General features: G+C 37.9%; 6 protein-coding genes across 14 annotated transcripts; 2 read left to right on the top strand and 4 right to left on the bottom strand.

Moving 5' to 3' along the window:
- Positions 1 to 2007: 2007 nt before the first annotated feature.
- Positions 2008 to 20612, bottom strand: ptpn5 (protein tyrosine phosphatase non-receptor type 5). Of its 3 annotated transcripts, XM_038305563.1 has the most exons (15): positions 20467 to 20612; positions 20238 to 20345; positions 16703 to 16814; positions 14599 to 14866; positions 12519 to 12641; positions 12328 to 12423; positions 10197 to 10453; positions 9831 to 10023; positions 9316 to 9400; positions 9101 to 9180; positions 8871 to 9008; positions 7331 to 7441; positions 6327 to 6487; positions 5993 to 6106; positions 2008 to 4304 (listed from the first exon to the last, which is right to left on the bottom strand). In XM_038305563.1, exons 4-15 carry the CDS (start codon positions 14857 to 14859, stop codon positions 4211 to 4213), a joined length of 1713 nt encoding a protein of 570 aa, XP_038161491.1. In that variant the 5' UTR covers positions 14860 to 14866; positions 16703 to 16814; positions 20238 to 20345; positions 20467 to 20612; the 3' UTR covers positions 2008 to 4210. The 3 variants fall into 3 exon arrangements, with proteins under 3 accessions (XP_038161491.1, XP_038161490.1, XP_038161492.1); XM_038305562.1 differs by having other exon boundaries at positions 20238 to 20612; XM_038305564.1 differs by having other exon boundaries at positions 16707 to 16814; positions 20238 to 20612.
- A 27742-nt stretch (positions 20613 to 48354) lies between these two features.
- On the top strand, positions 48355 to 107512 carry ptprja (protein tyrosine phosphatase receptor type Ja). The gene is made up of 44 exons (XM_038305592.1): positions 48355 to 48880; positions 75365 to 75383; positions 75613 to 75753; positions 76007 to 76261; positions 76434 to 76682; positions 79269 to 79520; positions 79896 to 80147; positions 80521 to 80772; positions 81144 to 81398; positions 81770 to 82024; positions 82649 to 82903; positions 83309 to 83563; positions 83787 to 84041; positions 84666 to 84920; positions 85326 to 85580; positions 85804 to 86058; positions 86683 to 86937; positions 88983 to 89243; positions 89582 to 89851; positions 90550 to 90819; positions 90913 to 91176; positions 92744 to 92998; positions 93108 to 93362; positions 95429 to 95695; positions 95806 to 96066; positions 96263 to 96523; positions 96610 to 96873; positions 97569 to 97841; positions 98913 to 99176; positions 99364 to 99633; positions 99831 to 99977; positions 100108 to 100306; positions 101532 to 101647; positions 101757 to 101844; positions 101938 to 101982; positions 102069 to 102077; positions 102187 to 102274; positions 103078 to 103168; positions 103352 to 103428; positions 103628 to 103762; positions 105339 to 105455; positions 105621 to 105781; positions 105904 to 106039; positions 106131 to 107512. The coding sequence occupies exons 1-44, from the start codon at positions 48815 to 48817 to the stop codon at positions 106263 to 106265; spliced, it is 8760 nt and encodes a 2919-aa protein (XP_038161520.1). The 5' UTR covers positions 48355 to 48814; the 3' UTR covers positions 106266 to 107512.
- Positions 107513 to 112363: 4851 nt separating this feature from the next.
- On the top strand, positions 112364 to 162600 carry osbpl5 (oxysterol binding protein-like 5). Of its 5 annotated transcripts, XM_038305538.1 has the most exons (23): positions 112366 to 112569; positions 125181 to 125242; positions 140821 to 140974; positions 141244 to 141317; positions 142839 to 142919; positions 143185 to 143286; positions 144022 to 144225; positions 145071 to 145155; positions 145287 to 145449; positions 151729 to 151939; positions 152143 to 152327; positions 152426 to 152507; positions 153445 to 153543; positions 153688 to 153784; positions 153966 to 154064; positions 155501 to 155598; positions 156688 to 156777; positions 157025 to 157161; positions 157471 to 157650; positions 157734 to 157863; positions 159095 to 159209; positions 160178 to 160280; positions 160935 to 162600. In XM_038305538.1, exons 3-23 carry the CDS (start codon positions 140839 to 140841, stop codon positions 161068 to 161070), a joined length of 2607 nt encoding a protein of 868 aa, XP_038161466.1. In that variant the 5' UTR covers positions 112366 to 112569; positions 125181 to 125242; positions 140821 to 140838; the 3' UTR covers positions 161071 to 162600. The 5 variants fall into 5 exon arrangements, with proteins under 5 accessions (XP_038161470.1, XP_038161467.1, XP_038161469.1 ...); XM_038305539.1 differs by lacking the exon at positions 125181 to 125242 and having other exon boundaries at positions 112365 to 112569; positions 160935 to 161070; XM_038305541.1 differs by lacking the exon at positions 141244 to 141317 and having other exon boundaries at positions 112365 to 112569; positions 160935 to 161070.
- A 3480-nt stretch (positions 162601 to 166080) lies between these two features.
- Positions 166081 to 170104, bottom strand: LOC119796796. Its single transcript, XM_038305526.1, is given in 4 exon segments — positions 166081 to 167823; positions 167825 to 168456; positions 168539 to 168721; positions 168766 to 170104. Coding segments are annotated over 4 exon segments (3756 nt in total). The 3' UTR covers positions 166081 to 166221.
- A 22751-nt stretch (positions 170105 to 192855) lies between these two features.
- Positions 192856 to 194276, bottom strand: phlda2 (pleckstrin homology-like domain, family A, member 2). Its single transcript, XM_038305598.1, has 2 exons — positions 193700 to 194276; positions 192856 to 193603 (listed from the first exon to the last, which is right to left on the bottom strand). The coding sequence occupies exon 1, from the start codon at positions 194146 to 194148 to the stop codon at positions 193738 to 193740; it is 411 nt and encodes a 136-aa protein (XP_038161526.1). The 5' UTR covers positions 194149 to 194276; the 3' UTR covers positions 192856 to 193603; positions 193700 to 193737.
- Positions 194277 to 218440: 24164 nt separating this feature from the next.
- On the bottom strand, positions 218441 to 234937 carry nap1l4a (nucleosome assembly protein 1-like 4a). 3 transcript variants are annotated; one of them, XM_038305545.1, is made up of 15 exons: positions 234822 to 234937; positions 233530 to 233570; positions 232916 to 232994; positions 231399 to 231543; positions 230838 to 230924; positions 226425 to 226559; positions 226268 to 226339; positions 226043 to 226182; positions 225685 to 225830; positions 221918 to 221937; positions 221715 to 221831; positions 221556 to 221591; positions 221365 to 221418; positions 220429 to 220463; positions 218441 to 220052 (listed from the first exon to the last, which is right to left on the bottom strand). In XM_038305545.1, exons 2-14 carry the CDS (start codon positions 233543 to 233545, stop codon positions 220458 to 220460), a joined length of 1053 nt encoding a protein of 350 aa, XP_038161473.1. In that variant the 5' UTR covers positions 233546 to 233570; positions 234822 to 234937; the 3' UTR covers positions 218441 to 220052; positions 220429 to 220457. The 3 variants fall into 3 exon arrangements, with proteins under 3 accessions (XP_038161473.1, XP_038161471.1, XP_038161472.1); XM_038305543.1 differs by lacking the exon at positions 220429 to 220463; XM_038305544.1 differs by lacking the exon at positions 220429 to 220463 and having other exon boundaries at positions 234841 to 234860.
- Between the last annotated feature and the right edge of the window lie 7185 nt (positions 234938 to 242122).

The raw sequence follows: 242122 nt of genomic DNA, 5'->3' as shown, positions 1-242122 counted from the left end.
CACCGCATTGAAGCAGTCATTTCTGCAAAAGTATAACTGCACATAATTATTTGAAGGTTGACTTTTTTGTATTAAGAACACTTTTCTTTTATTGCTTGGATGAAATATGCTAATTTTGTGAGACAGAAATTTTGGGTTTTCGTGAGCTGTGTACTAAAATCATCCATATTAAGACAATAAAAGACCTGAAATATTTCATTTAGTGTGCAATGAATCTAAGATATATGAATGTTCAAATTGTATCATTACATTATGGAAAATATTGAACTTTATCACTTTATTTGGAGAAGGACCTGTAAATAGAATAGAGAATCCGGGGCAAGACTCAGAGACCTTTATTCTATATGACTGAGCATAAGCTGCCTGGAATTTCCAAATTCCTTCATGTTCCACGGCCGGTGCAGAATAACAAGCAGGTATTATAGAAAAATGTTATTCTACTAGGAACTTGCTTTGGTAATAAAGGAAACTTCACAAATATATGCATAATTCTCCTTCCTCTTAATATATATGCAACCATTTGAGGTGCATAAACAACAGCTGAAACAAAATATTTTGGTGCAAAAGGTTCAGGATTGTGAAGCTGTTGCAGTGGGGGTTCCTGCATGGCTCCCTAGGTAAGCCCCCCCCCATGCACTGTGCCATGGAGTGGGCACCGTTTTAAAAAGACTCAAAACTGACCCATTTTAACACATCCATAAATTGTGAAAAAGATTTTTGTGCATGTGATAATTTGAATAAAAACCAAAACAAATAAATAAGAAATACATATTTGATTACTTCAAATTCTAAATACTCTGTTAAACATAACGTTTAAAAATAATTGTCATTTTTGAACTAAATTAAAGTCTCAATTACCCATTTTGAAATGTAATTGTTTAACTCTGATAAGCTATTTATATATCCATACTTGTTTGATATGTCATGTGTTTATGAAAATATCCTAAGAATATCAGGCCTTATACCTACTTTGGCCTATCATTCATTTTTTCTGAATATATTTTATTGCAACTTTAGCTCATGATAGTCTACTTATTAAATAAAAAATAAAAACAATAAGAATTTAGAGAGATTAAAAGCTGAAAATGTAAATCCGATAATACTTTATCTAGCTTTATGGCTGCAAAGATAGAATGACTAGTTTTTGAAAAAATTGAAAACTAAGAAAGGTCTTTTTTTACAGTGAAATCATAACAGTTCAGTCCAGTTGTTTTTTAGAAGTATGATACATATTTCGGTTGCAGTCTGATCAGTCTAAATATTTGAGGTTCTAAATAAGAGAGGATTAATTAAGGAAGAAATATAAACCTTTAATTAAGCAGGAAATAAACAGAAATTCCAATATAAAAATCAGTATTATCAGCCATAAGTTATATATTTTCTTACATTGCGTAAACCCTTTCAAGCAGCCTGGATTGAGTATAGTCAATAGAAAACCTTTTTTGAGTTCATCTGTTTTGTTTAAGTGTTGTTGTGGCCTTATATAGTGTGCCACACTGCTTGGAAAACCATTTACTAACATCAAAACCAACACTAAACCCAATCCTTTCTGCCATTTTACCATGAAATAATAATAGTTTGATGAAAAATTAAGTGAGAGTTAATGATTAAAACCATGCATATACAGTCACTGGGGAGTGAAGTTAATTTTCCAACACAAAATGAGAATTCAAAACCATCCAAAAATGATGTGCCTGAATAGGGAGACATAGATTTACTGACAGTAATTAATGAATAGGAATGTCTGACATTTATCTTTTTCCCCTTTAAGAATCATTAAAACCATTAAAAAAAAAAAAAAGAAAAACACTGCAATTAATTACTTTGTTTATCTTAAAGCTTATTCTGCTGCTCCCCCACAAATATGTCAACAACTCAGGGTTTTGAGCCTATGATAGGGTGTAAAAACACTGACATCTAGTGGCCAGGTTGTCAAAACACACGGGGAGTTGCATTAAGGCAAGAAAAAAAAAGCCAAATCACAACATGAATAGACACCAAGACAGATTCATGAAAATCTACTTTTATTTGGATGCAAAAACTCACAACTTAAAGCGTTACTTCAGCAGAGGAGAGGAATACTGATTGCTGGTTGTTTTATGTGTGACTGGCTGTTGATGTCATCTTCGTTTAAAACATCAGAAGAGGACGAGTGAAGCACTGGTAACAAACACTCAAAATAAAAGCTGTTTGATTGAGGAGACTAAACGTTATCAGAGGATTATGTCAATAGAATGTGGCAACCGGGTGTTATTCGATAAGCAATTTTGGCAGTTTAATTCAGCAAGTTTGCGTTGAGTAATTCAGTATATCCTCTGATAATGTTCAAGACCGTAGAAGTTATCAGATTCTTTGTTACATAGAAAACTATCTGCACTGTTTTAGCTGCCTTGCACATAGCATTTATTTCTCAACTGTGTTGTCAACTGAGAGTGGCCTAGAATCACAGATGGAAACAGGACTGTGTAAGAACTCAGTCTGAGGTAAAAATTCTCCAAGAAAAACAATAAAAACAGAAACAGAAAGCAAAGCATACTAAAGCAAAGCCTAGAGGCCTAAAAGTAATAGTAACACTCAAGACTGAACAAAATCTATCTATTTACTTTACTGTAAGGTAACTTAGGTAAGTGTCACATTTTGTTCTCTTACATCTTGCAATATAAACCAATGGTTTTGATCCACAGTATGAGCTACATTCCATTATGTTGTAAACAGAAATATACACAAGGCATCTACTCGAAAGGATTGTATCAAAATGTTCTAAAAATATCTCTGGTTGGTTTCACAAAAGCAAACTGTATCAAAAGCATTGGCTGAGAGCAAGCAATAATAATAATAATAATAATCATAATAATTATAATAGGCTTTCACCTTTCTTTTTTTTTTTACACAACAGAAAGCAGGACAACCAATCACGTCGCTTTGATTGTGGACTTTACGGAGTCCCATACAGCACATGCAATCCATTAAACTCAACACAATCAAAAACACAATACAGGAAAAATAAGCTTTACAGCTGAACATCAGACAACCTTGGTTGGTCTATTGTGCTTCATACAGATTAGGCCTGGCCTGTCTATACAACAATCATGAGCTTTGTTACCTCACAGATGCATTCAAGCTACTGTTGTAAGCAGAGGCATCACAGAGCAGGAGGACGACGACGTTATGAGACGATTTTGACGAGAAGGAAATGAAAAAGGAGCTTAACGTCAGCGCCCCTCAGCTTGTTGCTTTTTCTCCAAGATCTTCTGCTGATATTCTGTTGTTCACATTTTAGGATTCTGCTCCTGGCCTTTGCCCCTTCGGTGTGTCTCTGTGACGCCTCTGATGGAACATCTATGATGTTGTTTGCTGTAAACACCGTGGGCCATGAGGACTATGACACGCAGCATGGATCATAAAAAAAAAAAAACAACAAAACAAAACAAAAAAACTAAAAGAACTGTAATAGTTTAATTCGCACAAAAATCCTAATTAGCCTAACTGTTACATTCCTGTGTTCCATAACATTGCACATGCCTTTAACAAATACTTAGCACCATGCAACCTGAAAATGAGGTGACTCAGGCCTTCTGCATTATTATTTTTTACATTAAAAGAGTCAATGAGAAAAAAGCTAGATGTTGGTTAACATTTTACATCAATATAGGAGTACATATTAGGCTGGCATTTTATTATCTCTGTAGAATTAAATAATACTGGCACTTATTCTGTAAAGGGCCCTTATCTTAATCACTCTTAGAAAGGATTTTTCTCAAAGCAAACTCTAGTGCAGGAGATCTGAGAATGCTTTAGTTCTTCTATAACCTTTTTGATAGCTGTACAATCGTTACATAAGGGAGCTATTTCCGACCAGGACTGAAACAAGGCCTCGGAAACTGAGACCTATGAGCATCAGTGTGATGAAAAGTCTCAGCAGCACGAATGAAACAACACATGGACAAAGGGCTCGAGTTATTACAGGGCTGCTGGCTCTGGACAGATGTTAAAACACTGTTTGATTAGATTTTTTCAGAGCAATACCTCCGTTGATTGTGTGCAGCGACATTAGGGACGGTTCCATATGAACGAGCCTGATTTGGATGAAGAGATCGGGGTTGTTAAAGGGTGAGATATGTGACGATGCTAGGTAAGGTGGTGCATACCACCACAGGTGGTACCGTGTACAGTGGTGTGTCTCGGTCTGGGTGCGGCTGCTGTGCTCACGTTACTCCTCAGCTGTGTGAGACAGCTGCTTCTCATATAGGCTGAGGACATGATGCACAAACTGGTACTGCTCACAGGTCTGGATCATCCCACCTCTGATAAACACACATAAGGACAACAAAAGAGGAAAATGGTGTTTACATGTCAAGCAGCCAAATGTACAAAACATCATGAATGTTGGAGTTTAGAATATATTTGAAATTATTTATGATGTAAAGTCTAACTTATACTGGGTTTGGGTATGCTGCGCCATCTAGAGTATGTTCTAGATGAGCAAAAGCTTGTTTGTGGAGCAGCTTGCATAACAGTATCTACCCTTTGACCATTTCGTGTTTTATGTTTTTGCTATCAAAGGATTTAGGGTTTTGCTTTGGTTTTTCATGACAGAAAAACACAAGGTAGTGTTAAGTACATTTAATGGATACATGGTTTTCACAAATATTCTGGAGTTCTGTATTTATGAAGCCATGTAGGAGATGCAGGGAATTTCTTTAAGCTACAGTGTGTAATTTTCAGCGACATCTAACGGTCAGACTGCAGACCGCAGCAACATGAACATCTCCCCCCCACCGCTTCTCCCCCCCAACAGTACGGCGAGCGTTACGGGACAAAATGTCTTCCACAACGTCCGCATCACCTACCTTCTCAAGTGATGAGGTTTGTTTACATAGATCATTTTAATACTTTCATCTATTGTTCAGTACCGTCTCAGTTCATCTCTCTCAACTTGCCGTAGTTACTTTCGAGCGTAATGGGCGATCTCGCAATGGCTAGTTTGTTGGCTCTGCGCTGCCGTAGCGCAAAGATGTCTGCCTCCATGGCTGCGAGACCCGCTCCTATGTAATTATAAATAATGAATTCTAAGGCAACGCAAATATTAAGGTTAAGAGGCTAAGCTTGTAGATTATGATAAATAACATAGTTATGTATAATATATTACATTTCTGACTGTATATCCCTGTAATTATTACACACTGTAGCTTTAAAGAAGATGCATTAGTCAGATAACCCCCCTTAAAACCTTTTGCTGAAGAAATCAACAAGGCAAGCTTTGTGGTGCACATTGCCCCCATAACGACACACGGTAGTGGCAGCATAAAGCTTGGTTTATGTTTGACGTGCCCACTGTGTCCACGGACAGATCCGTGTGCAAAAACATAAAAACATGGCGAGCAAGCAACAGACATCCCCTGATTTTGACCATAAATATCAACAGACTGTTGTAACAACCCTGAAGAAATTAGTGTTGCTTTTGGACAGCATGAAGTGGCTTTGAAAAAGTTGTTAATGGCTGTGTTTTCTACTTCTTCATGTAGTGTGGTGTTGTCAGCTTGCTGTTAGTGCTGAATACGCCCCCCCCCTTGGAGCCTCCCAGAATGGGAAGAAATCTGCACAGAGTATAAATGCTGCAGACGCTGTGATGGTGGCTCATTTTCCAAGTGGATTGTTCATGCATCAAGCATAACCCAACCTTTATACTGTAGGATTGCTGTTCTCCTGCAGGGAAAAGGAAGCTGTGCAGAGAATGATGGAGCAAAATAGAAGACAATAAAGCCTCTCTGAACAAGCTGAACTATGTGAAAAAAAAAGAAAAGAATAAATGTGCCTACATTTAGACTGATGGGGTTTGTAAGTGAAATATTTCCAGGGTATTGCATAACCCCCCCATGTAATGTTCTCCTGTGTTTGGAAACTAAATTGAGTAAATGATTTTGAGCTTGACCTTGAATGCACAACTATAAACAGACATGAATGCAATAATAGGAGCAGAAGCTTATCCCACCGGTCCAGACGAAGCTGGCAGGTGGTTCTCAGGATATCAACCACACCCTCGGTCCTCAGCTGTTTGCACAGGATGGAGGTGGCAATGAAGCAACCTGTCCGACCAATCCCAGCGCTGTGTTATTAAGATGGAGAAAAAAATTCTAAAATTTAGTTACATACCGAGGGAAATTCCTTCAGTTTAAGTCAAAGCTCAACCTGATGAAAAGCAAAGACTTTGAAGATGACAAAACAGTCTTTTTTCTAATAGGTCTGAAAAATATGATCTTTTAAAATCTTGAAGTTAAACATTAGCGTTAATGTTAATGTGTTAAAAAGCTGTTTAATCCTAATACCTGCAATGGACAATTATTGGCCCACTGGAGGGCAGGGCTTCCTCTCTGGCTCCCTCCACCTGCTGGACCAGCTCCAGCAGTGGCGGAGCCTTGTCTGGGGTCTTCTGGTCGGGCCAGGAGGTGTACCAGTAATGTCGTAGGGTGCGCACCTCTTCTCCACACTAGCACATGCAAACAGAGATTCAGGAAATATGGATATAGTCCTGTTGTGTAAACATGCGTACAGTTTTCAGCTTGTGTGTTTGTTTGAGGGATTGCTTTTTTTTATGTTTGTTGTGCTCCATGTAAATCCAGATTGCTATGATGCCAAGACAACAGGTAATGCAGAGCAGGATGTGCAATAAATAACTCCTCATTTGATAACAGTACTGTGCACGATCACATCAGGTTTCAACGTTTTCCTAACATTACTCTGCCACTGATTAGTAATGGTACCGCTGCACAACTTATTAGCTGGAGAGCCACAGTCAAACAAACAAAACGCTTTTAATTCAAGGCACATTTATGTAATGATCCCACGATGCTTATTAATCAGCTGCAGGCTGCATTAGCGGAATCATGTTTTGTTTGTTAAGCTGCAAGCCCTCCATGACCCCAAATAAAAAAAAGGAAAGAAAAAAAAAGGAAAAATCTCCGGCAATAAAATAAATGCACCAAAAATATATTATATATTATTCACTACCACAATCATCTGCTGTGAGATAAAGGAAACAAATGTTGCGACCCAAACAGTGAATTTCAACACTGCTCAAGACACCAGGAAATGTGAAGGCCTTTAGGTAACCAAAATAGAAATCTCTTTGCAAACTTATCTGATTTTCTTCTTTTTTGCAGTATGGCCTGATATATGATCAAAAATAGTTTCTAAATTAATTTTTAGCTTGTTTTTCACAAGTAGCATCAACAAAAAGCTAATAATGGAACTATAAACCCTAGTTTTAAATTAGGTACTTGTGGCTGTTTTTCTTTAATAAAATGCATGATTTGTTTTTTCTGTGGGTTACCTTTAGAGTAAACACCCTCAGGCTGTAGTCATCTTCTTGAGTTACTGTGACAACGGTGATCTCTATGCCTTCATGTGTCACAGTGTCCTCAGGCCAATACTCTGCACATTTCTACTCCAGAAAACAAGAGAAAAGACACACAACCAACATTTGTAAATGTACGAATAAATTCATGGCGCAAATCCAGTTATCTAGTCATTACAGCAACCTCCAAATTTAAAAGCCTTACACTTAGCTAAATGTATGCATGGAATGCACAAAATATTTTAGAGAATTCTATCTAAATTAAGTTATGGAGGACCACAGAAGATGACCATGGATGAAATTTTGATTTCAGAAGAGGTGGCTCGTCAAATGTTTGCAAAGTGAGCTTCTCAGGAGTGACAGCGGTGACAGCCAATCACACAAGAAAAGATGGTTAGCCAATCAGGAGCTTGTGGGCGGTCTAAACTCAGGAAGGTGGGCCTCATCTTGACCTGCGGTTTTCCGCTTTGTCCTAGTGGTCAACGATTGTATGTGTACTATAGCGTGACATTGTTTTTGGACAGTAAAACATGCAGAGGACCAAAATCGACGTGCAGGGGACATTCTCCCCCCCCCCCCCCCCCCCCCCCCCCCAAAAAATTACGTCCATGCCAATGACAACCCAAGCAATTACTGACACCATGTAATCAAGTAAGGTCCCATGGCCTGTGTTAATCAACAACATCACACATCCATCTTGTATATCAGTGGGTATGGAAGTTTTCTAACCTGCATCTATGTCTGGCTTCACACCACACCCTTATGACATTTGTTGACCAAATAAACAGAAATCTATCTTTATATAATCTGATCAAAGGATATGGTTTGGTTTTTGTTAAGTTTCATCCATATTTAATGGACATGTTTATGCTGGCTGGGTACACATTAAATGTCTTTATTCTGAAAAGCCTTGAAAAATCTGTAGTATTTGATTTTTTACCTCTCATCCATCTTTGTTTTGCCATACGTAGGACTTAGAAATATTGTGTGGCTATGTGTTGGCATATTTAGGCAAGCAGCTTTTCCCTGCGAGAATTTTCTAAGCTATAAAAATCAACACATATGTACTGTATTTGCTTTGCTTGAATGACTTGTTCCATTGTATTTTTTTTCTAATTTTCAAGAGTGGTTGAGAGAAAAGACCCTCTGTGTCCTGTCATTGTCATGACCCAGGGGAACAGGATGAAACAGAGTACTAGCTTTAATTTCCAAGACAAAAATTGGAAGCTAAAATTATAAAAAAATGTTTTAGTTATTTTTTTTAATGACTTTTTGGATATGACAGACTTTCTTAAATTCATTCATTTTGCGTCATTTTGGGAAACAACATCACTTCTGAACCTGGTTTATCTCACCTGAATGAAATAATGTACTTAAAATAAACATTATTTCCTTTGACATTTTTACTGAGTAATAAAAGAAAGCTGATTTTATTATAAGATTTTTCACTCATCATTACTAAGGATCCTGATAAGTGCGGATGACGCTTTATTATCATCATTACTCATGTCTACACCTCGTTCTTCTCCTCCAGATTGGTTATCATCACGATAATTGGGCTTCTCTCCTGCCACACCATCCTCCAGAAGTCTCCCACTGTGTTAACAGTTGGACCCTGTGTGGCAATGTAAGCTTGTTCCTCACCCCCATAACCCTGCACACACATGAAGATGGGACAGTTGTCAGCAAAAAACACAACAGCCGTTTTTGAACAAGGTAGCTGGCTTGTCACGCATTTTCACTTACTTTCAGGTAATTGGCATTAATGTAGGTAGAAAGAAAATCATCTTCATCCTGCGACTTCAAGATGACTCTGCTGTGTGTATCTGTAGGTGGACAGGGTGGCAAAACCCTAAGAGCACTTAAAGGTTTGATGTACTTGGAATGAAAGGAAGATATGTATATATATTCATGTCATATATTTCAATCTGTGATCACTTTCATTTCGCAGCTGTACTTACTGGGTAAAATGGTCTTGTAGCGATTTTTTCTCACAAGCCCAGGGTAATTATACTCCTTGGGGTCCACAAAGTTCATGGGAGTTTCCTGCCAGTAATGAAAGAACAGTTGCTACAAAAATCTATCCCGACATTCCCTTCTGCCAAATGCTGCAAAAGTAATATCCAACATCATGAAGTCATCGGCTGCCCTTTGCAACAATCTCTTGCTGTCTAATTGTACTCAACCTGAGGGGTTTTGTGATACAGAGAGTAAATCATCATGCCTAACAGACTGTAAACCCCTCTGTGGGTTTTGTATATGCAAAAACATTTGTAGCCCTACATGCTTCGCCCACTGACAGGTGCTAGAAAAGCTTACGGGTGTGCGGTGAGCTTGGTTGGGTGTTTGTGCATGTGTGGGTGTGGACATTAGTGCCTGCGTCTATGAATGCGTGTCAGTGTCAGCGGATGTCTTTTCCGGTGAGTCTGTGTTAATCTAAGAGTGTAGGTGGCTGAGCTGCGGTTGTTGCACTCACATAAAACTCCGCCTGCAGGCTCTGGTCATCCATGGCCCTTATGTGCAGCATGGCGGGGGTCAGGACATGCGTTCCCTGTCGAAGATACTCCTGGGCCGACTGGTCTCGTGGAGATAGCTGGGCCCCATAACCATACGGCTCAGTGCAGCCTGGGGTGCACATATCCAACGTCAGGGAAACATTGGAGCCTCTCCTGTGGGATTCAACCAGGGTTAGTTGGCACAGATGAGAGGAATGTGCACTCATTTGCTGCATAAAACTAAACATAAAAATGCTACAGAACAAAAAATAATTTTGCCTCCATTTCAACAACACTTTTCTCATGAAACAAACTTGATACTCTTGTGCAGAACGCCAATCTCTAACCTCTCCTGAAGTCCCACTGGTGTGACAGTGAGGGTGGAGGCATCTCCTTCCATCCTGGTTTCTGTGCCCATGTCAAAGACCGGAGTTTGAGGCACCGGGTCGAGGTCCATCAGATCCTCTTGGGCATCAGTCCACTCTGACAAGGTGAAAGAGGGCTGCCGGCTCACAGACTGCCGACGATCGCTGAAGTCTTTGGAGATTGCTCCTGATGAGCATAAGCCAGTGCCATAACACCATTTGGACACCATGTGGATCACCTGAGATGAACAGAATAATCAGCTTACCTACCCACAGAGCCATAAGGCACAGGAGTAGATAAAATATAGCAGTTTAGCTCATTAATTTCTTGATGCTTTACTTTAAAGTGGACAAACTTTCCTACAATTATTTGAGTGATTCTAATTAATATATACTGAGGGTTTCTGATGCTTCTACACAGTTAGTATACATATAAAGTATGTTAACGACCCAATGAATTTTTTTTATATTATGTCACAATAAAGAGTTTAATACCTGACTGGTATTTCAAGTGATGGGCCAAGACAGGTAGTATAATTTGGAGGTGGAAGGAAAATTATGAATCTACAGTGTGGTCTTCTTGTACCTTAGTTAGTATTTTATTGATGACCTTTCACTTTGAGTACAGGGCCGTGCTGCTACAATTCATTCCAAATAAAGAGTCTACAATCAATCTCTATATTTGTCTTTGCAAAACTGCTTAAGCTGAGCTTTCATGAACAAGCATCTCTGAATCTCACAACAGATTCTTCATTGGATTTGGATCTGGAGTCGGGTTTAGTTCTGGTGTAGGTTTGTTGCTTGCCCTTAAATCTATTTTGCTTTATCTTTCAATCAGGTCCTACCAACCCACATATCCTGCTGAAAAAAGGTATGATGTTGCCATTACCGTTCACTGATGGGATAGTATCTTAAAGAAACTTTGCACAATTAGTTTAGTGTTAAAAACGTAGGCCAAATTTAGTCCTGTTTGACCATACATCTTTTTCCATGTTACATGAATTAAGGCAAACAGTAAATGAGAGACATGGCAGCTGTCAGTAAACAATGTTTGTTATTCCACTATCACATAAGTTTCATGGCTAATAGTTGCCCTATAACAGCAGCCTTCTTTGGCAGGCATGGCTTCAGTCAGTCGTTCCATTGTCCAACCCCCCAAATGTACGTGACGGACGGTTTGTATTGAAACTGAAATCTTGATTACAATGCAAATTGTAATTAACAACAAAGATCGATTGACTGTTTGATTGATTGCAGTTCCTCCAGTGTAAGCATGCTGCACTTGGCTGCTTCTCTGATAAATGGTTGTTTTTCCCTGGTCAGTCAGATTAATCGGACAGTTATCCTTATAGGTGTGAAATCGTGCTATATTATTTTCTAGCTCAGAATATTGTCTTAGAACTTAACCCCACGATGAACCTCCACAATATCACCCCTGAGCTAGAAGATATTATGATGCTGATGGTTTACTAATGTTCAACATCTCTAAGGCCTTTGAATAACAGCTTAAATTGTACTGAAACAACAACAACTATATGCAAATATGCTAGGTGACAAAAAACACAGATGCATGCAGCACGTATAAGAATTGGTTTGAAAAAAAAAAAAAGAACCATCATGTTACAAACTAGCTCGTGTTGGTCTATTAGATAGATTTCTAATAAAATAAACAGGTGGGAAGGAATGTAAGTGTAAAGGCTTTTCCGAGTCAGTTTGAGATCTTAGCACTTGTTCACAGGACATTTGGCATTCAGTGATCAACTACAGACATTTTCAGGTTTGCTCCTTTTCCTTAGTCCTGTTTTTTAGTCTCCAAGGTAGAAAAAAAAAACAAAATCTGTGATCATTAAAGAAAAAGTAAAAAATTAGTAAAAGTCAGTAAAATCTGAACAACCGACAAGTTTCAAAACACTAAAAAAAATTGGAAAGGTAACAAAAATTTATCTCCTTAGACTTTCATTAGAATAACTAATAAAAATTGCTTTTAAATGTATTTGGCAGCCTTTCAAGTCATTTAGTTTTTAGCTTGATCTATTATTTAGTTGTTTTCTCTTACAGTTAGAAATGTTGTTTAATCCAAACTCCACTACATATTTAATTTCCACTATTTTACCATGATGACAAAGATTGCCACTCCAATGCCTGCAGTGCCGCTGACAATCCAGTTGTGCTGTGATGTTTTTTGCACCTCTTTCATCAACACTGTAGACTGACCAATTAAGAGAAATGCATAGAGTTAGTTAGTGACTCACACTTAATATGTTACATCCAAAGTTAACAATGACACCATCAATCGACACTTACGTTCCACCCAAAAATCGCTTGACATGGTAAAAAGAACCCCAAGTAGAAGTCCATGACGTGTAGGGCTTTGTAGAAGGAAGAGAGCGGTCCGTTTCCTTCCAGTACAAAGAACATCCAATACCCCTGTGAGGGAAAAAGTTAGAGTTAAATAGTGTCACTTATTCAATTACTGGTAACAGGCAGCTGCTCTCAGGTGAAAAACAGATGGTGTAGACATGTAGGGATCCTTTTCTAACATTCAATGTGAATGTTGAAGAACCAGCAGGGGTGACAGTGGTGTTGGATGTAGGAGTTTGCCCTACAATCTGAGGGTTGCCGGTTCAAGCCCCTGCTCCGACTTTGAGTGTCGTGTCAAGACACTTCACCTGCATTTCCTACTGCCAGTAAGCTGTGGCTACAATGTAGCTCGCCATCATCAGTGTGTGAGTTGTTACGTGAATGGGTGAATGACTGAATGTAGTGAAAAGCTCTTCGGTTAAGTCCTCTGACTTCAAAAAGTGCTATAGAAGTACAGTCCCTTTACCACTTAGTAGGAGCACCTTCTAATTTCTCTACAGCAACAAATATTAAAAACTAGATAAAACACTTTGACATAATTAGGCGTTTCTCCAGAACAATGATAACATCAAAACTGTTGTTGGCAATGGCGTAACATTATCTTGGTGGGTCCCATATGAAATACAACACCCCCATCCCCTACCCTCCCCCCGTCGTTACCACATTGTACGTAACGGTTATGGTTTTTAATCTACGCTCTGGATTACCCATAATTCTAAGTTGTATTGTAAAAAATAAAATGCCCAAATACATTGTTCTTTTAAGAACTTTATTGCAGTTTGAAACATTATATGAGTGTATTTTTTACCAACCGTCTAATGAACTATACACAGGTATTTACATAGTAATTGATAGTACCACTGTCTGCTTTGCTATTGGTGTCATGATTAAACTGTTAACCATCCTGTTGAAATCTGCCATGTGTTAGGGTAAAATAAATATAAATAAGGTCCGGTCAATGCACTAAGTATCAGGTGGGTTTAAGAGGAATTTTTCACACTATTACATCTGCAAAGAGACGTCATAGTCCACAATTGCGTTGGGGGGCCAACCAGATGTCAGTGACGGGCCCCTAAAAGGTCGGGGGCCTGTAAGCAATTGCAGTCTCTGCTTACCGATAGTTATGCCATTGGTTGTTGGAATTGACAAAGGAGGCTTACACCGGGCCTCTGAAAGGCCCACAACCTAAACTCTAGCCAATATTTATGAACTATGAAGCCAAGTATATCATATTTGATACATAGTTTTATGCATGAGGTATGAGCCAGAGGACAGTTGAGGGTAAGCTAAAACTACCTAATACTAGCTTGCTATAGTGGACATTTACACAATAAGCATAGCGTAAAACAGTTTAACTGTCTAAGATATTAGTAAAACTGATTAAATTGCTTACAGTGTTCTGGCTTTGTGTTTTTATGATTCAGCACAGGTGGAACAATATCAAACCAGTTACCAAAGGAGAATTGATTTGATGCAACTGTTATCACAAGAGTAATAAGTGAATAAAGAGACTAGCTAAAAGGTGATGTGGTATAATTCGCTTAGTCTTTACGTGACTTAAATGTGAGGTCAATAACAAGATATTGAAGGGATAGAAGTAGGGTAGGAATGGACAGTTTTATTGTTATTACACCGTCACAAGTAAAGAGCAATGAAATTAACACTCTGCATGTAACCCATCCCCTTTGCGGCCAATGGGCTGCCATTGTGCGGAGCCTGGGGGGGCAGTGTTGTATAAAGGGTGTTTTTGCTCAGGGACCCAGACTGGCAGTCTGTGGGAGTGAAGCTTGAACTCAGAACCTCAGAATTCCAAGCTCTATGCCCAAACCACTAGGCCACCACTCCCCCTAATACCAGGTAACAATGAGAACTACAATACAAGTCATAAAATAATTCAGTCATTTCAATTGCAAATGCTTTTCCTGATGCAGCCCTTTTGGAGGGTCCTTCATAAAGTATCATCAAAATTAAACAACCTGGATTTGACTTAAATAAAAAAAAGTAATATAGCCAATATACGTACTGTGACTTGGGAGCTGATGAACAGTGCAGCCCAGCACTGAAGTTCCACGACTAACGCATACACCTTGTGAATGAACAGTTCCTCTCCCTCTTGGCTTTGGGGTCCATCTTTACAGTCAGGAACACTGTCCTTTTTAGAGGCTCCATCACCTATCTTATCAACCTTTGTGGGTTCGTCCAACCAGACTGGGTCCTCTTCTGGCCTCAGGAAGATGGAGTCTTCAGTGTGCGAACGAGCGGAGCTGCTCAGCCGGCGGGTCATGATCCCTCTGTTAAATTAGAGTCCTTGATATGATTGCTTTATGAGCAATAAAAGCCACATTGAACCCCTTCCCCTCCACAAAAAAATAGAATCAAATGAGGTTCTAGCATTTCATCTCTAAGGCTGTCCAGAAGAGACCCCAAAACAAATATTTTCTTCAGCTGTCTGAAATTTAGAGTTTTCTTTTCCTTTTCATGTGGCCAAAGAGGTTGAATTATAACTTACCAACACCAATGTTTTCCCTGTAAAAATACACGTTTCCTGTGCTTATCAAGTTGTGCAAATGTGTTTTTCAATGAATGCGTGTATGGTAAAAAAGATTGCACCTTTTCCTTAGAGCTATTCACATGTACAGCTAAGCGACAGAGTGGCTCTCATCTCCGGATCCTCTTGTCTCCTTTAGATGGGACTCCATTGTGTGAAAATGTGTGTATGTGTGCATGCGTATTGTAGAAGGATGAGTCAGGGGTAGCGTGTTTACAGCCCTGTCCGTCGCCTTGGCAACAGAGTGGCACTCATCCCTCTCATCCGACCCGAGCATTATCATCTACTGATGGCGCACATGCAGTCACACACACCTTTATAAGAGTCAGCAGTGTATGCAGAGCCCATCTGTGCCCTCCACTTTTATCCTTCAGCCATTAATGAAGATGTTTTGTACATTTGGTGGATAAGCGCCACGTGATCTGTGTGAATATGAATGTGGAGCCCTTTGAAAGCCGTGATGTGCTGTTTTTTTTTGTGTCTGAATGTGTTGTTAATGGCTAAATTTGTCATGTCTGAGTTTAGACCTCTTTTTTTTTAATCAATGACAAAAAACTGACAATGAACGTTGCACCGCTTTGAAAGCTGAAAACAGCAAGAGAGGTGCCTTACATAGAAAGTAGGATGTCGATGACTCAAGATAGGGTTACAGTATTCAGTAGTAAAGCCTGAGACCTTTACAATTGTCAGCAGAATTATAGTACCTTTCCCCCCCCCCATTCAATAAATGTTATCACTGGATTTAATGCAAAGTTTTTAATTATATAACTCTACAATGCAGTGATTAAAATAATAGAACAGATAAACAGGAGGATCTATGCCTTGAGCTTTTCTGACACCTTCTGCATAACATTTTGTAGTTATCACACTGATTCCTGAGAATCAGTGTGATAACTACAACTGAAAGAAAGTGGTATATATATACCCTATCCATTACATTCCCTTTACTCTTTTTTTCATAACTAATGTAAGGGCAGCGCCTTCAATGGCAGCAAGGCCTTGTACATGCAAAAATACATATATATCCAAATAACCACAATCTCAAGAAAATGTTGCGTTCCATGAGTCTTAGAAATTTCAACTGCAAAGCCCTCAACCATACCCAACTTTCATACAGCTTTTGGCTAGCGGGTTATATTGAATACTACAAAAAGCCTTTTCTCATCTCGTTTGCATCATATTATGTTAATTGACCATACTGGGATGAACCGTTTACATGCATGTTAAGTGCATATAACACTGAGCTTTATCTGAATGGCAGGCATCAGTTCTTTTTTACAAAATGAAACTTGGTCAATTAAACTTCTGAGTAAAAATGTTGAATATATATATTTTTTAAAATGACATAAGAAAACAAATGGAAACGTCTGAACTGTCTAATCTGTTTCAAAGTGTATGTCAGCGTGTCTGTATTTGGAAAACTAATTAGGTCTAGTAGGTCTACCTTTGTCCCACCACAATCTGAGCCTCCCTATTATGAGACAAATATATGGTTCATTGCTGTTGCTTTTGTGAAATTCAAACTATGTCACTATGCTAATACTCCTTCAGCCCCCACAAGGATTGCTACTAAACTTACCTACAAGAAATGGCAGGGAACTGTTGAGGGAGGCAGATGATCACATGATCAGTTTGAATCCTGTATCCTGGGGCAACTGGTTGTTGTCAGCCATTGTAAGGCAGAGTTGGTTCTGAAGGACACAAGACAACAGATGTACTGTATGTTGCATAGCTTGAATTTTCCAGCTGAAGAAAAGGAGGTTAAAAAGAATAAAGCAGTAACAGTCATTGCTTAATTTAAGGCGAAATAGTGAAATCAGCGTGCTTAAATCAACTGGTCACGCTCTCAACCGGTTTCTTTTAGACATGGATCAAGGCAGCAACATTTGCACCTATCAGATGTGCTTTTATGAGTAAAGGATGGTGATGTGAGATGACTGAGAAACTGTCAATACCTCTTTCCTTCTTCGTCTTCGCCCCCCTGCCTTTTCCTTCTCTGACAGGCAGAGGTATGATTCTAGTCAGACTTCGCCGACACCCTCAGAAACACATTCAGATAGCTAGTCACATCAGTATGCATGAAGCAAAGCTTTCCCCTCACTACTCCTGTCTCCTCTTCAGCATCTCCCCTCCCCTCCTCTGTGCCATTGGACCCTGATGTCCGCACAGGGTGAGCTCAGCGGAATATGAGACCACACCAGTGGCTAAAGATGCCTCTATGTGTGTTGGTTTAAGAAAAACAGTGCAGGTGATGAACAGAGGGGAGCTTTTTTGAGTCCTTTTGCTCCTCTCTGTTGCTCGCTGTGAAGGTGGTTTTGAAGTGATGACGCCAGTAAGCACTGCTGGTAGCTATGGCAATGTGCATACAGGCAATGTATATGAAGCATGCTCATAAACGCTCACATAGTCATGCACATGCAGCCGGGGAACGTGTTGGACTAGAGAAAGCTCAGCATACTTCCATTTTTTAAACGAGAAGTGAACAGGTAGATGAGTTGGAATGGAGGAATGAATGGAAGGACTGTAGCATTTTTTTTTTGTATGAAGGTTGTCTCAAGCAATGACGCAGTGAGGTTGGCGTTTTGGTAACTGTGGTAACCAATATTCTGTGTTATGTGCATCGCCACACACACACCTGGGCAGGTAAGCACTGCATTAAAAGAAGCAAAAACACAGATTCTAAGTGGAGGAGCGGTGAGGATATTTCATGTGTATAATTTTTTTTAGGCTCTTTTGCAGCCAAGTGAATTGTTTGGAACATTTATGGTCCCTAAAGGCTTTAGCTAATTCGATTTGTCCCCAGGAAATATTTACCGAACACAAACAAACAATAAAAAAAAAAGATTTTTGTGTACAATATCTAAGATACAACAGATGTATACTAGAATGTTAAACTTATATAAAATATACTTTTCTTTTTCCAAACTTTAAAAATTGCAAAAATGTACTCATTGCATATGGGTTTTTTCTGCTGCATTTAAAGGGGCAAAATATGTGGAACAACATGTGCGGGATAAATAGAAGGAACACTGATAGTATCCTGTAATCATATATCTTGCTGCCTGTGTGGAAATATAAAACACTCAGACAAGTTACTTTTTATTAAAAGTTAAAAAAGAAAGCTTCAGTTTCAACTGATGTGGTTTAATCACAAATAAGTACAAATTAATTGCATTTTAATTTTATATATATTTTTTATATATATTTTTTTATTGGACCCAAATGCTAATACATGCTAAAACCCTTCCCCCAAAACTAAAGTTAGTATGTAGGAGGATAAAAGCACTTCATACTTAGAAAAATCAGTATTGCTATAATTTTTATAATATGGAATTATTACTTTTTTTTCTTTTTAATAAGGTTAAAGCTTGGATAATTATTCTGCATATCAAGCAGTTATTTTCTGTTTTTTATATGCAGTTTGCAGCAAAATATTTTAACCATCAGATAAGTTTATTAAACATTTCTCTCTCATTTCTATTTTCTTCTTTCTCAACTTGCACTTAAATTAGATTTTTGATTATGAAGACTTAAACTGAAAAAATATTTTTTTATCATAATGAAATATAATATAAACATAAGAATAATAATTATAAAAAAAACGTATCTATCACAATGTAAGAAAATGATGGAAACATGCTCGGCGCTGCTCTCAGACCAAATGATATCACAGTGAATAAGTCAAACCTAACAACTGATTTAGCTTCATTTCTGTTTGAAGGTCTCTGTCATTGAGTCCTTACACACATCATTTTCTCAGACTTTAAATAGAGCTACGTATTTTCATTCAGGAACCAAGAGCCCAACAGAGTTATACAACAAACCTGTCCTTCTGGTCCACTGGGTCCAGAAGGGCCGCTGTTCCAGGACTGACCCACAGCTGCCAGTTGTGTAAAAGCTCTTTCGGAAAATCAGGAACAAAGGGAATTAATGTGGTGACAGCTGGCTCGTGCTTTAAGGGATATTTCTGGTTCTTTGGAATTATGTCTAGAGATGAAACCAAATAAGCTGTTCTGCCCTATTTTTTTTGTCTTTTATTTAATTTGTCTTCCATTAATGAAATAACCCCTATGGATGATGGGAGTATTTAGTTTCCAGGTGCTTAAGTGAATAAAGAGGTGAGTATTGACCATGCTGTTGCAGTGCTTATGTAGCGATGAGAGAAGATAGGCGGAAGCTCTTCCAGAAAGTGATGATAGGAGGGTAAACTGAGAAAGAGTCATGAGACCTGCCTCGTCAATTCACACAAACACACACTGATATATTCTTGATAGCAATAGATGGAGGTTGGGGGCGGTCAGGGGGAGGGGGTTGGGTTGATCACAATGACTTTATGAAACAGCCTGTAGACGCACAGCTTTGCTCTGTTTATCGAAAATATCAACAATCAAAACAATCAATTGGGTCTACAATTTTTGGCAGTGATTCCAAAATGCCTTACATTGACAAATCTCATTAATATGCAGATAAACTCCAGACTCATAACAAGCTAAACTGTGTGAATAATTAAAACGTGCTTCACAGTGAAGCAATTTCCCAGGCCCCTGGAGATGAATCTGGATTCCTGTTGACAAAAGGTTGTGTTACATGACTGCGCTGCATCAAAGCTCCAGTGCAGGAATGGCATCCCCTGGCAGTCATTCATGCTAAGACAAAACACCATTCATATCACGTACATGGCTACGGTGAGTTAGAGCGACCACACAGTGCAGGGCTGGATGGATTAGTAATGAATCATCCAGGGAGGTGGACTGTTGCATGTCTCTATTTGGCAACTCCCACATAGTCACATATGAATAATAGAGGAAAATCAACATTTTGGTCACATTTTGGACATAAAATATTTATCCTAAAGCGACGATGAGCAGCCAACCTGTTGGCAAATGATCCACTTCATCAGTGTGGGAATGAACAGAACAGGAACGCTGTCACACATCCCTACCTTTTTCTAGCCAGGAGAATGAAACTGGGGGTGCTTTGTGAGAAATTGGTATTCACCTCATGTCGCACAGAAGGGGGGGGGGAGAAGGGAGAGACAGGGGAAAGAGGAGGGGATGGGGTGGGGGGGGTGGTACAGTCATAGCCTGGAGTCTGATTTGGATGAGTCTTCTTACCTGGCTGAGCCCGTCTTCACATCACCATCTGCTGCTCTGCTCCTTTCCGAGCCAAAGACCAGGAGCCAAACACCAACTACCACGCCAATCCCTTTACTGCTCCTCTGTCTGGGAAAAGAGGGAGCGTGTTCGCATGTGACAAGGAGACAGACCGATAACGAGAGGCAAATAAGGAGAGAGAGAGAGTCAAAGGTTGTGCATGAGGTTTGGAAAGGTAAAAAACACAAACATAGCTGTTTGTCCGGCTGTGAAGATGTGACGGAGGAGCAGAAAGTGTGCTGGGCTCTTTTTGTTTGTATCCTGGAGGAGAGCGAGATCCACAGGCGGCAGCTTCGTCTAGGTATATGCAGCAAGAGGCTGTGTGGTAGCCTTGGCAACAGAGCCAGAATGAGAGTCAGAGAGGGAGCAGGAGAGAGAGAGGGAGAGAGAGAGAGTCTGGATGAAAGCTTGTGTGTATGTTTATTACCAATTCTAAGAGGACTAAAAATGGTTTTACACATGACTACTGCTTGGTTTCCAAAAAGTAAATTACTTGATTTTCACAATAAAACCAATGTTAATAGAGTAATCCCCTAAAATCAACACCACAGCACCTTGTGGGTACCTTCATAATTTAACTCGTGCACAGCATCAAAAAAACAACATAAATGCCAATAAAATGTCATCAAAATTTACCTCTAAACCAACTCTGATCAGACCCCTTATTACAGAGTAGAGCAACATTTGTAGATGCTCAGCCTTTTGACCAATTTTGACCAAGAAAGGTAACCTAATGGGTTTTAGTAGCATTGAGTCAGCACTTAGAGACTAAGATAGTCAATCTTGCAATGCAACTAAAACAGTTGCTTATATTTTGTTTACTAAAACTATAGCGGCATATTGGTTGATGGAGGCTGTAGAGAAACATGTTTGAAACAAATTTAGAGATTTGATTATTTAAAAGGGTAACTTAAAGAAATATATTACTTCTGTTGGTTGATGATTTAATAGCAACCCCGTAATCCCTGTCCTTAAATATAGTGAACTAATTTTCCATGTGTTATACGTTGTGTAGACTCATAAGCAGATTTACTAGCTTCATATTTTTAAGTATCAAACCAGCCATTGACATACATAGAAGAAGTTACCTCTTATGCAAAGGACTAACTGAAGATTCAATGGAACATCTCAATGGAGAGGAAAGAGTGAAGGACTTCAGGTCAGTATTTCAGTGTCTAACATTTTTTTCAAGTGCAACCATCTCTGTAGAGATGGTACAGCAGTAGCTGTGTGGACAAAAATGCCCATCTAGTGTCATTAGAGCAAGGAAGGAATGCAGTAGTGGATCACTTGTTCCAGTGAAAAACGATAAGATAAGATAGACTTTATTGATCTCACAGAGGAGGAATTCACTTGTGACATACATCATACGGTGTCTGAATGCAGAGCAAACCGAGCCTTGAAGCTGATTTCCAACAGTGGAAGGTGTATTTACCTTAAATAGATAGTTAATGTAGAGATGATTGCATCCACTTGCTAATACATCCACTTTTAGTCAGCGATCCATGTCTGCTGCCGTTGACCTAGTCAAAAAAAAAAAAAAAAGGTTTTATTTGCATATATGACAATTTGTGCTGCGATAAACACTAAGGAAGAAAAAAAATCAAAATCGGTATTAAGCACTGATCTGGTTATTACTCCGCTGCTAAACCTCCCATATAAAGACATTTATTCATATAAGGATATGTATGCTTTCCCACACTGTACATCATCAAAGGTTATTATTACCTCAGTCATAAAGCAGAAAAACCCTTCAGTTTATACTTCATAAAAATGTATTCTTATTTTATTAGTAAAAAAGGCTTTCATGAAGTCATTCTCAAACCCTGAATGAGGAAGTCTGAAAATCTGAAAACCAAGCTGCATAAAACAACTGCTAATGCCTCCAAAACTGGATTCTGACTTGAAAAATTTAATAATTCTTGTAAACACCAAAAATGAGATGCAATGTTGGTACCTGGCTCCTAAAAAAGTAAGAGAGAAATATTTGTGATTTGTTTGTGCTAGTAGGATCTAGTCAGCTCACAGGGAAGAGAAAAAATATATCCCCCAAGATACAAAATACAACAGTTTGATTATTTACGATGTCTAAATTGTGAGAAATTGTTAATAATGATATGAATGCGTTCTATTGTTATAATCTTCATTTCTAGATCTAGATTTTTAAATCAAGTGGACCTCATCACTGATCCACAAATCCAGTACATTAGGACAAATGTGTTATTAATTATATTTTTTTTATATTTTTTTCAAAAATGTAACGGATTCAAACCTTTAAAAAAAAAAAAAATAAAAAAAAAAATATATATATATATATATATATATATATATATATATATATATATATATATATATATATGCGCATTGCCTTATTTCTAGTGCATATTGTGCATATGTAATTATCTTATTTAGAGTGAAAATACTCATTCCTTAGGCAATTCATATCATTTACCAACTTAAATTAAAGGCAAATACACTTGATTTTTAGATATTTCTAGATCATTTTTATAGTGCAGCTTTGTAAATAGAAGTGTCTTTTTAAATAAAGTTCCTTTCTGTCTAATAATGAACAGAATAGCAATATCATCGTTGCCAGTTCAGAGAATTAGCATCCTGTTCCGTGACAAAGATGGGAATGTGTGTATAAAGGGGGGGGAAGTCACATCATAACCCATCACTGAACATTGAACACCCCCAACTGTCTCCTCCTCTGGTCCCAAGCTGCATGCTCTGCCATCCAACCCTGTCTCTTATCTCAATCAACCACCCCTCCTCCCCTTCGCCTCTCATCGCTACTCTGCTTTATTCTCACCATCATCTTCATCATTTCCTCATATCTTTTTGTTCTTTTCTCTCTATCTGATGCTCTTTTTCTCCTCTACGACCTCTTGTCATTTCTTGTCTCTCCCACTTTTAGTGAGTCGTGCTCTCTTTCCATTCCCTCCCTCCTGCCTGGCCATATGGTAGCCTTTCCTGTGTCATCTTTCTGAACTCACCCACAGAAAACAGCAACCATAGGATCAAATGTTAGAGTAGGAAATGCAAGCACTGGTCAAGTTTGGGTGATATGATTTCAAAAGATTTAACATTTTTGCGCTAACATGCAAAACCTGCATAAGATTAGACAAAACAAATGGATCCATCTGTGATTCTTTTTTCTATTGATTTCCTAGACAACAATGCTGAGTTCGGCTATCTGTTAGTATTTGTTCATAGCTTGTTCAAAATCTAGAATGCTTAAGCTTGTCAAATATAATCTAGATTAGCAAATACTGCATGGCAACAAAGATCGTTTTAAACAATTTGATAGTGATACATTTTTTTTCTTTTGTGAGCCCAGGAGATTCTTATAGGGAAGCTCTGGAAGGCAAAAAAAAAAAATCTAGATTATTTTTCCTATCCTCAAAGGAATAAGATTTTTTTCTGCCCTGAAAAGCAAATTTTTTTTTATGCCCTTTTCTTTCTGTCACTGTGCCAACACAATGCAAAAAATATAACACAATAAAACAATGACTTGTAATGTGTTGATGGAAAAAAAAAAGATTTTTTTATCCTTGCAAAGTTGAAAAACATGAAAAATATTCTTTGCAGCCCAGGTGTATTTTAATTCATAAAAAAAAAATCATATAGAAAATAGACAAATACAACTGTGTAAAAGCTGTAAAAAGAAATAAAAAAGTAAAAAAAAAAGCAGTGCTGATGTATGTTTTTCCCTCTGCATGGAATAAACTAATCCTGTTACATAAGAAAAGCATCTGTGATCGGGTTTTCACTAAATGTCTGTGAGTGCATTCTTACTACTGTAAATGTAATGATTTATGACTCTTTTAGACCCGTTTTACTGTATACTTTTTGGCCTTGATGCATTTTCTTTTATGGTTTCACGGTTGAATGTTTTTGACTAGCATGTGTGAAACTGGTTTTGTCAAACTGTTGCCCATCTTGCTCAGAACACTTACAAAAGATAAAGAAAGTTCTTAACTGGTTCAAGTAAATTAATCAACAAACACTCCAGTAACTTTTAAAATCATTATTATTATTATTATTTTTAATTGAGATGTGTTTTTTTATATATATAAAAAGGGGAATGATTACCTGCATAGTAATCTTCCTGTCTATATTGTGCAAACACATGCTCCTAATGGACACTGATGGCTTTCCTTTTCTCTTCACTTTCTTTACTTTGCAAGAGCAAAATTGTTTTATTGTTTTATTGTTTTATATGTCATATTCATGCTGATGATGCAGTATTTGTGGCTGCTGGAGCAAATGAGACATAGACCATAATTAAACCAGTAAATATAGTTCCACATCATAAAAACACTCCAGCTCTTGTCAAAGAGACAATGGGGCAGCATTCCTGTGGCAAGAACCAGAGACATCTAGTGGTCTTGCATGCATAGTGCAGGTATTTTCACAAATGAAGGAAGTTTCCACATAGGCCCTATAATAGCATGTCTGTGGAACATTTATCCAAATGATATATTATTTAATAGATTCTAACAAGTTAATAAGGCTTAAAGCCTTCCTGACTGTTACTGAGCTGATGCCAATCTCAGATTTGACTGTGACTCATCCTGTCACATCCAGATGAAGGCAGCCCAGCCGTACTGCACAGTCTAACACAGACAGACATTCTCATCTCGCTGCACATTTGCATCAGAGTTATGACCATTCATGAGATCTGTGGGGTGATGCAGTTTTTTTTTTTTCCTGAATAATAAATGCTGTTACTAATAAGTTTTTCAAAAACACATTTAATATGAATCAGACATGGAAACCAAACAAAGACATGTATTTTGTGGTTATATGATAACACTTTGCAGTAAGTTATATATACCTCTGTATTTGCAAGTTAAAAAGAATAAATGCAAATTCAAGGCTTTCGACGCAGGATGTCATCTGATTTTATTCAGACAGATAACCAGCTAACTCTGCTCTTGCTTAAAACTGCTCTGTGCAGTTTTATTCTGTAATTCGTACTATGGGAATACACAGAGGGAACTCTCTGAAACAGAACGGCCCTACTACTTGTACATTTGTAAAAGGCTGTCTTTGTTATGTTTGACACCAACTATTGGAACTAATTATCCACATGAAAGTCAAGAAGACTCTAACAGCTGCATTTCCTGGAAATTTGCAAAACCAAAACCACATTGAATATTGCTCTCATGCTTTGTGAGGTTTTCTACCTAAGTTTAGTTTTTGCTTAAAGTTCTAGAAAACATCCAAAGATTTTCTTGTTCCTGTGAGTTTTGTTTCCTATTGCATTTGCTTTTGATTTGTAAAAACCTTGTTTGGTTATTATGGTGAGCTCCACACCTCACTGTACAGTCTATATAATTTTTTTTATCCCTTCAGTTCCTGTTCCTCTTGCTCTCTGTATGTTTAGTTCCGCTATTTCAGCAAAGAGCTAGCTTTCCATCTCATACACTACTAAAACCTTCCCCTCTTTAAAGTGTTAAACAACTGAGCTGTTCTTCTTTTCAGTTTGCTACTTAACTGATATTTATATTGAGGAAAATAGTGTTAGAGTCATCATCTGAATAAAAAATAATTGAGAAATCACAATGTATGATTTTTTAACTATTTATTTATATGATACAGCTGCAAATAGTGATTGAACACCTGAGAAAATCAATGTTAATATTTTGGTACAGTAGCCTTTGTCACTGGAAAAACAATCTAAAAATAAGTAAAAATTTCTTAAATTAAGCGTATTTAACCTTAATTTGAGCAGGAAAATTAGATAGTTTGCCAATAGAATGAGTATTTTACTCTTAAAATAAGAAAATTAGATAATATGCACTTGAAATAAGACAATGCATTTGTTTTTTCTTATTTTAAATGTAAATTGTCTCGTTCCATTGGCAAAATGTCACTTTTAACTCCTCAATCCAAGAAGAAACGCACTTATTTTAAGAAAAAAAAGACTTATCTAGATTTAGATTTTTTCCAGTGTATTAGAGAGGTTACATGTGTCCTTTAGTTTTCCCCCAGGTTTGCACACAATGCAGGAGGGATTTTGGCCCACTCCTCCACACAGATCCTCTCTAGATCAGTCAGGTTTCTTGGCTGTTGCAGAGGGTTTAGGTCTGACGACCGGCTAGGCCCTGCCAGAACTTTTATATGCTTTTTACGGAGCCACTCCTTGGTTATCCTGGCTGTGTGCTTCGGAAGGAGAGGTGTAGGTGTCTTTATGCAGCTAACGACCTCAAACATGCATCTAATTTAGGATAATAAATTAATACATAATACATAATAAATATACATTGTGATTTCCATCTCGCAGTGGACATTTACTTACTATGAACATTTCAGACCCTTTGCAACTTGCAAGATAGCAGGGTGTTCAAATAATTATTTTCCTAACTGTAAGGTAAACAGTTTCAAAGCAGAAAAGGTTTAGGATTAGCGTAGTGAACAAGTGCAAACAGGTTTTTTTTGTATCTCCCATCAGCATCAGTATCAGTCAGCATTGGCTGGTAGGATAACACACATCCATCCATCCATCCATCCATCCTCCAACACGCTTATCCCAAGCGGGGTCGCAAGGGGCGTGGGTCCCTAGCTCCAGCTGGAGAAAAAAAGAATCCATGTTATAATTTCATTTTGCAAGTAGAATAATCTGTACATGAGGCATCCTGACAGAGGATGAAAGATGCAGGGCATAATGCAAAATGCACATTTCAAAAAAGACTATAAAGTCAAGCAGACTTTAAAAGGTCACTCCACAATTATTTGCAGCCCTTTTTAAAGAATTATAGAAAACCTTTTAAGAGCATTTGCAGTGGTGTAATCCACCAATGTTTTTTTTTTTTTTATATCAGTGCTCCGAGATACACTAAACAGAGAATTTTTCTAATGTCTATTTTTTTTTTAACTTCCCATCGATCTCATAGAAATCTTTCATTAAAACTCCACTATTTTATTGTTTCCCATTCTTGTTGTACCTTTTCCTGTTTGTTCCTATTAAAATCCAAAATGTATCAAAATTCTCCAGCTTTTGTTTGGGTCTTTCATCCTTGACTCATTACTCATTAACTAGAAACAGTAAATGAGTAATGTTTTCTGGTCAAATGAAGATAAGATGCAGTTTTTGAACAACAACCATTCCAGATATAAATCAAAACAAAGGATGACTATTTAAAAATGTAGCTAATCCACACTGCCTCAAGGAGACTTTAGAATAAAACAGGGTAAAAATGTAGCACTCTCTACCAGAAAACTGAAAACGGGTCATTATTGTGTCTTTTTGTGGCTTTAAAAAATAATAATTACATCATATTAAAATAATTACATTAGGATTTAAATTAAAAGTGTGTTAAAGTGTTTGTAAAGACCTGATTTTTACCTGTGCCCACTACTTACTAGAGTTATTCAACAATTTCTCCTCTTGGCACACTGCTAGCTTTTTTATCTGCTTTGCTCCAATTTTTCTCAGATTTACCAGCAAAAACTCTTTTTGCACGTTTGTCTAAACTGTTATCTTTAACTGTAAAGCCTCCTCCTAGTTCCTTTTTAATGAGCCATGATGCAAAAAGCATTAATTCCTCATCTTTCTGCAAAGTTGTTGCAAATAAATATGGACTACATGTGGTCGTTTTAAGATATATAGGCCTACTGTAAAAATACAATGAACTTGATGAGCCAAGAGATGAAGTCCTTAGGTGGATATAAAAGTTTAGTACATAATGTGATTTAAGTTTAAGGGTGACTTTTTTACTTAAAAATCATTTTTTTCTGACACACTTTATCCCAAGTGGGGTCGCGAGGTGTGCTGGTGCCAATCTCCAGCTGTCTGAATATGAGAAGCAGAGTTCACCCTGGACGGGTTGCCAGTCCATTGCAGGGCAACACAGAGAAAAACAACCATTCACTCACACACTCTCACCTAAGGAGATTTTAGAAAAGCCAGTTAACCTAACAGTCATGTTTGTTGGACTGTGGAAGAAAGCTGGAGTACCCAGGAGAATGCTCAGGGAGAACATGCAAACTCCATGCAGAAAGACCCTGTACCGGCAATTAAACCCGCAACCTTCTTGCTGCAAGGCAGCAGTGCCACTCACTGCCCCACTGAGCATTACTTTACTTAAACAAAATTCACTTATAGCACAAATACTGCAAAAAGAATGTGATTTAAAGAGTATTTAATACATCATATACTAATAAGCAAATAAGCATTTCTCTTTAGTTTATTCTCAAAAAGAAAGTGTGATCTTAAATTAAAGTATCTATTTTTAATATTTTGAAGCATTTTGGGTTTTTCCTTGTCTCTAAGGAAAGGATATGAGTATATCTAACACTAATGAGGTGACAGACAGCCTTAAAAAATAGAACTTCAGTGTATTTACTGGTAAAACTGCTAACATTACATAACATCTCCACCCTTGCTGCAGGGCTCTGACACCAATGATCTCACCACATCATCAAAAACGATGTTTTAACGTTGTAAGCTTTTAAAGTCTAAGATAAGGAGTCCTGTTTACTCCAGCCCTGACAGCAGGGATGTAAACTCTCAGGTTCAAGTCTCAAAAGACCACTTACAAGCGTTTATCCATACTAAACAAACAAACTAGGGCCATGCAGATGGAAAGATGGAGCGGAGTTGCATACTTTAAATAAAACAGACAGCAGTCAAGCAGACGGAGCTTTGATCCCTGACTCTGCATTTCTGTGGAAATACAAATTACAGGAAGTTGTTTGTTGCTTGAAATTGTTGAAACAGAAACTGGGAGGGTTGTAAACCTACAGGCCAGCATTGTTTCTTATGTAATATTAAGGTTGGTGTTTTACTAGCATTTATTCTTATTTAATTTTCGTCTTTAGAAATGCTATTTTTCTAATATAGAAATTACAGACAACATACTATAAAGCAGCCTTAAAATTCAGTATTTCCATTTCACAGATTTAATTCCAGAATTCATGAGTACAGGCCCCCTGTAACATGGTGATATCAGACATAATATAATTCTTATATACTAAGTATTGCAAATTATGGCATTATTTTAAGGCAATTTTTAAGACAGCTTTTTAGTTTTTGCTTGTTATTTTCAGTCGTTCTTCCAGTCAATCCAGTAATTACAATACAGTAACTTAAATGAATATGATAAAGGACAAATGTTTTTAAATGTGTCTAATATACAAATTATCTACCTTGATCTTAAATTAAAATACCTTAGACAATTGACTATTCAGGTTATAACAGCCATTTTGCCATTTGCATCTTTAACATCTTTTTTTTGTTCCACAGGAAGGGTTTAGGATTTATTAATAATTAACTCTATCCCCATTAAGGAAAGCCATACAGGTGATTACAGACTACAACACACCCTCCCCCTTGGTAGATGCAGCAAACACTGACTTCCTAAATGAACTGAACAACTTCTTTGGAAGGCTTGAGGCTTTAAACCGCCTCCAGCAGTGGAAGGAATTCCACACCAGGGGGAGGAGACACTAAACCTGGACGTAGCTTAAGTGAGAAAAACTCTGAGGAGAGTTAACCCAAAAAAGGCTGCCAGCATGCTTTAAGTCTGCCACCATCCTTTCAGTCCCAAAGAAGCCTCAGGTCACCTCAATGACAACCAGCCTGTTGCACTGACTCCAATCATGATGAAGTGCTTTGAAAGGCTGGTTAAAGAACATATTGTCTGCTGCCATCATTTGACCCACTCCAGTTCGCCTACCGAACGGAAGGCTGTTGACCACCTCAGCTGTAGTGGTGGTCAACAGCATCAAATTCCTGTGGGGAACATCACAGACACCCTCACCTGGAATGTAAACACCACCTCACTGGTCAAAAGGGCACAAAAGCACATGTACTTCTTGCAGAGGATGAGGAGAACCCACCTGCCCCCACCCATCCTCACCACGTTCTACAGAAGCACCATAGAGAGCGTTCTGACCAGCTGTCTCACTGTGTGGTGAGGAGGCTGCAGCGCCGCAGACTGGAAGAAGGTGAGGAGAGTAGTGAGAACTGCAGAGAAGATCATCTGGGCTCCTCTTCCCTCCATAAAAGACATTTTATCCCAGCGCTGCGTGTCCCGAGCCCATAATATCATAAAAAAAGACCCCTCACACCCCCACCATGGACTGTTCTCCCTGCTGTCCTCTGGAAAGAGACTTCGAAGCATCCGATGCAGATTCCAGAACAGCTTCTTGGGAACTGTAGATCATATACAAGTCTTACATTTATATTTTATCACTACTGCACTTTAAAAATGGAAATGTCTTGAGAGCTGTACTGAACAAAATTTATTTTTGTATACAGTACACTCTGTCTAAGATAACTCTAAGTTAATAAGAAGTAAAAAATAAAGGTTTTTATGACTTGAATTATTTCTTTAAAATAATAGCTACTAATCTCTTGATCTGATGTCATGCAACTGGTTATTCTAGGTTTAAAGGTCACAGAAGGTCTAACATCCGGTATATTAATGGTTTACTTATCATTTTTAAGGGAGTTTGATTTAGGCTATAACCTAAATGCATTTATTTTGCTCTTGACTGTCTGAATGTTTTTTTTCTCCTTTGCTCAAAGTATTTCAGTCAACATGGCAATAAGTCTTCATCCTAGGTTTTTAAAACCATATGCATTCCTTTCATCTAGTTATGTGTGTGTTCATAACGGCATGAAAAACAATACTGTGGGTACAAACTCCTGTAGCTTCACAAGTGGTACACTGAGCATTTTAAATACATTCTGCACTCTGTGGTTTGAGTCTCCATGGAAGCTCCCCAGAGACTCTCTGTAAAACCTGTAAACTTCACAGTGTAAATCCCATCGTACTGAGAAATGACCTACAAACAGAGGGCAGCTCCTCCCTTATTCTTGGGCTTCTTAAAGGAAGAAAATGTTAACAGATGAGACTATTTCACACAGTGTTTGATAAATAGTGTTCAAGACTAGACTGTTTAATGGGAAAGCATAAAGATGTGTTTAGGAAAAGGTTTTAAAAATCTTAAAAAAGGTAAAAGGCAGAAATGGTCAAAGACATTTAGAGGTATGCAGTTCTGGATTTAAAGGAAACATGTTTGTTCACACAGTGGAAACAGTGGCCTGCATTACATGAGCTGTGGTTTTTGCAGGGTGTATCTCACCACAAAACCACGTGGCTGATAGATGTACCATAGTTAGATGTGGTGAGTCATTGCTACTGGCTTCTCCATTCTCTGTATCATTGACAGTAGGTTAATTAGTGAAATTTTAACAAATTTATTTATTTTTTTTTATTTTTTTTATAAAATGCTATGTTTTAGTAGCCTGGGTGCCAGTCCGAACTTAGTCCCGCCCACAAGGTTTGAGTTCGGGGAAGTTCGGTCTGGCTCTGCTCCATAGTAGCGCGAGTATTAAAGCCCACTGTCAGGCGATCCAATCAAATTGTCAGGGCGGGCTTTATACGATGATGGACAGATGATCAAGAGTAACGTTATCAACCACGTGACCAAAGCGCGCTTGGGTGACAACAATAATGGCTGCCGCTGGAGAGTTTGGGTGAGTAGATATCGACAGCAAATTAATTTTAAAAGAGGAACAGAGAAACGCGATCAAGTCTCATCTTCTTATTCTAGGCGTGAAACTGCAAGCTTTGATTTTTGTGGACAACAACTATGCCTCGCTTAAGATACGTCACGCACTCCGTTGCTCTTATTGGTTGTAGGTCTATCCAATTGAGTGCAGAGGCATTTTTTTTCCTGGTTCGTTCAAAACACGCCCCATAATCACAGCTCTATGGAGCAGTATCAGACTCATATTCTGACTAGAATTGAGTCGGACTATGTCAGGCTAATGTTTTAGCACCCCTTGCTGAAAATTTGAACCGCTGTATAATAAGGGATTAGGTGAGAGCTGTCCCAAAGAGTTTCCTGTAATGTAAAGAAGAAATACTATCTGAGCTGAAAGCAGACAGGGAGTGGCTTCAAACATGGAGTTCTTTTTTTTTCAATCGTGAAAAGACTTACAAAGATGCTGATAATCTACTTCAGAGGAAACGTTTTATCACACAGATGGTTTAGGAAAAGGTGGGGTCTGCCGTCTCTAAACATTATCCCAATTTTTTTTCCCAATCGTGAACAAAACCCTTTTATCTTTACACATCCTCCTAAAAACCAGATACCCAACTATCACTTCTAAATACAGTATTATATGCCTCCTCTTTCATCTCTAAATAACAATTCAGTTTGTGTTTTGTGCCACCCAATTACATGCACCAACAAAGTTGGCTTAAGTAAGAAGTTGTTCTGTTTTCATTAGTAAAACTGGACATTTAAATGCTTCAGTTTGTTTGTTGATAATGGCTTCGGTTAAAAAGATAAAGGAAACATCTTTATAATGGATGGTGGATTTACTAAAGCCAGCTTGTTCTGCCTTTGTTAGTGCTGTTCTCTAAAGTTCTCTTAACCTTTCAACATGGAAACTACTGCATGAAACCATTAGAAGTTTGATTCTTTTATTTCCCTTTTATGCTAATTATCATTTGAACTTGCACAGTGTCCGGAATTCATGACATTAATGAAGATCAGTTTTCGGTGACAAGGATAGTTTGTTCTTTTCCAGTTAGATTTTCAGGCTTAGTAACGGCCAATCAGGGTCTTGCATGCAATGATTGTGCATTCCCGTAGACTGATTTCTTAGCAGAGCTTAAAGTCTGGACATATTTTTATCGACTAAAGTTATCGTTATCTCAAAGCACCATAGAGGCTGACATAAAAATGATTACAAACCACGATGCCTCAATGATGATACTTCAGATGTTTACTTTGATTCAAATTAAGACATAGTGCCTGTTGTTTGCACATCAAAAGCTGATTGAGGGACCAGTTTGCTCAGACTTTTTTTGAGTTTTCTTTTTGAGTTTTCATTGGTTTCATTTCCATTTTGCGTTATTTTTGAGTTGTATCTGATTTCTTATGTGTTTCTTATTCACTCTGTTTCCTCCTTGTGTCAGTCCCCTTCCACTAGCTCCCTTCTAGATTCTACTGTCCACAATTAGTTACTTACCCTAGTCTTGGTTGTTTGGCATATATACTCCTTAGACTAAGACAACTTTTATATAATTTTGTACATTAATAGCTGTTAGAGTGATAATTATAAAATTATTGTGTGGACATATGAAACATTGAAAGAAAGAGGATGCTACATTTCTATGCTGTGCATACCAGAAGGGTCTTAAATTTTTTTGACCTCCAGGCAGAATCACACGGTTGTGTGACTTCCATCCAGCCAGTTGGTCAATTCACACCATCTTGTTACCTGCATCCTCCCAGACAATCATTACTGGGCCTTCTGTTTTAGGCCCGCCTGTTTGATGTTGTAAACTGTTAATAAAAGGCTTGGCCATGAAGGGATCTGTGTGAGAAGGTGCCGGTTTTCCGAGCCGGCATCTTCTCTCCACCCTGCAGACGCTGACGTCACAAAACCCTGTCTCTGTGTTGATCATTTCCTTTTAATCTTTTAAACTCACATTTTTCTGGATTAAAACCCAACAATAGCGTATACAAAACTAAATTTCATTTTGTACAGCTTTCAGACGGTAAATGAACAGCAGCTTAGCAGTGAATTGCGCATTTTCATTTCATTAACTGCAGCAGTGATCAAATGTGGGAGAAAAAAACATGGTGCAAAAAATGCATTGATATGAAAGCTCAAATAATTTCAAGACATATATATATATGGTGCAAATATTCAGTATTTTGGTTTGGTATTATCAGTGTGATGCAGAGTCTGTGACTTGATATAGTTTTTTTTTTTTTTTTTTTTTTACACCTTTTTAGTTACTTTTTGTTGGTTCCTTGTTGTTCCTTGCTTCTCCTGTTTTTTGGTTTTGCTGTATTTTGTATTTTGTTTTTGCACTTTACCTTCTGTTACCTTCTGTTGCCTTTGGTTCTACATCAAATCAGCAGAAACAGAGCGACTTAAGCAAACTGTTAGCTGAACAGTGAACGATGAGAACTAATCAGTTTCTCCAAACTGTGATGAACATCTTAGAAAAAAAATTAAAAGAAAAATCTGAACTTTTTCTCTGGGGTCATCGAGCATCACCACTATGATAAAACAGTCCATGCAAATGTGATAATGTCTGTGCTCCCCCACATTGTGAGCTTTTATAGGTTTGTTTCCGACATCGTAAAGTATTCTAAAGAAGAACAGAAGAAGAACGCAATGATTATGCCTCATTTAACATACTGTCTTAGCAGCTGGTCACAGGGCTGTAAAACAACATTAAAACCAATCCAGTCTGTCTACAAGCAGGCTCTAAAGGTTTTGGACAGGAAACCTTTTCGTTTTCATCATTGCAGTATACTGGACAAACATGTCCTGTTAAACTGGGAAAATTTAGTTACATTTCATGATGCAAATCTGGTCTTTAAAATTTTACATGGCTTTGCTCCACCACCACTTACTGTTTTTTTCACACAAGGTAGCAGACTCACCAGATCTGTCTCTTCAAATAACCTTACAGTCCCCCTGAGAAAAAGCTCATTTGGTCAGTCAGCCTTCTCAGTGCGAGCAGCTCAGTCCTGGAACACCATTCCAACTCATATACGCAATGCAGACACATACAGAACTTTCAAAAACATGTTAAAAGCATGGTTACAGGAGAATCAAACCTGTAATCATAATCAATAACTTCTGTCTGCCTGTCTGATGCACTTTTATCAATGCTTTTTAAATCTTATATTTATAATAACGTCTTTGTTTTTTACAGATCAATGTCCAACTTTTATGTAGATTACTAACTATGTATTTTATTGTTTGCACTAATTTTTAATGTTGTTGTTTTTATTATGTTGGCATTTTTAACCTTGCCCAGGGACTACAGTTGAAAATTAGCTACTTAGCTAACACTGGCTCATTTACAGAAATGTTTATTAATGTGCACTGTCCCTGTTCAAATAAACACAAAAATAAAATAAATAAACAGCAACAACAAGAGCACTGATTTGCATTGTGTTTGCATTATGGCAATATATAACAGCGCTGTTGTGTCAGCGTTTGTGCGTCACAATATGGCCTTGTGACCAAGTGAAACAAAAACTCAACAACTGTCAGATATTTCCATTTATTCAAAGTAGAGATAGGTTGTCTAACTTTATGGTTGGAAAGCCGTTTTGCTCTTTTTGTTCTTGTTAACTTTTTTGAATTTAGTGAATATGAATAATAAAAAAAAAAAAGATATTTTTATTTTTTTTCTGGCTTGCCTAGAAGAGTGGCGCACCACAAAACTGTAACTTTGATTAAGAATGATAATGAACCACATTATTAGCATTGTGGTGAGATATCGACTCCATGGTGAAGCTTCTAACCCAACTGGTTTGACTGAGCTTTAAACCTGGCTGTTAATAAGTACTCAAAGCATACAAACTTACGCTTTAAACAAAGGAATAAAAATAGGATTTCTAATACAATTAGAATATTTGTACCAATGAGGGAATATTAGCTTTATAGCTTAGACCTCCCCCTCCATGCCATTATGATATCATGTCCATAATGGCAAAAAAACTAAACAAAAAAACCCTTAAATATCCACATTATAACTGTGAGGTGGCTAAACTAACCTAATCATATAGAATCAATTGAACTAGTTTATTCTTATCTCAGCAGTTTACCTCAAATTCAATGTCAAAGGATTATATGAGACAAACAGATCTGATATAAAAAGAAATAAAGCAAATTCTATCAAAAAATTTAGACAAATAAAAAAATAATTACATACATTTCATTTAATTTAAATTGCAGTAGGAAAACAGTGCAAGACAGTTTTTTATGCTTATTTGTAAAAAAATATTTTAACAAAAGAAGCCACCTGTGCTAAATGCCATGCAATCAGTTGATTGGCTCCACCTGTTATACTGCTATTTTAACTCATGTGCTGTTTTCTGTTAACCGTGACTTTACCAGTTTTTCTATCAAACCTTTTCAGCTAACAGAGCCACTTCTGCCTGCCTTCTATTCCGAGAGGCATATCCTGGGACATTTTTAGTCTAACTGCTGCAGCCAATTGGCAATTATAGAAAAAAAAAAGAGCAGATATATATATAAACAGAATTCAGACAAGCAGTGTGGTACTGGTTCAGCAGTGCCTAAAAGTAATAATACTACAAGTAGTATGGTGGCAATAGTTCTTCGTGTGGCAGTTTAACGTACAGGTATTGCGTAAGGGATTATTTAATTGACAGCATAAATCAAACTAATTCTACTACTAAATAAAATGCTGAAAATACCTCACTACTCCAAACTGACATTGCTATATCAAATGTCAATAAAACCATTCAGTAGTTAAATATTTCAAAACAGAAGCTATGGGACATCCAAAGTTGTCCATTGTAACTATATTTATTCAGAATGTGATGTTTACGCCCTGGGTTCGCCCATGTTTACACATCCACCCAGATAACATCACATTCTTTCTGCCCCTCAGCATCATCTCTCACATAAAACACTCCACTCCTGACCACCTGACATTGAAAATTTATTGTAGAACAAACATTTTTAGAAATGCATGCCTAAATACTGCATATGTCAACATATGTAAGAGTAGAAGGAGAAACTTGCAGAAGAGGAAAAAAAAAAGACAGACAACAGCTCAAGTATCAACAATCCCTGGAGGGTTATATAACATTTCCTTGGGAATGGTGGGTCACAGCGACCAGTTCATCTTATCTCTGTCTCCATTAGACACCATTGGTAGGCCTCCTTTAACAGCCATTATGAAACTATCTGTCACAAAGCAGTGGCAGCTCAGGCATCCAACAAACTATTTAAAGGTCGGCAAATCACCCACTCAACACCACATTTTCTTTAGCAGCACAAGAATTAAGAGGTGTTAATTCTGCAAAGCAAGCATTAGGAAGATTCAAGGCCAGAAAAGAAGTGTTGCCATTTTTAAGTGATCTCAAGCCTCCCTTTTAGTGTCCAAGTGTTATATGTAAAAAAAAAAATATTCTAAATATATTGCAGTGTTAATTTTGGTCAAGGAAAAATGTATCCATCATGATCTTTAGGACCTTTGTTCTGGTTTGTTTTAGTGTTTTATGGTTTAGTGAATTCTTTTAGTTTGTTCTATTTTGTTATTTCCAAGTTTTTCTATGTTAGTTTATTACATTATTTTTTTTTGTTTTTTGTTTTATTCCTGTTATCTTTAGTTTTAGTCTAGCGTATAGTACCTTTCCATTTGTGTTAGGTTTCTACTTTGTTTCCTCTCAGTACTTTTCAGGTCACCTTTCATACAAATTGAGCAAATTGCTCCTATTCCTTTACCTTTCATGGGGTGAATAGTAAAAGCCTTCTTGTAGTGAGGAAAGGAACTCCTGACTGCTGTACCAAATCTTGTCGACCTTTAGTCTTCCAGGTGCCTTTACACAATAGAAACACATTTGCAATATGCAAGTCACATTGGGATTACAATGTTCCAAAAATAAAAATGAAGCCCTCAGTTATAAAACCTCAAACTTAAGAAGAAATTAACATTAACATGTTACACAGAGTAAGCATGAAGGAAAGGTGTATATAGTTAAACTCATGAGGTAGGCTGTGCTTACACCTCCTGTCACACAAAGTGTGGGAAACCATACAGCACTTTTGCAGTAGATAAGAATGTCTGGTAATCACTTTTCTAGACAGACTATCAATATGATGCATCCTCCTGCCAGCACTATTCAGACAGATCTTTTCATTGCAGTGACTGACAGACTTCTGCTACGGCTTAAGTTTCCTTATCTCTTTGAATTCTTTTTAATGGATCCTCATTCTCCATTCCTCTTCAATTACTGTTTATTTTCCTCTTTATTTGTACTCATCTCTCCCTCTACATGTATCAATCCATCCATCACTCCAATTGTCCATCCATCTGTCCATCCATCCACCATCAATCTATCAATCCATCATCAATGCATCCGTCCATCATTGATCTATCCAACGTTCCATCAGTCCATCCATCCATCCATCGTTCCATAATTCATCCATCCATCATCCATCCATCCATCATTCATCCATCAATCCATCCATCCATCCCTCCATCCAACATTCCATACATCTATCCTTTTATCCATCCATCCATCCATCCTATATCCATCCATCCTTTGTCCATCCATCCACCCATCCATTGATCTTCCACTACACATTGTAACAATAATCTGCAGTTCATCAATCTCAACTCGTTACAAACATACTTTGTTGGTATTAAAACTGAAAGAAAAACTGAGCAAAAGTCTAGTTTCTGCCAATCAAAGCATGTTTTGTGGTTACCTTGGCTAAGAATTTGCACAGGCATATTCAAACAAAAATATTTTGGGGTAGAAAACATCCTGGAAATACTTGTAAAATCAGAAATGTTTCATGCTACTCCAATGTAGAATGGGTTGTGCTACAGTACAGACAAATGTAAATTTCAAAAGAAATGGTGCTGTTGTGTGTGGGTAGACCAGATCAGCCAAGTTTGCATCAACTGCACCATACTGGGCAGAAGGAGCAGCTCTCCTGATCGAGTCATATTTTCATATGATGATAATGATTAGTTATGTACCGAATTAAATGAATATATAGTAATATATTGAATATAATAAAAAATAAGTATAGTAATATAAATATTATAGTAATATAATAAATATAAATACAGCACAGTCGCCTGAGGTCTAGACAACTCATTGGTTCCTGATGGGTGTGACCACAGAAAGGGAATCAGGATTACCTAAGCCTGGCTGCTAGTCTGGTCTGGAGCAGGCTACCTCTACAATAAATCACCATGGTAACTTATGAGTTACTGCTTTTGCAAAACCAAGTAACAGCTTACAGTACCGGTTTAATCTGCCATTTTGTTTTTGTAAAACAGCCCTCTGGTCTTCAAAGAAGATCCAAAGGGACTTTTATCATCAGGAAATAGCTTTGTCTCTATTACAGATTTGCATAGAATTACGTCCATATCCTGCTAATTCTGAAAAGGGAAAGCTTATGACATACTAAGTAAATCATCAGAAATTCCGAAAATTCAGATTATGTTTTCATGTGATAACTGAAAACATGACAGAAGTGGATGTAAACACATGACATAAATCCGTATTTCAGCCACGGCTCTGGTGCTCATCGCCACAAAATAAATGTAGAAAATACTCCTCCTTAATCCGAATATGCCGCAACATCCTCCTCCAGACACTTCTGGTTTTCTTTCTCATCTGTTTTTGAAAGCAGTAAGGTCCACCTACAGATTAGGGTACTTGTGTGTTGCAAAAAAAGTTTTGAAATGTCCATTGTAGTTCTGAGAATTTTTAAATGACCGAAAAACCTCCCCATCAAAGCATACGAAGTTTTTAATTGATAAAGGTGAGTTTTTTTTTAAGAATTGCATTGTTTCCATTTAGCAAATGTATTTTCGTGATAACAAGTTGATGCTTAATGGAAATGCAGCTAATGTATAAAAAGCTGTTTTTGTATGTGTTTACCTTCATCAATATGCAAACCATAGTGACAAAACTAAGCAGGTTTATGGATAGAGGATTTAAAAAATAAAAACTAAAAAAATATTTACCATCTGCAGAGCAAGTTTTTAAGTCTGAAGTCAAACGGGGGGCCTACTTTACAACAGATGAATTCAGAAATGTCAGGATAAAGATAAAAACAGACTAGCATGAGGAGTACATCCTGATTTCATCTGTTCTGAGCCAGACTCTAAAGGTGTGGCTACCTCAAGCCAGCTGTATACAACCAAACTAAATGGAGGTTTGCAGTTTTCCTCAAGAGACCATGAGGTTGATCACAGATTCCTTGGGCCTCATGTAAGAAGCATTTGTACAAACAAGTTAGTTCTTAAATTGTTTGTTCAAGTGTTTCAGGATAAAATGTCGCATTCACCATTTTTATATTATTTAAAATCTTCTCTGAGATACAAACAAATTTGACGAGTGCTCCAGTCTTGACGTAGAAGTTTTGTGCAATCAGTCAGCTGATATACAAACCTAGTTCTTTTTTAACAAAATTACTACATCTATCGTCACTTGGAAGAAGAGATGGCAAAAGTACTCACTTTCCGTACTTGAGTAAAAGTACAGATACCTGTGTTAAAAAAAACTCTGGTAAAAGTGGAATTACTGATTAAACTTATTTACTCAAGTAAAAGTAACAAAGTACAGGCTTGTAAATTTACTTAAAGTATAAAAGTAAAAGTAGAAACCACTTTTTTCATGCCGTTGCCTACATTTTAAATGGATGTCTGCCAATAGGACTAGATCTCCGTTGTGTTCATTTTCAATCATCTCGTCGTCCATACTACTATGCTAACGCCACCGCCACCAAGCTGCAATGATTTGCCGCGAATGAATACCGCCGAATCTGTCGATTCATCTTGTAGTGGTGCGTCAAATGCAACGTAGATTCCCATCCAATTAGATTGAATTTGGTATTGATGACGTGAAAAATAATAACGGTAACTCCATTGAAATGATTCAAAACTAAAGTAACGAGCCAATTTTTTAAAATGTAAGGAGTAGAAAGTACAGATATTTGTGTAAAAATGTAAGGAGTAGAAGTAAAAAGTCGCGATAAAAATAGGTAGTAAAGTAAAGTAAAAATATCAGAAAAATCTACTTGAGTACAGTAACAAAGTATTTGTACTTCGTTACTTCCCATCTCTGCTTGGAAGGAATCCTCCATTTTATTACGCTATGTTATGTATCATGCAGCTGTGCAATTATAAATTACATTTTTTTTTGCTGATGACAGAACTATTGGTCACTACATCTGCGCCTGGCAAGTTGACCATGGTTTAATTTGTTATTTCGTCAAAAGAAAGAACAGTTAGAGATCAAGCTAGACGTGTCCTGCAGATGTACAGTATGGGTGTGCATGTGTGCAGATGTACAGTATGGGTGTGCATGTGTATCAAAAGGAGATTTTATTTCGTGTCGGTTGATTGCGTCAAGCATTTACATCATATGTTGCACCTCTCACCTCCAGCAGTGTTCATAGTGTTAATTTACTGTTTTCAGATTAAACAATTTTTCTTTTTTTTTTTTTCTTTTCTTACTTCTGTGATGGTGCAAGTATGGCATTTACAGGTTCAGTCAACAAAACCTCAATCTCTGAACCAGTAAAGTTTTTTCTCTCCCTTTTCAATATTTTTTATTGTGAATGACTGCCTTCTGACCAACGTACAATTTGTGCAGTGTAGGGCTGGGTACCGAACTTCGGTTCTTTTATGGTACCGACCGAAATGCTTCGGTTCTACAGGGTATCGAAACATGCCTCGTCTTTCGGTACCAAGTTTCGGTGATTGGCTGTAACACTTAACGTGATTGCGTCATCCAGGAAAAATACACAGGTGGTCCCGCCTACAGCCAGGGATCATGTGTATCTGTTGTGAACTGGTTACGAGCGTCGTGGAACCCCTTTAAAATGCCCGCCAGGTCAAAAGTGTGGCTTCACTTTATTAAGACTGAAGCCAATAGTGCGCAATGCAATACATCGTGGACGGAAACAATTTAAGAGCAGAAAGTTGCTCGGTGTTTGACTGCAAGAAGAGCGGACCGCAGCCAGCGCGACCATCCTCCTCTCAGCAGCCCGTGGGCAGAGCAAAGCCAGAGCGGCGTGAATCATGCTGCTTTCAAACTGGACGCAGCAGGAGCAGCAAAATCACGTCTGCTGCTTCATTTTTGCTGCTTGTAACAGCTTCTGACGCGCGGCTGAAGCATCTTTGCTGCTCTGGCTGCGCGGTCGAAAAGTGGCTCTGACGCGCGTTAGGCGGAGCTACTCTATCCTTTATTTGCCTTGCAGCTATATTTGCTGTGATCAGTGGGAATAAAGTAGTTTTATTATGTTTTTAAGTCGGAAAATCCACATAAAAACTTAATCAGTGCAGTCAGTTCATCCATATCAGCCTTCCAATATTATTTCTGTCGGAGCCGCTCAGACTCCCACATACCAGCGGTGCGCTGTCAGTAGGATCCCATTCAACAGGCTTGTTTGTCAGACATGGTAATTTTTCTAAAGGAAAACTGCTAAGTAAAAAGGTCCTCACAATGTAACAGTGAATATTAGACTTTTTTTTTTTATGTAAGAGGAAAAATGTAAATGGAAAAATCAGAGCTTAAAATAAAACTCAAGATTTGTACTTTTTTATGTTGTGTAATTTTCTTTTTCTTCAAATTGATATTATAAAACTGGTATCGAAAAAAGTATCGATCAGGAACCGGTATCAAAGTGAAGGTATCGGTATTGGTACCGGAATCGAAAATTTTTGAACAATACCCAGCCCTAGTGCAGTGATTATGCAGATTTGCATTTCTCTGTAATACCTGCTCTTTAACACACATGTGGACTGCATTACATTTACAAGGATCATTTATGATTCTTTACTAAATTTCTGAATGTTTACCGAATCTGATGTGGCTAAGGTAGAACTCCATGGTAGACGAAAAAATAATAGAAATTTTACAAAGTGTTGTTGCATGGTTCACCAACCAATAGCGGATCGGCTCAATGCTTTTTTGGTTTGCATTTGGCATTGCTCTCAGATAAATGTGCTGCGCTGGTTCCAGTATTTGAGAGGCCACCACCTTTTTTACCACAGTTGTTAAAGCTACAGTGTGTAATTTTCAGCGACATCTAACGTTCAGACTGCAGACTGCAGCAACATGAACGTCTCCCCCCCACCGCTTCTCCCCCCCAACAGTACGGCGAGCATTACGGGACAAAATGTCTTCCACGACTTCCGCATCACCTACCTTCTCAAGTGATGAGGTTTGTTTACATAGATAATTTTACAGATAGTATTTCATTAGTCTGTGTAGGGTATAGATTTCATGTAGACTTAAGATAATAAATATACCCGTTATTTTTTCTACGTCGTGACGTTTTGGTGAGCTGCTTTGCATGGTGATATAAACAGACGAAGTAATTGTAGTCATTAGTTTAACAGCGAGATTGTGTTCGCTGGAAGAATATATATTCCCCGTTTACAGAGTCCAAGTCTTGTTTGTGGCACGGGGGTTACAACGCGAGGAAGAGGGAAAGGAAGAGGGCAGAGAGGCCGGGGTGGGCGTGCAGCTAGGGCCAGGCGAGAGAGGGGAGCCAGCGGGGTGAGAGCAGAGGAGGAAAGGCTTGAAGATCTCCAAAGGAGCCGGAGAGAAGTAACCGAGGTATATATCCAGAAAATCATTTTACAGAAAATTACTGAATCATTACCTGTGAAACGTCAGGGACGTTGCTGAATAAGTATACTGGAGAATAACAGCATCATCACGCAGCACGTTATTGTTTTAGACAGGTCTGAGCATCCTGTACTCCAAAAACTGCAGTGATATTAGACAATTGTGTGTGTAGGATTAATTACCTGTCCAACAGAAAACTGGCAACTTCAGCGTCACTTTGAAAACCTTTTTCCTCCATCAGTGACTTCCATCGTGTAAATGCCGTGCCAATGTTGATCCGTGTTTTTTGTCGTTTCTTGTCACGCTTGCGTTTATTCTCGTCGTGTTTCCGCTTCTTAGATGACGGGGGTTCGGTGTCCGCCGCTTTTCGTTGTGATACAGAGTAGGCATGATCCTCCATTCGTCTGATGTTTGGCCACACAGTGCCAAACAGTTTGCAAAGTCACTCACGCCTGCCGCCTTGTTCACCTTTCTTGTTACTGAGGCGCAGTATACCTGCTTCTTCTTCTTCTTTGGTTTCAGGCAGACTAAACGCTTCTCAGGCATAATACTGCCATCTACTGTTCAGTACCGTCTCAGTTCATCTCTCTCAACTTGCCGTAGTTACTTTCGAGCGTCATGGGAGATCTCGCAATCGCTAGTTTGTTGCCTCTGCGCTGCCGTAGCGCAAAGATGTCTGCCTCCATGGCTGCGAGACCCGCTCCTATGTAATTATAAATAACGAATTCTAAGGCAACGCAAATATTATGGTTAAAAGGCTGAGCTCATAGGTGATGATAAATAACATAGTTATGTATAATATATTAAATTTCTGACTTTATATGCCTGTAATTATTACACACTGTAGCTTTAAACAAAAAACGTTAAACTCAGTTTAACAAATTCAAATTATCCATAGAGCTGCCACAGCCAGCACCGAGTGCAACTCTACCTGCCATCCTTGATGGCATTGTTTAATACGATCAGATACTGAATGTTTTGCCACTCAAAACTGTTGCTTTAAATCGTCATGCCACTCCTGCAGCTACCAAATACATTTTCTCTACTCCCTTACCCTCTGAACAACACATCTACAGTACCATATGTGGTTTCCATTGTTGACCATGAAACAAAGTTGATCACGTGGTTATATACAAAATGAAATTCATGACTTACTTGCATGAACCTGTCATGGTTGAATCTGTGTCTCTAGAGAGAAAACATAGGGTGGCACCTTAAGCACACAAATGCATAGGTGCAGCTGTGATCAATATATAAGGATCATCTCTCGGTCATGCTTATCCCTGCATATACGCCCCAGCTGATCAGGGCTAAACAGACAGTTAAAGAGGTCCGTATGTATATGATGGCACCAAGGAGAAACTCCAAGACTGTTTTGAATGCTCTGACTGGAACATCCTCAAGGCTGCAGCAACCTATGGCAACTTATTAAATATTGATAAGTATGCCATGACTGTGTCAGCCTATATTAACAAATGCATTGAGGACGTCAGCATCAAAAAGAACATCACCACCCGCACCAACCAACGACCGTGCCAGAAGATCCAGGATCTTGTCCACGACACCAGCACTTCAGTTCACCTTTTAACACCTTCATTCCACAGCATCTGATAGGAAAACTGGAACAGCTGGGCTTCAGTATACCCCTCTGGAATTGGCTGCTAGACTTCCTCACCAAAAGACCTCAGTCAGTCCGGGTCGGACAGATAACCTCTGATGTCATCATCCTAAGCACAGGCTCCCCTCAGGGCTGTGTACTGAGCCCCCTGCTGTTCACCCTGATGACACATTGTGAAGTTTGCTGAAGACACCACGGTGGTGGGCCTCATCAGAGACGACAACGACCTGGACTACAGAAAGGAGGTGGAGCAGCTCGTGGGCTGGTGCAGACAACAGTCTGATCCTGAACATGGAGAAGATGAAGGAGATCATCTTGGACTTCAGGAAGAATCAGCCTGACCACGCTCCACTGCTCACCAACAGCTCAGCTGTAGAGGAGGTCAACAGCACCAAATTCCTGGGGGTGCACATCACAGACACCCTCACCTGGACTGTAAACACCACCTCACTGATCAAAAGGGCACACAAGCGCATGTACTTCCTGAGGAGGATAAGGAGAGCCACCTGCCCCCATCCATCCTCACCTCCTACAGAAGCACCATAGAGAGCGTTCTGACCAGCTGTCTCACTGTGTGGTGAGGAGGCTGCAGCATCGCAGACTGGAAGAAGGTGAGAAGAGTGGTGAGAAAAGCAGAGAAGATCACGGGGCTCCTCTTTCCTCCATAAAAGACATTTTATCCCAGCGCTATGTGTCCCCAGCCCATAATATCATAAAAAATGACCCCTCACACCCCCACCATGGACTGTTCTCCTTGCTGTCCTCTGGGAAGAGGCTTCGAAGCAACCGATGTAGGTCCAGCAGAATGCAGAACAGTTTCTTTCCCACTGCCATTAGACTGCTAAATTTTTATGTAAAACGGAAAAAAAAAAAAAAACTGAATGTTGGAACTGTACAGTAAGTATACAGTCAAATGTGTACATCATTTTATTTTTGATCACAATGTTTGTATCACTGCTGCTTACCTTTATCAAGGCTGCACTTTCAAAATAGCATTACTTTTCTTTATGGCCATAATGTAACCGATTAGTTTCATGCCAGTCAGGAACAACTGATGCTTCACTTTTTATCACTCTGCTACAAATATGACTTCTACTAGGGACAATCATAGCTAGCCTAGTAAACTAGCCCCACCCACCAGCGGCCAAAATAATTTTTGCCTGAGAATTTGGTCTAGCCTCCATCAACGCCCTAGGCCCTAGAACTGGCGGGCCAATCACAAAGCAGTGATGTGTTTTGAATTTCTGGATGTAAAGCGGGCGGGGTTTTGAGGGCGTGACGACAAAGCTGCACGACGCTGGAAAAAGCACAACAAGGAAGATGGCAACAGCTATTGAACAGTAGCATGCACTGCAGCAGCAGCTTTCAGTGGAGCGTCACTATATGGTCCATTTACCGATGTAATGCGTAATTTAAATTTTTTTTTTCCGAATTTGAGAGGACCACGGCAACCAGCGGAGCTCCGAGGCCCTCTCTCGGCATAGTTGTGTCTGAAGGACCGCTCGTTCGGATGGTGATTTTTGACTGAGCTTTGGAATCAGTTTTGGAAGGATTAGACTTGGGGTTTTCATTGGAACGTGAGCAGGAAGAGGCTCTATTCATTCCTTTTTAAGAAGGACGTATTCGCCGTTTTATCGACAGGCTGTTTGTTTATACTCCCTAACCAGCTTCCTGTCGCACTTCGTACGTCACAGTCAGTTGCGCTCATTGGTCAGAGCGTTGGCCAATAGGCACAGACATGGTTTGAAAAACAACAGGTTGTTCTAAATTAGACATTTTATCTCACATTTAGTCTGGTTTATCAGGCTAAATCATAGCTGCTTTGAAAAAAAAAAAAAGTTTCCTTCCGATTTGATTTTCTAATAAATTGAAGTCAACTTTTTATACATTTAAAGTATTTAACCCAAACCTGGGACCTTTGGCTTGAATTTAGGAAGTTCCTAATGTGCAAGCATGGGTTCCTATTGGGTACTCTTGAAATACATCACAGTTAGGTTCACTACTGTACATGTTCCCCTGTGATTAACTGGCAACCTCTCCAGAGTGTATCTCTTCTTGCTCATTAACCAATGACAATAGGCACGAGCCTGACTTCAACACATAAAAACAGTTTAAAGTATATGTATCTTTTTCTTCTTGACATTAGTGTGCGATCACTGAATTACTAATGATTATAGTTGTCATTGAAAAACCAGCTGAACAAGTTTGACCACCTGAAATATTGAGTTAACCTTTGTTATACTAAATAGATCATTCTGCAATAAATCATGACTTATTTCTCATGCTAATACTGGAAGCAAATGACTGGAGGTAAGAAGCTTCTCAAATAAAGTCAATATCCAAATACATAAATACAAACATTTTATTTCTGCCCGTTTACAGTTCAATAATCTTGTGCAGGGGGGACAGAGGTATAAGGGGAAAATGAATGTTCACCTGCAGCTTAAAGAGGAGAAGCTGCAGCTCTTCCTGGTTTTTACATCTCTTCCCCATAATTTGCATACCGTCACCAAATAAAACTGGGGAAGGCATGCAATGCATGTAATTTCTTCTTCTAACACCAGAGCTTATTACCTAAATCTCTTTAGGTGTCTTTTTCAAACATATTTCCCTTCATCAAGTATTCATACCTGTTAGACCTTTGCACTGGTTGTCAATTTACAAAACAAAAAACTTCAGTTTGCTTAGTTAGGATTTGATTTTATTGGACCAAAGCACAATATAATAAACCTGCAGTTAGATAATGCACGGTTGATACTCCCTGTGTCCGTTTTTTTAATCTCAGTACAAATACAAGTGTTCCTTTAGGATTTAAACATGAAAAAATAAAGGTCCATCCAGACAAACTGTTTTTCTGTCCAGCAACACACAGATACTTATTGAAAACTAGAGATTCAAACAACTGTAGATTAATCTGACAGAATAGTCTGTTAGGGACTGTGTTGCACACTTTTTAGATAGTTTCGTTAACACTTTGAAAATCAAATGCATAATTTCCTTCAAAGTTAGAAATATGTCATGCCCTACAATATCCACCACACTCAGCAGACACTGTGGTAACTATGCGCAAAGTTTGGAGGATTTTTTTTTTTTTTTTGCAGTAAAATTCTGCAAAGTTTTACTGGCCTAATTTTTATTTTACTAGAAAAATGCATCTTCTGCTTAGAAAAGTAGCTTTTTTCCCCTTAGATAAGACAGATGCTTCACTGGGAACCACATGAGGAGCCCCATGACACGCATTTGTCCCACTGATTCCAGCCTGAGAAACCCACGAATTCTTTCCACGCACTCGTGCGCTCATGTGAACCCGGAGCTCCGCAGCATCACCAGCAGCAGCAGAAACAGCCTGAACCCATCTGCTCTGCAGGCTCAGATGACCCCAGGCTACATTCCTTCACTTTGAGCTATGGCGAGCATGCGGGGGGACTCGTTTTGATGACTTCGATGAAAATGTGAATAAACGGAGAGGCTTTTCCTTGAAGTTTGACAGAACATAACATTCTCCGCTAACGTGGATAAAAAGTGCTGCTGGTTCACAGAAGGAGTGGCAGCTTCATGACGCGTAAAGGCGCCCCTCCCCCTGTCAACCATCGAGGAGGAAAAACTTTCTCTCCTCTCACTTTTAACTTTCCTTATGTTGCCGCTGCCACAGTAAGGGGATCAAAAGAAGCAGAGAAGTCTGGACATGAAAACCTTCAGCGAGTAGAGGAAAAGAAATAATAATAATAAAAAAGACTCCTTAGCTTATTATACGTGATTTATCTCCAGAGCGCGCGGCATCATGAAGCCGCTGCTGCGCTTCAGCTTCTCTCCATGGACTATCTTGGTCTTTTGCGCTCTCCTCCAGGTAGGAAAACTTCAATCTTAACTTTTTTCTCCCTGTAAAACATAAAGCAGTGTGGGTTTAGACCAATGCTGGAAAAAAAAAGAAGCGGTAACAGAGGTAGGGCGTTTCTTTTTTCTCTTTTAATAATGTGATTTCACAGGTGTGCCTGCACCTGTTGCGCAGGTAGCAGCTGACTTATAAAAGCAATTAGTTTCAGCATAATCACTCAGAAAGCAGGCCAGATGTTTTAATAGAAATCCAACAGACACTATATAGAATAAATAGCATGGGTTTAATAATACATTTTGTATGAATACCAGCATATTATGGGGTTAAAGGAAATGAGCAGGTAGATAAGGCAGCAAAAGAAGCTGTTAGAAATTTGGCAGTGGATTTAATTAATCATTTTAGTAAATTGGAAGTTAAAAATGTTAGTTAAGCAGAAAATGAAGGGTAAATGGCAAAAAGAATGGGAGAGAGGAAAAAAGGACTTGGTTTTTATAACATAAAAAAATGAGAAGAACAGGAAGGACAAGAAGAGAAGAAACAATTATTTCTAGATTGAGTTTTGGTCACACTGGATTAAAGAGTGCTCTGTTTATTTTAGGCAAACATAGGGATGGTAAATGTGAATATTGTGGGGTAGATGAAACAGCAATGTTGTACTGTAAAAACTATGAGGAGGAGAGACAGCAATTAATTCAAGATTTAAGTAAAGTAAAAGTTAAATTAGATTTATCTGAATTATTCGGAAGTCATTCAGACAGTAACATTTACAGGAAAATATTTCAATATCTAAAAATAACTCATTTGTATAATGGAATTTAATTCCTGAGAGTCATTCTGGTGAACACTCTGTTCCAGTAGATGGTGGAAATGCATCAACCTGTTGTTTGCCAACCGCCAAAGAAATTTTAAAGAAGAATAAGAAGCCTTATACAAGCCTTTCATAGAAAAAAGCTTTATTCCACTGTCACTGTAAAGGAGGTCAGAAACGTTATGTGCCAATATGTTTACCTGGAGGTAAAAATTTATAAAATACTATTATTTTGGGACAAATGTAGAAGCCTAATTATAGCTGTTGAAATGCTCAAAGCTGTACTATGAATCAATTCATGAATAATATAAAAAGGAGGTGTTGATATACAATTTGTTTTAAGAGCCTGAGAGAAAATATACCAATAACATGTATAAACAGTTAAGGCTGGAAACATTTAAAGTAAAAAAAAAAATATGTTTTTGCTCATAAGGCTGGTTGCAGGTCACTAATAATATGCATTTGGATGACAAAGATTCATAAACTCTCTAAGAATAAGAAGGAAACATGTGGCCACACTTTTGATTTTGTCTTATTTAATTGATTTTATTTATTTTTTGCATTTTTTTACAATAATTAGTTGATATTTTACAACTGAAAATGGTGCAAAAACAAGTTGCCCACTTTAGACTCCATTATAGGCAGTGTAAGGAAGTAGGTGCACTACATAAGTTCCTTTAGCAAGAGAAGCTATGTAACTAAACTTTCATAAAAGTTAGAAAAACTATTATTTTAAGGCCGTAATAAATAAAATCCATGGAAGATTTACAAAAATGTTGTGCCGTCAGAATGTGACAGATTTAAAGTTAAAAAATGCCCAGTAGTTGAGTAAAACGTTTGGTCTATAGGTGACAGATAAATGTAGGTAACCTTATGGTATTATAATTTCAAGAAAAGTCTATTTGCCGTCAGATAAAAAAAAAAAATTTATAGTTTCAACTTGATCTAATTAGGTGCAAACAACTGATTGAAATGAAGAGATGTTGGTAAGTTGATAAGTTATATATCACCAGTTATATATGTGCAGTCACTATGACAGCCTGCGTTGACCTCTAAAATAATAAGATGTATGCAGGTTAGTTATAAACAAAGACAGGAAAAAAATCTTTGTTAGAGGAGTGAAAGAAAACACTTTTTGTGTTTAATTACGCCTTAGACATTTAGCTTTCAGTTATTCTTAAAACTAAATGTCTAAGTTCTGAGTCTGCTTGAGGTTTTAAGAGGTTTTAAAATCATTTGAAATCCACCTTTATACAGTAATATACAGTAATAATTAAAAATAAAAAAAGCTCAAAGAAACTGAAGTCCTATCCAGGTCTGCTCATCCAAGCAAGGTGGCCCTGAGAGCAGGATGTAAGATGCTAAAAGAAGTCTTCAACAAACCTTTTTTTCATGGGACCAACTGTAGCTCTAGCTACTTGATATGAGGATGTCTGTCTTTGCAATCCTAAAAGTGTAGCACAACATAATATTTACCATCTACTCTTTGTTTACTAAACAAACACTCCCCTCTCAGTGATAAAACGTGAACATTTCTCACTTGGAAATTAAATATATAAGTGGAACTTAAGCCTAATTTCTTCTGACCTAACTGTTATATGGCTAGATAAATCCTGCAAATATAGCCAAATGAACAATAATAGATTGCAGGTCATAGGTGGGATTTAATTGTCATGAGATGTTAGAACCTGGAAAAATAAATGTTTAATTGTTGTCACATTTTTGTACAATTCAAGAATTTTAAGTGGAATTGGTTAGTCAGAATGATTATACAGTTTCGTTCATGGGAACTAATTGAGAAAATGTAGTGCTGCATTGTTGATTTGTAATAATAATTAAACCGATGCGTGGTTGTGGGTATAGAAATATGCGAGAAATGCATTAATTCTTCATAGTTTACTTTCCAAATGATTCATACAGTTTGACTAATAACCTCCCTCATATTGGGCTGCAACTAACGATTATTTTGCACATCGATTTATCTGTCGATTATTTTCTCCAATAATAGATTAATGATCAGATAGCCAAAGGTTCCTCATAGGATGTTTTTCTTTTACAGAATTAAACCAGATGAAACTTTTCTACTTGTGGAGTTCTGGAGATGACAAACTTTTTTTCATCTTAAATGCAAAATGTCTATATATTTTTATATTTTGGTATAATTTCTGCTCTAAATGGGTCACTCTGTCAAATAAAGGCATATTTTATAGTCTCTATAGTCCAGTTAACGATTAGCCGATTGCTAAATTGGTTTCAATAATTTAAATAATTAATTTATCACGATTAATCCAATCAATTGTTTCAGCCCTACCCTCATAACACAAAATCTAGTTAACTGACACAGTTAATTCTTGTATAAGTCTCTAATATTAATGAAGGACTGCATATCTGACTAGAGCTGTAAATTTGAATGATTTGAAAAATCCATTCCTCCCAGGCAGGGAACTATCAAAACAAAGAGACTGAGGCATCCTGGCAGCCTCCCTAAGACCCACCTGTCCCCGTCCCACTGGTCTGTCTAGTGAGAGAAGGAGGGAGGGGTTAGAGAGGTTGAGAATGGCATGTGAGGAGATGTGTGACCAACAAAAAGGGGTCAGGAATGGAATGAGGTGCCGCTCAGTCCCCTTTTTAGCCAAATCTGGGCCGGAGCCAGTAGGATCATCAAACCAGTACTCTGTGTTTTTGGCTAAAATAACCGGTATGGAATCTGTTTTTTCAGATGCATTTAGAAGCAGAACTTCAGCATTAATGTGAAAGCTGATAAGGATTGCCTTAGTTTCTGTAGTAGGACAAATTATCCCCTTTTCTTTAAGACATTAAGGTTGAAACATCCCAAAAAACAACTTTGGCTTTTTATTTCTAACTGGTTTATGTGGGACATGACTAGACGTAGATCTGTTTCCTCCAGTTGTATGAAGCATAGAGTTGAGTAGACATGAAAAAGGGCTGCTACGCTCTTAGATCTTGTTCAAATATCATGAAACTACAATTATAAAGCAGGCCCGTCGTGGCCCAGTCAGTTGACCCAATAAACTCAAATCCGTCAACAACAATGTATTAGCTGCTGTTTAAGACAACTTCTCTTTGTAGTAAAAAAAAAAAAAAAAACAGCTCCATTTGGAGCTGCATAGTTAAAGTTCTGTACAAGAGATGGATTTAAAAAGGATGTGACCCTAATCTGATACTCTGTTCTCCTTCCCCCTCATCATTCAACACCTGTGTTCATCAGCATGGAACCTCTCTTAAATGTCAGGAAAGGTGACTTAAACAAATGTGGAACTGACTTGTCTGGGACTCGCTTATCTAGAAACATAAAATGGAACAAATATTTTCATCAACAAAAAGGCAGTGTTTTTCCTCACATCGTTTCATATGAAGTTATGGAAACTGACTAGTTTATCTAATTGGAAATTCAGCCTCTGTGTCACATCAATGCAGGCTTTCGATTTTACAAAACAAACAACTCCACATTCAGTTAATTTTTAATTTATATTTAAGGAATAATGACATCCTTTATTTCCTTGCATTCATAGCAGATACATTTTTTTTTACAGGTTTATCCAGGTAATAGCTGTAAAATGTGTGAAGGACAGCTTCAAAGTTTACAACGTATTGTTTCCTATTAAATTCTTGAAAATCATTGAGCATCGATCTACATGGTCTGTTTATCTAATTGTTAATCTTATAAACTTCCTCATCCCTGAAAATTCCCCAACTGATCCAAAGATGTGCTGTCTTCCTGGACTATGCACCTTTTCACCTTAAAAAAAAACCCAAAGTACTAAATTATTACCCCACTCAGCTCAGAATAGTTCTTATTTTTTAGGTTCACTGGATTCTCTCCCATTATCTGAGCCTATGACACAATACATGTATTTTTTTGGTGGGGAAGTGAAAATGCAGCGTACCATTCATTCAATCAGCTTCTAAGAAGACTGGGCCTGCAGGGATTCGCATGGTCGACTTCTGCATGCAAATATGACAGTGGCAAGAACACAGCTGGTATCAGAGGTGTTAGGAGATGGAAAGACATCCAGATCATCTACTTTGATCTGTAACAGAAATACTCACTTAATTCTCACTTGCTTAACTGATAATCTGAGGATCGGGCTGTATTTGTTAAGCCATATGCAGCAATCAGGATTTTCTTGTTTGAAAAAATAGGTGTTGCATTTTAAACACCTCTGTTCCTTTGATGAAATCGGAGATAAGATTTTGAAGTTTTAGACAGCTGAAGTCAGCTCAGGAATTTTTTGATGAATAAAGGCAAAAAGGTCATGTTCCATTCTTTTCTGGTCACCCAGGTTAGATGTTCTAGCTCCTCTTGAGTTTAATCACATTATCTCTAGCTGACAAAGGGTCCTGCTTGCTTTTCCGTTCCCCTGTTGACTCTCACCTGATTTAAATGCCCGACTGCCAATTTTTACCCTGGTTTATTAACTCTGTGTACCTTTCCAGCCCATGAAGACATCATTGCTCTTCTGAAGACAGCTTCTCTACTATCGCCCTCCTTCCTTCTATGTCTTTTCAAGCTACCTTGGTCAGGGTGTTGCATAGTTACCTATTCTCACAGCTTCCCTCTCAGATGATAAAAATCCTGTATAAGAGCAAACAGTATCATTACATATTTGAACGTCCTTGAAAAACAGGATGGAAAAAAAGTTAATTTAATTTAAAGTGGGAATTGAGTCAGAAGGAGTACAAAGGCTCTTTGCTGTAAAAACAAAGGGAATGACTAGAAAAAGGGAAATATTTTGCTTCCTTGTTTGGAAATGCTTAATCATGTTGACTTTTTCCATTGGTGTCATTCTAACACTTTCTATTTTCTAACAGCCAGAAATAGTTTCCATGAAAGTATTTTATGATTATTTTTATTTATATTATTTATACCTTTCCAGTGGTATTGATTTTATTCAGTTTAATTATGCGTTTTGCTGTGTTAAACATTTGCTGCTGTAGTCTTTTTTTGTGTCCAACATTGTACCAAAAATATTTTCGTCCACATTGTATTTTTAGTTTTTACGGAGCTAGTGGCTCGTTTTTTTTTTCTACAGTAGGCTGACAGGAAAGGAGGTATGAGAGAGAGACGTGTGGGAGAGGACCACAGGCCAGTTTCGAACCCGGGTCGCCTGTGTTGAGGACTAAGGCCTCCGTTCATGGTTCCTGCGCACTAACAACTGCGTCACCTGGACAAATTAAAACACATTAAACTCTTGTATGAAGTCTGCACGTGTTGAATCTAGCCTCTTTTGAGAATTAGTTGGTTATTGACGCAGTGTCGCCACCTTACAGATTTCTTATGGTTTTACTGGTTTGTCACTCGTGCTTTTTCAAGATCATCAAACATGCTTTGAAATAATTTTTGCCTTAAGGAGTTTCTTTTTCTGGAAAGCAAAGATTCATGTTGTGTTTGACTGTCTGTATCATGTTCTTTTTATTGTGTTGGTATTACGCCTTATGCAGTGAGACTGTTGTTGTTTTTTTCAGTCTTAAGCCTTCTCTTACTATTTTGCTGAAGTCCCAAAGCAGTAGTCGACTGTAACTTTAGCAGATTAATAGATCACGCTAAGATTTTTAGATCTTCTAGTTGTTGTTATTTCTTGATGCTACACGTTTACCAGTAAAAAACGGGATGGATATTTATTTTCCATGTTGAAGGCAAACACTGTTGGTTTGGAGACGTTCCCACCCTAAAATAGTTAAATTTTTGTTTTTTCAGACAGCGCTAGATCTTAGCATGTACTCTCAAGGCACTTTAAAGAAAGACATACCCCTCGTGGATGAGCTTGCAGCAATGGTCTTCGCTTGCATTTTGTGGTTGACTCTTCAGCAATCCCTCGAACAGTTTTAAAACAGAATTTGTAGCAGTTATTTCTGACAACCAGAAGAAATCCAAAAAAGGAGCAAAAATCTGTTTCACACCACAGTATAGGTAAAAGTTTTGAAGAAACTGAGCAGAGACAATAAAAGGGTAATAAGAGGAGTGGGAGGTAAACTCTTTTCTTTTTCTCTTCACATCAGTACAGATTTTGGCCCTAAATTGTTCTTCAAATGTCCCTCTAATTCTGAACTTTGTGTTTATTATTTCTCCCCCATAGATATGTTTCCAGCTCATTAACTACTTGCTCTGATGGCACTCAAATGGCATGCTTTTGCAATGCAATATTTGACTATATATGAGCAACAATGTGCGTGCACTGACAGAGCTTACAGCCCAGGCATCAATGAGCAGGAAAAGTACAACACTTTGCATAAGTTTATCATATCATGGAGCTTTTCACTGTTCCCACACATTGTGTCTCTTTCTCTCTCGTTCATTTGCAACTTGTAGATTTTAGAGACTAGTTGAATTTCTTAAAGCATCCTGATGTAAAATAATGGAGGAATTTCTCGTAGAAGAATTGGGACTGTTTGAGGAATTGATTTAATGCAACTGCAAAAATGTGAAAAGACTGGCATCTGGCTCTGTGACGTCTGATCCACTTCACTTTTAAATTCGTTCTTCTAACTATTATTTAAATTGAAACGCTCAATTCTCTTATACTGCTCTGTTGTGCTCAAGTGCATTAGCCAAAAATCAAGCCCCCCTTTGTGAGCCGTCCCGCCCACTCTCTGTCTATCTCTCGTCTTCTTCAAGGCGGCTCAGTTTCAGATTACCATCCCTAAAACATGCTGCTTTTTGACCAGGAATGTAACTAGAAGCTGTACATGTACAGTGCAAGATGAATTACAAAGAGTCACAGTTTTCCAGTTCATGTAAATGAGACCAAGGCTTCTCTGGCAGCCTGAAAGACCTCATTGTCAGGAGATAGTTATCATTTTATATGCGGACTTTGATCAAGTTAATCAGAAAAGGGCTCTATGTGTGATTTAGAAATTATTTTGTTCTCCTTGTTAAAGTTTTACCATAATGTGGTCATACTCTCAAACGAGATTCGATGTTTGTTGTTTTGTAGCTGGAACTTTCTCTCCTGTTCCTTTCAAATGACCCATATATTATTTACACAATGGGAAAATTGTTTTCTTTTAAATCTTTCATGATGTTAATATACATATTGTGCTAGCTGGCATTTCATCCCTACAATGTATTAATCAGCATGATTCAGATGTAAAGGGACTCAAATAGAATTCTTAAGGAGCCAGAAAATGTATTAGTGCATCAACCCATACTCCATATACAATGTGCCTAAATAAAATTCAAAGAGACTTCTATTTCTTAAGAAGCAAAATTTAGTTTTTTTCTGTTTTTTAATGGAGATAACTTTGCCACAAGTCTTGGTGTTTGTGGTATTAATCCTCTGGAATAAAAATGCTATTTGGCATCAAATCTCATAAAGCTAAAAAAAAAAACAAGAAATGGAAAATTTCCTGAAATTCCCAAATCCCTGCCTGTGTCAAATTCCTTAATATGTTAAACAACTTTGATTCACATTTTTATTAAATTGGATCATTTAGGTTTTTATCAATAACTTTGAGATTTTATTCACATAAGACACAGGGGCATAGTAGCTGCTGATCGCCTGTTCACATTCTGCTGTGAGATAACATCCCTACTAACTGATAAAAGTTTTTAAAAGTCTCATGCTGATACATATTATTTTGACATGAATTACACCAATTCAATATTTTCTGTCTGAATTTTGAAGCTGATGTTGCTTCATATTTCTCAATTTGCATGATCAAAATAATATTACATAGGTCTCAAATTAAACAAAAAATATATCTTTATTAACAAATCTAACAAAAAATTTACTATAAATAACAGATGGAGGGCAATGCCTGGCTGCTGAAAACATGAGTGAATGTGCCCATGTATGCACAAATCGGGCTACACCGTTCACAGACAAAAAACGCAAATATTGGTGAAAAATAATGGCTGGTGTAGCACATCTGCTTGGGCTCTATGTATGCCAGTGATGTTACGCTATATAATTGGCTGAACATTGTCACCATGACGTAAAACATTTTGGTCAGTGGACAATGATAACACAATACAGTGTTTGTGTGCAGAGTTGCTGGCATCTGTAATGTTAATGTGTCGAATGATCAATTAAGTTTTACCTAAATACCTCCAAGATCGTGATATAAAGGCAGAGTGCCCTGGCTAGCTGTGCTCAGTAGCTAACAGGCCCTATTAAGCGTATATGTCATGATCGGTTTAACGAATCTGACCCACATGCAGAGGAACCACTCAGAGAGCACGGGAAAAGTTTAACAGGTTTATCGAGGGGGTAAACAGGAGTTGGATCTGGCACTCAGTAAGCTGGTAACCCAGAACTGGAAGTGAGAAGGGAAGTTCAGTGGTCAGTTCAGGTACCGTGGGAATCTTGGAAGCATTTAGATTTGCAAGAACAGGACTCAAGTTAGAGGGGGGGCCTTGTTAGTCCTTGAATCCAGTCTGTTTGGTTAATCCAGAGAAGAGTGCACATGTTGGAGGGTGGACAGGTTGACAAGCGTTGGACCTGGAAGAGTAAAGTAGCGGACTGTCACTCGGATTTCCGATGGGTACTTGAACGGAACATGTGGAGGTTTTGCCTGCTCAGTGTAACTCAGTTTTTCCTTCCAGGGGAGAGAAGGTCCAGGTATCCAGTAACACAGGAAAGCTTCCTGACAGGGAGCAAAGACAAAAAACTTCTTAGACTCAGAGAAACAAAGCTAGGTTAGACTCAGCTAAACTCAGCTTGGCTAGAGTACCCAAAACTGGCAAACACTCTGGCCTCCAGGTAGTGACAGCCCACTGCTAAAATACTCCTCCAGATAATGAGCCAACGTGCCACAGGTGTGCATGAGGGCTAACGAGGACAGGGCACCACCTGGTGGTGGAGGGAGAAAAACACACAAACAACCACAAAAACAGACCACACAAACTGGATTCCTAACAATATATTTTGTAATTTTTATGACTTTGTTTTATAAACGATTGGTTGTTTGGATCAACAGTTTCAGTTGAATATATCATAAAGCAGATTAGCACAGTCATGTTTGAGAAAAGATTTAAAGCTATTGTGGAGGATTTTTGCTATTTTTTTTTAAAAGACCCACCATCTCCACAAAAAATGCACGTGCGAGAGCATGCACGAGCCCATTTCTCCTCGTGCACGGCCTGTTTAAAAGGAGGAACTTATAATCGGCTACCTTAAAAGCCCTTTCTCATGACTGGATTCACCTGTGTGTAGTAAAAGGGCCAATGATCTTACAGACAATATTGTTTTCCAACAACAGGTGCTTAAGGTATCTTAATTAATAAAATGACATAGTAAGCACATTTATGCACATGCCTAATTTTGTTTGAATAATTATAGCATAGTTTCTGTAAATCTTGTAAACTTAATTTCACTTCTCAAACATCACTCGTATTATCTGCTTTATGATACATTTAACTGAAACTGTTAATCCAAACAACCTATAAATTATCAAATAAAGTCATGAAAATTATCAGGGGTGCCAAAACAGCAAAATAAGTTTAATCATTCTGTAAGAGTTCCCCTTATAGACAAGAAGTGATAGTTAGCTGAAGCTGTGAAGGCAGTGAAACAGAGTGTAAGATGCGGTACATCTTCAAAGTCTAATTTAAAACTGAAACTAAGAGTCTTGATACTAACTTTGACTGCTAATTTTTTTTTAAATTCAGAGGGTAGCAGTAACTAGTTACATTTCCTCAGTCACATTCACTTGTGTAACTTTTTGTAAATAATTTGCTTGTAGGAGTAGTTTTGCAGCATTGTACTTTTTACTTTTACTCGAGAAAAAATTTGATAGTAGTATTGAATTTTACTCTTACTTAGGTAAAATGTCTTGATACTCCATCTATTGTGAGTAGATTCATTTAGTGAAAAAACAAGCATCTTTTAAACAAATATGCACAATTTAGTGACACTTGTCTTTTTCTGGTCTATAGCGGATGTTATTTTTCATCCGCTATAACTATTGATTTTCTACGTTTTTTAACCTAACAATTATTAAGCCAGTTGTTATGATGATGGGTAGTCAGTAGATCAGTTACTCAGTTGTGTAACATTCACTTGAGTAGCCTTTTTCACTAACTTTTTTTTTTTTTTTTTTTTTTTAAACAGTGTCCTGTCTGGTGATGGGGCAATAAGAACCAACTTCTTTTTTTGTTCGAGAAATTTCTTTAAAGAATGCTTTTTACTTTTAGTTTAGTAAAAATATAATGAAGTACTGCTACTTTTACTCAAGTAAATTTTTTGGATACTGTACCAACCTCAGTTTAAATGAAGACTTAACAACAGAAAGAGCAAAAGAAAGAACAAACTATTACTAATGGGACAAATTGTTGGTCTGTCCATTTTGTCACTCCTTTTTTCACATCTCTTACCCCAACCATGCTGAAGCATACTTGCCACCTCGGCCTGAACCCATGGGTGTGTGTGCATTCACACACGACTTTTACCAGCATCATGAGGAAGTTCTGATGGCAGCCATAGTGTCTGTGTGATGGGTAACCAAAGCAAGCAGCTCTGCCGTGCAGCGAGTGAGAGAGGCAGTGAATACCAGGTCACTCATTTTCATGGACTCTGATGTGGTGTTTGATAGTAGCGGCAGGGCGGCGGTGTGGGAGGCACATACCTGGAGCCAAACACTCTCATAGCTAAGGCCATCTCGCTCAGGAAACTTTGGTATCAGCTCGTTTTCATGAATCATGTGTCTGTTTGCGTTCCACCAAAGAAACGTCAGATAGCAGCTTCTGTTGAATATAGCTTGCCCTGTTTTTCAATATAGAAGAAAGCTTCTGTTTAAACGCTCTAGAACATTAAGCTGGGAGCAAAGAGGTGTGAAAAAAACAAGTAAGTCCAGGAGAATTAAAAAAGTTAAAACAAACTATTTCTTTAGTTATTATTAAAGCATTTTTGTACATTCTACCTACTTTCTATTCAATGTAAAAACTTCAGTTACACAAAGAAACTAAACGTTTCTCATAACCATTGAGTAGAGTTTCAGATTTTTCTTTAAAACCAAACAGTTATTTTATTGTTATTAAAATTAATTGAGAAATTCTGCCATGAAGATAATTGTTTAAGGCCAGAACCTTCAAAAGTCCTGCTTTTGCACTGGATACTTTCTTTCAAAATATGGTTTTAACTTCAAAATAAAGTAAGCATTAGAACAATTATTTGTCATAGTCCCATCTATAAGAAACAAAGCTTTCAAGCTTATGTCACTTGTCGAATATCTTAAGGAGATGCTTTGGATTTTTTTAAATAGGCTTCAGGGGAGGCCTTATCAGCAGTCAGTATCTTACCTGCAGGCTCCACACAGAGTTATATCAGCTAAGAAGTTTAGCTGCTCCAAGTGGTCATTTAAAGATGCACTAATAAGTTATATGCTTTTAAAAATGTACACAGCAGTAGTTAACTCTGGTTGTAGGCAAAATTTTCCTAAAAGATGAACAGGTCCTGTTCATTTATTATTTATTTCTATGTTTTAAAGCTTGAATCGCTTAATGCAATAAAGCGAACTCCCCAAAAAGGGAAATACTGTTGTGGTTGAAAGTTTATATGTCGTTCCATTAAAAATCAGCTACCAGTAAGATAAATTAAAATTAACAAAAGTAATAATTAATAGAAATGCTAAAAAAATGAAATTATGATATATTAATAGTAATAACTAAAAAATGTCAAGAAGTCTGATGAAGCTCTTGAACTAAAATTGTTTTGAGCAACTTTGAGGCAATCAATGAGATCAGGTGTTTTCTGTAGTGTTCTGGAAATTACTTCTGCACATGTTGATAGGTATGTTGGTTCACTGTTCAAGAGAAAGGTACTTCAATTTGTTTGAAAAAAGATTTTTAAAGATTCTTTTTACAAAAACTCAAAATAATATTGAATATTTTATTTTATTAAATGATAATTGTATGCATTTTTATTTAGTATTACTTTTTTGTATTGTGCTATTTGAATTACTAGTGTGAATTTTTGCACAGCTTTATCTTAAAGGGATCCTTTTGGATTTGTTTTTAGTTTTTCTTAATCAGGGCTCTGTTTGTTTTAATACTCAAGTCAGTATCATACCTGTTAATGCTCACAGCTGATGACCAGAAATTGCTTTTACAATGAGGTCCTAAGTTTTTTCCATCAATGGCTAAATTGGTCTGTAGTTTATACTCCGTCATGGGAGGACCTTACATGGGATGTACCACTGGAACATAATCAAAGTGGCAGATATCAGGAAATCCTACCAATGGCTAGACAAAGCCGGACTGAAGGACAGCACAGAGGCACTCATCATGGCTGCACAGGAGCAGGTCTTGAGCACCAGAGCAATAGAGGCCCAGATCTACTACACCAGATAAGACCCCAGGTGCAGACTGTGCAAAGAGACCCCTGAGACAATCCAACACATAACTGCAGGGTGTAAGACGCTGGCAGGGAAAGATTACATTGAGCTCCATAACCATGTAGCTGGAATAGTATACAGGAACACCTGTGCAGAGTATGGGCTGGAAACTCATCATTCTCTACCTCCAAAGACGGTAGAGAAGGACCAAGCCAAGATCCTGTGGGACTTTCAGATACAGACGGACCGAATGGCAATGGCAAACCAACCAGACATTGAGGTGGTGGACAAAAAGCAGAGGAAAGCCGTTGTGGTTGACATAGCAATACCAAGTGACTGCAACATCAGGAAAAAAGAACATGGAAAAACTAGAGAAATGCCAGGGACTCAGAGAAGAGCTGGAGAAAACCTGGAAGGTCAAGGCATCAGTGGTACCCATGGTCTTTGGGGTGCTCGGGGCAGTGACCCCCAAATTGAAGAGTGGTTACAGCAGATCCCTGGAAATACATCAGACATCTCAGTCCAGAAGAGAGCAGTTCTATGAAAAGCAAAACCAGAAACGCAGAACCCTTTAGCTCCCAGGCCTCTGGTAGAGGACCCGAGGACCGCCCGCGATGGGTGAGGAAGAGTTTTTCTTTTAATATATATATTGAAGCACGAAAAAGTTAACATATTGCTTCTCAATAAAAGAACAAAGATGAGAGTAGCACTAAAGTAAGCTGGGTTACAGTTACCCGAGCTTTGTCGGCCACAATAAACATTCTTAAACAGTAAAAGTGAGTCCTGTGTTGAGTTATAAGCCACTGTTGTGTGGAGCTCATCTTCTGTTGTTTGAGCTTAATTAGGTGGAGGTATGAAGCATGACACATTGCTTAAACAGCCTTAATGCTGTCTGAGTGTTTTATCAAAGGTCTCTGGGTGGGCACAGGAAGTGCAGGAAGTTATTTTAAGACTAAACACAATAAGTAGGTACAGGGTGCTGTGGGAAATGAACTTTACATGGAGAACCAAACTGCCAACTGGTGGAAAAGAGAAGAAAAAATAATGGCGATTTTCACGCTGAAGTGTTTTGCATCTGCATCAGAAGTGCAACTTCCTCATTCTACAGAGGAAAGTTAGACGATAGAATCTAGCTGTAAATTTGAACTTCACATGCAAGCGCGGAAATTCACACAAACAAATGATCTCTAGAGCTGAATGCAGAAATGATCATTTTCTACAGAAAAATATTTGCATGTGTTAAAAAAGCTTGTAACATGTTAGGAGGTGATGCAGAGAAAGGTGAAGTAAGTCTTGTTGCCCAGTCTGGTAGGGGTTATGGTAATAGTGGGGTTATATTGATAGTGACCTGAGGGCACTAGCTGTGTGATTCAATAAATATGATCAATATTTATGTTTCATGTAATGTTCATCCAGTAAACACAATGTTAGAAAGCTGTAAGTCTAGGTATTCTGTTTAAGCCTCAAATTAAATATGGCTGTAAAAGAAAACTGCAAGTATTTAAATTAAAAGTTATAGCTTTCTTTATGAGGATAAAATGTTTGTTTTAATGTACCTTAGGCTGCTTTCCCACTGAAAACCAGGGTTTTTAAAAACCGGTTTGAGCCGCTAACAATCGGCTTCTGGCTCTTTTCCTATTTGAACAAAAGCAGAGTCAACCCCCTGCTGGCAAGCTGCAGGGCCACTGTCCCCCACCACTGTGTGTCTGATGATGTCAAAAATGCGACGGAAATCAGGGAGGTAAATAATGGAGAGAAACATGGATGGGATCCAGAGTGTAATCGGTATTGTTTCGCTCTTTTATCTGTCTGAATCCTTCTCACCAGCGCTGCGCCATGTTTATCAAATATAAAGACTTGTTTTGGCTTGTTAGTTCAGAAGCGACTGCCGCAATGTGTTGACATCCGTACGTTGCATTCAATGGTGTCACGTTATTTAGCAGGTCAACCCAAGTCTGGTGTTCCCACAGCATGCTGATCAGAGCTGAGGCGATTTTAATGCAGTTCAACTGTCAAGTCGTTTGACCCGGGTAGACACACGTCAGACGCATCTGTTCCCACTGCCACTAAAAGCCAATTGTTCCCGTGTTTAAACATATTTTTTCGGCTAGTGTGAAAGGGGTATTATATTTCTTTTTATTTATTATTTTAAAACATTTGTGTTAATATTTTCCAATGGACAAGTGAACTAACAAAGTATTGAACCTAATGAACCTCTTCTGGTCCGGTCCTAGATAGTGTGATCTTTTTATTAGTTAACATAAATAGAAGCAAATGACCCCAAAACACAAACTGTTGCATCAGACTACCGGTACAACCATGCCCAATTTTCAAGATTTTATGTCTTGAACTTGATTGTGTCAGTCTTAGATATATGAAAAAATATTGTAGAAAAAATGTTGCTCCCTAATGATAAACAATAATTAGGTTTCCTATCTCATCTGATTATTGCTTATTTAATGTGTATATTATGCAAACAACCAAATATAGCAGACATCATGTATAGATATACATATGTATTTATTAATCAGACCTCCAAGAAAATCGATCTTTTATTATTTGAATGATTTGGAAAATGCAGAGGCTGTCCTTGTTCAGGTTCCTGTTGGTGTAGTGTTCATTTGTGTGAACATTGAAGTGGCTCCGACCAGAGATGGGAAATGTGGAGTCAACAAGTCATCACCATGTCATGTATTTAATCTACCCAGCCAATTAACCAGGTGAGTCCAATCTGCACGGGTTGATTCACAGTGAAGATTGGACTCACCTTCTTCAGTGGGTGGGTAGAACAAATACATGACATGGAGATGACTTGTTGACTACACATTTCCCATCTCTCTGCTCCGACACACGGAAGATATCTAGTTACTGCAGAGTTCGTACTGGAGCCAAGCAAAGCAAAGACAGATTCATTCTAAATTGGGGGTTAGTGTTTCTAAAGCATAACTTTACAAAGAATTATTCAGTCAAAGTAATTAAAACACATGGAGAAAAAGGACAGTATGATATTCCAACATGTAAAGTTGCTGTTTCCCCTTCGCTTCAAAAAATGTATTTGTTATCCTTCACTTACAGTATTTTTAAAAGCAGTTTGTTTGTTTAAAAAAAGGCCTTCCTTCTACTGATGGTTTGACTCTACCAAATAATGTGCAAAGGACTCCAACATTTACCTTTTATTAAAATCCCCCACAAGCATGAGGGGCAATGGATTTGCTCAGTGGTGGGAAGTTATCAAGTTCTTCTACTTGATTACTGTACTTAAGTCATATTTTGAGTATTTTTACTTTACTTGACTAATTTATTGGGCGGCTACTTATAACTTTCTATTCTAGTACATTTCAAGGAAGCTGCTAGTTCCTTGTTTCTTTTTAAATGCAATTTCAACATGGCAGATAGCAGCCCTTAAGGCTGAAATTGGACACTACTGTTTACAGATTTACATGAAATTCCACAAATGTGAGGAACTCAGGGCAGATATTATTTGTAGTTTATACAAAATTATTAATGCGTTAGTTGTTGCCATGTGGCTAAGTTGTTCAGTAGGATGACATTCAGTTTCTTTGTGGTAATAGATTCAACCATAAACGTCTATCTAAGGGAGTGGTGGCCTAGTGGTTAGGGCATTGGGCTTACAATCTACTGTAGAGCTTCTGAGTATAAGTCTCACTCCAACAGACTTCCACTCTGAGTCCCTGAGCAAGACCCTTAACCCCACACTGTTCCCCAGGCGCCACACAGTGGCAGCCCACTGCTCCCATAGGGGATGGATCAAATGCACAGAGTTCATTTCGTTGCTTTGTACTTGTGACAGTGTAATAAAAATAAAAGAAAAGCTGAAAGCCATCCCATAGTGAAAATGTGAGGCGAATAAAGACAATCCTTTGATTTTAAATAAGAAATAATAATCAAAATAGCTGTCCCTATTTACGGGGGGCATTTTGATGCTTTGAATTTGTAGCAGAGTGGCTCTACACATCAATACATCAGGTAGTTTCTGAAAGTTACAGGGTTCTTTAAAATTACTCTGGAAATTAAACAGAAAATTACACAGAAATGTACTGATATTCGAAAATTCATTTAATATTTTTGAATACCTAAGTATTTTCAAAAGGGAGTGATTCAATACTTTAACTTTTGTAGATGTTTGACTGAGTAACTTTTGATTGTAGTTAAGAGAGGTTTCACTATGAGTCTCAATACTTGTTCTCAACTACTACTTTTGAGAACTTTGTCCTCCACTGGATTTGCCCAGTCTTTTATATGTACATTTTTCTAACAGAAACTATATTTATATCTCTATACATGTCCATATTGTAATAAACAATTTATTCTTCCTGTTTTAAAATAAAAATTATTTGAATAATCTGTCATCTTGGACACAGACACTTCAGAGTTAAAATGGTTTAGTTTCAGGTATAATTATCAGGCATCCAGAACAATCCTTTAGTAAAAAGCATCCAGATTTCTCTCCAAATGAGGAAATCTAGTTGCCTTCTACCTAAGCACTTGGCAAGTTTGGAAACTATACATTTTCTAACCTACTCAGATTTTACATTCAGCTTTTTTGTACAAATAGCCTTGATGAACACAACACTTCCTCTGAGTCACCTTGCTGAGAAAAAAACAAAACAATCACTGTTTCCCCTGCTCCAAAGAAAGATGAATCTAGCTGATTGGAAAAATTTCACACACTGGCGTCCATTATTCATTGTGCCATCCATCACTTTCATTAAGGTAATAGTTGTTTTGAAACTACAGCTGGTAGAATTAGTTTGTCTGTTAGTTTGTCTGAATGCGCTAGTTGATACTCAACTAATGAAACCTGTATGATATTAGCTTGTTAAACCGTAACGTCCTATACCCTACAAAAAAAGAAAATACCCAATAATATTCCATTTTATAAGCTCTTATCAACTATTAACAAATGTGAAAAATTAATGCATTGTAGAATATTCAAGATGTTGTATAATTTAAGCAATTAAAACTGCTATGGTATTTCGTTAAGACAATGAGAACCTCGGTGAATTCATGCCTTCTTGTGAATATATCTTTCTTTTTCGACAATTCTCCTCCAAGTCCTCTGTCCTTGTTTAGTAAGTCCACAGCAACACCAGCAAACCTGTTTTTTTATCACTTGGTTAAATTCAAGGAGAACAAAGTATTGCATTTTTTTCTTTTGTTACTCATTATCAGATTCAGTCCATATTTATGGGCTGAACCTTGAGCAAACAGCCTTAAAGGTGAGTTTTCAATTGTTATTATTAAGGAAGGAACTTGGGTGTTATCGGGAGGGTAACTGTTAGGAATCTGAGGGAATCAGAGTGGCCGGCAGCCTTAAGGGTGATGTAATGTTTACATAGCGGTCAGTACAGCCATTTCCTCCTCCTTCTCCCACTCCTGCAGACAGGCACATTCAAAGGGCACACATACCGCACAGATCAACAGGGACAATGGCCAAATCCCTTTAGTGTATGTTTTCCCAACGTTTAATCATTTTCTTAAGTCTAAGAGTGAGATGTTAATGATGACCTTTGAAATATTTACAATTATAAATGTTAGAGGAAGCTGAAAGGAGCAGAAGCTCTACACAGATTACATAAAACAAAACCAAAAAGAGAAAAACCATGAAGGATCATGATGATTTTCCAAAATTAAATGTGAGTTGGCACAGAAAAGAGCAGAGTTACAGCTGATTCATGTGAGATAAAAGCTGTTTATTTAGCCAAAAATATTTGTGGTTATTTCTAAAAAGGGACTCTAATTTTTTTTATTTTTACTGTCTGACTGCTCCAAAGTATTATGGCCTTAGACGTTGTCTTGTTTATTTAGTCCAAGACAAATAAGTGATTCCAAGGAAGAAGGCCAAGGAAAATAAAATTTCTGGGAGTTGTAGCTTAAAGTGCAGTTAGATGCCCTGAGGTCATAACATGAACACTTGTATGAAAATAAGAGATGGTCCTGATGTTGGGATCTTGTTTTTACACATTGGTATGTAACCTTATGCTATATCCAAGTAAAGTTGTATGCATGCACAAATGTATTCACTGAATTACAGTATACTGTGCTGCTTCAATGTAATTAAATGAGTAACGTGGTAGAAATTAACTACATAGATGAGCAGTTTTTAACTGTTTTTTTAATGTACGGATGACGATGTTGACTTGTGTTGAAAATTATAATACATCCATCTTGTCCTGCTTAATCTGTTGTGGTCATGGTAAGGCTGGCGCCTATCTGCAGCAGTCCATTGGCGAAAGGCGAGGTATACCGTGGAACCATTGCAAGTCTATCACAGTGCAACACAGATACACAGAGACATGCAACCATGCACACAGACTCAAAGCTAAGGTCTTAACCTAAGAGTCTTGCTATTGCACTGCGGGAGGAAGCTGTGGTACCCAGAGAGAACCCATGCATGCACAGGGAGAACATGCATACTCTATGCAGAAAGACACTAGGCTGGGAATTAGGGCTGAATTATTTTGCCAAAAATCTAAATGTAACCAAAATGCAATTTTATTTTCATTTTCCTTTGTACTAATCCCAAGCTTTTAGATGTTTCACCCCAGGCTTTCAGTTTTTAAAACCTTGCTTGCTCAGACTCCCATTGTTGCAGCAGTTTACTGTAGTCTTTGTGTGAAAAATTGTTTACCTCTACTTGCCTGCATGGATCTCCATGCTAGCTGTGACTCTCTCTACCTTTCTGTGTGACAACAAAACCCATTTCACACGTTTTACCTCCACTTGAAGGCCTAGTGTGAGAAATTTAGTGTCTTACTTTTGCTAAATACAGAGTGACTAAAAATTAATAACTCTGCGATCTGAAAATTATGGTTTGGTTTAATTGCGATTTTATTGCAAATGCAATCAATTGCCCTGCCCTACTGGGAATAAAATGCATACTATATGTACTACTGACATGAAGATACACAGTTATGATAATAACGTTATTTTGTGATATTTTTTATTTTTTTAAAGGGAATTGCATTTTATTTTACTGCGATATGGTGTACTGCTGTTGACTTCTTTTTGCCCAACTGTCGATAAGGTGGGTTGTTTTTTTAAGCCAAAGACAGGCCAAGCAAGAAAAGCTGCCTTAAGGCATAAATCACTTTAGAATAAAATATTTTCTTTTATTCCTACCCCCTTACACACAAGTTTTATAAACAGAGATTTCTTTTTTTATCCATGTTTGTTTAAGAACTTAAAGAGAAACTCTGAAGTAAAAGTTGCACATTTGTCCAGTACTCAAAATGTGAGTGATAATACCCAACAAGACAGCAGAATTTATACCCAAGTACTCAGAATCCAGTTCAAGTGAGTCTGATTTACTCCAGGCATAAAGTCAGAGTAACACCAAAGTTTATACAGATCAGTCATGTCCAGTGAATGTTCTAGCACTAGCCTAGTAAACTAGCCCCAGGCGCAAGCAGCCAAAATATTTTTTGCCTGTGGTCTAGCCTTGATCAATGCCCCAGGCCCTAGAACTGACGGGCCAATCACAACGCAGATGTGTGTTTTGAATTTCTGGATGCAAAGCAGGCGGGATTTTGAGGGCGTGACGTGAAGCTGAGCGACGCTGGAGAAAGCACAACAAGTATCCAGCAAACAACTGTTGAACAGTTCTCGTTTGATTCAGCTTTGGAATCAGTTTTGGAAGACTTGGGGTTTTCGTTGGAACGTGAGCAGGAAGAGGCTTTACGCTCATTCATTTTTAAGAAGGACGTATTTGCTGTTTTATCGACAGGCTGTTTGTTTACACTCCCCCACCAGCTTCCTGTCGTTTACTACGTCACAGTCAGTTGAGCTCATTGGTCAGAGCGTTGGCCAATAGGCACAGACATGGTTTGAAAAACAACGGGTTGTTCTCATCAACAATCTTCCAATGTCTCATTCATCGGGGCCAGACTAAAATACACCTTTCATCTCGCATTTAGTCTGGTCTATCAGGCTATTGCAGCACAACCAAATTCAGTTATTTATAAAATGCCAAAAAGGCTACCAATGGAAACTCAGCCAAATGCATTAATCCGTTAGGCAGTTTTACAAAATATTTCCAATATATACAGGAAATGAAAAGCCAACCTTTAGCACAGATTACAAGTAAAAATAGTGATGCTGTAATTGTGAAAACTAGCAGTGCGGCTTTACTGGAGACATGGTGCTGTACAGACATCAGCAGTATGCAAAACATCAATTTCTGAGTGCACAATTTTCAGCACTATAATGGTGAGCTTACTTAGTGCTGTTGTTTGCCAAGCAGATGCATGTGATTATTCAAGTTGTGGTTTTTTTGTTACAGATTTGAACTAATTTCCCAGTTTAATAAGTTTGAAATATAAGAACTGTAAAAGAAATAGATGACGCTGAATGAAGTGCAGTTTCAGCAGTCCAACAGCTGCAGGGTTGAACCCATTTCTTAACCTGGTGGTCTTTCTCTGGATGCTCCTTCTGCCTGAGGCGAGAGGGTGAAGCGGTCTGTATGTAGGATGGCTGAAGTCCATCATGGTGCAGAGCCCCCTCCCTCTGCATATTGATGTGTAGAGGGCGAAGATGGGGGGAAGGCAGCTCCCTACAGCCCTCTAAGCAGCCTTAACAACCGTCTGCTGAGCCATCCTTTCAACAGCAGTGCAGCTGCCATACCACACAGTGATGAGGTGGCATGGATCGGTTCCTTCTGTACAGGAGGCATACTGATGTGGGTCCACAGCAACATTGATGGAGTCCTTGATTAGGTTAAGACTATCATCTCAAAGGCTATAGATCGGCCTGTCACCGTGGACTTTAACCAGGTTGGGATAGATGGCAGTGACAGTGAGCAGTTAAAGATGTCTACCAACACTTTAGAAAGCTGGTGTGGACAGTCTCTTAGTACTAGCCCTGGGATGTTTTCAGGGCCTGCAGCAATATTAGTCACATCTTTACTAAATTTAGTATACATCATTTCTGAGTCATATTTACGTGCCACTGATTGCAATATCCATAGCTCCATTCGAGAAACAAACACAGCTTATAAAAAAATAAAAATAAAAAAAAACATTTGGTTAGGCATATATTCCACTAAAAAAAGGATGAAGAACACAAAGCTAATGCTTAATTTATGGCTTTATTTAGGATGGAGACATAGTTAATCAAACGAAAACTGATCACATATACTTCCTATGAGGAAGAACAACTGAGTATAGATAGTGTATTACTCATGGTATGTTTAGAACCGGTTGATTATACAAAGATGCCTATTTTACTATACTGTCATGAATACAAAGCTAAGCAAAAGAGAAGTCCTGTTTAACTCTCTAAGCTATTAATAATGACAGCAAAAAGCAGCAATTTTGTAATGTTAAGCTAAGATGCAGCTGTCAGTTATGTTAAAGTTAGTTGCAATAGAGGTTATATTAGAATTATCTTTATTTATCATTACACTTCCAATTGATATTTGTGGGACAACTGCAAAATGAGTGTCAAATCCCTTCTTGCTTCTTAATAACTCATCAACTTACTACAGACGTATAAAGCTTCATTTCAAATGTTTTTGTCCTTTTGCTTTGACACTATGTAATGATAATCTTCTTTTGCTTTCGCATATTTTGTTGACCTATATCCTTCTGTTGGCAAATGGAAAAGAAAAAAAATTTAAATAGCTATTCCAGCTCATTCTTTCCTTTAGAAGTCTTTAACACATGGGACGCATTGCATGACTCACTGCGTCGTTGATATTTGTAGAAAAACATAACTAAAGAAACCAAAAAAAGCGGACCAAATTGCACGATATTTGCTTTTGTTGAAATATGGATCATAACAGATGAGGATGTATTAAGTGTATAATAAAATGAATTACTTTTTCATTAAAATATTAGCTGGTTATACTTGCATTAATATGAAATATATAGATTAAGTTGGGGGGGAATTTAAGCATGAAATTAGCAAACTTGTGAACCTGTGTAAACTGTCCCTGGGATGTTGATCATTATCTTACCACCATTTAAAGATGTCTACAGCCAAAGAGAAATCTCTAATCTCCATTAACCAGCTGAAGGCAAACAAACAGCAAAGGTACAGTCCCCCACAGCTATACTTCCTCATATGTGCTTTTCATCCTCTCAGGGTGAAAGTTGTTAGAGGAATTTAGTTTCATAGTTCACTGATCAAATAAACGTAATTAAACATTGGGAAAACTTTGATTGTCAGACAGGAGATAGTTTTTTCCATTTGGGGAATAAGAGAAAAAAAAATAGAATTGCCTTTGTTCGTATGCTTCGGTTGCAGTGGATTAATAGAAAAATATGTTCTGTTTCCTGGTCATGTTTGAGATACACTATATTGCCAAAAGTATTTGCTCACCCATCCAAATTATTGGAATCAGGTGTTCCAATCACTTCCATGGCCACAGGTGTATAAATTCAAGCACCTAGGCATGCAGACTGTTTTTACAAACATTTGTGAAAGAATGGGTCGCTCTCAGGAGCTCAGTGAATTCCAGCGTGGAACTGTGATAGGATGCCACCTGTGCAACAAATCCAGTCGTGAAATTTCCTCGCTCCTAAATATTCCACAGTCAACTGTCAGCTGTATTATAAGAAAATGGAAGTGTTTGGGAACGACAGCAACTCAGCCACGAAGTGGTAGGCCACGTAAACTGACGGAGCGGGGTCAGCGGATGCTGACGCGCATAGTGCGAAGAGGTCGCCAACTTTCTGCAGAGTCAATCACTACAGACCTCCAAACTTCATGTGGCCTTCAGATTAGCTCAAGAACAGTGCGCAGAGAGCTTCATGGAATGGGTTTCCATGGTCGAGCAGCTGCATCCAAGCCATACATCACCAAGTGCAATGCAAAGCGTCGGATGCGGTGGTGTAAAGCACGCCGCCACTGGACTCTAGAGCAGTGGAGACGCGTTCTCTGGAGTGACGAATCGCGCTTCTCCATCTGGCAATCTGATGGACGGGTCTGGGTTTGGCGGTTGCCAGGAGAACGGTACTTGTCTGACTGCATTGTGCCAAGTGTAAAGTTTGGTGGAGGGGGATTATGGTGTGAGGTTGTTTTTCAGGAGCTGGGCTTGGCCCCTTAGTTCCAGTGAAAGGAACTCTGAATGCTTCAGCATACCAAGACATTTTGGACAATTCCATGCTCCCAACTTTGTGGGAACAGTTTGGAGCTGGCCCCTTCCTCTTCCAACATGACTGTGCACCAGTGCACAAAGCAAGGTCCATAAAGACATGGATGACAGAGTCTGGTGTGGATGAACTTGACTGGCCTGCACAGAGTCCTGACCTCAACCCGATAGAACACCTTTGGGATGAATTAGAGCGGAGACTGAGAGCCAGGCCTTCTCGTCCAACATCAGTGTGCGACCTCACAAATGCGCTTCTGGAAGAATGGTCAAAAATTCCCATAAACACACTCCTAAACCTTGTGGACAGCCTTCCCAGAAGAGTTGAAGCTGTTCTAGCTGCAAAGGGTGGACCGACGTCATATTGAACCCTATGGATTAGGAACGGGATGTCACTTAAGCTCATATGTGAGTCAAGGCAGGTGAGCAAATACTTTTGGCAATATAGTGTATTTATGTCTATGCGTATTTTTTAGTCACTTCTGTTTTTTACACTTTAATCCAGCTTAGGCATGACCAGCAATATTTTAATTTAACTCTCAACTGTTACATTTTTTTTATGAAATATGAAACATCATCTCTCAGGCTGGCATATTTCCAAATGAGCTTATTCACTGAAAAGTATTAACTTTAATGCCATAACATCTATCTGTGCTGTAGGCTAATCATTCACCCTTCTTTGCATTCTTTGTGTGGGATGCATGATGCAGGTTTTTGCGATGATGCCATGTGTTTAATGATCAGCTGAGGAGCAAACAGTCAAGAAGGCTTGTTTGAATTTGAGCTAATAAGTAATATTGAATCAGACCAATGTGTTATTCCTTCAGACCAGAGTAAATCTAGAGGTGAATTGAAAACGGGGTTGTGCGAAGCTGCAGTTTTAAAGCTGTGACACAAGTGTGGGGAGTGTTGGCCTAGTGGTTAGAGCAGTGCTCTGAGAAGGTTGCAAGTACCCGGTTTGATCTCCACAGCCTGCACTCTTGGTCCCTGAGCATGACCCTTAACCCCACACTGCTCCCCGGGCGTCGCACAATGGCAGCCCACTGCTGCCTAAGGGGATGGGTTAAATGCAGAGGTAAATTTCTCCAGTGTGAGATCAATAAAGTTAAATTATTATTATTCTTATTATTATTTATTAAGATAACAAATAGAATTTTTGGCCTCAAAGAAAGATTGAAATTATTTGTTTTGGGATTTTTGTTTAGAAAAAAGCTATAGCTGTAATTCTATAAACTTAATTTATTAATTTAAATTAAATTGCTAAATCTATTTTTTAAAAGAAACATCAAACTGTAAAGACAAGTGTACCTCTGTGCTAGATATTCTTCAAATTAGAAATGTTTCCTGGTTTAGTCTAGGTAATGTTTGATTAATTTATAGGTAACTGATTACCAGCACATACCAGTTTTCCCACTAAGATTGTGCCAAGATTTAAATAGAAAAATGTGATGGTCAACCTCACAAAGGTTCAAGAATAATAATAAAAAAAGTCTAATTAATAACCAGAAATATGCTAGAAAAAAATGTATCCCAAATTCTTGCTGTATATAAATATGTGTGGGATGGAAATTTGAATTCCTGGTATTCTTTGTGCTGACATTAATTATTTTAAAGTATTTTTCACATATTGGTATATTTATTTAACCACTAACAGCTGCAACTTAACAAAATGAAGATTTAAATAAAAAAATAATAATTTGTCTTTATCCTGATTATATTCTTTTTTCCAATATGAATAAATATATTATTAAGTTGATTTTACATAATGCAATTGATGCAAAACAATTCTACAAATGTTCTGAAGCATAATTAGTCATATTTGATTGAAAATATGAAATATGGAATGTAATGCCAAATACATTGTGATTGAAAGACCACTCCATAAAGAGTAGGGTTTAAGTAAGTCCAATTTTATACCATAAATATACAAGAAAGACTGAGACAGGAGTAAATAAGTAATGCCTTCAAATAAATCAGAACAGAAAAGTTGAGGGAGGTCACTATCCGCGTGTTTTGGATCTGAGTTTTAGACATATTGAGGACCCTTTGAGTGTTCATATTTAAGTAGGGGATATACAGTTAAGAAAATGTGATGAAGAAAAAACTGATAAATTAATCTGTGTTAGTTCTTAATTTTTTTATTTTTTATTATTTACCTCATCAGTTGTAAAGTTATGTAGCTCTCTGTAAAGGTAAAAAATTGATGGTGTCTGTCTATAGCTAAATGCTGCCCCCTCCTGGTTTAAATTTCTTCAATACATGTGTTTTCTGTCTTTTATTACAGAACATTCACTCACAGAATGGTAAGCGAACATTTTTTTTACACGTCTTGCTTTTATTTTTTTTTCCCATTTTCTTTGAAAATGAATTTAAGAAAATTTCCCATAAAACACATTATCAAGTTTTAATTTATTAGTTGTATTCATATCACCAAGGACAATAGCTGAGGTGATTCTGTTGAGCTTTTTTAATGGATGCATCCCTTCTTCTACTCCTCTTTTGTCTTTTATTATCTTAAAAAAATATCTACAGAAGGAACCACCACCACAATAGCCTCAACTACCACCACAGCAGCGGCAACTTCAACCACAACAACTGAAACTACAACCACAGCAACTACAACCACAACAACTGCAACTACAACTAGTACAGCTCAACCAACTACGAATAGGGGTGTGTTTTAACATTTGATGCTACCTTTATCACGTTAAATTTTAAAGTTTGTATGTAAAGCATTATTTTCTAAGTGTCATGATATAAAGAAGGCAAAGAATTAAAATGTACTGTTTTTTTTTTTTTGTTTGTTTTTTTAACAATGCTATAATTCTGAGTGCATAGCCCAAATGCAGATTGTGCTATATTGCTACGATGCTTTATATCTGTAATCTTAAGAATTATTTGTTTAATAAGTGTGTTTGGTTTACAGGACCTGAAGAAGTGTTGAATCTCACAGTGTCAGAGATCACAATATCCTCTGTGAAAGTGAGCTGGAGCCCAACAGCGGATTCCCACTACAGATTATACTGGACCGATGGAAATGATGTCAGAAATAAGACTGTGAATAAAACCATAGAAATCATCACAGCTCTAAATTCTGGGACCCTGTATACCATAAATGTAACTGCAGTTGCGTCTCATGATCATACAGAAGGAAAGCATGCCACTAAGGAAATCTATACAAGTAAGTCAAACTTTTTATTTGTTTTTAACTGAGTGCAAGGAAGTCGAGATATGAATACAATGGAATATTGTTTTTGACTGATAATATATCATTTCAAAGTCATAATGTGAAAGGTGATATTTGCATAACAATTGACTATTTGCTTGCTTACATTGCTGTCTGTTACTAACAGAACCTGAAGCAGTCGTCGGTCTTAATGTCACTGGTGTGACAACCACCTCTGTGTCTCTGAACTGGAATATACAACCAGCGGGTGAATCGCTGGTTTTTAGAGTAAAGTGGAAAACTGAAACCTTGAATAGAACTGAGACACATGTGACCATTAATGAGCTGAATCCTGGGGAGCATTACTGTTTTAATGTCACAGCAGTAGCTGGAGGAATAATGGAAAGTGATCAGAGCATGGTGTGTCAGTTTACAAGTAAGATCATCATTTGGATTAAGGAGCTTACTGTTTTTGTTGTTATTGTTCTTTTTCTTTTTTTTTCGAGGGGGTGTGTATCGTAATCTTTTTAATTTCACAGAGCCTGATATAATCACAGATATTGGTTTCATTCATAAAACCACATTATCTGTGTTTGTGAAATGGACTTAACCACAAAGAAGCAGCTGTTTCTATAGAGGTCAATGGACAGGTGGAGAAAAAAGGATAACAAAAATGTATCTAGAACATTTCTGACCACAACTTAACTGATATCTGGCAAGCAGTATACAGTAACTATAGATTAACTATACAGGTGCTGGTCATAAAATTAGAATATCATGAAAAAGTAGATTGATTTCAGTAATTCCATTTAAAAAGTGAAACTTGTATATTATATTCATACATTACATACAAACTCATATATTTCAGATGTTTATTTTGTTTAATTTTGATGATTACAAATGACAACAAATGAAAATCTCAAATTCATCATATCAGAAAATTAGAATATTGTGAAAAGGTTCAAAATTGATGGCCCCTGGTGCCACACTCTAATCAGCTAATTAACTCAAACCACCTGCAAAAGCCTTTAAATGGTCTTTCAGTCTAGTTCTATAGGCTACACAATCATGGGGAAGACTGCTGACTTGACAGTTGTCCAAAAGACGACCATCGACACCTTGCACAAGGAGGGCAAGACACAAAAGGTCATCGCTAAAGAGGCTGGCTGTTCACAGAGCTCAGTGTCCAAGCACATTAATAGAGAGGCGAAGGGAAGGAAAAGATGTGGTCGAAAAAAGTGTACAAGCAAGAGAGATAACCGCACCCTGGAGAGGATTGTGAAACAAAACCCATTCAAAAATGTGGGGGAGATTCACAAAGAGTGGACTGCAGCTGGAGTGAGTGCTTCAAGAACCACCACACACAGACGTATGAAAGACATGGGTTTCTACTGTCGCATTCCTTGTGTCAAGCCACTCTTGAACCACAGACAGCGTCAGAAGCGTCTAAAGAGAAACAGGACTGGACTGCTGGTGAGTGGTCCAAAGTCATGTTCTCTGATGAAAGTAAATTTTGTATTTCCTTTGGAAATCAAGGTCCCAGAGTCTGGAGGAAAAGAAGAGAGGCACTTCATCCACGTTGCTTGAAGTCCAGTGTAAAGTTTCCACAGTCAGTGATGGTTTGGGGTGCCATGTCATCTGCTGGTGTTGGTCCATTGTGTTTTCTGAGGTCCAGGGTCAACGCAGCCACATACCAGGAAGTTTTAGAGCACTTCATGCTTCCTGCAGCTGACCAACTTTTTGGAGATGCAGATTTCATTTTCCAACAGGACTTGGCACCTGCACACAGTGCCAAAGCTACCAGTACCTGGTTGAAGGACCATGGTATCCCTGTTCTTAATTGGCCAGCAAACTCTCCTGACCTTAACCCCATAGAAAATCTATGGGGTATTGTGAAGAAGAAGATGCAATACACCAGACCCAACAATTCAGAAGAGCTAAAAGCCACTATTAGAGCAACCTGGGCTATCATAACACCTGAGCAGTGCCACAGACTGATCGACTCCATGCCACGCCGCATTGCTGCAGTAATACAGGCCAAAGGAGGCCCAACTAAATACTGAGTGCTGTACATGCTCATACTTTTCATGTTCATACTTTTCAGTTGGCCAACATTTCTATAAATCCTTTGTTTTTATTGGTCTTCAGTAATATTCTAATTTTCTGATATGATGAATTTGAGATTTTCATTTGTTGTCATTTGTAATCATCAAAATTAAACAAAATAAACATCTGAAATATATGAGTTTGTATGTAATGTATGAATATAATATACAAGTTTCACTTTTTAAATGGAATTACTGAAATCAATCTACTTTTTCATGATATTCTAATTTTATGACCAGCACCTGTATGGATGGATGGATGGATGGATGGATGGATGGATGGATGGATGGATGGATGGATGGATGGATGGATGGGTGGGTGGGTGGGTGTATGGATGGATGGATGGGTGGGTGTATGGATGGAGTGAATGGATGGAATGAATGGATGGATGGGTGGTTGGGTGGATGGAATGTGTGGATGAATGGATGGATAGAATTTAAAAATGAAATACCATTCAATTTAAAAATGATTTTTTTTTAAACCAGGAAACAACCATCTTTCTTTCCTCATCTCTTTCTGTAGAGTGATCAATTATATTGGCAGCAAAGGAGACTTAATATCATATCTGTAGGAAAGAACGTTACCAGTTATGATGCCTGTCTGCAGAGATAAAGAAACAGACTTATGTTAAAAAAAGAAAGTAGTGATGAGATTTTAAAGGTTATAGCAACCATTTGAAATCCTCCTGGCCAGTAAATGGCACAGTAATGCTTGTCAACTCTCATTCCTTTCTATTTGCCTGTTTCTGCAGATTAAATACTTGTCAAATCATTCTACATCTCTGACCTGGATTAAACCATTAGGAAAAAGCTCATTCTATGAAGTGGAATGGACTGATGGCAATATGATGTTTAATTCAAAACGTAACTGTTTTATTGATTTCTACCATTAATGTAATTTTATTTCTCATTTAAAGAACCAGAGATTGTCCGCAATCTTTCTGTGACTGAAGTCACAACTGACTCAATATCTCTGAAATGGACTAAACCTTTGGGAAGCAGCTCCTTCTATAAAGTAGAGTTGATTGATGGGAATAAGACGCTGAAATCAGCTGAAACAGAACTTACTATTACTAACCTGACTGCTGGTACAAAATATGACATAAATGTCACTGCTGTAGCTGCTGATAATACTGAAGGAGCCAGTGTCTTTGTATCTTCCTACACAAGTAAGTTTCTCCTACATCAGATAAAGAAAACACAATGATACCTAAAAAAACAGACATGTGCAAAGACAGTAAGTGTGATTAACTTTAGGACTTCAGTTTTTGTGAGTCACTACAATTCTCTGTTTCTTATACTTTGTATGATGTTTTGTTAGTTTTCTGACATTGTTTATGTCTCACTGGTTTTTGACTCGGTTCTTTCCTTGTTTAGTTTTTGCTTTTGTTGGATGTCTTTATACTCTTAAACAAACCTTCGTATGATATGCAGACCTTCAACTTGTGTTAGTGTCGAGCTTAATGGCATTAAGTAGCAATATGACTCTGCTGTTAAGGCCTGAAACTTTATACCATGAATTTACATGTATTTTTCATTTAAAGAACCAGAGATGGTCCGCAATCTTTCTGTGACTGAAGTCGCTACTGACTCTATATCTCTGAAATGGACTAAACCTTTGGGAAGCAGCTCGTACTATAAAGTAGAGTGGATTGATGGGAATAATACGCTAAATTCAACTGAAACAGAACTTACTATCACTAACCTGACTGCTGGTGTGAAGTATGACATAAATGTCACTGCTGTAGCTGCTGATAATACTGAAGGAGCCAGTGCCTTTGTATCTTCCTACACAAGTAAGTTTCTCCTACATCAGATAAAGAAAACACACTGATACCTAAAACAACTGACATGTGCAAAAAAAGTAGGTGTGATTAACTTTAGGACTTCAGTTTTTGTGAGTCACTACAATTCTGTTTCTTATACTTTGTTTGATGTTTTGTTAGTTTTCTGACATTGTTTATGTCTCTCTGGTTTTTGACTCGGTTCTTTCCTTGTTTAGTTTTTGCTTTTGTTGGATGTCTTAATACTCTTAAACAAACCTCCGTATGATATGCAGACCTTCAACTTGTGTTAGTGTTGAGCTTTATGTCATTAAGTAGCAATAGGATTCTGCTTTTAAGGCCTGAAACTTTATACCATGAATTTACATGTATTTTTCATTTAAAGAACCAGAGATTGTCCGCAATCTTTCTGTGACTGAAGTCACTACTGACTCTATATCTCTGAAATGGACTAAACCTTTGGGAAGCAGCTCCTTCTATAAAGTAGAGTGGATTGATGGGAATAAGACGCTGAAATCAGCTGAAACAGAACTTACTATTACTAACCTGACTGCTGGTGTGAAGTATGACATAAATGTCACTGCTGTAGCTGCTGATAATACTGAAGGAGCCAGTGCCTTTGTATCTTCCTACACAAGTAAGTTTCTCCTACATCAGATAAAGAAAACACACTGATACCTAAAAAAACGGACATGTGCAAAGACAGTAAGTGCGATTAACTTTAGGACTTCAGTTTTTGTGAGTCACTACAATTCTCTGTTTCTTATACTTTGATGTTTTGTTAGTTTTCTGACATTTTTTATGTCTCACTGGTTTTTGACTCGGTTCTTTCCTTGTTTAGTTTTTGCTTTTGTTGGATGTCTTAATACTCTTAAACAAACCTTCGTATGATATGCAGACCTTCAACTTGTGTCAGTGTTGAGCTCTATGTCATTAAGTAGCAATAGGATTCTGCTGTTAAGGCCTGAAACTTTATACCATGAATTTACATGTATTTTTCATTTAAAGAACCAGAGATGGTCCGCAATCTTTCTGTGACTGAAGTCACTATTGACTCAATATCTCTAAAATGGACTAAACCTTTGGGAAGCAGCTCCTTCTATAAAGTAGAGTGGATTGATGGGAATAATACGCTGAAATCAACTGAAACAGAACTTACTATTACTAACCTGACTGCTGGTGTGAAGTATGACATAAATGTCAGTGCTGTAGCTGCTGACAATCGTTCTGAAGGAGCCAGTGCCTTTGTATCTTCCTACACAAGTAAGTTTCTCCTACATCAGATAAAGAAAACACACTGATACCTAAAAAAACGGACATGTGCAAAGACAGTAAGTGCGATTAACTTTAGGACTTCAGTTTTTGTGAGTCACTACAATTCTCTGTTTCTTATACTTTGATGTTTTGTTAGTTTTCTGACATTTTTTATGTCTCACTGGTTTTTGACCCGGTTCTTTCCTTGTTTAGTTTTTGCTTTTGTTGGATGTCTTAATACTCTTAAACAAACCTTCGTATGATATGCAGACCTTCAACTTGTGTCAGTGTTGAGCTCTATGTCATTAAGTAGCAATAGGATTCTGCTGTTAAGGCCTGAAACTTTATACCATGAATTTACATGTATTTTTCACATAAAGAACCAGAGATGGTCTGCAATCTTTCTGTGACTGAAGTCACTACTGACTCTATATCTCTGAGCTGGACTGAACCTTTGGGAAGCAGCTCCTTCTATAAAGTAGAGTGGATTGATGGGAATAAGACGTTGAATTCAGCTGAAACAGAACTTACTATTACTAACCTGACTGCTGGTGTGAAGTATGACATAAATGTCACTGCTGTAGCTGCTGATAATCTTACTCAAGGATCCATTGCCTCTGTATCCCGCTACACAAGTAAGACAACACACTGATTCTTGATGACTAATGAGTAGAAAGACAGTAGGTGCTTTGATTTTTTTTGTTTTATTTTAATTAGATTTGTAGTGACCTACTTTACTATGACTAAAGGGATTCAGTCTTTTGGTCTTTTCATTACCCAGTACTCTCTCTTATATAGATGATAAACATTATAATGGTAAATGGCCTTATATAGCGCTTTTTCAATTTAGACTTGAGACTTGACCAAATCTCTTTACACCACATTCAGGTATTCACCCATTTATACACACACTCGCATACTAAATTAGTCTTAGCCTTTAGTCTTAGCAATCTCCAGTCCTCCACTGTACATACAGCATTTTCTTCACATGTTTTCGCATTAGTTTACGAGTAGTCATCTCTTATTTGTGTCCTGTTTGGTCATTTCTTCCTAAAATTGATTATTTGTTATTTCTTCTAAAATTTGTTGGATGTCCTTTTATTCTTAAATACCCTTTACTTTCATTCTAAATGCCTTCCATCTGTGTTTGGATTGAATTCAGTAACACAGCATGACTTATGAACTCTCTTCTGTCTTAGTCTCAAAGTTTACAGTATGATTAATGTATCATTTTAATGCATTGCTGTTACTGCTCACAGAACCAGAGATTGTCCGCAATCTTAATGTGACTGAAGTCACAACTGACTCTATATCTCTGATCTGGACTAAACCTTTGGGAAACAGCTCCTACTATAAAGTAAAGTGGATTGATGGGATTAAGATGCTGAATTCATCAGAAACAGAAGTTAATATTACTAACCTGACTCCTGGTGTGAAGTATGACGTAAATGTCACTGCTGTAGCGGCTGATAATAGCACTGAAGGAGCCAGTGCTTCTGTATTTTCCTACATCAGTAAGTTTCTCCTACATCAGATAAAGAAAACACACTGATACCTAAAAATTGAGATGTTCAAAGGCATTAGGTGCAATTATCTTTAGGACTTCAGTTTTTTGTGAGTCAGTCCAGTTCTCAGTTTCTTATACTTTGTATGATGTTTTGTTAGTTTATATTTTTTTCTTATTTTTATATCAATTTAGTTTTCTGGCAGTTTTTATGTCCTATAATTTTTCCCTTGATTATTTCCTTGTTTAGTTTTTGCTTTTGTTGGATGTCTTTATACTCCTAAATACTGTAACCATTATCTGCCCACCTTCAACTTGTGCAAGGATTGAGCTTATGGCATTAAGTAGCAATAGGACTTTGCTGTTAAGGCCTTAAACTTTATACCAGGAATTTACTTTTATTTTTCATTTAAAGAACCAGAGATGGTCCGCAATCTTACTGTGACTGAAGTCACTACTGACTCTATATCTCTAAAATGGACTAAACCTTTGGGAAGCAGCTCCTTTTATAAAGTAGAGTGGATTAATGGGAATAAGACGCTGAATTCAACTGAAACTGAACTTACTATCACTAACCTGACTGCTGGTACAAAGTATGAAATAAATGTCACTGCTGTAGCTGCTGATTATCATACTGAAGGAGCCAGTGTCTTTGTATTTTCCTACACAAGTAAGACAACACACTGATTCTTGATGACTAATGAGTAGATAAACAGTAGGTGTAATGATGTAAAGAATTTTAAGTTATGTCATTGTTGTTTTTCAATATTCCCCACCCCCAGCTTAGTTCATGTAACAACTCTATATAGCAATAAGGCTCTCTGTTGTTAAAGTCATAAGATATATGATATTAGGATATATGCCTTAATAGTACTTTTATTTTTCACATAAAGAACCAGAGATGGTCCGCAATCTTACTGTGACTGAAGTCACTACTGACTCTATATCTCTGAGCTGGACTGAACCTTTGGGAAGCAGCTCCTTCTATAAAGTAGAGTGGATTGATGGGAATAAGACGTTGAATTCAGCTGAAACAGAACTTACTATTACTAACCTGACTGCTGGTACAAAGTATGACATTTATGTCACTGCTGTAGCTGCTGATTATCTTACTCAAGGATCCATTGCCTCTGTATCCCGCTACACAAGTAAGACAACACACTGATTCTTGATGACTAATGAGTAGAAAGACAGTAGGTGCTTTGATTTTTTTTGTTTTATTTTAATTAGATTTGTAGTGACCTACTTTACTATGACTAAAGGGATTCAGTCTTTTGGTCTTTTCATTACCCAGTACTCTCTCTTATATAGATGATAAACATTATAATGGTAAATGGCCTTATATAGCGCTTTTTCAATTTAGACTTGAGACTTGACCAAATCTCTTTACACCACATTCAGTTATTCACCCATTTATACACACACTCGCATACTAAATTAGTCTTAGCCTTTAGTCTTAGCAATCTCCAGTCCTCCACTGTTCATACAGCATTTTCTTCACATGTTTTCGCATTAGTTTACGAGTAGTCATCTCTTATTTGTGTTCTGTTTGGTCATTTCTTCCTAAAATTGATTATTTGTTATTTCTTCTAAAATTTGTTGGATGTCCTTTTATTCTTAAATACCCTTTACTTTCATTCTAAATGCCTTCCATCTGTGTTTGGATTGAATTCAGTAACACAGCATGACTTATGAACTCTCTTCTGTCTTAGTCTCAAAGTTTACAGTATGATTAATGTATCATTTTAATGCATTGCTGTTGCTGCTCACAGAACCAGAGATTGTCCGCAATCTTAATGTGACTGAAGTCACAACTGACTCTATATCTCTGATCTGGACTAAACCTTTGGGAAACAGCTCCTACTATAAAGTAAAGTGGATTGATGGGATTAAGATGCTGAATTCATCAGAAACAGAAGTTAATATTACTAACCTGACTCCTGGTGTGAAGTATGACGTAAATGTCACTGCTGTAGCTGCTGATAATCAAACTGAAGGAGCCAGTGCTTCTGTATTTTCCTACATCAGTAAGTTTCTCCTACATCAGATAAAGAAAACACACTGATACCTAAAAATTGAGATGTTCAAAGGCATTAGGTGCGATTATCTTTAGGACTTCAGTTTTTTGTGAGTCAGTCCAGTTCTCAGTTTCTTATACTTTGTATGATGTTTTGTTAGTTTATATTTTTTTCTTATTTTTATATCAATTTAGTTTTCTGGCAGTTTTTATGTCCTATAATTTTTCCCTTGATTATTTCCTTGTTTAGTTTTTGCTTTTGTTGGATGTCTTTATACTCCTAAATACTGTAACCATTATCTGCCCACCTTCAACTTGTGCAAGGATTGAGCTTATGGCATTAAGTAGCAATAGGACTTTGCTGTTAAGGCCTTAAACTTTATACCAGGAATTTACTTTTATTTTTCATTTAAAGAACCAGAGATGGTCCGCAATCTTACTGTGACTGAAGTCACTACTGACTCTATATCTCTAAAATGGACTAAACCTTTGGGAAGCAGCTCCTTTTATAAAGTAGAGTGGATTAATGGGAATAAGACGCTGAATTCAACTGAAACTGAACTTACTATCACTAACCTGACTGCTGGTACAAAGTATGAAATAAATGTCACTGCTGTAGCTGCTGATTATCATACTGAAGGAGCCAGTGTCTTTGTATTTTCCTACACAAGTAAGACAACACACTGATTCTTGATGACTAATGAGTAGATAAACAGTAGGTGTAATGATGTAAAGAATTTTAAGTTATGTCATTGTTGTTTTTCAATATTCCCCACCCCCAGCTTAGTTCATGTAACAACTCTATATAGCAATAAGGCTCTCTGTTGTTAAAGTCATAAGATATATGATATTAGGATATATGCCTTAATAGTACTTTTATTTTTCACATAAAGAACCAGAGATGGTCCGCAATCTTACTGTGACTGAAGTCACTACTGACTCTATATCTCTGAGCTGGACTGAACCTTTGGGAAGCAGCTCCTTCTATAAAGTAGAGTGGATTGATGGGAATAAGACGTTGAATTCAGCTGAAACAGAACTTACTATTACTAACCTGACTGCTGGTGTGAAGTATGACATAAATGTCACTGCTGTAGCTGCTGATAAGCTTACTCAAGGATCCATTGCCTCTGTATCCCGCTACACAAGTAAGACAACACACTGATTCTTGATGACTAATGAGTAGAAAGACAGTAGGTGCTTTGATTTTTTTTGTTTTATTTTAATTAGATTTGTAGTGACCTACTTTACTATGACTAAAGGGATTCAGTCTTTTGGTCTTTTCATTACCCAGTACTCTCTCTTATATAGATGATAAACATTATAATGGTAAATGGCCTTATATAGCGCTTTTTCAATTTAGACTTGAGACTTGACCAAATCTCTTTACACCACATTCAGGTATTCACCCATTTATACACACACTCGCATACTAAATTAGTCTTAGCCTTTAGTCTTAGCAATCTCCAGTCCTCCACTGTTCATACAGCATTTTCTTCACATGTTTTCGCATTAGTTTACGAGTAGTCATCTCTTATTTGTGTCCTGTTTGGTCATTTCTTCCTAAAATTGATTATTTGTTATTTCTTCTAAAATTTGTTGGATGTCCTTTTATTCTTAAATACCCTTTACTTTCATTCTAAATGCCTTCCATCTGTGTTTGGATTGAATTCAGTAACACAGCATGACTTATGAACTCTCTTCTGTCTTAGTCTCAAAGTTTACAGTATGATTAATGTATCATTTTAATGCATTGCTGTTGCTGCTCACAGAACCAGAGATTGTCCGCAATCTTAATGTGACTGAAGTCACAACTGACTCTATATCTCTGATCTGGACTAAACCTTTGGGAAACAGCTCCTACTATAAAGTAAAGTGGATTGATGGGATTAAGATGCTGAATTCATCAGAAACAGAAGTTAATATTACTAACCTGACTCCTGGTGTGAAGTATGACGTAAATGTCACTGCTGTAGCTGCTGATAATCAAACTGAAGGAGCCAGTGCTTCTGTATCCCGGTACACAAGTAAGTCTTTCCTGCATTGTGTTATTCAGTGCCCACACATGTTACACCATAATATGTTGTGAAACTTTATGCACTTTAGGAAGCAACACTGATTAAAATCAATTTCAAGTGCTGGTGTGCAAATGGATTAGACAATAGGTGAAAATTATTGGTAATTATCAAGACACACTCAATAAAGGAGTGGTTCTGCAGGTGGGGACCACCAACCACTTCTCAGTGCCTATGCTTTCTGGCTGATGTTTTGGTCACTTTTAAATGTTGGTGGTGCTTTCACACTCGTGGTAGCATGAGATGGACTATACAACCCATCATGTGGCTCAAGTGGTGCCGCTCATCCAGGATGACGCATCAGTGCAAGCTGTGGCATGAAGGTTTGGGTTGTCTGTCAGCGTTGTGTTCAGAAGCTGGAGGCACTACTAGGAGACAGGCCACAGGAGATCCTTCCAGCCTACCGCCAGTAAAATTCACAACAACTCATTAAAGAAACTACTAAGAGAGTTTGAACAACAATTGATTCCCCTTGGGACCATTTTTTTTTGTTATTGAGTTGAACTGAATGCAAAGACAATGTATGTTTTCTGTTCAGTACACTGCTATTTTTCACTTACAGAGCCAAAGGTGGTCCGTACTCTGAATTTCGCAGAAATTACAACTTCCTCTATGTCTCTTAAATGGAGTAAACCAGAGGGAGATAGCTCCTTGTATTATATACAATGGAGTGATAGAAATAAAACACTGGAATCAATTGTGAATGACACAATGATAAATATCAATGATCTGATTCCTGGTGTGGAATATGAAATAAATAAGTACTGATAAGATAAAAGATAAAGATAAAACAGATAAAAACATTTGCATGTTGCATTTTAAAAGGGATTCCAACATGAAACAGGAATATAAATGAGATAAAAGAGAAAATATGCAAAGACATACATAGAGGTGTCTTTTTATATCCTTCCATGATGTGAAGTCAGAGCTATACAGCACAGCAGAGTAGGCCTACCTTAGTGAACTGATCTTATTAGTCCTACAGCATTTTCTTTTTCATGGGAAGTATTTCCTATGTAATCTTATTCTACAAGTTGTCTGCAGATCAAATGAACCTATAAACCAGCTATATTTTTATCTACAAGGATTTTGACACCCAAATCACATAGATCTTTGATGTGTCCTTGGTCCTGCATACCAGATTCTGATGACTGGAACACAAAAAAACATGGAGGACACTGGATGTTTCAACGTTCTACCTTCTGGATTGAGTTTTTTTATTTAATTTAGTTACAGAGTTTTAGTCAACTAATGGTCTCTAAAGTCCCTTAATATGACATGTGCTATATAAATCAAATGAATTGAAAACTGAATTAAATAGAAGTAGCTTGAACTAATGGGTGAGGTTCACAAAATGGGTAATTGTAAAACATAATATTTCACTCATTTAGGATATCAAAGTCATGATGCAACACTCTTCCATTTAGATATGTGAAATTAACCATATCCATATCTAATTACCTATTACCTATAATAAGGTGTTAGTTTGTATTAAATTAATTTTTACCTTTGAACTTTCAATAACGGGCGTGCAGGCGGTCACTTAATAAATAAAACACGACCTATGTACAAAGGTCTTAGTCTTCAACGCGGCCGACCCAGGTTCAAACCCGACCTGTGGTCCTTTGCCGCATGTCTCTCTTCTCTCACACCCCCTTTCCTGTCAGCCTACTGGCGAAAAACCAAACCACTAGTGTCACAAAAACTAAAAAAAAAAAGAACTTTCAATCACAAAATAGTTCTTCTAAAGCTCTTTTTAACTTGTTCTTAGACATAAGTGAGGTTGAATTAAGCGTTATTTTAGTTACCATTTGTGTTATAATTATAGCTTTTTATGGTGTTTTTAAAGTCAGGGTGCTCTCTGATGTCCTTTGACAGACCCCTGTTTACATGGACAAAACTTTCTTCAACTGCATTAACAGGAACAGGCTGTTGTCTGTTCTGTTATTATGAAAAAAGAGTATTAATCCACTAAATTGTTATATTTCCCTTAACAGGGCCTGTAAAACCTGAGAACCTGACGACTGGACCAATACATGTTAACTACATAACCATCCGCTGGACATTGCCTAAAGGAAGAGTTGACAAATATATAGTGAACATCTCAAATGGAGACACAGGCTATAAAAAGTCCAAGGAAACAAATACCACAGTAGAAACTTTCTCTGATTTAGACCCTGGAAGAGTCTTTATTATCACAGTCACTTCTGTAGCTGGAGACTTCAACAATACCTCTGACCAGTTGCCAGTTGCCACATGTAAGTTAGATATCTTTGACATGTTATCACATTTACTAAATATGCCATCTGCATGGAATAGATATTGATGTGAATTATACTTGCAGATGCAATTGTATTAAAAGGTTGCTTAATAAAAAAACAGTGTTTCCAACCCCGGTCCATAGGACCCACTGTGTTGTATGTTTTAGATATGTTTCTTTTCCATCATACCGGGTTCAATTAATTTCATGCAATTAATTAATTAATTATGATGACGAAGTGCATATATATATATATATATATATATATATATAAATTTTTGATATCAAACAACTGGTGCCTAATTTGTTTGCATATGTGCTATATTTACTTTTTAGATCCTACACCCCCTCAGAATGCAAATATCAGCAAAACAAACTCTTCTTTGATGTTGAAGTGGTTGCCTCCAAAAAATATGGATAATGCTCCTGGCATTAGCTATTTAATCACCTACCAGGCTTCAGAAGTTGATAAGAATGAAATCAATCAGAGCTCCACAGAGAAGAATATTGATGGTCTTCAGTCTGGAACCTTATACATCATAAACTTAACAACCATTGGACCAGAAGAGCGAAAAAGCATACCTGTCATTCTTTCTGCTTATACTTGTAAGTTTCTTAGGTCAGCGATCTTATGCATAGTTACCTGGAGTGAAGGATATATCCAGCTCTTGAGATATAATGCACAAAAATTGAATGTGAAAAGCTTGTGTCTTTTACATCCTTTCAGTAAGCAGCAGGTGCTGATGTAGGATCCTTTCCATTAGCAAAGCAAACTCTAGCAGCCAAGTCATACCACAATAATTATTCTTGCTCACCCATCCGCGTCTAATATAATGTGTGTAATTTAGATTGTGCAAATACTAAAAAGTTAGGATTAGAATTGTAAATGCTTTTTAGTAAATTGTAGGTTCATAGGTTCATCAGTGGGTTAAAAACAAATTCAGGGAATACAGGAAACTCAGCTATTAAAGTAGATTACAAAGTAAAAAAAAAAAAAAAAAGGTATAAAAAAAGACCAGAATGTCTCCTTTGGGTCACTTTTTCTGGTTTCATATCAGTTAAAGCTGTTTGGAACTGGAATGGTCAAGAAAAAATTTCATTTATGTTAGATAAGAGCTTCCCATTATTATCAGGAGTACCGTATTATATTATACACCAGCTTTACCAATACAGTTGTATGAGTAAATATTGCATTTTAATAAATATGTTGTTTTTTTCTGAGGGACTTAATTATACCCTTAGAATTACACATTTATTTCAAATTTAAATAAATGCTGTTTCTTTTTTCCTCTTTATTTGTTCAGTGCCTAACCCAGTGCAGAATGCAATGGCCAGACCCATTAATACAACCTCCATAAGGGTGACCTGGTCCCACCCAGACGGCTTAAAGGATTACTATCTTTACTCAGTAGAGACCTGTGAAAGCTCGGGAAATTGCACTGATATAGGGAATACCACAAACACCAGTTATGATGTTTTTGGTCTGGAGCCAGGTTCCAATTACAACATCAGCATCAGAACAATTGTTGACTCAGATTCTGAATCTTCTCCAGTGGAGGTGTCCAGTTACACAAGTAAGGATTTTGGGGACTATTGCTCTCTGATTTCAGATAAAATGTTTACTTCTGCCTTTAAACTACTATAATTCTTTGCTTTTCCTGCATTAGTGCCAAAAGCTGTGACCAACCTGAATGCAAGCTTTGTGAACACCACGTTCATCCAGCTGACATGGACCAGGCAAACAGATCACAAGGCTTCCTACTCCTATCTGGTTGAAGCATTTCATGACAGCGGACTAGTTTCCAATTACTCGACACCTAATGAGACCTTCCCCTTCGACAATCTGACCCCTGGAACCAACTACACATTTAAAGTATACACAGTTCAGGAAGAGGTCAAATCCACACCAGCAAGCATTTTAGATACTACAAGTATGTATTAAAATTTTCAAAATATTTATTATGTAGGAATAGTATTTCAATGTTTAAGAAATCTGTTTAAGCTGATCCGTGTTTCCAAGGAGGCTGACTTCTAAAAAAAAACATTTTAAAGCAATCATAGTCAGTAGTTTCCTAGGTGCTCTGTTTTTTTTTTTTTTTTTTTTTTTTTTTCCTTCAATCAATTCTTTTTTTTTTGTAATAGTCTCATAAAACCATTCAACTCGTACTAATGGATTATTCACTCAAAGAACGTTTTTTACATTTAGGAGAAGAGACAGAGGTCTTTTGCTTTACCAAAAGTCTTGCTAAAGCAAAAATAATGTAAATATCTATAAATATTAAGTAACATAGACAGCATACAGCGAAGGGAAACAAATACACCAAAAAATGAACAGATGTACTGGTGCAGGTATAAAAACGAACAAAAGAAGAATAATCTAAAGCACTTTGAGCTGCATTCAAATGTATCCGTTGTGATTACAGTGAAACTGAAGATCAACAAACATGAGATTCATATATATACAAAAACAAGAGTGGAAAAGAAATGGGAAACTATATATCCATTTTCTGTCACGCTTATCCCTGTTGGGGTCGTGAGGGATGCTGGTGCCAACCTCTAGCTGTTAATGGGCAAGAGGCGGGGTACACCCTGGACAGGTCGCTAGTCCAGGGTGGAGGGCAACACAGAGACAAACAGGACTAACAACCATTCACACACACACACAGGAGAATTTAGAGAAAGCAGTTAACCTAACAGTCATGTTTTTTGGACTGTGGAAGGAAGCCAGAGTACCCGGAGAGAACCCACACATACTCAGGGAGAACATCTTAACTCTATGAAGAAAGACCCCGGGCCAGGAATTGAACCCCGAACCTTCTTGCTGCAAGGCATCAGTGCTACCCACTGTCCGCTGTGCAGCCGAAAATATGTCACAAAAAATAAAAATCATAAAACTGTTTGTAAGAAAAAAGTTAACTGATGTTATTTAAAAAATTTAGCTAAAAACTTTGCAAGCAGTAGGTGATGATGGCGGATCTCTCAGGTCCCAGTTTAGTTTTTTGATTGACTGAACAAATAGGGAAAACAATTTAGAGAAAAGAATTTTTAAAGTTCTGTTTCTATGCAACCAAATTATGTAGAAGGCAGATAAAATATGTTGTATTTCATTTTTTTAGTATTTTCTTTTATGGAACTGATACTGAAGCCTACAATATCCACAGGATACCTTGCTGAGTAAAAGCATGTCTTCTACAATTTAGCTTTGCCTGATTTTTATTAGCTTCAACTAAAAAAACTCAACTAAAGACAATTGTTTTTAGGCTTAAACTTCTCCAAATCAATTAAAACTTTAATTATAAAAATTTAAGACTGCTACATTTCATAGCACTGTTAGCAGATTTTTAAAGGAGAATCAGACTTTACATGTGCATTTGATTTTAATATCATTCCGCATCTATACTTTGTAGTCTGTCCAATCTGTTGTATGAAAGTTCAGATTAAATGAATGTTTTTTAGTCTTGCCTGCAAGCCGGTCAAGTTTATCATTTTTTCTTTCAGTTCCCGGGATGGTCACAGACATGTCAGCCATAGGAACCACCAACAGCATGTCAGTGAACTGGATAAAACCACATGGAGGAGTTTCATCCTACATTATAGAACTTTACAATGAAAAAGCCTTAGTGGACAAGGCAGAGAAGAATGAGACTCATCACCTTTTTCCTAATTTAAAACCAGGAGTGATTTACGATGTTAAGGTGATAACAAAAAGTGGATCTAAGGAGAGTAAAGAAGCAATAGTTTCCAATGCAACTTGTGAGTATCTTGAATGTTGAAACTATGATTGTTTGTTTTTTGTTTGTTTTTTCCTAACATCAATCTTTTTTTTAATACTGTATACAACTTGATTTATTCCTCTCCTTAGTTCCTACCCCCCCTGGCACCATCATGGTGGACTCCAAGGGCATCAACTTCATCAACCTGACCTGGTCGCTTCCAGCTGACATGGACCATGCTCAGTACAACTTCACTGTGACCTCTCTCAGTGGATCCCACTCAACTTCAAACAACTGGTTTGAACTGGAAAACCTTGCATCAGGAACCATTTACGAAGTGTCTGTGGTTACTGTTGGTGTAATGGGTTATGAGAGTACTGCACAGACGACACAAAACTATACAAGTGAGTAAACACAGCCAACCACTACTATCAGGGCTCAGTACTGTAAATAAAATGGCTTTAATTACAGGCACCTCTATGTTAAACTGTCATTAAGTTTTTATTTTTGGTTTTGTTCATATAGATTTTTTTTTAAAATCTAATTATAAATGCAATTTTAAGTTGTTAGAATAGGAATTTAATGGCATTAAGTTTTACAATACAGTTTTAGTCAAGCCTGCTTTTTGATGTGGGTGGTTATGGCTCACCACTTGCACTGCGAGGACATATAAACAAACTGAAATATTGTAGTAACTTAAATGATTCATGCAGTATTTTGCCTATTCTGTCACGCTGCAGTATTGTTTTGGACCAAGATGAAGGGAAGCAGGGGCAGGAAGACATCTTTAGCTTTTAATGAAAAAATGTTGAACAGAAAACAAAGTAGGGAGTGGGAGCAAAATAGGAGTTTAAATACTGGGAGTGTAAATGGACAAACAGTAGACCTGGCCTGATTAGTTGATAATTTGCAGGTGTGAGAGGAGATAACAAAGGGAGACTGAGGAGAGAGAGGCCCAGTCCCAATAATCACCCATACCCTAAGCCCCTTTATGAAGGTTGCATCCCAAACAGCCCCTAACCAGCAACTAATAATTACCAAGTCTCACTCGCAATAAAGTGAGTGACACTCGCAGCTTACGAAAGCCCCTTGATTAAAGGTGGGAGGCATAAACGGGAATGGATGGCCTCTTCCCTCTAGCGGAAAAAGAAAGCAGTTGTTGCCATGGCAACACGCTGATGCCCCATGTGCGTTAGCTGAAGCTCTGCCACAGGGTGACATAAAATCAAACATTTGCCCCTTTCTTAAATCAAATGTATAAGGTCAGATAAAACTATTTCAAAGAGGACCTTTCATTGTGGAATTAATTAAGTTTTGGGGGACCCCAAGGTGTCTCCAGGCCAGCTCAGAGACTTAGTCCCTGGGCCTTCCTCAAGGCCTCCTCCCAATAGGACATGCCTTTACTTAGTTTCTTTTTTTATTGTTTTGATATATACAGACTATAAATGTATAAAATGGACCAAATTAGACTAGTCAAAACTTGAAATGTTATTAGTCGTGATCACCAACTATTTAAATTAAGAGAAGAATGTTTTAGAGGACAGACATGGGAAATACCGAAAATTGTTTCCTCTTTAGTTTAACATAATTAATCTACTTGAACTTTAAATCTAATTTTTGAAATTTATTAGCAAAATCCATTTAATTGGTTTTAAATGGGGTTTCTTTTACTGTTGGAGAAATGGGCAATTTAATAAATTTAAAACGTATTTTATTGAGGATCACTTTTACTAAATGTGGTATTTTCTTCTATACAGGGTCCTTATTAATAATTATCGAATAGAATAAGTTATACCAACAGATTAATTATTAAGCCATACATTAATTATTAAACCATACATTTATTATCAAGTATATGCCATAAATATTTATTTTCCCATTTGGAAAGTTAGGAAAATATGATGAATTTAAACAGAGTGGCTTGATTGTTTGAATTTAAGGGATAAGGTGTGGCTTTGCATACCTTATCCCATACCTATAACTATGAAAAGGCCCAAACTAATCAAAAATAGAAAAAGGGAAATACAAGACAGCAATAATCAAAACTAGAATCAAACCCAAAAATAACCCAAGATCCTGACATATTTACCTGTTCTATAAATTTGGAAATATTCCACTTAGGGGGTCGGTCAGACATTCAAAAGTGTAGGAAAATATAGTTGTCCAACATGGCTGCCTGATGATTTTGGAAATCAGATTCAGTTAATTTGTTGTTGTTTTTTGTGCTAAAAGACTATCTTAAAAATTTAAAAACATCTTATTGGAAAATATAAATAGGAAAACTGAGAGTAAAGCATTTTCTTACGTAACATTCGGTTATAAATCGTACTATAAAGGGTATCAAGTGAAACAAAGTCACATACTTTTTATAATTTTGCTGTAGCTGATTGATTTTAACCTCTTTTGTAACCAACCATAAAAATCCATTAAAACATGTTTCCTTTCTCTTCACCTTTGCTTAATTCTTTAGAGCCACATGCAGTGACAGATCTGAAGGCAGCAGAGATCACCACTAGTTTAGTGACACTGATGTGGAATCAGTCTGAGAGCGAAACAAACTATTCTTATGAAGTGCAGGCTGATAGTGTTGTCCTTCTTTCAAAAATGGTGAACATTACATTGAAAAAGAATTACACATTTGGAAATCTTGAGTCTGCGTGGAACTACAGCTTTACTGTGACAACACTCACACCAGATGACACCCGGGCAGAGTCTGTGACAATTTCCAAATATACAAGTATGTTCAACAACATAATTTAGCAGTAAAGAAAATGAAGGTTTTGCTCAAATATGTATTGTTGTTGTTGTTTTCCTGCCAATGCTAACATCTCATCTTTTCTTTTTCAGGACCTTTAAGTATCACAAATTTAACGGCTAAAACCATAAACACAACTGCTATTCAACTACGTTGGGAAACACCGTATGAGAACAGAAATGATCTAGAATATTTGGTGGAGACGACAGGCTGTGGAGACCAAAATATTACATCAAAAGAAATAAGCTTAGAAGTCACAGCGCTCGCCCATGGAACCCGTTGCAATTTTAGTGTTTCTATCGTGGCACCTGATGGCATTAAAGGGGAAAGAAATTGCATTTCTCAGTACACCAGTAAGACTTACTCTCCTCCTCGTTTTCTATTTTTAACTGTATCTTTGCTGACAAAAAAAACAAAACAATCTTTCTTAATTTCATACTGTATAAGTAAATGCGACATAGCTAGGCAATAAAAACTATATATTTTTGTTTAAACATGTATTGTAATTGTTTTATCTTGAAAAAGTAACAACTCGTATGTTTGTTTCAGAACCTTTAAATATCACCAATTTTAAAGCTTTAACCTTAAACACAACTGCTGTTCACCTTACCTGGGAAACACCATATGAGAACAGGCCCGACCTAGAATATTTGGTGCAGACGACGGGCTGTGGAAACCAAACCATTCAATCACCAGTTGTAAACAAAACCTTCTCAAACCTCACCCCTGGAACCGAATGCACTTTCTGTGTTACTATCATGACACCGACTGACATTAGAGGAGACGAAATCTGCACCTCTCAGTACACCAGTAAGACTTTCTTTCCCTCATTGATTTTTTATTTTTTTTTTTGTCATTGTAGACTTTCATTTTCTTCTTATATTTCTGCACAACAGAACCTGAGAAAGCACATCTCACCATCCTCAATGAGGGATCCAACAATTCCCTCCTGGTAGTATGGACCAAACCCACAGGAAATGTGGAGCATTACGAGCTTATCCTAAACAGCTCTTCTACAGTGTATCCTACAAAATGGCTCAACTCTACCAACACATCCTTCCTGTATACCAACCTGTCAGCCGCAGTGCTTTACAAGGCGGAATTGTTATCATGCAGTGGACAAGTCTGTCAACCTTCTCAAACGGTTACAAATGCAACTTGTGAGTAGCATATGCTTTATTATAAAAAGCTTTTGTTACTAAAGTTTTTTTTGTTATTTTTAAAATGCAATTAAAGCTTGCAAGACGAGTCTCGAAAAGAAAATAATTTGCCTTAATTTTACCTCCTCATATATCAGTTATTTCAAATAAATATGACAAATTTCACAGTAAAACATGGTAATTATTATTACAGCTGAATGTTGCCCGTTGATATTTCTGTAAAAAATTATGTTCTTTTAAAAGAACCTTTACATTGGCTGAGGACGTTATTTCATTCTGGGGGATGAAAGTAGACCTCAGGAGGCATCCTAATCAGATTGACGAACCACTTCCTGTCAATCCTTTTGATGTCCTTTTTTGTAGAAGTACTATAACCTCAGCGCTATCTTATCATCTCAAAGGGCCCCAGTGTTTGGGGAGTGTTTTAACCACTTAATCAACCTCATCCTCATATGTTGATTTTTGTACTGAGGACATGGTGGTCAGACTAATGAGGTCCTTAAAGTTCTCCTTCCAATTTCTGACAATATCCTCCATCAATGAGCTGCATGTAGCTAAATGCATATTCATAACCTCTATGTTTGAAGGAAACCTTAAATGTATGAGATGGTTGGACAGTAATTTACAAATATAGATATTTAATTTGATCAAATATAACCTTTTTGATTCGAATGTGATGGACTGTGTCCTTGCAGACCCAACTCCTCCGGGGCCAATTGAAATCCTGAGGACAACAACTAACTCTGTTGAAATGCGTTGGGGAGAAGCACCTATGATGAGTCTGGAATCCAACTACAGTTACAAGCTGACCTACAACTCCTCTCAGCCAGATATAATAGTGTCTTCTGCCAAGACGAATTACACTTTATCCCAGCTGCTGTCTGGGACCTCCTACAACATTTCTGTGAAAACTGTCGGACCGCTGGGTTTTGAGAGTGAATCTGTTTACAGAAACATGGTTACCACAAGTAAGAATTTTATTATCCTATACTACCTGCCTTTTTTTACTATCCTTTACAGCCGCAAGCTCCCTGTATTTTATTTTGATTTGATTCTGTATTGCATTATAGTGAAGTGCATAATTTAAATCTGAAAAATCCCCAAAATATTTATATTTATTTTATTTTTGGCCGCTATGTGAACGAAATGTAGTATAACTTTTGGCCTCAGAAATCCCCAGTTTACTTAACAGAGCTCACCCTTCTGTAATTTTATTATCAGAGGTTTCAGAGGTTTCTTAAAGAAAATTGGCCAACAAACTCCATCAGAAAGAAGAAAAATAAACGAAACAAAAAAATCACTGCAAACCAGTGATAAAGGTGTGGAGGTGTTTACATCATTGTTAGGTTATAAAGAAATACCCTGAGATGTGCCGATCTCACAGAGAATCGTTTAATCATAGAAAAACAAACGAGTAACATAAAGAGGGCACTGCACAAGGACTAAATTAATTGGGCAATCAACCATGATGCCCATGGTAATTGGAATAGCTTCAGCATTTGATGCTTAGGTAGGAGAAACCATATAGGTGACATATGAAATGAAATGAAATCCTGAACAAGCCACCACTTTAGTAAAACAGAGTGGGGGCAGCATCATGCTGTGAGGATTCATCTTCGGACACTTCAGAGGCTGCAAATGAGTGATTGATGCAGAGTCAGCGACACATTTCAGGTGAACATCCACTGTCGCTCATCCAGGTTGAAGGAATCCTGGAAAGTCGATGACTCAATGCAATCAGCCGGGTGTCCTTACATAGAAAGCTTGTGACCAATCTGCTAGTAGGAATTGACTGAATAGTCTCTGTAAGGTAACTTGAGATGCCGTGTTTTGAATTGAAGCCATATGAATAAAACTGAACTGAATTAACATCCAGTCAGAGCTACAACAGAAAGGTTCAGATTGTCACCTATGCATGTGTCTACCCACTACTTTGATCCATAGAAAATTCATGTTTACGTACAGTATAACAAGCAGGAATAGTAAGTGTAGTGTCTGGACTAACTGTAAAATGTCTCACCTGTCTGTTTAACCTCCAGAACCCTACAATGTGATATCTCTCAGCACCATCACTGAAGAGAAGAGTATTAATGTAAGCTGGAAAAAACCTGACGAGTATAAGGACACCTATTTCTTTTTTCTGACCTGGCAAAGCTCTGATGGGAATGTTAAAAATATCACCATCACTGATGATAAATATAAAATCACTGAACTCACGCCTGGTACTGAATACAAAATTACCGTCACCACCAAGACCTCCGATGGAGCACTGTCTGCCACAGAAGAAATTTCCAACTGCACAAGTAAGATCAGAGCATCCCAATATGTGGTTACGTTCATTTGATGATAGATTTCTTTATTTTTCCCAAATCAACATTTTTAATTATCCTAAAGAACTTTTTGACAACTTAACTAAAACAATATTGTAACACACATATTAAAATAGTAACACAATGGTTTACCTCATTTATATCTGCCCTATGACTTCAGATGCAAGCCCTGTGAAGGATTTAACATGTGAAAGAGCAACACCTGGAAAAGCAGAAATCACTCTGAACTGGACCAAGCCTGATGGAATGAGCTCTGGCTTCCAGTTAACCATATCCAACAGTTCTCAAAACCCCCACTCGAGTGACAACTGCTGCTCTCACGTCTTTGCAAATCTTGCTCACTACTCTAACTATACCTTAACTGTGGAGAGTCAGAGCTGTGGAAAACCCAGCACTCCTAAGTCTATTGAATGTTCCACAGGCGTTGGAAGTAAGTTGTGGGTTTTTTTGAGTACTGAATCATTGGGTATTTATTGTATGTCAATAATGTGTTCCAATAGAACTGCAGCTCTATTTATATTTAATTGATATCTCTATTTATATTTAATTTTGTTCATCTTTAGCTGATATTATTCACTTTGAGTTTGATAAATTATTTCAATATTCCTCTCTTTCATCTTTATAAAGAGCCACCCATTCAAAAGGACTTTTTGACACATGTAACCTTAAGTAAAACTCACAAAACATTCACGCTTCGCATCAGCTCCCAACATATGGACAACACTATGGGACCAGTGACACATGTTGGGGTTATTGTTACAAGTGATGATAAGGGTAGGTTTTTTTTTTTTCTTTCCTTCCTAACATCAAGATTTACTCTGGCTTGCTCTGTTTTGATCAGCAAGAAAATAGAATCTGAAAATATGGTAAGGTTCCCTTATTAACTGTATATTTTGTTTTCCAGACATCCAATCTAATCTTGAAAATTACTTGGGGAAGACGTACGAACAGTGGAGATCCGAGTCGACCCAAGCATACCTGGCTACAGTAGCAAATTACAACCTACAGACACGCAGCAGTAGTGACCTGGAACTCCTAGTAGGAACCGACTCGAAGTGGGAGAACTATCATAATGGTTTACTGGATCCAAGCGGAACTTACAGGTAATAGGAAACAAAACATGCTGAAAATAAAACAGACAGCTTTCAGAAATGTATTTTATTGGAAAAAAAAAAAGTCTGAATTACTAAAGGAAATGCTAGACCTGAAACAAGTTTAGTTTTATCTAATATATTGAATAGTTTCACATCCTTATTTAAAAAACAAATATATCTGCTTAACTGTGCCTCTAGGCCACCTTTGATGAGGGTTTTGTAAAATCCAGAATGTTGAATGTGCACAATTTAAAGGTATAGTGGAGGAATTTTGCGAATTTTTGAAAAGACCCGCCCTATCTACTTGCCCTAAAATGGACATGCACAACCCAGTACCCGCTCCCGAGAGGGAACGGCTATTAAATACGTGCAAGAGCATGCACAAGCCCATTTCTCCTCGTGCACACCGCGCAGGTAGGGGGGGGGACCTGTAAGGCCCGCGGTTGGAAGCATGCCGTCATCGGGTCGCTCCGTCCTCCTTTTCAGAAACCCAAATATTAGAAATGTTTTCAAAACCAGTTGCTAAATGTCTCAGCTCACTAACCACTTCATCGTAGGTAGCCATGTAAATAGCATGGAAGAAATAAATAGGGTAAAAAAAATACAAAGGAAGAATAAACCGGACAAAAATATTATAACATGCACATAAATAAATACTTAAGGAAATAAGTAATCAATGAAAAAGTTAAAGAATACAACGGACAATAAATATATAAGGTAATTATCAGAAAGGCAAATAAACAAAGAAGCTAAAAGATATATATATATATATATATATATATATATATATATATATATATATATATATATATATATATATATATATATATATATATATATATATATATATATATATGTCTCACCGTATAATTTAATTTCTACCTACATTTATTTGTTTATTGTAGTTTTTCTGGGCAATTAATTATAAGCTTATTTATTTTTAGAGCATTTATTTATTTCTGTATTTATTTTTAGTTATGGCAGGATTTGTCCTCCATAGTTTTTAGCTTTTTACATCAAGTAAGGAGCCAAAATGATCATACTTATTGTTTGCGGCATTCAGAGTCATTTTAGGCCCCAGAATTTATTGGAATGACTGATTATTTTTTAACTTATAAACTCTTTATAAGGCATTTTTAAAATACACTGAAATCGAAGCATATAGTGCAGATAGAAAAAGTAAACACTTTTGAGATACACAATTCATTAAAAAAAAATTTTTTTTTCTTCACAGATATGCTGTTGTGATTTTCACCCATCTGGTCACGGATTCAGGACTTATTGATAGTACCAAATCAGTGGTTTCTTTTACACAATTTTCTGAGGTCGTTGCTCTTAACAAAGACCCAGGTATAGTTAAAAGAATCAGAATGGGACTTTTATGTACTTGTTTTCTTTCTTCTTTTTTCTGTTGCTTATGTTCTGGAATTAACCTTTAATTTGTTTTAATGTATTTCAGTCACCACTGGAATCGCTATTGGAGTAACATTGGGAATCTTTGGATTTCTCTTTATCATCCTCATTGGTTTTGTCATCTATTGGAGAAGGTTTTTATTCTTCAGACCAATAAAAGCTCATATTTAGATAGTAATAACACCCTGATGCTTAATATTGTTTTGCTTATATGTGATGTACTGAAGGTTGTCTCGTAAGGAGTCTCCTGACATCCAGATTCTAACAATGGGGTGAGATTTTTAGCATCTACCAAATGATTTTCTACTAAAGGTCCATAATGTTTTTGGTAATTATTACATTTTCTTTATTTCCTTAGGGGTAAAGTGTAAGTATAAAGCATTTAAATGAATAAATTATGAAAAAACAAAACAAATATTTGCTGTTTTTTTTGGGCAAAATGAATCCTCCCCCTAATATGCTGTCTGTATGAGCAGAAGTGTTGCTGTGAGGGTGGAGGACTTTGAAGCCTACTATAAGAAGCAGAGAGCGGACTCCAGCTGTGGCTTTGCTGAAGAATTTGAGGTAAAACCTGTAAATTCTTTAAGATTGCCAATTTGTCAATTCCCTTACTTACACCAATCTGTGACAAATCAATACATTTTTTATATATTTGCATTTTTTTATATTAACCTAAATGTGGTAAAGGAAATGATCCTCAATCGTTTCAAACATCAGTGATATTTTCTTTATTTCTTTCCTAAAATCAATATAAGCATTCTCAAATGTTTACAGTTCTAACTTTGATTAAAGACAGGACCATCTAATAGATGACATGAGTATTGAGTTATTTAAATTACTTTACTATATAAAAAGACTAAAAAGACGGAAATTGTTTTGTTTTTTCAAATTAAGCAACTTATTCTCAGAGTATAGAGAAGAAAATGTTTTTTGGGTTTTTTTTACTGAAGATTGTTGCATTATTAAAGTTTTTTCTCGTCCTAAAAAGAGGTTAGCTAAAAATAAAAAATAAAAAGCATCACAGAGTAAACAAATAAGCAAAATAAGGTTTTACTGCTAGTGGATTTCTTGGGGTTTTATTCTCAACAACTTTATCAAAGATGTCCTTGTTTATGTTTTGGCCACAGCTAAAAAGAGACAGGTTCTCAGATTTGTGCAACTAATTTTTTTTTTATTTTTAAAGCATTACTTCAGATCTATAATAGATCTATAGTAAATAGATATGTTCCCGTATTTATACAGACATATAGACAGGATTTCCTAATGAATAAAGTCAAGATGTAATCTATAATAATGTTAGATTAAGCATTTTTATTTCCTCTTCAGCTACACTTTCACTAAGTAAAGCAAGTTTTTTTATTCTGAAGGACCTAAGGCCTGTTGGTACTAGTCAGGCTAAGGTGCATGCCCTGGATCCGGAGAACAAGCCTAAAAATCGCTACAACAACGTGCTTCCTTGTAAGTCACTTTTAAAGTTCTTTATCTATTTTGAACACAAATCCATCCAGCTATAATCGGTTTGCTGTAACACATGCAATTGCTGAATTTCGTTGCTTTAATAGGGCATTTTTCATCTAACACCTTCATTTCCAGCTGTAAACAAATCATTCATATTTCATTTACAAACTTATCACCTCCTAGATGACTCCTCAAGGGTGAAACTCTCTGTTGTCCATGGAAGTCCAAATGAAGATTACATCAATGCTAACTATATGCCGGTGCGTGCTGACACTGTTTACCATTGCTTTTTATCATTGCTTCAGTAACTTTAAAGCATCTTCTGGAACGGTACGACTCATATCTTCTGCTTCATTGGATGACAATGAACCAAACCTATATTACTGCTCCAGTTCAAAACGATCATAAAAACTGAACTTTACGATTGATTTACATTAAGTTTTTTTTGTTGGGTGTCAGGGTTATCTCTCCCGGAAGGAATACATCGCAGCTCAGGGACCTTTACCCGCAACAGTCAACGAGTTTTGGAGGATGATCTGGGAGAAGAACGTGCAGACTCTGGTCATGCTTACACGCTGTAATGAACAAGGAAGGGTGAGTATGAACATTACTGCACTTAAGTAATATTTTTTTGTATCTTTAGTTAACCTAAATAATTTTTTGGGGTGGCTACTTATAACTTTCACTCCAATACATTTCAAGGAAGCTGCTAGTTACTTGTTACTTTTTAAATTCAATTTCAACATGGCAGATAGCAGCCCTTGAGATTGAATTCGGACAGCACTGATTGGGGATTTCCATGATGTTCCACAGATGAGAGAAAATCAGGGCAGATATTATTTTTACATTACACTTTTAATTAGGGTGTTAGTGGTTGCCATGTGAACAAGTTGTTCAGTAGGATGAGTTTCAGGTTCTTTGTGGTAATAGATTCAACCTCAAACCTCTATTCCATAATCAAAGTGTGAGGAGAATCAAAACAATCCTGTTTTGCTCTGAACTTCCTTATCAATGCTTTTTGCACCTTGTTTTTTTTTTCTCTCACACTGATCACTGCTGCACTTTATGGGATGGAGACGTTCAGTTCCTGTCTGAAAAGCTATGCTAAATAAAAATTTCAATTCAGTTTATTTCTATACCGCCAATTCACAACACATGTCATCTCAAGGCACTTTACAGTTCACCAGATAATAGAGTCAAATTGATTAAAAGTTTTCTATCTAAGGAAAACCAGTTGATTGCATCGACTCATTGACTTGGATGCAATCCCTCACACTAAGCATGCTTGTAGCGACAGTGGAGAGGAAAAACTCCCTTTAACAGGAAGAAACCTCCAGCAGAATCTTGTTGTTAACAATATTTTCATTAACAATAAAAAGTTGTCTCAGTTGTTTTTGCTTTGTTTTTAAATAAGAGGTAATAATCAAAATAGCTGTCCTTAGCTGGCATTTTGATGCTGAGGTTCTCTACAGATGGTGAAGAATTTGTAGCAGAGTTGCTCAAACATCTGAAAGGTGCTTTCTGAAAGTTACAAGGTTCTTTAAAATTACTATGAAAATTAAACTGAAAATTAAACAAAAATGTACTGATTTTAGAAAATTTTATTAGTATTCCTGAATACTTAAATACTTTTAAATCCATGTACTTTTGAGTATTTTCAAAAGCGAGTACTTCAATACTTGAACTTGAGTAGATGTTTGAGTGGATAACTTTTACATGTAGTTGAGTAAGATTTGACTATGAGTATCCATACTTTTACTCAAGTATTAGTTTTGAGAAACATATAAGTGGTAATTTAAACAATGATGTTATTAAGGTTTTACAGATATAAGCTTTACCCAAAGTAAAATGGCTCTTTTCACTGAAATTCATATCTTAATAAAAAATATATATATAAATACAATTAAACCCTCAGTTATCAAATGATCTATTCTGTATTTAGCATATTTTGAAATAGATGAGATTAAGTAACTATTGAAAACTCAAAGGTTTGATAGAAGCACATGAATATTTAGCTTTGATGTGTTTAGCTAAAACATTTAACTTGAGTAAAAATATCTAAGGAAAGATGCATCTACTGTATGAAACCTGCATCAGCTGAATCGCAATGTAACAATGATCAAAGTTTCGGAATAAAAAATTAATCACAAAATTGTTTGTTTGTTTTCAGGTTAAATGTGAGCAGTACTGGAGTCCTGGGACCAAATACTGTGAAGACATCATTGTGACAACAACATCTGAAATTCCACTTGAAGACTGGACCATCAGGGACTTTGACATAAAAAATGTTAGTTAGAAAAGCGACACAGCTTAAATCAGCACCATATCAGTCATTCCATTGTTAGTCAAACAGTATCCAATAAAAGTTCATATGCAGTGTTTTCTTAAGGATGGAGTCTCAGAGGGGAGTTTAGGGTTTTCTGCCATTTAAATGCTGTCCTGCCCCCCCCAGGTGAAAACAGCAGAAGTCCGCTCGGTCCGTCACTTCCATTTCACCGCTTGGCCGGATCACGGTGTTCCAGAAACCACAGAGCTTCTGATCAGCTTCAGACATTTGGTCCGAGAGCATATGAACCAGTACTCCAGAAATTCCCCCACAGTGGTTCACTGCAGGTCTGACAGAGCAATCCTGACAAATTCACCAGCTTTTTCATTCCATTACATGAAAAGTCATAAAATGATCTGTTATCGCTGCTCATTTTCTGCTTTTTTCTTTGTGTTTTTTTTACTCTCAGCGCCGGTGTTGGACGCACAGGCACCTTCATAGCCATCGATCGTTTGATTTTCCAGATTGAAAGGGAAAATATTGTAGATGTGTACGGCATTGTTCACGATCTGCGAATGCACCGACCCCTCATGGTGCAGACAGAGGTAGGAAGCTCACATGGCCAACCTGTTTCCTCTTTTATTTGTTTTTCAAATCCTAAACCCTTTGTTGTTGTCTTTTTGGTAATTGCTGCAGGAACAGTATGTTTTCTTAAACCAGTGTGCCTTGGACATCATCCGTGCAAGAACAGGGAACAACGTGGATCTGATCTACCAGAACACAGCTGCCATCTCAATTTATGAGAACGTCGAACCAAAATCAGGATATTAGACTGCTCTTTTTGAGTTTGATTTTAAAAAATGAGCATTAGGTTTAAAGGGAACACTTCTAATTAAATGTGGTGTGTTGATTGCAGTCACGCCATTATTGGAACCACCACCCTTCAATTTTTTCAAACCCTTCATTGTCATCTTTACTTTTCAATAATAGAGGAAACCACAACATCGATACATGCCTCTGCCTTAAATTTGCTCATACCTGCATATTATTTTACTGCACAATTGAAATGACTTCCTGCTGTATATGACTCAATGATTTTAATTTTGCTCAGGTAGTGTTTTTATATACTTTTCTGGTGTTTTTAGATAAACTTTCGACTTGTATAAAAACAGTTATGTGCCTTGAAGCAGCCTATATGCTTTATTTAACAGTAGGGGGCACTCTTGTCTTACTTTTGTAACAGATAAACAGGGATTACATGAAATTGTAAAGGAATTTTAAATTATTCTCTTCTTGCTTGACTAACTGTAAGCCAATATGAACTGTGCAATGTGCTTTAATGAAGGAGCTTATTTGTTATTATTTCTATTTTTTATGCACTGCTATTTGACGAATGCACTGGATGCATTAATGCATTTGTCCCACACTGTCCATCTTTATCATAGGTGGTTTTTCTTCAAGTAGTTTATGATACATTCTGGCCAGTTTTTTTCTTGTAATGGAATGTCTTGCTTTTAATTTATCATTTCATCTCAGGAAACTTTACCAAGAAGAGCTTTTTACTGGCTGTTATTGTGTTAAAAATCTAGAATGCACCATTTTGTATTAATTTAGATATTATTTCAGTTATCTTGTTTTTTTTGTTTATTTTGATGCTGTACATTCCTTAGACAATGTTTAAAATTATGTCACTTCCTGTGACAGCTTTTATACAATGATTATTCACTTCCTGTGTTGTTATAGTCACCAGAGAAGCACAACCTTCTTTTTTTTATCTTCTAAAGGGCAAAACTTTCCATGAGCCAGGTACGTTTGATTGAGAAACTTTTGCTTTTGCCTTTGTGTGTGTATGTGTACAGTTGGAATACAAGCACTTATGTTTTAATGAGATACAGGAATATAAAGTAGTAAATGTTTTAGGATGTTATTAAAAATGCTGTATGAGATGCTTGCTGGTTCAATGCAATTATGTAAAATAATCTAGTTTATAATATGAAATGGGATTAAAGATATTAATGTCACTCTTCAGGAATATTTGCCCACTTCAGTGCTAATAAAGCTTAACTGTCTTGCTAAAATCTCATCTTGGTGTTAAATAATTTTCTCCACATTTTATTGCTTCTTTTTTTTTAGATTTTACAAGTTAATATTGAGTTCCTTGCACAAATATTTACAGTTAAATAAAACACATGCATCTTATAAAATAGGGCTTATTTTTATAAGTAGGAGGAAGTTTAAAATGTTTATTACTCTAATCACAACATGGATTGTTTTGGGGGCTGTCTGCATTAGCTTTGCACATCCAGAACAGAACATTTAGCCTGTTCTAAAGTAGAAAAGAGCTAAATTTTAATTGAAATGAAGGATTCTAAATAATATGAAGGTCTGGGCTTTGACTAGGCCATTCAAACAAATTAAAATGCTTTACTTTTAACCATTCAGCTGTAACCCAATGGGTCATGCTGTATGAAGGTGAATTTTGAGTGCCAAATTACCATTCAAAACTTCCTTATTTCTAGCTCAAAGGAAGAGTAATGTTAGTTTATCACCAAACCTTTGGTGTCATCTGATAAAATGAGAAGTCCATGTTGTTTTTTTCATGTCTTTATTCTTGTTACTCTCCAGTAAAGATCAGACTTGTGGACAAAAAAGACCGTCATGTTGACCTATTTTCTCAGTCGTAGATCTCTTCAGCTCCTCCAGAGTTACCATGGCCATCTTGGCTGCTCCCCTATAAATGCTTTTCTTGCTACTGTAGGTCTTTCAGTTTAGGCACACTGCAACGTCTTTATAGCGCTTCATTTGTGGCATTCTTTTTCTGTGTTTGGGTGACTTCAATATACATATGCTAACTTTTTGATATTCCCATACCACAGCCACAGGTCTGATCTGTCTGATCTGTTCCTTGGTCTTTGTGATGATTTTGATTAATTAATATTATATGAAGGAGATCAATGGAGATAATCATAGTGGCATTATCAAATTCTATAACTTTTATACTCTCACACAGCAGAAGACGTCATCAACAACACAGACAAGGGAGACAGAGATAAAATCAGTCCTTAGGAACAAATGCCTGAAGGAGGCCACTGTGCTGCAGGTCCTGCAGGCCTTGATAGGAAGCTAATCTTAGAGGTATAGAGGAGGATTTTCAATAATTTTTGAAAAGACCTGCCCTCTCCACTTAAAAAAAAATGCACATGCACTACCCTTTACCCGCTCCTGGGAGTGAATGCCTATTAAACATGTGGCAGAGCATATATGAGCCCATTTCTTCTCGTGCACACTCTGTCTAAAAGTTTCTGTTTTTATCGCTCATACAAGCTTTACTTTCCAAAAGAAGATTTGCTATTTTTCCACTATGTCAAACTCACCACTGGTAAGTGAAAATGGGCATGAGAACGTAGGATGGCCTTATGTAAACATATTACAAGAATGATTGACAATGAGAAGGAAAACCTATTTTGATGATCCACCCAAAAAAAGAACATCCTCCACTATACCTATAGGAAGAGTCAAAGTATGCAGGCAAGAAAGGGTGCAACTGCTTCACGATCGACAACAACCTAATTTAGGAACACACACACACAAAAAAAAGTGATAGCCAGAAGTCTGAGTTTCTAAAATGCTGACCTGGATCTCACTGATATTAAATCAAGTCAGCCAGTCTTGAATGTTAATTAATTATTCTAACATTTCAAGCAGCAGGCTCTAAAAGAGGGGATCTGAATACATGTGTATGCCACACTTTACATACTTTTATATACTGGAGTTTGTGTTTAATTAACACAGGAGAAAATGTGAATAATTCAAAGGGGGTGCGAGTGCGCCTCTGAAAGAAAAGTTACTCTATATTTCTATGTAAATCTTTACCAGTGTTTGGATCTATTAAATCTAAAGGAAAGATGAATAACCAAAAGATGCTGCTGAGGAGGATGACCTAACACGTCTCTGCAGCATTCAAGTTACAGTGGACTAAATGCACTCAGCACAGATATAAACATTAACCTTCTGTTCCCATTCTTTCAGGATAAAAAGCTTTTCACAAAGACCTAAAACATGATGAGCCCACAACAAACTAATACCCAGACCTTCTGTGGACACTATACCATCAAGGAACCCACTCCTCAATCTCCCATCAATCTCCTCCATGCCAGGCTTGTTTGATCTCGCTCTCGATCTAAAAATAGATGTACTTATTTATTCCGCTGTGGTAAGACAATCCATTGATTATTTTAGGCTTAATTACAATTAAATCAGCCTTTAAAAAAATATATATTTTTATTTCCTAGTACATTATGAAAAACAACCTACTTAACGTTATATCTCTCATAAATTTTGAGAATTTTAATTTTTGACACTAAAGTTTTTTTTGCCTTTGCTTACATTATTCCTATGCTTTATTCAATTATTACGATATATTGTGCATTAACTAGTAACTATTAAAATTTTAGCCGTGTAATATTCCCCTCAGCATATTACAATCCCTTTAAAGTCAATGTAACAAAAGCCTGATTAAATGATTATTTATTTTATGGATCCATGACATTCTCCTACCGTGAGAAAAAAAAAAGTATGTAATGACACAGCAGAAAGTTTCCATTGGCCTCTAGGCTGGAAAGGTATAGATATTTAACTTTTAGCCTTAAAAGAAAGATCACAACACTATGTAAGATTTAAAATATCTCCTGGTCTAGGCTGTGGAGCAACACCTAATCTATGGACCTGCAGTTCTATATAACATCTATCAAAAAATATCTAGATTCTATAAGGTTAAAAAAAAAAAAGGAAGATGAAGGAACATACTACACCAGTCATAGAGTTAAGAAGAGGTTTGAAGTAAGGTTTGACCACAGACAAATATATCAAGCTTTGAAAATTTCACATGTCACTTTTCAGTCTATAAAAAGCAGGTTAATAAGAGCCTTGTCTCAATGAACAGCTTAGTGGTATTTGTTTTTAGCCCTAAAATAACTTCTAAACTGGATTTATCCTACATTGATCTTAAAGTTACATCCACAGTCAACCAGCGTCAAACCCAAAGTCACGTTTTTGGGTAAAAAAGAGACTCTGTGCCCTCAATCTAAACTCCTGATGGAAATTCTAGAGCATGTTTCTGAGTGTAAACAGTTGGAAATCTGGCAAGATAACAGTCTATCTTTTTCAAACCACACTGGGAAATTACAGGCTAAGGTTAAATAATAAAAACAGCTTTGCTATAAAATGCTCTGCAAAACTAACACTTAAATAACCATCCTCTCCATATTTGATTATGGTGATTTCTTTTTTACAGAATGGTATGTAAGGGCTCACTGAAAATACCCAATGAATTGTGCCTTTCTGCCTTCTTGTCCCTTCAGAACAAACCAGTGCATTATATATATATTCATCTGATGTGGGGTTTGTCTTTATTATTCATTATAAACATTCTTACTCCTTTCACCCTGAGGGGTTAAGGGAAATAAGACAGAAATAAGCAACAGTTAGATAAAAAATTAAAGACCTGCATAGCTAAGGTCTTTTATTTAGCACAAAAAAAACTTTTGGTCATGCACTGAATGAACTCATGTTTGCAATTGAACACTAAGAGATGCTCTGGTTAGATGAGACAAGAATGTAACTTGCAAAAAACTCAATCAATATTGCACATTATCTTTGAGACACACATCTTAAGCATCAAACTGTGATACATTTTTTTTTATCTTTTGTGTTTTGTTTTTCTAAACAATGACAGATAAGATTGACAGATTTGATTGAGAAATGAATAGAGCTAAATATAGACAATACATTTCTGATGTGGCTGCAAAATATTTTAACAAGGTCAAAGGTTGTTTTACCAGCAGGTGACAGCTGCAACACAGTGGTGAAGATTAAACATATCACTCTGATAGTATCTTAACTTAACTTTTTTTTTTTTTTTTGCAAACCTTGTTGAACTACTTTGTGAATTAAAATAGGCAAAATTTCAGTCTTTGACTGTGCGTAGCAGCAAGATATCGGCCCGAAATATTTGCAAGAAATTTTTTTTTGAAAGTTTTTCTCAAAAGTCTTTACATGCATTTGTGTTAGTCTGTTTTATAAAGTCGTCATATAAAACTGTAAATTGCTGATTTTAACATGATAACCGGTGGCAAAGTTCATGAGGTAAAAAAACGTACAAGTATGAAGGTTATTTTACAGCTGCATTTTGTAACTGCTTTGGTCTCCTTGAACTGAAATATTGTTAACAACAAGATTTTGTTGGGGGTTTCTTCCTATTAAAAGGGAGTTTTTCCTCTCTACTGTCGCTACAAGCATGCTTAGTGTGAGGGATGGCATTCGAGTCAATGAGTCGATACAATCAACTGGTTTTCCTTAGATAGAAAACTGAATCAATTTGACTGGATGATCTGGTGAACTGTGAAGTGCCTTGAGATGACATGTGTTGTGAATTGGCACTATATAAATAAACTGAATTGACTTGAATTTTGTTTCAAAACCTTTTTTGCATTGTAAGTGTGAATTTGAAGTTGTAGAGATATTTGCATGAACACAATTTGTGTAACTTGTTTTTGTGTCAGATTAAAACAAATCTACAGTTACAAAACATCAAATTTACAATGTACAAATAATTTTGCAACAATAGTTCTGAGCCATTTGAAGCAATACTTGAGAATATAAGAGGCTTTTGATGTGCAACTTGTAGAACACAATTTTTGTACTTGTACTTAAAATTTGAACATGTGTAAAAAAAAAATACTTGTGATTTTTTTTTTATTCTACACATACAAAACCTAGAATGGAACTCTCTCTACATATTCAAATTCGCACTTACAATGCACAAATAGTTTTGAAATAAAATAACCTTCATATACAAGACTGTGCAGAAACCACACAGTAAGTGTAGTACCCATATATGACCACAGGGGTCGCCAAATCTCGCTGCACCGGTAGGGTAACCGCAACCACTAGAATCTAGTCCGTTTTCTGCGCTCTCCATGTTGAAACGGAGCAACTTCTCCTCCGGTGAACTCCCAACCGTCCCTCCGTCCACCACCGCTAACCCAGCTGCTTCCACACCGCCCAACCATGACATTTGACTGGGAAGGAATCCGCCAAACTGTATGAGTGCTGCCTCAACCGGAAAAATAAAACAGTAAGTCTGCCGCTCCCCTGCTCTACAACGGCTGCAACGAGGAGGATAACTTGCTATTTTTAGTTTCTTCGAATAATTCAACTAACGTAGGTTTTAATGTGCTAACTTGTAGCTAGCTGCGGCAGCTCCCTCGTCCGTTACAGGGAGCGGGGAGGGTTTATCGGTATTTTCGGACACCCTGGCCTCGCTGTATCTTTTTCTGTAACATCGCAGCGGCTGCCTGATTAAATGGTCAGGGGGGGCTAACCTTACTAGCTTCCACCCCCTCACATAAAGTGAACCCTCACCTCCACATTAGCGGAGCAAAGCGAGCCTCATGTCTTTGCATAACAGGTAGGCAAGCCTGATGTCTGCGAGACGAGGACACATAGATTTTCCTTATTTCTCTTCATATTTATTATATCTTTTTTTTACTTCCTTCTTATCATCTTCTGTAGGCGTAGGAAGAATTTGTAAACATACCCAAAGGAAGCGTGATAACGTTCATCCGTTATAAGGAGCCCCTTATAACCGAAATAAGCATACTTGTTTGTTTACTTTACAGTCGTTCTCCTTTTCATGTCAACGATCCAGATGACGTCCATTGATGGGGATCAGTAAAATGAGATTGTTGATATTTGATTATCATACAAAATGTAGGTCAAAACATATTTTCTGTAGCTTCCATGTGATGAGCTGCACCATCAGCACCTCCTTTTACTTGATCTATCTGCATGATTGTTGCACTAAGCTGGAAATTAATTAATTGTAGGGATTGTTGGTAGAATAAACAGCCACTTTGCTGATTTTTTTTGACCCGCTTATGTACAGAGGCACAGCCAGAAATTATTTATAAGGGTGGCCAGGCAATAAACAAAGTATACTGAGGGGGGCTGAAAGCAGGTCAGCACCAGAACCTCAGGGTCAAGCTAGCTGTTCCAACAGGTAAATTAGCCATATTTTCTAAATAAAGACTAACTATACTTTCCTACAGCCTTTGCTGACAAATAGACCCATATATTTAAACATCTGTAATTTCTAAATAAACGGTATAGTGGATAAAACTCAATTTTGAGTTATGGGGCGCACCGGTAAATCTTTTCCATAGTCATTGCTTACCTACTTGTATCATAAACATTTGGCATAAAATTAATATTTACAAGCACTAATATCAACATAAATTGATTATTTGATAAGTTTTTATTAAAATTGTTATTTATCTTTGATTTCACTGAAGGCTCCTAGATGACTTTCAGAGACACATAATTTTCTCTTTACCCCATAAAACACAAAATCTAGTTATGAAAATAGCATGAATTCTGTACTTATTATCATTGATGTGTATAATTAACCACAAAAAAATGAAATGTTTTGAATATTCCACTTGAGAGTATTACTGCTGCCACCATCTGTATTAGAGGGGGAAGAATGGTAGGGTAAGGGTGGCCATGGCCACTCCTGGCCCCCCATCTAGCTCCGCCTCTGCTTATGTAACCCACAAGAATGAGAATGCTGAAGTGAGAGGATTTTTTAGGGCTTTATTTTTGGATGGTAAATTGCATTTCCCCTCTTCTATATATACAACTGTAGTGAAATCACCACTAATTAATATCAAGAATGTCTTTACTTTTTACTGACATTGTAATTAACATTTATAATCAACCAGTTGGAGATCACTATTGGATTTTTTCCCAGTACTAGAAAATAAGAGTTGGTGTTCCTTGTCATGGAATGCATATATGTTGTTTAGTGTTTTAACAAAAAAGTGAATGTCCATTTCTTTTTTTTTAATGTTGTATAGTTCTCAAAAGATCTGAATAGGCCAGTATACAAGGGGGTCAGACCCTCCAGATCATCTCTAAGCAAACAAACAACAAACCTGGAAATGATTATTCGTCAAAAAAAGCCTAATTGGTAAATCTAGATTACATCTGAGCCCTTTATATGAGGATATGCTTTTATTAAATACAACAAAAATGCAAAGACATTGTTTTTTGGCCTTGATATGACATGTTACCCACATTTCATCTGCTTCAATGTTTGTGTTTGAAATAGTATCACAAACCCAGGTGTTCTAAGTATTTAGAAAAAATCGTAGGTATAGTCAGAAATAGCATTGGAATCTTTTTCAATATAGTAAAACCTAAAGCTGCTTTAACAAGTAAATAATAAGGATCAGATATGATTAATATTTTGAATGAAAAAAATTAAGTCTTAGGGTTTTGTAAGGCTTTGTAATTAGATAATCGAGAAAAAAAAAACAAGCTTGTCTTAAGTGTTCTTTTTTCTGTAAGCATTGAGTGGCTCAGTACTGCCTCTCCCCCACTTGTTGTTTAGTAAAGCCTGAAATAATAATGGCTGAATGCATATTTTTCCTGATTTCAGCAAAAACAAATCAAACTGCTTGGAAATATTTGGTTCAAAAACACATACTTCCCTGGTGTTGAAACTAAAGGAATGGCATTATAAGAGTACATATTTTATTAAAAATGTTATTTAATTTGACAAACTAATTAGCAGCAGAGTAGCAAAAAGATGCAACATCCTGTATAATCACCACAAATTTGTCTGATGTTCTTTAACTAATTTCGCCTTCATCAAAATCCAAAATATGAACCAAACATGTCTTTATGAATAACACAACTCTAGATAAAATAAATAAATAAAAGTCTGGGAATATATGTATTATCTCTTTAAGTTGTTAGTTACCTAATTAAGCAGCTAATATAGTTTTGTTCTCTTATGTTGCTCTGCAGATTACAGAATAACAAAAAGGAGACAGAGAACTCTTAAATTTGACAGAAGTTTATTCTATTTCTATTAAATTTGAAATACAGATAAACTAATGTTTAAGACATTTTGAGACATTGCAGCACTAGAAATCATTGTTACTTTTAAACTAGCAGTTTATCAATGCTTTTAATTTTTTTAATTATCCTACCCTGCAATCTAGTTTCTGGATCTATTAGAATCCAACCTAAGCTAAATCTGATGTGAAGCATCTTTTAAATATTTTTTACACATAGTTCTTGTTTAATAAACCAAAAAAAGGATAGAAAAATAGCTAAAATCGAGTGCAAGCTTCTGTTGTTGAAATGTATCACTTAAGCTGCAGAACTCAGGTGGAGGGTAGTTGTCGCAGGAGGAAACGATTACCAGAGTGATGGAAGTGAGATTTAGTGATATCTGGAAAATTGCTGCAGAACAAGAGAAAAAAACTGGTTATGAACACTTTGTCTTTCTGTCCAGAGTTCTGCATTTTTATTTTCCGGTTTCTAAAGGTTATTTAGAGGGAAATAAATGTCTACCCTTTAATGTTAGTCTCCTTTAGAGAGGCGTCAGTCATGAGTTTGTGTTATATCTGCAAAAGGTCAGGCGGTCGATATCTGAGATGCTAGCGGAAAGCATTTCAAGGTCATAAATATTGTGTGACCGGTGGAAGTGGGTCATTAAATCATTGACAACATACTCTATTCTTATTTGCATATCAGATTCCTCTAAGTCTGTGCTACCTTAAATAGTATCAGTGTAATTGGTCTTCAGATAGGGTAGATGTTCAATAACCAGACAATTAAACATCTATTACAGTTTTTACAACTTGGCTTAAGCAGTGCAGATTTGTAAACACCTAATGTCTGCTTGTGCCACGTGACTGTCTGCCTTGCCCTAATCAGGTGGGGATATATAATGGTGTTGGACCATAAGCCTATCAAGTAGAACCGTGGCTTTGCTCTGCCTGTGAATGACAAGTAGTGAGAGGGTTGTAGTGAATGAAATGAAGACAAAAAGGAGGTGGAGAGTTTGAAGTGCTGTTTCAGAATCCGTGGGTGGAGAGAGCTTTTTTATTTATTAAAACATCAGCTTCTCGTTGCTGCAGGAATACCATATATTAGAAGCTGCTTTTTAGATTGTAGCTCAACAACTTTGGGTGTCCTGGCTGTGTAGGGGTTTAATTAATTCCTAGCTAATGCAAAGACAACCTTTCACATGTGTAATAACACAGTTTCATTTATTTTCTACACCATAAATAACTGAAAAAATAGTATCAAAAATTGAAAATTAGACCTTTCTCTTCTTTAATAAAGAAAATGAAATATTTATTGTGTTTTGAAATGATAAATAGAGCCTTTAAAAAATGTGCGTGAGCGTGACTTCTCTTCTCAGTAAAAACGCTACTTCTGGTTATATAAGTGGCTGTGTGCTTCTTCAGCTCCCCTGAGATGGAATTGCTTTCCCTGATATCGAGGCAGGGAATCTACACTAATATGGTCCATACAGAAGAGCCGTCTCACTACTTTGGGAGAGCAAATATACTTTAACAGGCTTTACTGAGCCAAGATGTCCCTCCTCTGCAGATTTGTCTTATTCAGCATTACTGTATAGCTCTAGGGAGCCTTTGCTACTGGAACTAGGTCCATTTGTCAAAAAATATCTTCTTTTATCAGAAAGAAAATCTGCCCAAGTGAGCCAAAAAGTTTAGCATTATTTGAGATTAAAGTAAAGCTTTACAAATGAGTCGGGGGAAGGAAAACAACAAGAAAAAAGCTCCAGCTATGGACCTGGGCTCTAGAAAATCAGCTTCTCTCATTTTCATTTTTCTGAATTCCATCATTTCAATTTTAATCAACTTTTTTTCCCCAATAAGTGTCTTGTTCCAAAACGATGAAAAATAACTATCCAAGAAATCTGTAGCCAAAGAATTCTGCATTTTATTGTTGTTTCTTTTACAATCTAACCAGAGCTGTGATCCATGTTGTATTTGCACAGTATTTAAAAACATTTCCTGATGGTTTTTATTGAGCATACAATATTGTGTTGCAAATCAGAGAACCTGAACCATTTACACTTGAATGCACACATTACATTACAAACAGAATAACTTCCCTACTCGTCTGATATGAACAAATAATGTGAGATTGATTGATTCTATTTTGTTTATTAAGTTCCATAATTCTGTTACAGTTTTCAGCATCATAGAACTCATAGTACCTTCTGGCTGCAGCTAAAGATTACTTTAATAGTCGACTACTTATGATAATTTTTTTTATGATGTCTAGGGCTAAAATAATTAATCAAATTAATAGTGTTTAATCGATTACTGAAATAATTTAGTAATCGATTAATCGTTACCTGAAGTGTAGAGACTCTAAAACATGCCTTTAGCTGACAGAGCGACCCACTTAGAGCTGTAATGATAAAAAAAATATATTTTTCGCCAGTCAATATGCTCTATCCAGAACTCATCAAGTGGAAAAGCTTTAGTTTAATCTGGTTTTATTTAATGAAAAGTCTCTTTTAAGGAATCTTTTGCCATCTGATTATTAATCAAAAAAATATCAACAGATTAATCGATTTGCAGAATAATCATTAGTTGCAGCTGCAATGATCTCCATCATCACATTCTAATATCATGTTTTATGCTTCAGTAGCTTCTTGGAATACTTTTGCCCCACTTGTCCGTTGCCCTCTTGTTGACACTATCCTATGTTATTACTATAATAAAAACAAGCCCTTTACATACTGATTTCAATTGAACAGACTTTAGATAAATTCTTAATAGTATTATTATTTCTATATTTTTCTTGAAAATTCAGTGAACACCCGATTAGATTGAAAATATGATCTTCAGTTGCAGAATTGCTGTTGAACTATGACAATTGAGATCTTATGATCCAATCATCATCATACCTCTCGGTTAACTTTAAAGAAAGAGCTATTTGAGACTACAAGGAGGGTTTCACTTCAAGCCTTTTCACCAATCTTCTTTTGTAGGCATAGTGTATTTTTGTTTTTAGCTTCTGTTAGGACTAGACATGTTATAAGAACCAAAACGTAACATGGTTTTATATGGAAAACTGCATTATCTTTTGGGTGTAAAATTTATTTCGTTTACGTTTCCTTTTCATGAAATGCCAGAGGAAGTGCTGGAGTGACAGGATTCTTCTTGCTGTTAACTATTAGTTAAACTAGTTGAAGTATTAAGAGCAGAATTGATGCATATACAATATTTTGTGAATTAACACATTTATCAATTTTATGCATTTACATTAAAGCATTGAATAAAAGTTATTGATCCCTGTAATTGTAATAATGTGTTCATGTATTTTAGTGGAAGTAGGAATAATTGTTGCTGTCTTGTTTATATTAAAAATAATTGGTTCCTGTAATACAAAGCTGTTTCATTTTTCTTTCTAAATATTGTAAAATTCAGTTGTATTTTTATTCAGGGTCATTTAGCTTAAAAAAAAACTCTTAAAACTTGTGAGGATCGTCCACCTTTTAACATTTTGGACTAACTTTGTGATGTTTTCTTACCCTACACAAAGTAATCTATGCCCAGTTACAGTGTGGAAAGAATCCATTATAGATTTGTGTGAATATCTGATCTTGACTTCCTTGTTTTGTTTTTGTTAAATTCATATTTCGGTCCAGCCCTTTGCACACATCCCGTGAAGCAATAATAATCTACTACTTTGTGAGATAACGTGCAGTGTCTTTGTTGAGATTAGAGCAGGCCTGTTTTTTTTGTTGTTTTTTTAATACTTCAACTATGATTTATTATGAAATAACCCGGGACATTTACGTCATCAGCCTTTTAAAACCTCATTTGGAGGGTCATGGTGGTGCTGTGTTCAGAATCAGATTAACCCTAATTTTGGTCATCTGGCTGTGGATTTTTTCAAATGATGACATGACTGACCTTCCAAACCGGTTATGTATATTTTCAGCTTTGCATTTTTAGAAAATTAATTGCATTTATGAGAATGTAGACTCCATGTTGAATGATTAAAATACTTGTTCTGGAGGAAAGACTGACACTTAAATATTCTGCTAAGCGGAAACTATGACTCCGAGCTTTAGCTGTGTATGACAAGCAGCTCTAAGACAGCAAAGCATTTCTTTAACCTTTGAGATCGTTCTTCAGTTTCAGAACCTGGCTGCTTTCCACAGCATGGGATCATCATCTGACCATCTCCCCCCCTGCTAAAATTGTTTTTTTAGCCATCCAACACATGTCTTGTTTCTCAAGAGGGACAGGCCACTAACCTTTATATGTTACAATGGCATCCTACAAAAATGAATGCAGAGAAAAAAGAGAGAGTTATTGAAAGTTCTTTATTAACGGTATTTATTACTTGAAAAAGAGGTTTGAGCTAGTAGCTGACTTTAGCATTCATAATTACCAATGCCTGTGCTTTAACTGGATGTTGTTGAATTGTCAACTTGACTGAAAATTGCAAATCATTGTGAAACATGTTCAGCTGAAGTACTTGATTTGTAAAAAGGTCAAAATGGTGCTGGTCTTTGCAACCATACCACAGAAACTTTTTTTAAAACGTCTAAAGTGTTCTGCCTTGTGACTGAAACACACAAACACTATATGTGTCATCCCAATTGCTAATGTGGGACCACAGGGGTTTGCGATATAGAGAATGGTTTGATCTAGTCTCTGTGGGACTCTCCCCTTGGAATCATTGCTGGTATCTGCTGCCACCTGGGCCTCTTGTTTTCCTCCTCATCCACAGTGAGCTCTTGTCTGGTTTAGTAATGGACTTCCGCTACACATCAATGTTTTTCTATCTACCAGGTAACCACATCATTCATGCTGTAGTTCAAAAAACCCATCCTGCAGTGAACCAACCTTAGTACCTACTCTACCTGCCTCTCATGGAAGCATCAATGAAGAAAGAAATTTAACCTGTTTAGGATCAACTTTTTAAAATGAGATGTTTGTCTTACATCACAAGGAGGGCCCACCATATGAAAGAATAATAATTAGGGAAAATCTAAACGGAAACAAACATGGAAATTAGGGATTGGAGAATCGACAAATTTACCTGGGTACCTTTAAAAATTAAGTGTAATCATCTCAATTTTAGGCCCACAGAGTAGGCTATGTTCACACTGAAGCCTGAAGTAACCCACATCTGATTTTTTTGGCTCATATGCAACCTGTATCTGATCTTTTCTTGGTTGTCTGAACAACACGGATCCGATTTTTTCCAATCCGACCCAGGCCACTTGCCTATTACCCCGTTTACACTACCCTTAAAAAACTGAGCCGAGACCGGTCCGAGCTCAGTAACTGAGATAACTTGTCGTGTGTGAACGGAAACAACCTGAACTGAACCGAGATAAACATAACCGGACCGCGCTAACTGCAGACCAGTTCCCGAGGTGGGTTCGGCTCGGTTTTTTCCTGGCTCGGTTCTCTGATAACAAGAGCGCATGAGCAGAACGCGTCATCGCCGACTGGCTGAACATGCCGATTCACACTCCATTCAAGTACATCCGCGCAAGGTTGCCGTCTTCGCCTGACCCACCGCAAACACGGAAGTACAGCAATAATAATCAAGCATAACTTTCTGAATGTGACGGGCGCCGCCATTTTGATTTGCTTGATTCCCTCCTCCTTCGTCTTCTTCTTCTTGGGTTTTACGGCGGTTGACAAACAGCGTTTGGTGCATTACCGCCACCAGCTGCTTGAATCCCTCCTTCAATCCTAGCAGTAATACCGCACATCGTCACTAGGAGGCGAGGAGTCGAGATAACCGAGATAAGTGTGACGTGTGAACGGTCGTCAAAACTGAGCTTGGCCTGGTTACCGATCCAAGCTCGGACCGGTCTTGGCCTGGATCGGTTTTTCAAGGGTAGTGTAAATGGGGCTTATGTGGTCCTGAATCCGATACGAATCTGATCTTTTCAAATGCGACCTGTGTCTGAATGGTAAGGTGGCATTCATCCGACCTGAACGAGATTAATACCCGACAAAGGTCACTATTCTGGGTCTTTCTATGAAGAAGTGGCAAGAAAAACAACAAACATGGCTGACGATAAAGGGAGAGCAGTATTTATGTTTAACCATCTTGAAAAGATTGTTTTTATGGTTGGGAAAGACCGCTAGATGCGCTCCGGCACTACCATCCATGTTTACTTCCGTAAACACAGCATGCTGGCCTGTGATGTCATTGCGTCCTCTAAGTGGGACACTTGCGTTGTATGAATGCAGTTCACACAGGAGATCACATACAAGTCGCATATATTTTTAAATGTGAACGGCAACGCAAAAAAATCCGATTTCACAAAAAAAATCTGCATTGAGCATCAAGGCCTGCGGTGTGAACATAGCCTTAGATATTCCCGGACTCGTGAATAAAGATACAGCAACCTTTGCTAACCAACCAGTTTACCTTTTGGTTTCCTTTGAGGTCAGAACTGCTTGAATTTAATCTTATACTGAAGGTTCTCTGCCATCCCCTTCCTGATGCAGCACGGTTTCGAACGCAGGTCCTCCACATTGTAGTCAAAAACTTAAACCACTAAACGAATCAAGAGGAAAACCATATTTACTCATAATTCAGACTGTCTTGTCACAACAGATCTGTTGCCTGGCTTTTTTTTTTTTCTTTTTTGGAAATCTCGAAACATCTTATCTAATGTGTGAGCTGGCTCTTAGCCAAATGGTACCTGAGGAGTTTTGCTTCTTATACCAAGTTTTGAGGCAGCAGGCTGGTGTCAAATGTTTGTACCTGCCAGAACGAGGTTATGCACCCACTTTTGTAATGTATACAGGTCTTAAATAGAGAACACAGTAATATTTAAAAGCTCCTAAAAGTCTGAAATTTAGCCACCTTAATAAATGCCAAACCCTTCTTTGGAAGGTACCTTTTATGGAAAGCTTTGCAGTACATAGAAGTTGTAGTAAAGTTGCAGTAACAGGCTAGTTCATCACTTAAAGGAATAGTACACCCAAAACATGATTAGCCTTCATTTTCTACTCACCTGCGCATTCACGACGCTACGGAAGCCGACAGACCAAACCAGATGAAAGTGCGCATTCAGCGTCTGCTCTGCCAATAATGCAAGCGTAGACGAAGAAATGTGCTGTTTACCTGTTCAAAGAAAGAAACAACGAAAGAAAAATGTCTGAGGACTTCAGTGTTGAGGAAGAGCATGAGTTCTTTGCCGAGCTGAATGCGCACTTTCATCTGGTTTGGTCTGCCGCGGTTTCCGTAGCGTCGTGAACGCGCTTTCAGGAAATCCTATACACTACTGTTTATGCTCTAAAAACATTCTAAATGACTTTGTTTCGAGTAAATTATGGATGCTACCCACTCAGGACACTTGGAATACATTGGACAAGCAGTATGGAGGAATATTGAAACGTTTTTTTCTGGACTTTTATGGACCTTTCTGCCTCGGGCGCTGGGCACCTCCATTATTTGAATGTCAGCAGACAGCAAGAAGCCTCCCGGATCTCCAGATGCATTTGAGATATCAAAAAAGTACTCCGGAGTGTTGTTCAGTATGGGGGTGAGTAGAAAATGAAGGCTAATCATGTTTTGGGTGTACTATTCCTTTAAGCAGTTGGTAATATGCTGAGTTGTCCCATTAACCTGAAAGAGAAACAAAGATAAACAAATTTAGTTTTCCTTTTCTTTACTCTTACTCCTGGTTACCTTTTTTTTTTTAGGGATCTCATGTCCAGGATGAATAAAAGTCTCTAGAAAAGCCTAAACCCCCACATTATGGCTCTTGGCATTCTATTGTTGTAGTTGATAAACTCACAGCACTCTTATGCAAATGTTGCTGAATTGTATGCTTGAAGAAAAGCATGCTGAGCGCTTTTTACATAAAATCAAGGACAGTGTTTCAGCTATCCCCATAGTCTCAGTATTTCCAACTTTCTGGGTTACTGCTGTTAACTGCTGCTTATATGAAGCGTGTGAAAATAAGTTAAGTGAGGAAATGTCGGACAGCGAGAAGAGTGTTGGTGCTTCTGTAGCTATGGCAGCCTTCCACTTAAACTCTGTCACTTCCTGGGTCATGGTTTCCCTTCCTCTAGTTTGCATACTTTGTACATGCACAATTTATGCTTTGTTTATTATTTTAAGAAAAAAGGAAGAATGATTTATATCTACTTTTAACGATACTTTTGTAATAGTTTTGCTCTCTGTTTATGATCTGTCCATCTCCATCTTCACTTCCTTGTGTTTGTGTTGTTTGTCCCAAAGGCTCAGTCAGTTTTTTTTCTTTTAATTAACTTCGTATTTGGGTTAAACATGCTTCACTGTTATTACTTCCTCTTTTGCTCAGAGATACTGTAGGAGCTAAGGCACAGATTGGGAAGTTCTTCACAACTTCCTTATCCATTTTACAGCTGTTAATTTTCCAGGTTATAGCCCAAACTAGGACTGGTTTATACGAGTCAGCCTTCGCTTTCTGTCGTATGATACTTCAGATCCATGCTAAGTTGTGAAATTCCCTGCCATATGATTAACAACTTCAATTCTGCCATAAAAGATAAAAATAAAAGTTGGTTTCCAAAGAGTTCTAGACCTAAGATATAAGATGAAGTAGGAAATAAAACCTATCACAAGTTTTAAAGGGTGTAAACAGTCTAAATGTAGCAAAGTTTAGCACATATTGCAACACACTATGCAGTTAAGAAAAGTGATGGAAGACTACGCTCGTAGCAAGACATTAGTGACTCATAAACTGTCACCTCCGTTTTACTACAACTGTATTTTTTATTTGTTCCTCTGTATGATTTAGTTTATTTTAAAACTAAGACTGTTGCGACTTTAACCCATTAAGCAAATATTGATCTATTTCTATCTAAATGGTTAATCTCTTATTAAATGTCCAGATACATTATTGCACTTTGCCTTGTTAGCACTTACTTTGGATTAAATTCACAGTAGACGTGACAACATAAACAAAAAGAGTGATTTTTTAAATGTAGTTTCTGTGATCAGTTTCTAGGGCTTAGGTTGTACAATGTATTGATTCAGGATATTTTTGAAGTTGACAGGACTGTTTGGATGCTGCCACTATTGTGTAGACCCATTTGGCGCTAACATCAAAGTTCTTCACAGAAGTGTTATGTGAACCAGTTTGCATATAACAATATTTATATTCAAAACAGTAGTATGTTGTGGGTCTGTAGCAGTTACCAAGATAATAAATTTCTTACCTGTCTTCTAAGGTACTTCTAAGGTATTTGTTCACAGAAACTTCTGTACTGTTCATTTAAGCCTGTAACCGATCTGGCTTTGTAGATTTGTTCTTTTTTTCAAAATGATTATCTTGCCACATTCACACCGAACTCCTTGTGCTAATCAAAAAGGCATCCTATGATGTGTGCAGAGTCTGCACAAGCCTCTAATGCTCTTTGGTAGTTTCTCTGGTATGTATGTATTTATAAACTGTTTCACCACAGTCCAGTAACAACATATTTTGTTGAATTGATCAGAGCACTCTCACATTTCTTTGTACATCAAAAAAATACTCCTGGCCTTTTATGTGAACTTAATGGAGTGACATTTTTGGTGGTTTCATACTGACAGCTCTGCAGAAGCAGAGATCACGGCTTGGATTCAGTGTCTGTCTCCCTGCCATTATATCATGAATTATAGTACAGACTTTGATAGACTTGAAAGGTTGTGTGTATGTGAGAAAACCAGTAGATGTTGGTAGTTCCCTGAGATTGAACTAGGTGGGGCTTTAGCACAGTGCTGTGAACAGGAGGAGCGAGGTAAAAGGAGAAACGGCAGGGGTGAGGCCGTTTCTGTTCGTTTGTACTGTCAGAGTTAAAGTGAAACCTTATTCTCACTTTTCTACCTCTGCAGGTAAGACAGGTGGCTCCAACTCAGGCCTCTGGATGCTGTTGCTCCTGCAGTTCAGGTGAAAGGTAAGCTGATCTCGTCTCCCTGGGGGAGAAGGGCCCTTTTTATTTAATTATTTATGTAAATTCCCCTTTAAATTGGCGGTCTCCGTTTGCATTTTCCAATGAGCCGAAAATGCATGGAGGAATTCAGCAATACGGTTAAAGATGATTTATACGCAGTTTGTGAACTGAATGTTCACACAGTGATCAGTCTACTTTTATATTCAAATATGACTCAAATTGAAGCTCATTTATACTCATTGGTGCCTGGAGGGACATCTGACTCCCTGAGCAGAAGAGACAACCAGGGCATGTCTCTTAGCTGACAGTACAGACTTTCTTTAATTTAAGAAAAGATCATTGCACGACTTTGCAATAAAAAAAAATAAAGCAATCCCTTCTTTTTGTTGTCTGTGTACACTTCACTTCTATCAGGACAAGTCTTATGTCAGTGTTGTAAAGATGTTGCACAGCTAGGCTTTACAAGAGTGGAACAGTTTGGCAGGTCTGAGATCAGCAGCTTACAGGGTGTGTCTGAATCCGTTTGGTTAGAAGGGAGTGAATCTTCAGGGTTTCACAAGGACAGTTGCTGCTGACTGGTACTTTACAGAGAAACTGAAGTGGAGTATTGACTACATGCTGATGTTAAATACAGCTCTGATGAAGGTGAAACAAATATTGTTCCTTCTTGTAACTGCTGATGACACTGTTTGCTTTTTTATTGCACAGCTTACTGAGCAGCTTGGACAGTATTTGAAACATTTTGCATAATTTTCACACAGTGGATATGTTTTTTTTTTTTAAAGGATCCTCATTTTGTTCGATAGTTTCATTGTGGTTTAGAGTAGTTTATCATAACATTACAATGATCCTCATGTTTCTAAATGTATAAACCTGCTTTTATTGAAAGAAAAAGTAAAAAAAAAAAAATAATTCTGCTTAAGGTATGTAAAGTGGAGCTGATCTGCCTAACCTTGTAAAAGGCAAGAGATTTAATAGCAGCTTACTTATTAACCAGAAAGAAGTTTTCCACAGATACAGCCCAGGACACTGACTTCTTATCATTTCTCTTGTTAAATGCCCAGCGTGGGCTTTCAGATTATGTGCAATAATAACACAGCAGGTGTAGCATTTAATACTGAGCTGCCTTACTGTCGACAGAAACGCCTTATCTCTTTGGCCTTCAAGCAGTAAATTTAACAGAAACCCTGCTCCCTTTGTGTGTCAAAAGATTAAAAATGTCCTGTGATTTTTTTTTTCTCCAGCGCATTCTATGAACCCCCCTAGCCCTCTCCAATTACAGCAAAATGCATATAAAAAGTTTTATACATAGAAGAAAATATACAGCTACAATTGCATTCAATTCATAATTAATCCTAAAAAATGTTTTTCTATGTATTAGAAATGGCCTGGTATGATATACATATATAAAATATTGCAGTTTGTTATTTATTAAGGTGTTAAAATATTATTTTTAATTTAATATTTACAGCTGAAAAGTCACAATTTTATGATAATATCATTCATTTATTTTGCTTTCTAATCTATAATAGAGGTGCACAGAATGTGTGCTTACTGCAGAGAATTTTGTATATTTATGACGCCTTTTTTTTAGATTATATCTCTCACAGTGGACATGCACATACGATGACAATTTCAGACCCCTCCATGATTTCTAAGCGGGAGAACTTGCAAAATAACAGGGTGTTCAAGTACTTATGTTCCTAACTGTATTTACCTTATTTGTAAATGTGAAATTCTTATAAGGTAGAAAGAAGAACCGCTGGGCATTAGGATGATTGGGTTGTTCTCTATTGGTAGATAATGTTTTTTTTTTTTTTTGCTATCTAGCTCGGTTTTTATGTGCTCTGTTCACTAGTCTGTTATATTTTCTGCTTTTGTTTTTATATCTGTAAAATCTAAATGTATGTGGGATCCAGGACCTCCTCTTTGTATAACTTGCATACGGAAACCTGTCATGTTGTGCTTTTCTTTATTTAATTTTATATTAGGAAAAAAATATGCACTTTCTGCTGCATTGCTGTAAATAAACTTTTAGTGTAGATTCTAAGAAATAAAACTGAAGCTGTTTTCAGAGCTAGGTACAATTAAAACATGTTTAATTTGCTTTAACGTTAGCATACCTAGCGGTCAGGTGCAGGATCTCTCTGTAACACTAAATGCTTTCTATTAATCTCTAGAAGTTATAATTGACAGGCTGTGTCATTTGACAGACAGGCAGCGTGATACGTTTTGCAGAGAATCTGAACCATTGTAAGTAAACAGGTAGACTAGGAACTGCTTTTAACAGACGCCTCTGCTCTAGGCGTTACCTCAAATAACTCGACCACAGCTAAGTTCTTCCTCAATTCTGGGAGTTTTGGTGTTTTTTCCCCCCAATGCTGCAAAGAAGTTTGATTCTGTGACATGTAGTATTTGGGTTTGCTTACATTGTCCAAATGCAGCCTTTTCTTTGTTCTGTAAATTAGTAGAGGACCCAGTTTCATTTTTTAAATGGTTTCCTAATTCTAATCAAGTTTTTGGATTGGCTTTTTGCTCCAAACAAATATATTAGAGTTTATGAATGTGATGCACTTATACTGTCAGAGTGAATCTCTTTCCATTGTATTAGCAATGGTCAAGGAGAGGATTTGTATGGCAGATCTTGTTTTGTTTAAGATGAGGAACACTGTACTTAGGTATTTTGCCTGAAGCGGTAACAAGCATTTATTTTCAGCTTGTTAACTGACCGTAACGCTACAGCCCTTTTAACTCCTTTGCTTCCTTTTTTTCTTTTTGGTATGAATTTGCTCTCAATTGATCCAGTGGTCTTTGATGCCTCTCTTTGACTTGACCTTTGCCTTCCCTATGCAGCCATGAACCATTTTCCAGAAGGTATTTTACTGTTTTTTTTGTAGGGAGCAGCCAATTTCAGTGCACTGTAAAAAGAGTGATTGCTTCAGGCATAACATTGACACTTGTCTCTCAGCAGTTTCCTGTTTATCAAAGGCTTGAGGTTTGGTGGATCATGGAATTTCCTTTAAGGGTCATAGCAACAGCTTATATATAACATAAAGATTTTCCTTTGCACTAACCACAAGGATATGGTAGCTTCACTCCTGGGTTTTATTTATTTTTTATCACAATCTTACATTATTATTCATTTAACATAACAGTAAATCTAGGCAAAGCGCGAAATCTAGTTTCTACAAAGTCATCTATAGGTGCAGAACTGCCATATTTCAGCAACATTAAGGAAAGGGAATTTTTGACAGTTAAAGATGTCTCTTTATTATTCTTCAAACCTCACCAGCCTGTTTTATAACTGTTGAGCTCCTTCTCCCTTTCCTAATAACTGCTGTTTCACTAACAGTCAGACAAAAGGATCTCCCCCCATCCTCCTTCCCTTTAGGGAAATCCTTAGGACCACCAATAGCTGTAAGACACAAGCTCAATTTTTCTCATTCTTATTTTTCTCTGTTTTTTTCTTTCGGTTCAATCTCCATGTCCTATTTATACCATTTCTGCCGCTGTGGGTTTTCAATTCTATAAAAAGGCTTTGTCATAATGTAATAGGGCATCTCAGATTGCTGCAGCCACTTGAATAGAGCGAGAGGATCTAATTTGCATAGCTGCATTGTATAATTCAGCATACAACGGGAAAGGAAAACACCAAGAAATGTATATATTTTTTAACATAAATGTAAAAGGGGCGTTTCGAGCCCAAGAAAGAATCTTTTTTTGCAGAACATTTCTGTTTCCTGCGTAGATAGCATTTTTAATTTCAAGCAGATAAAGATATTATTTAAAACAACAATCTGTTTAATTATTGTTGCTCTATATTGTCTAACAGGTAGACCACAGAACAGGGTCTTGCCTTGTAAATACCTTACTACTCATCAAGTAAATTGCCTCTTATCCCTTCTCATCCTTAATGTCCTTCAGCAAAGATGTCTTGATAGAGAAGGGATTAGTCACGTACGCCCCCTTTCAAGACGTCATTAAGTTCAAATTGGATGTCAACACTTCACTGCAGAAGTATGGCCTCAGGAGGTTGTATTCAAACTTAAGAGTTGCAAACATTTGCTCAAGGCTTTTTACTCTCCTGGTTATAGAATAATTGGCTTCCATTTTAAATTTAAAGTCACTATATACAACCTTATTAATCAGTACATGTTTTTTTAGAGATATCTTTTATATAAATTCTGCAGCAGTCAGCTGTCTCCCCAGAAGGAAAACTGATAATAAATGAAAATTCTGTTACTGGTTGTTAATAAAGATGCACCGATTCAGTATTAATATCTAATTTGGTCCCGATATTGAAGAAATTTATAGATTGGATATCAGTGAAAAAGGTCCCCATCCATTGAAGCAGATGTATTCAGTCTATACCTATAGAGCCTTTTTTCACTTAATGTCACATTTATGTTAGATTGTAGATGGAAGCAAAACAAACCAACAACTGGAGGCTACCAATATAAACCAGCACGGCCTTGGCTACACAGGAGCTTAACACAGCATTTTGTTGGTTTGTTGGTTGTCAGAATTGACAGATTACAGCCTAATTGACACTTTATCACATACATGCTGCTACTGTCAGACAAAAAAATAATGACAGCTGTGGTTAAAGACAATAAAACCAGGGGACCAGACAGAAACGATATACAGCCCACACCTCATACCAGCTAAGTTAAGTATTTCGTTTGTATGGATTATGGTTTTCTTAACTAACGGTACTCACCCAGCTATACATACAAGTGCAGTTGGTTGACGAGATTTAGTTGTGTCTTCTTTTTACAAGGACCCCAACCTGGTACATGTTGTTTTCTACCTTTGATGGGGCAAGGTAGAATTTTGGAACAGCCTCTGTGTAGTGGGAAGGTATTTGTTCATTGAAAGAAACAAAGGACAATTTTAATGCATTGTTTAGCTTTCAGACTTGATGCTTAATGTTAGAATATGATTTAAAGCCTCCTCTTGGCTTTAAACTGATCCTCTGCAGCATATGTTACATGATGGCAGTGATCAAACATGGGTTTGAATGTTTTACAGTTGATTTTTATATCACTGCTTCGGTCTCCTTGAACCCCAGTCGGCCTCAGCAGATGGCCGCTCACACTGAGCCTGGTTCTGTTGTAGGTTTCTTCGTGTTAAAAGGCAGTTTTTCCTCTCCACTGTCACTACAAGCATGCTTAGTGTGAGGGATTGCCTTTTAGTCAATGAGTCGATGCAATCAACTGGTTTACCATAGATAGAAACTTTTGAATTTTACTGTATGATCTGGTGAACTGTAAAGTGCCTTAAGATGACGTGTTGTGAATTGGTGCTATATAAATAAACAGAATAAGGAATTAAATAAAAGAACATTTTCGATCTGTATAACCTCTAAAAGTTTTTGAAAATGAAAGACAGCTACTATTCAATCCTATATGGCTTTAAGATCACATTAAATGGGGTTTTGCTTGAAAACGACAGTAAGTAGACAATTATTATTATTACAACTATTATATGGTGATCTGTAAAAAATCTTAAGTTTGTGGAAAGTGTTCTGCCCTTGTACATTGTTGTTATTCAAAATCCAGTTATCAGAGCCTTTATTGTAGTGAAGGACTGTCGGCTCTGCTTCAACCCAACTATATAATCGCTAGTGGTTGAGTGGAAAATGAATTGCAGAGGAGACGTGTTTAAACATGCTAGAGTCTGAGCTGCACTTCACTAAGTTTATTACTGCAGTCTCTTGATAATTTAAATTGAGTCTGCATGAGTCTGCCAGGTTATACCTGTACGTGTCAGTTTCCAAGTACAAGTAAACTTGTCTTCTGCTGCATTTGAATTTTCTCAAAGTGACTGCCCTTAGCACTCAGACCCCTTTTTGCCTTAGTTCCTCCTGGCAAGGCCTCCTGTTGGCTGGTTCTCACACACAGCAACCACTGGCCCACTTCCAGCCGTAAACACAGCCAGCTGGCTCAGTCTGTTTACCAGGTCAAACATGGCTGGAGTTTGTCTTGGGACCTGCTCTCTTATTCAAATGTAGTCTGTGAATATAAACCTGCCATCAGATCCATCTGAATATGGTGTTTTAGTATTTTTTAAATAATTTTTGTCCGGGAGTTTTTAATTTCTAATCCCAATATTTGCAATAGAAAAATTAAATATGGCATTACCTAGCTGGTGACGTTTTGTGTGATTTTTGTTATACATATGTCATAAATGCCACTGTAAACATACACTCTGTAATGGAACCAAATCTTTAGGGTGATGGCTATATGGTTTAGTCCCAATTTCAGTCTCTACTCATGGACAAGTCTAACAGTTTGTTCCTTTCTTAGGAACTTTGTGTACCAGGTTTGCTTGTGTCTCTAGCTTATCTAACCTGAAGCTGACTGGATATCTTTTGTGCATGTCTTTTTTCATCTTCCCATCACTGAAAAACTTTGACAAAGTAATTAAAGTGTTTAAAGAATGTATCCATATATAAGTAAAATATAGGGGGAAATCTGTTAACACAGAGTTTGGTTCATATTTAAAAGGCAAGAACTGACCAACATTTCGGCTGACAGGAGGTTTTCAAAGAGCCAGGCCTCTAATTGGGTCAGATTTGAGGCATGGTTAAAGGATGTTTTTTTCAAGCAAGTTTCTTGAAATAATCCAGTAATGCCACAGAGCAGAATAGATCAACCAAACCACATACCCTCCGACAGGATGTCCCAAAATTAGACCTTCTGTGTATTTTCTAAAGTTACAGCCACCCACCTTCCCTTTACTTTAAGGTGTAGCTGTTGATCTTTTTACATATTTTCAGGAATCAGTTTTTTTAATATGCTATTTTTATGGACTAAGTTTAAATTTAGAAATTTCTGTTTAAAAAATTTTTTATTTTTGCCATTATTACCTTCTATGTAGAAGGTTAACTAATGTTCTTGTGTAAGCATTATTTTTGCTACTCTAGACATCATTCTCCATTGTTTATCCTAGAAGCTGCTTCTGGCAACATCCCATTGGTGTATATCTGGGTCATGTAACCAGCCATTAGTCTCTGCAGATGGGGGGGCGGTTAACATGGTAGGGCATGAATGGATTGATGAGAGAGTGTCTAGAGTTAATCTATTCCCTGGAACAGCTTGATGGCCTGATGCTTTTGGTCACTATCGGAAAGCTCTCCTACCCTCAACTCTAGGATGAAATATGCTGTGTTTTTTTAACTGCAAAACCCCGCTTGTGCTTAGCTTAGACCAGACTGGAACTGTCATGAGATTATTCTTGTGTCATTAAGTGAAATTGTTCACACAAAATGTAAAAAATATATATATATATATTGTTTATCGTAATCTGCTTTTATCTATACAGGGAAACGACAATAATTCCCTTTGTTGCTAAAATCTTTCACACACTTTTTATTTTTTTACCCCCATCATTTTATTGTCATTACACTGTCACAAGTACAGCACAATGAAATTTAATCTCTGCATTTAATCCATTCCCTTGGGGAGGAGTGGGCTGCCATTTTTTTGGCATGTGTGGGGTTAAGGGTCTCTGCTCAGGGATCCAGATTGGCAGTTTGTAGGAGCAGGTTTTGAACTCACAACCTCAGGTTTCCAAGTTCTATGCTCTAACCACTAGGCCACCATTTTTTTAATTATTATTAATGACTGAAATATATTTTGTAAAATACATTTAACAAAATAAAGATGTATCTACAATTAATGAACCCATAAAGAAACAATCTGTCTACAGTTGTATTTATTTATGCTTTTCCTAAAAAAAAAAAAAATCTGAATGAGCAAATTATAATCCTAGATGTATTTAGGATTATAGTTGGATTTGGAGGAGTTTGGATTTATATTGGCTTTTACAAGTGGATTTGTTCATGATACATATTTATTGAAACTTGGGTGTGCATTTAAAGACCTAAAAAAAATTTATAAAAAAAATACACTTAGTAAATGTATTAGTAGAGATGCAACGCTTCAGTTTTTTCCATTCCAATAAGGATACCTACGCTGAGCATATTGACTGATCCAATACTTCTGTTGAAGGCATAAATGACCCGTATACCCTGCCATGCAAGTGGAGGCGTCAAGCTTAGCAAAAACATTGTTTTAAAACAAAAGAAACACCACAGATAAATTCTTAGTAGCCGTGCATTCGCTGGATGATGACCAATCTATTATGTAAATGTAGCCAGTTACAGAAGAGTTGTAGAAAACTCAAACATTTTGCCACAACACAGCATGACTCTTGGGTTGTCGAGAGAAATCTATGTGTTGTTTAAACATGATTCCGTAGCTTCCCTGTTTGTGGTCATCACATTCTAATAATCAGGTCAGTAAACTGCTGAATCCAGATCATTACTCTGTTTTATATGGAGATACAGGTATATATTTATTAACAGAAATGTTCTACTAAAGGCTTCACGTTTCAAGCTGAATTGTGATGTTATTTGCTGGTATTGCACTACCTTTAGTCTTTGCTTTACAACCCAAACTCGTTTGACCTTTAATGAGACCGATATTTGTCAAGAGTCAGATCATGGAAGCTTATTAAAACCTACAGGTTAGAACATGTCAGTGTTCCCTTCCACCCCTCCTCTTCTCCAACTGTCCCAGGTGCTGCAATGATTACTAAAAACAAAAAGGCTCCCTGTGACAGCAAGTCAAGTGCTTTCACCTCCACACTGACTATTGATAAGGAGCTTGTTGTTTTTGTCTTTTATGTTTTTTTCCCCCATTTTTAAAGCTACTTTTCTGCAGAGGAATATGTATTACATACTGGTCTTGGGTTGTTGCCGTACAGAGTTTCCACAAGGTGCTTGTATCTCAGGGTAAATATTAGCCCAGCACCTGCACAGTATTGCATTGTGGATTGAGCAAATGCTAGCTTAGTTTGACCAACTTTACACTGTGTACAGTGAGTGCTAAGAGTTGAGTTCTTATTTAGCTTCACGTAATATGGCAATGAAAGAAGGTCAGGGAAGCTCTGAGCATGGAAAATAACAGTTTAATTTTATCCTTGTTTTTTTTCATGTAACCTGATCCTCCCTCATTTATGGCTGCTGTCCCATGTGGGTTCAACCAAAACGAATTGGATCTTCCTAATACATTTGTTTTATTTGGTGGCTTTTATGTTCTTTTTCCTTGGAAGTAACTCCTGTGTTATGTTTCCCTTTAGTTAGTATGATGTCTTGTACCTGTTAGGATCCTTTATGTCTTAATGATAGTAAAAATCGGATGTTGCACCACTTAATCTCAAGTTGACACATCTGTTCCTCCTGCAAGCTTCTTATTTGAACCTAAAGTAAGTAGTTATCCTCTAACTTTTTCTTTCATTTCTCCTGTAAGTGCTCATTTATGCATACAAGCAATCGCAATACTTTTGTAATTAATATGTAACACATATGCTTTGGGTTCTTTTATTTGTTGCACTATGTTTCTGCACGATGTTGTTTTATAACCCTGGAAATCGCTGTGTCTTTGTTACTGCTTTTGTTTTACATTTGGACGATGCAAAAAAGAAGTGAATGGAAAAAGAGGTTAACATGGGGCAAAAAAATGTGTATGAGACTTTTACAGTATAGAGCCCTTTTTAACAGTGAGGGAATGACTTCTGCAAGTCAGGTCTGACTTTGGATGATTTGACTCGCCAGCTGTTTCTAGGTGATGCCAAATAGCAGTGAGTGGTATGACGATAGAGAATCATGAAGATAAGAACAAGTTACTGATCTGCCAAAAAAAGAGCTCTTGCACAAACACATTCATTTTATTTTCCTCCTTTTTCTTTAACTTCATAAACAGACTTTTGTGTTGCATGAAATGGCTATATCTGCTTGTTGGTGAATTTTTAACTAGAACAAAAAAAAAAAAAACGTATTTTGACCAGATTACCCAATTTAGCGGCTCCAGCTTTTCAGCTTCATTGTGTCCTTGGGGAAGACACTTCATCTGCCTTGCCTATTGATGGCGGTCAGAGGGCCTGGTGGTGCCACTGTACGCCAGCCCCGCTTCTGTCATTGAGCCCCAGGGCAGCTGTGGCCACAATGTAGCTTGCCACCATCAGTGTGTGAGTTTGTGCGTGAATGGGTTGATGACTGAATGTAGTGTAATGAGCTTTGGTCAAGTCTCCTGACTTGAAAAAGCACTTTATAAGTACAGGCCATTTACCATTTAACCATCCTTAAAGTCGTAGGGAAGTCATATTTAAATTTCAAATCATTCTGGCTAAAACATGTATATAAATGTATTCTTTATCAGACCATATTTTTCCAAAAGTTAGAATACCGTAAATTCTCTAATATAGGCCCGGGCCTTTATTTCACTCAAGTGCATCGCGGTCCAGGCCTTTATTGGATAGAGGCCAGAATTAGAGACAGGCCTCTATTGCTATTTGAGCAAAACAGACTACCAGTGGAATGAATACAAATGAGATTTTGTGTCTATTTGAACCTATAAAACACTAGGTTCATTTATTGAAAAAGTACAGTTACCATGTCTCGCTTGGTTTGAAGTAAAAAAAAAAATAAAAATCCTCCAATTCTGTTTAATTCTCCTCCTCAGTTTTTCTCCTCCTCTTCATCTCTCCCTTTAATCTCCTCATCACTCGCGCTCCTCCTGTTCTGCTGCGTGTCTGTTCTCTTCCTCGCGCAGACGGGCAGCAGTCAGGGCCTGTCGTCCAGCTGCGCAGGGCTGTGGTACTTGTATGTTACTACCACAAGTATAATGTTGAGGTATGCCCAGAAAAAACGTTTATAGCCCCGGCCTGTATTAGAGACCGGCCATTATTTACCTCCTCTGACAGCGAGACCGGCCATTATTAGAGACCCGGCCGCTATTGGAATACAGGCCAGTATTAGAGAATTTACGGTATTTCTATTTAAAAAAAATCCTGTCTTAAAATCTGTGGGGGGTTTTCGTTATTTTATGCAGGCCAGTTAGTTATACATCGGCTTGTACACCCAAATTCAGACAATCATATATCAACGGTCATCTGTTAATCACATTTTTTCGGTCGTAGCATCTTGATTCATATGTTGCAGCTAATATTTGCAACGATTGAAATAAGAAAGAAGAATCATTTACTTTACCATTGAGTTATGCCCCAGTTTTCTTGGATAGACGTTTGTGTCTTCGGCAGGCGTAGAGCTAACAGAATTGCGAGGCAAGGGCTCAAACATGTATGGCTGTAAGCCTTCTACACAAAATTAAGCTTCTGCAGCCCTGGCGTCCTCTTCCACAACAACTTTATCCCCACTTTCCTCCTCTAAAAAAATATGTATGATGGAGGAGACTCATCCACGACCTTTGACACAAAACTCTCCTCCCCTCTCATGTTTCCGCTGTCCATAGCGTTCCTTGACAGTGTCGTTGCTAAGTGCTACTTGGTCACAATGTCATTTCCCATTGGGAACATACTAGCACTAAGTTGCTAACTGGTTAGCAAGATGCTTCCGAGACATGGCCACAACCAGACTTGCTCGCGAACCTTCCACCACAACAATCCCACCCTCTCGATAATCGACCAATCACATTTACTTTATTCACTTGTGTAAAGTCGGGCACCACTCAGGAGAATTCGGCAGTGCAACGGTTTCAACAGCCGCTTCCCTACGACTTTAATGTCTACAGCTGAAGGGCATCTATAATGGTTGACATGCTAAATCTTGAGCAGAGTCATGAAGACATTGTGTAATCATTAAGGCGAAAAATGAGTTTTGAAATATATTTGTTTATACTAATAATTATTTTAATTAGCTTCCAGGAAAATTTTGGCAGTTACATATTTTCCCAAGAGGGTGAAACCCTACTTTGCCTCGTATGTTGATCTTTTTATGATCATCTGTGATGATCAAGCAAAGGTAGTATGGCTGGGTGCCATGCATCTCATTAGTTTCTAACAGACTTTTGTCAAGTGAAAGCTTGGATAAAATGAGTGTTTCCTTGTTGAATCAATGCTTTTAATTAACATTGAGATGTGCAGAAGTGAAAAATCTTTCCATCAAAACTAGGGGTCAGTTAGCGGTCATTAGGATTATTTCCTAGAAATCAAAATTAAGTGTTTGGATAAAAAAGCAAGCTCTGTAGAAGTTCAATCCAGTATCTATGATGTTTGGGGTTTAAGTCAGTCCACATATTCCACTGTGACTGCCTCAACTACAGAAATGATGCTGTACCGCACAGCAAAAGGGCTCCGCAATGCTATCTGCCAGTGTGGCAGTGCAGACATAGCCCATTTTCCCCTCACTGTTTTAGGTTTTTGTTTATCTTTAAATCGATTTTAGGAACTGAATGATCTAAAGTTGAAAATCACAATATATCTCCATTTCTTTTTTTTTTCTTCTTTTTTTCACAGCCCTTATAAAAACGAGAGCAGATCTCTAAATTTTTATCACCAGTCATAGTCACTAATACGTTAACTTAACTTCAGAACAGAGAAGGTACAGGGCATCTTAATCATTGCAGATCTTTTTTAGATTCTACATAAACATGGGTTTTTGATCTTTAAGTTAATTGTGCTGCCTGACTATATAGTTACCACTGAGTGGCCAACTTGCCTAAGTGTTAATGAAATCCAGAGCTTTTTTTGTTACCGTATAAAGCAGAAAATCACCATACAATACTGCTATTTTTATCTTTTGGATGCAAAGGCGTACTTGCTGAGTAAGCTTAACCTTTCCAGCTCCATCTTTCTTGTTTGATTTTATGTATGTATGTTCCGTACTGTTCTATAAAGCCTTGTGCCAACATGGGAAAATGAATACGGTATAGCTGATATGGACACAAATGTTTTTCTTTGATTAAAAAAACCCCAAAACATTTAAGCTTTGGAATATCGATCAGCCACTAATTGAAAATGGGACGTTTTCTCTTGTTTGCTTTGGACTGTGATTCTGGTTTTGTTTTGAGTTTAGTGAAAAAACTTCTATTTAAATAAATTAGGGCTGAAACAATTAATTGGACTAATTGTGATTAATCGATTATTGAAATAATCATCAACTAATTTAGTAATCGATTAATCGTTAACTGGAGTATAGAGACTGTAAAACATGCCTTTAGGTAACAGAGCAACACACTTAGAGCAGTAATTATAGCAAAATTGTAAAAAAAAAAATTGTAAACATTTTGTATTTAGGATATTTAAGATCTTTCATTATGCTTTGTCCAGAAGTTGAAAAGTTTTAGTTTTACCTGGTTTAATTTCACAAAAAGTCTTCTTTAAGGAGCCTTTTGCTTTCCAATTGTTAATTGAAAAAATAATCAACAGATTAATCTATTTGCAAAATAATCGTTAGTTGCAGCCCTAAAATAAATATTTACTTAGGTGTATAACTTAGAGGTAATCCTGTAAAATGATGATCTATCCATATTAGTCAATTCTTTAGAAAATCTGTATGATATATTTTTTTGTCTTTATTTTAATTCTAATGTTGAAGTAAAAAAAAAACTGAAACACAAGAAATTGAACTTGTTGAAACCATTAGGAAGGTATTAAAACCTAGAAGTTCACTCCATAAAAAATGGATTTTATGTATTTTATGTTTTTTTGTGGCGCATTGGAGATAAAGATGTATTTATATCTGTATACCATTCTTGGAAGGCGCACACTGTTACAATCAAATTAATAACAAACACATTAGACATCCCACAGCTGCATTCAGGTTAGGTCATGTGTTCCTTATAATCTCTGGGTTTTATTTGTTTATACTTCTTAGCGATATTCACAGATTTTCAGCCATGAGGATGAGCTTGTTTTTTCCCCCTGCTGTCAGCTTTCTATGTAATCATCAGACCTACTGTTGCTCTATTAGGGGTTTTAACTCTTAGATTCTGTAGGGTGGGATTGCCATTGTGCTCCTGTTGTGTAATGCTAAAGCTTCCCGTTCTTTTCCTGGCTGCTCTGTACTACACATGCACGTATGCACTGCAGTAGAAGAGAGCTATTTATAGACCTGCCCCATAAAGACAAATAAAGGTCTATTTAAACTGACTCTCTTTTCATTATTATTGTTTTTGATTGATTTATTGATTTATTTAATTGAGAGGATAATAAAAACCAAACCTGAAAATACTGCAGCATTTGACATGAAAGCAGTGGTAGAGTGTTTATAGAATGAGTCACCCAAGCATCGAGCACAACACGGAGAGGTGGGGAGTGGTGTGATGAGGATGTGACTGTGCTTTTTGTATTTGTAATATTCACATGAATGTACTTGTAGAGGCAGGGCAGACTAGAACAGTGAACATTTCAACAGCTCTTCCTTCTGTTTCAGGGTTCAGACTTACGAGCCATTGTTAGAAGGCAGGGTTTTATACCAAGAATAGTAACTCAGACTACGAATTTAGTACACTGCAGTGTTTTCACAGTGGAATACTGTGGGAGGCTAAAAAGATGAATTAGTGTATGAATGAAATTTCTGTTGAACTCTTCTTTCTATTTTACAGAGTGTAGGACAGTTGCTCTGTATTTAAGGGAGGCAGAGGGTGTCATCTGCTTTGAAATGAATAGATTGATTGATCTGAGCGTTGCATGGCTCTCCACACATGTTCAGATTGTAACGGGTATGCTGCATTAACTTCACTGTTTAAAAATTACCTCTAATTTGCTTTAACCAGCTTAGATCTTGTTGAATGAAAGAAGTGCAATGATCCTGCCTGGAAACAGCTGTGAGCCTCAGCAGTCGCCAATTGTGTACTATGAATAGTTTAATGACGAGCTCAGCAGAGAGGAAAAGCAGAATAAGAGAACATCATTGTGTTGTGTTGTTATACATTTTCCTTTATCAACTATAGTGAAGTTCACAAACCGGTCAGTGTGACAGTAGATGAAATGAGTCTCATAGTCCACTAATGTTCAATCTACTATATGATTTCTATGATTAAAAGGTTTATATTATTCAATTATGGTTTGTATTGATCAGAATTAAAAGCATACAGGTTCAGGATGAACATAACCAAAATTGGAGTTAAAATGGCAAAATGTTAAAGGAATCCAATCAGATAATACAAAGCATTATGCAGACTTGTATTTCCAGAACGAAAAGAAATAAACATGTATGGAAAAAAGTAGAGGAGAATTATTGTATAATCGTTTGCTTTGTTTATTTTTGAGTGTTAAAGACTTTGACTTTCTCATATTAAGCTAGAATACAGGTTTAAAGACCTGATAGTGTAAAGGTGTCTGCAGATATCTGAAATCAACTGCAAGTCATTTATCTGCTGAATTTTTGAAAACAAACAAACAATAGAAATTTTTGGTTTAAAGGTGTTGTTTTTTTGTTTTGTTTTGGGTTTTGTCTTTTTTCTTGAGCAGTTTGAATGCCATTAAGTTCCAGGCAGTTGTGTTTTGATTATTTTGGCCTTGAAACGGCACAGACAGATGAGCTGGAGTGGGTTAGAGGCTTCCTTCTGTCCCTGACTCTGGTAGTGCTCAGTCTGAGCTGCTTGTCACCGCCATGCACCGTGTCATTATGTGAACAGGCTGGCATGTTTGTGTACAGTATGGCTTTGTAAGTGTTGGAGAAGAATAGAAGAGCACAAGGATTTAGATTTAGAAAAGGAGGAAGTTTGAGTCACTTAGCTTTTTATATCTTTTTTTTTTTTTCTTCACCAAAGGACGGGCAGGTTGTCAGGATGAAGGAGGAGAATTTGCTCCAACGGAGGCTTTCTCTTTGCCCGAGCACCACCTCTCCACCTAAAATCGACCACCGCACCCTCACCCGCAACTTGTCTTATGGAGGAGACAATGACATCTACAACTACAGTCCAGGTATGAGTCTTTAATCGGACAATTACGAATTTTAAAATAACTAAAATGGTATAATAGAGTACAGTGATATAGAAACCTTTACCAGTCACTTCCTGTGTCTGTGAAAATATGCCGTCCTGTACTGCTGAGTAATTAACCCATAAACAACTGAACCAACCTAAGCTGCTGCTTGTTAGATGCTTTGTTGGCTGCTGCGTTTTAATTGTTTGTCTGCAGGTTTAATCACTGAGCACATTTGTATGTGACTGTATGTTATGGGTTCCCACCAGGCAGTGAGACAGACAGGAACGCTCTCTCCATGCTGAGTAGTGAACTTAGTCCTGCCCAATCACCAGACAGCAAGGTAAGACAACACAGCTCCTCATTGGGCAGTTCCTCGAGATATCACACAACAATCTATTCCTCAAGTGAGCTCTTGGCAGCTGCTTTTCCATTCAGGGATCATTTTGTCTCACTGTTTCTTTAGCAAGTTGGAACAGGAAAAAGCTGACAAAGCTTTAAAATCTGGGTACCTATTTTAAGAACTCAAGCAAATTTTGTGCCTTTTTGAAATTTGAACCTAAATATATCATGTAATAATATAAAGCTGAACAATGCCTTGCAAAAGTATTTACTAACTTTAACTTATTTTGAATTTTAAAGTAATATTTTTTTTGTATTAGATCTTAGAGTAACAGAGGGTAGCCTATATTTTCTAAAATATAGGCTATATATAGGCTATATAAATATATTGAAAAGAAATTCTTATTTTCCTCAACAAAATCCAGTACAGCTGATTATTTCCCAAATGGAGTCCACCTGTATGTGATCTAATATCTGCTGATCTAATATCCTGCTTAAGATTCTCTACATGTAATGCCATGTTTTTAAGCTTCCAAGTGGCCTTTTCGTGTTGTTTTGTCACATAAGATCCTTTAGAAATAATTGAAAGTTTGTGTCTCTAATATGACAGAGCTTGAAAATAAAAAAGAATAAAAATCAATGAGTATTAACACTTTTGCAAAGCACTGCAACCAAAGTAGGACTATAAAATATTTTTGCTTGTTAAACTTCGAATGAAGCTGCATTTTGTAGATCAAGGTCATGGTGGGAACTGTTGTTTACTACCACAAGGCAAATGATTGACAACCTTTGAGCTGCTTTTGCAAGACAATCTTTTTCTTATTGTTGCGTATGCTTTTGTAGAAAAGTTTCAGGTGAAAACCATTTGATTTCATCTTGTCTCATGTCCTCACCACATGTTGCTTTGCCTCGCTCATCCACATCTTTTTGCTTCGTGCATAAACAAAATAATGTCCTGTGTGCGGCTGCATCTCTGAGCCTTTACCTTGTTAGCAATCCCAAAGAACATTCTGGATTGAAGACAGTCGTTGCATACTTTCACTTACACAAGGATGTAGCTGGGTCTTTTCCTTTAAGATTGGATGTTTTCTGTAATGATTATTGATTAATATATTTGCAGAAATGGTCATGTATTTTAAAGAAACATCAAATACATTTTTATATTTACCCTGACACTGTTATGTTTAATGGTTGCCCCTTGTTATCTTAAGTATGGAGGTTTGTTGGTTTGTGGTCACTGCAGGTCTAGTTTCAAAACGTATAGAAAAAGCTTGCTTCCTACATAATTTTATGAGCAGTGTTCTCATTAAGATCAAACGCAAACCTAACATTTTTACTTATTTGTAATATAAACAGTAGTTACTGTCCAGATTTTGTTTGTGTTTTGCTCAAAATGAGCTTCTAAAAGCTTAGCTTTTAAAGAGATGCTTCAGAGGCTGTCACAGTTTCCAATGTTTACCCTGGTTTAAAGTGTGTGTGTTTTTTTTTTTTTTTTTAAACTTTCTTTCACTCTTGACTCAAGTCTGAGTCCAGGATGTTTAATGGCGTTGAAAAGGACTGCCCCTCCCCCACTGAGAAGCTGGCTCGAAAGGAGTCTCTTAAGGTACACGTCACTTCCTTGCTTAAGAAACCGAGGAAACGTTGAGCTTGATTGTGCCACATTTTGTTTCTCATGAAATGGGTCATCCTGCAATTTAGGAACCTTTTAAAACACCTTCTCATGTTCTTCTAATTTGAGTTACATGCATGAATATTCTGGCTTGTTTGACTCTGCTACCACCTAGTGACTGCTTGTGTTAGCGTTTTATTTTCTCCTCAGTGAGATGGATGACTCATTTTGTTTTCTTCCTTTTTTTTTTTTTCTTTAGGTCCAGAAGCAAAATTATCAACAAGAGAAAAAGAGGGCAGCTAAGGAACTGTCCACTGCACTGAAGGACCCCAGTGTTGTCATCATGTCCAATTGGCTCAAGGTCTGAGAATACCTCATGGAATAAGATATTTATGTGACTGATGATACAAAAGCTCATCATTTTTTGCCTAATAAAATTTAACGCTACATGATGTCTTTTTAAAAAGTCTGCTTAAAAGTTATCCAGAGTTATTTGATGAAATTATATTTTTATTCATCTGAAGCCAGAGGTTTACATATTTAGAGTTCACATAACCTGTTTTGTCTTTATTGACAATAACTCAGATTGGAACTTGAGAATTTTTAGCCTTATTTCTAACTGCTAGATATTCAATTTGGAAATATTCTTGATTTGGTGGAACTGCTTTGTTTACACTTTATAATTCTTCTCAGATTTTTAGGTGTATTTCCAGAAGCTTCTCACTATAATTTGCTGGTATTTTGGCCCATTCTTCATATTATAACTGTTGTTACAGCGTCAGGTTTGCAGATCTTTTCAGCTATCCCTAGAGTTTTCATAAGAAAAAAAATCCAGGCTTTTTTTTATAGCCTCACCTCTCCAAAGCATTGATTTTGTTTTTCTTAATCCGCTCTTAAACTAATTTGGTTGTTTGATGAGTGTAGTCCCTTTAGAAGAACAGTTTGTGGCCATTTTCTAACTACTTTACCTTAAGATGTTGCTTTTTTCCAAATAATGTTATTTAATTATTAGGGGAAAATAAGGCAAAATAAGCTGAGTCTTTTGACATGTTGTATTTAGATTTATAACTTGACACGTTCCATGTGATTTGTTTAGATCCGGGGTTCTTTAAAGAGTTGGACCAAATTGTGGTGTGCCTTAAGGCCCGGTGTGCTGTTGATCTATAAGACACCTAAAACAGACCACTGGGTGGGCACCATCCTGCTAAGTGCATGCAAGCTGATCGAGAGACCCTCTAAGAAAGATGGCTTCTGCTTCAAGCTCTACCACCCCCTGGATAAATCCATCTGGGCTGTCAAAGTAAGTGTTTCTAGTGACTTACTGGTCAAACAGACAGTTCAGTTTTGAGAGTTTCTGATCTTTGTGACAATATGAAAGAAGGGGAATTTAGAAAGACTGACGAAATTGGAGCTTAAAAATGTGTAAGTCAAATCATACTTGGTGTGTTTTTTAAAGAAATGTAATTGTTCAGTGAGGGTTTTTTGTCAATTAGTTATTAGTTTTTTTTACTTGCACTTGCTTAACGTCCTTTGAAATTAGTTTTTTTTATTTAAACTAAAATAATTTAATAATAATTTAACTAAATGTAGTACCTGCTGCCAGTATCACTAAATTAGACGGCATTTAAAGTTGATAAGATGGAGAAGCATTTTAAAGCATTGAAGAAAAAAAAACATTTCTGTAGGACAAATGAATGGAAAAACTCTTGTGTTTTAGCAAAAATGCTAATTATACGGAAATAAAGATCTATCATTGTGGATCATTGTCTCCTCTGTATTTACACTTAGTTTCTAGCAAGTGAGAGAAAAGTGTTTGTGCCAAGTATCCAGCTGTATGCAGCAACAGTAACAGCAACTGTAATTCCTGAACAACCTCATCTGAGGAGTAATACCAGCCTAAAACAGTTTCTGAACTCCAGCAGAGCCACATTTGTATCTAAACAATGGAATGAATATCAAAATAAGTCATTTTGTTACAGGCTGTCACACTCCAGCATGCAATTTGCTCCCTTTGTTTCCTCAACAGACTAAACATAGTCCTTTTTGTACCATGAGCAGAACCAGGAACTGTGCGTTCCGTTTCTTGAAGTCTTGTTATTGGTGAGTATAAACACCATGAGTCACGGTGTTTGGTTGTGTGTTTAGGGTCCAAAGGGAGAAAATGTCGGCTCCATCACGCAGCCCTTACCAAGCAACTACCTGATTTTTCGAGCTGCATCTGAGTCTGATGGTGAGCTATTGCTACTTTTTTATGGTGTCATGTTTAAAAAAAAAAAAAAAAAAAAAAAAAGTTTTTTGGTATTAGAATATACCATTGGCACTGTTTTAAAATCCTCTATGTTTTATTTTTTTTTTTTTCAGGCCGCTGCTGGATGGACGCCCTGGAGCTGGCTCTAAGCAGCTCCACTCTCTACAAAACAGCTCCCAAAGCTGGAAAAGAGGGCGATATCAGCATGACTTCAGAGTCTTCCCATTTACTCCAGCTGCTGCAGACTTCTCCTCTCACCGATACAGAGCTGCAGCAGTAAGTACCATGCCAACTACTTGATGCTTTATGCGAAATCTCTATCAAATGCATTTGAACGGACAGCTTTGAATGGTAGGGGAGAAAAAACTGATTCACCTGGGATATTTTCCATATATACATGTTGACCCTGATATGTGCAGAAAAAACGCAAAAGAAATTTCCCTCTTTCTTCCTTAGCAGGACGTGTTGGCTGACAGTTCTTTCTGGATATATCCGTCCGGTGAAACCACACATTTTTTATGTTGCTTAGTAGAAAATGATTAGATTTCCTTTAAATTTGTTGTCAGTGAGAGAAAACATACCAAGACCCTTCAGCTCAGACCTACGAAAATAAATTACAGCAGCTAATGGAAAGAAACTGTGTAAACTGAATGTTTAGTAGCCATCTCAGTAAACAGGAAATACTTTGTTGGATCCTTTCAGGGTTTTTTTCCAATCATCAGCGACTCACACACGCCCTTAGTGATGATTGTATCCTTAATGCTGCTCTTTTTGTCTGAAACAGTAAAGCTTTGTTTGTGTCCGTCTACTCTGCTTTCACATTAAACATTGGCAGCATCAAAATGTTTTTGCAAAAATAACTATTGTTTCTTCCACTCAAGTAGCTGAAGATGACTGGTTCCTTTGACTGTGTGGATAAGTTGAATAATCTAAAATGTAGTCAGAAATCTAATCTGTCTATACAGGTACATAGAGAGAAATTAGAATCATTTTGAAAGTTTATTATTTTAACTCATACATATTTGTGAGCATTTAGTTATACCATTTATTTAAAATTCCTGAAATAAATGTTTATTTTTTTAAGTCCAAACATGTCTTATAGAGTTATGTTAATTTACTAAGATTATTTTTAGCTTTTTAAAATATCAATATTTTTTTCAAAAGAGAAATTGTAAGATAGGACTATAATATTTATATCAAGGGGCTGTATATTGTGTTTTAATTACACTTCAAGTTATAGTGGAGGATTTCTGAGAATTTTTTTAAAGACCCGCCCTCTCCACTTAAAAAAAAATACATGCACAACCCTGTACCCGCTCCTGGGAGGGAACGCCTGTTAAACACGTGCGAGAGCTTGCACAAGCCCATTTCTCCTCGTGCACACTCTGTTCAAAAGTTGCTGTTTGCATCACTCAAACAAGTTTACTTTCAAAAAGAAGATTTGCAATTTTTCCACTGTCAGACTCAGGTAAAAATGGGGACGAGCATAGGACGATTAACACAAGAATGATTAATGCATTATCTTCACTGCACAAACCATATTTGCAGCATTGTCTGTAACAACTACAGGGTGTTTGCTGGTCAGTCCCAATTTGTTAAAGTCTTCAGTCAACCTATTGGGTATATTTGCAGCTATCTGGCTTGAAGTAATCTTGAGTGCATCTTTCCTGCTTGTTTGAATGTGAACGTCACGCGGGTCACTATAAAATGAATCGATCTCATTCCCGAGACATCGATTTGGCAAAAATGTAAAGGAATCGATTCAAAATCGATTAAATCGATTTTTTACCCAGTCCTAATTAGGAGGACCACTTATTTTGATGATCCACCCGGAAATAAAATATCATCCTCTATACCTTTAAGACTTGGCAGTTCCTCTTTTTCTTCTTCCCCGTTTGTCCATGTTGCACTTCCTATTACCCCACCTCCCACTTCCCCCTCCCTAGTGTTTATCTTTTTTTTCATCATCACTATTGTTAAATATATGTCAGTATTGTATTTTTTAGACATTTCTGATATTGATCTACAGTTGTTTAATAGATAAGTCATTTGGGACAAAGCTTTGATTCAAAGATGTGTTTTTATATTATTTTATGACGTTATTTTTGGTCCAATTTGCCTAGTATCTCTTTATAATTTGTCATGTAATTGAAAAGCATTATGACTGGATAAAATTATTACTTAATCAATCGATAGCTGAAGCCCTAAACCAAGCATAATCATATAAACTGTAGAAGGAAAAAGTTTGATACTAAATAGTCCACCAGCAACAGGGACACCACAGCTTTGAGAAGAAAAATCCATTCAACAATTAGTGGGAATTTCAGAAGCAGTGAACAGTGGGTGGAGTAAATGCTTAAAGAGCCAGTATGCACAAACAAATCCTATAAGAAACAAAGTAAACTTTGCCCTTTATTTGAATGGTCCCAGAGGGGCTGAAACTGTGCAACATGAAGTCTAGTTGGAAGTTCCCACAGTCAGTAATGGTTTGGGTTTCCATGTCATCTGCTGCTGTTAGTCCACTGTTTTTCCTGATGTCCAGAGTCATTGCATCCAACCATGAAGTTTTACAGAACTTCATGCTTCCATCTGCTGGAGGTCCTGAATTTATTTTCCAGCAGAACTTGGCACATGTCCACACTGCAAACGTACGAATTGAAAGTAGACCTCATATCGATGCATCGTGTTAAAGACACATTCTCTCTTAAAATTTAGTTAGTTCTAATTCATTTTGTAAAACGTTGTCAAAGTTTTAGTTAATTTGCTTTATTTTTTGGCAAGGTTTGGTCATTATTTCTATTTCGGTAAACTAAATGTTTTTTCATTCTAATAACCTTGGTATTCACTTGAATAAACTTTTCACAGGCTTCTAACAAGGTCTTAAAAGGTGTTAAAAGTCTTTAATTTGCAGATTTAAATTTATTACTTTAATAATTGTCTTAAAAACTATGATATCTGATGTCATGGGTCTTAAATTATATGCAGTTTCCCCTGGAGTATTATAAGCTTAGCTAGCTGCCTGGCTAACTGACGGGTTGTTTATTAGAAATGCATCGTTTGATATCATCATAAGACAGTCAGAAGAGCTCCTGGTCTAGACAGCTAACAAGCTAGCACCTATTAGCTCAGCAGTGGCAGTGGTGCAAGGCTCCACGTGTTTTAATTCGACCTGCACAGGACCGTTCATGCAGCAAAACTAAAGCCCGTTCTGACCAATATTAACGGCTGAACCCAAACTGCCCACTAAGCACTATCATCTCACTATCAAGTGTCCTTTGAATGAAGGTGGGTGTATAAACAAGAATGGGAGTGCCTCTTCCCTCCAACAGAAAAGGAAAGCAGTCGTTGCTATGGAAACACAGTGACGCCCCATGTGCATGGCTGTAGCTCTGTAACGTGAAAACAAACATTTGCCCCTTTCTTAAATCAAATGTGTACAATCAGATAAAAATTTAAAAGAGGACCTTCCCTTTAGGGATTAACTGCTTTTTTTCTCTTATACCTAAATTTTGATTTTCTGTCAGTGTGATGAAGATGCAGCAAATCAGTGGAACTTTCATTTGGATGAATGTGTTTCCTCCGCCATTAGGTCACCGTTACACCTGTTGCCAAATTCCAGCGAGCCTGCACTGAAGCAGATTCACTATTTAAGGGCTGAAAGGACCACTCATCCTACCCACTACGGGCTTTGGGACGATCCTTTATATGGTGGACCCTCCGCACAAATCAAGTGTTAGTGCTTAGGCTCAGTTTTTTAGGGGTCGGTTTGAGATTCGGCCAACGTTAGCGTACTTTCGCGGACATGGCACAACTGAGTTTTCGATGGAAGAAACATAGAAAAGTCCACAACAGCTTATGGTTAGAGAAACCTTTTCTTTTTCTTCTTGGTTTACACCATCCTGAGGAGAGGCACCAAGGAGAAGAGGGCTGAGATTGAACTAAAGGAAAAGGGAGACCTTTGGCAACCAGACTGGGTGAAAGTCTAGTTTCCCTCCAATTTAAGCTTGTCTTCTAATTAAAAAAGGAGAGTGTGGCAAACGGAGAAGAGCTGGGAAATTGACTCGTAGACACTTAAATTGTTGTTTGTGTTCTGTGTGTGGTTAACAATTAATATTTAGTCCGACTTCATTAAACATGTTTTCTTAAATTCCCTTTTTCCCCGTAAGCCTGTGAAATGGGTATTTAATTTTATTCTAACTGGTTTTTAAAAATCTTAAATGTAACTCTTGGAAACCCTGTTTACAGAAGCTTAATATTTATTCTCAAAATATTATGTTCTAGGGCTCCTATTTTATGTGATATTCTAATTTTTTAAGACACTGCATTTCTGGTTTTCATTATCTGGAAGCCATAACCTCTAAAATGACATGAAATAAAGGTTAGGAAAAAATCATTGTGTTGATGAATCGAAAGAATATGTATTTCACTTTCTAAAATGAGGGACAGAAAATACTTGATATTTTTCAAATTGATATTTAATACATGATATTAAAATTTGATTAGACATACCCATACAGTATGTCATTACGTACAGTCGGGCTGTTTAAAGTGATGTTTGACATTAGCTCTTCAGGCTTTTTGCAGGTTAAAACAAGAATTCCTGTAGATTTTGGCTGCTTTTGCTAAAACCTTTTGATGTATTCCCTGTAACTGATCATGTATATAACATCTAAAGTTCTGCAGTAAAGGTTGATCACTGATGTTGACTATAAAGTAAAATCTATCAGTATTATCCTGTTTGACCTATTGACTATGCCAGTTTCCAGTTGATGGATGATTTGCAATCATCACTTGTTTTTAATATTTTTGTGTGTGGTAAACATTCATTCATTATGAGATGTTTACTTAGAATTAGTTGCTACATTTGCACATTTAAGTTCCCTTCTGTGTTGACATGTATAGTTGTTGCAGCCCCCTATCCCCGTTTAACCGTTTAAACCTACATTAGCTCCACTCCTCACTCCTCCTCCTCTTACCTTCTCCATGCCTGAACTCTCCCCCCCAGCCATCCCTTCTTGCAGCCCCTCCTCTCTTTCCTTCATCCCAACCAATCACAGCCCCATCTTTGCTCACATGACTGACAGGAGAGCAGGAAGATGGAGCACACCACCCAAAAACGACGCAGCCATTGCAGGCTTTACATACACACCTTGGCACACAGAACTTTCTACAGACAAATTCATGAAGCAGGTAGAGACGTGTTGGAGGGATAAAGCTGCAGCCTTTCGTCAGCTGACAGATCCCGTCACACATACAGGAAACAAGGAGAGAGAAAGCCAAGTCACATCTGAGCTTGGATCTGCTGATAACATTATCAGTTGTTGGATTCCTGTGGGAAAAACCAACCTATATGCCATTTATTTTCACGGTAAGGGAAAGCAGTTTGCATTTTTGTAAGGTGTGTTCGGATTAATAGATATCACTGTGGAGCGGATAATAATTGAGTGCTGTTGGAATGTAGTTTGTCAGGATTGCCATGTCCCAGAGGGTAGTTTTGGAAATCTGAGCTGTTTCCCATTGTTAAAAGAACATGAGCTGTTTCCTTGTTGTCTCTGGTCATTGTTGCATAACAGGCTGGTTTTAAAAGCAGGTGACAGTGCAATTGCTGTCCACTGTTCCCATGATAGGTGCAGATTTAGTTTTTTTTTTTAAATGACCCACACTGAAAGCAGCTGTGTCACGATGTGTTTTAACTTTTTGTCTTCCTGCGTTTGCATTAAACGTATGCACCATTTATGTTCTATGACTTGTGATTCGCACTGATAAATGGCTGGAGGACGGTTCCCTCCAGCAAACCTTCATCCTTACCGCTCATAAATCTCTTTCTCATTTTCACTTCTCCTTAGTGTGGTTGTTTACGGGCTGATGTATGACTCTATCTGATTTTTTCTTCCTCTACTCTCTGGTTTTCTGCAGACTGAGCTGAGGTTAGATTAGTTTTGCCTCGAATTCTCAGTGTGCAAATTATAAGTGGGTATTGGATGCAGCATGAATTTAAATGAGATGTTTCTCAGCTCTAAGTGTCCTCGCATGTACTTAGGGTAGATTCACTATTTAAGATGTGAAACACTTCCATAGTTGTGAAAGGTGTTTTTTTTCAGTGCTACATCACTTCAGGTTATTGAGATAAAAAATACTCCATTGATGGGGTGTGTTTCTTCACAAGGTGTTTATTGCCAAATAAGTTATACTTTTCAGGTCTTTGTATAAAATATTTATTAGGGAATTTATTTAGCTGTTTCTGGTCTTATGCAATCATTTCATTCTCCTGAAAGAGCATGACATAATCTTTGTTTTTCCCTTATTGTTAACATCCAGTATATTGTAAACACTTAATGGGGGTTTATTATCTTCCACAACATAAAGATATGTTAACATTTGAAATGTATTCTACTGTAGGTATTATCTGAAAACAAAATTAACCTTTTTATAAAAAAAAAAAAAAAAAAGATGGCATTATTTTCAACAATATAAAATATAGTGTAATCTTTTAATTTCTTGTTACTGATTTAGTCCCGTTAGTGCTTACGTTTGTGTTTCCTTCTCTCTTACTAGGTTGAATGAGTCGTCCCTCCTCGGCAATCACATGGAGCATGACGGCTCGTCTGACAAATCCGAGCGTGAGATTCATGACGACTGGGACACCACCGGTCATGAAAACGGTGGAAGGCTGACGGAGGAGAGCGACGTCGAGCATTCGGACGAGATGTCCCCCGGTCCAAAGGCCACAGCTTATGTGGAGCAGGTCACCGAGGAGATGGCTGAGGTGAATGGGCTGGGATTAGCTTCTGTTTGACTGGAGCTCTCCTCCTCATCTTTATTCAGCTTAAGAGTTGCCCTGATATATTTGAAATGTTTTTCCTCTTTCTTTCTTGGAGTTACTTCTTATGTCTGTTAACAAAAGGATGTTTTCAAAGCCTTGAAACCAACCGCTCTACCTGAACAAGCCTTGCCCCTCTCTTCATTTAGGCTGGCGAAGCGTCTCAGGTTGAGACCGTATCGGAGGAGAACAAGGGTCTAATCTGGGGCCTGCTGAAGCAGCTGCGACCTGGCATGGACCTCTCAAAGGTGGTGCTGCCAACCTTCATCCTGGAACCTCGTTCCTTCCTGGACAAGCTGTCTGACTACTATTATCATGCTGATCTGCTTTCACAGTAAGTAATGCTTTCTTTGAAAGGGAACATTCAATGAAACAGATTTCAGCATTTTCTTTTATCTTTGAATATTTTTTTGTTTTCTAACTTCACCTCAGGGCTTCACTAGAGGAAAGTGCATACGGTCGGATTAAGCAGGTGCTGAGATGGTATCTGTCTGGCTTCTACAAAAAGCCCAAGGTATGAATTTCATTTAGGATTATTAGCATTTCTATCTCCATGTTTCTTCTCTGAGAAACACAGGTAACTGTATCTGAATCCAACATGTTGCATGGCAGCCTTCCTGTTATCTGCTGAAAGTCTTCTTCTCCCTCTCTCTGTTCCAGGTTAAAATAAATGTATTATAGGAGTTATGTTTTTTATCTTAAATTACAGTTTTTCTTCTTACCGATACATAAAATTGCTGGATTTGAGTCGAAGTTCTTCAGTAACACCTTCTGCAATGAAGAGCCTCATTAGTGCACTCTGATAGCTCTGATGTATGTTGTGTAGTCGGCAGTTATCTATTTAAAAAAGGAATCTCCATGTTGATACCAGATGAAAGTATCTTCTTATTGAGGATCAGTGATTTCAGCTAACTGTTTGCAGTGTTATAGCTGGAACACCCTCTGGTCTCTTTGCTCATTTGGACTCTTACCCTTCTGAACAGGAACATTTCTAACTGGCTGTGTTTTAGTTGTCTTTTCAATGCTTATCAATCACCACACAGTGGCATCATGTAACCTTTTATGTGTGAGCTGAATAACAGATTTCCACTGTAAAAAAGGTCGGAAGGCATCTTACATTTGCTTCTACTTGTTAGGGATTTATTTCCTCTTTAGAGCTTGTTGCAAATGCCTGTGGATCAATGGGGCCTGACTCGGCACTTTTCTTGCTGACTCTTCTTAATAGATTCATTTCATGGGCTCGTTACCTCTTATTATGCAGCTGACAGAATACCACTGTCTGCTGATGCTAAAGCCAGAGTATCAGCGGCTATTTTAATATTGTGTTACATATAGTGTTACAGATTTACTTGTAGTTTGCTACAATTAACGACATGAAAAGGAAATTTGCCTCTGGATGTTTTATTTGATGCACACTTTTTTTTGTGTTTTTTCTATTTTTGTGTTTGCAGGGTCTGAAGAAGCCTTACAACCCAATTCTAGGGGAGACATTTCGCTGCTGCTGGCTCCATCCTCAGACTAACAGCTGCACATTCTACATAGCCGAGCAGGTTAACCCATATTTAAACCTCAAAAAAGCAAAGCATGATTCATCTATTATGGGATATATTGTTCAGGGGATGACTAACAGTATAGGGCTGACAGTTTTTCTCCCTCTGCTGCCTAAACGTGTCTCTCCCTCTGTTCTCTGTCAGGTGTCGCACCATCCTCCCATCTCTGCCTTTTATGTTTGCAACAGGAAGGATGGTTTCTGTATCAGTGGAAGCATCCTGGCCAAATCCAAGTTCTATGGTACACAATCTATCTAAGCTTAGAATTAACAGCCTGGTTCATGCATATGTTTGAAATGAGATAGGTTTCAGACTTAATCCTTACTTTGATCTCAGTGTTGTTACTGGTTAGGATAAATAAGGACCGGTTTATTGAAAATGAGCTTCAAGAATAAGTAACAGTCCTTTGTTTCCTTTTACAGGTAACTCTCTATCAGCTATTCTAGACGGCAGAGCTAGACTTCTGTTCCTGAGCAGAGATGAGGAGTATGTCATCACAATGCCCTACGCTCACTGCAAAGGTGATGCTTCTGTTACAAAGCTTCCCTGCTCACGTTAATCAGTTGAAAGTCTGTATATTCTGTTAACTATGGTTCATTTTATCTCGCTCTTTAATAGAAAGAAAATAAAGGTGATAAAATAATTGCTTCTAAATATCCTGCTTGGGGACAGCAATGTGTATTAGTTATTAAAATGTGGATCTTTTGTCCTAGATTGTATTGATTCAGTGGGAGACTATGTATATAGTGCTCCAGTTGAATTAAATGGTTATTTTTCTCAGAGCTTTTTTTTATCTCAATAGATTCCTTTTGGTAAATGTTCTTGCAGGATTATTTTCACATCTCTTAAAATCTTTTGTTGGATTTGATTTCTGTTTTGACGGCAAAAAATCCTCTCAAGGTTGTTCAGAAAGAACAGCAAAAAAAGCATAGAATTATCTAGTTTAAATGTATTTTCATTCAGGTTTATCCTATAGATATCTTTTAGGTGCTTTTATTCCAATGTTATCCTAATTATAAAATAAATGCTGTAAAATTCATAGTATGTTTCAAATTAAAGGTGCGTTATTTATTATCTATTGTTGGTGTTGAGAACGCCTAGCAAGCAAACAAAGCCCACAGATGCTCTAATCCAGCGTAGCTCCTGTAGTGGCTTCATCTTGCAGAGAAACATAGCTAATCAGATAAGCTGTGAGACAGCTCTCATAGGATGAAAGAGCACACAGTTGATCACAGCAGTAGCTTCTTCAGTAGCTTTGAGAAAGAGAGAGAGGGAGGAGCTAAATGGAAAGAGAGCCAGGTGCATCATCTATTGGAAAAGAACATGAAGTTATCAGCAGATGCTCCGCTAAAGGCCCCTGCAGGAAGGTTTACTGCTAAACTGATATCAGATTGAGTTCATTTTCAAGCCTTCTTCAGTCAGCCCCTCAGACAGAAGGGCATCGACTGCTGCGTTGGTTCCTGCTCAGATATTATGTCTCGCACAGACTGTTGACAAACCAATATTGTTATTTTATTTTCAACTAAAATTCAGTGCTAGCCTGCTAACTTATTTCCTGATTAATTTATCTTATGGTTCCTGTTTTCTTTAACTGACTTCAGGTGTTCTTATCAGCCCTGCAGCCATGCAGAGAACACAGGAAGCTAATATGCAAACTCGCCCACCCTATTTACACAGTCATCTCTTTGTTCAGACAAATCCTGTGTGTGCTGCATCTTTTACAACTTCAGGCTGCAGCCAACTTGTTGGGCTGCAGGAAATTAAACAGTGCTTTGTACCTGGTCCCTGCCATGGCTGATATCTAGAATTAGATGTGATTAATAGGTACAATCAAAATTATTTGTGTCTTTATTCCTCAGATTTTAATTTTGGACTGTGTTTACAGATAATAGAATGTGAAAGTCAAGACATTATAGTTACCTGATGAGTTGTTGATCTGATGCTTTACCTCCTGTAGGAATCCTGTATGGCACCATGACATTAGAGCTGGGAGGGAAAGTTACCATCGAATGCGAGAAGATGAAATGTTATGCAGAGCTGGAGTACAAATTAAAGGTATGTCTTTAAAGAAGATTTAAGTTGAGCTATCAAAAAAGAAGTGAATTTGGAAATGAAAAAATGTCAGAATCATTAAAAATGACAGAAAGCATTATCAATACATGTCAATGTCAAAACCCCACACTTAATAATAGTTTTTTGGCTCATTAGTTGATCTGTAATTTCCCTCTGGGATTATTAAAGTATGTCTGATTCGGATTCTTGTTGGATACTGAATCCCATTCTGTTTTTGGCCCTGTTCATTAATCTATCTTCATGCATTTGATAGCTACTTTTATCCAAAGGGGGACGTGGCACTAAAGTTCATAACAAATTTAACTTCAAGCCGGTTTCTGCAGGTTTCCTAAAAAATCAAAGATTTCATAATTTTGTCATTTTTAAAGCTCTTTAGATCCTTCAAGGCTTAAAATTGTAGGTGTTTAATACACTAAGCCACATCTAGTGCTTCTCACAGTCTCCATTTCTTCTTCGTTTTGTAGCTATCCTATGGCATATTCATTCAGTCTATTGGTTATAGTTCTGGCTGGACAATTTGTCTGTTTTAGGCTGGGATGAAGCCACTAGGCACAGAGCAGAAAACCTGTTTGCTTTCCTGAATCATTCTTAGTGATTAAAGTTTTGTCCTGAAACTAGCTCTATTTGATTAGAATCAATATGTTCTCATCACTTTATTCACTACTAACTCCTACAACAGGAGCACGTTATGGCAGAGGATTGGCTGAATTTATGGGACTGCCTTAAATCTGTCTTCCATAACTTTTAGAAAGCTTAGTGTATGAGAACGCTGAAATTAGGTGACCCTTATGTCTCATGTGACAACTTAAAACATCAACTTCAACTAAGAAAGTAATGTTTAGCCAAAATTACTAAGTGTAATATGAGCTATTCTTTAACTATCTTTGTTGGTTAACTTGAAACGTTTATTTCTCATTTTAATGTGGGTCTTAAATCATATTAAAGTTACCATCAGTCCTAAATTCTCCTTCCTAAAACTTTGGTTTAAATCTCTGAGTTGGATTTAATAGATCATTTGTACCGTTTCCTATCCTGAAAGATAAAAGGAACTGTTTTCTTTCTGTTCTGTAGCCTTTCCTGGGAGGCGCCGGCTCAGTAAATCAGATCAGTGGAAAGATCATGATGGGGGACGAACTCATGGCCACGATTGATGGACACTGGGTGAGACGACCTCTACTCTCAGCATCCCTGTTTACTTCACACTAGTTGCTCACTTATTCTCTACTGTCATTTGGTAATTATAGTTTCTAAAGGAGAAGGCAGACATTTTAAGAAAGAGACTCCATAATCTCCCCTAAAGCATTATTATTACTACCACATAAATGACGTATCACTGTCGGTATAGAACAGTAAGAGACCAAATTATTAATGTCATACATCAGCTTAAACTTATCATTTTTCAAATCAGGACAGCGAGGTGTTTATTCAGGAGAAGCGCTCCGGCCAGCAGGAGACATTGTGGAACCCAACTCAAGAAATCCGCAGCAGGCGCCTCAAGCGACAAGTGGTCCAGTTAGACCAGCAGGGGGAGTTTGAGTCTGAAAGGTAAACCTGATGGGACGCGTTTTACTTGTCAAAAACCACAGCAGACTTTACAAACTGCCTCTCCACCTGTGTGAACTGAGATAAAACTAGTCTAAGTTTGCAGCAATCCAACTATTATAGATAAATAAAGCCTAGAGGATTTGTAGCTGTCTAAACATTTTGTCACCAAAGGAACACAAACACCGGCATAATTTTTCATTAAAACACTCAGATTTTATTTGCCAAATGTAAAAACAAATTTTTAAAAAAATCTTTAGTGTCTAGTTGTTTATTCTAAACAGCTGAACTGATTGGGGGATGTTCCAACAGGCTGTGGCAGCACGTTACCAGCGCCATCCTGGATCGGGACCAAGTGAGGGCAACTCAGGAGAAGTTTGTCCTTGAGGAGGCTCAGCGGAGAGAAGCCAAAGAGAGAGGAGAGAGAGCCTGGATCCCAAAACTTTTCCAGCAGGATCCCGTCACCTCAGAGTGGACCTACATCCACCTCGAGTATGACCAACCCACTCTCTCTATCAGAACCAGACTACACCATATAAAAGATCTGCTTTAAGGATCGCGTTTTTGCTTTTCAGCACACGGCCGTGGGACAATGAGGCTTGCCTCGTCCAGTTTGAGAAGGATGGAGTGATTCAGACGCAAGAGAAGATCCATAGACGACACAACGGGCTTTCCTACAGCCACACCTGGACCAGGCAACACAAGGTGAAACTGCAAATTCACTTTGATTTAAAGGAATAGTACACCCAAAACATGATTAGCCTTCATTTTCTACTCACCCCCATGCTGAACAACACTCTGGAGTACTTTTTTGATATCTCAAATGCATCTGGAGATCTGGGAGGCTTCTTGCTGTCTGCTGACATTCAAATAATGGAGGTCTATGGTGCCCGAGTCAGAAAGGTCCATAAAAGTCCACAAAAAACGTGTCAATATTCCTCCATACTGCTCGTCCAATGTATTCCAAGTGTCCTGAGTGGGTAGCATCCAGAATTTACTCGAAACGAAGTCATTTAGAATGTTTTTAGAGCATAAACAGTAGTGTATAGGATTTCCTGAAAGCGCGCGCCGGCGCGTTCATGACGCTACGGAAACCGCGGCAGACCAAGCCAGATGATTGTGCGCATTCAGCTCGGCAAAGAACTCATGCTCTTCCTCAACACTGAAGTCCTCAGACCTTTTTCTTTCGTTGTTTCTTTCTTTGCACAGGTAAACAGCACATTTCTTCTTCTACGCTTGCATTATCGGCAGAGCAGACGCTGAATGCGCACTTTCATCTGGTTTGGTCTGCCGGCTTCCGTAGCGTCATGAACGCGCCGGCGCGCGCTTTCAGGAAATCCTATAAACTACTGTTTATGCTCTAAAAACATTCTAAATGACTTAGTTTCGAATAAATTCTGGATGCTACCCACTCAGGACACTTGGAATACATTGGACGAGCAGTATGGAGGAATATTGACACGTTTTTTGTGGACTTTTATGGACCTTTCTGCCTCGGGCGCCATGGACCTCCATTATTTGAATGTCAGCAGACAGCAAGAAGCCTCCCAGATCTCCAGATGCATTTGAGATATCAAAAAAGTACTCCAGAGTGTTGTTCAGCATGGGGGTGAGTAGAAAATGAAGGCTAATCATGTTTTGGGTGTACTATTCCTTTAAAATGATCGATAGTGAAACGCTTGACTTTGGGATCTTCCTTCCAACAAGCCTCACATGAGGTAAATAAATGAATAGATAACAATAGATGCCCTGAGTAATTTTACTCCATGAATGCAGAGCTGTTTCCTCTAGAGTCACACTGCAGCTACGCTTCAGCTGCTTTAAAGAGACCAAGCTAAAATGAAGAACAACACATTCTTCATTTCAGCTTGGTTTCCCCATATATATTGATTCCTATATATAAAAATAAAAAATGTGTTTTATCTGTCATTCACAGTCGGAGATAAATGGGAAACACAGGAAAACAAGCAGCCAGCCGTCCACCTGCAGCCAGAACACGGAGAGCAGCAGCACCACTCCAGAACCAACACACGAATCCTCAGATAATGAAGGTGAGGATGTATTCAGATGCAAGCAAGGATACAAGGAACGCCCTTCAGCGGCCATTTCCTCTGTACTCTACCATTGGTTGACTTCAGCAGATGGGTTATTCACTTATGTTGCAATTAAAGGTTTGAGGACAGAAGGGAAATATTTATTTTAAGCTTTGGTGTTTGTCCTTTTAGAAGAAGTTGGGTTATAAATGATTGCCGCTAATTAAAGCAGGTTTATTTTTTTCTTGAGAATTGCCCAAGAATATGCAAAGGCATCTAACATGAATATTTTTTATAATTACTTTATTTCTTTAGAAATCCGTTAAATAAATGAATGATAAAACATTTCTTTCATGCTATCAATATTACGTGTTGGTGTCCTGCTCCATATAAATCTCTTATTTATTCTGTATATTCGAGTTTGCAGGTTTGAGAAGCATTAGGTCCTTAAGAACTTCAGATACTAAAAAGCCCAAACATTTTAAAAAGAGCTGCTGTGCGTAGATGAGGTTATATCAGGTAGTTGGCCTCAGTGTCTGTGCTTTAATTTAAGTGATGCTCAAAATTGTTGAAGCATGACTTCAAGCTCTCCTCTCTAATCCTTCCTGATCCTGTTCCTTTAAATCTGCCTTGGGTTTTTAGCTTCAAATCAGGCAGAAAATCCAGTTTAGCATTTCCATTTACAGCCAAGGTCTGCTGCAGCGGCACAGAATATAAGGAACCCACTAAAGAACAAAGTCTCTAAAGTCCCATTTTAGATATTTATCAGTTGGCTAGATATATATAGTTATCAATATTTATCAATTGGATCGGTTTAAGATATTTCCTCTGGGTTTGATGGGTTTTTCTACATGGAATTTTTTTCTGCTAAGATAAAATCTTTTTTTTTTTTTATTGTGTAAAAATGAGAAGTACAAACTGAATTTTGTTTTGTAAAATTTTACGCTTTAGTTTATTGTTGTGTTTTGTTATATTTCTGTGTCCAGGCTTCTCTACCCAATGTGCCCGCTGCAGTAAAGAGGTGAAGGACATTGCTGTGATCGAAGCCTCCATCACATCCATAAAGAAAACCCAGCAGGATATTCAAAGGTGAGAAGATCTCACTAGAATTTATCTGAGGATCAAATAAAACTAAATTAATCCCAGTTAATAGATTTAGAATCACTCATACAATCAATAAGTTGGTCTTAATTGGGAAATGAGGTGCGCTTCTCTTATAAAACATCACATTGTCAAAGGAAAATGTACTTTTAAACAAAAAAAAAGTCGTAAGTATATTTCATTGAACAATGATAATGCTACATGATTAAGACCCTTATGAAGAATTGAAAAAAAATCCTTAGTGGTGTCACAGAAAAGAAGCTTTTTACATGTTTCCGATGTTTGTGTTTTTTATTAAATTTTTTTTTTTATTCTTCTTTGATCGTCCTTTCCATCACTCTGATCTTTTAAGTTGGTGCTGATTTGCTATCTGTGATAATCATATGACCTGTAATAAATATTAAAAGATGTTAATGTCTTTATGATAGATTTGATATAGTTTCCTTCATTGTTTACTTCAGCCAAGAGTTTTTTTTCTTAAATATTTTTGCTACATTAAACAAGCACAAAATATTTTACCAGCACATAAGGCCTACATTTTTAGTGCCTAATAACTAATATTGGTTGTGGTGCTGATATTTTCACTTTTCTAACATGAATGATTAAGAAATTCCAAAACATTGTGACTCTCTCTGTCTGCAGGAACCTGGTGGCTCTGAGTCGTCAGCTGTCTCGGCAGAGGGCCACAGACGACTCCACGTCCTTAACCGGCCGTCACTGCCTCATCCTCTGCGTTCTGCTCCTTTCCCAACTGCTCCTCAACTACGTCTTCACCTGAGCCAGCTCCTACAGGAAGAAGTTTCCCTCCAGCACCGGCCTGGATTTAAAGCTTCCAAAAAAAGCACAGACTCCCATTAAGGCGACGGAGACCTCAGATCAGTGCTCGGAGGGAAACTTCTTCCCTTTGAGTCCTTTGTAAGAAGAGGAGCATGGACTTAATAGCAATAAACACAGCCACAGCAACCGCCTGTCAGTCACCTGCAGAGAGGAACGGCACCTCCTAGTGTAGCCAGACTGAAACAGCACCGGCACCCTCGCACTTTGGAAAGGAAAGGGAATTTATACTTGGAAGACTGAATGATTTGATGAAAGAAATGACAGAGAGGATTTTTTCACCATTCCTTAGTGTCTTTTTTTTATACACATGCATATATATAAAACGTTGCCCTGCAATACTGTTCATCTGTGGGCGTGCCTCTGTAAGTGTGGTGTTTGTATTATCACTAGGCCCTATGGGCACAAGCAGATCACGTCTTGGACTTCTCCTGCTCCCCTTCCATTTCAGACTTTCGGCCTTAACTATGAAGCCAAAAAAAGAGGAAAAGTACCGGATATAATTATACAAATGAAGAAATAACATCTTCAAACCATGCAATTGTGGGGTTCTTTTTTGTTTTTTTATTAATGTTCACTCAAATACACTCTGTCTCGTCTTTTTAAGAATGATTTTACCAAAACAGTATTTATACTCTGAAAGGACAGAGTTCTTGTTTACAGGGATAATAGGATGTGCTCTTTGTGACACATCGGAAGAAAGGAAGGATAACGAGTTGGAGGCGGGGCAGAAAGCCAAACAGAGTGTCTTTATATTTGTGTGCCTGCTGTATCTGAAGGGATGGTAGATAGCATCGGTCTGGACCACTGAACGAGTGAATTGCGTACAATCAGTCTCAGTGCGAAGGAAGGAACAGGGAAACAAGAGTATATGAGCCTAAGAGAAGGGATTTCTGTGTCCACCGTGGTCTGCACCACCTCCAAGTGACTGTCTTAGTTGTAAACACTTAGTAATGAAAAAAAAAAAGAGTTGACTTTTAATCACTTTGTATATATTTGTCTGGCCGTCAGTTTCAAAGAGATCTGAGAATGTATTTATTAGTCGATTCACCGTGTCTTCACTAATTCAGGACAAAGGACCTGGAGCAACAATCACTCCTTTAGGGTTAGCCAGTTGGTCTGGTTATGTGCTCCAGCGTGATTGAATACATGTAAGCCTGGAAGTCTTTTTTTTGTATTTTTATTTAAACACAACACAGCCATGATGGTGGATCTGTTGGTCTCCGAGTTACGTTCTGATCACCAGTAATCGTCCTGCAGAGAACCAACAGCACAACAGAAGCTCAGCCCTATGAATGCTTGGATTAATACCTTAAGTTTCTTCTTTTCACTCATGTTTTCTACTCTGCTGCCATGTTGTGGGGATCTACATGCCAGATATTTTTGTTGTATGGAACACAATAATATAACACAGTAATGTTTTCATTCATATGTTGATACTGTAGCACTACAGTAAAAATGTTTCACCCCTGGAGCAGTCTGTGTGTTCTTGTTCTCTGCTCCAAACAAACCTAAAGATTCTAGAGCTGTTGCTCTAAATCTCCACCAGATGGTGATGCTGTCATCCATAAAGTCAGATCTATGTGGGCCTGAAGAAACCCTTTATGGGATTACTTTGTAATATAATCTAACTTTATCACTGCTTTCATTACTGTTTAATGTATCCACCTGTTTTACTGGTTAAGATATGCACTGCAAAATTTGAAATCAGAAGTTATTTTTTCTTGAATTGAGGGGCCAAGAAAATGTACATTTCAATAGAAAAAAACAATTGAATTATTTATTTGAAGTGCATTGTATCATATTTTAAGATTAAAACAACGCATTCCATTGGCTAATTTATTTACTTGCTTAAATTAAGCCTAAATACACTTAAGAAATTTTTTTTTATTTCTAGATCGTTTTTTGCAGTTTGAATGTTTGCTGGTTTGCCTCATATTACTGTGCAACACATTGCCACATGTTGCATGGTTTTAAGTGTGTGTTTTAAAGATAATTACACTAAATTGAATATCAAGAAATGTCTCCTGAGAAGAAAATGGGATAAGAAATCCCCCAAACTTTATGATCTTTATGACTAGAAAATAAAAATCTAGCCCATTTATATTGCTGTTTTTTGAAAGCAAAATTGGTTTACAAGATTAATAGAAAGAGCTAAGGTAGGAAAGTAACTTAGATAAATATAATTGGATTATAAAATACTATTTTTATCATAAACTTACGGTATATATACGGTGTGAAATGGAGCCTAGTCGGAGGTTCAGCTGAAGAAACGAATTGCTCTCCTACATCCACCTGCGACACAGCCAATCAGCTGTTTGTTCCTGTGCGCAGGCGGTGGATGCGCTGTGACTTCAATCAGATGACAAAGTTTCAACCCACCTCCAGCCCCTCCTCCACCATCGTAGCTAAAGCTTCATCAGAGTCTCACTGCGTTTTCATCTCAACCGGTCCGGAAGAAGACCACCATGTTGAACCTGGTTCTGCCAGAGGTTTCTTCCCTACGGGGAGTTTTTCCTCTCCACTGTCGCTTCATGCTTGCTCATCATAGACAGGTTAGAGGTGAAGCTCTAGTATCAGCTCACGCAGTCCACTGGATCTCCCCATAAACCTCAGCATACCGTCTCACTAACCAGCAGTCTAAAGACTGACCAACTTCATCTATCTCCACTCCACCACCAGGCCTGGGGGGAAACATATCTGCAAAAATTAAGCACTGTGTGTCCAGCCGTGTGAGTTTTTCAGATTGAACTGTTGCAGAACAGGAACCAGACGAGTGTGAATCATTTTAACGTCTAACTGCAAAAGGGAAGATCTCTGCCAAAATGAAGGCCTATGGGTAACCGAACCAAAGTGTGAGTACAAAGTACTATTAAGAAGATATTTAATGTAAATTTAAGTTCAGCTTTTTAGAATGGCATTACAAAATAAAGAATTGTAGGAAGTGGTTTTTGAAAATAAATAGTTGCTTTGATCGTGAGAAAATGAAATTAAAGGGAAAAAATACCAATATGAAAAATATTTTTTTCATTTTCAGTTTTCATTTCCCCTTTCAGCTATAGTGAGATATATCACTTTTTTGTTTATTTTGATAAACAGATATTCATCAGAAAGTATGTCACTGACTCTACTGACCATGACGAATCATGAGTGGTATGTCCAAGACTTCTTATCAACTTTAAAGAGAAAACGCTTGTTACCTGCAAAACCCCTGAGTGGATACTTGGCAAATAATCAAGAACGCCTGAGACAGAAACTAAAGAGAAGAAAGGAATGTGTCTGGGGTTTCTTGGGTTCCTTTAGATACCAGGATTCTTAGGCTCAACTGGATTTACACTTCCTGTGTGTTAAGGAAATATTTCATTGATTGAAAGGGTAAAACTGGTCTGACAACTGGGCGTTTTTGACCAGATGGAACTGAAGATCTGAACTGAAGAAGGAAAAGCATTATTAGTGAATTGGTAAATAGGCTTACCTCTTTAGAGAAGACAGGAAATAACTTTAGTTTGGTCACTTATGAAGTATTCCTCTTCTAAGATGCATTAAGGAAAAAGTCCAAATGAAAGCGCCTAAAGAGGTCTGATTTATCACTTTTGGACAAAAAGAAATCCAATTAAAAAAAACTTTCTATAGACTGACAGAGTTGTTTTTATATGACCAGCTGTGAGTTTGGTTTCAGTAAGGACCTACAATAACAATAAAAGCATAACCCCAGTTCTTAGAATAATATGAGCGAGGTGTCTCGCTATGGGATGCAGCCTCCTGCAGCCCTGATAGAAGCATCTATCTCAATCTGCCAATCCTGATTGGCCGGTGGAAGTGCCCGTCATACGCCACGCCCCGTAGCTCCGACTACTAAAGCGTGTGCGGATCACGGCACTCCAATTCAACAAGAAAACCTCTTCTTGCCGCCCTGCAAGAAGGGTCGTCTGGCGAGACACCTCGCTCATATTATTCTAAGAACTGGGGTTATGTTAGATAACCAAACGTTCTTTTTCATAATATTCACTCGGTGTCTCGCTATGGGATATGGTAGCTCCCGTATTGTCAGACAGCTTATCGAACAAGAACCGGCCGATGGGGAAGGTCCACAAGGTCAGTTATGACTCTAGGACCGCACTGGCCACGCACGGTCCAGACACGTCAAGCATGTAGAACCGGACAAAAGTCAGAGGCGAAGACCAATTCGCCGCTGAACAAATGTCCTGAACGGACACTCCCCGAAATAAAGCCCAGGACGCAGCCATCCCGCGGGTAGAGTGTGCACGCAGACCCGCCGGGGGCTGCAGACCCCTGCTTCCATACGCCAAAGCTATAGCCTCCACCACCCAGTGGGCGAGGCGTTGCTTTGTGATCGGCTGCCCCTTACGGGGCTCCGCCCAGGAGAATAAGAGCTGATCACTCATCCTGAAGCTCTGCGTCCTGTCCATATAAGAGCGCACGGCTCGAACAGGGCACAGCGTGTGCGCTCGCCGTTCACCTGGGGGGGCGGCGAACGCCGCTAGCTCGATCGGTGAACAAGAACCAACCACTTTAGGAACAAAGGCCGGGTTGGGCTTCAGAACCATACGCGTGTATTCCGGGTCGAACCGGGTACATGCGGGGCTCACAGAGAGCGCATGAATGTCGCTGACTCGTTTCGCAGTGGCCAGGGCCAGTAACAGCACTGTCTTGAGAGACAGATGTTTAAGACTGGACCCCAACAACGGTTCAAATGGGGGTCCCTTAAGCCCCTCCAGAACCACCGACAAATCCCACGGAGGCAGCAAAGGTCTGGAGACGGGGAGGAGCCTGCGGGCACCCTTCATAAACCGACAAACCAAAGGGTGTTGGCTCGCCGTTTTGTCTCCAAAACCTATATGGCATGCTGCTATAGCTGCCAGATAAACCTTAACCGTGGAAAAAGCTTTTCCTTTATCAATCAGTTCCTGTAAAAACGACAGAATCGCTGGTACAGAACACTGAAAAGGAACGTAGTCCCGTTCAAGACACCACCGCTCAAACAGTCCCCACTTGGAGCCATATAGGTTCCTAGTGGAGGGAGCCCTGGCGTTTTGGATAGTATTAATTACACTCTGAGGGAGCCCGGCAGTGGTTAAATTAAGCCACTCACGGGCCAGGCCCACAGCTGCAGTCGCTCCGGGTGTGGGTGGTACACTGTCCCCGCACCCTGCGAGAGCAGGTCCCTGCGCAGCGGCAGCTCCCAAGGCTGGGCGCACAGCATCTGGAATATCTCCGCCAGCCAGTGTTGCGCTGGCCAGTGCGGAGCTATTAGGATCAGTCTGTGGTTGAATGCCCTCACTCTGGCGAGAGTGGGGGGTATCAGGGCCAGCGGTGGAAACGCGTATAGCAGCTCGTGCGGCCAGGCGTGCGCTAATGCGTCTACGCCCAGAGGGGCATTCAGAGTGCTCAGAGAGAAGAACAGCTCGCATCGAGCGTTTTCCCTGGACGCGAACAGATCTATCTGAGCGCGCCCATAGCGCGCCCATATCTGCTCCACGACCTGTGGGTGCAGCGTCCATTCCCCGTACACTGGCGCGCCTCTGGACAGCAGGTCCGCACCCGTGTTCAAGTCTCCCGGGACGTGCGTCGCTCTCAGGGAGAGAAAGTGGGTACTGCTCCAGAGAATCAGGTCGCGCGCCAGATTGTGCAACATGCGGGAGCGCAGGCCCCCTTGGCGGTTGATATACGCCACTGTTGTCGTGTTGTCCGTCCTCACCAGGACATGGTGACCCGAGAGGAATGGGAGGAAGTGTCTCAGAGAAAGAAACACCGCCGAAAGTTCGAGAAAGTTTATGTGAAGGCGCTGGAGGGCCTGGCTCCAGCGACCCCTCACAGACCTGCCCTCGTGAATGCCGCCCCAGCCTGATAGGCTGGCATCCGTGGTTACCACTTTCCTGGACGAGACGGTGCCCATAGGCACCCCTTGGGTCAGGAAGGACGGGGCTCGCCAACAGCGCAGAGCTGTTATACAGTCCGCTGTGACCGTTATCCGCCGTGCGCCATGACGCACGGGGTCCATTCGGAGCGAAGCGACCCAGCGCTGAAAGTCCCGCATGTGAAGGCGGCCGAGGCGAATCACGAGGATGGCTGAGGCCATCAGACCCAGCAACCGAAGGCACAGTCTGAACTGGACAGACCTGTGCAGACGGAATTGTGACAGGCACGTTCTGAAAACCGTCACTCTTTCCTCTGACAGGCGGGCTGTGAACGGAACAGAGCGCAGGGATAATCCCAGAAAGCATATCTCCTGCGTTGGAGATAGGTGGCTTTTTTCCATATTTATCACAAAACCTAAATCCATCAGGTGTTTTGTGACAATGTGTGTGTGAACCCTGGCTTCCTGTTCTGACTGCGCTAACAGGAGCCAGTCGTCTAAATACGTGGCCAGACGTATCCCCCGGCGTCTGAGCGGGGCTACCGCGGCCTCTGTGCACCGTATGAAAACCCTCGGACTGAGAGACAGACCGAATGGTAGAACACGGTATTCGTAACACACCCCTTGAAAGGCAAACCGGAGATATTGTCTGTGAGGGGGATAAATGGGAATGTGGAAATACGCGTCTTTCAGATCCACGGACGAAAACCAGTCGTTCGGTCTTACTAGACGCAACAGAGCTGCATGTGTCAGCATCCTGAACTTGTATTTCCGCAGGAATTTGTTCAGGGCTCTTAAGTCCAGAATAGGGCGGATTCCTCTCCCCCCCCCGTTTGGGGACGAGGAAGTATCTGGAATAAAACCCTGACAGACTCTGTTCGGGAGATACGACAAAAACTGCTCGTTTGTCTATCAGAGAGAGAATTTCCTCCCGTAAAACTCGAGCTGATTCTCCCTGTGCATGTGAGTGTATTACACCGGAGAAGCGGGGAGGGACAGTGGCGAATTGAAGCCTGTATCCCCGGGAAATTGTGCGCAACACCCACGGTGGAGCTGCTGCTGCTCTCCAGCTTTCCCATCTGAGAGAGAGCGGGGGAACATATTGCGGCTCCTGCCCCGCGCCCCCCTGTGGTGGAACCGAGAAATGATTCTCGGGCACCACCGGAGGCACGGTGGAGCGCTCTGCTCTGCTCCGCGGGGACGGCGGTGCCCGTCCCGGGAGCAGAGCTGCAGGGGGCTGAGCGGCCACCCTGCTTATAGAGAGAGCATCGTCTGTTTTGGCTTTTTTTATTATCTGCACCCTCGGCTCGTGGCCTGGCTGTGACAGATTTATTTTTATTTTGACACCATTTTTTCTTTGAACAAGGGTGTGTGACTGTGCTTTTGGACATTCCGCTCGGGGCGCAACCGCGCAGACCTCCGGGGCGATGTCCTTCTCCTCGCAGACCGGCTCTGGGATGGGCAACGGTGGCGTGGGGTGCGCACAAACAAGCCAAAACGGTGGGCCTGCGCAACGGGGAACAGCAGGCTGCACCAACTGAGGAACTGGCGGCTGTCAGGCCGCCCTCTTTTTCTTCCTCGCCTGTGGGACCGAGCTCGCGGCGGCTGTGGGCGGCGGCGGCGTAGCGGTCGTGGAGGCAGGTTTCCCCTGCCAGCCGGCTCCGCGCTCCTTCCTCATCGGAGGGGGCGGACCTGGCGGTGGTGGCCGTCTTGGTACCTTAAAACGCGGCGGCTGGGAGGCTGCATGCGCAAAGGTTTTGCGTTGCACCGGAGGTGAAGGCGCAGGGGCTTTCCGAGGGAGACAAAGTTTGAGGGCCTCGTTGTCCTTTTTCTTTGCCTCACATCTTTGCTGCATTGTGGCCAATGCAGAGCCGAAGATGCCTTCAGGGACGATCGGCATATCCAGGATGTCATCCCGCTCCCTGTCGGTCAGGTTAGCGAGACTGAGCCATCGCGCTCGCTCCTGGACGACGAGGGTTGCCATCACCTTCCCTGTGGCCTGGACCGCGACACGTTGGATACGGAGAGACAGGTCCGCGATGACCGCCATCTCCTCCCACGCATCCGGGTCTTGCTCCTCAGCAGACGCGCCAAACAACTCCGCTTGGTAGGCAGTGAGGATGGAGAGGGTGCTGAGGGCTCTGGCCGAGAGGGCTGCTGCTTTGTATGCCTTTTCGGTCAGCGCAGACTGGAACCGTTCGGGCTTAGCTGGCAGCGTCGGGCGTCTGGGGGAAGCTGCAGACAGCTGGCTCACGCTGCCTGGGCAGAGGTGCGCAGCTACCGGGACTTCCACCGGAGGCATGGAGAGGAGGCCGTGGGCGTCCATCGCCTCGCAGTCGAGGGATGCTGCGCCCGAAATAGGGCTCCTGTTGCTGTATGGGCAGCTAGTCCATGTTTTGGAGAGCTCCGTCAGCAACTCGGGGAAGACAGGGAGAAGCTGCTTCACCGCATTTCGTGCCAGGGGAAGCCGTTTGCCTTCGTAGCGGGACCGGGTGGGCTCCGCTATTGCGACCGGCCAGGGAATCTCCAGCTTCTCTGCCGCGCGTTTGCACACGTCGAGCAGGTCCACATGGAGGGAGGGAGCTGGTGAGCTCGCTCCCCTGTCTTCCATGGCGGAAGGGCACGGCGGTTTAGGCCTCTCAGGCTGTGCTGGGGCCATGAAGGTGTCATCCTCTTCCTCGTCCTCTGATATGAGGAACGAGGTGTCGTCATCCTCCTCCATGGGACTGACTTCCAGCACGTCTTCCTCGGGAAACGGGGGGGCATGGAGCTGCTCGCACTGGGCACCCCAGTCGTAGTCAGTCTCCGGGGCTTCCCCAGCTGTGTCCACGTCCTCCTCCGCGGCTGCACCTTGTGCGGCGGTGGGGAGGAATGGATCACGGTCCGAGATGCTAACCTGGCGGGCTAGCCTGCATCTGAGGCTCTTGACCGTGAACACTTTGCAGTGTCCACAGGAGCCGGGAATTTCTAGGGCCAACCTGGCGTGGTCGACTCCTAGACAGGTACCGCACACCGGGTGGGTGTCTTTCCCTGAAATTTTATTCCCGCAGCAACAAAGACGGTGGTCTCCCCTGGCGTGGGGGTTTTGGACGGCCGCCATTTCCCGACGAGCTGGAGTGCTGGTAGGGAAAGGAACCGTAGCTAGCTGGCGTGCTAGCGTGGCGGGGTCGAGGAAGTAGCTGGTGTGCTAAATGCTCGTCCGACTCGAGCGTCCGTGGAGAGGAGCCGAGAGGGATTCCGCCGTGAAGAGAGACAAAAGGTTACCGGTCCGGTCTGGAGTGAGCGGACAGGGCAGAAGTCAGAGCACAGTGCTAGCGTCCGGCGACGGAAACTAGCAAGGTCCGTCTGTGGGCAGTTAAGCTAGCGAAGGCTCCGACGTGAGATAAGCTCTCAGGTGAGAAGAGGTTTTGAATTGGAGTGTCGTGATCCGCACACGCTTTAGTAGTCGGAGCTACGGGGCGTGGCGTATGACGGGCACTTCCACCGGCCAATCAGGATTGGCAGATTGAGATAGATGCTTCTATCAGGGCTGCAGGAGGCTGCATCCCATAGCGAGACACCGAGTGAATATTATGAAAAAGAACAGCAATGGACCTAAGGACCACCTTAGGATATTGCAAAAAGTGTTTTAATGTAGCTTTTAAAAAAATTCTTTCGTTTGGATTCGTGGATTTTTATCAGGCAGCAAGTTAGTGCCAACATTATTATACCACATTTAGACATGTTAAGTCTAAATGTGTTAAGTTAATGAAATTAAATTTACTTGTTGTCTTGAGAAAACCAATGTGAAAAAGTATCTGAGGTACACGACCGCTCTCGGCTTCCGTACTGGACAATTATGATGGTACTCCAAAACAAAAAATGTGACCAAAGGTACATGTTAAATCATGTTTGCACTAATTAGCATCACACGTGTGTACAATCTTGCAATCAGTCAGTGTTCCTATATATGGGGCTATGGGTAGTCACTGTGCTGTTTGATGGATGCGACTTACGTTGGGAACGAGAAAGTTTGGGAGGGAGGAATCAGTTATCACCCAAGAAAGGTTTGGTCATTGCACACTTTTAACCCTTTATAGCCTGGACCATAAAATAATTAACACTTTATTAGAGTCGTCATTGAACTTTCTGACAAATGACATCTAAAAAGGAAGTTTGTATAAGTTAAATTTAATCATTTATTTGCATCAAATTTGATACATAAGGTATTTCTCTATAATCTTTTAAACGTTTTCTGTTCCCTACATGCTACTTATTGTGTAAAACAAATCAGGGTTTTCAAGAATAAAAATCTAACACTGAGGGTATAGAGGTCTCAAAAAACCCATGTATCAAATATAATACAATTGGCCTTAAAGGGTTAACAGTACCTTGCACATAATTGGGAAACATGAGACAGGGAGATGTGAAGGTTATGAGGAAGTAGTGATGGTGAGATGAAGCCTCATGAGGCATTGAACCGTTTGACCAAATTGCTTCAAAGGTCCCCACAGTTCATGAAGCTTCATGTGAGCATCTCACCACCTACTGGTGGAGTGCAGAACTACAGTTAATAATATAATTTGTGATTTTTTTTTACCATTTTTTCCCCCCATTTAACTTCCTTTGAAATTGTTAATGATTGGTGTGTAGAAAAAAACATTTTGTGAGTTTTTTGTGTAAAATGTCTTAGAAGACAAAAATTATTTAAGGGACACTTACTGTTTTTCTGCCATTCTAGTGAAATAAGCTCAGGTAAACAGTGAAATTGTTTGTGCAAATTGGGCAAAGATGAACTATGGACAGATGAGAAAAAAATTTGACTTTTTGCCAAGGCACATGAGCTCTATGGTCACAGATGGGACAATTAAGCATATAAGAAAAAAACAAACACTGTCCTACTGAGAAACATAGGGGAGGCTCCTTTATGATTTGGGGCTGCCTTGCTTCATCTGATACAGGGTGTCTTAAATCTTAAATCTTTAAATTAAATCTAAAGAATATCAAGGGATTCCAGAGAGAAATGTGTTGCTTGTCTAAAACACACAGCTAAAAACTTCAAAAAAAAAAAGCTGAGAGGCAAACATTGGACTGTTCTGAAGTGATCTTCTGTGAGCATGTGGAGCAGTTTACCCATGAGGAATGAACCAAAACACCTGCTGAGAGATGCAGAAGTCTGATTGACAGCAACTCTGGCTGTAATTAAGCCTTTTATTAAACAAGGAATGCAAGATTTTATCATTATGTCATGTTTTTATACAGATTTTCCATCTGTTTTCAGGGAAAGTTTAAGTTGGTCCAAAAATCCCTGCGCGCCAATCATACAGAAACAATCTGAACTGCCTGTCCTTCTCACCCTAATGATCCCTGAGTTTTCTCCCCAGGTAAGCCAAAGCTAGGCCAGCTGCACCGAGGCATGTCCATGCTTGCTTTGGCTGAAGAGCAGCAGGAGTAATTCTGGAGGTTTGCTGTGTGGGAGGCCCCAGCTGCAGCTCAGATGTGTCCAGATTAGACTGAGCTGTGCTGAGATTCATGAGGCAGACTGAGGACTTGTCTAGACTTGTCCTCCGACAGAGGAGGGAGGAGAGGAAGCAGAGAGGAGAAACTCTGGTAATATGAGACAACCTTAAGCAGCTCACATATGTATTTCTTTCATATTATGATGCAAAACACCCCTGAGATGTAGATTTCTACTTGACCTAATTTTCTGTGCTTGTCTCTGGGGTCTTGGTCCAGTGATTATCTCCAGCAATGAGTAGGTAAGAAGGAAGGAATACACCCTGGACAGGCTGCCATTACATTAAGACTGTAAGAGGAAGCTGGATTAATTAGGGAAAACCCACACATGCAAGGAAACAAGGTTAAAACTCCTTGCAGAAAGTCCCATTGGTACAATTTAATCAGCAGGACCTGCTACAAGTTGGCAACCAAGAGCCTATGTTGTATTCTTCATACTTTATGAAACTAATTATTTCTATGTAGCAAATGAAAAATCAGTAAATATTCTTGCTCATCCTATGAAGGTCTTCTGTAATGAGGTCTGTCAGTCTACTTTATGACGTTCCTTTAGTATACTGGCCGACAATGTTCAAACAGGGTCAGAGTTTTACATTTCAAATATTTTAATAGTCTTTCTCCTGATCTGAAGTACTTGAATATAGAATACAAGGATTTGATCCTGCAGAAGAAAATGGGGAAATGTTAAAATACATGTATAAATAATTTATGTTATTAAACTTCAATTCAGCTAAACATTCTTGCATTCTTTATAAGTGGTCTCCACCTATAATTATTTGGGATTTTTTAATGCTCTTTGACCATTTCTCTTTGGACTTAAGCTGTCTTTTTATTTTTACTTATCTTCTATACTTATTTTTAAAGTATGTTTCTGTGTTTGTTTGAAAAAAGAAGAAAAGCAGACTACTGTAAGCCAAAGTTAAAAAAAAAAGTGTCCAAACTAAAATGAAAACCTTCTACTGTAAATTTACAGCATTTAAATTTACTAGTTAATAAATGTGTTAACATCTACCACAAAGTCTTTTAGCTCTGTGAATCATTGTGATGGTGTAAAACTATTGCTTGAGTGTTGATATTTATATTTTTTAATTAAAAAAAAGACAAAAAAATGTTTATTGACTCTTACATACACCAGATTTGATATTGAGTTCAATTAAAATTAAAAAACAACAATCAAAGGTGTTTTATGCGTTCAGATGTGTGGTAATTTGAGCACTGGAGATAATTTGATATCTGTTCTACTCCCTTCTTCTGTGTTATCTCAATCCACAGTGGCCAAGTTCTTTGCAGAGACCATAAAACTCAACTCCCACTCGTTCTTTCCATTTAGCTTTGGCCCTTAAAATCGACCTTTGATGTTTGAAGGATGATTCACAAAGTCTGACTGTTAAAGAAAAACCCTTTGAAGGTGAACAATAATTTGTTCATGTGATTGTCTTGCCATGCCAATAACAGAATTAGATGTAGAGTTGAGTTCTATTGCAGACAGGAAGTACCTGTTGAAGAGAAAGTTTTTCATGCATCATGTGGGAGTTGAGCCTTCACATGCAATGTGTTTATGCTGCAGAGTATCACGCTTTGACTTGTTTCTGAGCTGTAGACACTGCCCGCCCCGGAGACTCCCATTTGGAGTAGCTGCTCATGTCGAGGCTTGTCTGGAAGCTCTCACCTTTCTGCAGAGTTTACTGAGGGAACTATGGAATTGATCAGAGGCTAGTCACCACAACCCTACTTAAACATGTAACAGGATACCCAAACAAGGGCATTAACTACGGAAGTTTGCAGACAGGATTAAAGGAATAGTACACCCAAAACATGATTAGCCTTCATTTTCTACTCACCCCCATGCTGAACAACACTCTGGAGTACTTTTTTGATATCTCAAATGCATCTGGAGATCTGGGAGGCTTCTTGCTGTCTGCTGACATTCAAATAATGGAGGTCTATGGTGCCCGAGACAGAAAGGTCCATAAAAGTCCACAAAAAACGTGTCAATATTCCTCCATACTGCTCGTCCAATGTATTCCAAGTGTCCTGAGTGGGTAGCATCCAGAATTTACTCGAAACGAAGTCATTTAGAATGTTTTTAGAGCATAAACAGTAGTGTATATGACGCTCATGACGCTACGGAAGCCGGCAGACCAAACCAGATGAAAGTGCGCATTCAGCGTCTGCTCTGCCGATAATGCAAGCGTAGAAGAAGAAATGTGCCGTTTACCCATGAGTTCTTTGCCGAGCTGAATGCGCTGGTTTGGTCTGCCGGCTTCCGTAGCGTCGTGAGCGCGCATGTGCGCGCTTTCAGGAAATCCTATACACTACTGTTTATGCTCTAAAAACATTCTAAATGACTTTGTTTCGAGTAAATTCTGGATGCTACCCACTCAGGACACTTGGAATACATTGGACGAGCAGTATGGAGGAACATTGACACGTTTTTTGTGGACTTTTATGGACCTTTCTGTCTCGGTCACCATAGACCTCCATTATTTGAATGTCAGCAGACAGCAAGAAGCCTCCCAGATCTCCAGATGCATTTGAGATATCAAAAAAGTACTCCAGAGTGTTGTTCAGCATGGGGGTGAGTAGAAAATGAAGGCTAATCATGTTTTGGGTGTACTATTCCTTTAAGGTTAATTCGCTGCAACTTTAAATCATAATACATGACAAGATTGGGAAATATAGCTCAAAAAGCAAATAGGGAAATTGTGTAAAGTCAAGGAACCAGAGCATTCCTGCCCCAAAGTTAAAATCTAATTTGATAATTCAATAACAGATCACAGTTATGTGAACAGCTGACTTGTTCACAAGGTATTTTCTTTATAACGGTCTTTCTATAGTATTTACTGCCCTGAAACATTTTTATATGAAATTTTTTTACAACAGCAGATCCTTATAGTTGTTTACAGTCATACCCTTGGCTTTTTTAGCTTTATGTGGATAGTTAAATTTGATAAACATGCTTCTTCATTATAGAAGTACATCTTGGAGAGGTCCAGCTAAAGATCCACTTTGAACCTGACAGAAAACTTGTGGAGAGAGCTAAGGATTATTATAAAGCCTTTAAACATTAGGGATTCAGAGCTGATTAGTTATGTTAATCATCAAAATGGAAAACATGTAAAGGCTTGTCATTTATGATTTGACATGTTTTTTTGTTTGTTTTGTTTTTACATGCCTTCAGTTTATATTTTAACTCAACTATTAAAAGATGTCTGATTTTTTTAAGTTTGTGTTCATTTCCTATCCTTGTGAGTCTTTTTGTTGACAGCATATATCTGTGTGAGGTTATAAGGGTGGGATTTTGTGAATGTGACTGGATGCCTGTGAATGTGTTTTTGTCTTCTTGTCAGGTCAAGTGTCTGGCTGCCTCCATTTACTGGGTTATCCTAGGCCCCAAATATTAGTTGAACATTTTCCTTCCCCCAGTTTTGCTCCTTGCAATGGACTGGTATGTCCATCCGCTGGTGCATTGTCGGATCTCTTTGTGGGCTGGACCGGGCCTCCTAGGCTGACTTGGGCATGACCGGCTGCCGGCAGAAGTTGTGCTGCAGCTTCCTTTGTCTTCAGCACCATAGCCTTTTGAGGTTCTGCCCCTAGCCTCCCCTCTGTCCATCTCGGGTGGTTGTTGTCGCCTCTTGCATCTGCCCTCTCTGTGTCCCTTTACTTTGAGGTGCCTTTGGTTATCAGGGGCTCTGGTCTCTTCTTCATCTTCCCTGGGTTCTTTGGGTTGGGTCTGAGGCCCCTCACACCTGCTATTAAGCATACCTTCCTGCTAAGGAAGTCTACAAAATCATATCTACCTGCAACCGTAAAGTTCATAACCGAGACCCGACCCGTATACCCACAGTTATCCCCATTTAAAACCCGTCCAGGACCACATAGACCTGTAAATAATAAAGTGCGACCGGACCCGTGGTCAAAAACTGTAAACACAGCAGTTAATAATAAGGGAGGTAGAAAAGAATATTGCATTACGCACACATCAAGTGCACGCTATGCTCACAGATTAACAGCTGTAAACTGGCTGAAGTAAGAAGGTTTACCTCTTTGCTTAAAACATATACTGAAAACTGGATATTCTTGAAAAAATTTATTTTTTAAGTTGTAGACTTGATAAAGAAGAAAACATAAATAAGTTTCCTTAATGTTATAACTCTATGACACACCGCATTTTGTTCATATATACCCGTGCCCACACCAGAGAAATAATATGTTGGGTTTTTTTCAACCCGTAGATGTACGTTTTATACGGGTACCCACAGGGACCTAACCAGGTGCAGGACTCTGATATATGCTCATGTGCATACAGTACACTGCATCCAGGTCTAATGGGATACACAATGATGTGTGACATTAAGTTACAGCTACAAATATATAACTGGCTATTTTTCATAAGTTGAATGTATATACTTTATATCCATTTGATACTCCCTCTTTTGTTGTGATTGGTGTGTTTTCTTGTTTTTTTATTTGCCTTTCCTCTTGATTCTTGAAGATGTGGAAGGTTATTATGTTATTCTGTATGTTCTGTTTTGTTTACTCTCTCTCTCTCTCTCTCTCTCTCTCTCTCTCTCTCTCTCTCTCTCTCTCTCTCTCTCTTCTCTCTCTCTCTCCCTCCATCCCTTTCTCTCTGTCCCCCCCCAATTCTTATGCTCTGTCTCTTTTTACCTCATTTTATGTGTGTCTAATGCTTATTATTTTTTTCCTAAACCCTCTTTTAAAAAAGGGTTTTATACACAATTTGCACTAAAAAAAAAAAGGAAAAAATATTTTGAGTTTGTTATTGGCTTGATTCAGACCTTTTCCACCAAAACACGGTTGTCTCGAAGTAACAAAACCTGTCTAGTTTCAGGGGGCTGTGATGACTGGATATTTTCATGCTGCTTACACTTACAATAACGACTGAAACCTTTAGACCAGAAATCCTTCAAAAGCATGAACCAGAGTCATGGCGATCCACAGTCATCTTCCTGATATCTTGATTTATATCTTTTAATTATTTTTCCATGATGTCACACAAGGGAGCATTTTCTTAAAGGTGTTGCCTAAGGTATGCTGTCATTATTTGGATTTATCCTTGTAGATAAAATCAAAATGAAAAATTATATTTGGTTTTTGGAAGATCTCATTAGGCTGCTCAATAGTGCAGTTTGAAAAGCTGTTGCCATGGAGTAAGATGGTCCAGGGTTTGAATCCCAGCCCGGGGACTTTCCGCACATCACTGCTATTTTAAATGGTGTTTCTAAATGGCTCTTAAGTTTGTGTTTATGGACGCATGGTTACGTTGCCATGACATGGACTGCCGACCTGTCCAGGGTGTAGACTGGGGTGTAGTCTGCTGAAGACAGATACCAGCCCCTCTAATGAGTGAATGGTATAGAAGGTTGAAAAATGGAAAATCTAAGTCATTTGGAAATGCAAACTGATCTAATAATAAAGTTTTAACCTTAATGAGTACAGAGAAAAAAGTTTGTGTATTTTCAGTGTGTAAATCAGCTGATATACTGTAAATCATACTTTTACTAGCTCGCATCAAATAATAATAGATTGTATTGCAATACACAATGAAGGACTTGCTTCAGACTTTGTATGGAAGTCTTTGTCACAAGGGCCACGTATTTGGTAGTGAGATCCTGACCCTAAGAGTAGGATTAAATGTGTGTGTGTAAGACTACCACTGTGTGCACAATCAGTATAGTCTGTCCACTCAAGCTCTTCCACCCATCGGCCCAGATTCCAGTGGACCTCCATGATTGGAGTTTGAGGGGGCGTTGAGGTTGGAGAGCAGGCTTTGAAAGAGGCTCCAGTGACTCATTTCCCAACAATCCACCCAGTCGGCATGTCCTCTGCACCCTCCAAACATCTAACTCCTAAGCTCCATCCCAGCATCTTCTCCTCTGGCTCGGGTAGACGACACTCATCTCCAAACACACACACACATACATTCACTGATGGTTGATAGAAGAAAAGAGTTTCTGTTTCAGCAGCTAAACAAATGTGAAAGCCCTCTATGTGTTCACATTCATGCATGCTGTCATGAACTAGATCTTCAGGCACACCGTCAGAGTCATTTAAAATCAATTTCATCTGGCTGCTGAGATCCTTCCCTTCATTGGAGTAGGGGTTAGTGTAAAGCCTCAGCTTTAAACTGTAAAGATTTTATTCCAACAGATTACAAAAATTAAAATCCCAGCTGTGAACTGCTCCACATCAGCATGAAGAGATGTGTGTTTTTCTAACAAGCAGCATAATTTCTTTGGAAGATGAGTCAATTTGATGATGCAAAAAACAAAGCATCCATACGAAAATGTCAGAAAGACAGTGATTTACAAGCATCATTTTAATTTTTTCTGGATTTAAAGTCACTTTTAGAACTATACAGGAACAATTTAAAAAGTATTTCAAATTTTGACAATAAAACAGGAAATCTATATGTAAACATGTTTGCTTTGCTGAAGTGTGTTTTAAGTGAGCTGTCTAACCTGATTAATGCGAACCACGCTGTCGCCTGTGGCAGAAGGTCGTCCCTGTGTTCATTTTAAGGGCAGGACATAAACACAGAGAAGCTTTGTGAGCAGCATTGCTTCTTGGGAAAGACCCTTGATACGTGAAAAGCATAACTTCCTTCTTTTTCATCCATACGTCTTCCTGTTTTCTCTTGCTGTAGGGGACTTCTTTTAAAACAGAAACTAACATCTACTTAAATTTTGAAAAATTCCAGCTAACCTACATACAACTGTGGTATTAAAATGTACCAATTTGAGCTTTGTTGCACATATTCTATCAAAAGTAACAAGAAAGTAAGTGCACCATCTGTATGTTATAGGGTGTAACATACAGATGGCCTGGTTGTTACAAGTTTTTATAATAATTTACATCTAATCTCACTTCACTGAAAAGGTATAAATCATTGGAAAGGAGGTAAAAAAAAAAAAACTAATCCCCACCTAGAGAGCTCCGAGTAGACGACACATGAAACAAGGACATTTAAAAAGTATAAATTATAGATTTGATCCCTCTCATGTGGTTCAAGCTTTCCTTTCTCTCCATCTTTTAAACATCGGCCCTCGTAGAATGACGGTACGCGGCCTCACGGACTAGATCGGCAGTGATTGAATACTCTCTGAACAATTCAGCGCTGTCAGTTCCTCTGTGATTGATGAAGACATTTGGTGCTGCTGCTTAAGTGATCATAGAGCCGGTTGCCACGCGGTGCAACAGCCCAGCGGATGTGGGAAGGCTGGAATGCCATTGGTGTGAAGCTGCTTTCTTATGGAGGGACTGTCCAGCTTCCTGCACTGCTTCTTGTGTTCCCATTTTAACAGAAAGTTATTATGTTGTAAAATATAATTTTACACAAGGGTTCAACTTCGAAACTAGATGATTGTGACATTTGGTAGAACATCACTGATGTTGCTATTCATTATTGGTGTATTTAATACATTTTTTTCTTTTTAGTTTCTTTTAAATCTTGACATAGACAATGAGATCTTTATTTAAAGCATTGTGTATTTTAGAAGGAAAGCAGGCCCACAGCAACACAGATTATCCACTGTGCTAAGCAGTGGATAATCTGTGATAATATTAGTTTCAACGTCCTTCGTTTTATTTTTCTACTTTTTCATTTGAACATTTATTTAAAGGAGCTTTCTTTACAGACCCTATAATTTTTTTGATGCTTTGGGTTATTCTCCCTTTTTGTTTCCCACAGTTGAAATTTTGGCTCAGAGCACAGAAATGAGCAACCTGGGATGTGAAGCTTTTTTATTATTAGTATTTTCCTGACATGTGGAGATTAAAACATATGGGCTCAACAGTTTTCTTGTATTTTAGATTTTAAATAGTAAGGCCTGATCTAAATTAATAGTTTTTAACCTCATATAAATACCCTTATGAAGTTGGAGGTCAGGGATTATTATTTAAAGTTTCCTGATACTTTTTAGCTCCTTAGCACATTAAATTAAATCAAATACTGAGTTTTCTTTATGTTTCAGTGAAAAATGCTGCTATTAGTTAATTAAAAAGGATCGTTCTAAAGTATGTTTATAAAATGCTTCATATTGTTAACCAGATGTGTCAAAAATATAACGTTTTTCTGCTGTAATCATATTTTGGTTGTGAAATATTATGGACCTGATGTAAACTGAAAAGATTTCCTTTACATTTATAACAGTTTCTTTAAAGCAAACTGAAAAAATAATCTGAAATCCTGTTATAATATTGATGTTCACAGAACATTTCCCAATGAATTCACACATTTATTGTGAGAATAATACTACTGATATAAAATGTTACTATAATTAATGTAAAATATGCTCATGTACTTGCTGTGAATGTTATTTTCAGGAAATACTTTTGATTCTGATTATTATAGTAAAAATAAGTTTTATAAAACCCTGAAAACCATTTAGTTGATCATTCATGAAGGTTCCAGGATTTCAAACAATGAGCCAATCATTCCTGCTTTACTGTTTTACCTGATTTGGCAGCAAATAATTCCTGTATTCAATCTTCTCTCAGTAAACTCATCCACTGCTGGTGGTAATAATTATATTCTCTGTGCTGGAATCTTTCCCTCCCTTAATGTGCTCATTTATCTACCTCATGTGCTACACCTCAGCTGGGCTCATTTCCTCTCACCCTCATATTGCCTTTGCACCGAGGGTCAACGATAGAGGTTATTACAGCCATTTATTTCACCTGCAGTTTCTTGTCAGACCAAGTTGATTATATTGCAGCCTTGTTAGCCAGATTCAAAATGGGATTTTCTGCATTGTAATTCACACTCTGCTGGTGTTATGTTTCATATAAAGTTAGGTATTTATATTAAACATAATATCGGGCTAGCAGTGATTTGAATTAAACTTTTCAGACAGGCTTACATCAGACTGGGAGACCTAATGCTCTTGTAGATTGTTGTTGGTCACTTCTTCTCACACCCACTCAGACAGGTGCGAGTTATTTAACCTCCCCTCAGGGCCCAGACAGTGATCAGACTCTGATCACACAAAACAGATCCAGACCTGAACTCCAGCTGCTGCACTACGCCTCTGTGAGGCGAATTACTCTGGGAACAAGCTGATAGATGACTTCATCTAAATGAGATCCCAGATTCAAGTCCTGCAAATGGTTTCTCTCTTTATACAAAACCATGGAAATAATTATTAGACCAACCTTGTTTTCTTTTTCTTCTGTTTATTCTATTCCTCTGGTAATAAATAGATATTTGGAGCAAAACATTGAAGAAATAAGGATGGTCTGATATTTTTTCATGAATGTATGCTGGAAGACTTTGCTCAGACTATACATAAATATATTTTTATATGAAACAAAAGTATTAGAAACTAAAATTTCAGTAACAATATCTGCAATATTGGAACTCTCTCTTTTATCTTTTCCACTGAAAATATTTCTGACTCAGCGGATCAATGGGAATTTTCACTACTGACGTGGATGGTGCCCTTAACTTATCTATTATTATCCTCAACTCTGTTTAAAATGAGTATCTTTGCCATAGAAAGTGCTCCTGGTGTAATGCATTGTTGTTTTTGTTGGCTGAACATTTAGCAGCCCCAAAGCCCTTACTTGCACCATACATTTTTGAAATGGTGCCGAGATCAGTCCCTGTACGGCAAACAAGATAACTGTTGAGTGTAAACGGCAGGCACAACTGAACCGGACCACGCCAGACACAACCGAACCGCGCTAAACTGGTACTAGTTCATCAGTGGATCTCGGCCTCCGAAATATTAAATTTCAGAAATTCTTAACAATACTAGCCTGCTACGGTGCCACCCGATTTCCAGTAATGATTCTGCTTAGCAGTGTGTTTAACCTCAACAACTGTTGTTGTTTCCTGCATCTGTAAGCTCTGATTAGACTATTGTTTGTCATATCCACATTGCAAAAGCTGACTCTGTCAAGTAATTTCGCCAAAGGCTGCCTTATTCGGCTGGCTCTCCGCAAACAATGAAATGTCACAATTAAAACCAAACTTCCAGAATGTTACGGGCGCCGCCATGTTGTTTTTTTATTGTTTCCCTTCAGAGAGCTGTAGTACCGTCACTAGGAGGTGAGGAACCATGCTAACGTTATGTGCAAACGCTCGAAAGGAACCAAACTCGGTTTAGATAGGTTTTCAGAGGGTAGTGTAAATGGGACTCTAATCAACACAATGCAGGGCACTCATCTATAGAAACTGTAAAAGCAGGTGCTAAGGAAACAGGTTTAATCAGAAATGTTCATGTATCTCAAATCATTAAGCTTTAGAGTTTGCATAAACTGTTTGATTTATTCTTCTAAGTCCTTCCAAAGTCTCTCAACAATGTGTGTGGGTGTAAGCACGAGAAACTCACATTTTAACTTTCACTGCAATTCTTCTTTATAGAGACAAGGTTCACTTTTTAGAGAAAAGAAATGTTCTCCCCCCGAAACTAGAAACCGGCAGCTTCTGTGTTTTCATGACAGATTTTAGGAGGAGATGACATTCAACACAGTGTTGTGATTTTTATTTATTTTGTTTGTTTTTTTTTTTTCATTTCTGTACAGCTTCAACATTTTCTTTTTCCCACCTTTTATATTTCTACTGGCATTCACATTCCTTCAACTGAGTAGTCTGACCTATTAGGAGACGGTTTATTTTCATGCTGCTGAACATTTTCTGTCATCCAGGTCATAGTCATTCAATGAAAGTAAAAAAACCAAGTCATTGGACTTTGTTTTCCAATCCAGAAAGCTTTTTCAGATTTGAAAAATTGTAAACAAAACGTATTCAAACTTGGAAAACAAAGTCCAGGGGCTTGTTTTTTTTTTTTTTACTTTTTTGGAATAGTTTTCTTGTCAGATATTCTGGTTTCTTATATAAACATTCTAGTTAAAATGTCACAGTTATATGTAACGAGAGGTTCATCACTCAGGGAAAAGCCTTTTTATTTGCAATTTGTTCCTCATGCATTTACTATTCTTAAGGACCACGGTGGTTGGGGTGATTGAAGCTTATCTCCCGAATTCAGTGGGTTAAAAAAGGTATACCTGCTCAGCCAGTCATCAGTCCCTTTTTATTTGTACAGTAAATACCTTATTTTTTATCCTTTAAATTATTTCTTCATTCTGTTATTGATTAACTCCTACACTAATCACTGAAACAGGAGTACCTTCTGAAGGAATGATATACAAAGAATAAAAAGGAGGCTGGTGGAGGGATAGGCGGTAGCTGCAAAAAAAAAAAAAAAAGAATCTGTAAAAAAGAAATGCTTTCAATAGGGAAGAAAAACAAAGCAAACAAAGTCGAAGGAAGCATGAGCTCATTTAATAGCCTCATAAGAGAAGAGACACATTCACTGAAGCGCTATGTTATAAGAAATGCAAGATATAAACTTACTGTATATAACTGCCGTAATAACTTAAAGCTGAAGTCTGTAAGTTTTTAAAAATCACTTTTTTGTCATATTGGCTAAAACTGTCCCTATGCCCAGACAGCAGTACATGTGATATGTAACCTGTGAAAAAAACTGCTTCAATTGGTCCCGCATACTGCCTGTATTTCAATCTGGAAAGAATAATTCGGGACGAGTCAAAACAACCAATCACAGCCAGAGGAGCGTCTGATGGAGTGTCAATCACAGCTCCCCCCCCTCACCGCTTAACCTGCCGCTGCCGCCCGGCTGCCGCAGTCAGGAGGACGCGCGTGGAAGTCATGGCGGAGCGACAGCCACCAGCGAAAGAGAAACTGCCCTTACTGCCCCTGCCGACAACTGCTTACACGGCAAACTTCGGTATAACCAGCATCTTATATCTAGCTGCTTGGAGGTGAGTGTTATCGCTCTTACCGGTTCACACTCCATGCCGCGTACGCTGCTTGGACGCTTGTGGTCGCATGCGGTAGCCGCGCAGGTGCTGTGAGAGGGGTGGAGCTTGGAGGTGGGGCATGAGTGAAGCAGAGAGGGTGGGGGAGTGACGTGAAACCTGTTTTTCTTCAAATTTTCAGTCGAAGTCTGCTCTCTTCTCAATGTTACAGACTGCAGCTTAACTTCATTTATGATTATTTATTGCAGGGTTCACAATCGGTCCCAGCACGAATATAAAATAATGCATGTATACTTGACTAAACAAAATATAAGTTGGAGCAAAGATGTTCAATCAAGACATTCAGTACTATTAAGGACAATATAACATTATTCTGAAGGCTTTGCAGACATTAACTGATAGTTTATGGGCCAAAAATGGCCTCTGTGTAGTGCAGACAAACATTTAAAATGTACAAAAATGAAGAACAGGAACATGCATGATGATTCTCTCAAAGTACAGTTCAAAGCTAAATTCAGTGTCAGACATTTAGAAGCTAAACTTCCTGACACTGATCTCTGCTGACTTCCTGCTTCCCGAGGCCGCAGAAAGGCATGTGGAGCTCGTTTATCCTCGGCCTTCCACCCCCACACCGCCTCGTAGACATTCCTGACAGCGTCTCCTCTCGCTGTCTGAGGCTTCAGTCCAGACAGCTGGGTCTGAGGCAACATGATAGCTCGCTCACCAGAGAGCCCCTTAGCAGCACTTTATAGCTTTGTGTTTGCTGTTTGTCTAATTGACTGATAAATATCAGATATACAAAGCTTAGAGGTAAGTAGGTGTTTTACTGATAAAGGTTTATATTGCAGTCTTTTCTGGACGTAAACTTGTACTTTACTTTTCTGTTCTTTATTCTTTTTTTCTTATTTATTCCAACTTGTTCAAACCATAATAAACCCAATCTAATCATGCATGCACCATACTGTCATATATCTATATTTCAAAGCTTCATCAGAAAGAAGAGGTAGGAACTAAATCCCATGCAGCAGGAGAGAGTTAAGGCAAGCTCTACGAGTAGAAGTTGAGATTTCTTGCAAATTTGGAACTAGCTCTGAAAATATAACTACAAATCAGCTTTTATTTATCTTACAGGCTGTGATTATACAAAGAAATGTATTTAATCAGCGTTGCGGCAGGGGGAGTGCCTAAATCTGGCAGTCTATGGTTCAGAGGCGGTCCGTCACAGACAGAAACATACAAACACTCTCACACCCACACCTAAGGACAATGTACAGATGTCAATTACCCTAACTGTTTATGGACTATGAGTGGAAGTCGGAGTACCTGGAGAAAACCCACACATGCAAAGGGAGAATGTGCAAACAGAAAGACCCTGGGCTGGGAATAGAACCCGGAACCTTCTTGCTGTAAGGCAACAGTACTACAAACTGCGTCACTGTGCAGCCCACAACCAAACAGGTCACACAGAAAAATTCTGATGGCATTTCAAATAAAGTTGATGCTAAACTGAAGAAGATTTACCATTTCATTCAGCATTTCCATGCATAGCAGTAAAGTCATGGTGAAGGAATCCTTGGAGTGGAACAAAAGCTTAAGCGAGGAAATGAGGAGGGCTTTAGGATCTGTACTAAAAGCTGCCAAAACGCAGTCAACAGTAATATTGTTTACCAATTTCACTGATGAGCTGGATTGTTGTCCCTCTTGTGATGTTGTCAACCGAAATACACGAAAAAATTTTTTTTTTACAGTTTATGTCAAACCTTATTCTTAAATCATTGTCTGTCTAGAATAATGTAGAAAAATGTGTGCTTTGGTCCCAGGTGGATTTATTTACTATCAGTCTTTATTCATTAGTTAAATGTACACCAGTAGATACTGTAGTATCTTTAAGGGAAATTGTTTCTCACAGCTATCTAGCAGGAGCCTTTAAAAATGATTACGTCACAGTCCCACATGTGATGTGACATTTTGGCTCCAGTGTTGCTAAAATTCCTCTGGTTTAACTGAAGGATTGCTAATGAATGGTCACATAGAGATAAAGATGAGCGCATGGGGGATTTCATGGGGACTTGTCAGGGAAAAACTCTGTCTGTTATGACAGAGTGGAGAATATTTGTTGATTGCGTTTGCAAAGAGTGAGAGCTTTAGGCTTTAGGTCCACCACCCAGGGTGACACCAGCACTTTGGGCAAATAAAGTGGTTTTCTTAAGAAAAAACAGATATCAGTAGCACATTATCTTTTTAACCAGATAAAGAATCTAAGGTACTATTATGAAAAAAAAACTAAATTTCTCACTAGTAATGTATATTTGATTTTCAGAGGTTTCAAGTAATGAAGTACGTATATTTTGTTACTGTACTTAAGTACACTTTTAAGGAATCTATACTTTACTCCATTACTTATGAAGCCAAGAGTAACGTTACTCGTTACTCTTGGCTTCGGTTTAATGTTTATTAATACTTATTTCACGTCATGTGCGCCATCCGATGCAGATCATTGCCTCAATCCACATCTAGTGAAAACTCATGTAATTAGATGAGTCATATAACGCAAACACTCATTGGTTAGCTAAAGGAAATAATCCGAAGCAAGCGGGTGTTCTTCAAACTGCAAACGTGAATTGTTTATGCCATGCTACAATGTCGGATTCAGAAAAAGATGTTGAAATGTCTAAAAGGTCGGACACAGGTGAGAGCGTATCGGGAAATGGAGACCAACAAGACCTCCCTCGTCCTTGGCCGAGGGAGGTTAAAAAGACTTTTTCGAAATAGTCGAAAAATTGAGCTTTGTATTCATATAGTGGCATCTGGCTGTTTATTTTATTTAATTTTTTTTTACAGTTACTTTATACTTTTATACTTTAAGTAGTTTTTGTAACACATACTTTTTCACGTTTACTTGAGTAAAGAGGTCAAGTTGATACTTCAAACTGCAGTATCTATACTTCTACTTAAGTAACAAATGAGTGTACTTTTGACACCACTGTTGATATCCCAGTGGTTATAGTGATTAATATACTGCCCTATATTTTTTATACATATAATAAAAAGTCATTCAGAATGGTGTTAATCTTTAATAGGAAGCCAGAGGCGGGGCAAAGCCAGGTCATTCATGACAGCATCACTTCTGTATGTAAATTCTGGGGGTGAGACTTCCTTTGCTTGGATGAAGAAACAAGTTGAGTTTTGCTCAAACATCTTTTTTCAAGCCCAGATTTAAAAGTTCAGATCTTTATTATTCTATTTTTAAAAACGACCAAACGACACACCTGCAATGAGCTGAAGGCATCTCTAAGGCATTTCTAAGAGACTCCTTCAAGTAAAACAACCCATGAATAGTACCTTAATGAGATGGTCTCATTCCTGGGAACATTCAAAGCAGTGCGTTAGCCTTTTCAGCTAGTCGTAATGTCTAAAGCTCCCTTATGTCATTACAACGCAGACTTAACAGACGCTGTTAACATGACACACATGTTGAAGAGGCTGTTTGTAACTGAGGCATCCGCTGAGACCTTGCTTTACGTCCTCCGCTGTTTGGGTTTAGAAGGCTTTTATTTACACGAAGCCTTAGTGTTGTGTCCTTCTGGCGTCAGATTAGACTCTGACTGGAAGAACGAGTTAGGAAATAACAGTTCAAAAGCGACACAAAGATTAAAGGTTTCTGCAGTGTAAGGAAAGGGCTTACGGGAATCAGAGTGCTTCTCATTATTACTATGTAGAGATGAGTCATAGCGCACACCTGAGAAAACTCATGAGGGCAGTGAGTAGGCGTCAACATGTCCTATCAAGAATTTGATGAACTCGGTGGACGAGCAATTTGAGAGTAGATGCTTTAGTAAAGACACCGCTTTTCTATATTTAGAGTCTGAGCTGCGGATTTCAATGGTATACTGTTATTTCTTAACCCAGCAGCGGACTTTAATGACTTTTCTATTTCATTATTTGCTTTATTTTCATTAATAAGACAACAATAAGAGATTGTTAAACTGTGACGTCACTATAGCTAACCATTTGAACTTCATACATTCTTATTTTAATGAGAATCTTTACATTTTAGCTTGTTGAATTAAACATTTTTAAACACTGACTAATCAAAGAAAAACTAACAGAAAACTTTTTTTTTCTTTCTGCTTTTCCTTAACACTGAAATGCAAACAAATTTGATTTAAATGTTTGAATTGTGTGATTTACATTTTAGAAACCATATCTTGCACATTGTTTCAGTTGATTTATGAGTCCAATCGGGGCAAGATACCTTTGATTATATAAAAGAGATTACAGCTGCTGATCAAACCTGAAAACCATGAGCAACCTCGTGGCAGATAGTAAATAATCATAGATATTATTTATTCCAGTTACATCGAGCTTTTTTTTTTTTTTTTTACAGACAAACCTACTACATTATTTAGCTTTAAACCATCTGTCTTTAGTCTGAGGACAAGACACCATAATTATCTCAGGCATATTTACCACAAAACCTCCCGTTATAGAGGAGTTCTGTTTACCTTAAATGTTCGGATACAGAAAACTACAAAAGCTAAAAAACCAAATCAAATGAACCACAAATCTAATGATATGTTGACACCATCCATGGGGCTGTTTTGACTAAAACAAGAAGCCTAAAATTATAAGGTGGAAATTGCCCTCCATTAGGCCACTGAATTAAAGACACATCAACATTATATAAAAGCTCAAACAACTGAAGGATTTTCAAAGGTCCTAAGTCACTTTTATGTATCATGCCAATCATATGGGATAAATACTTCTGAAAATAGAAATTTTCTTTTTTTAACTATAAGCTTTAAAGTTTAACAACAAGTTAATACATATGTAAGACCGCATTGAGAGGACATATTTGTTTTCCTTACTTTATGAAAATGTTCATCATTTGTTTCATGTTCAAGTATGTCCATATTCATCAATCAGTATATCTTAACATAAGGAGGAGGAAAGTGGCTGTTAGTTTCTAATGTTTTAAAATCTTTCTTTCAGATTTTACTTTGAAAAATTTGAGAGAAACGTCTCCTTTAGGAAGTGCATTACAGTATGAAATACGCCTTGGCCGGGATTAATCAGTTACTACTGTCAGGGATTAGAAAGAAGCTTGTGTGGGAGTGTTGTTGGATTTATCTGGATGATGCAACAACTTGAAACATATTTCTTCCTGCTGACCCCACCCTGCCTCTCTTTATCAGTGCGGCATCTTCTGTTTACACTAAAGGCCTCTGAATGACTAATTCTCTCCTGCTCATTCCTCTTAATAAAAAAAAATAAAAAATCACCCGAAGATTAACAGAAGATGCCAGGTTTGCTTTTCTATATAAATGTTGGTTTGCCATATGTAGGTAATCATGAAGCATAGTGCATACCAATACTGCCTCATGTTTATTAAGCTTAAAAGCAAAGTACCGTAGAAGATCTTGTCTTTCATAGTGGAAAAATAACTTTATATTATACGGCGAGAACAAGACTAGATGAGAAATGTTCAGAACCAGAAAAATGTATCTAAAAAAAGCCCCCATGGTGGGACACTTAGAGCTCTAGTGACAAAAACCCCTGTGTGCCCTTTGGATCAGAGGCCAAAGGTGCATATCTATACATCTTTGTGTGTGTGTATGTAAGATTAACGTGGTGGCAATTTGTGAAGCAGTATTTATAGATGGAAAGAAGTCCCGTCCGCTTCTGTAATACTCCACAGATCAAAGCTTTCATGTGTTCATTGTAGCATGATCCCACTTCAAAGCTGGGCACATAGATGAGATCCGACTTGCAGGAGGGGTGGGACCCTGTGATAGGTTTCAATATTCCTCTGACTGTGACCTCTGACTTGTGGGCATTTATGCTCATAACGCTCCTCCATTCAATAGGAGCCTCAGATGGAGTGATTTCGATCGAGAAGAGCTTGCTTAGGGCTGTCGTTTCAGTTTTGACTGCAGTCCTCGAATAAACCCACCCACATTCATTTTATGCACATATAGATAATATATTTTTAGTTTTTTGTTCAGCTGTTTTTTTTTTCACTTTTCTTAACGCTTCTCCTAATTTGCATAAACCAGAAAACGCTTTATTGCTAAAAAGTTTTCTCACATGTATGTAGAATATGTTTTAATAATGAGATGCAACAAAATTGAAAAATATACAGTTGACATAAATTTAGAAATATGATTTTATGAGAATAGAGAAAAATAGAGGAAACCTTTTTCAGAGGGACAGCACCATTGCAGGTATTAAAAAGAGACAAAGACAAAAATATGAAGTTTAACTGAACGAAGTAATTAAGTATTTACGTGTGTGGAGCTAGTTGGATTATTTTCTGTGGGAATGTATGAGTGCATTTAGTTTCGAAGCCATAATGGGTCTCTGGTTAATGGCTCTCCAGCCTGTCTGAAGCTATTTTGTCTTCTCTTCAAACTATTTTTGGTTTTTCACTCTTTTTATAATTTTTTTTATTTATTGTTTAAGTTATTTAAATCCCCTCCTATGAATCACTAGGTCAAAAAAGTTTTTAAAATAGGTAAAATTTAGCCGATTTACTATATATTACAATTCTGTTACTTACAAGTCATCTTAAACTGTCTGCCACAAAAGGTTTGTAAAAATTTATTTTTAATGAATCTATGAAAATGTAGAAAAGATAAAACTATTTGACAGACATAGAAAAGTACTTTTAGAAATACTATGATGATTTTAAAACATTATAGAGCAAACTGAATAAAACATGCTGGATTTTTCAGGTCCTGTGTTTCTGTTAAAAGAACTGATAAAGCAATAAAAAAAAATCCACTGCAAAAACCAAAAAAAAAAAAAGCCGGGAGTATAAATGCTAGAGAGCATTGTGGGTTTTCATAAGAGAGCCTAACTCAACTTAAATAAGCAAAGAAGTGATAGTTTACAGTTAATTGAGATTATTACTGTTCGTGTATGATGAGATGAATCATTTACGGTAGCATTCAAAAAAGTCAAAAATATTAAATAGAGTCATCAGTATTAACACTTTAATTTGAAAAAGGAAAATATCTGAAACTGCTGGCTCAGTCAATCGTTTTTCTCTGGTATGATGTTGGATCATTTGAGAGATTAAAGACAGATACATTGATCTAGGTTATATTATGAATGAAAATATCAGTTTAGTAAACCTGTAGACTCTTGGTAGGAAAAGTTTCTTACCATCGTTAAAGTGCATACATATATATAAATGTATATCAGTGATACATCACACATCTCTGTCCAGAAGAGTGCAGTTCTAGGAACATATAACATATATATATATATATATATATATATATATATATATATATATATATATATATATATATATATATATATATATATATATATATATATATATATATATATATATATATATATATATACACACACACACATTCACATTTCCCAAGTTACAGTTCAATTATTCAAACCAGAATTTATAACACAAATGCAGAAGAAAAAATATATATCTAATGAGTTTAGAGACATAAGAAAACAAGAATCTGGACAGAATAACTAAATACAACCAACAACCAATTAAAGAGTTGACTAAAAGAAACCAACGTACCAGAATTAAAGGATCTTGCTTGGTTGGTTGGACAGGAACATGATCTTTGAGGGAGAAGAGAAAAAAGAAAAAAAATCCAACTGTACTTTTTGCGATTTTTAACTAATTTAGTGGAAAAGCTCTCTCTATATAATCTGTTCACAGTAACAGAGCTGATAGCCATGAGGCAGCCACTGACAAGCAGCACTTTTTAGCTGAGCTTGACAGGAAAATTATTTACATCCTAACTTTTTAAAAGAGATTCCTAAAAGGGATGTACTGTTTCAGTCTTGAACTCAAACACTATCAAATTTTTAATCAAATTAAAAGCCAATAATGTGTTGTTATCAAGAGGGATCCCACAGAGATGGCCTCTGTGCATCAAATAATTAATTGATCGCGAAAGATATTTCTGGATTAAGATTTTTAAATACTTTTCTTTGTAATATACAGAAAAATATTTAATATACTCATATTTAATATACTAAAAAAACTTAATATACTCACACTAATGTAAACATAGAACCAATTTTTGAATTAAAATATCAGTAATTTATATTTAACAATCCTTTGGAAGCCTACTTTTCAAGTTGAACCTGTCCAGACTCCACCTCACCTCTCACCAACCGTTCAGATATATAGAGAGCAGACAAACCTGACTGGAACATTCAGAAATAAAATAGGCATAAAAGAGGGATGGATTTCTCTTAGCTATGATTTATATAATTCATATTAAATACTAAAATCTGCCAAAATTAGGCAGATTTTAATAGTGAGACAATTTTCTTGGTTAAATTCTAGTGTAGATTAACAAATATTATGCTATACTTAACACAATTTAGATATCTATTTTGAGTTACCATTTATATTGTAAAACACTTTATTCTATAGTTTAATACCCTTTAGAATTAAACTGCTATAAAAACATGATCTTTTGCCACCTTTTGAAATGTAAATTATTAAAAACATTTGAAATGTCAAACACCCAACCAAGAAAAACCAATGCAACCATGTCGGTTTAATACTTTTAATTTTCTTCAAATACATCCACTCCTTGCTTCCATTATCAGATTGCACCAGTACATGAACCATAAAAGCCACCACACCTTGAAAGCAGGTGTGTTCGGATACACCACTATAGTCTAAAGTGTCCGTTGATGAATGTACCTGGTAGTTATGACTCAGTCCCCAAACCCTCCCAGTGACAAGAGTCACATTCCACTTGACGCCAGAGAGGAAGAGGGACTTCCCTGTCCTCTACTCCCATTTCATGGTCACATGTGGCGTTGAAGGAATACTGCTGAACATTTTATCAGCATCGGTTATACTTTTTTACCTCCCCCCTGAATCATGCAGGCCTAAAGGGATGTTGACAACCTCAAAAAAAAAAAAAAAAAAAAAAAAAAAAACTTTTCCAAAGTAAAACAGCAAAAGGAAAAAGTTATATTAAAAAGAAAATGGACATTTATTCAAATAAATACATTTAAACAGAAAATAATTTAGACAACACAAGTAGTTTAACAGCAACACCATACATCAGGACAAAAATAAATTAGCAGGATTTTAAACGCCAGTTCTCTCTGTAGAGTAAACGTGAAATAGTTCTGACATTTCAAAAGTTCAGTCCACTTGTTGAGCTTTGGTTTGGATCATTTGTCTTGAGGGAGCTCAGTCCCGGACAGTCCTTCATCTCTGGACCGGATGACCTAGTCTTCCTTTTTGGCCCACTTTCCATTTTTTCCTCAAAAGTCCCTGTAGACTCTAGAAGATGTAAGAAAGAACGTGTTATAATTTTCACTTATAAGTAGTTTTCTAGATGTATTGATATTTATATGCAGGGTAAGACAAATCTCTCACCATATTAGGATGGTTTTGAGCCTGCGCCCTGGAGCGGCTCAGGGCGCGCGGGCCATGCGCCTCTCCTGTCCGGGCGATGCGCCGTCATTGTCCTGCCGCGTCTTAAAGTCCAGGAGCGCCTTTCTGTTCTGGTAATCAATCAGAGCCATGGTGATCACTGCGTTCCAGCAGGTTTGATCCACGGAGCACCGGAAGTCGATCTCTTTGTCATCATTTGTAACGATGGTGAAATAGATGAATTTGCCGGTGCGCTCCACGCAGTCCACCTTTTTGATGGACTGGAACTTGATCTCTTTGCTCTTGGAGCGTTTCTGCGTGTCTGTGGCCGCGTAAATGTTGAGGCTGTCCTTGGTCAGGACGCACGTCTTCTTCTTCCAGAACTGGAGGAGATTGTCGCTCCTCTTCTCCAGCTCTCCCTCCCTGATGATCTCCCCCACTGACATTTTCATAGCTTTTTTTTTTGTGGACAGGTTGCTGATCGCAGTCCCGCTCTGCTTTTTGGTCCGAGGACAGCGAATAGTGAGCTTCTCCGCAGCGGGTGTGGTAATCCAAAATGTGGCTGTGAATGAGAGAGGCTGGTTGGTTTTTATACTCTCAGCCCCTCCCTCCTTACGTCAGCTGCTGTTTGGGAATGCAGCTGCCAGAGGAGCGATCCAAGGCTGGGTGTGCATGGGCGGAAGCTGTGGCGCAGGCAGGTGGGGGAGGAAGTGGACCTAATTACGCAGCCGACATGTTCATCTGTAATCCACATCCCACTGTGGAGTTAGTCCAAATATTTGCCCATTCTGCAGCAATCTTCAGATGTGTACACACATCAATCTACTGGGAATCATGTATAAAAGTTAAAGAGAATCGCAGTGATTAAAGGGCAACCATACAATCCTTTTTGACTGTAACAGCATGTTTTGGATAACTCCAAAATTGAAATCTTTCAAAAATGTATTCATTTATTTAAAAGAAAATATGCTCTTTTTTTGTAATTTTTCTTCTGAAATTATGAAAATCATTATTTTTCTTTATGGTTAATAGTTAAACTGAAGCTATTTATTATAAAACAAGAGCTTTTGTTGTTTTTAAATGTTAATAACAATGGAAACAAACATTTTAAGAAAGATCAAGAGTTATCATTTGATTTTTTTTGATAGTCACCAGTTTTTTTTTTTTTTAGCAACTTTCAAAATTTAAGCTGTTTTGCATCAATGACAATAAACCTAAAATCTGTCAAAATTTGCATAATAGTATTGAGGTCGGGCTGCATGAAGTGTCCAGCCTTGGATTCAGAACATTTGCTGTTAAGACATAAAAAAGTATAATGAAAAAAAAGAAGAGGTTAACTTAGTGATAACAAAATACTATCAGCTGAAAATAAAATAGAAAACATAGTATGACATTTTCTTCCAAACCAGGTTGATCTGATGTCCTTCAGGTTGTTACCTTCTTCAACAAACCTGATTCTATGATTTCACTTCAAATAAGTTTGTTAATCAGCCCCTTAATGGAAAGCAGAGTATGTAACTTAATGGTTAATATTCCAGTGTATTGTAACCTTTTCAGTGGCACCTAATTGTAAGTTAGTTGGACAATTAATTTGGATGTTTTCATCGTTTGTAAAAAAAAAAAAAAATACATACATGATGCTGTGATATCCACCCATAATACTGACTAAACTGAGAGTAAAGTGGAATTAAAGTCAAATTCCTTGTTATATTAATGGTTTGACAATTAAAGCACATTTGGATTACTCCATCTGAAATTAAATTCACTTTTTAATAAAATTAACTGTCAGTTGTTAAGTGGGTAACTGTTTAATGTTTGGCCTTTAACTAAATAGTGACTAATAACATAAACATTTTGAATAGCGATTTATTATGCATTTAATCTATTTTTTTTCTGTAATGTTTCAGTTTAACTAAGCAAATTTTTATTCCTTTTATAGTACGTGTGGTGGCCTTCTGTTCTAAAAAGACCAAAATGGTAACAGGTGGTTTTTGGATTTTTACGCACTTCCAGCTTGACCTATGTTTTGTAAAAGCATAGAAAAAATAATTGCTAATGTTAATTTAATGTTTGAAGCTCTAAAAAGTGGTTATTTTACAAAACCTCCCGTCTACGCCAGACATTTATTTAAACAATCGACCTCCACCCAGCACCCAGTATGTTCTTCATTACTCAAATTATTGGGAGGGTCTAACAAATTCGAAATATAAAAAAATAATTATACATTTTTGTCCCAAATTAACTTAAATATATTCTAACTACTAAAGATTCAGCATAAACGCCCACAACAGTACGGTGTTATGAAAAAGATTGCTTGTAAAGTAATTTAAATCTGATAAAAGATAATTATTCTGTCGACACAGAGAATGCTCACATATTTGAGATACCGCAGTGTGGTTCAAAGGGAGTTTACAGCCTTTATGATTATCTTTACTTATTTCACTGTGAAAATGAATCCATAAAAATTGTTTTTAAGTTTATTTTACATTTGAAAATATATATTATTTTAAGGAAAGAAAATCAAGTAAGTCTGTACCAATCATTTTTGTAATGACCTAAGGTGAGACAATTTACTGTGGGGTTAAATTAATGAATAAATTACTTTATTATTGACAATTAAGTTAAAAATACAAATTTAACACATGCAAACATCATGTAAAATAAATAATATATGTAATTATTATGTTGTATGTATAATTTTGTCCCTATATAATAATAATAATAATAAATCCAATTTGTACCGCACTTTTCATTAATAAAAATCTCAAAGTGCTACACAGTGCAAATAAAATCAAAGATAAAAATCAACATCATAAAAATCATGTGGAGGCAGAATAGGCTTGCTTAAATAAAAAAGTCTTCAAGCCTCTTTTAAAATCATTCAGTGGTTGTGGAGCTCTCAGATGATCTGGGAGAGAGTTCCAGAGACGGGGGGCAGCGACAGCGAAGGCCCGATCTCCCATGGAGCTTAATCTGGAGCGAGGAAGGTGAAGGAAGTTGCAGTCTTGTGATCGAAGAGATCTGGTGGAGGAATGTGGAGTGAGAAGGTCCTTCAGATAATCCGGTGAGGATCCGTTTAAACACTGATGGGTGATGAGCGCGATTTTGTATTGAATTCTGCAGGTGATGGGAAGCCAGTGAAGGTCATGCAGAATAGGTGTAATATGGGCAGATTTGCGGGCCCTCAAGAGAATCCTGGCTGCGCTGTTTTGAATGTATTGGAGCTTCTGAAGATGTTTTTTATGGATTCCAACAAACAGAGAGTTGCAGTAGTCTAACCTGGAGGAGACAAATGCATGAACGAGAGTCTCAGCATCAGAAAAAGAAAGAAACGGACGAATTTTGGAGATATTACGAAGATGAAGGAAACAGATTTTAGACAGATGCTTAATGTGATTTTCAAAAGTAAGTTGAGAATCCATTCTAACTCCAAGATTTGTAACTATGGTGGAAAAGGGGATGTCTTGTCCAGAAAAGAAAACAGTCGTCATAGTTGAAGATTGAACCTGGTGAGGTGTTCCGATCAGCATGGCCTCAGTTTTGGAGCAGTTTAACTGAAGGAAATTCTGAGTCATCCACTTCCTTATCTCCTCCAGGCAGGTAGTGAAAGCATTAAGTGAAGATGGTGATGATGCTCTAGTTCTAATATAAAGTTGTATATCGTCGGCGTAGCAGTGAAAGGAGATGTTATATCGATTTATGATTTGACCCAAAGGCAGCATGTAAAGGGAAAACAGCAGGGACCCTAATACTGACCCCTGTGGGACACCACAGGAGACAGAGACAGCCTGGGACTTGGCCTTGCCGAGGCTAACACATTCCAGCCGATTGGAGAGAAAAGATTTAAACCAGTCCAGAACGGTGTCACAGAGACCGACCTCCACATGAAGACGGTGTAGTAGGATGTTATGGTCCACAGTGTCAAAGGCTGCAGTTAGATCAAGGAGAACAAGGAGAGATGTAGACCCAGCATCAGCTGCCATGTAGATGTCATTAGTAACTCTCAGCAAAGCGGTCTCAGTGCTGTGAGCAGAACGAAACCCAGACTGAAATTTCTCGTACAGGGAGTTTTGTTCTAGATGAAGCTGCAGCTGAGCGGCAACAGCTTTTTCCAGCACTTTTGACAGAAAAGGAAGATGTGAAATTGGGCGGTAATTGGAAAGAATATCTGGATCCAGGTTAGATTTCTTTAGAAGAGGTTTAATGATGGCTGTTTTAAGAGGCAATGGAACATGACCAGATTTCAGTGATTTGTTTATTATTTGTGTGATTAACGGACTTATTGCGGCATGATTCGATTTTATGAGTGATGAGGGGCAGGGATCCAGGGCACAAGATGAAGGCTTCATTTTCTTGAGGATGTTCTCCACTTCACTCTTTGCAACTTCATCAAAGCAGCTCATGGACCCATGGTGTACAAGGGTAGATGGCAGCCGAAGATCAGGAAGGCTGTGGAGCTGAGATCTAATAGAATTAACTTTGTTTTTGAAGAATGAGAGAAACAGATTGCATTTTTCAGTCGAATCCTCATCCTCAGTTTGTTGATTGGGATGAAGGAGATGTTTACAAAGCGGTATGAAGAATTTACTCTTATTTAATCCTACCCCTTCACTTGCCTATATTCCTTAACAGGTGGAATCACTAATCATGGATGATCTATCATTTGATCCAACCAAAGTTTGAAACAAAATAGTGACACAAAGGGAATATGAACTTTAAAGCCCTTTGATATCTGAGGTGTGGCTGCTTTCTTATCGTCCACCACTCCCCACTGCGTGCTCCTTTAATGGCTACTGACCATGGCGTCATCCTGACAGTCAGGAGGCAGTTGTAAAACTGCGTGAGTCGTTGAGTCCTTTGCTCCAATGTGTGTGTTCCTGCCTGGGTTTAATTAAAATGCACAGCAGCTCTATGTTTCACATTCATGTTAAAAAGGTGTGTACTGTTACAGAAAATGACTGTAGATTTTCTCTCAGCTCTTAGATCTTTTTCAAACAGGTGTTAGATCTCTGCTCTGTGGAATACCACTAAATCAGATGATCACGTCAGATGAGAGGAGTAACATTTTCTATGAAACCTAAACTTAACAAGACCCCTTTCTTTTTATGGAAACTAAAACCAACCATGAGATGATGCCCTACAGGGAAAAAAGACACGTTTTGGATAAATCTCAGCCCATATCTCACAGACTAATTGTGAAATCTAAAACAAGATAAAACTGCTCATTTATCTGATAAAACTATATGCACCCCCCACCCTACCCCTTCACTTTAAACTTGTTTATAAAAACAAACAACCCACGCCTGAGAGAGATCTTTGAGGTAAGCAGCCAGCCAGACTGCTCCATCAACAGACAGATGCAATATTGCAGATGTTTATAGCCTAGCTAATGGAAGCGAATAAATCAATCTTAGCTGTTTAGAAGAGCTACCACTGAAAAACTACACCCACATATTTATATATATATATATATATATATATATATATATATATATATATATATATATATATATATATATATATGTATATATATATATATATATATATATATATATATATATATATATATATATATATATATATATATATATACAATGTCTATATTCATATAAGCGACAAACAGGTTTGTCCTTGTTTTCTCAGTTAAACATTATTATTTCAAACTTATGTTAGTTGGGACTGTATTAGCATCCCTAATCAGCTGAAAATAAATGCATCCGTGAAAGTTGAACCAGAGGAGTATAGTATTTGCATGCCGTATCAAGGAGGACAGCCTGACTCAGAATCCAAAGAATTAGCACCACCTTGGCAGTACTGGCGACTGGCTGTTAAGGATGATTCATACATTCAATAATTTTAGCTTAGCAACAAGGACATTATTTGGTTGAGAAAAAAAAAACACTATTCTAAAACCGTCACTTGAGAGATTCTCCATCTCACTCTGGAAAGACTTTGTTCATTATGCATTTTAGATGTTTATTTATGGGTTCATAACTATTTTAATGTTTTTCATTGCCTTTTTCGGATTTCAAGACTTTCAGCCTCTGTCCAGAGTTCGTACTTCCCCACAGCTGTAACTCATTCTGGTAACTAGATTCCCCTGTTTTTGTGTGTGTCAAGCATCTCTCATTATACACCTGGGCTCGATCCAGATACCTAAACTTGTAGCTCCAAGCTTCCCTTCCTAGCTCCTATCCTTTCACCTTTAGTCCATTGAAGAGTAAAACTATCCAGGGTAGGAAAGGAGCTCCGCACTGCTGTGTTAAATCAAGACAGTCTTATGGACGTCTTAGCGCAGCAGACACACATTAATGAAGCTGGTCAAATTGGGACTTTAGCCTTCCAGAAAAAGAACTATAACGTGCAAAAGTTGGACAATTCTAACTTAATGGTGGAAGATCTCCATTATAAACATTTGAAGATGTACATGTCACAAAATAATGTGTTTCAGTGAAATTACATTGGGCAGGTTGTGCCTATGCAGTGTGTCGCCCAAATGATTGTGGACAACCATGTAACAGTGGTCCCTATGGTAACTGGATTGGCACTAGGAAGCATACTGCTTCCTGGTCTTAGCTTCTTCCTTAATGCCGGTACTATTCGGATAGCACCTATTATGGTCACCCACTTCTGGCATGGCTTAAGCCAGGCACACACTGTAAGATTTTATGACCGTTTTTGTGCTGATTTTCCAGTTGTGTGAGAATTGTTTGATTGGGCAGGCAAATCACTCAGTGGGCATGGACAAACAAGGATTCTTCTTCCCTCTCAGTAGAGAACACAGAAGCATGAAATGGAGTTTTTTCTGTAAAATTGACAGACCGTAGTTGGCACGTTTGCTCAGCCATGTCTTTGTCAAAATCCGTTTTCTGTTTAGGGCTTTCACTACATAACATTGCATGAATTGCCAAGGCAGCGCATTTCTCTCTAGTTGGCTTCATATTCCTCTTGTACTCGTCTGGCTTCCAGATAGACGAATCCAAATAGCGTCATCCCACCACGGACCTGATTCCAACTTTGTTTTTAGACGTACATTGTGAGATTGCATCAGAGCGTCAGGTTGCACAGAGTGAGAACATACATCGTGAACTGTGAACTTTTAAACCCTGCGGTTTCGTCGTACAGTTTGAGCTGTAGCTGCATGCAACAATTGAAAATATTGTACAGTGTATGCCCGGCTTTAAGTGTTCTTACTGATTTGAAGCATTCAGATCAAGCCCTGGACTCTTTAGCAAAAGCTGAAGTGTATCAGTGGTAGCCATGATAAGTTCTGTCTGAGTAATTCCGGCAGAAAGGAAGGAGCAAGGGAAAGAAAGCAGGATGCTTCCTATCAATAGTTTATTTAACAGAAGGAGCTTGCAACACTTCTAAAGTTTGATCCAAATACCTCAAGTTGTACAGTAGCCTCTACCCTCTTTTTCTAGGTCCTATCTCTTCATCTTTAATGGCGTCAACAGTATTAACTCAGTTCAGTGTAAGAAAGAAGCTCTGGATTGGTGTGTTGACTTCAGACAATCTTCAGCCTTCATTATCCAGTGGACACACACATTAGTGACTCTGTTCCAATTGGGACTATAACAGGGTTGGGCAATTCCAGTTCCTGGAGGCCACTACCCTGCTACTTTTAGATTCACCCTGGGTCCAACACACCTTAATCAAATGGTTGAGTTACCTACTCAGTATGCAGTTAGTTCATTCAGAGTCCTCTCAATCATACAATTACTTGATTTATGTGTGTTGAACCAAGGGAAGATTTACCATTAGGCAATACTAGGCAGTTGTCTAGGGCCCCAAGTTCCTTGAGGCCACATAAATCTCTGTTTACATGTATGGTTAATACAACTATTCCTTATTTGTGCACATTAATTATGTTTTTGTTATTTTTTAATAAAAATTCTTTCACCAAAATGCCATCAGAACACTTATAATAATAAGTGTGCTAATCTGGCCTAGGGCCCCAAATTTCTTAAATCTGCCCCTGGTTGAACCAAAGGCACATCTAAATGTTGCAGGATACCAGCCCTCAGGAGCTGGAATTGCCCATCCCTTGACTACAGTCTTCCGGAAAAAACCTACAAGAAACAAAGTTACCGGTTGGTGTTTTAAAGGTAGGTGCAACTTAAAATGTTATATCAATGGGACACATTTTGCTCAGTTTCATTAAATAGGGTTTTGACAACTAAATTATAAATACCAGAGGTGGAAAGTAATGAAATACATTTACTCAAGTTACTGTATTGAGTAGGTTTTTTGTGTATTTTCTATTTTTCAAGTAGTTTTAAAAATCAGTAATTTGATTACGTTTTGAGTGAAGTACTGTATTGTATTTCGTTACATTACAAATCCCATCCGTTAGAGTAAAAAAAAACTTTGGAAAACCGAAAGGAAGACAAAAAAATCGGGCCCGGAAGCACTACAGCGAGTGATGTGATCAGCATGTAGAGCTAGGCTACCAGGCACCAAGTCTTTCTGTAGGAGATTGGGAACGAGATGGAGGTGGATCAGGAGAGCGACGACGGTTCAGAGAACGTTTCACTAGAAATGCTAGCTGAAACATTCGAATTTATGGAGTCAAAACACGTGATTTAGCCTTGATTTGCATTATAACTGTTTATGTTAAACGAAGGATGGCACTCAGAATGAACAATTCATGGCAATTCCACTTTCAATTGATGTGGAAACATTGAAAACATTTTATGGGATTTTCTGCACTAAAATGGCACATTATACATTTATAAGGGTCTTAAACGTCATGTGTGGCGTGTTTTATGTTGTTATTGCCTTTGGATAGTGCTTATTAATAACTGTTGTTAATATTTGAAGAAAATAAGGCCAGCCCTCAGAACCAACAATTTATGGCACGTTTCCCTTCAATTGATTGTTTGAAAAAGTTTTATGGGATGGTCTGAACTAAAATTGCACATTATACCTTTCTAATAGTCTTAAATGTCATGTGTGACATGTGTTATCTTGTCATTACATATGTATACATTTGTATAGATTTTTCTTTAATTAAAAACTAAATAGTTTTGGATTTATGACTCCTTGTCCTATTTTCACTACATGGGAGAGATCCCCTGCCCCGTTCAAGAGTTTTTTTTTTTTTTTATGTAACTAAGTAACTTTTACTTAAAATACATGTTAAATTAGCTACTTATTACTTTTACTTGAGTAATTTTTCTGATGGGTAATTTTACTTGTACTTGAGTAATATTTCATCCAAGTATTGGTACTTTTACTTGAGTATGATATTTTAGTACTTTTTCCACCTCTGATAAATACCTTAAAGATTTGATTTCTCCAAATGTTTATCATCAGATTATGCAGTTGGAATGAAATGCAATTTTTTCATTTAACGAGAATCAAGGGATTGTTAGATGGTCGTTGATGTTAGATGATGAATCATCAAAGATTATCAAACGTCTTATCTTGATAAGAGAAAATTTTCTTTTGAAATTTACTTCACATAGATAGGTAAAGAATATGTAATAAAGCATTTGAATGATCTGAAATGTAATCAGGTTTTTGGGGATTTGGGATCTTGAACAATGCTGCTCTTCACACAGCCACATCCTTAGAGATTAAAAGAAACAAAAGATGAAACCCCAGAGATTAATTTGAGAGATTTGTTTCCCTGAACATGTGTTGACACAAGAATAGGATGTGGTGGTCAGCGCTCCTGTCCTCTGCCCTCAAAGAAGACAAAAGCACACGTGTGCAAAGTGTCCGGGTCCTGCTGGCTTCCGTTGAGTGAAAAAGCGCCTCCACCTCCTTCCTTTCTCCTCCTTTTGTTTCTGGGACTTCTCTATTTATGATGTGCTTGTGTTTGCCTGAGGTGAAGTGTGTGTGTTTGAGTTTTTGTTTGCAGAAGTTTTGTGAGGAAAGCTCACAGACATGCCCAGGCAGTGACTCAGAGCCGGATGATGTTTGGAGGGTTTTGCTTGTCATAGGAGGGGCAGGGGGTTTCAAGTGATGGTGCGTCACTCTAAGCATCCGTCTGTATATTTATTACAGATTTTTGTTTGTTCAGCAAATATGTCAACATGTGTTTTTTTGTAGAGAAGATCAAGACGTTAAAGAGGGAGTTAAGATAAATGTTGATATAAATTTTATGTCAGTAGGACAGAACTTTATCCTCTTGTTCACAAGACTGAATAATGCAGAAGAACTAATCTTGGATCTTATTGTTTGTATTTTTTGGTCCTCTCTTATGCTTACATCTCTGCATCTCACCGGATCTCTGCATCTGCATTTCATCTCTGCATGAAAGTGCGCATTCGGCGTCTGCTCTGCCGATAATGTAAGCGTAGAAGAAGAAATGTGCTGTTTTCCTGTGCAAAGAAAGAAACAACGAAAGAAAAATTTCTGAGGACTTCAGTGTTGAGGAAGAGCATGAGTTCTTTGCCGAGCTGAATGCGCACTTTCATCTGGTTTGGTCTGCCGCGGTTTCCGTAGACTCGTGAACGCGCTTTTAGGAAATCCTATACACTACTGTTTATGCTCTAAAAACATTCTAAATGACTTCGTTTCGAGTAAATTCTGGATGCCACCCACTCAGGACACTTGGAATACATTGGACGAGCAGTATGGAGGAATATTAACACGTTTTTTGTGGACTTTTATGGACCTTTCTGCCTCGGGCACCATAGACCTCCATTATTTGAATGTCAGCAGACAGCAAGAAGCCTCCCAGATCTCCAGATGCATTTGAGATATCAAAAAAGTACTCCAGAGTGTTGTTCAGCATGGGGGTGAGTAGAAAATGAAGGCTAATCATGTTTTGGGTGTACTATTCCTTTAAGATAAATTGGGCCTCTGTACCTTTCAAACACAAAGTCATTCTGCATCTTTGAGGAATATATGAGTGTAAAAATCCTTCAATAATATTTATATCAACAGTGATGTTAGGAGTGCAACAATGTCAGCTTATAAAAACAGTTGTTTCCTACAGTAAATTATTTTCCCTACCCTACAGTATGTGCTTAAATTAAGCATAAAAAGTAAAAAAAAAATGCATTTAAAAACTTTTTATACATCTTTACTATCCCATTTGTCCAACTTTGCATGCAGATAGTTACATTTGGTTAAGTGCAAAGTTCACATAAATACTACACTGTTCATATCTGAAGTAGATATACAACCTAATAAATGCAAGTTCCCTCTGCAACAACAATAAAACTTAAATGTTTCACCTTTTTTCTCAACCCCAACCTGTGGGAAAGTACTACCATCTCTGGAGGCAATTGGCTCATGTGAAGGATCTCTGGATGTGTTGTGACAATCCGGAGTTCAAATCAGTGCCCCCAAGGTCTCACTGTCTCTAAACAGACTAAACAGACCTATAGAGAGGAAGTCAACAACTGAGGAATACTCTGATAAATTAATGCAGACAAATGTGAGGAAGAAGGTCATAAGAACTTTTTTTTTTGTTGCCTTTCTTGTCTTTCTTTCCCCATGTTTACTTCCCAGTGTTGCAGCCTGGCAGTCATGACACTATGGGTGTGACAGGACAACGAGCGGAAGGACCAGAAAGTCCCAGCGCTTGGAGGACATGTCCAGGCATGAAGCTGCACAATGTTTTTTGTGAGCCTCATAAACAGCCCTCAGTGAACCCTGCTAATAATCCTTTAGGTTGAAAATAACTAACAATACAAGTTTGGTCATATTAACTGGGATGCAGAGTGTTGTATTATACAGGGCTTCAGGGATCTAATTAGAGGTGTGACCAGTAGCATGCAGCTCTTACATTTAGCAGGATAAACTAAACTTTATTTAACTTTTACACTTTGTAAATTAAAGAAAAATATATATATCTGCTGACACTAATGAAGGAGCAGCAATGAAGTGTTAAAGTTGCAACAATAGCACTACAAGCCGATGATCTCTGAATCCAGGAAAAAATACAATTTCCATAAACATATGATGTGTAAACTGTATGATGTGTTCATCCAAGTTTGCATTTGAGAAGTTGAACATTTTGAATTATCTGTTAGGGAGAACGCCCCCATCCTCCAGCTGGTTAAAAGAAAAAAAATCTGTAAAAGAACCTTTCTTGTAAAAACTAAAAATGTTTTATTTGGACAGTGATGGTTCTTTCTTTTGTGTTGAAGTAAATCTTTAGAGGATTTCTTCTGTTTGTTAATCTATGTAACTCCGATCCATGAATCACCAAAGCTCTGTAAAGGCTCCTAAAGCTTGGGGATCAACCTTTGTTATGTCTACACACAATATCAGGGAGCTCTCAGTGTAACACAAAAAGGTATTATTAGCAAAACAAAGGTAGTTCCCAAACAGTGATTACCTAAAATTTGGTGTTTAGAAAGATCGCCTGGTTTCTGCATCTTAAGAATATGATGTGTGGATTGTGCCAATCATTTATTTTCCCATATTCTTTAGGCGCATACTGAACATAATACAAAGAAAAAAATATATTAATAAAGATGTAAAATTCAATTAAAATAACAACTTTTATTCCTTCAGAAGGCCTGTTGAGCCACAGATCCGTTAAAAAATAAGAAACACTGACTACATGCAAAGCATGATTACATTTGTGCAGTGAAAAACATTTGCACAGCATTATTGACAGCAAGTTAACATTTTTTATGTTAGAACCTTGCAAAAGTATTTATCAGGGTGAAAAACTGCAAATAATTTGGGAAATTCAGTTCAGTTTATTTATATAGAGCCAATTCACAACACATGTCCTCAAATGTCAAATTGGTTAAAAGTTTTCTAAGCAAAACCAGCTGTTGCGACAAATCGATTACACTGTCTACACTGTGTGAGGTCCAGACATATAAAAATATGTAAAAACAAAAAATAGCCCAACTGCTCCACCATTTATTTAGTAATATGTAGCCTAATTGACAATACCAGAAATATTGTCAATTTAAATCTTCTGATGTTGCAAAGGGAAGTGGCTTTGCTAAGATTCAATTAATCAATAAATCAACTTTATTTCTGTTGCACATTTTAAAACCACAAGCGTAGCCAAAGTGCTTAACATAAAAAACAAGGACAGATTAAGAATGCATAAATAAAAACAGACATAATAACCAGGTTCATGACAGTAGTAAAAAAAAACACAAAAAAAAACAGGTCACAGTGTTAGAAGTTAGGCAATAGAAATGTATTTTTCCAAAACGATTTAAAGACAGGAAAGGAGGAGGCCTGTTGGACACTTAAGGGCAACTTATTCCATAAACTTATTCCAAAATGTGGGACATTATGCTGCATCTGCTACATTAAATGCTCTTTCAGAGCTTCAGGATAGTTTAAGGGACGGTAGGAAGGAGTTGATCATCAGACCTAAGTGGTATTGGTGGGCAGTAAGGCTGGAGCAGCTCAGGTAAATACAGTATGGTGAAGTGAGGATTTTAGGATATTTAGAAAACAAATAATAGCAGCTTAAAATTAATTCTATAATAAACTGAGCCAGTGCAACTCAGTCCAAATAACACAATGTCTGTTTTGTTATTGGAAGGTAATTAAAGCTACAGTGTGTAATAATTACTGTACAGGGATATACAGTCAGAAATGTAATATATTATACATAACTATGTTATTTATCATCATCTACGAGCTCAGCCTCTTAACCTTAATATTTGCGTTGCCTTAAAATTTGTTATTTATAATTACATAGGAGCGGGTCTCGCAGCCATGGAGGCAGACATCTTTGCGCTACGGCAGCGCAGAGCCAACAAACTAGCGATTGCGAGATCGCCCATTACGCTCGAAAGTAACTACGGCAAGTTGAGAGAGATGAACTGAGACGGTACTGAAATCTCTACCCTACACAGACTAATGAAATACTATCTGTAAAATTATCTATGTAAACAAACCTCATCGCTTGAGAAGGTAGGTGATGCGGACGTCGTGGAAGACATTTTGTCCCGTAACGCTCGCCGTACTGTTGGGGGGGAGAAGCGGTGGGGGGGAGATGTTCATGTTGCTGCGGTCTGCAGTCTGGACGTTAGATGTCGCTGAAAATTACACACTGTAGCTTTAAAAGAGAGCCATGCTTTAATGTCATTGCGGCAATACGTAAGATGCTGGATGGTATGTTATTGTATAATATAAATATACTACATCATATAATTTGAAGTACTTCATTAAATATAATATATATTAGTTTTTTTTAGGAGGCTGAAAAAAAAACCAAAACATGCAGATAAGGAAACAAAATCACTGACAAAACTCTTGATTTCTAATCAGTGTGAGTTCTGACCGAGCTGCACAAGGTTAAACTGAGTCTGACCGATCGCTTGATCAGGAGCACGATACATTAGCTGCACAGAAGAAATCACCATGGCAATTTATATGTCATTACTTTTGTAAAATGAATTATAGACATAATTAGGTCAGGATATCCCAAAGATCCCATCTTGTTTCCTTGTTCTTGTCTTGTGAAACACGACGGTTATGTTTGCTTCAGTTTTGGTTAATTATGATTTTGGGTCTAGTTGACCTCTTATATTAGCCTCCCTGTCTAAGTCTTGAAATTGGTAATCATTTTATATACTTTGGGGCAAAAAAAAAACAAACAAAAAAACATCCATATTCTCTAAACTTCACTGCTTTAACCCTGACCACTAAGTTCTATTTTCCTTTCACTTTCAAACTGGGTACTGCTTTATATTAATTACATAAGATCCCCAAAAACAGCTCTAAGCATTTGGTAAGAATGTAAAAAAAAAAAAAAGTTTAGGTTTAAAATATCCTGCTCATTATAGCAATAGCTAAAGTGATATGTTATTTTGTTGCAAATCTGGTTCGCTGTATCACCATAACTATTTAGGTTTTTGAAACTTTTGAGCTTTTTTTTCACAGTTGTATCTAGATAATGTTTTGTGATATCGTGCAGTGTGCAGGATAATTTGTTTCATTATCATTGTGATCGGCAGTGAAAATACCCCCTTTAACAGTAAACTATACATAGTCCACCAAACAAAGGGGAGCAATAGGGATGAGCTGCGTATGACGGGCCGTTGACAAGTCCGACAAAGCCCGCAGGTAACAGCTGCTGATGCTCACATGGAGCCGCATTCATAAAAACCCACACATCCACTTCTTGCTCTTTGTGAACATACCCTTGTGATGAGACTCTTCAGCTATTCGAGGCATTGTTCTGATAAGCCCTCTGTGCATGTTGTGTGTGTGGCCGAGCTTGCATTCTGCACCGTGGGAAAAAGAACAAATGGTTGAGGCCTTTAAGCAAACACAATGCTGCAGGAAGAACAATGAAAACAGACAAGGATTAAGAACCTGTGGTCAGTGTGGTGAAGACTACAGATACTAAAGAGAGGTTAATGTGAAATTTGATTTATATTCTCTGAAATATATATTTTTCATATCGTTCTTATTAACCCAACCCCAAACTTATGATCAGGCCAAACAAAACTTCCAATCTTTGAGAAGCCAAGGCTCTGTCAGAGCTATTCACACAATGTGACTCTTCGCTTTTGCAATACGATGTTAATACAACTAAAAATACACCGTTCAGGAACAAACAGCAAACAGGCAGAAACAAAACAGTAAAACTAGAATAAGGCAGATAAAGCACAAGGGAATCGCTTCTTATCAAAGCAACACCTCCTAACCTCTTAAGAAGGATCTTGGTGCTGCTGACATGCATTTCTGCCTCTCCTCATGCACAGGATAAGGTTCAAGGATGGTGAAAACGTCTAACAGATTTCTTTCACAAATGCAGTATTGCACAAAATTTGGAATAAGTAAAAATGTATGAGCAGATTTAAAGGGCTTGGAAATTGATCTATATTTGATTTCATATCATAATCCGACATAAAATATTTTGAAAATGAATATATCCCAGTACGAGTGGGGGAAAAAAAAAATCATGCTGAAGCAAACATGTTTTAAATTCAGTCATCAATTGTAAGGTGGTCGTGGGGAAATCTGCCAGTATGCACGCGCAAACAAATGGCAAATCTGTGTTTTAATGGTCCAACATGGTGTCACAAAACAAAAAAAAATTATGTACCAGTTTAATTATAGAGAAGCTATCAGTCAGCTTTATATTTTTTTTACATAAAAACTATTTATTTTCTGAGAACGTGTTTATTTAAGAGCAACTATGCAAATTAACAAACATCTAGAAAAAATACACTATACAATATTATTTTCCATGTAAATCCCAGATTGTTCGTTCTTCTTTGCCTTTTCTAAAAAGTGCTGCAAATCAGTCCTACCTGTCTTTATCCATGCTGGGTCAGATCCTGACGTTTGAAAAAGGGGGCAGGGAAAGCAGAATAAAGCCTTAGCCTCGCTGCATGCAGTTAGCCAAGCCTTTTCTTAACCAGATGCTGGAAAAAGACAGTGTACCATCTCCATCTGCCTTTTGGGCTGCTGATTAATTTTGATGTTCGGATGATCAGGTCCAAATGGTTTGGTCTCCAGCTTTTCTTGGTAAGTTTGCTTTAAGGAATTTCCCTTCCGCGACTCAAACTGTCAATCACTCGCATTATGACTGTGACAACAGTTCCTGTCACCTCAGGGTGCAGGTCTCTGGCGCCCCGAGCTCTCTATCTATGGCCAAAGATTTTATGCCCTAGGTTGAAAATGCATCACCAATCCAACAAAAAGATATGACCTTATTGTCTTAAGGTCATTGGGTGGGTGGGGCAGAACCCTAGCTCCCTCTATTGGCCAGCCACCCCTGTATCAGAGCCAATATCCTTTTCAGGTATCGGATTGGTGCATCTCTATTGATCAGTACTTGGTGCGTATCAATGCTCAGAGGAGGCAACCATTTTCAAAAACGTGCTGAATGGGTGATGTGACCTACAGCTCCACTGTAAGTGGAGGTTTGTTTTGGCAAAGTAAGCGAAACAATACTTACCTGATATGTTTGGTCCCCTATAGTTCAATTAAGAGAAACAATACTTACCTGATATGTTTAGTTCTCCGATTCAGGATTCAGACTTAGAGGTGTGAATTTGGCTTTGTCTTTATCAGTAACTTCATGGTTTCTCGATCTGCTGGTCCATTGTGGTCTGCTACCAGATTCCAAAATATGGACGAGGAGACTGCTTCATTTTGCAACAGTGCAGTGTCACCAGTGGCCGTCAGTGGGATCTCGAGGTCAGAGGTCAAGTGCCCCCCTGGTGCCTAAAATTGTTGCATCAGTCATTGTTATACGTATACCTGACCCATCTGGTGGGTATGATGCCATCTGATCAAAGGTAACCATTCCTGTTGAACTCTCAGAGGTTTTAGGCAAACCTAACATGTTTATGTTTGTAATGGTAGGACAGAACTTTTCTTTTTTGTTGTTTTTCACAATGTCTCACATCTATACACAAGAAAAAAAAACTCTCATAAAAAAATGAATCAATTTAAATAAAATGTTTTAATCACAAAAATGTTTCATATACATTTCTTTTAGCTAAGACACTGGGGTACCAAGAACCTTATTATTAGTTAAATGTTTTATTTATAATTTTTTTTTTCATAAATCATCAGTCTAATATAACACTGCTGAAATAAAACAAAAAAATGTAAATACATTGCACATTAGGAGTTTAAGTACATGTGTCTGGAGAGGCACGTATACTTTATAGACATCAAAATGGCCAATTATGCTAAAGCTGAGTCATTACTTTGAAGAGCCTTCATCTCTACACTAGGCAGAAGTAATTTGGGGGGTAAGAGCAGACAAATGTGGCTCCAGAATGCTGTTTGGCCTGAATGAAGCATTCCATGAATGCATTACCAACTATCTAACTGTTGTGCTTGACTGTAATTCCCACACATATTTTTAAAAAGAAACATTTAAAAAACGACTAATTTCCTCCTATGACTTCAGGGACGGTTAGGCGGCGGCGGAATCCAAAGGGTTTCTTGGTGACTCCAGGACTTTATTTTCGACATCTTAACGATGCAAACAATGGCAGGTATGCAGGTCTGTATTTCTTCTCGTAACAGGGAATGATGCTTTCACTTTGCCTTCTGCATAGCTTCACTGAGCCTTGTTTGATAAACCAAGAGTCTTTCCGTAGTGACAATCTTATCTATAGTGGCGACTTGACAGTTTTTCTTTTTTTTTGTATTTCTGCCTTTGTGACCTTTCACTCTCAAGGTCTGGCTGAGAACAACTAACTGACTTTAATGAGTTTGAAGAGGCATCTTTATCAAATAAGCTGCATAAACATTAAAGCAATAGGATAAACAGAAACTTCCAGTTACCAAATTTAGCTACAGCGATGAGGAAAAAAAAGAATATATATATATATATATATATATATATATATATATATATATATATATATATATATATATATATATATATATATATATATATATATATATATATATATATATATATATAATAAAGGATGAAGAACATCTTAAAAAGTGTCTTTATTAAAACTAAACCAATGTAAATTATCCTGGGTTAGTTCGTACCTCTTCATACAAAGCATGACCAGAAGACATACAGTATGTATGTAGTTTGCATATATCTAAACCAGGCTCAGTCTGGATCGTACCATTCTGCAGACTCTCCATAGAACTTGAAGCCGGTTTGTGCAGCCCAACCCTGACTGGCTGCTTTCTCAGAGCAAAGAAGTCAAACAGTTCGATTCAGGTTAAACATGCCACACCTAGTCACCTGTTCATTCACTTATCCATTCATAATTCCAGACAGAGGAGTGCTGCAATGCTACTATGCTATTTTTGGGCGTGAAGGTTGTTTTCTTGCACATCTTAGGCAAAGAGGAAGCTGGAGATAATGAATAAAAGCGCTAAGATTAGTTTGAGTAATCATTGGTAATTGACCTTTAAGCGCATACTCGGACTGAAAGACGAGAACAAAGTAAGCATGTAACATAAGAGGATAGGTGGGGCTTTATGATGAATATCTTTTTTTAATTCCCACAGTAATGGATTCATCTTTGTCGCAATGAGTGTTGCTAACAAGAATTCTGTGTATTAACTTGGATTTTATTCTTCTTTCCTCTCATAGTCTAGAGGCACGTCTCATTTCAAAATAGTAGTTAGGATAGAGATGAAATACCCTATAAAGGGTTGCGCTTTGGCTAAGAACTGTCAAAATCCTGCTTCTATCCTTTTCTTTACACCCACGGACAACATCTGAGCACAAAGATTTACTGTGAACCAAGCCTGACGTGTTGAGTCACGGCCCTGTTTGGTCTCGTTCCTGGAGGAGGCTGTGCCCCTCTCACCACCCTTAGGATGTCGGCCTGCCTGTCTGAACAGTGCAGCAGTGTGCCATGGAAATTTGAAAGGGGCGGCCGTGGTAATCTACAGGCTATGTGCATTATCAGCGTGGCCCCAAGTTCCATGGAACAAGCTAGTTCACTGCTCTAGATTCTCCCTCTTTTCCTTTGTTTAATAACCCTAATCAGTGTTAAACTTTTCCATGGTACATAATGTAAAGTTAGCTAGTAACACCCTGGATTCTAGTACCAGCAGTGCTCAGTGTTTATGGTTCTAGCAACATTATGATTTACTCTGACGATTTTCTGTTCAGAAAATCTATTTTTTATGTCATGGTTTAAAGCAGCTGGGGTTGCAAGCCCTGGACAGGTCGCCATTTTTACCAAATAACCATTCAGGCACACACTCACACCTAAGGACAATTTAGATGGAGAAGCCAATTAACCATTTCATGTTTTTGGACTCAGGCTGGAGTACCTAGAGAGAATCCACGCATGCTCAGGGAGAACATGCCAACTCCATGTAGAGAGACCCGGGGCCGGGAATCAAATCCGGGACATTCTTGCATTTCATTTTTTTTTTTCTTTCGTGGTACTTTTTACAGAATGTTTGTTCTTTTAACAGATTGCTTCTCCTGAGTTGTGTTTTTCTGGAGCTCCTGCAAAGTAATCAAAAGTCTCAGGTTCTTCTAAATGCCTACTTACCAGTTTAGGTACCTTGGTTTGTTAACAGCCGTGCCATACTGGATTCAGTCTTGTAGGAATGGACCAAACGATGCTCCAAAAAAATTTTTTAGTTTGGGATAAATTGAAGTTTGTGGTTTTAACATTAGAATTTTAAAAGATTTGTAAATGACTTCTCCCCAATAATCAACCTTATAATGGTACTAGGCGGAAAAGTATGATGGATGATTAATTGAACTATAGGGAACCACTTCCACAGAGGGCTAAAATATCTAAAGTATCAATTCTTAATCCAACAAATCCAAATGTGTCTAATTAGTATGTGGTCAGTGTTTCTTCCGGCAGCAAAAGGCCATAGTCTCTTTATCAGATTGCTCGTTCAGTTCATTCAGATCTCAACCCCAACCCTGCATCAGCAGCATAAAGCCTCTCTCTATTCCCTACCCTGCCTGGAGCTGGCTCACATCACATCCGCTCGGAAAGAAGCTACAGAAAAACCCACACAGACAGCCCTGTTCACCCTCTCTCCTGTGTGCTCACAAATACAATAGTTTGGTAAAAAGGCACCTTGAGGCTGAGAAGTCGTGGAGGGTGCAGCTGCAGCTGGGATGAAGGTTAGAGGGTGACTTCTCTCAGCAGTTCTGCTGGATGATGATGAGACCAATTGCAAAAGAAAAGCGGCATCAGTATGAATACATTATTGTTCCACCCTTACTTTGTTCCCTTCCTGCACAACATGGAGGTGACCTCCGTTTCAGTCCATTGCACCGAATTCTTATGAATTTATTGTTGTTAAAAGTCCCTCTTTGTCCACACACCCATGAAGATCAAACACATGGAGAGTAAAGTAAGGAGGATGAGAATACAAAGCCTTAGTATAATTCCTGGTTTGTTTCTAAGCTCAGTTCCAAACAAAATAACTTTTACAATAGTATAGTACTATGCCTGCTGTAGGTTGTGTGATTTTTTGTATTAATATGTATTAATTCTACAGTAATTTTGACCATACTGAAATGCTAAAACATAATATTTTATGGATATATGATAAATAAGAACATCCTATTAAATATTTAGTCCCTGTTAAAGAAGTTTGCACATACAGATATTTACTCTTAAACAACAACAAACATTTGTTGTTTCACCTAAAATATATAAATGGAAATACATATTACTAATGCATATACGTGCGGTTTTAAGGCAACCAGAGCAGCTCAGTACAGTGCAAAAATTATGTAGAAATAAGTAAAAATGCCTTAAATTAAATGAATTTACTCTTGATTTGAGCAGGAAAATCAGATAGTTTGCCAATGGAATGAGTATTTTTACTCTTAGAATAAGTTAATTAGATAATATGCACTTGAAATAAGACAACGCAGTTCTTTTTTTCGTATTTTAAGTGTAAATTGTCTCGTTTCATTGGCAAAATGTCTCACTTACCCCCTCAATTCAAGAAAAAAATGCACTTATTTTAGGAAAACATGACTTAATTAGATTAAAAATTTTTTGCAGTGTAGATTCAAAGAGGCTCAAGCTTTTTTTCACTCTCAGTCAAATATCTGAGGTTATAAGGATTTATTTCTGGGTGAAGTCACAGGGTCCAGTTTTTCATAAGTTCTTTTTTTTTTAAATAAAATTTTACGCTCTGATACACAATCAGAGGCATTCTGTAATGTAATGATGAGATATAAAAGTACTTCTACTAAAGAGCATGTCCAGACTTAAAACACTTTGACCTATGAAACGGGCGTAACTTGGAGGCAACAAACCTTTCGCTTAGTTTTATTTTTAAGTGTTTTCAATTCTGTCGTCTCACACTAAAGCGAACTGTGGTTGAAGCGCTGATGATTATAAGAAGCATGGCGGTCCATTCTGAAAAGCACATTCCAAGTCAGCTGTCAACCATTTATCAAACTGTTGTCTACCTGGGTTTAAGTGTCTGTTGTTGTGTATGGGCTATGTGTTAAGCCATTTGAGTCATGATAAGTGTTCGTTTTTGTAATGTCCTTGGAATTAATTAACCTATATGTTTCCCGACTGGTATAAGGTTATTTTCTTGAAATACTGGTTTTTGCTCCATTTATTCCATTTTTGTGTTCTGGTGTCCAGTGATTTGAGTTCTAAATTGCTTGGTCCACTTTTCTTTTTCTGAATTTCTGGTCTTTGTCTATTCTTTCATTGTTTTGTAAAGCAAAGGTTTCCTTCTCATAGCCTATAAAATTTAGTAAAAGCTGTAAGGTGTCTTGGTCGTAACAGGGGCATGCACTTTTTCCAAGCAATACAAAGCCTTATCTATATAAAGCCTCAAACTCAATGTGAATCCAGACATTTTGAATTGAGAACGCTTCCTGGAGGGGAAGCGAAACATCTTCAAACCTTGGAAACCAAGTCCAGTGGATTGTTTTTTTAAACTTTTACGGAATGACTATGACCTGGATGACTGAGAATCTTCACCAGCAACAGGACAAGAGCCTCAAACACATTTGGAAGACTTCCTTTCTATTTTCCAACCTGCTCTCAGGGTAGTTTCTCGCATGGATAGATATGGATATGTTAGCAGTTGCTTTCTAATGTTCTCTACTTGTATGCTTTTCTTTTTTCTTGAGGACTTTTTCTTAAGATACTCCTTAACCACACTCAGAATTTGCTTGTTTTCTTTGAAGGCCTCGGACAAACAGATTTCCTTTTAACAGTCAAGAACAAACCACATTAATGGCAAACATTTCAAAATGTGCTTCCCTCTGAAGCACAGTATACACCTTTGTATAATTTTAGAAAATCTAAATAGGAATAAATTAAAGTTTTGATGTATTTATTACAATCCAAAAACTTGAGTTTTATTTTTGTGTCGACAATATATACATATTTCTTTTCTCTCCTGTAACTATAAAAGTTACATTATAACTGTGTTAGCAGCTTTCGCCTCTAAGAATATATTCAAAGGGAGACTAAGAGAAATCTTGAACTATTTTCTTATTCAACTTCTCAAACTTTATTTAAAATGCAAAAATGAGCTCTAAGTCACAATTGGACCCATTGTTGCAATGAAGCGGTCCTCAACCACACACTGCAGCCTAAGCATGAATAGCCTGTTGTGTAGTTCTTGTAAAGCAAAATCTGCAAACTCTAGAACAGGATATTTTGGTATTAGTTTGTGTTTTATGCAGACTTCTTAACCCGACCGTTTGCTTGGCTCTTAGCTCTAGGCAATAATTTGCAAACCATCACCTGAGGTCCAATGGCTAAGTTAATATTTCCTGTCACATTGTGCTGACAACAGGAGGCATTCACCCTGGAGAAGTTATGAGAGCAGAAAAGTCACCTTTTGTAAAAACAAAAAAAAAGCAGCCCAGCAACACCAAGCTTTACATCAACATTGTTGTGCCTAAGTTGCATAAATATTGACATCTCTGGAACTTTTTTTATATCTACTAACAAAACCACAATAATATATATATATTGCATTTTTATAGCACAAATTCAAGCTACTGCATAGTTGTGAAGTAGATGGAAATTGTCACACGTTTTGTTCTAAATTTTTAAGAACTTGCATTTTTGGAAAATCTATCCAGGCCTTTTCCCCAGCATCTTTTTACATTTCTTGCTCAAATTTAGGCAGATTTAAGAACGTGCATCTGAACATCAGTGATATGTTTAGGAACACTCTCCTTTTCAAGAATAAAGCCCCCTTCCGACTCAAATGCCCTTTTTTTTCCCAGGATTCAACTGTACTTAATTTTATCAATTTTCCTGTCACCTCTGACCGGTTTCCCTCTCATGACTAAACACAATTGTGAAGTCAGCTTAATTGTTGATCCTATTTGATGGAAACTAGTTATTGTTCCATAAAGTTCAGATTAACTACCATTGGTCTTCTTGTCTCCTCTTTGAAGGATTGGATCTATGCAACTCCTTCAAATTTACCATGAGCGTCTTGTTTTATCAACGCTCTCATCAGGCCTGTCATTCGGAGGACAGTAATATCTAGGCTAGCATCTGCGCCCCAATTCTAGTGACTTGTACTCATCTTTCACTTTATCTGGGACCGGGTTGAAGGGGCAGCAGACTCCCAGACTTCCCTCTCCCGAAACACCTTCTCCAGCTCTGCTGGGGGAAGCCTGAGGCGCTGCCAGGCCAGATGAGACACATCGTCCCCTGGGCTTCCTCCTGGTGGGATGTGCCAATAACATACCTCTCAAAGGGAAGAGCCCAGGGGGCATAAGAGAGAGATGTCTGATCCACTTCAGCTGACTCCTCTTGATGTGGAGAAGCGGATCTACTCAGAGCCTCTCCTGGCTGACCAAGCAGTCTTTCAGTCTAGGGGAAGAGTCCGTGACCTCTGAAGTTAAAGAAGCCTATGAGTCATGACAGCATGACAACATCCAGAGATCTAAGTTACTCTGGGTGGATCTCATCCACCGTGGTTAGCCTTGTTTTCAAGTTTTTTTATGTTCTGTGACTTTGGCCTGGCCCCAAGCACCCGTCTCTTCTTCTGCCACAGTAGGCGTGTCAGCTGGGTTAAGGAGATCCTTAAATATTCCTTCCACCATGCAAAGTCTTTTTCCAGGGTCAGCAATTCCCCTCTCCCACCAACTCAAGAAAAGAACTGCTTTTTCCTTTGAAGAAACTACAATCGATTTGAGGCAAACCAATAGTACTTCGCCATATTCTCTCCAACTTCCTCACAAGGCCAAGGCGCCACAGACCTTAAAAAGGCCATATCGACACAGGCACTGACTTGTCTAAAGGTTTTTTTTTTTTTTTTACCGGGATAATAACCGATTAATCCCAACATACATAAAGATATTCAACCTCTAAAGCAAGTGTAATGTAGTGCTGAACAAGAGTAACCAGACAAAAACACATCTCCATGTCGCACAACTTTAATAGAATATTTTAACTAACTCTGTACAAATTGAAAAGAAACATTGCGCAAGTAACAAATTGTGAATAAGAACCAGTTAAGGCCATTGCTAGCACACGGTTTGATGGAGTACATTTGAGGAGGTGAACCGCGGCCTTTAAGAGAACCATCCGATGAGATGTACAATCGTTCTTTTTAAAAAGAAAGAAGGGGAGGAATTTGGGGATGCTGTCACAACTATTAATGAACAGTCATCGGGCAAACATGTCCAAATAAACAGCCAAAATCCATGTGCAGAAGAGAAAATACATTGGCACCCTGTTCCATGAATGTTTCCACCAAACCATCAGATATAAACAGAAGAATTTGTATATATCATTATATTCATACATGTTTAACAACTTTAAATGTCGTTCTTAGATTACAGAATTTCACTAGCAAACCATTTGTTTTTTACATTTGGCTTCTTGGCAACAGAACTTACATTTGAACAAAGCTTCCTGCACAATCCCATCAGTGACTCTGACATTTGTTAGGAATTAGATACATAAAAGAATTTCAAAGAGCTCATATAAAAGGTTCTTTCAATTATATGTTTTGTTCCATTATGTCTGAGGGAAGTCTTCACTATACAGGATATTAAAGTTTAGGATATGGAACAATCTATAATCGGCAAATATAAAGAAGAAATTTGTACTTGTAAAACATTTCCACATTGGCTTCAGTTTAAAGAGGATTTCAGGGTAGCTGTGATAAACAGCCAAGAGAAATGTGTGACCATACATATCTGTTCCAGTGCCGATAAGTATCGCACGACTTAAATGCCTGTTGAACCCAACTAGCCTTGGCAAGAGGGAGCAGCCCAAGTATATAAATGCTGCAGAATTTTTTCAAAAATAGATGAAGCATGGTACTAATCGAAAATAAATACTTTTAATTAGCTTAAATTGAGATCTAAGCCAATTAAAAGCCTTTTAGTGCCTTAAAGCATTCCCTCAGCATGAAACATCCCACCCAGTTGCATTACACCTAAATAAATAGTCCAATGACATAATGAACATTTAAACAAGTAAATGAAATTAAAAATGGTACATTATGTGTCTTAAGCAATAATGCCATAACAAAAAAAACAAAAAAGAGAAAACCAAAACCAACCCCAGTGATAGATGACGTCCATCTTAATCAGCAGTTTCCTGGTAAACTTAACTTGCTTGATGGCATTAAAAACCCCTGAGTAGTTGACCTATTTCCATGAAAAGTAAAGTTGTGAGCAATTCCTTTTCTATCTTCCTCCAATATCATGTTCTGAGTTTTGCAGGAAAATGACTGTACCTATAATAACATAGATTCAATTCAGAATCCACTGCCGTTGTGATGTAAAATAATGCCAAATTAAAAGGGTGAGATGGCGCAAGACAGTAGAAAAAGAAGTCATGCACATAGTAAAAACACAGATTTGGGTTCTATTGCGTTCCAGTGAGCGTTTGTAAAAGGGTAGAGCCTGCAGGAGAAGGAGGTCTATTGGACAGGCTGAGAACCGAGTTTATGAACAGGTCTCCACCTCCCCTTATCACGGTTACTGCTGCTTGCATTCGGCAGGTTGAGGCTGTTCTTTCTGTGGACAACACGCAGTGAAAACATGATTAGAAAACAGAGGTGCTTAGAAAGACTTGAGTTTCAGCTAGCGCGGTGAAGAGGTTTATTAGGAAAGCAAATGAAGAAGATTAAAGAGACCTGGCTTGGTGAAGTAAAGGTTATGATATTAGAAACCTGGGATGGGATGACAGAAGAGAATGAATAGTAATAAACATGACTATGGGAGCGGGTATATCATTCAACCTAAGAAGTGAGTCAGAGGTTAAAACTGTATCTTAAAACTACATTGAGTTTAATGGGCGTACAGAAGTAGAAAAGACAGCAAGAATAATTATCAAAGCTCCCATATAGCGGTGAGCAAAGAATGTGGGGCGCCATCTTTACTTCTCCCTTACCTAGAAATGCATGGAGTGAGAATGATTGATTATGCCTGTAATGAAGGGGAGATCCAGGGTAAGGGAGAGACAAACATTATGGAAAGGATTAATTATCACATTCAAAGATGAAAATGAGCATAAAGTGAAGCGTTGCTGGAGTTGGTCAAAGAAACCCTGCAGTAAATCAGTCATAGATGATGGCGACTTAATCTCAGCACATCACCCTAAAGAAACTTGAGATCACCTCCAAAAGGCTGCTTACAAAGGCCAGTACACTGCTGTTACCCTCTAAGGATTAAACAGAGTGTTATTTCATTAGCCTGATTGAATAAACTATAGAAAACATTTATGGTTTAGATATCAGAGCGAGTTCTTATCCTCCGCAAGTTGTCTTATAAGAAAGAACTCAAACTCACTTCAGGCAACTGAAGAGTCTTATCAACTTTAAGATGATCCAAATCTTTCTATGGATGAAGGTAGTAATTTTTGTACGTGAGGAGTTAAAATATGTTAAATGTAATGCTCCACTTGATTTTAACACATTCCATTGACCAGCATAAACGCATACCGATGTCCCCCATCACACTATTCCTGTGGTTAAAAGGGCTTTTAATAAAGTGCCAGGGAAAATGCTGGGGTTGCATGTTGTTTTAGGGGGTTAATATGGAACATAGAGTAGTTTCTATTTCCCCACCCGTTGAACACGCTGCCCATCAGCTGGGTGAAAATAGGCTGATATATAATTTCCTTTCCTTACTTTAAAGGCAAGTTTAGCAGTCTTAAATTAACTGTTAATATTCCAATCTAGATAAGGCCCAAGCCTAGTCTGGATAGGTAGAGTATAATGCCACAGCCCCTTGCACATATATTTCAATAGCATTTTAAAACACACTTAACTTATGACTAATGGCAACATTTATAAATGAAACTACAGAATAAGTGAAAGCTTCACACCTTGGGATCAGTGTCTCCCTCTTCATCATCTTCATCACCCTCCTCATCTTGTTCCTGGGGAAAAAAAAAAAAAAAAAAACATGCTGATTAATGTGAGTTGAAAGGAAGAGATGCGTTGAGCTCCGTCTAAGTGGAAAGACTTGTATTTCCATTGTTAGAGACTTTAAGAGTTAGAAACTATTATTACTTACCTCTTCATCTCCCTCTTCCATTTCCTCTTCTTCAAACTGCAAAACAATCAAGAGTTAAAACACCCAACAGTCATTATATACTTCCCATTATGTGAACCAAGTGCTTCATTTTCTCTATAATCCTGTCTGCAGGTGTGTTTTCTGGGTGTAAGGACTTACACTCTCATCTTCTAAAGCCTCGCCGGTGAAATACAGCACTGCTCTGGGAACTATTCTCTCACGGAAGAAATGACCGATCTCAAAGTCTGTGGCTAGATTGAACTCAGAGTCTTCATCCTGTGAAAACAGTTTCAGCAGTTTAACCAATCTAATTAAACAATAATCCATCCCTAACTATAAATTATATAGGAAAGGTAACTCACCATTTCTCCATCTGGCGAAGCTGCAAAATAAAGAAATATAAGGTCAAGAGCAAGCAACAATGGGAATTTATTTCAACAATCATTTCAACAAACTCATTGTAGAAACTATTTGATGTTACATTTTCTTGTGGTTAGATTGTTGAAATAGTTTCGGGACCAACTCATTATGCAAAAATCAATTTCATTACAACAAGAAATACCTCATTAGGACTTCAAATCATAAATTCATGGGTGACACATTCAAAACAAACCTGACCAGCAGCGAAAGAAAATAATAGAGACACAGGTAGAGAATTTCTGCAAAATATACCAAAAACAACATTTTTATATTGTGTTTTATGTGATCATACTAAACTAACTTACACACATCTCTGTATCTATATAGCTATCAGGTATGTGTTGGTAATAATGGTTAGGGTAAGGGTCTATAGAAGTGAGTGGGAAAAGAATGGTCTTCACTACAAGGGGGGGTCTGTCTCTCAGTCTATTCCTCTATCTAGATAGATATAAACCAAACCTTTCTTGTCTTACTATATGTAGTTAACACCATGTGTTTCCCATTCACTTCTATGGCCTAAGTAGACACCCTAACCATTACCAAGACATACCTAACCCTAACCTAAACTCGATATTCACCATAGTCATTATAAGCCCCTTTCCTCAAGGAGACCAATTGTTGGTCCTCACAAGTACCTATAAGTCCCCAAAATCTAGCATATTTCTACGAAATAATCCCCACAATGTAACAAAAACATGGACACACAAATTTGGTTGCTGACAAGGTTGAATTTCCCTAGCCTAGTAAACTAGCCCCACCCACCAGCGACCAAAATCATTTTTGCCTGCGAATTTGGACTAGCCTCGATCAATGCCCTAGACCCTAGAAGTGGCGGGCCAATCACAACGCAGAGATATGTTTTGAACTTTTGCATGCAAAGGGCGCGGGTTTTGTGGGTGTGGCGACAAAGCTGCTTGACGCTGGAGAAAGCACAACAAGGAAGATGGCAACAGCTATTGAACAGTAGCATACACTGCAGCAGAATTAATGGAGCGCTCCATTGAAAGTTAAAAGTTGTCTTTTCTGTTGCTGTTGTTCAATAAAAGTATGTTTTAATACCATTTGAGGTGACAATATTATACTTTAAAGCGTCACTATATGGTCCATTTACTGATTTAATGTGTAATAAAGAAAAATGTCCCAAGTTTAGAGGACCACGGCAACCAGCGGACCTCCGAGGCTAACGGCAACCAGGGCTAACTGCAGCCCGTCTGCGGCGGCCCTCTCTCAGCATAGTCGTGTGCGAAGGACCGCTCGCTCTGATGGAGATTTTTGACTCAGCTTTGGAAAGATTAGACTTGGGGTTTTCGTTGAAACATGAGCAGGAAGAGGTTCTACTCTCATTCATTTTTAAGAAAGACGTATTCGCCGTTTTACCGACAGGCTGTTGGTTTACACTCCCCCATCAGCTTCCTGTCACGCTTACTACATCACAGTCAGTTGTGCTCATTGGTCAGAGCGTTGGCCAATAGGCACAGACATGGTTTGAAAAACAACAGGTTGTTCTCATCAACAGTCTTCAATTGTCTCATTCATCGGGGCCAGACTAAATTACACATTTAATCTCACATTTAGTCAGGTTTATCGGGATAGAATTTCCCCAATAAGGACTGATTTAGAATGCAAACGTGGACAATGAATAAAACACTAGTTCCCCACTAGAACCTTTAAAATGAAGTTTCAGTATCACTTTACAGTATTCACTCCTGACATCTTTGCCCCAAAACTGCACACCTGAACTCAACTGATAAGGATATATTTATATTAACTGTCACACCGACACTGTGGCTGAATCGCAAAGATAACTTTCAATAAATGTCAAGGCATGTCTGCCGAGATACTATAAAACAAGGATGATCAAAGTAAGACATTTCAGCATAACCTGCTCAAGCAGTTAATGTATGATTTAAAAAGTCATCTCATTCCACTCATAATCTAAATCAGTGGAGCATAAAACCCTTCCTAGTAATTGTCCATGTAAAACCAACAGATCAAAGTTTGTGATTGTGCCCATGAAAAAACATTTTTGTTCAATTATCTAATTTCATTTCTCAAATACAGTTGAATTGGTCAGATTTAATGGAAACTAATTTCTAACTAGGGTGTTATTTTAGCAGCATGTGGCAGCTGTACTAGTAATCAGTAAGAAAACTACTAAAGAAAAAAAATAAAGAATTTTAGACTATCACTGCAATGTAAAATCCTAAGCTTTAATATCTGAGTCCTGACTTCATTCAGAAGCTACAGGCAGACACTGTCATAATGGGGCTGTGAAGATTTTAGGAGCCCTGCGCCACCTGCTGGTGAGTTCAGGATACATGCATACAAGCTGGCCTAGTATCTTCATTAGAACACAGAGAGTAACTTTCTACTTTGTGCGCATCTACCTACCATACAGGGAATATTTTCAATACAGGCAGAGCGGGGAGAGTGTCCACAGAAAATAGTTACATTAACATAACATTCAAAAGGTGCAATCAGCACTAAACATATGTTGATACGATTCATATTAATGTCAGTTTGCTGTTTAAGTTGGTTAAATCTTTTATCTCTTTGGCATAGGTCTAATTTTCAAATTACACCTTTCAGTCTGCATCATATGGAGCTGCCATGTCTGGATGACAAAGATGAATCTTGTTTAGAAGTCATACATACATGGATTAATTGTAAACACCTATGGTGAAGAGAAGGAAAATAACTTAAAGTTTAACCTTTTGTTATGGTTGGCTAACTTTTTTGGCTAATAATGCAGAAAAATCTCATCTTTATGATTTTATTATATTTATTTGGTGGGAAAACTCTTAAAGTTGTCTTTAAATGATGCTATGTTGAGATAAGAGCAAGACTTGTTTGTTTTTTTTTTTTTAAACATACCTCTCAGCGGTATATGGCAAAAGAGGATTTTTTTATATTTTTATAAACAACAGCATCCCCAATTAAAATTTTCAAGAATTATTTCCAAATTTCAGATACTATGCCAAAGTGTGCTTAAATGGCACAGTAAAGGTTCACCACATTTTATTTTTTTGGATCTTAGCATATATAACTTCTCAGTGGCTTGTTGGATAGATACCAAACTTGCTACATATGTAACTAAGATGCTGTATTTGCAGTTTATTACATTTCCTTCATTACAGAAAATGTTATAAGTTTTAAAGGTAAAAATCTTAAGTGTTTTTTTGTTTTTTTTAGGCGGAATTTCATTTTTGGCCATTTAAACCTTATTCCCTCAGGCTCAGATTAATTTACTTTCAAATTTTCACTTCCAATTTATTCCTCCAGGACCTTTATGCCAGTTGATAACAAGATTAGCAGTTTAGCAGTGTACAATTTGAGAAATTCGCTTTTTTTTTTTTTTTTATTGACCAGCAGACTTATACAATTTTTTTTTACAGCCAAAAATCTTCCCTCCAAACTACTGAGCTCCTTGTTTTGGTCATTGTCCATAGAATCAACATATGAGACTCAGGTTGTATTGATTGTTAATGTTAGAGCCATAAACATCCACAGCTCTTAGTCAACCATCAAGTCTTTTAAGTATTTTCCCATGCTCATAAAATGTTGATTTATATTAAGAATTAGGCAAAAACACGCCTATACAGAAGTATGTTGGTTATTACACAATTGCTTATGAAATAGAAAACAAAAGGTCTAGAATAATTGGATACACATTTTTGGTATTAGTGTGTCTGTTTGCCTGCCTTCTTACCTTTGACAGGATTAAAAAAGTTGAAGAAGGAGTCATTGGGAACCTGTTTGGTAACCGTGCGCACAGTGCCACGACCTTTATGCTTCTGCTTCTTCTTTATAGTTTTCACAGTCACATCCTTTCCTTTGTGCCAATCTATCTGACATCTATAGAGAGGAAGTGTGCAAAGAGTGAGAAGAAATTTAATACCAAGGATGCAGAAACGAGGAGGCTGAAATGTGGGATGCAAAGGCAAGAGATATTAATATAGAACAGCTTCGCAAAAGTTATTTTTTTCTCCAAACCATACAAAATCTATTTTTTGTCTAAGACTCAAAATGGCATCTCAACAACCTCAACAGTTTATTATGAGTCCTACCCTTCACAGTCAATGATCTCTGGGCCTTCAAACGAGAAAGGATCTGAGGCATCAGGCTCTGACTTCATCTTGTAGACTTTAGTAAGGACTGCATTGTTGAAATAGCCGTTGGGCTCAAAATGAAACTCTAATGTAAAACTCTGTACAAGACGGGGAACAAGAGAAATAACACTCAATTTAGTATTTCACCACATCTTGAAGTTAAAGGAGCAAGTTGGTACTTACCATGGGCTGCCCTGGTTCAGAAAACTTTACTTGAATGTCTCTCAGGTGCTTGAGAATAGGTTCATCGTGTTCCTAAAAGGTAAATCCAAAGTTCCCTTACGGCCAAAAACACTTTTATTAGCTATGATTAAATTCTAAGACTGAGATGAATCCAGACCTGCACCATGTCACTCAGCATGTCCACACTTTTGAAAATGGTGAGCCAGAAGTCAGGGATGCCTTTTGGGTCTTCCTCTGGCTTGGCTTCCTCCTTCTTTGCATCTTCAATTGTAGCCTTCTCCTTTACTTCATCCTGTCAACATTTTTATTTATTAGAAGTTTAGGAAATTTTTATTTTCAGAAAAATTTGGATAAAGATATAAAAGACTGACCCCTGCAGACTGCAGGGAAACAAAGCTTCATATTTTGGTTTGCAATAAATGTTTAGGTGCTGTGATGAAAATAAGTGCCTGATAACTGTTTCAATAAGGTTCAATGTGGTAGAGAAGCAATTACAGGTGCTGGTCATAAAATTAGAATATCATGAAAAAGTAGATTGATTTCAGTAATTCCATTTAAAAAGTGAAACTTGTATATTATATTCATACATTACATACAAACTCATATATTTCAGATGTTTATTTTGTTTAATTTTGATGATTACAAATGACAACAAATGAAAATCTCAAATTCATCATATCAGAAAATTAGAATATTACTGAAGACCAATAAAAACAAAGGATTTATAGAAATGTTGGCCAACTGAAAAGTATGAACATGAAAAGTATGAGCATGTACAGCACTCAGTGTTTAGTTGGGCCTCCTTTGGCCTGTATTACTGCAGCAATGCGGCGTGGCATGGAGTCGATCAGTCTGTGGCACTGCTCAGGTGTTATGATAGCCCAGGTTGCTCTAATAGTGGCTTTTAGCTCTTCTGAATTGTTGGGTCTGGTGTATTGCATCTTCTTCTTCACAATACCCCATAGATTTTCTATGGGGTTAAGGTCAGGAGAGTTTGCTGGCCAATTAAGAACAGGGATACCATGGTCCTTCAACCAGGTACTGGTAGCTTTGGCACTGTGTGCAGGTGCCAAGTCCTGTTGGAAAATGAAATCTGCATCTCCAAAAAGTTGGTCAGCTGCAGGAAGCATGAAGTGCTCTAAAACTTCCTGGTATGTGGCTGCGTTGACCCTGGACCTCAGAAAACACAATGGACCAACACCAGCAGATGACATGGCACCCCAAACCATCACTGACTGTGGAAACTTTACACTGGACTTCAAGCAACGTGGATGAAGTGCCTCTCTTCTTTTCCTCCAGACTCTGGGACCTTGATTTCCAAAGGAAATGCAAAATTTACTTTCATCAGAGAACATGACTTTGGTCCTGTTTCTCTTTAGCCCAGGCAAGACGCTTCTGACGCTGTCTGTGGTTCAAGAGTGGCTTGACACAAGGAATGCGACAGCAGAAACCCATGTCTTTCATACGTCTGTGTGTGGTGGTTCTTGAAGCACTCACTCCAGCTGCAGTCCACTCTTTGTGAATCTCCCCCACATTTTTGAATGGGTTTTGTTTCACAATCCTCTCCAGGGTGCGGTTATCTCTCTTGCTTGTACACTTTTTTCGACCACATCTTTTCCTTCCCTTCGCCTCTCTATTAATGTGCTTGGACACTGAGCTCTGTGAATAGCCAGCCTCTTTAGCGATGACCTTTTGTGTCTTGCCCTCCTTGTGCAAGGTGTCGATGGTCGTCTTTTGGACAACTGTCAAGTCAGCAGTCTTCCCCATGATTGTGTAGCCTATAGAACTAGACTGAAAGACCATTTAAAGGCTTTTGCAGGTGGTTTGAGTTAATTAGCTGATTAGAGTGTGGCACCAGGGGCCATCAATTTTGAACCTTTTCACAATATTCAAATTTTCTGATATGATGAATTTGAGATTTTCATTTGTTGTCATTTGTAATCATCAAAATTAAACAAAATAAACATCTGAAATATATGAGTTTGTATGTAATGTATGAATATAATATACAAGTTTCACTTTTTAAATGGAATTACTGAACTCAATCTACTTTTTCATGATATTCTAATTTTATGACCAGCACCTGTAGAAAAAATATGACGCTGCTTGCCAGGCTGTACAATCATTCGCTCTATATTCAAATAAACAGAGTGAAACATTTATTTGTACTCTTAAATGATGACCTAATCTAATGTCACCATTAAAAATGTAAACATCTCTTCTGGTACATTTAATTATCCAATAAGGCATTTTTTAACTGAATTGTAAAATTATTACCGTATTTTCACGACTATAAGGCGCACTTAAACGTCTTTTTTTCCCCTCAAAATGTGCGGTGCGCCCTATGGTGCGGTGCGCCTTATGTGTGTTGTAACTGCGACTTCTGAGACCACCTCATTGAGGAGATGATGAAAGAGTGGCTGAATGTAAGGAGACCAGGTGTTTTTTTTTCCACTCATCACCATCGCTGTTAATATGTAACTCCATGCGTGCCCATCTCACAGCTGATGTGAAAAACATGGGGAAACAAATTAACCCTGTGCTCGCTGTTCAACCGCTCGACATCGGTGTGAACCGGACCCAGCAGGTGCAGCAGAAGCAGCGAGTTTACAAGCAAAGTCAATGGTTGACGCGCGTATAGGCGCAGCAAAAGGTCCTGCAGCGCGTTTTGAGCTGAAGGTGCAGCACGTCGGGAGCGTTTAAGCATCTGACGCACCGCCAACGCGCTGCTGCTGCTCGAGATGGAAAAATTGAAGTTTTGCTGCTGGACGCGCCGCATCAACCAATCAGAGAAGCTGATCTGGGAGCTGACAGCGAGAGAGACACAGCGCTCTGATGACATTAACGCAAATGAAAAAGGCTGGATGGATGAGGAGATGATGAAAGGCAGGTGTATGTGAGGAGACCAGGTGCTTTTTTCCACGCATCACCATCGCTGCGTGCCCATCTCACAGCCGATGTGAAAAAAAGGTGAATCAAATGAACGCTGTGCTCGCCGTTATCCCGGGGGTCTGACAAAGGAACTTCAACCGCTCGACATCGGTGTGAAGCGGCCGTTCAAAGTAAGGCTGCGAGCGGCGTGGGAGCGATGGATGACCGACGGAGACCACAGTTTCAGGATAAGAAGGCAGCGCCGGGCAGATTACGCCACCGTTTGCGGATGGATTGTAGATGCTTGGACTAACGTGTCTGCTGGCTCTGTTGTTCAAGCTTTCGCAAAAGCCGGCATTATTTCTGAGGAGCCGCCCGGCACGGAAAGTGACTGACAGCGAAGAATGGGAAACTGGCATGTCTGATTTAGCGCAGCTGTTTAATTCAGAAACAGAGGATGATGACTTTGATGGGTTTGATTAATACTTTGTAATAAATACATGAATAAAGCACAATCATACTCAGTTTTGCTCCCGCTGTATTTTTCTACCTGAAAACTTAATTCAACAGCAGCCTCTGGACGTTTCTCCTCCTCTTCACCGCGGCTGCTGGCAGGTGTTTTTTCATCTAAATAATCTAAATCTTGCAGCTATATTTGCTGTGATCAGTGGGAATAAAGTAGTTTTAATATGTTTTTAAGTGAGAAAGTCCACCTGAAAACTTAATAATTGCAGTCAGTTCATCCAGATTATCTATTTCTGTCGGAGGCGCTCAGACCCCCACATACCAGCGGTGCACCGACAGTAGAAATCCTTTCATCAGCAGCCTCTAGGCTGGGCAGCCTCCGGGTTCACGCGGTGGCTGGCAGGTGTTTTTCATCTAAATAATTTACAGTGCAGGCACCAGGATACCGGCAATAAAAGGGAACATATTCCGTCGGCAGGTTTCAGGATTTTAAGTTAATTTAGGAGTAATCACAGCGCTGTGTCATCTGCGATGTGTCTGTCTCACGGCCAGCTGCCAGGTTTGATTAATACTTTGTAATAAATACATGAATAAAGCACAGTCATACTCAGTTTTGCCCCCGCTGTATTTTTAAAATACGCAGTAGTGGTATTTAAAGGTAGTAGAGGACATGTACCTGTATATAAAAAATGCGCCCTATAGTCCGGTGCGCCTTATGTGTGTGTTAAATACAGAAATGGGACACATAACTGAGACTGCGCCTTTTAGTACGGTGCGCCTTATGGTCGTGAAAATACGGTACATGTTTTAGACGAACTGTACATTTTTTTCTAGGGACATCTGCTATATTCATCAGCTTCATGGGACATTTACTATTATTTTGTGATATACATATGATTATTTAATTTCATCCATTACCTAGAGGCGTCACATCACAGTGATACTGAAAATATTTTTGCATCCCCTCTAGGGAATTGTAACCCTCAGTTCGGGAACCCTTGATTCTGCACAATTGAATACAACTAACTTTGTCTCTTGTCTTGAAGCTGCTATTTGCCTAATTTCGCAAACATAAAAAAATAAATACATTTAAAAAATCCCTAACAAACAAAACAATAAGTTTCCAAATGTTCTTTGGAGAAAATATCTTTAAAAGAAAAAAAAAAATAAAAATAAGGATAAACATTTCCTATATTTTATTAATTAGCCCTTTTGAAATCAAACCTGAACTTACAGCAAGCTCCTCCTCTTCATCCTCGTCAGTAGGCCATTCACATTCCTCATCTGTGGGTTCAACAGCTCCCGTGACAATCTCTCTTCTCTGAACACGAGATATGAAAATAAATCGAGAAAAAAAGAAGAAAAAAAAAATCACCAAATGTAAGGACAACTATGCAACATCCTTTTAAACGAACATGAAAATGGTCAGGGTAAAGTATTTTCTGTAAACACATTGTTCACCCAAGATATTCACACATGTGACCATGAACGCTATAGAAACAGGTGCAAAAGGCTACAGCTGTTACACTCCTACTTGTTTAGGAACAGCCCAGCTCTTGTCACTATCGCTGGAAATAGCCTGGACTGAAAAGCACAGCCGACTACTCGTTGGGACAGTTTTCATTCTAGCACTAAGGTTGTACCATCATTGACTTCAGACCAGACTGAACAGACAAAATGTCCTTGGTGCTTTTAAAAAACATTCATGGATATAGGATCACAGGAAATGTCTGTTTCCTTTAACATAATGCACATAGAATGTTTAGGGTAAAGCATATTGGTGATATGGAAGTACCTTGTCAAATAGTGGCTGATATAGAGTTGCATACTTTCTCTCTAGCTCATGGACCTCTTCGTAGAACTTTGCTTCAATGTGAGCACACTGTTCCTGTAGTCTTTTTAAGGCATGCACCCTCCTCTTCACTACTTTAGGAAGCATGCTAGAACAGAAAGAAAACACCAGAAAGTTAAATTTTCTCACATTAGATTAACCAATTTACAGATAATTTCTAAAATAGGCTTCATTTTGAGAATAGGCTATTTGTTAAGCAATATTCAAAGACAATTGATGGACATGTTTACCCCAAGAAAGCAAATTAGGTTAACTTTTGTTTTTGCCTCTTAATTTGTGTTGCCATGAACAACAGCTTCTAATGAATAGGATTTAAATACAGTAATGGGGAAAAAAAGGGTAAAGATGCTTTTGATTCTTACATATTGTATTAGAAAAATAACCTTCTCTTCCAGGATCCAGCTTTAAAGGTGTAAAAACACACATATTTAACTTTGATATAATTTAAAGAACAGAAACAAAGGTAAAGGCAAAACAGAGCCAAAAAAAAAAAAAAACAAACAAACATGTATATCCTAGAATTGTTTGCTAGTACTAAAGAAGCTTTCCAAGTTGTTCTCAATTGGTCACATAGTTGGAAGGATTTTGGCCAACTCTTTATAAACCAGATGGAATTAAGATGGGTTATATATAAGTTGCTGCCAGTTTAACTAGGTTCAGCCTGGGCTTATGTTTAACTTAAGAAGATTTTAACATACAGACACTTTAATGAGTAATGAATTATGCGGCCATTGTCATTTGAGGTGGTGTACTACACATAAAGACCACAATATTTTTTTCTAGAAAGAAACAAAAGAAGACAGAAGAATCAGTTTAGGCCTATGTCCAAAAGAGATGAACAATTTTGCAAGTTCTTCAAAAACTTAAGACACTAAGTGGAGTGGCATATCGACCCCCCCCCCCAACAATGCTCATATATGATACATTGGCTCACTGTTTAACACCATCAGCTGCAAACATATAGGATGTTATTTTCATTGTCAGCAAAAACTTTTATAGCTTGAATTTTGTTGCCTTTGAAATTAAAGTCACATCCCAAAGAGGAATGACTGAAATAAATATTAGTTTATAAAGGTAATGTTTATATTGGTCATTTTTATTATGAAACTTAAGGGAAAACAATAGGACATTCAATTTTTAAGCCATATTGGACTAAAACATCAGTGAATGGAAATGCTCAACAATTAGGATTTAGAAGTAAGCATACTGCGATAAATGGATGCATAATATGCCTTACAGTAAACAAATACCTTTAAATGTTTTTATTTCTTAATTTAAGTTTAGACAACATCCTTTACTTTTAAACTAAAGGATTTTCTTTGAAAACAAATAGATTCTATCTTTTCTTATGAGAAATGTAGTTATGTTAGGTGGTAATTAGACAGTGCAGCACAATCCACATATCAAACTATGACCAGAACGATGGTAATCAAACAAGGCATTTAAAAATCTGCAATTACCTTTCCATGAAAGGGAATACAACAGGTTTGCCCATCTGCCCACCTGGATTCGGGATGGCTTGTTCCCCTCTACGTGCAGCTAAAGGCATTACAATAATTAGCACAAACTCAGCAACTGACTTTCTTGCTTCATGTAAAGACAATAACGGGGTGGTAAGAGATATCTCTTTATTAATCATCACATAACTTCAGATTTGAACATAAAAAAATCAATCAAAATGGGATATTTTTATTAAAACTTAAATGGGATTTTTTAAGTGGCAAAAAATACGCTTTTTTCCAGCAGAGAACCACAAATTTGCTTTAGAAAATATGGGGATTTTGAAAAAATGTGAATGTGCTCATCTAAAGTAGAAAAACAAAGTTAAAAAAGATGAATAAAAAAGAAAAAAATCTACTGAATGAGTTTGTGTGTGTAGCTTTGTAAAGATATAAATAGTGTATCTTGATGTAGTTTGAGGTCTGAGATTATCCATTATATGTATCTTAGTACAATTCTTTGGTGCACAATATATGAACGGGTAGAAAAGATTAGTTGTAACGCCTGAAATAAGACTTTACTTCAGACGAGTACTAGCTACAGTGGAGGCAACAAAGCTCTTTTCCGTTTTTACCTTTAACTGGATCCATGATGACAAAAGGTGAGCACCTTCCTCTGTTAAAAAACAAAAAATTGCTTATGTCAGCAATCCACATTAGTGCCAACAGGGTTAAGAGTAATAAAAGAAAGTAAAGAACCACACAGAGATTATAAAAAGCAGATACTGACAGCAGGTATGTTGCTACATTCCAAAGATTTAATCATGTCAAGCACTTTCAATTGTCTAGTTATGTGCAATACAAATAAACTTGCCAACTATCAGCATGTCTGTGGTTTCTATTTTGGATTCAATCGCTTTGATTTGCAAAGACACAGCTAATATCTACCATAGACAATCTTAGTATTCCCACTGAAAAAAATCTAAACGTCATTCTCCATTTATATCTTTTTATTGCCATTATATATAAAAAAAACAAGAGAACACATTATGTTTATACCTTTTAATGTGTGGAATCTAACTTAAGCTTAGCAGGTTGTTTAAAACCAGATAAGTTTCTAACTTTTCACATATTTGATACGTTTGGAAACGTGTTTATAAAAGAAGCAAGATCTGTGATCAGACTGGAAATAATTTATCACACAATTTCAGTATTATGATGGATTTAAACACAACGTAAAGATTGCTTTAGTCATTAAATAAAAAAACTCACAATAGTTACTTTATCATTAAATATATGCATATTATAACAGAAAAACATAGGCACATAAGCTGGGCAGGCAGATTTCCAGACGATTTTACTGTTGGGCAACAATCTGATGACGCATTGACACGATAATGGCAGATAGCTCTGAAAACTCCAGCTAGCCTATTATTACCAACAGAAAAAAAAATCTTAATAATGTCGCCGTAACTTTATGACAATAAATAAAACTCATCCCTACTATCGATACCAGCGGAAAGCATTTAAAACAAAGATCTGACAGTTGACTAAACGAGCTAACAGGCTAACAGCGTGCTAAGAACAATGCTTTAACGAAAAAATGGGGGGGAAACACACGTTTTTATCGCTTCCGTTGATTTATGGCATACGAGACAGTGAAATTAGTACCAAATGCATACCAGTTACATTATGTTATTAAAAAAATGGTTGATAGCGGATAATGCTACTAACTGGCCGCTATAAAAAGCTAATATTATCTAGCTATACCGTTAGCTCATTTGTAAATTAAACACAAGCGTTTATAAAACCTAGATAAAGACACCACACCATGGCTTGCTGAATAACTTATAGGGTCGATCAATAGTACCAGGTAGATAAAATAAATGTTCTTGATAATAAACAATTCAATAATTGAATCGCATACCTCTAACTAGGCTAGTCACCTCGCTCACGCGTCTGCGCTGCTAGCCCCACGAGCAACAAACACACGCTGCTCAGTATCCCGCACTCTGATTGGACGATCGGTGAACGGCATCGTGGTGCTGCATTCAAGAGCTATCTTGTAATTCTATCTACTGCAAAAAAAAAAAAAAAAAAAAAAAAAAAAAAAAAACACGAATCTAAGTTTAATTAAGGAATTATATTCTCATTTAATATTTGTGTACTTAATAGATGACATACAGGTGTAATACATTTCCAATATTTCTTTTGATATAAAGAGTGAAATATATGCACAAAATGCAATTGGAACTAATCAAATTTGTCAATAACTGTTTTAAATAAACACTAGGTAAAACTTATTTGGGGTTTCAGGTGGATCCTGACATCTGAGTGGTAAATCTACACTGCAATTCAACTTCCCACGTGTATAGCAGTCTTACCCACAACATTCGAAAGACAGAAAAAAGACACTGATTTATTCCTTGATTTATTGATGCAGAACTTTAGGATTGTCAGCTAAGGTGACAAAACATTTAACAGTTAGACTACAAAACAAAGAAATAAAAACTATAAAAACAGACAAAAGGGGAATATAAATCATTGATAGAATGACAACATGCTAATTTATAATAAAAGCATCACTTAAAAAAACAAGCGTTAAGATGTGATTCAAAGATTCCTGGGTCTGTGGTGGAATCTAGGTCTATATATATATATATATATATATATATATATATATATATATATATATATATATATATATATATATATATATATATATATATATATATATATATATATATATATATATATATATATATTCATGAATTTATGTTTCTGTCCTTACATCCACTAGAGGGCTTCCTTCATCCACACCTTGCAACAATCATTACCTAAGGTAAGGATTTTAAAACAGAGTTCTAATGTAAATCTTTCTCATTATACAACCATGTTTTTCATGTTTTTACCCTTGTGTGCTTTTCCTATGTTAGAAAAAGACATGAAGTTGCATCAATAGTACCAAAGGCTGAAGGGTGTATAGAATAACATAACAATTTTTATCCTTTGAACAAAAATAATAAGTCGCTGTATTTTCTGTTAGAAGATTTGATAAGGGATCCGTGGCTGGCTGTTTAGTTTTCAGTATGACAGCATTAGATTTTAAAAGCAATCCTAAAACCAATTGGTCACCAATGAAACAAATGTAAAGTAAAGGTCATGTGAGCTTCTTGCCAAAACGTCAGTAGTCTAGCTACGGTATTTTGTATTCTATAGAAGTCTAAAAGACACTATTCATACAATCAGTTAAAAGGGGCATTATATTTATCTAATACATGACAAAAATGCTTGGCCAATTTTTGCAGTTCAGCTGAAAAGATCACGTGCCACATTTCAAAAACATTTCTTAAATGAGAAAAACAAGAATTAGATAGAGGCTTTATCCAAATTAATTAAATATAGCCCCTAGTTTTGGTTCCTAGTTCTAGCTGCTTCACCTCTCATTGGGTCAACAGTAAGAACTCCATCATGGGTTGGAAAGCAGCCTCGGCACTGGCTAATTCTGGACAGCCTTTCAGATGTCATTACCAGACAGAATCTCAGGTTTTGCTAGCTAAACACATAAACTGCACTTAACACAAATGTATTTAGTGTCTGAATCCTTGCATTAAACAAGGCCAACATAATTGCATGTGTCATACATAGTACAAGTGGAGAAACAATGTTTTTTTGTTCATTTCCATACAAGTGATCTGTTCTTAGAGAGCTTTGCATCACACTGACACAGGGGGGACTATGAACCCTTCAGAGTGTTGGGTAGATGCAAAGAACAGATCAATACATGGATGTACCTTCGGTTTCTCCAACTAAACAAAAACAAAACCAGGGTAATAATCGTTGAACCAAAGGAATAGATCCAGAGTTAGCTCATAGCTTCAGCTACCACTGCTAGAACTCAGTGATTATGGTTAAAAGTCTTGGTGTCATGATGGACTCAGAATTGAACCGTCTAAAGGCAGCTGCCAAGTCAGTTTTCCCCTGAAGAATATTCCAGCATTAAAGGACTAATGTCCAAAGAGAATCTAGAAAAACTAGAATAAGTAATGCACGGTTGCCTGTGTTCTCGTAAGAACTAACAAAGTAGAACACATCAGCCTGTGTCTGCAGTCCTGACACTTAATCCCTGTCGCTTGGAAAACTCTTCTGTTAGCAACATGGACCAGCACCTCAATACCTAACAGATTTGTTGTCAGTGTATCAACCTCCCAGACCACTCAGGTCCTCTAGTTCAAGCATACTCTTTACACCCGGAACTAGAACCAAACATGGAGAAGCAGCATTTAGTTCCTATGGTCTTCCTATGGACTTACCTGGAACAATTTCCAGAAGAGTTTAGAAGTCCTGAAAAACTGGATTCTTTTAAGTCAAAGTTAAAAATCTAATTATTCAGAGCTACATTTGACTACTGAGGGTAAGCTTTTAACTGAGATATTAGTTTAAGTTTGCATTTGAATTGTTTTATTTTCTGTATTACCTGCGCTGCTTTTATAATGTTTTATCCTTACTTGTTTTTATTCTGCTTTAACTTTCCTTCTATTCTACAGTTACATTAATGTAAAGCGCGTTCAATTGTCTTTGTACTGAATTATGCTATAAAAATAAACTTGCCTTGGTGGGTACATGTTGGGATCTGGAGGTCTGTCCACTTTCTCCACCAGAGGGCGTACAAGATCTCCTGGAGCCGGAGCTGATTGCACCACCTGTCGCTCATCTGCTCATCAGGAGATCTGTATTTAAGGAGGCAGAGGACTTCTCTCTAGTGCCAGAGTGTTTGCCAGTAACGGTTAGCAAGCCTGAGCCAACCAGCCTGTTTGAACCTCTGACTCCCTGAAAACCTGAACCTGATCTGTTTTTCTCCTCTCTGCCTCCTAGATGTGAACCTGCCTGAAACCTGAAACCCTGAAGAGTTTCTCTGCCGGTGACCTGCCTGTCCGTTCTCAGAAGAACTCTGGAGAATTATTTCTGTCTAAGATCTGCCTGCCCGCTCTCAGAAGACACTGGAAGGAAACTCAAATCTGTGATCTGCCAGCAGTCAAATTAAGCTCTGCCTCCACCTAGCCCTCAGCCTGCCGACAGCCTCTCGACCCTCAAGGTTCCCCCCCTCTGCCGCTCTGCTCAACTCCAGAACGGGTACAGCCCTGCACACTCTCATCCTGCAAAATACCTGGATCTCCACTAACTCCTCTGTCCCCCTCTGCAGTGAACCCACTTGTGACCAGTCCTGGATCTGATTTTTCTGTGTGCTTTTCAGAACCCACTCGTGACCAAACACGTTCCCCTCTGTACCTGTTCATTTATTGTGTTCAAACTTATCAATAAATCTTTGAACTTTTCTCCTGCCTCTGAGTGTTCTGCATGTGGGTTAGACACCTTAAACCAAACATGACAGTACAAATTATTGTGGGACTCCTTAGTGCCAGAAAAAAAGCTGTGGGGAATCTTTTCTTCCCTCCTTCCTTAGTGGGGGCTTAATCATAGGACGAATATCACAATGGATGCTGATGCACATTTTCTAAAGCTAAAACTCCTTACCAATTTGATTGTTTCATATTTAGCTAGAGATTTTACACGTCATTCAAAGCCCAGAGAAGAGTTGAAAATAACACAGAGATTTAGAAGTTAGATAGAATTAAACAATAGCCTTATTGATTTCTGTATGTAGTTCGGAAAGAGCTATAGTCATGGTCTCAGTCTTTTTGATCTTTTGAAAAAAGACAGTTGCTGTAAAGCCAATTACCAATTGTAGAAGAGAGATAGCTAAGAACTCCAAAATATTCCATACAATTTTATAGTCAGTTGTTTTAAAAGCAGCACTTAGATCAAGCAAACATAATTAGGGAACAATTCTCTGCATTAAAAAGCCCCTCAAATATCATTATTAACCCCTAACTGCGAAGTTTCAGTGAGGTGCAAATTCTAAAGCCAGATTGAATGGACTAAACGATCTGTAACGTACATAGTAGAGATTGGAAATGACTTTCCACAGTCATGAAATTGGTCTGTAATTAAAAATGGAACTAACACTATAGCTGGGGTTCTTCAGTAAAGTTGAAACTGACTGGTCTCTCTTCTCAGATGCTAACAAATTCCTAAACTGTATCTCTGTCGTACTGTGTCATATGGGAGCTTAATGACACAGGTCGGAAGAACTTAGCTCAGGTGGTGAGAACAGCACAGCGAACTGTGGGATGACTTCTACCAGCTTGGATTAGATTTAATCTGCCACAGATTCCACCCAAAGGCAAATCCTTGTTTATACCACTTCCATCAGGAAAACTATACAGGGAAACCAAATAAAAAACATATAGACATAAAATCTTTCCTAAAGCTGTGAGGTTAACGAACCCTCCTGCAGTCAGGCACTAACTTCCCATTTTATCTGTACAATAACAGACACACACATTCAAACACTTCTCCACAGACACATACAAATAAGATCAAATCCAAAACAACACCACCAAATAGTTCATACACTGCTCCAGCACAAGCTGCACTTGATGTAAATATGACACGCTATTTAGTAATTAATTTCTGTGTATTGATTATTTCTTTCAGGATGCCTCAATGTTTCTCCTTCTTCTTAGTAGGGCTGCAACTAACGATTATTTTGCTAATTGATTTATCAGGGCATTATTTTTCTTTGTAAATTGATTAATAACTGGATCGCAAAAGATCTTTAAAGATATATCACATATAATTTAAACCTGTTGAAGCTACAACTTGAGTAAAAAAATGATTTTCAACTTTTAGAGTCTCTATACTCCAGTTAACGATTAATCAATTACTAAATTAGTTGACAATAATTTCAATTAATCAAGATTTAATCATGATTTTATTTGACAGGCTATAATGGCTAAATATTGTGAAATGCATCTTAAAATTTTTTTTCTAATGTGCTGCATATTAATTAAATGATTTTAGTAATTTAACAACTATCTAAAAGAAAGCAGAACTCAGCTGGAACAAATCATAACACAGAGCATCATCCTTGACCTTTTGTAGATCCTCAACCTTTTCTTTATTACTGTAAATGTAAAATAGTGTATCTGTGTTTTTAATATGAAAGAGAAGACTTACTTGCACCAGTTGATTTGCTAAATCATCTGAGTTTATTCAGCAAAACTTTTTCTGTCAACATGTAGAATATGACTGGCTAAGAAAATCAGAAGCAAAGTGTGGATCTAAAGGACAATTTAATGATTTTAGCTACTTTCTATTATTGAGGGATTTTTTTTAGCTTAGACAAAATTCTCTCTGTTCTTAATGATGACCCTGGAGATGCTTGTTAGAGTAAAAATCTATTTTATTTCCTGCAGGGTGAATATTAAGTAAAAAGCTGTAACTTGTAATCATCCATTATCTTCTAATTCTGGATCAGGTCAGCGTTCAGGTTTATATGCTAATTTCAGGCTTGGTTATGCTGCTTCAGAGTCAGGTCAGGCTACTGGTTTTTGTGCCAGTCGCATTGCCATGTGTTCCCAATTTCATATTTAGACTTCTTTTTCATTTGACTTACACTTTTAGGGTAAGGTAGATCCCTTACAACAATGCTTATTTTTCTTTTTTGTCTTGAATGACAAGAAAGTGGAGTCTCTTCAGCATGCTTGAAAAAGAATAGGACATAACCTTGCAATAGTCAGGCATCAATGTGAAAACGTTAGAGTTTAGCCATTCTTTTTAATCATCACATAATTTTTCCTAAGAGCTGATAAATTAGCCGCTCATCAGTTTAAGAAATTACAAACATGTTAGAGTGAAGCAATGATAGCATATTTTCAAAGATTGCCCCAACCCACATGCAGAAAACTCACTGGAGCCAGATATGATTTAACCCTTTATAGGGCAACTTACTGGTTTTGATCACTTGTATACCCCTTAGAAATGGAGTCCCCCTGTCCCTCAGTGAGGTCTAGAAGCACAAGATCTATATCCAGCCATTCAGCAAAGAGCCTAAGACATGGCTGTACATCTTATGTTGGCATTTGATCAATTAGATGAGGCCTTGAATTATATACTACCTACTGGAAATTAAGTTGGGAAAAAAGAATAACAGGTCAAGAAAAAAAGGTAAAAAGCTAATTGAAAAGTTAGAAAGTAAAGCTAAAGAGTTAATATGCCTCTAAGGTTATGTTGTATCTAAAAAAACTGGGTTTCTTTCACTGTTTTTTCTCAAATTTCCTATAGAAGCACTTTTGTTATTTTTCTTAATATATTAAGGCAAGTTGCAGTTTCCTGTTATTACATTGACATTAATTTTTCCCATCAAAATATCCATATTTTTTTAATGTTACAAAGATAATAAGGTCTCGTCCTCAATTTCAATAACACACTACAAAAATGTGAAAATGTCTTAAAATAAGTGTATTTACCCTAAATTTGAGTAGGTAAATAAGTAAATCTCACAGTGGAAGAAGCATTTTTATCCTTTAAATCAGATTATTTGATATTATGCTCTTGAAATAGGAGACTGCACTTTTTTCCCTTATTTTAAATTTAAATTTTCTTGTTCCATTTGCAAAGTGCCTCATTTACCTGCTCATTCAAGAAAAAAAGCATGTATTTAAGAGAGAATGACTTAATTTTGATATTTAAAGTCTTTCACTGAGTGCCCTATAAAGGTTTAAAAGGTTTTATTGGGAAAAGAAAAGTTGAATCAGCAGGTGATTAGAAATGAGAAATGCGGGTTTGGCATCCACTAGATTCAGGTAGAGAGACATAGCATTTAGTGTCGTGGCTTCAAAATGGAAATGAGCAGTGGTTATTGTTTGGTTCTTTACTGTAGATTATGAGGTGAACGTCCAGAGGGGAAACTAAAGGAGTGTTGAGATTGAGGAGTTTTGGTCAAATCTAGTGGAGAGGCTTGGTCTGAATGGATGGATTTCAGGTGGAAGCAAAGCACAGTGGAGATGATGTTTACAGTGGGGGGTGAACCGGGTTCAAACGGGATCTTTCCAGAGATCCATTCGAAAGCAGGTTTAACAAACTCAAACTCAAACCCTCCACTCGGAATTGATCTAGCCAAAGGTTGGAAACTGTGGTAAGAAGGTCGAATGCCTAAGTTTGGAAACTCTCAGAGTTGAAAAAAAAAAAAGAAAAAGCTGCTGTGAGTTTGTTTAATCAACTCAGAGTTGACAACATGCATAACGAGTATGAAAAGCCGTTATCAGTGCAGCACCGATTTGACGAGTACCCATGACAGGCAATAGGTAGTACCTATTTCACACC

Source organism: Cyprinodon tularosa, unplaced genomic scaffold (genome assembly GCF_016077235.1).
Source record: "Cyprinodon tularosa strain WSP-4 unplaced genomic scaffold, ASM1607723v1 ctg56, whole genome shotgun sequence".
Classification (NCBI taxonomy): domain Eukaryota; kingdom Metazoa; phylum Chordata; class Actinopteri; order Cyprinodontiformes; family Cyprinodontidae; genus Cyprinodon; species Cyprinodon tularosa.
The sequence above is the reverse complement of the archived record's forward strand: the minus strand, read 5'-3'. Positions and strand labels throughout refer to the sequence as shown.

Bases quoted from the DNA above. Each gene is read 5' to 3' on its own strand.
- ptprja (XM_038305592.1), top strand. From the start codon at position 48,815: ATGAAGCCGCTGCTGCGCTTCAGCTTCTCTCCATGGACTATCTTGGTC. The intron at 102,275-103,077 runs GTAAAACCTGTA...TTTATTCTGAAG, and splicing joins GCTTTGCTGAAGAATTTGAG to GACCTAAGGCCTGTTGGTAC. The intron at 106,040-106,130 runs GTAGGAAGCTCA...TAATTGCTGCAG, and splicing joins CCCTCATGGTGCAGACAGAG to GAACAGTATGTTTTCTTAAA.
- phlda2 (XM_038305598.1), bottom strand. From the start codon at position 194,148: ATGAAAATGTCAGTGGGGGAGATCATCAGGGAGGGAGAGCTGGAGAAG.
- ptpn5 (XM_038305562.1), bottom strand. From the start codon at position 14,859: ATGACCCGCCGGCTGAGCAGCTCCGCTCGTTCGCACACTGAAGACTCC. The intron at 10,454-12,327 runs GTAAAATAGTGG...TGTTCATCTCAG, and splicing joins TGGCAATCTTTGTCATCATG to GTGATCCACATGGTGTCCAA. The intron at 9,181-9,315 runs GTAAGTACAGCT...GTCCACCTACAG, and splicing joins CTACAAGACCATTTTACCCA to ATACACACAGCAGAGTCATC.
- nap1l4a (XM_038305543.1), bottom strand. The intron at 231,544-232,915 runs GTAATTGCAGAT...TTTCTGTTCTAG, and splicing joins GTATTCCCTTTCATGGAAAG to CATGCTTCCTAAAGTAGTGA. The intron at 221,419-221,555 runs GTAAGTAATAAT...TTTTTTCCCCAG, and splicing joins TGGAAGAGGGAGATGAAGAG to GAACAAGATGAGGAGGGTGA.
- osbpl5 (XM_038305538.1), top strand. From the start codon at position 140,839: ATGAAGGAGGAGAATTTGCTCCAACGGAGGCTTTCTCTTTGCCCGAGC. The intron at 153,544-153,687 runs GTTAACCCATAT...GTTCTCTGTCAG, and splicing joins CATTCTACATAGCCGAGCAG to GTGTCGCACCATCCTCCCAT. The intron at 156,778-157,024 runs GTGAGACGACCT...TTTTCAAATCAG, and splicing joins CCACGATTGATGGACACTGG to GACAGCGAGGTGTTTATTCA.